General features: G+C 40.9%; 2 protein-coding genes across 7 annotated transcripts; one reads left to right on the top strand and one right to left on the bottom strand.

Moving 5' to 3' along the window:
* Positions 1–1291: 1291 nt before the first annotated feature.
* On the bottom strand, positions 1292–201432 carry LOC124601711 (telomeric repeat-binding factor 2-interacting protein 1-like). 6 transcript variants are annotated; one of them, XR_006978582.1, is made up of 18 exons: positions 201213–201432; positions 173442–173599; positions 163897–163983; positions 163707–163802; positions 148895–149006; positions 141373–141485; positions 129525–129608; positions 112810–112905; positions 91106–91201; positions 90851–90946; positions 81858–81953; positions 73513–73608; positions 43326–43397; positions 35783–35827; positions 16003–16114; positions 13935–14044; positions 13649–13844; positions 1292–1707 (listed from the first exon to the last, which is right to left on the bottom strand). XR_006978582.1 is itself a non-coding variant. In XM_047136269.1 (17 exons), the coding sequence occupies exons 3-17, from the start codon at positions 163941–163943 to the stop codon at positions 1650–1652; spliced, it is 1329 nt and encodes a 442-aa protein (XP_046992225.1). In that variant the 5' UTR covers positions 163944–163978; positions 173442–173599; positions 201213–201432; the 3' UTR covers positions 1292–1649. The 6 variants fall into 6 exon arrangements, 5 of the variants coding, with proteins under 5 accessions (XP_046992225.1, XP_046992222.1, XP_046992224.1 ...); XM_047136269.1 differs by lacking the exon at positions 13649–13844 and having other exon boundaries at positions 163897–163978; XM_047136266.1 differs by lacking the exon at positions 13649–13844 and having other exon boundaries at positions 148895–149003.
* A 3974-nt stretch (positions 201433–205406) lies between these two features.
* On the top strand, positions 205407–251684 carry LOC124623062 (zinc finger protein-like 1). Its single transcript, XM_047148858.1, has 6 exons — positions 205407–205654; positions 220832–220943; positions 226019–226212; positions 236799–237060; positions 239953–240070; positions 250617–251684. Exons 1-6 carry the CDS (start codon positions 205553–205555, stop codon positions 250843–250845), a joined length of 1017 nt encoding a protein of 338 aa, XP_047004814.1. The 5' UTR covers positions 205407–205552; the 3' UTR covers positions 250846–251684.
* The last annotated feature ends 36674 nt before the right edge of the window (positions 251685–288358 follow it).

Genomic DNA, 288358 nt, shown 5'->3' on the forward strand with positions numbered 1-288358 from the left:
TCATGAAACACTGCATCCAACTGACTGGTTTAATCCACAACTTTCTGGATGTCATATGAGAAAAGTGGGGGTCGAGTTTCACATGACTGGTTTCAGAACAAATATTGACTGGCACAAAGTGCTCATTTTGTTCAAAATATCTCATTATGTTTGAGTTCAGAGTATATTTTAAGATCCTACAAAAATGGATTTCAAGGATAATGCACAGTAGTTTTGTGGATCTCTTCTGCTACGCTTCCTGTTGACTCGTGTGACCTGTGCTTTCTTCCAACTGCTGGACACAGTTTTTTGTCTGTGGGGTCTACAGTAGAGTATTCTTAAAGGAATGCTAATTCAGCTACAAATTCAGGGATTCTATTGAGCCCTGGAGCTTTATTCACATTTAGCAATACAGCTATCTCTCAACACTGCTGACGGTAATACCCATGACACTCATTTTTGCAGTGCAGCAAAAATTACATTGGGTAATACTCCAGTATTATCCTTCGTAAATGAACATTTGAACATGGAGTTCTGCATTTATGCTTTTGCTTCGCTATCATCAGTTCCAGTTCCTGTCTTACTCCTGAGTGCCTGGACACTACTTTTGGTACCACTAACAGCCCTTACACATGACCGGTTTTGTGAGATATCCTTCGATAGTATTCTGCTACAGTGGTTGCTGAAGGCTTCATGCATTGCTCTCTTGATAGCCAAACATATTTCATTCATTCAGCATCTTCGTATCTATAGCCCTATGCTTTGTACTCCACCTACTATGCAGTAGTCTCTGTTTCCTTAGAAGACTCTTCACAGTTATAGTATACCATGGATTGTTCCTCCCATCATGAATTGTTCTAGTGAGTACATACCTGCCACATGCATGGTCAACTTGTGATGATGCCATCTGCTTGACATGACAAATGGCTGCACTATTTTATTTTGTAGGGAACGTTGACAGTTATTCCCAACTATTGCTCAGATTTTGTCTTCGCGTGTTTCTTTTTCCCCCGAGTATGTAAAATCTCTGTTCACCATGGTGTAAACAAGCAATCAAAAATGGTTTGCCTTGAAACCACATAATCTGAAGGAAATGGAATAAGATGTCTCCTCACACAAAAAAAATCATCTGAACGCTATATTCCAGAAACTTTCTTTTATTAAAAATATAGTTTACTAATATCAAAGTGAAATATTAAAATTTATTTGAATTGCTATCTTTAAAAAGAAATATCTGAAAATGAAGTAGGAAACAGTCCAATAATTACACTTCATTCATTATTGTAAACAAATAACAGTGTACTACGTTGAAAGGAAATTTACAAAGGCATAAATACAAAAGAACCAATTTTAAATAACAAATTTTTAAAAAATTAAATAATAAATAAATGCAGCTTAAATAAATTTAAAGAAGCATAAATGCACTCAAAACAATGTTAAAAATGCAAGGAGACAAAAATCAGCAAATTTTCCTAATGTACCACATATATCTGAAAACTTTATAATAACACACAAGTGGAATTTTACAATTATTAACAATGCACTTTCACATGAGCTGGATATAACAGTTTTTATCCTGACCTCTGCATGATTTTGGTTCCTCTGGCTAATTCTGCCTATTCTCTTACATGGGAAATGAAAGTCGTTATGCTGTACGCAGTAAGTGTAGATCACGCAAACAGACTGTGTTTGCCCACTTTTTTTGCTACTGGTTGTGATCCTTTTGACCTGCAGATACGTTCAAAAAGAAAGTTTAATTAGTAGTTATAGTTGTTTATGGAGGAGAATCAGGTGAAGAATAAGAAATCAACTAAGTCAAATCAAAGGAAAAACCATGATGGGATGTAACTGTATATAATATACATCATTCCTTACCAATTACAAGAAGTGACGCACAGAGTAGTAACAGGTACACAGAAAAGATTAGAATACAACATAACTTTAGCAGAAGCCATTTATGGACTTAATTTTCCCAAGCAATAATTTTAAGCCACTGGGCCAAAATAGTTTGTGACTGGTTTGAAGAACACTCAGAACAACTTGAGCAAATAATTTGGCCACCCAGATTGCCTGACAGGAATCCCATCAAACATTTATGGGACATAATTGGGAGATCAGCTCATTCACAAACCGGCAATACTTTTGAAACTATATGGTCAGCTATAGGTGCAGCATGGTTCAATATTTATGCAGTGGAATTCCAATGACTTGTTGAGACAATACCACGAGTTGCTGCACTACTCTGGGCAACAGGAAGACTGACACAATATTAGGAGGTATCTCATACTTTTGTCATCTCAGTATATACAGGGTGTCCATAATTAAAGATTCTGTTTGAAAACATCGTAGAAAGAGAACTGCTAGAATGACGTCAAATTTGAACAGTATATTATTGACATAAGGGGAAACATCATGGATCAAAAAAAATTAATGAAAATTTTACCAACAGATGGTGCTGTAAGCTTTTTAGTGTAAATAGGGTTGGCTACAAATGACATATGAATCACAATATGATGACTATGGTTTGAGTTGCAAATTACACCATCCGAAATGACAAGGTTGTACCACATCAGATGGGAGAAATTGGTATTTAACTGACCTGAGGTCAAAAACAGCATAAAAAGCAAAATGACATCGATTTTTAACTGTCCCAGAGCCAAAAACTGCATAAAAAGCAAATTGATTTTTAATAACCCTGAAGCCAACCACCTCTTAAAATGCAAAATGATACTAGTTTCTAATTGTCATGATACTGGCACAAGTATGCTGTCCACTATTTTCTGCCACAAGTTGAAATCGAGAAACAGCACATTCCACAACATATCGAAGTGTCTCGGGAGTCACATTTTAGATCATTCTAGCGTCTTTCTACAAAGTTTTCCAAGTGGAAATTGAATTATGGACACCTTGTATATACTGAGGTGACAAAAATCATAGGATAGCACCAAATATTGTGTCAGACCTCCTTTTGCCCAGCGCAGTGCAGCAACTCAACGTGCATTGACTCCCTGCAGAATATAGAACTATGCTGCCTCAACAGCCGACTATACCTGTGTTTTGCAATGTGTGCCTTCGGTTCAGCTATGTTTGCAATTGGAGCACTGAACACATAACTCCGCAGCCAGAAGTCACACGAATTAACATCGAACGATCCGGGTGGCCTGGTTGTACGTAAATGATGGAAAATAATTCTAGCCTTTCCAAAAAGCCTCAGCAGCAGCCACTTTACTGGATGTGCAGTGTGCAGAGGAGTGCCATCTTGCATAAATATGATTCTACCCACACAACCACACTGTTGAAGGATTGGAATGATGTTGATGCAGAAGACTCTCACAATGTTTACCAGTGATCGCACAGGACTCGTCTCCTCAATAAAATATGGCCCTACAATAAATGATGCCATCAGCTAGCACCACACAGTCACCTTTGCAGAATGAATTGGTATCAGTTGAAGTGCATATAGATTTTCCATTGCCCATATTCTGCAATTCTGTATATTCACATGTCCTTGGAGATAAAAATGGGCTTCATTTGTCCACAGAATGTTCCATGGCTGTTCATTGTCCACTTGCAATCGAGCAATATATTCAATAGTGGACGTTTGACTTGCTGAAGGGTCAGCAGGAAGCAACTCCTGAACATACGTGATTTTGTATAGAGAGCAATGCAGGGCATTTGATAGGATTTTACGCAACGTGCTTGCAGGCATGTTCAGCGTTTGGGTGATTTCCCATGCACTGCAAGTTTGCAAATTACCACTTGACCCCTTCTGCAATGCTGTGGCTACATCTTCGATAGATGTCAGATCAACTGCTTTCCTCTCTCTGCCACATAGCACTTCAAAAGAACCTGTCTCTTCAAATTTAATCATTTTCTCCAGATCTTTAGCAGACATTGGACATATGACTTTTTTTCATACGCTTGTGTGTCTGGACCTTCTGCAGGGTTACTGGAGCACAGTCACTGTTCTTAGAGCTTTATCAGCAACACATGATCCTTTCTGGAGACAGTCATGTTGGGCATCTCGGAAGCAAACTGAGGAACACCTGTGTGACAGATGCTTATAGCGCTATCTATTGTCAGATTTTTGTTTTTTGTTCCATGAAGTTTCCCCCTGGGTCAGTAATATGCTGTTTTGACATCAGTCTGAATAGTGGTTCTCTTTCTACAGCATTTTCAAACTGCAACTTCAATTATGTGCACCCTGTAGAATACATCATGTCATTGTAAGTGGGACAAAACTGACAGATGTAAAAATCATTTCAAGAGTACCCCAATGGACAGTTATAAGTCCATTACTGTTAACAAAATATATAAATAATCTAGAATATAATAATGAAGCTTTGTGAAGCCATTTGTGGACAAGGCTGTTATCCTACAGAAAAAATATAATCCTAGAACATTGTAATGAAAGGCCTGGAAACACACAGGTGATAAATAGCTGGAATAGGACTGGCAGTTGATCCTGAATGTAAATATATTGAAGCTATGACCCACAGATAAGTGCAGAGATCCATTACCGTTTTAATGTGCTACTGTCAGTAACTCCATGAAAACTCAAAATTATTGAATACCTGAGAGTAACTGCCGGGAGCAAACTAAAGTAAAATGAAAAGAATAAAACTAGTTGTACAAAAGCAGATGCCAAGCTGAAAGTCATTAAAAGAATTTTATGGAAATTTAATTCATCCATGAGAGAAGTATCTTCCAAAATACTCATTGAGTACTGCTTGTCAAATTGAGACTCTTACCAGGTAGGATCTGCAGAAGAGAGAGAGAAGATCTGGTGAAGAATGGCATGTTTTGTAACAGATTCATTTAGTAAATGTGAGAGTGTTTTGGAAATGCTCCTCAAACTCATGTGCCTCATGTACAAGCCGATTCTTATAACCTTACTTGAAAAATTAGGGGAAGTGTATTATATACAGAGACAAGGCACTCTAATATAACCCTAGAAAATTTCATTTAAAAATCAGTTTACTCCAGTCCATATAAAAGTTAAAAAGTTTAGTAAGACATTAAACTGTATTACGAACAGAAACGACTCCATAGTCAAGGCATCCACAGCTGTGGTAGTACCTTTTATAGCAAGAACTCCACAAACAGCTGTATCTTGAACCAATTTTTATTAAGATATTACTACAAGAAATCAACAAAGGTAGTGATTGGGACCCTACACATCAAAATAGTACCAATCATATGCACCTACTTGTAATAAAAGATGTGCTTAGAAATACTAAAACATGATAACTAACACCTGACACACCTGATGATGTGGCTATAAGCCACGGAACTGTTTATGCTTTCATAAAAATTGGTTGAAGGTATGGCTGTTTGCAAAGTTCTTGCTATAAAATATATTATGAATGTCTCAAATGTACCAACCAGAACGACATATAAGCACTTATAACCATGAATTTTCAAGGAGTTCAACTCGTGTAGCACAGGCTTCAAAATGATTATCACTGCAAAAGTTAACAATATCATTGTTTTTATGCTTGTATTCTTTTCTAATATAAGTGGCAACTGCACCTTTCTCCGTATCTGTCCTACAGTAATTTGATGCTAAGACCTGCAATAATTGGATGCTAAGCTATACCCACCCCCATTCAGCATTTCTGTTTCAGTGCTCAAATGATACTCAGTACATACTGTACTCATATGGTTTGTAAACTGCAGTTCAACCAAAGAAATAACAAATTCATTAATTTCACTTTTAACCTGTAATGTTCCAAAAAAATACATTTACTTTAACCTACCTTTCATTTTTACAATTAATTGTTGGTGTTGTGGTCTTCAGTCTGGAGATGGGTTTTGTGTAACTCTACATGCTGGTCTATCCTGTGCAAACCTCTTCATCTCCTGCATAACTTCTAAAACCTACATCCACTTGAACCTGCTCACTGTGTTCATGCATTGGTATCCCTCCACAATTTTTACCATCCACACTTCTTTCCATTACCAATTTGACAATTCCTCAATATCTCAGGATGCCAAATGAAACAACAAGTTTACTGTTATTGGTCACTGTTTATTTACATCAACAATGTGTTTTGAAGGTTTAAACCTCCATTATAAAGCAGATTTACATGGTTAGTATGACGTGTGTTGTGTTACGATTTTGACACGACACATGCATATGTCATACTAACACATGTAACTCCAACTAATGTTGGAAGTTTAAACCTTTTAAATACATGGTGGATGTAAATAAACAGTGACTGGTAACAGTAAACTTGATTCATTCGATATCAATAACAGTCAGGGTAAAGCTTAACCTGAAATGTTCGCATCACAGGATGTGTCATAAACTGATCTGCTCTTTTAATCAAGTTGTGCCATAAATTCCCTTTTCCCTCAATCCGATTCGGCACCTCCTCATTTGTTATTCGATCTTCCCATCATTCTTTTATAGCACCACATCTCAAAGGCTTCTTTTCTCTTCTCATATGAATTGATTATTGCCCACATTTCAGTTCCACACAACGCTACACTCCAGGCAGATCAGATACCTTCAGAAAATACTTTCTAGCACTTAAATTGATATTAGATGTTAACAAATTACACTTTTTCTGAAATGCTTTTCCTGCTATTGCCAATGTGCACATTATATTCTTTCTACTGCAGCATCATCATTGTTTTACTGCCCAAGTAACAAAACTTGTCTACTACTTTTAGTTTCTTATTATTTCTTAAAATAATTCCCTCAGTATCACATGATTTAATTCAATTACACTCCATTACTCTTGTTTCAGTTTTGTTGATATTCATCACCTAAAATTTTTCAAGACACTATCCATTCTGTTCAACTGTTCTTCCAAATTCTTACCACCTCTGTCATTGGCACACCTTAAATTTTTATTTCTCCATGAACTTCAATTCCGTTTCCAAATTTCTTTTTAGTTTCCTATATTGCTTGTTCAGTGTACAAATTGAATAACATCAGAGATAGGCTACAATTGTGTCTCACTCCTTTCTCAAATACAGCTTCCCTTTCATGTCCATCAACTCTTGTAACTGCAGGATGATTTCTGTATAACGTGTAAGTAACTTTTTGTTCCCTGTATTTTATATCTGCTGCCTTCAAAATTTCAGAATGCAGTCCAGCTGTCAAAAGCTTTCTCTGTATCTACGAATTCTATTAATACATGTTTCTCTTCCTTCAGTCAGTCTTCTACGATAAGATGTAGGGTAGCTATTGCCTCACGCGTTCCTACATTTCTCCGGAACCCAGACTGATCTTTACCTATGTTGACAGTTTGTCCATTCTCCTTTACTGTAATAATATTTTGTAGTCATGATTTATTAGACTGACAGTTTGGTAGCATTCACACCTGCCAGCACAAGCCTTCCTCAGAATTGAGATTATTACATTCTTCTTGAAGTACAAGCTGTTTCTCATCCCTCAAATCTTGCTCACCAGGTGGAACAGCTTTGTCATGCTGGCTTTCCCGTGGACATCAGTAATTCTACGGGGATGCCATCTACTCCAGGGGCCTTGTTTTCACTTAGATATTTCAGTGCCATGTTGAATTATTCTTGGAGTGTCATATCTCCCAACTGGTCTTCACCTGTATCCGCTGCTCTTTCTATAATATAGTCCTCCAAGTTTGTTTCCCTTGTACTTGACCTCTATATATTCTGGTCACCTTTCAGCTTTCCTTTCTTTACTCAGTACTAGCTTGCCATCTGAACACTTGATATACATACAGTGTCTTCTTTTTTCTCCAAATGTATCTCTAATTTTCCTATACATGGCATCTATCCTTTCCCTAGTAGTGCTTGCATTTTTGCTCTAGTCATTTTTGCTTAGTCATTTTGTACTTTCTGTCAATCTCAGTTTTTTGATGTCTGTATTCCCTTTCCCCTGTTTCATCTGCTGCATTTTTATATTTTTACTTTTGTCAATTATATTCAATGCCTCCTGTATTATCCAGAGATTTCTACTATGCCTTGTCTTTTAATCTATTTGATCCTCTGTTGTCCCCTCTAATTCATCTTCTATTGTATTCTATTCCCTCATTCAACATGGCCTGATGCTTCCTCTGAAACTCTCCACAACATGTGGTTCCTTTAATTAGTCAGGGTCCCATCTGTTTGATTTCCTACATTTTTCTAATATCTTCAGTTTCAGTCTACGGTAATTTCCAAGAGTGATTGCCTGTCAAACATGTGGATTCCTATCAATATATATCAAACATGTGATTCGATGTCAACCACACGACTCTGGTGGTGTGAGTTATGGATAATGTTTACAGTGTTCACTAGAGCAACGACATAAGATGAATGTTTACTAAGTTACAATTAATTACAAATGAAAGTAATAACTTTACTTTCTTTAATTGTCAGCCATGTCTTCTTCATGCACTATTCCTCATGTTGTATGAGCTGCCAGCAGCAATCTTTTTTGCCCATACCTCGGGTACACTCTTGCTACGTCAGTTGGAAATGTTGGAAGAATATAAGGATGATCAATTTTTCCATGCAATGTCAAGTTGTGAAAATATAGGTATTAAAAGAGGAACAACTTTCCACACTACATAACCAAGGAATTAGATTTTGCCACATGAGGCTAACGGCATTTGAAACTGCAACACTGTCACTGTTGTTATTCACAACTGAAAACAATAAACTATGTTTCTCTGGCAATGCGCTAAACATTCACCATAATTCATGCCAACAGAGTTGTGGGGTTGGCATTGAGCCACATACTCGATATTTATCATTATGGGCCAGTGCATTAGATAGGCAATCATTCCTGGAAATTACCAAATCTACAGTTCACAGCCAATAAATTACAGCCAGAATCCACACCTGCCCATAAAAATGTCTTACAGCTTAAAATCTGGTTTTGAAATTTCTGTCTTACCATTATATAATTAGTCTGAAACATTCCAGTGTTCTCAGGTTTCTTCCACATATAAAGCCTACTTGCGTGATTCTTAAACCAAGTGTTAGCAATGATTAAATTATGCTCTGTGTAATTTCTACCTGGTGGTTTCTTCTTTTATCCCTTGCCCCTAGCCCTGTTGTTCTACTATTTTTCCTTCTCCTCCTTTTCCTGCTTTTGCGTTATTGCAACTATGATATACACACATAGCTTAGTTGCATTCCTATTTTCTTACTCATTATTAGACCTACTTCTGAATTACCCTTATTTAATTTTGTGTTGACAGCTCTGTACTGACCTGGCTAGAAGTCCTCTTCTTCCTGCCACCACACTTCACTAATTCCACTACATCTAACTGCAACCTATTCATTTCCCTTTTTAAATTCTCTAACATACCTAACTGGTTAAGGGCTCTAGCATTCCACACTCCAACCCATGGAGTACAGGTTTGACTTTCCTGATGACCACATCCTCCTGAATAGTCCCCACCCAGAGATTCAAATGGGGCTATTTTACCTCTGAAATATTTTACCCCAAGAGGATACCATCATCATTAAGCCATATGGTAGAACTATATTTTTCACTTATTCACAGTAACAGTACAGAAAAGTAGAATGGCGAATGTTACAAAGGCAGATCAGTCAATCATCCAGGCTGTTGCTCCTCTAACTTCTGAAAAGACTGCTAACTCTCTTCAGGAGCCAAAGGTTAGTCTGGTCTGTCCACAGATACTCCTCCAATGTGGTTGCACCTGTGGCATGTTATCTGTATTGTTGAGGAACGCAAGCTGCCCTACTGTGGCAAGGTCTGTGATTCATGGAGGCTTCACAATTTACAGGATCAAAATTAATTTATCCTAAAGAATTGTCTCCATTCATAACCGTAACTGCACAGCTGTTTCTACAACATGTTTATTTTATACCCGAGTCAAAATACTGGTGAATTTCCTGCCTGTGTTCATCCACATATAACTTAAAAGGGAACCCACCATAGGTTGCTTTCTGATACAGTCAAAACTTGGCATGGAGACAGAAGGGTAAAAATAAAGAGACACCTACTTCAGTTTAGGTGCCAACGCTCAATAGTTTTTGAGAAAATGACTGTCAAAGAGTCCACTTGGATATTGTGAAACCAGGTAAGTTGGTAGTGCAGTGGCTAAGAGCACCATGGTGTATATGCAGACAAGAAAAAAACTCTGGATTTTCCTGTTAAAAACACAATTTCTCCTGTACAAAAATACACTATACCCTGGGTGAAAGCATTTTTTTCATGTTAAATGACAATATACTTTCCCTCGGAGCTGTAAAACTCATGAATCCTTTGAATAGTTATGGTTTTGCAGGGAAGTTGGCATGACAATGTGCAAGTAAGGTGTTTCCACATATAAATTGAGTGGTGGCAGGGGGCTGCATGTGTAAGAAATTCGTGACTGTGGAAACCTGGGCTAAAAGTGTGTTTTACTTTACCCTGCTACTGCAGAATAATACTGCAGCACTAAAACATACAACAAAAGACACTGCACACACAAGTGCCTGTTGAGAGTGAAATGTATCGAAGGCTTTAGGGTGAAGACTATGCAGTACTACATTTCCCTGCAAATTAGAAAACAAACCCAGCAAAAAACAATGTGCTTTGGAAAGACCTTTGAAGTGCAGCAACATGCACATTGCATATTTTTGTATTAAAAAAGTATAAATACATATTCCACAAAACATAGCATGGTAGCTTCTGAAGCACTGAAATCAAGATTGCGCTGCACGATGCACTTTTCTCAACCAGTCATAGCTCATATCACATGATCTCACCAGTCAATGAAAGCAAATATTCAGAGCATAGGAGATGTGATGCAGTCAGGCAATAATAACATCACTGTTAAGTAGCATGAACACACAAATAGGTATAAAGTTAATGGTTTAAATTAATATACATACAGTACAGTTACAAGAAAAGCTAAGATTTCACATACAACATTGGTCATCAAAAATGTTTTGCTGTTCCCCCCTCCCCAGGGTGTGTTTAGGTAGGATGCTATGCGCACAGCTTACATTGCAGCAGCTGAACATTTCTGACAAGCACGATTATAAATTTCACTGCTATGCACAGAACACATCATGGGTTACATGGTTGTATACATGTTCCATCAAGCACTTCAACTCTTCCATAGAACAGCCAGTTACAGGTGATACTGCTCAAGAACTCACCTCACTCTTTTTTCGAAGGATGACTATACTTTTTGCCATTTGTAATCTACGAAAGAACTACAATAATATGAAAGACTAACTTTGAAGCTTGGTCATTTTTAGCATGTGTTACCTTTTAAGATAGATCAAACACAAATGTGCCAGTAAAATTTTAAATAATAGCTTAAATCGTTGGTCTTCTGGGCCAAAACTTTTTCTAAGTGGCTGGTTCTCAAAGTGTTAATTTTTGAATGAGAGTCAAAGTCTCTATGATTTAACAAATTAAGTGCACGTTCTCAAACATAACAAAATTCATCTAGCGTAAAAGGAAATTTGCTTTGAAAGTAATGCTTCTCAAACCACCATTTGCGATATTTTCCTGCAACCTGTTAAAAATGTAAACGGCTGTGATGTCACACTCACTGAAAGCAGTTTGTTGCTATGTAGTACTGCATAGTCTTCACCCTAAAGCCTTTGATACATTTCACTCTCAACAGGCACTTGTGTGTGCAGTGTCTTTTGTTGTATGTTTTAGTGCTGCAGTATTATTCTGCAGTAGCAGGGTAAAGTAAAACACACTTTTAGCCCAGGTTTCCACAGTCACGAATTTCTTACACATGCAGCCCCCTGCCACCACTCAATTTATATGTGGAAACACCTTACTTGCACATTGTCATGCCAACTTATGCATAAGTTACAAAAGATGAAAAGCAGTCTACTTTCTTGCAGCATGTCGCTTTTCCCACCTCCACCTACAAGCTTCAACAACTGCTGATAAGTGGATCTGCTCTCATTCTGCTCTGGTTCATTCTACAGCACAGATCTAGAATCATTTGTTTATGTACCTGGAAAAGTAGTGTCATGTGAAAATAATGGATTCTTCAACCAAGTTAATAAATAGGTTTCTTAAGTGATAAAATGTTCTTAAACAGTGTGATAAGAATATCATTCTAGCAATCAGCAACTCCTTATAATCAATGATTTATAACAGAGTAATACATCATCACTTTTGGTGATGAAATGGATTAAAAAGTACTGAAATAGAGTGTGACCTTGCTGAGGTTACTATTACTGCAGAACTGTCAATGCTGTGAAGATATTTTTTATTTCAGTATAATGAGCTATGAGCACTATTCTTCAATACTGTGAAAGAAATCTCTTCTACAGGAATCTCTTTGCTGTCCATATTCTGAGAGGTGGTAGTGTGGACCAAAAAATATGTTCAGTATACATCGGCACTAAAGTGCTTACTTTAAGAGCTACAAGCATTTTTGTTCATCTTCGCTCCTGTGAAATACATATCTTCTGCAGAACATGTGTTCCTAAGCTTTTCAAGATATGCATTTTAGGATCCATGTATACTACCTCCATCCAAAATATGAAAAGCAAAGAGCTTGCAGTAGAAGAGATTTGTTACACAGTATCGAAGATGAAGAAATGCTCAGCTCTTAAGGTGTGTTAGATCCCTTGTTTACTAGACCTTTTTGCTTATAATGAGCGTTCCTGTCATATCCTTGAACACTGACCATCCCTCTGTTTAATAAACAGTAAGTGAAAAAAATTTCTAGTGTATCAATTTTTGCTCTTATTTTTACTTTTATACTTCCAGGGAACCAGAACATTTCTACAAACATTTAAATTATAACAATTTGGAACACCACACACAGCACGCCAAGGCACATACACCAAAGTCACCTTTTTTTGCGAGGAATAGGGCAATAATTTCACAGTAAACCATGAATGTCGAAGCATTTTCTCGAATGCTGGAGCCTGCAATTAACTTCGGATCAAGGTGTGTATCTTAACCGAATTGCTTCTACTTGTGATTTCCCTTTGCTGTGCAATAAGAGAAGGGCACTTCTGTAATTGGCAAATGTAATTTTTCAGGTGTCAGTAAAAGTACACATTGTAGGTTTTACATACATTATGGTGGAATTTCTGTGAATCCCTACATGGAGCGACTGTTTCGCCCACACCATGAGCCAGTTTCTTTTGTGAGCTTTCCAAATTTTATGGTTGTTGTGTGCACATTCTGATGTCGTTCCATTAATTGGCTTATACCTTGATGGGTTCAAGGACCAAATTTGTCACTAACTTCTTGACGACAAACAAAAGCTGTTGGTAGCAGTTCTCTGAAAGGTTTTAATCAGTTTTAATTGTCATGATAAAAACTATGTTTAATAAGATTTGACATCTTTATTTCTTCATCATTACTTCTACTGTCTTCACAATGTCATGTTAAGTAATGATGACAGTACTTTTGTGACGGATTTGTTATACAGGGAGAGTGTATCCTTTACATTTATCCTTTTCCCCCTGACACACAAACGTGACAAAAAATGCAATAGCTAATTTTAATCCTTATTCTGAGGCTGGTAAATAGATTCTCATCTTCTGTGTTAAAATCGTTAAAAACAAACAGTTCAGAAAAAAAAAGTACTGGTTCTCAGAGATGGAGCAACATTTGATTAGCATTAAAATTTAATAAATGGAAACATAAAGGAGAAGCTGATTTTTAATGCCATCTGAAAAGACCAATTTAAAAATTAAGCACACTAAAACTTATAAATTATCAACAAAACTTGGCAAGAGACCTCACCTACACACACACACTTACAAACTGCAAGGGTATCTGTTCAGAACATGTGGCAAATGAAATAATTTAAATAGTGCACAATTTTTTGTAGTCCTCAACTTCTTTCTCCAATCACAAACATTTCAAATTTGTTTTACGCTTATACATTTCAGAGTTTTCTTCACAGCGCAGTTTCCTGGTTGCTGCACTTCACTTGTACCTTGTGAAAGAAATAATATAAAAATAAAAGGGAAGTATGTGAAGGACTGTTTGTGCAGTGTCAGTAAGGAAATATATAGCATTTACTTACTTAATACGTCTCACTATTTCTTCTGGCAAATTGTATTTATTAATATTTGGCACAATCTTCTTCAGGTACCGTTCCCTCAGCGAATGCCATGTATGACGATTTCCCATTGGCTAAAATAATTTGAAAAAAGTTGTTAGTAGATTTGATCCAACAACAGAATTTATGTTTATAAATACTTTGTGTATAAAGTATTCCATAAACTATCAGACATTAGTAAATACAGAAAAAAAGTAAGCAACAAATATGAATTTTCTGACTTCTAAGGTTGCCCTTACAATAGTTTGCCAAGGAGTGGGAGCCCTAGATGTGACATGTTTCTAACATTTTGGAAGACGAATGGCAACTTGTAAGCAGCCATAAAAATGTTCCAGCTCTGATCCTGTGTGATACTGACTTTTAAATAATTTTCTTGGGGGAAAAAAAACCTGTCTAAACTATACATTTTCCTTTCTCTGTGAGCTTGGAGGGTGAGGGGGGGAAATGGCCACAATTGTTTGAGAAGAGCTCAGACAAATAGTGTATCCGCCAGCCTCAGCAATCAAACAAAATTCTAGTGTTGAAGCAATCAGAGTGTAGTTACTGGATGCTGTGCTTTATTTTTTATGTTCTATTTCAATTATATGCAGCAATATTGGCTAATGACCAGTTCTGTAAAAGTACTGAAATCTGAATTGTAAACTGAAATAAGTGTGATTGAAACAATGTACAGTACAAATGTGTTATTTTTGGAAGCTATACAATGAGCATTAAGGCAAAACCTGTCACAGTCAGTCCCATGTCCTGTTTTAGGCTCAAAACCTGTGTCAGTTTTTGCCAGTTTGATACAATAAATAAATTTTTAAGGTATTTTGACTATTTCGGCTACATCATTTATTTCATTAACTCGACACAGACAGCCTGACATACGTTAAGTGGACACAGATATTATTTCAGGTGGAGGGAACACAATGAAGCTGAGTTGCAAACCTCAATTGAGATCATTAGTTATCAACAAGTAGTTCAATTGTAGCCACTAAAGCTGGTTATGCTGTAACACGACTCACTTAAAAAAGTCATATAAACAATACTTTCTGCAGCTCAAGTCCACAATACATTTATGTTATAGCACAGCATATATAAACATAAAGAAAAAAATCGATATCAACATTGCTGAGCATCAAGCTGAAAAATTGAAACCTTGCCTTTATGCACTTGGCTTCTCACCATTAAGAGGTGAATATTTGTAGGCATAGTCATGACACGACGCACATCTGAAAAGTTAAAAATTTTCTGTGTGTCTAAGTGTGACACATTAAATACTTTAATCTGTAAATAAATCATCCAGTATGCACCCTTTTACACAAGCCAAATACAAGAGATTCATAAAAGCAATTGAACTGTTGAAACAATACACAGCTTATGATCACCAATAAAGGTATTTCACTAATGTAAAAGCTATCAGTGTTACTAGCATTGATAAAACTGAGTACATCATATGTGATGGTAGTGCATAATAAGAATCCAGGCATCAAAAGAGGTTTTGAACTAGTTGCAAATTGTAAGTGACTAGACTGAGACAGTTAAAACAAACAAATGTGTTCCATTTATGTGAAAAGAGAAAGATAGAGAAAATTGCTAAATGTAACTGAAAGCAATGCTGGAGGGACTAAGTCAGAGACTCAGCACCTATTTCCATAACCAAGAAAGCAATTTACAATGTGGTTCTGTTCCACCCAGACAACATATCAGTAAATGTCAAGACATGTGCCAGATATTTCTCCGTCTAATTTGTCATCTTTGTACTGAAGTCTGGGCTTCATAGCATAACTTTCAAAAAAGTCACACTGAACTTTAAAAAAAAATGTCATTGCAAAGAGCCACAAATCATGAAACCAGCATTTCAACTAATAATTACCACTATGTCAGACACATAATGTGCCAATAGTAATCATACAGTTCCCAAAATGAAAATCAGTGATTTGCTCAACAAATATGACCTTTATACGACATAACTGAATACAGTCAGACAGGGAATGAAACTTACAACATAATGCAAATTTATAAGAAAAAGTTATATGAACATCAGTACCTCTGTTGCTGCCATATTCTTCCATACAACATTGCCTCCAGTATTACTAAACCTGTTATGCTTCTGGAGGTATGTGACTATGGCATATTCTTCTTCCATTGTAAATTCTTCCCTGAGAAAAGATACATCTAATAATGTATGACAGGATTTTCACAACATGAACTACGAAATGCATATATCCGTAAGAAAATATCATGATACTTCCTAGCATATGTTGAACCAAAGGAAACACTCATGTTACTTGCATATCTTCAAGCAATTTCAAGATTCTCATGTTATTTGATATTGTCGATTTCGTTGGTTTACCACACGTACATGTAATTTTGTATACACCACATGTCGACAGAGGAGGGCATTTATGCCTCGCAGATTGGAGTACTTGACTTATTTTCTTTGTTGGTCTAAAGACCGGCCTGATGTCATGTTTCTGTAATACCTTAGCAATGTGATCCATTACTTTATTAATAAAAAGGAGAGAATCTGTATTTTTAGGTTGTTGTGGTTCATCCTTGTCCTCCTTCCATTTTCAGAAAGTAACACATACAGACAGATATTTGCATAAAAACTCCAATCACCATCCACAATAAAAGAGAGGTGTCATTAAATGCGTATTGATAGAGCTGAATGGATATACACATCAAAACACCTGGACACTGAAATAAAACACCTGAAGCAGGCCTTTGAGAAAAAGGTCTACTCGGGGAAAGAGGTAATGAGAATTTTGTGATCAAGGAACAGAAAACAGAAGGACAAGGATGAACCACAACAACGGAAAAATACAATTTCTCTCCCTTTTATTAAAAAAGTAACGGATCACATCAATAAGATTTTACAGAAACTTGACATCGGGCCGGTCTTTAGACCAACAAAGAAAGCAAGTCAAGTACTCCGATCTGTGAAGAATAATGCCCTCCACAATCGACATATGGTGTATACAAAATCCTGTGTATGTGTGGTAAAGTTTATATTGGAACTGCAAAGAGAAGCATAAATACATGGCTAAAAGAGCACAAAAGTCTTTGTCAACTAGAAAAAAAGAGAGAAAATAGCTGCAGCAGAGCATGCTCTTCAGTCAGGACACCACAAATGGAAGTTTTCTGAAACAATAATTTTATCTACAACGTCTAATTATTATCCATGACTACGTAGAAAAGCCACTGAAATTTATAAGCACCAGGATCATTTCAATATGAAAGAGGAGGCAATGAAACTTAGCGACATATTAACAGCAGCTCTCCAGAATCGCTAGACAATTTTATCTTTGACAAGGATTATCTCTGCTCATCACATGTTACTTTGACTACACCCCCTTTCCTATAGTATATACATCGCTCTCAGATGTCTGACCAGTCAGTCGGCGAGATTCAGAAGAGGATCACCTCTGAGGATGTCCAGTGCAGTCCTGGATGAAATGTCAGGAACAAAAGTGTTTCTTGGACCAAGAACTCACGTCCCAAAAGGTTTACCAGCAGCTACGCTGCCAGTTGTGTCTGCCAATGAAAACATTATGTCACTCCAATGACATGAGAAGTGCATTGCATCATATCATCGGTGCTGCACACATCAGCAGTTGTAGGCAGCTGTTACATGAGCAGGTACTGAGTCAGTACTAAAGCATCAACTGGATCTCACAGTACGGAGGTTGGCTGTCTTCATTGGAGCCAAGGCCTTGAGTGGCTGGTAGAGGAAGAAAATTGAAGCTCCTCTGGGCATTGGGGAAATGTGTAAAGTGGACACACAATCAGACATGCCAGTGACAGTGGAGGAAGAGCTTCACCCACATTAGGCCAAGTCTTTACAGTATGTGATCAATGATCGGGAAACTTGTAAGATTGCACCCAGTTTCAAACTGAAAGAACTCAACAATATGATATCAAGATGGGAGATAGCACAATTAAAGCTTGTAGGCCACATTAAAATCCTAACTGTACTTCTCAAGTCATATTCTGAAGAGTCAAAATGATTTTTCAGTGTATATATAACAAGAAATAAAATAGAAAGCTGGGCCACTTGTGAAACCACAAGAAAAACTTCACATGAGAGACATAAGAACCACAAGAGATATGTTCACTGTGAACTTGGTTAGTAATGAAGACAGAAATAAAATAGATAGTACTCCCATGAAAAAGGAAAATATGGTGTGTGAACTACTCAAAAAAAGTGTCCTCAAATTATTATGTATAATGTATCATCCAAGATGACACAGGAGTACATTTTTTCATGTATCAATGGGCAAATCCTAGAGTATATCACCAAGGAGGATAGAAACATCCAGCTGAGACTCAGAACACGTGAGCAAAATAAAGCAACAGCACACCACATCATAAAGATATCTCTTGAATTAAGGAAATGCTACTTAAATCGACAATGGAAAATCCAGGATGGAATGTAACAATATTATGAAAAGGATAGTTGCTACTCACCATACAGCAGAGATGCTGAGTCACAGATGGACACAACAAAATGCTACTCTAGTAACAGACTTTATGTGGGCTACAGATCAGTGAGCATGAAGGATTATTTGCCCTAACAGTGTGTATGAGGTTCTGCAACTTTTGGCATGTAGCCAAGTGCTGCACTACAGCACTTTAGTGAGGCCCTCTTGGGCTCATGGTGGAGACAATATGCATGAATGGAAAGATGATCCCAATAGGAATTTTGATCCTGTATGCATACCCTAAAAATATAGGGGAAAAGCCATTTGCTTCTATATGTACACACTAAAAATATAGGGGGAAAAGCCATTGTGCTCTCGGATAGAAAGGGAAACATACAAACTTCAACTGCAAAGAGGGACTCTACACATGGTCCTAATATATCTTTGCAGTATAAATGTAAAAACCTCTCATATAAAGAGAAAACATTAATCTCTTACAAAATAAGCATGTGATTAGATAAGGCTTACAATCTAGTAATTGGTAAAACAGTAAAATCAAATGTGGCAGTTCAGACCGTACAGCACCTTATACTTCTACTGACTGGATGAAAGTGATGCTGTCCATTTAAAACATTCCTGCAATCAATCGTAAAAATGAAAAAGGGATGGCAGATGATGAGATGCATTTCTCACAAGTCTACATCAAAACATGGAAAATATCTGCAAATATCACAATGTATTGATTTCTAGTTCTCACACATGTGCTTGGTATCTATCTAAGAAAGCAGACAGGTGGTATCAACCCTAATCAAATATGCAGAAGTTAAGTGAGGACTCTTCAGCTCTCCAGACTTGAAGGGGTCATCACAATAAAGACACTTCAATATCGAGTTGAAATGGATATTCCAGGGGACATGAAATCACTTTTCCCATTAGAGAGGCTGAAGTTGATAATTCTCCTTACCAGGACTGAAGAATAAGTGGACCTAAATATTCAAGTACTTCATACAAGAAGTGAGCATTTCAACATTGAAGTCACTTACAGTAAATTTGTAATTTTCCATAGTAGTATTGCATTTAACTCAAGCAAATCATGGCTACAGTGTTACATTCACATGTATCGAGTTACATACATTAAATCAGCTCAATGGGATACACACAGCACAGGTCACTGCTATGCTCAGCCTAGTGCTTATGAACAAAATCAAAAAGCTGTTTGAGGGAATGAGATTCGACATAATCTGCTTAAAAGAGCCATACTCTGGGCAAGGCAACATCCAATTAATGTAATGAACTGTACAAGTTAACACTGCAGGAGGGTGTCCAATGACAGTAATTCTCTTCCATAACAAAGTACTGAGGCCTGTAAAACTAACTGTACAACAGTAGAATTAATTTTCCCTTTTGACACATGGTATATTGTAAATATGTACTTTCGGTACAGCTATAAGATTAGTGTTCATATAAGGAAACTAAGATAATCAGTGAAACTCTACATGACAAATTTGTCACCATAATGATGGATACCAAAGACAAATCAAGTTTCCAGAACAAAAGAATTCGTGGCCTTGAGTTATAAAAAAACATACTTATGAAAATTCATAGCCACATAACCTATTAATTTAAAACAGGCAGTGACATCATCAAATACTGATTCAGCATGACAAGCAGCTGTGCCTGTAGATCTGTACAAAGTTGGTGACTAACTTAAGGGGTAACCACCCACACTTTCATAACCATATTGTATGAATTAAAAGTCGTAACCATATTGTATGAATTAAAAACCAGCAATTTCGTAGTTGTGTGTGATGCTCTCTAGCTTTAAAACTGGTTTGTTGAACAGACAAGTTGCACCATGTAAAGATTAAGGTACAGGCCTTGCATGCAAAAGGTTGTGGGTTCGAATCTCATTAGGTGCTTTGAAACTTTGTATTTTTATATCTTTATTGAAATGACTTTAGTCATTTTTTAATTCAATTAATTGGGTTAAACGTATTTCTACATTTCTGTTGATTTGTCATGTTATTTTCATCATCATATTAATTTTTTCATTTGCTCTTTTTTTGTTTTTATCAGTCTTTTCCCACTTGGAATCTTTGTTCATGTTATTTTAATCATTTTTACATATTAATGTTGATTTAATTTCTTCCATTTTACATGCCATAGTTTTGTCTGTGTGATTGCATTAATTATTTCTATTCCTGATTTTGCTTGAATTTCATTTAAATCTTCATCTGCATTATGTTGTCCACAGTGCAATAAGAATTTATATTTTAAATGGTTGTATGATGATTATCATTCCAAAAATGTACATATTGTCATGAAAAATACAGTTTTGTTACCATTGTTCATTTAATACAAATAGTTTATTTTCTCTAGTTTTTGAACAGGTTCAGTGTCAGTGTCAAACATTTAAATTTTATGACAGATAAATGAAAAGAATGTAATTCACATGTACAGAGATTCCAAGAGGAAAAAGAATGATGGGAAGGAAAAAGTGAAAGCAACTGAAAAATTTAACGTGTTGATTTTAATGTGACAAAGAAGCATAAATAAGAAAAATTACATTTAATACAATCAACATATTAAAAATAATGACCAAAATCATTTCAATAAAGACTTTTAAAAAATTTTCAAGCCATGTGATGAGATTTGAATGCACCACCTTTTGTGTGTGAGGCCTGAACTTTGACTGTTGCACTGCACAACTTGTCTGCTCAACAGCCCTTTTTTAAAGCTGTAGAGCGTCACACAGAACACCTTTTGCATGTGAGGCCTGTACTTTATTAATTACACTGCACAACTAGTCTTTTGAACATTCCTTTGTTTTTAAAGCTGTGGAGCATTGTGCAAAAATTTCAAATTTTATAATTATTACTTCCAAAAGAGGGCCTACATGGATGAATGGTCACAGGATGTGATAGCTGGTATCTTAACCTACATCATAAAGATTATTTCAAAAAGTTGATCCCACAGATGGGGACTTTACCTTATTAGCACTCTCAACATTAGTAGATAATAATCAACCGACTACTGGTTGGCAGCAGCTAGTCGAAACTATTACTGAGTGTACTACTGTCAGATGAAAGACAAATGAGATGTTGAGGAAACATCTGACTGAAGGAAACGAGAACAGTTAAACAGTTAAAACTGTTGATGAACAAGGTTCTGGAGATTCTCAGCATATTAAAAAATAATAATGCACCAGATCCAAAAGACTGAGATATTTATGTACTTGGGTATAGCCACTACTTCCACTTGAAGCGACCTGTTCAATGAGGGTAGTGCCCAAGGAAAAACTGTAAACATTTGGAAATCAGCGAAGGTCATAATTCTGAGAAAGGAGGAGGGATGATAAAGATCATACCAAGGGGAACCTTATAGATCCACCCATCTGCTAAAAGTTATTGGCAAAATGTTTGAAAACATGCTAAATAAGAGGCTTTACATTCACAAGAGCAAAACTGGAATAAATGATGCATAGTATCAGAAACTACTGAGGAAGTTACTAACCGTGATCTAAGATCTCCTGCTCTTAGCCAGATAGACAGAAACATGGGAGCTCTGCTGAACACAATTCAGGAGTACTGCAGTATAAATAAACTTTCCATTGCCCATTGGAAGTCGAACTATATAATGTTAAAAGACAGACTAAACTACAGCAGAAATCCTCTATTCAGAATTAATGATGTGCTCAGAAGCAGTATGCCCACTCGAAACTACCTCAGGGTGTGATTGGATGAGAAATCAAACTATAATATTAAAAAAAATGCAGCATGGTCAAAAGGTTTGGCAGTTATGAGTGAATTTGTTAACTTTGCACACTGAAGATTTGAACTACCTACAAAAATTTTTCATCGCTATCAACTGGCAATACTAGTGGCCGTAGTGGGTACTGGTGCAAGCCTTTTGGGTACATGGGACACGGACAGAGACAATGTTTGCAGTGTGGGTGCGGCATGCAGTTCTAAAGCTTTGCTCGGGTGCATTTGCAGCAACATCAATTGACGCCTTGTAACTAGTGTTTTGGACCAGTCTCTGATTCTGCATATCAGAGAAAAAATCTGCAACCTATTGGACGAAGAAAAACATACCACACAAAGTAAATGAAATATTTAAGAATTGTGAAGAGAGCTGTATCTCCATCAGAGAGTGTATTTTGAATTTGTGGCAGGAATCTGGTATCTTTTCTGCCAATGGAAGGAAGACGGTTTGTTTCTTTTCAAATGTCAGGATATACTCTAAATGGGTCACATTTCATCATCTACTGCTCTTGTGCACATTTACTGCTCTTGTGCACCATTTTATGGTATGGTTCAGACTCAGATCAACTATATGTATTGCGTAGGAAAGATAATACGACTGTGATTGCCCATCAGAAGTGCACCTGAATGTGTCCTAATGGTGTGTCCTGTTTATGAGATGAAAGAAGGAAGACAGTAGCTTCAGGGTACTCCTGTCCACGAGGAAGTGCCCAATGAGCTGAAATTTGTCTTCTTGAATGACTCCTGCCACTGCCACTGCCACTACCCACTGCAGAAGGATGTGACGTACCATGGAGAAGGGGGAATGGCCTGTTACCAGGACAGGAATGAAGGGAAATATGTCTAGCAAACCATCACCTTTTATCACTTTCGGAACCGAATTTACTTTGGATCTAAGGACACATCTGAAACGGAGACTGGATCTTCAGTACTTCACCTAAAATGCAGCTGGTGAAACAGGAAGCACTCCTGTACACTGTCAACTTGTTTTAGTATACACAAAGTTCCTAGAGCTAGTGTGAGGAAAAAAAATGGATCTAGAGTAGCCTAAACACTGATATTACTTAAGGTTATTCAAAAACAGTCACTGTTGCCTTCTCCACATATTTTTGTAAAAATGACAAATTTTGTTCTCCTTTCTATAGTTCTTTTCATTCCCTCTCTAACTTTTTATTATTATAGTTCTCTTTTATTATTAGATTGTGATCCTTTTATAATATTAGGTAAGGGAAGTATAATGGACAATTTTAATGAATAAATTAGTAATAGTTATTTTACAGCTAGCTCTTAGAAGAACAATATGTGTAGGTGCATACACTGCCAGAAACTGTTGTCCGCCAGCTGGTAACGTTGTCACCAGTGTATACTAGGCACTTTAAAAAACACAAAAATAAATGTTTTGTGTAAAACATGTTATTTTTAAAAAGTTCATTTAGTTAACTACATGACTGACCATCAATAAATTTTACCAACTGCAATGTCTGATGATATTAAGCCTCCAAATAGTATCACAAGCCTTCTCAAGGAAGAATCAAAAGGGACACCTTTAGACATGTTTGCTTAAGAAAACCCGTAACATATGGGCAGATTACCAATGGTGGAATGATACCTCCTGGGACCACACTGGAAATAACTAGGACACAATATACGCAGCTCATAACCTGCAAAAGGTTTCCTCCCAGTATATGTCTAAAATATGATGACAAGAAGATAGAAGAGGTTGCAGAGAGAAGTTGGCAGTATTAAATTCTTGAGAGTACAACCTGATGATAAATTCAACTGGGAGAAGCATAGCACAGAAGTACTGAAGCACCAGAGCATACTACAGAACTAAGCATGCTCCTAAAGAAAATCTTCACTTATAATGCGGATGTTGTCAGATACGGGTGATAAAAAAATAAGGCACTAGCACACTTCATTCGATAATCAGTTTTTGGGTAACTCATCAAGCCAAGCTAAAGTTTTCACAATCCAAAAATGTAAGTGTGTAATACGAATCATTTATGGTATGAACTCGTGAATGTCCTGCAGAGTTGTTCCGTTTAAAGGGTGCCGAAAGGTTTTATTGGTAGTTAATTTCTTCATTTATTGGTAGTTAATTCCTTCATTTCCATTGTCAAGTTTCTCAGCAGAACCAAATGAATGTATGTGTGTGTGTGTGTGTGTGTGTGTGTGTGTGTGTGTGTGTGTAAATATATGTTAAGCATTATATAAAATGTGACTCCTGCACATCTTCAGTGGAGTAACGTGATGAACGTAAATAAGTGAAGCAAACTACTTCCTGTTTAATGATGCATGGGTACGAGAGATAAAGAATTATCTTATGTACCAGAATGTACACACATTTACATGTTTGTGAATAGTTTGTTACCACCTCTTAAATGAAAACGTGTTTTAGATTTTTTGACTCATTCCACATCCATGACAATCATTTCACTCACAATATGTGGAAGGAATATTGGCACATCTCTGTACACTTGTAAATGTGAATTACGTATGACATGTTTTATGTCCTTGAGGATCTCCTCACTATGGGTCTATGGAACAAAAAGTACAACTAATCTAAGGACCTGCCTAGATTGGGGAACCCAGATGAGACAGTGGTCAAACATTCACTTCAAGGCCTTTCCTATGCTTCAAGTGTGGGCAACATTACAACAATTACTTGGGTATGTACAGAACTTTTACATTTTTAATAATGAGATCCGGATGCCCCACTGTAAGTTAGGGAATTTCCTGTGCCCTAAATTCAGCTGAACAGGCCAAGGACTTCTTTAGTTGTACCTCTGAGACAGAGCAGCATGGGGTAATAAAAATTATTGTGAGTACAAAGATGTTGAATCATGAGCTACAGACATTGCTGAATGCAGTTTCCACACTGAGAAGTGGTACTTGTATCGTTCTTGATTATTGAACTTTACTTCTCACTATTCAGTTTAGCAATATGTAAGTGTTGGAGAATTGTTGGATCCTAGCTGACAGCAATGGTCATTTGCCCAAAATGTTCTGCCACTGTCTGCGTGATGTCTCTCTGGTTGGTCATAAGACTTTTATTCCACATTACACCAGTGCCTGACAAAATCTAACCCCACCCAGAAATACAGGGTGGCCCAAAAAGGATGGTCACATTTTAAATAACTATAACTCCATCAGTTTTACAAATTAATTTTATTCAATTACGTAACTAAATGCTCCCAGGCACCCAATTACAAGAACTAACCACAAAAAATCATGTACGGAAAATGACTTCCGGAAGATGGTGTCCTTCCTCGGTGATGCATTCCACAAGTCTTTCCTCGAAATTTTCCATCACTTTCACTACTGTTTCTTCTTGAATTGCCATAATTTCCGCACTGATTGCCTCCTTCAGATCAATTAAGTTTCGGGGCTTCTTTACGTAGACTTTTGACTTTAGGTATCCCCAAAGAAAAAAATCACAGGCTGAGAGGTCAGGTGATCTCGCGGGCCAGTGGACATCTCCAAAACGCGAGATGATGTGGTGGGGGAACATCCGCCTTAAAACACACATGGAGTCATTGGCTGTGTGGGCCGTGGCCCCGTCCTGTTGAAACCAAATTCAATCTCGATTTACATGTAACTCTCGCAGTTTCGGCACCAAAAAGCTACGTAGCATGTTAACATAACGTTTCGAGTTCACTGTGACTGTAGCGTTGTTCTCCTCAAAAAAATAAGGACCAACAATCCCCAATCTTGAAATTCCACACCAGACTGTTACCTTAGCACTATGAAGAGGCTTTTGGTGCAATTCTCTGGGATTATCTGCTGCCTAATACCTGCAGTTTTGTTTATTGACATAGCCGTCTAAATGGAAATGGGCTTCATCTGACATAAGAAGCACAACATCATTATTAGAGTACAAAATGTCAAGCATTGATTCACAAAATCGTCTTCGCTGCTCAAAATCACGATCATACAGCTTTTGCGTGATCATAATTTTGTATGGGTGAAACTGTAACTCACGGCTTAAAATACGCTGCAATGAACTACGGCTGAGGCCTAAAGTTTGAGCACGACGCCTAGTGGAACGACGCGGGCTTTGCAGCACTGACGCTCTAACATCATCAATGTTCTGTGGAGTAACTGCCGTACGTGTACGCCCTGTAGATTTACCACTTTTGACAGACCCTGTTGTCCGGAATGCTGTCACCCAACGTGATATGGATCTGCGATCTGGAATGGGTCCATCACGCGGTACACCAAAGCGTTGTCGAAACAATCGTTGCACAGTAATAAACGATTCATCATTTCTGAAAAACTGTTCCACAGCAAAAACACGATGCTCGACCGTCCACTGCGCCATCTCATGGCAAACTGGGTGTAATGGCCGACTTGCAGACGGCCGGCAGTGGTCCCCCCTCCTCACCTCTCAATGGTACTACGTAGTTCAAATCCGACCATCCTTTTTGGGCCACCCAGTACTACGAACAATTTCCCACACCACTGGGTTGATTATTGAGTTCAAGAACTCCTACCACAATCTTTTCTTGCCATTCTTAAAAATATGGTGAGATTTGTTACTGAGACTGAAGTTTTTTCTTGCTTATGAACTGGAAAATCATACTGAAACAATTCAACAACCCAGAATTCAACAACTCACAATTTTGGATTTTTTTTTGCTTTGTTAAAAAGCAGGAACTACTGTACCTATTTGTTCAGTATGTCACATTTATGTAAGACAATTCAAATTAAAGGTCAGTCAATTAAATAAAATGCATATGCTTAAAAGTGTAAAGTGTGTTATGGTACCCACAACCCCTTGAATGCTGGATGTGGTGACAGACCAATTTATAGTGCAGCCCAGGTTCTAGGTTGGGTTTTAAGACGGTGGGAAGGCAAAGCCAATGAATATGAATGAGAACTACAGGCTGTAGTGATAAATTGGTCTGTAGCATAGCCTGATCTCTATGTTCATGTCATATTTAATGCTATTTGCAATATTTCATACACTTTTCACGATCAGATCTAAAACAGCTAGATACGTTCGTAGTACTATGTTCAGCCACCAATACCAATTTTCCCCACACTTGAGCAGAACAAACTGCACTAAAAATGACATGTTTTGGAAAGATTTTTTAAATTGTGATGTATATCTAAAATGCATATTTACGTATTATATAAATATGAATATGAAACACACCAACTATGGTATTTTAGCTCTGCATAATACTTTACAGTCTTTGACAAAACATAAAGAGATCCTCAAGTGTTCAGCAATTATTGCTGGATTCTCTCTCTCTCTCTCTCTCTCTCTCTCTCTCTCTCTCTCTCTCTCTCCCCCTCCCCATTCCTCTCCCTACCCAACTATAAGGTGCTTTTTTTGCAAGTAAGGTGAGAGGTGCAAATTTTAAAATTTTCCTGGTGAACTGAGTGTTCTAAGAAATTTTGAGCTTTCAATGGACTCTAGCTGATTATGACTGGCTGCAAGCCTGAAATTTCTTCGAACATGGTGAGGGATGATTGCAACTGTACAGATAAACACAAGAGCTTAATTAAGGCCCTTTTAACAAAAAGTAGCAGATAAAAGACAATGTAAGTAACAACATAAATTTACATGTGTTTGTTTGTGTGTGTGTGTGTGTGTGTGTGTGTGTGTGTGTGAGAGAGAGAGAGTGTGGTGTGTGTGTGTGTGTGTGTGTGTGTGTGTGGGGGGGGGGGGGGGGGGGGAGGGTTTGGGTGCGTGGATGAGCATGAAGATTTGAAATAATTTCCATCTGAAATTTCAATCATCCAGAAATACAAGAGGGGATGTGGAATGAAGAGAAACCAGGAATAATTTTGTAACATTTTTGGACACTTTTTCAACTTCATATTACCCAAAAAAGAATAGCATGTTTTGTAAGAAACGAAGACAGGAAACAGTCCCACAGAAAGAGCATACAGTCTACACTGAGAATCCCACACAAGGTGTCAAAGTTTAGGGGCACAATTAAGAATATTTTATTTAGCTGACAAACCCGCCATTGTCCGAGTATTAAATTTCCCAAGTTTTTACTGGAAAAATAATTTTTGTGTGCTGGGCACAGCTGCTTCATGTATTTACAACACAATTTTGTAAATGTCTCTAAGGCAATGCCTCTTCATGCTCTACAGACGGCTACTGTTCTCAACTAAAGCTGTTTGTGCTTTGCAGTTGAAAGCTGTCAAATGCATTGCCAGGTGTCCGGGATTTCCTTAAGTTCACTCGACTGCAGGAATAGTAAAGAATAAATGTATTAAAATTTCATAATGAGTAATTTTTTTTTTCACACAGCTCAGTGTTTATAATGTCATATCTCTTGAACTATGTGTCACACTATGATGTCTTTGGGTACATACATTCTGCGGCATACGTGGATACTGTCTGCGAATAGATTTATTAGCAAAGAAGCAATAAATTTAAGTGTTGTGCATGAGTGACAGTTTTTCATGCGTCTCAGTATTTATGACGTCGTATCTCCCGGTCCACATGTAATACATTGATATATCTTTGTAGGTACATTCGGTGGCATATGTGGATACTGTTTGCAAAAAGTGTTGTGAATAGAGTTAATAGCAAAGAAGTAATAAATTTAAACATGGTGCACAATGTGGCAGTGTTTCATGCATATCAGTGTTTATGACATGCATGTCTTCTGAATTGTGATAGTTTTTTACCCCCACAGAACTGTATTGCTGCTTGATAGTAGCAGACATGTGTGGCAAGTTTTGTCGAAATCTCTCCGGTGGTTTAGGAAGAAACGTGGAGGGGAGGGGGGGGGGGGGGAGGGGGAGAACACACACACACACACACACACACACACATTTGTTTTTGTAATATGTATAACAAAAATATATGTATTTCATGACAGCTTTCAATACCTCATCTAAGAATAAAAAATATAGTAAAAAAATAGGATGTGAACTAAGGTGCATGAAGGCTGACTGATTTGAACACTGCCTTATGTCACTTGACTCCTTCACCTGCTAGCTGGGGCTCTCCTCACCATCTTTATCTGCAATGGATGGAAATCACAAATTCTTCAATTTCTTGGAAACTATCAGGGAGTAGGCCGATTTGTACGAATAAAATTTCCTTAGTTTTTAGTGATCAGTTGCATCTGATCCAAAAGGGGCCCTGCATTATGACCTTTAAGCTCTATGTTTTTCTGTAATGGAAGCCTGGTGACCTAAATCGTTCCACAGGAGTTATTTTTAAAAGATACACCAACTAGTGGGCCAAAACTCATTTAAGTCAGTAAGTCACACAACCTGGTCTCTCTGAATTAGCCTAAAAATGAGAGTCTCAGTGGTTAAGATGCTGCAACGAAGTTCTGGAGAAAAGGGGCCACATATCAATAAACATTTAGCACATTTCTTATGAGAAAATGTTCTCTTGCTCCAGTATTTAAGCTGACAGTGCATTAGTGTTAACAGGGTAAACTAATTTTGTATGGCATATTTGGCTGAAGTTCCTCAAAAGGGATGTTCAGCCACATCTTTGCTAGTTCTTTCAACTGTATGCCACTGCGGTGATTTGCATGGCCCTACCATGGAGAGGGCACCTACAGTTTAATGTGGAACCCCAACCACATGTCATTCCTGACATATCTTCACATCACTGCGGTTAAGTCTAGCTTAATGGCAGACTGAAGGATTCTGGTCTCTGGGATTCAATTCTGCAACCTTGTCGGCACAAGGCTTGCACTTAAGAGACAACCAAGCCAGTTGACAGAGTAAGGTGTTGAAACAGAGAGCAGCAAAAACCATTTGAAGCTGAGCCTGACACCTTTTGTTCACAGCTGTCACATCACTCGGGAACCTCAGGCTGCTGGTTAACAAGTCATTTGTGGATGGTAGCTAAGGCTGGTAATTTAACTATTGGGACTTGTTTGCAGTGTGTGTTTTGTACCTTTGTGTGGAATCTTATTTTGCACAAATATGTGAAGCTAGCAGCAGAAATGGATTGGAAAAAGATACGGCCATTATGATTTTGCAAAGTGAATGTAATATTTTGCATTGATGGAGAACATGTAAACTGTTGCTACAGAGGCCCTACCAGGTGCTCAGGTAAAAGTGAACTGACAACATCACTATCTTTCATGCTTGACCATCAACCATTTTCTTATTTTGATCCAGGTACTGACTCTCCATGCATTTGGGTTTCTACTTACCAGGTGTACTGGTATGAAATGAGCATTAAGATACAAATGTGTCGATAGGGAACATTTGTTGTGAACGAGACTTAATTTTTTTTGTTTGGCTGGTATGACATCTTTCAAAGATATTTAGTATACATCAAGTCATGGAACAAACAACATCATACTGTTAACAATGTTGAATTTTGTACCAGAAAGTGATGATTTGCAGAAAGCATTAATTTTTTGTTTTCACTTGAAAAAAAGTGCTGCAGATTCGCATCAAATGCTTGTCGAGGCATATGGTGACCATGCTCTATCAGAAGCAAAATGCAAAAGATGGTTTCAATGGTTCAGAAATAATGATTTTGATGTAAGAAATGAAGAATGTGGAAGACCACCTAACAAGTTCAAAGACACTGAACTGCAAGCAATATTGGACGAAGATGATACTTTGAGTCAGAAGCAAATGGCAGCAATGCTAAACGTTGCACAACAAACAATTTCTGACTGTTTGAAAGCTATGGGAAAGATCCAAAAGTGTAGAAAATGGGTGCCACATGAATTGAATGAAAGACAGATGGAATACCGAAAAACAATTTGTCAAATTTTGCTTTAAAGACATGAAAGAAAATCATTTTTGCATCGAATTGTTACTGGCGATGAAAACTGGATTTATTTTAAGAATCCTAAACGGGAAAACCATGGGTTAATCCAGGACAACCACCAACATCGACTGCAAAACGAGATTTATTCGGCAAGAAGACAATGCTCTGTGTTTGGTGGGATCAGAAAAGTGTGGTGTATCATGAGCTTCTAAAACCCAGTGAAACTGTGAGTACTAATCGCTACAGACAACAAATGATCAATTTGATCGAAAAATGACCAGAATGGGCCAGAAGACATGGCAAAGTAATTTTTTTACATGACAATGCACCTGCACACAAAGCAAAACAGGTTCAGGATACAATCAAAACACTTGGCTGGGAGCTGCTACCCCACCTACCATATTCACCAGACCTGTTTCCATCAATGGAACATGCATTGGCTGAGGAACAGTTCGATTCTTACGAAGAAGTCGTAGTTTGCTTCAAAAGACGAACATTTCTATTGGCGTGGTGTCCACAAATTGCCAGAAAAGTGGTCAAAATGTATAGAAAGCAATGGTCAGTACTTTGAATAAAATGTTTTTACTTTTCAATTCAAAATTAATGTTTCATTTTCACAAAAAAACGCTCATTTCATACCGGTACACCTGGTAAACCATTTGACACTATTAATGGGATAGTACCTTGAACCACATTTACACTGGTTTCTGTTCATTATTTTATTTTTAAGTCTGCAGTGTGATTCCAATCATATTCATTGTTTGTGTCCCCAGCTACACTAGCTATCAAACATTTCTTCATATTTATTTCCATTCTCTGCTATGCTGAACTTGCAGCAAATGTTTCACACTGTGTATTTACACCGAAAGCTAAGCTATGACAAGTGAAGATATGAATTAGTGATATGTTGTGATGCATTAATAATACTTGGTGATTTTAGCAGACAAAGAAAAAGATGTAGTCCTTGTTGGTGGACAAAAACATGCTATAGAAGACATGGCAGCAACGACATATTCTGTGAGTTGAATTTGGAATTTCACTAGGATGTCACTGTATGATTTTGATATTCTAAAGAATACGTTAGTGCCAACTGTTTCAAAGAAAGACACAAATTTCAGAAAAGCAATTCCTGTGAAGCATGGATTTGCTGTTATCTTTGGTTTTTGGCAACATGATATTCCTATGAAACTGTTGGATATTTATTCTACATTTCAAAGCCAATCATATCTCAAATAGTTCCTTTGGTTTGTAAAGGTTTGGTTGAATGATTGAAAGATTATATAAAGGTAATGCAGTTACATTAACAGCACTGAAAAATATATTTTATTAATCATAGATTTATATGTAGATTAAAATTACACCAAATCAGCATCATATTCGACAAACACAATCTCTTCCACTACAATGTCACTGGCAATCTGCAGCTGAAAATCCCCCTACCACATCTGCATTCACTGTTGAATCCTCTCCTGCACAAATTCATCTCTGCCACAAAGAGAGTGTCTTTGGCTGTAATTGGCCTTTCACAGGACTGCAAGCTTACGTAATGTGCACAACAAACTTCCCGATGGCTCTGATGGAATTGTGCTCTTGTTGTTATTACTGCAAAACATTCTACAACATTACAGTTGCCTCATTTTCAGCTATTTTTATGGAGGGGGCAAACTTGATGGTTCAGCTACATCTTAAGATTCTTCCATATCCTTATCTGGCATCTCTTGTGGAACTTGAAGTCAAATTTACTTTTTTCAGATAGTGTGAATCAAGATGAATAGCATGCAAAAGAAAATGTGTTCAGCCAGGTACTCCACTTATCCCACTGTGAAGGAGCAAATGAAGGGTAGAATATTGTACTGCAACAGGCTGTTGGTTGTGGGAGTGAATTTTACAATTAAAAAATGTAATTTATCATTGTGCTGCTTGTTAGTTTGACACCAATCACAACTTTTTATATGCTGATGTTTTCTGCAAAGGGAGGATTTCAGATGGTGGCGCATTTAAAAATACCTCTGTAAGTGAACTACTTCATACAAAAAAGTGAACCTTCCATGCATGAATATTTGCCTGGAAGGACAAAGCAGTTACCACTTGTATTCCTGGTAGATGATGCTTTTCAATTACAAGAAAAATCATACAGTCATGTCCAAAAATGCACAACTGAGAGTCAAAAAGAAGTATTTTAATTGACAATTGCCAAGGGCAAGGATGAAAGTAGAAAATATATTCGGTGGGACAGCCTCTTGGTTTTGTTGCTCCCCAAAATATCTTGTTGCAATCTGAGAAAGCATAATCTATTACTATGACAGCAAACAAGGAAGCTTCAATTCTCATTGTCTCTAAAAAGGTGAAGTGATCCCAGCAGCACGGAGATGAGATGCTGCTGCATCATCTATTACTGCACTTCCAAATATACAAATAGGACTTAAAACACAAACAAAGAAATTCATGTTGAATTTGTTAATTACATTGAAAGCCCAGAAGAAGTTATACTATAGCAAAATAATTAATCATAAGCCCATGTCCCCTTGTGTACCTCTTTCTTGATTGTATTTCTTGTTTCTTTGGTTCCTGAATATCCTCAAAGAATCATAAATAATCAAAAGTGGACCACTCTGGTTAATACAGAGACTCGGTACCACTGCCCAATTTCTTGATCTCTCCAACTTTTCTTTTTTTCTTTCTGTACTGAGCCACACACAGGTGCTAAGCACCACAGTGATATTCTGTAGTGAGTCCTGTTTCATCTTCATATTTTTATAATTCCAGGGGCACTCCTTTGTCATACAGAACGTGAAATGTTCAAATATGTGATTTCTTATCAGTTCCATTATTTTACAAAACACATCACAACATGCAACATTACACTAAGTAGGACAGAACATAAACAAACTCTAGAGCTGCACAGCAGCATGTAGTGGTAGCAGACTACGAACAATGTTACCTTCGATCTGTAATGAAACAGCTATGGAACACGTTTTCGTGTTTTAACATGTTGCAAACATCAATAATACAGTAGTAGCTGCACACAATATCATAAACATGGTAGAAAAACATGTTTCAAACACAGTGTAAAAAGGATTTGAAAAGGGTCATTGCCAATTTCTTTTCTCATACTTCTCCATATCAGCTTGTGCTCTATTTGTAAGGACCTCAATCTTCAACAGACATGAAACTCTAACTTACATTTCTTCCTTTTGTATGGTTTGATTGTTATTTGACAACCACTTGGCAATGAGCCACTTCACAGATAAATTTTTTGTTCATTTGGAAAATAACTGAATCTCCCATTATTAATGCAGTTATCCCACTCTCTACCTTAAGTGATTTGGGGAAATGTCAAAAAACCTAAAGTTGAAAAAGGAAGAAGATCAGATTTAACATCCAGTTGGTGATAGGATTGTACGAGATGGAACACAAGCTTAGACTGGAGAGGAATATCAAGCACATTCTTTTCACATGTAACCTCAACAGCATATGCCTTAACACATTTAGAGAAACCATAGAAAGCTAATGTGCACGTCCAGACATAGCACTGAACCCTAGCACTACCAAAAACAAATTTAGTGTGCCACACACTAGATCACCTCACTTGGTATCTAAATTGGAATTGGAATGTAATGTTTAAATGTGATTCCCCCACAAATACACACATGTACATCAATTAAACTAGCTTAGAAACCTAGAAAGAGATCATGTGGACTAAACTGTGGTGGGGCAATATGTACCTGTGCGGAAGAGACAAGGTAGATTCAAAACTAAAAGCCAGAAACTGGATTCTAATCTTGCCTTTCAAGAGCACAAATATTTTGATCTAGCGTAACATCTGACCTAACCAGAGAGTTCATGGCAAGCACTGTGTTACAGCTCCGAGAGGATGTTCTGTATGCTAAGCAATATCCTACTACAGACCCCCGCCCCCTCCCTCACTCACCCACATGTAGTGTCTTGTCCATTGAGTTCCAGCTGTTCAATGATTCAGTAACACTACGGATCATAAGACATGCTTCCACTCACATGAATGTTCACTCTCTTTCCATAATCTGCTCTTATATTGTGTGGCTCTGAGATATTTAATCGCTATTTGTGTGCATTTTAGACACATTCTCCAATTTTTTGAGATGTAATGACCAAAACATTTTTATTCAATAACAATTTTAACCTTTTTTCCTATTCTTATCTCCTTTCCTCTACATCTAAGGCACAAATAATCACTAATTCTGGATGGTAATGCCCCACAATAAAAAGCTGTCCTGATGGACGAAGCCTGCAACACTATTATTTTCTTAAAAGCATTAATTTCATCTTTCAGTTATCAAAATGTAACTGAGAAAGTGTAGTCCTTTTCAATAACAGAGTAACCTGTACACTGGTATAAAGAAACACACAAAAGGTTTTCAGAGTTAATTTTTCAAGGAGACTGAAATAAACTGATGACATAAACATTTTTACTACCACAAATAAAATTTAATTATTGTTCCTGATGTCTCCTTCCTCCCAACAAGCATTTGTCATACAGTAGTGACAATACAGATGTAAAAAACCTTACTATTAAGAGTCAACTCTTTTGTGTACAAGTAATAAAAAATAAGCACACTTTTCAACTAATTACCAAGGAGGATAGTAGTGAATAAATAAAGAATTTCATTCACAGAGGGTTTATTAGTATGTTCCCTTATTTCATGAAGCATAAAAATGGTGCTGGTAAATACTTAGATAATTGCCACTACTATACTCCCTTTGTTAAAATTATTGTTAGAAGTAAAGTTTTTTTTTCATATTGACCATTAGATGTGCTTAATTACATGATTATGAGCAACTGTTGTCAGAAAAATAGATTTTTAATAATTATGTACTGCCAAAGAATGGGAACAAATTACCTCCTCTTTCAGCTTACTCTGTTTAAGTACAGATACATACCTATGTCTTTTCCTCAACTTCTTAGACTTCTGACTGATGGCTTTGCTGAAGAAAAAATAAATAAATAAATAAATAAATACAACAAAACTCTATTCCAAAAGTCTGCTAAAAATTTAATAAGGCATCAATAACCTCAATTTAACATCTTCATACTAAAACAGAAAATAAGGAAGCTCATTAATATAATGGGTGATTCAAATGGAGTAGTGATGCATAAAACACAAATTTTGACAAGATAAAGTCACATAGCCTCTCGTATTCAATCCCCTCTCTCACCTCCATGTTGGTGAACAGTGGGAACCTGAGCAACCCGTGGAAGACTGGATACCCAAGCCCTGTGGGAAACAGGGTCAGAGCACATGAGCACAGGGCCGAAACCCCTGACTTGGAAAGAGTTATTGTTGTGAATAATTTAATACAGAAAGCCAGACTGCCCTCAAGAACACAAAATAACTGAGGAAAAAGGATACAAATAGGACTCTAAAATTCAGAACATGAAATATATGTACCCTGCTGGAACCAGGAAAATGAACAGTACAGCCAAAAAAAGGTTAAAATATGTTTTGGAATTAGCTGCCCTCCAAGGGATCAGATGGAAGGAAAAAGGAGAATAAGGAATCAAAAATTTATGTTATATTACTCTGGGAGAGGTGAGAGACAAGGAGATAGTGGTGTTAGGTTCACTGTAGGAAAAAAATAGGAGCAAATCTGTCGCTGTCTTTACGTCATATAATGACAGAATACACAGCCTAAGAACAAAAGGAATATTCTATAATATGACTTTTGAAAACATACATGCTCCAACAGAAGGATCAGATGAGACTGTGTTGGATGGCTTTTATGGACAGCTACTGTTGTAACGGTGACCGGAACAGTCACGGGGTTGAAGTGACGGAAAACGCGGCAGGACCCGCGGAGCGGCCCGCGAACAACAACATGACCAACGATAGACCTCACGACAACAACATGAACGAGACAACAGAGTCAAGAACCTAACAATACAACCACGTAACTCGTAAACAAAACACGAGAGTAAATACGTTGTCTAAGGCGAGGTGATATGTCCAGAGACATATGCAATGTTAGACTGGCTGGCTGAGCGAGAGGTAGGCGCTTAAGTACTGTATCGGGGATGCTGCTATTGGCCACTGCAACCACGTGTTCCACTGTGGCGCCCTCCCTCACGCTAAATGCGGGCCAGGAGCCACGCACAACCACAGCTTAAGGTGCGATGGTGCAGAGACCTCTACGGGTCTTCTACGTTCATGATGTCTGTCGGGGATTCAAATTCCGCAGTGCGTGGTACCAGAGCTACACAAAGTCTGTGAGAGGATACCTGCACCTGTACATGATTCAAGAATAGCCCTGGCATATTATAATGCAAAACTTGGAAAAGAAGGAGCTTCCGCTACCTGTTTCGGTAAGGAAAGCTTGCACAAGAAAACAAGTACTAATGAGCTGAGAGTTGCCCAGTTCACAGCTGTCAATGATCTTAAAGCAGTAAGCACATGTTTCACAAGGAAAAAATTTCACAGAAGGACTTGGTATATTTCTGGAGTGAATGATAGAAGTGAAACTGACCATATATTGATATCCAAGAGACGGGCAAGTGACAGTGAAAATGCATGCACATTTCGCGGAGTTAACTATGACCACTACCTTATAGATGCAAAAGTGAGGCAAAGGATTGCTATTCTGTATAAAGAGGAAATTATGAGAATGCTGAAATAGAACGTAGAAAAATTGGGAGATCAGCTTTCGAATATCAGAATAAATTGAAACAGAAATTACAGGTACTGGAGCACAGTAATGACATAGATAAGGAATGGCAATGTATTAAGAATAATAGCATAACTGTGTCAAAGGATGTAGTCGGGGAACCTAGAAGATCTAGAAGTGAGGGGTGGTAAGATGATGAATGTAGATAGGTGGTTCAAAAGAAGAAGTGTCTCCAAAGAGAAACAAGAATAATCCAGGCTACATACAATGAAGGGAGGATAGAAGTGCAAGGGTATGCAGAAGAAAGAAAAGGGAAACCTTAAAAAAGGGAGACACGAGATATTAAAGAGCTTTATAATAGGAATGACAGGGAAGGTGTATAAGAAGTTAAAAGAATGAACACACGGGTATAGACCTAAAATAATAGTCTGCAAGGATAAAGATGGAAACCTGCTAACAGGAAAGAGGAAAAAGATGGACAGACAGAAAGAATATTTTAAAGAAGTGCTGGAGGGCGACTGCAGTGATGGGGAGCAATGGATATACCATACAGTAGATCCAAAAATAGAAGAGTGTAGACTTGCATAAACACAGAAGGTGGTGAACTGTAAAAATCACATACCTCCAGGAAATGATGGAATAATTGCCGAGCTTTTAATGAGAGGAGGCATTACTTTACACAAATGAATATTTAAATTTCTCTCTTTAATCTGGAATCAAGAAAGAATTCCAGAATAATGGACTATAGTTGTAATCCAGCCGATACATAAGAAAAGCAACAAAGCACGGTGTTCTAACTACAGAGAAATAACTCTGTTGAATGTGGCACAAAAGGTTTTATCTGGAATCCTATACAATAAACTACACTCCTGGAAATGGAAAAAAGAACACATTGACACCGGTGTGTCAGACCCACCATACTTGCTCCGGACACTGCGAGAGGGCTGTACAAGCAATGATCACATGCACGGCACAGCGGACACACCAGGAACTGCGGTGTTGGCCGTCGAATGGCGCTAGCTGCGCAGCATTTGTGCACCGCCGCCGTCAGTGTCAGCCAGTTTGCCGTGGCATACGGAGCTCCATCGGAGTCTTTAACACTGGTAGCATGCCGCGACAGCGTGGACGTGAACCGTATGTGCAGTTGACGGACTTTGAGCGAGGGCGTATAGTGGGCATGCGGGAGGCCGGGTGGACGTACCGCCGAATTGCTCAACACGTGGGGCGTGAGGTCTCCACAGTACATCGATGTTGTCGCCAGTGGTCGGCGGAAGGTGCACGTGCCCGTCGACCTGGGACCGGACCGCAGCGACGCACGGATGCACGCCAAGACCGTAGGATCCTAAGCAGTGCCGTAGGGGACCGCACCGCCACTTCCCAGCAAATTAGGGACACTGTTGCTCCTGGGGTATCGGCGAGGACCATTCGCAACCGTCTCCATGAAGCTGGGCTACGGTCCCGCACACCGTTAGGCCGTCTTCCGTTCACGCCCCAACATCGTGCAGCCCGCCTCCAGTGGTGTCGCGACAGGCGTGAATGGAGGGACGAATGGAGACGTGTCGTCTTCAGCGATGAGAGTCGCTTCTGCCTTGGTGCCAATGATGGTCGTATGCGTGTTTGGCGCCGTGCAGGTGAGCGCCACAATCAGGACTGCATACGACCGAGGCACACAGGGCCAACACCCGGCATCATGGTGTGGGGAGCGATCTCCTACACTGGCCGTACACCACTGGTGATCATCGAGGGGACACTGAATAGTGCACGGTACATCCAAACCGTCATCGAACCCATCGTTCTACCATTCCTAGACCGGCAAGGGAACTTGCTGTTCCAACAGGACAATGCACGTCCGCATGTATCCCGTGCCACCCAACGTGCTCTAGAAGGTGTAAGTCAACTACCTTGGCCAGCAAGATCTCCGGATCTGTCCCCCATTGAGCATGTTTGGGACTGGATGAAGCGTCGTCTCACGCGGTCTGCACGTCCAGCACGAACGCTGGTCCAACTGAGGCGCCAGGTGGAAATGGCATGGCAAGCCGTTCCACAGGACTACATCCAGCATCTCTACGATCGTCTCCATGGGAGAATAGCAGCCTGCATTGCTGCAAAAGGTGGATATACACTGTACTAGTGCCGACATTGTGCATGCTCTGTTGCCTGTGTCTATGTGCCTGTGGTTCTGTCAGTGTGATCATGTGATGTATCTGACCCCAGGAATGTGTCAATAAAGTTTCCCCTTCCTGGGACAATGAATTCACGGTGTTCTTATTTCAATTTCCAGGAGAGTATTACCAACTGTGGAAGATGTATTGGATGATTATCACCGTGGCCTTATGCCTAACACATCAACTGTGGATCAGGTATACGTACTGAGACAAATACAGGAAAAGGCATATGAATATAATATACAGTTCAACAGTATCTATGTGAACTTCAAGCAGGCCTTTGATAATTTTTAATAGGGAAGAGATGTTAGAGGATATAAAACTGCTTTGGAAGGGACGGCGAATTAATCAATTGTTTTAGTATCAGTAATGGAGTTCAACAAGGTGCTGCTCTTTCCACAATACTTTTCAATTTGACCTTAGAAGCAATTGTAAGAAAACTGAAAATAGCTGGGCACACGGGTATAAACACCACACAATTGAATGCATATACTGCTGATTTTTCAGTTATGAGTAGATGAAGGATGTCACTGGGGAGAGAAGCCACTCAGCACAGGGGACTGGAAATTAATGACTAAAAGACTAAATATATGAAACTCCATACAATAGAGGGCACCAAAATCTGCATAGCTGGTCAGCAGGAGGTTTTAATTTTCAACATGTAAATGATCATAAAAATCTAGGGGCTAATACTGTCTCTCTTTCCAAGCATTAATCCCGACCTGGCAGGGTCTGCTGTTAAGGTTAACTGGATGTGGTGTGTTAATTTTAAGGGGTGGCTGGATGCCCCTTCTGTCGCCACCCCTTCCCCCCTGGGACGGAATCAGTGTACCCCAACTCTCTGCATCAAGTGTAAATCGTGACATAGTGCGAACATGTTTCAAATGGCTGTGAGACGTGTAACTGAGGCAGAATATGTGTGTGTGTGTGTGTGTGTGTGTGTGTGTGTGTGTGTGTGTGTGATGTTTCAAATGGCTGTGAGCCGTGTAACTGAGGCAGAATGTGTGTGTGTGTGTGTATGTGTGTGTGTGTGTGTGTGTGTGTGTGGGGAGGGGGGGGGGGGCACCAACCCAATATTCACCAAGCGGGATGTGGAAAACCGCCTAAAAACCACATCCAGGTTGGCCAGCACACAGGTCCTCATCAATAGTCTGCCGGGCGGATTCGATCCGGGACCGGCACGCCTACCCGAGTCCACGAAGCAGCGCATTAGTGCTCTCAGCTACCCTGGCGAGTCATCTAGGGGCTAATATTAATAAAGTAAATTCCATGTTCACTGAAATAAAAGCAAACTTTTTAAGTGCTAATAGGTGTTACCATACATTTATGAGGGCTATCCACAAAGTACATTACGTTTTCGTTTGTGTCTGTTAGGGGCGGGGCTAGCGCAGCCATCTTGGTGTAATGGCATTCCGCCGCTCAGTCGGCATCCTGGCGTGCTAATGGGAGGTTCGTGCTGTACTCCATTGAGTTACTGTGACAGTTTGAAATGTCAGCGTTAATTGAAAATGCCACGACGTGTGAAGTGCGTGCTGTAATAAGGTTTCTGACTGCAAAAAACTGTACACCGATAGAAATCTATCGGCAGCTTTGTGAAGTGTATGGAGACAACATAATCACTGAAGGTGGAGTGTGCCAATGGGTCATAAAATTTAAAAATGGCTGAACTAACGTTCACAACTAAGAGCAAAGTGGAAGACCCAGCATAGTGACTGCCGAACTTGTTGAAAAAGTCAATGCCGCGGTCCGTGAAAACCGTAATTTCACAATAACGGAAAACACTATGAATTTTCCACAAATTTCCCGAAGTTTGTTGCACGAAATCATTACCGAAAAGCTTGGTTACCACAAGTTTTGTGTAAGATGGATACCAAAAATCTTGACAGAGATCCACAAAAATCAGCAAATGGCTGCAGCGTTAACGTTTTTGGATGCTTACGAGAAAGATGGCAACTCATTACTCGATCGAATCGTTACTGGTGACGAAACATGGGTTAAGCATGTGAACTGCGAGACAAAATTGCAGTCAATGCAGTGGGGGCACACAAATTCCCCCCAAAAACCCAAGCAATGCATGCAGACAATGTCGGCAAGGAAGGTGATGGCGACTGTCTTTTGGGACAGAAAAGGTGTGATTTTTTGGATTTCCTGGAAAGAGGCACTACAATAAACTCTCAAAGGTATTGCCAAACTCTGCACAACCTCAGAAGAGCAATACAAAACAAGCAAAGGGGAAAGTTGGGCTCAAAGATCTTGCTGATTCACGACAACGCCCGGGCCCACACGGCAAATGCCACTCGTGAAGTCCTCGAATCTTTTAAGTGGGAATTGTTTCCTCGTCCGCCGTACAGTCCCGACCTGGCACCGAGCGACTTCCACTTATTCCCAGCAATGAAGAAGTGGTTGGCTATGCAGCGTTTTGATGACGACGCACAGCTTCAAGAAGAGGTAACCACGTAGTTGAAGGCGCAGGTGGCCGAATTTTACGACGAAGGAATTTCCAAGCTCGCCCATCACTACGATAAGTGCCTTAATTTAAATGGCAACTATATAGAAAAGTAGTATTTAAGTGTGGCTTTCATCTGTATATAACAAAAAAAAATTTTCAATACTTTATTTATTTTTAATTCCAAAACGTAATGTACTTTGTGGATAGCCCTCGTATAAAGCTGATGACATCTTGAATGGTAAATCAACAGCTCAACATGGCTATATGCAGGTGCGAAGCATTGACATTAACCAGCACTGATGAACAACAACTCAGAATATTTGAACAAAGAATACTATGTAAAATTTATGAAGAGATTCAAAACAATTACGGTACTTAGATAGCAAGAACCAATCATGGTTTGGATCATCTCATACAGGGAACTGATACTGTAAGGCTAATTAAAATTAAAAGAACAGCTTGGCTGGTGCACATCCTAAGTACAGAGGACACAAGAGCTACAAAGAAGGTGTTCCACTGGAAACCAACAGGAAGAAGGTTAAAAGGAAGATCACGTAAATTGTACTTTGGAGGAAAGAATATATAATTATTCCTGCACTCATGGTAAATAAATAAATAAATAAATTATAACATTTAACAGGCCATTGCACCTTTCCAGAAACAGAATATAAAAAAATAGCAAACAAATACACTCTGACCATATTCCACATAAATTAACTGCAGAGTGCATTTCGTCCTTGTACAAATGATTATGAGTTCTAGTTTCGTGAAACAAAAAACTATTGTTATTATTATTATTGATTGTATTGAAGAGAGGTGCAGCTTTTTCACTGAAAAGTCAAGATTTAACCATATTTCCAAGCTCATTTCCCTTCCCTTCCTTCTCTGCATTCTCCTCTATTCAAAGAACACATCGATGTTTTCATGTTTCCTGCAAGGCATGGTCTTTAGGGATGTGTGTGTGTGTGTGTGTGTGTGTGTACCCCTTTACCCCTTCCCATCCATCTCTCTCTCTCTCTCTCTCTCTCTCTCTCTTTCACACACACACACACACACACACACACACACACACACACACACACACACACACATACACGCTCTTCCTCTCTCTCCCTCCCCCCTCTCTCTATGAAATATTTACATTGACTTCTATTTCTTTCAAAGTAGTCTTGAAATTAAATTGAAGATGGCAACTACATTTTAGACTTACACATTCACGTTCTGTCGTTCTTGAGTCGTTGCCGCAAACCAGTCATCAGATGAAGAACTATCTTGAGATTTTCTGTAGTGGAAGAAAAATATTTCTTTGGAAAAATTCATTGTTTTATACAGTTGCATCTTATTTTTCTTCATAAATGTATAAAATATGAATCACCATTTCACAGCACACAACTGTCATAAAAGGGCATTAAAGACAAATCCAAAGATTTTTCCAACGAAATTTGACAGTAATGTCAGATCAGTTATTGTGTGTGATACAATATAACTGTCTTATTGCTGTCGGGGATAGATCACAATGGAGCTGATTTGGTATTAATCTCATTTGATGTTAGAAAATTTTTCAATTTACATAACTATAATTAACAAATGTCAAGTGCAACATTCCATGTTATTCACTAGCGTGTAAAATATACTCCAGATTTTAAACACCAACAGTCCTTTTCCAAGGAGATAAAAAAATTAGATTAGAATGTACCACTAGTATTAATCTTAGGAATGCTTTTAAGACTGGAACACAAACTACACATGGACAAGAATGGGGCAGAAAATCAGAATGGCATTTTTAAAGGAACCACACTTTTTATCAAGAAACAGTGGCATGATTTGAATATCAAAGAAGTCAGGCACGGACAGGTATGAGTATTACCAAACTATTAAGTTAATAAGTTGTGACAGCAAAAGAGTAACAGAAGGATCAAAAGATAGAATCCAACATGGGATAAGATCAGTTCAGATCCTGAAGAGATTTAGGAACACATTAGGCAGTATTATTTCAGAAACTTATTTCTGAAGATAGGTGAAGGAAAAACAAGCCCACATTGACAGCATTTGTAGATTTGGAAGTGTTCTTTAAATATACTGATTAGAATACACTCTTTAAAATTGTGAAATTGCCAGAGACAAAACACAGGAATAAAAGGTTATCAATAATTTGTATGAAAACAAGACTGCAGATATAAAGAGTTGAGGGATATGAAATGGAATCAATAGTTAAGAAGGAAGTGACACTATACTGTAGCCTTTCCCATTATTAATCAATCAGGTAGAAAAGGAAACTGAGGAAAAATTTGGAAATGGAGTTTAAGTTCACAGTGAAAAAATAAGAACTATAAGTTTTGTTGATGATACTGTAATTCTGTGCAAGACTGCAAAGACTTGGAAGATCAGGTGAACCTTTTTTTGATGATATTGTAATTCCATGCAAGACTGCAAAGATTTCGAAGATCAGTTGAACAGAATGGATAGTGTCCTAAAAAGAGGTAATAATATAAGCAAGAAAAAAGTAAAACAAGTGCAATGAAGTGTGATAAGATTGAGTCAGCTTGTTGAGAGAATCAGATTACTAGATGAGATGGGCAGGAAAACAACTGATGATGGCTGAAGCAAAGAAGATATAAAAGGCACACTGGCAATAGCAAGAAAAGCTTTTGTGAATAAGAGAAATATGTTAACACTTATATCAGTATACATAAATATATTACACAAATTTAAGTATTAATGAGTCTTTTGTGAAGTGTACCCTTATACAAGGATGATAAACAGTACATTTTTAGAACCATTGCAAAACGCCGCTTTCAGTGTCACTGGTATTTTGGCAGTACACTACAACAGTTGTATTATCATCTACTAACTGCAAGTACTATGACTAGTGAATCATCGCTCTCTCGGTCTCACAGATGAGAAAGTTGAAACTCCAGCGTTGTACAGAATAGTAACAATTCTGTGGTGATTATTGGAAATGATATTTGTTTGTGACACAGAGGAGACCTTAAATAGTGTGGGTCAAAAGCCTGATGAAGTATAGGTTCTGATAAGATAGAACAATAAAAATTTCAGTGTGGTTTGACCCGTTATCTTTGACAGGTGAAGCAAACTTGATCCGAAATGAGTCGATTCATTGTAATTACACCAACAGGGAATAATTTAAAACAATTTCATTCTCATTAGATTTCTAATTTGTGACGTGGTCCAATTCACATACGTACATTTGACTCAATAAAGCAGATGGAGTTATAAAAAGCAGCAACATAATTTTTCATTATGAGACTGACAAAGTTGGTAGATGCATAGTTTACCTGTGGAATTCCAAATCGTTTCCAAAATTTCGTTATTGCATTAAGCAAGCTGTTTTCTCTTATGGATCACAATGATGTCTCGATTAGAAACTGCCACTCAGGAGTATACATCTATAAGGCACACTGTAAATAAGCTTTCTGAGGACAGTTTGAGTCTATCTTCAAGTCACGGCCAGTGCCATTCGAGCTACCATTCTACGTTTACATTCAATACCCCCTGTTACATTTCTTTGGCATGGGTCCCACACACTTCGGCAATTTTTAGGATGGCTTGCCAATTGTTTTGTAAGCAATATCCTTTGTAGATTGATTGCATTTACCTGGTATACTAACAATGAAATGTAGTCTGCAGCCTGCTTTTCCTGCGACTGAGTTAATGTGATCATTCCATATCATATCCCTAAAAATCATTACAGCCAGATATTTGTATGAGTTGACTGATGATTCCAATTTTGTGCATGTTTATCTCAGCAGTTTATCATCATCATCATCATCATCATCATCATCATTGTATATAGTTCAGCAACAAAACTGTTTTATACATGTAACCAAAAATACATAGGCCTAACTGTTTACACCACATAAACATTCAACAGCACAGACTACAAACGAAAGTTGACATGCTCAATTCAGATGAATACCTCACTGGATACTTCATGTACAAGCTACCCTTGATACCAAAAGGGAAATGTCTGTTAGGACACTCATTTGCAAAGTGGTCCATTGTCTGAATATCACCACAGTGATACGACTATCTGTCCAAAAACCCAACTTGTGCAGGTTGTATTAGCACATACCTTCTCAAGTCCAGAATCAATTGAGCTTTACCTACACCTATGCAGGATGATGAAAGCCTAGAAGTTAAACAGTTGAGTTGTCAGTAAATTTATGGTTTTGGGTTTTTATGGCTTGTCACTAATGTTCCCATTCATTTTCCAAGTGGAATACAGTGAAGAGCATTTGGACTGATTTTTCATATGCCTGTCTTCTGGATTTGAGGTGTTTCAAGTGAATCGAAAATTAATCTTCATAACGAGGTATTGATTAATTTTTAGAAACTTGCTGACAAAGGTTGTAGTAAGCTGCCTTTTGATGAACGTGTGCTGGACAGATGTTCAATAGTATTGGTAGCCAGTACATTGGTGTAGATCTGACCGTGCTACTAATTAGAGGTCTGCATCTGATGTTTATGCTCGCTTGAATTGCTTAGAGCATGCAGTTGCGTGTAAGTCTCTCAGATGTCAATACAGTCACTTTGGACTGAGGGGGCAACAGCACTTGACTTTCATGACGCTCGTTGGAACATTGCACACTCGAATTGCTTGGCCATCTGCTATAGTTACCCGAGTGCCTCTAAGTCTCCTGCTGTAGGATCATGGCGCATGAACATGAGATGAAAGAGTGTGCGAAAGCTAAACCTAATTCAAAATAATATATGCTGGGTGCAAAAGACAGTGCCTGTAACAATGTTGGGGAGAGATTTTCGTTAGCACCTGACAAGGGTGTCGGCTACATAGGCCTATCTTGGATACCCACCATTAGAAATCTCAAAGCACATGTCTGCAGTTTTACAATAAAGTAACAATATTATGAAACAAAAAGATGCCATCCACCATGTAGAGGAGGTGCTGAGTTGCAGATAGGCACAACAAAAAGACTGTCACAAATAAAGCTTTTGGCCATTAAGGCCTTTGTCAGCAACAGATGACTGACACACACACACACACACACACACACACACACACACACACACTGCAGTGTGGTTTCAGTTGCCAGGAGCTTGTAAAATGTCAGTTCAGAATTGAGAGATCTAGACATTTCCAACATTTTGCTTCCTGTTACGATAATAGTACGAAATACTGAAAGACAAGCCAATGAAATACAAGCAAGTATGATGGGCAGCATTGTTCAGGCTGTAGGCGTGAGCGCATGTGGATGTACAGTTGATATATGGACTGACAGATATCAGAAAATGTGTTACCGTCTAATAGTGTGGACTTGGCTTATTGAGATTAGGCACTGCGAAATATGGCACTGGCGCCAAGTCACTTTTCGGAGAGAGAGAGAGAGAGAGAGAGAGAGAGAGAGAGAGAGAGAGAGAGGGAGAGAGAGAAAAAAATGGACAATTTACTAAGAACTACATTGCGGAAACATTATTCAAATTGTTAGGAGTAAATGCCCACCATTTTAATAAGATATCATTTGAAACAGACAAAGACTTTAATGTAATTAAGGCACTGTAAAACTTTCAGCATTATTAATGATTTGAATGTAGTCCTGAAACATATGTTACATGACAATTACTTAATAAACGGCTCGAAGTAGTTTATTCCACAACTTATGCTGCTAAAGATAGTTACCGTTTCACGAAGAAAACTGATGACCTGAATTCACTATAGACGAAGTTGAAGCAAGAAAAGTAGAGTAAGTGTAACAGCTTGTTTAGAATGCTACACAATGTACTAAGGAACGACGACAAAGTCATGGAACTGCTCCTGGAGAGAGGTGTGTCTGAAAAACTTACTGATTACAACAACCACACTGCAAAAGAACTCATGACATTTTTAGAACCATTCAGAGATGCAACAGGAATTCTAGAAGGCAAGAAGTTTCCAACAGTTCTGTTTGTTTTGTTACAGGTGCACAAACTGAAAAGTCATTGTAATATAGGACCTGAAGATACAAGGGTGCATACGTATAAATTATTCTAGACAAGTTGCATGTCCAGCAAATGAAAACTGTGCTTAATTACAAAACGCTGCTTTCAGTGTCACTGGCATTTTCGCAGTCCACTACAACAGTTGTATTATCATCTACTAACTGCAAGTACTATGACTAGCGAATCATCGCTCTCTCGGTCTCACAGATGAGAAAGTTGAAACTCAAGCGTTGTACAGAATAGTAACAATTCTGTGGTGATTATTGGAAATGATATTTGGTGGTGGTGGTTGTTGGATGCTTAAGGGGGACTAAACAGCGAAGGTCATCAGTCCCCCATTCCAAAATCAGGCGAGCCGAAAATCTACGAAGCAGATAAAAACCAAAGGGGGAGGAGACGTCCCCCCAGGCGCTAAAAGCACACAAATGCAGCAACAAACACTACAGACAAGAACAGGACACAGGAACACCAGACAGAAAGAAACAGAAGAAAGGAAGATGGCCGGAGACTGGTTGACTGACCACGAGATCAAAAATGGGAAAGAGTCAACCATCTCACGGCACACCAGAACGGCAACAGACACAAGGACAATAGACACAGAAAGGGAAAGGCGCAGGACCTCCCTAAATCGAACCATAAAACGGACTACCACGGATAAAATTTAAAACGGTATCAGCCATGGAGGCATCGTCGGATAAAACCAAAGCCAAAGTGCCCGGGAGATTAAAAGATTGCCGGAGTGTGCGCAGTCGAGGACACTCCAGCAAAATGTGGCCGACCGTCAGCCGGGACCCACACTGACACAAGGGGGGATCCTCCTGACGTAACAGATGGCCGTGCGTCAGGTAGGTATGGCCGATGCGCAGCCGACACAGGACTACCGAGTCCCTGCGAGAAGCTCGCAGGGAGGAACGCCACACATCGGTCGTCCCCTTGACAGCCCGTAGTTTATTCGGGGCTGTCACGCCACGCCACTCAGCAGCCCACATCCCAAGTACCTTACGGCGCAACACCAGCTGCTGGTCGCGAGCCGTAAGGCCGATCTCCAAAGCTGGGGCGTCTATCGCCCCTTTGGCCAGCCTGTCAACACGTTCGTTCCCTGGGATGCCAACGTGACCTGGCGTCCAAACAAAAACCACCGAACGACCAGAGTTGGTAATGGTGGAAACAGACTCCCGAATAGAGGACACCAGAGGAGAAGAGGGATAGCAGCGGTCGATGGCCTGGAGGCTGCTCAGGGAGTCACTGCAGATGACGACGGACGCATCTGAGCAGGAACGCATATGCTCAAGAGCTCGCAAGATGGCCACCAGCTCTGCAGTAAAAATACTGCAGCCAGCCGGCAAGGAGCGTTGCTCAACATGGGCAGCTTGAGCAAAAGCGTAGGCAGTGCGACCATCAACCAGGGAACCATCAGTGTAGACAGGCTCACAGCCCGGAAATGATTCGAGGAGCGCAAGAAAACGGCGACGGAGGGCCACAGGCGGAACCGAGTCCTTAGGTCCCTGTGCCAAATCCAGATGGACGGACGGCTGGGACAAACACCAGGGAGGCGTAGGTGTATGGACCCGGAAGGGAGGCAGAAGAGGGAATGACCCCAGTTCTGACAGCAGGGATTGGACACGGACAGCTACGGAAAGCCCAGACCGAGGTCGCCGTTCGGGCAGGTGGTGGACCAAGGCAGGGAAAAGCAGGCGACGATTGGGATGGCCTGGCGAGCAATGTACGTGGACAGCATAGTCGGCGAGCAGACGATGGCGGCGAATCCACAGCGGGGGAACCCCGGCCTCCACCAGCAGACTATCCACGGGGCTGGTGCGAAAAGCGCCAGTTGCAAGCCGAACCCCACAGTGATGTATGGGGTCTAACAACTTCAACACTGAGGGTGACGCAGACCCATAGGCCAGGCTCCCATAATCAAGCCGGGACTGCACAAGGGCTCTGTACAATTGCAGTAGCGTGCAGCGATCTGCACCCCAAGACGTGTGGCTAAGGCAGCGGAGGGCGTTGAGGTGCCGCCAGCATTTTTGCTTCAGCTGAGTAACATGAGGAACCCATGTGAGCCGGGCATCAAACACGAGTCCCAAGAAGCGGCAAGTGTCCACCACTTCAAGCAGGTGGCCATCGAGGTAAAGGTCAGGATGAGGGTGGACCGTCCGACGCTTGCAGAAGTGCAAAACCCGAGTCTTGGCAGCAGAGAACTGAAAACCATGAGCCAGAGCCCATGATGCTGCCTTGCGAACGGCGACTTGCAACCTGCGTTCGGCGACTCCCGTAGTCGTGGAGCTAAATGAGATGCAGAAGTCGTCGGCATACAAAGAAGGAGACACCGACGACCCCACTGCTGCAGCCAGACCATTAATGGCCACTAGAAATAACGAGACGCTCAACACCGAGCCCTGCGGGACCCCATTTTCCTGTATATAAGAGGAACTAGAGGTGGCACCGACTTGCACCCGGAAAGAGCGGCGCAATAAAAAGCTTTGAAGAAAAGCCGGGAGCCGACCACGAAGACCCCACCCATGCAACGTGGCGAGGATGTGATGCCTCCAGGTGGTGTCATACGCCTTCCGCAGATCGAAAAATACAGCAACAAGGTGTTGACGTCGGGCAAAAGCCGTACGGACAGCAGATTCCAGCCGCACCAAATTGTCCACTGCAGACCGGCCCCGACGGAAGCCACCCTGGGATGGAGCGAGGAGACCGCGCGACTCAAGGACCCAACACAAACGCCGCCCCACCATACGTTCGAGCAAATTTGCACAAAACGTTGGTGAGGGTAATGGGACGATAGCTGTCCACCGCCAGGGGGTCCGCACCGGGCTTCACGATGGGGACAATAAGACCCTCTCGCCATTGCGACGGGAACACGCCCTCGCTCCAAATGCGGTTAAAGATGGTGAGGACGTGTCTCTGGCAGTCCCTGGAGAGATGCTTCAGCATCTGCGCGTGGATGCAGTCCGGTCCTGGTGCTGTATCAGGGCAATCGGCGAGGGCAGCGAGGAGTTCCCTCTCGCTGAAAGGAGCATTGTATGTTTCACAATGACGCGTGTGGAATGAGAACGGCGTCCGCTCGGCTCGCTCCTTTAGAGAGCGAAAGGCGGGGGGATAGGATGCAGTCGCAGAGCTCTGAGCAAAGTGCGCGGCTAGCCGTTCAGCAATGGCGGCAGCGTCCGTGCAGACAGCGCCGTCCAAGGAGAGCCCAGGGACACCCACAGGGGTCTGGGAGCCATAAATCCGCCGGATCCGGGACCACACGTGCGAGGACGAGACACGGGAGCCCAGGGAGGAGACGTACCTCTCCCAGCACTCCTGCTTACGCCGTGCAATAAGACGACGGGCGAAGGCACGGAGCCTCTTAAAGGCGATGAGGGTCTCCAGAGACGGGTGCCGCCTATGACGCTGGAGAGCCCGCCTACGGTCGCGAATAGCCTCAGCAATCTCCGGCGACCACCAGGGCACAGCCTTCCGCCGAGGGAGGCCAGAGGAACGGGGGATGGTAGCCTCGGCCGCTGAAATGATGGACGTGGTTAAAACACAGACCACCTCGTCAATGTCACCCTGTGGGGGAGACGCAATGGTTACAGCGGAAGTAAAAGCTGGCCAGTCAGCCCTGTGGAAAGCCCAGCGGGGCAAGCGCCCAGAAGAATGACACTGTGGCAGTGACAAATAGATGGGAAAATGGTCACTACCACACAGGTCAGGAAGCACCCTCCAGTGGAGGGATGGGACAAGTCCAGGGCTGCAAATAGAGAGATCGATGGCCGAGAACGAGCCATGGGCCACACTGAAATGCGTGGGAGCACCGGCGTTTAAGAGGCTAAGGTCGAGCTGAGCCAACACATGCTCCACGGCCCGACCACGATCATCGGAGACAGTCCCACCCCATAGAGGGTTGTGGGCATTGAAATCGCCCAGCAGCAAAAAAGGTGGCGGCAGTTGTGCTATCAGAGCAGCCAGGACATGCTGCGCGACAGTACCATCAGGTGGAAGGTAAATACTGCAGACGGTGATAGCCTGTGGCGTCCACACCCGAACAGCGACAGCCTCTAAAGCTGTTTGTAGAGGTACAAACTCGCTGTGAAGAGAGTTCAGGACATATATGCAGACGCCACCAGACACCCTTTCGTAAGTTGCCCGGTTCTTAAAATAACCCCGATAGCCACGGAGGGCGGGGGTTCGCATTGCTGGAAACCAAGTTTCCTGCAGAGCAATGCAAAGGAAAGGATGACGGCTGATAAGTTGGCGGAGCTCAGCTAAATGGTGGAAGAAACCGCTGCAGTTCCACTGGAGGATGGTACTGGCCATTGCTGGGAAAGGCGTGACGGGATGGGGAAGGCAGATTACGCCACTGGGTCACCTGCTGCCTCCAAGTGAGCACTTGTGCCAGTGCTTTCCATGGCGTCGGAGGGACTGGCGAGATCGAGGTCCTCAGCGGACGCCAGGATCTCCACCTCGTCCTCAGACGCAGAGGTTGAAGGTTGCGGTGGGACAGGTGCCACCACAATGTCAGGATGCTTGGGAGCCTTTTTCTTCAACGGCTTCGCACGCTGTGCCTTGGGAGGGTCTGGCTGGGAGGGCCCCACTGGGTCAGTCTCAGGGACGGACGACGACCGTGAAGCCCTATGACCAGCGACCGGTTGTTGCTTCAAAACTTTGCGGGTATCCGCTTTGACACTGGGCAAAGCCTGGGAAGGGAGGGCCCCAAGGGACCCCTTCCTGGCTAGAGTAGCCGAAGAAGCCCTACGCTTCTCCGGCTGGGAAGGGGGGACGAATGTCCCCGATGGTTGGGGTGGTGTCGCTCCTGGAGTAGATGGAGCAACAGAGGGCGAAGTGCTCCCCACAACCAAGGGGGCCGGGTCATTTTGACATAGCTGAGAGGCAACAGTACGTGACGACACGGGAGAGGATCGGACCGCTGTTGCAGCAGCGGCATAGGTGGATGTCATGGGCACAGGATGTAGCCGCTCATATTTCCGCCTTGCCTCTGTGTAGGTCAGGCGGTCCAGGGTCTTATATTCCATTATCTTCCTTTCCTTCTGGAAGATCCGACAGTCCGGTGAGCAGGGGGAATGGTGTTCTCCACAGTTAACACAGACGGGAGGCGGAGCACATGGAGTATCAGGATGCGAAGGACGTCCGCAATCCCGACACGTGATGCTGGAAGTACAGCGAGATGACATGTGCCCGAACTTCCAGCATTTAAAACACCGCATCGGAGGAGGGATATATGGTTTCACATCACAACGGTAAACCATCACCTTAACCTTTTCGGGTAAGACATCACCCTCAAAGGCCAAGATGAAGGCACCGGTGGCTACCTGATTATCCCTCGGACCCCGATGGACGCGCCGGACGAAGTGAACACCTCGTCGTTCGAGGTTGGCGCGTAATTCATCGTCGGACTGCAGAAGAAGATCCCTATGGAATATAATACCCTGGACCATGTTGAGACTCTTATGCGGCGTGATGGTAACTGAAACATTCCCCAACTTGTCACAATTGAGCAACCTCCGTGACGGGGCAGAGGATGCCGTTTTGATGAGCACAGAGCCAGAGCGCATCTTGGACAAGCCCTCCACCTCCCCGAACTTGTCCTCTAAATGCTCCACAAAAAACTGGGGCTTGGTCGACACGAACGATTCTCCATCAACCCGCATACACACAAGGTACCGGGGTGAATATTCGCCACTGCCTTCTTTAGCAAGACGTTCCTCCCATGGAGTAGCTAGGGAGGGAAACGATCGCTGATCCAATTTCTTCCCGTTGAGGTTAGACCTCGATCGCTTAGAGACTGCTGGTGGAGGCCCACCAGCGATAGATGATGTACCACGCTTCATTGCGGGTCATCCGCCCTGATGCCACCTACTCCGACCAAGGGCCCTCCCCACGGGCGCCACCCAGCCACAGCAAAGGCCACCTGGCAGGATGGCCATTGCCGGGAGTCCCGATGCCCCAGGGAGATGGGCATCTACTCCTTGGCATACATGGGGAGTGAACGGCGCAGGCATCAGTAGAGCGATCCCTGTGTTGTCAGGGGGCTACAACCAAGAGGGTACATGGCGACCCCACCACAACGGACTGGCTACCGTGCTGGATCTTAGGTGCAAAAATGGCCAAGGTCGTCGTCACAGTTAAAAGAAACACTGCAGAGTGCAGCGTGGTAATCGCCCAAGAGATCGAAAACGAGCGGGACACCATTGCAATTGCACGAAGGATACAGTGCACCATGTAAGGTGCCCTTCCCCAATTGGCTCGCTCTTCGGAATAATTTAGATAGATGGAGGTCAAACCCGAGAGGGGACCATCACATAAGGCCGAAACGTTTGAGACTCCTTTTAGTCGCCTCTTACGACAGGCAGGAATACCGCGGGCCTATTCTAACCCCCGAACCCGCAGGGGGGAATGATATTTGTTTGTGACACAGAGGAGACCTTAAATAGTGTGGGTCAAAAGCCTGATGAAGTATGGGTTCTGATAAGATAGAACAATAAAAATTTCAGTGTGGTTTGACCCGTTATCTTTGACAGGTGAAGCGAACTTGATCCGAAATGAGTCGATTCATTGTAATTACACCAACAGGGAATAATTTAGAAACAATTTCATTCTCGTTAGATTTCTAATTTGTGACGTGGCCCAATTCACATACGTACATTTGACTCAATAAAGCAGATGGAGTTATAAAAAGCAGCAACATAATTTTTCATTATAAGACTGACAAAGTTGGTAGATGCATAGTTTTCCTGTGAAATTCCAAATCGTTTCCAAAATTTCGTTATTGCATTAAGCAAGCTGTTTTCTCTTATGGATCACAATGATGTCTCAATTAGAAACTGCCACTCAGGAGTAAACATCTATAAGGCACACAAACTGATCTGAGTGTAGTTCCATCAGTCTGCAGACACAGAGTGCTGATAATAATATGGTGGTAACAGCAGCACAGCGAGTGCGTCGGACTGGGCGGCTTCTACCCATCCTCTGTACAGTGCCTACCCACCCCCTGTACGGCGCCTCATTCGACAGCAGCTCACTTCCGAGCGTTTGTACTCGGGGAAGCCGTGCCAAATGCGGTGCGCTCGAGCGAGTTTGGGATTTCATACGGGCACTGATAACCGCGCAGTTGAGCGCCCCACAAACCAAACATCATCATCATCATCCATCTTCAGGCCTCCTAACCGATGTGTAGGAAGATTCCAACCTTGAATCCAGTCAAAATAAGGGCCAGCATTCAAAGACTCATATCTGTAGATTTCTGCTTGATACAGCGATCACTTCAAACATCCAGTCGCTGTATAATGCAGAAATCTACAGATACCAACCGAAGTTGGAAACTTCCTACATATCGGTCAGGAGGCCTGAAGTTGGTGTAATATATGCCAGAACTGGTAGCCCAATAAAATAACAGTTTGGAAATTAGATGGCTGAAAGGGGTTTCAATTGACATTCTACACAAACAGCCAAGGTTCCGCAATAATCTCTGAAAAGATGGACATACAGAGACTTGTGCATTTGCTCCACATGTACTACTTGCCAGTTTCCTTGCCAGGTTCACTCATGTTTGGGCCTTTTTTGCTGTTTTGGAAAGGCGAAATGATATGTTAGTGTTCTGTCTAGTGTGACACCAAGGTACAGTATGGGATCAAAAGTATCCGAACACCCCAAAAACATACATTTTTCATATTAGGTGCATTGCGCTGCAACCTACTGCCAGGTACTCCATATTAGTGACATTAGTAGTCATTAGACACCATGAGAGAGCAGAATGGGGCACTCCGCGGAACTCATGGACTTTGAATGTGATCAGGTGATTGGGAGTCACTTGTGTCATACATCTGTATGAGAGATTTCCACATTCCTAAACCTACCTTGGTCCACTGTTTCCGATGTGATAATGAAGTGGAAACATGAAGGGACACGTACAGCACAAAAGCGTACAGGCCAACCTCGTCTGTTGACTGACAGGGTCCACCGACAGTTGAGGAGGGTCGCAATGTGTAATAGGCAGACATCTATCCAGACCATTACACAGGAATTCCAAACTGAGATGGACCCACTGCACGTACTATGACAGTTAGGCGGGAGGTGAGCAAATCATCATCTCGCTTGGTGTAAGGAGTGTAAACATTGGATGACTGAACAGTGGAAAAACGTTTTGTGGAGTGTTGAATCCTTGTACACAATGTGGCAAACCGATGGCAGGATGAGGGTATGACGAATGCCCGGTGGATGTCATCTGCCAGCGTGTGTAGTGCCAAAATTAAAATCCGGAGGTGGTGCTGTTATTGTGTGGTTACGTTTTTCATGGAGGGGACTTGCACCCCTTGTTGTTTTGCGTGGCGCTATCACAGCACAGGTCTACATTGATGTTTTAAGCACCTTCTTGCTTCCCACTGTTGAAGAGCAATTCGGGGATGGCGACTGCAACTTTCAACGTGATCAAGCACCTGCTCATAATGCGTGGCCTGTGGTCACACGATAATAACATCCCTGTAATGGACTGGGCTGCACAGAGTCCTGACCTGAATCCCATAGAACACCTCTGGATGTTTTGGAATGCCGACTTCATGCCAGGCCTCACCGACCGACATCAATACCTCTCCTCAGTACAGCACTCCATGAAGAATGGGCTGCCATTCCCCAAGAAACTTTCCAGCGACTGACTGAATGTATGCCTGCGATAGTGGAAACTGTCATCAAGGCTAAGGGTGGGAGGGTGGGTCAACACCAATACTGCATTCCAGCATTACTGATGGAGGGCACCACAAACTTGTAAGCCATTTTCAGCCAGGTATCCGGATGCTTTTGCTCACATAGTGTATTTTGGCTTATCATCATAAATAGCTACACTAAGAGAATTGAACTTTGGGCTGACCTTTGCTGATGTTAGATAATTAGAGAGGTGGAAAAGATGTACTTTTTGAAGCATAAGATCTAAGTTGCCATATCTTAAACCTCCTAGTACTAGTGGGATCAATATGACCCCATAAGCACATTGGAAATAGATATCACCCTTGTTGTCAAAACTGTTATTTTGAAAATGTATGACTTTCTCCTTGTGAGTCAATTGTACCAATGATGTTTCAATAACTTTTATTTTTACAACACATTAAAATTTATTACTGGTTTCTGCACTGAGTAGCAATAGTCAGTCTGACCCCAATCTAAATTTCTTTCTCTTTCTTGAATACAATATTTATGAAAACAGAATGGTCACTGTTACATTGAACAATTGTTATGTATACTTTTATGTTTAGTTCATTGCAATACTGTCAATATATCTGACATAAATTATTTGGGGTCTATATGATCCCAACTGTATTTGCTGAGGCAAAAAAGCACTGTAGTAGGAGGGTTAAAATCTTCATACAGTTTAGTGGGGACTGTGTGTTAGATGTTCTTCAAATTCTGAAACATTTTCATTCTGATATGAAATTCCAAGATCATCTGCATACTTTCCATAAATAAGAGCGAAATATAGTCAGTTTTCAGCATGGAGAAATAACCCTTGCTTATCGCATGTGACTATCAGTCACACACTGTTTGATTATACACTGCCAGAGAAAGTGGGGAGGGGGACGGAGTAGTACACTTGCAAATACGATGTTGATTTTGATCTGATGATGGCATATGGCACCTGTGGTATAGTAGATGTACTGATAATGGTTTAAACATCATTCATCAAGAGACAGTTTAGTGGCATAGGTACCGGAACACCATCTGTGTCTATCCTCTTAGCAGGAATACTCACAGCCAGAAGGCTCAGTGTGGTGCAAGTGTGTGAAGCAAATATCTGACCTTGCCACAGAGATGCATTCGTGTTTCCTACATTCACCCGAGTGAGTTTGAAAGAGGTCAAATTGTGGCCTCCTGAGTTGTGGGGCAGTCCTCTCAGAGAACTCCCACATAAGGTGGACGTCCTGCATTAGCTGTGCAAAGATGCTGGTATCAGTAGTCACATGAACATTCTCACACCCGAGAAGAGGTTCTGGGCATCCACCCAGCACAGATGCCTGCCAAGATTGCTATATTTTAAGGCTAGCAGTGGCAGATCATACAGCTACCACAGCACAGATAAAAGGACTTGTGAGCCTTGAAGTGTCAACATGAACTGTTGCAAACTGGTTATTAGCAGTGGGACTATGGGCACACTCACCTCTAGTCTGTCTTCCACTCACACTATAGTATCGACATGCACGTCTTGACTGGTGCCATCAGAGGACCACTTGGAAGGTGGAATGGCACGCCGAGGCCTTCGGTAATGAAAGCAGATTCTTCCTACACACAAGTGAAGGTTGTCTGCATGTAATAAATGTAGCTGGTGAGGGTTGGGGTCATTTGGGGGAAGAGACCAAACAGCGAGGTCATCGGTCTCATCGGATTAGGGAAGGATGGGAAAGGAAGTCGGCCGCGCCCTTTCGAAGGAACCATCCCGGCATTTGCCTGGAGCGATTTAGGGAAATCACGGAAAACCTACATCAGGATGGCCGGAGGCAGGATTGAACCGTCGTCCTCCCGAAAGCGAGTCCAGTGTGCTAACCACTGCACCACCTCGCTCGGTGTAGCTGGTGAGTGCTGTCTCATAAGAGTGCATTTTTCCAAGGTGACCCCCACCCCCCTCTCCACATCAGGCATTGTGGTCTGGAGTGCAATTAGCTATAACTCTTGTTCACCTTTGGTGTTTCTGAAGGGGATGCTAACCAGTCCTCAGTACATGGAGAATGTCGTTAGATCTGTTATTTTGCCGTTCTTGCAACGGGAAGGTGATGTGTTGTTCTAACAGGATAATGCTCACCCACACACTGCCTGTGAAACTCAACGTGCTCTGCAAGATGTGCAGCAACTTCCCTGGTCAGCACGACCTCCGGACTTGTCTCCAATGGGGCACATGTGGGATATGTTGGGACGAGTAGTTACTCATATGACTTGTCAGCCAACAACTCTTACAGAACTACATGAACAGGTCGAGCAGACATGGCATGACATATCCTAGGACTGTATTCATCATCTGTACTGTCGACTGTCTGCCAGAATCAGTGCCTGCATTGCCGCCCGTGGAGGCTACACCACGTGTTTCAGCATGGGTCGATAGATGGTACCTCAGAACTGCTTGTACTATTGATCTGCAAACGTAATTATCTTATGCACTCCATATGCATTGCTGCAACACTAAATCTTGAGTGAATTGGAAGCCACTAAAAAGAGTGTACTCTTTTTTTCTACCAGTGTATTATCAACTTTTCTGGATGTACCTGTCACAAATCTTCATTGGTGAAAAGCAAGTTTACGATAATGTTATCACAAACTGTGTGTCCTGTGAAGTGTTCTTATGCAAAAACAAAGACAGCTGAAACAATACATATACATTCTTATAACTATCTTTGTGGTCTGGTATTGCTGTCCTGAACAATACATAAAATGCATTTAAGTGACATCCAATCAAAGATTCATTACCATCTTTCGCAGGTTCTCACAGTGTTTTGAGAAGATACATGGTGGCATACGAAAGACTGGCCCAGAGTATTAGACTGCTCATTGTCACCTGCAACTTGTAGTCTGTGGGGTAGTTCCATATCAACAAAGAGCAGTACACAGAATTTGGTGACACAGTGGTGTACTACAGGGTCAGTGGCAAACGCAAAAATGAATCGAGCCCCATCCATTTGTACACCTAATGCAATCACAGATATTCAAGCACTTATGATCCAGAGTCCAAAGAAGTTGACACATTGTCACGACAAGTGAACATTTCATGTAGGTCTTGTCAAAGTGTTATTACTTATCCAGTTGACTGCAAGTGGCATCTCAATGGTAGACCTAGGTGTCATATACAGGGTGGAAAGTGACCAGTGAGGACGCAGGGTGTTGTACCCATCCCCCTAACCAACAAGTTTGAGGTGCTTTCTCTCACTGAAATTGAAACTGAGCCACTGGGACTCACTTCACCTTTTTTGAGGAAAACCATTTTGCCTGCTGTCAAGAGGAAAAGTGTAAGGGTCTATTAATCGCCAGCAGTTCAAACGTATGGTGAATGATGGTACCTCTAAGAGAAATGTCAGGAAGGGACAGGAAAGGACACCAGGTGCACTCAGTGTGTTTGCCTGGAGGTCTCACACAACACGTTGAAGAGTCTATTCCAGCTGCCATTGAGGGAACAGGGTGCAACCAACTTTGGAACAAATGATGGCTGTCGTCTGGGCTCTGGTGTCAAACTTAAGTCATTCCAGCAACTGGCAGAGAAGGTTGGAAGACCAGCCTTGCACATGTAGTTTCAACAAAGCTCACAATTTGCAGAACTGTCCCTAGAGCTGATTGCAGCCCTTTGATTCTGAGTCGAGTGGAAGCACTAAACCAGAGACTTTGAACATTTTGGGACTAGTTAGGCTGTGACTTCCTGGACTTACACCGTAGGGTTGAGGACTGTAGGATCCCCGTAGGTGTGCCCTTGACATTAGAGGCTGCTATTCAGGTAGCTAACTGTGTATGAGGTGCACACAAGGGTTTTTTAGATTAGGCAACTCTCCACTCTCCATCCAATCCAAATAACAACAGCTGTAGGAAACCCGGAACTACCAGTGTAAGATCGAAACAAATGCCTCCCACACGTGAGGGTATTAAAATTCGAATGGTAAAGTGCAGAAGCATTCACAACAAAGTGCCAGATTCTGAAGTGCTCATGAAAAGCAATGAAGCTCACATAATAGTAGGTACAGAAAGCTGGTTGAAGCCTGAAATTGAGAACAGTGACATTTTTGGGGAAATTTTAAGTGTATATCAAAAGGATAACAAATGGGAAATGGAGGTGGTGTATTTGACATAGTAGACCATAAACTCAAATCTACCGAGATAGAAATTGAAGCTGCATATGATACTGTTTGGGCAAGACACAGTATCAGGGATGGATATAAAATGATAATTGGATCCTTCTATTTTCCACCAGACTCATCTCCTGATGTAACTGAAAGCTTTGGAGAAAACCTCAGTTCACTTGTACACGAGTTCCTCAGTCATACTGTAGTCATCAGTGGAGACTTTAATCATCTGACAATTAATTGGGAAAACTACTGTTTTATTAGTGGTGGGTGTGATAAGACATTCCCGTGAAACATTACTAAATGCCTTGCCTCAAAACTACCTAGAATAGATGGTTAGCATTCCTGAGTATAAATTTAAGTGTCAGGAAGTCGTTTCTGAAAGTATTTGTATGGAGTGTAGCCATGTATGGAAGTGAAACGTGGACAATAAATAGCTTAGGCAAGAAGAAAATAGAAGCTTTCGAAATGTGATGCTACAGAAGAATGCTGAAGATTAGTTGGGTAGATCACATAACTAATGAGGAGGTATTGAACAGAATTGGAGAGAAGAGAAATTTGTGGCACAACTTGACTAGGAGAAGGCATCAGTTGGTGGGGCATATTCTGAGGCATCAAGGGATCACCAATTTAGTATTGGAGGGCAGCGTGGAGGGTAAAAATCGTAGAGGGAGACCAAGAGATGAATACACTAAACAGATTCAGAGGATGCTGGTTTGCAGTAGGTACTGGGAGATGATGAAGCTTGCACAGGATAAAGTAGCATGGAGAGTTGCATCAAACCACTCTCAGGACTGAAGACCCCAACAACAACAACAACAACAACAGAGGCTTGTAATTCTTTTTAAGCCGTCCGGGGTGGCCGAGCGGTTCTAGATGCTACAATCTGGAACTGCGCGACCGCTACGGTCGCAGGTTCGAATCCTGCCTCAGGCATGGATGTGTGTGATGTCCTTAGGTTAGTTAGGTTTAAGTAGTTCTAAGTTCTAGGGGACTGATGACCTCAGAAGTTAAGTCCCATAGTGCTCAGAGCCAATTCTTTTTAATCAATTCCTTGCAGAATTTTTATGATTAATTATAAATTAAAACAGGAAATTGAAAAAAGAAAAAAAAAAAAAAAAAAAAAGGAAACAAAAGTAGCATAGACGGGTCTTGAACCAGGGTCGCCTGGACGGGAGTCTTGCTCGATGGCCACTTGGCTACTCGCTCACTTGCCAGAACAGTGAAACTCTTCTGCATATAAAGAGCAACCCAAACTTAACAGGCAATATTTAAAAAACGAGGCCGCATTGGCACTTACAATTTTAGGGTGTGATAGGTGCCTATCCACACTATAAGCAGGTGAAGTGGGAGCTCATAACTCTACATCTACATCTACATCTACATCTACATCCACAATCTGCAAGCCACCTCACAGTGTGTGGCGGAGGGTACCTTGAGTACCTCTATCGGTTCTCCCTTCTATTCCAGTCTTGTATTGTTCGTGGAAAGAAAGATTGTCGGTATACCACTGCGTGGGCTCTAATCTCTCTGATTTTATCCTCATGATCTCTTTGTGAGATATATGTAGGAGGGAGCAATATGCTGACTGACTCATCAGTGAAGGTATGTTCTCGAAACTTCAACAAAAGCCTGTATCGAGCTACTGAGTGTCTCTCTTGCAGAGTCTTCCACTGAAGTTTATCTATAATCTCTGTAACGCTTTCGCGATTACTAAATGATCCTGTAATGAAGCGCACTGCTCTCCGTTGGATCTTCTCTATCTCTTCTATCAACCATATCTGGCACAGATCCCACACCAGTGAGCTGTATTCAAGTAGTGAGCGAACAAGTGTACTGTAACCTACTTCCTTTGTTTTCAGACTGTATTTCCTTAGGATTCTACCAATGAATCTCAGTCTGGCATCTGCTTCACCGATGATTAATTTTATATGGTCATTCCATTTTAAATCATTCCTAATACCTGTTGTTGTTGTTGTTGTTGTGGTCTTCAGTCCTAAGACTGGTTTGATGCAGCTCTCCATGCTACTCTATTAGGTGCAAGCTTCTTCATCTCCCAGTACTTACTGCAACCTACGTCCTTCTGAATCTGCTTAGTGTATTCATCTCTTGGTCTCCCTCTACGATTTTTACCCTCCACGCTGCCCTCCAATGCTAAATTTGTGATCCCTTGATGCCTCAAAACATGTCCTACCAACCGATCCCTTCTTCTAGTCAAGTTGTGCCACAAACTTCTCTTCTCCCCAATCCTATTCAATACCTCCTCATTAGTTACGTGATCTACCCACGTTATCTTCAGCATTCTTCTGTAGCACCACATTTCGAAACCTTCTATTCTCTTCTTGTCCAAACTAGTTATCGTCCATGTTTCACTTCCATACATGGCTACACTCCATACAAATACTTTCAGAAACGACTTCCTGACACTTAAATCTATACTCGATGTTAACAAATTTCTCTTCTTCAGAAACAATTTCCTTGCCATTGCCAGTCTACATTTTATATCCTCTCTACTTCGACCATCATCAGTTATTTTACTCCCTAAATAGCAAAACTCCTTTACTACTTTAAGTGCCTCATTTCCTAATCTAATTCCCTCAGCATAACCCGATTTAATTTGACTACATTCCATTATCCTCGTTTTGCTTTTGTTGATGTTCATCTTATATCCTCCTTTCAAGACACTGTCCATTCCGTTCAACTGCTCTTCCAAGTCCTTTGCTGTCTCTGACAGAATTACAATGTCATCGGCGAACTTCAAAGTTTTTATTTCTTCTCCATGTATTTTAATTCCTACTCCGAATTTCTCTTTTGTTTCCTTTACTGCTTGCTCAATATACAGATTGAATAACATCGGGGAGAGGCTACAACCCTGCCTCACTCCCTTCCCAACCACTGCTTCCCTTTCATGCCCCTCGACTCTTATAACTGCCATCTGGTTTCTGTACAAATTGTAAATAGCCTTTCGCTCCCTGTATTTTACCCCTGCCACCTTCAGAATTTGAAAGAGAGTATTCCAGTTAACATTGTCAAAAGCTTTCTGTAAGTCTACAAATGCTAGAAACGTAGGTTTGCCTTTTCTTAATCTTTCTTCTAAGATAAGTCGTATGGTTAGTATTGCCTCACGTGTTCAAAAATTTCTACGGAATCCAAACTGATCTTCCCCGAGGTCCGCTTCTACCAGTTCTTCCATTTGTCTGTATAGAATTCGCGTTACTATTTTGCAGCTGTGACTTATTAAACTGATAGTTCGTTAATTTTCACATCTGTCAACACCTGCTTTCTTTGGGATTGGAATTATTATATTCTTCTTGAAGTCTGAGGGTATTTCTCCTGTCTCATACATCTTGCTCACCAGATGGTAGAGTTTTATCAGGGCTGGCTCTCCCAAGGCTATCAATAGTTCTAATGGAATGTTGTCTATTCCGGGGGCCTTGTTTCGACGCAGGTCTTTCAGTGCTCTGTCAAACTCTTCACGCAGTATCTTATCTCCCATTTCGTCTTCATCTACATCCTCTTCCATTTCCATAATATTGTCCTCAAGTACATCGCCCTTGTATAGACCCTCTATATACTCCTTCCACCTTTCTGCCTTCCCTTCTTTGCTTAGAACTGGGTTGCCATCTGAGCTCTTGATATTGATACAAGTGGTTCTCTTCTCTCCAAAGGTCTCTTTAATTTTCCTGTAGGCAGTATCTATCTTACTCCTAGTGAGACAGGCCTCTACATCCTTACATTTGTCCTCTAACCATCCCTGCTTAGCCATTTTGCACTTCCTGTCGATCTCATTTTTGAGACGTTTGTATTCCTTTCCTAATACCTATTCCCAGATAATTTATGGAAGTAACTGCTTCCAGTTGCTGACCTGCTATATTGGAGCTAAATGATAAAGGATCTTTCTTTCTATGTTTTCGCAGCACATTACACTTGTCTAAATTGAGATTCAATTGACATTCACTGCACCATGTGTCAGTTCGTTGCAGATCCTCCTGCATTTCAGTACAAACTCGATGCACCTCCCAGAAGGTCCCCTCATAAGTGCTAACGTGTACTATATCGCACATGGCATCTGGCCTGCCGAGGAGCACCACAGTCCGGGACCCTTGGATAAATCACAAATATCCACTGCATTATGGCACTCTCAAACAGACCTGGACTGCAGGCAGGTGAATGAGACTAGATCTGATGGGCAGGGCTTACAAATTAGTGAGAAATGATGGGCTTCAGACTGGCAGAGATTTTTCCAATGTTTTTTCAAATTTCCCTGATATTTCCCAGATTTCCCTGACATGTTTGAAATTCCCTGATATTCTCTGATTTCCAGAATTTGCGGCAACTCTGGCTCTACTGAGCACCCAACGTGGTGGTTTCCTTTCAGGTTCCACATTATCTGGCACATTAATCCAGACTGGGTAGCAATCGCTTCCGTGCAAGTCGTCGACCACTTCCTATTGAGCAGTGTGAGCATGTCCTGGAGAGAAAAATGAGAGATCGATGGCCAGTGCAAAAGTGTGTGCTCTGTCCCATATTGAGCAAATGTGCGCGAGGTGACACGAGAAGCCTCTCAATTTCCCTAGCCTGGGACAGATAGTTGCAGAGCCCCAAAGCACATTGTGTGCATTAAAATCACCACAGTGCAGCTGTGTAACAAGGTCATTTAGAGCCCCTTCATTGAGCGCATCATGTGACAGCACATAGAGTGAGCGTATTGTCAACAGATTATGCACATGCACTGATTTGGCAACTGCTTGTAAATTCGTTGTAAGTGAGAGAGGCAAGGAGTGGAAGTCGGTACCGACAAAAATACCTACTCCTCCTCCCAGGCCATCCTTTTTGTGGAGTACATAGCCTCAGAGTTCAGGGGCATATGACTCAGTGAAATTAGTCTCCTGGAGACACAGACACAATAGTCTACCCTGAGATAGTAGACGGAGTTCCTCCACATGCATCCTGAAACCCAGCAAGTTCCACTGAGGTATGGGAGTCATTCATCCTGTCTCTCCACAGGGGTGGGAAGGTCGCAGTGGGTGAAGGTTCAGTGGTGGGGCGAGACGAGTGCCCATCACACACCTCATACTCCATCAGCTCTGGGGAAGAGTCAGATGAAGCATCAGGTAGAATCACATCGACATGGTCCAATGATTTATCACTTGATTTTGTGTGTTGTTGCTGCTTTACAGTAGCTTTTCACTGTTCTGAGGGCTCTGCTTGAGCCGAAGTAGGAGTGGTAATGGCCATGCTGGGTTACTCAACAGCCTCAGCCATCAGAGGTGCCTGGGGTTCTCCCAAGTACCTTTGTCTGCTGATCTAGGGGATGCTACAGGCTCTGAAACACTTGCTACCTTGTAAGTGCACTGACATGTGCAGGTGTTTTCTGTTCACACTCAACACCTCTGTTTGTGTATAACCATTAGCTTTGGGAGCATGTTCCTGAAGCATCAGCACAACAGATGTAACAAATGAGGGAGGCTGCATGGACTTGTAGATCTTTTTGGCTTCACCATAGAGGATACGATAATTCCTGTACTTTTCTGTTTTTATTTTCTGTACTTCGCATTTCTCTAGAAAGATTCTGCAGTCTCTATTCCAAACAGGGTGGTTTCCAGAGCATTCGATACATTTGGCTGGAGATGAGCAACCAGCACCTTCATGAGCAGCCTTACTGCAGTTGCTGCACGTCGCTTTTCCTTTACACCCGAAAGTTGTATGCTGGTATTTAAAATAGCACATTGGATTTGGGAAATAAGGCCTCATGCTAAGGTGAAGGAAGCCAGCCTTAACGTGCTCAGGAACTTTCATGCTACTGAATGTCAGGATACAGGAGTTGGATTTGATAATATTTCCATCCACGCTATTCGTGATGGCAACTATACACTATGTGATCAAAAGTATCTGGACACCCCCAAAAACATAAGTTTTTCATATTAGGAGCATTGTTCTGCCACCTACTGCCAGGTACTCCATATCAGCGTGACCTCAGTAGTCATTAGACATCATGAGAGAGCAGAATGAGGCACTCTGCGACACTCACGGACTTCGACCATGGTCAGGTGACTGTGTGTCACTTGTGTCATACGTCTGTACGCGAGATTTCCACACCCCTAAAATCCCTAGATCCACTGTTTCCCATGTGATAGTGAAGAGGAAACATGAAGGGACAGGTACAGAACAAAAGCGTACAGGCTGATCTTGTCTATTGACTGACAGAGATCATCAGCAGTTGAAGAGGGTCGTCATGTGAGATGGATCCACTGCAAGTACTATGACAGTTAGAATGCCAGATGAGAAAACTTGGATTTCATGGTCGAGCAGCTGCTCATAACCCACACATCATGCCGGTAAATGCCAAACGATGCCTCGCTTGGTGTATGGAGCATACACATTGGACGATTGAAGAGTGGAAAAACGTTGTTTGGAATGATGAATCATGGTACACAATGTGTCGACCCAATGGCAGGGTATGGGTATGGCAAATGCCCTGTGAACGTCATCTGTCAGCGTGTTTAGTGCCAACAGCAAAATTTGGAAACGGTGGTGTTATGGTGTGGTCATGTTTTTCATGGAGGGAGCTTGCATCCCTTGTTGTTTTGCGTGGCACTATCACAGAGCAGTCCTACATTGATGTTTTAAGCACCTTCTTGCTTCCCACTGTTGAAGAGCAATTCGGGGATGGCGACTGCAACTTTCAACATGATCAAGCACCTGTTCATAGTGCACAGCCTGTGGTTACACAAGAATAACATCCTTGTAATGGACTGGCCTGCACAGATTCTTGACCTGAATCCTATAGAACATCTTTGGGATGTTTTAGAATGCCGACTTCATGCCAGGCTTCACCAACCAACATTGATACCTCTCATCAGTGCAGCACTCCATGAAGAATGGGCTGTCATTCCCCAAGAAACCTCTCAGCACCTTACTGAACATATGCCTGCGAGAGTGGAAACTGTCATCAAGGCTAAGTGTTGGCCAACACCATATTGAATTCCAGCATTACTGATGGAGGGTGCCACAAAATTGTATGTTATTTTCAGCCAGGTGTCCCGATACTTTTGATCATGTAGTGTACCTTCTGGAGACCACTTATGTTACAATCCTTCCTTGGGAATGTTGGCTAGATCCCTGCATGTCACAACATCCAGGGTGCTGTCCAGTTCAGTGTTTATTGCATATTCCCCAAGGCATTTAGCAGTTTGTAGGTTAGTGGCTTGCTGGGAATCTGAAGTTTCCATTAGCAGGGTCCCAGTATCAAACGCTTTACTGATTTTAAGGAGCCACAGATTCCCTCCAAACCCATTTGTATACAGAAGGGCAAAATCTTCTGAAAACTACCCTCCTTCCATTTCACCATGAGAAACACATTCTGAGGACCATCATGTATTCTGTTACTAGAGACTGTACCTTCCAAATAAACTCCTGAGTCAGGAGGATTGTCTACACAAGCCCTCTTGTTAGACTGGGTGTTAGTACCTTCCAGCACCTATCCTTTTCGCTGGGAGAAGAAAAGGAAAATTTTGGAGGATCCTTTTGGTGCCATGAGCAGCTATGGAAATAAGGGTCCACTCAGACAGGGTCCCATGTGCCTGAATAAGCCTTATACAACTGAGGTGTGGCAGGTTCCCCTGAGGTTGCCAGCTAGCAACTGTTACACCTCAACAGGCTTGCATCTCATCAGTGCACAGCACACCTTGAGATTCAAGGTTTTTTTAATAGAGGTTTTTATCATCCTCACGATCCGAGTGGTCAAGCCAAAAAAACCCTTCCCTGTGACATACAACGTTCCACTGCTGTGCTGCACAGTAGCCACTGAAGCATGCCCAGAGCTTACAGTGACAGAGAACTAACAGCCTTGACCAGTCCCCAGCTCAGAAACCCTGCGGTCACCAAGCCCATACCCAGCAAACGAATGCTGATCCCCTGAAGGACGTTTTCCTCAAATCCTGATGCCAAAGTAGAGGACTGACCAACTTCTTTTTAAACTGAGCACAATGCAGCCACAGTAAATAGGACAGTGAGAAGTCAGTTCTGAGGAGAAGGGTTGTAAGAACATCTGGGAAGCTGAATTGCTTCTGACCTTTCTGGGAGGCTGAATTGCTTCTGACCTTAAGTGGAGGATGAAATTATTCTACATTTGCATCTATACTGTGCAAGCCACATTATGGTGTGTGGTTAAGGATAATTTGTGTATCAATGTCACTCCTCCTTTGCCTGTTCAAGTAATGTATGGTTCATGGGAAGAACAATTGCTGGTAACCCTCTGTGTGGGCTCAAATATCTCTGGTTTTAACTTGATGGCCTTTTTGTGAGATATACATAGGAGAAAACCAAATAATGGCTCACTCTTCTAGAAAAGTATACTCTCGAAATTTTAACAGTAAACTATACCATGGTGCATAATGCCTTTTTTTCAAATGTCTGCCACTGGAGATGGCCGAGTCTCTCAGTGACACTTTTGTGCTTACTAAATGATCCTGTAATGAAATGTGCTGTTCTTCTTTGCACATTCTGGAAGGGCACTGCTATAGTCACTTACTAACATTCATTTGGTCCTCAGCAAGCTTCATGTAGGCTACTGAAACACACTCTATGACTCTTTTGAGAAGTTTTGCCATGAATATTATCAGGCAGACTTTAGATCTGTATACAACTGATTATTATACAACTTTTTATTATAGAACTCATTTTTTTATACAACAGTATCTGATTCATAAACAGCAAAATAAGTGCTCATGAAGAGGGGGCAAGGTAAGAGTACCTCAGGAGGGGATGGATGGGGGCGGGAGAAGGGAGGGTGCGTTCTGCAGCCACTATAATTTTTAATAAATAATTTTAGGTTCAAATGGTTCAAATGGCTCTGAGCACTATGTCTAAGCATTTCTGTTCACTGTCAATATGTGTAAAGCGCTGTTTTGTTAGCATCTCGCTCACCTGGTGGAACAATGACATGTTTTGATTTAAGGTCAAATATGGCACCATTTTTTGTCAAGTTTGCTGCTATTTTTTGCAGATTTTGGTATTTGTTTCTGACGGTTTATTTCTGAAGTACTATTATGATTCTAATTTTGTCTTATTTCATTGTTTTTCACTGTTAAGTTGAAACTGAAAATGTAATTATCAATAATTTTACGTTTATTGACATCACAATTTACGTTTATTTACATTGTTAAAAGAATATTTATATTAAACGCAGCAAACCCGGAGCACAGTCCCACTGCAGGTAGTCTGTCTACAGCTTGGTAAACAAAAATTGGATTTTCACTATTTCATACAATTACTGACCAAATTTAAAAATTTAAAATGCTTTCATAATCTACTCATTAAGAGCTACAATCTTATGTTTCAGGTTTGACACTATAACTCAAGAACATCAGTTAGAAACAGTGTAGGTGCAATGAGGCAGCACAGTACCCATACTATATTCATCCAGCATCTGAGAATGTAAGCACTTAGTGTCTCCCAACAAACTTGACACGTAACTTGAAACCATCATGAAACTTTTTCTCACACCCCTCACAAAAAGATGAAAAGAAAAAAGTTTATTGCTTATTGCGTTTACACTGTTCATGCGTTGAAACAGCAGCATCAGATATTATGTTTTAACTGATTACTTCTTTCCTACCAGTTCTATTCATAACACATTTTTAGACAGTATCCACTCATACCACTGAAGTACCCGCAAAAGCATGTCATTGCACGATGCATAGTTCAGAAGATACGATGTTTCAATGTTTCATACATGGGAGTTCACTTCTTTAAAGAATCAGTGGTGGGGGTTTATGGTTAAATCTAATGGATTTAAAAAAACGTACCAATAGTGTAAAATTAGATGCTCTGAGTTCAAATTTAAATATGCGTGAAAATTGCCTTCAACACAACACCAGAAATTTAACAAAGTCCACATATCCTAGTGACATGGACAGTTGTTTTTCCTTAAATTATGAAGGGGTTTGAATACCTTCAGAATATCTTACATGACTGAGACCTGCCATTCTACGTACAAGTAATAGACTTATTGCCATGTCAGCATTAATAAAGGTCATTATCATCCCAGGGATTAAACAAGAACCTACATCTATGAACGCAGACTTAAGAGATGTACCGTGTCAGGAGAGTTGTAAGCCTAATATGAAGGTACAACCCAGCGCATTTCAGTGTTTTCTGCACTTCTGCCTGAAGTATCTGTCCCTTCACATTTCTCAAAAGATTACTTCTTTAATTGGTAAAAATTTGTCTTCCCACATAATGAAGCAATTTTCACTTTTCGATCTTAATAGTGGCAATGTTTTATTTAGGGATGTCAAATTTCCCACTTTTTTTGCGTAACAAATCATACCAAAAATTAAAGTTTTGAGATGTGTTTAATGTAGCACATCAATTAAACTACATATTTCTGTAGGATGCACATATAGACACAAAAATCACCAAACATGGCAATTTAGCTTCACAAATACACAAATCAACATAGCACCTGCTTTGTTTGCTTCCATCAGCCAATCACAGTACAGGACAAATAACATCACACAAACATGTATCTGGTGGTAAAACAGTACACTGAGAATATTCACTCCAATATTTAGCCAAATTACTTTTTTTATTTCATAAATGAAGTTTGTGATGACAGCATTACTTCCTGAGTAGGCTGGGGGCTAGGTCATATGCCATCTTGATTTACGTGTTTTCAAAACAAAAGAACTGTATTTGGTGTTTCTCACATTTATACTTGCATATTACATAAATATCTATTTTAACTGATATATCACATTAAAGATATCCCAAAAATGTGGCATTTTTTGTACAGCAGGTTGTGCAAAATTGGTAGGAAAATTGAAGTCAGTGACTAAAACTGTTACTAGAATCTAGCTCCTTTGATGTTGTATCTAGAGGCATACTATTTTACGTATCAACTACAATTTTAAGATTACACACAATTCTCCGAAATGAGAGAGAGTCAAAATCCAATTTCAGCATTTAATAACTACTAGTTACCATTATTGGAAAACTGCTGGCCTCAGGTTTGCAATATTTTTACACAGGAATAGGAAATAATATCAAATTTCACATTAGGTCACTAAAAATTGCCATTTCACATTATTATTTTCTTGCAAAGTCTTCCTGTCCCTAAAAATAGGTTTAGCTATGTATGACCTTCAGGCAGTGATGCTTGTGCCAATGGTACAAAGATGAAAAGTCTTTTATAAATTAAGATTATAGTACTTCCGTGTCACAACAAATATGGTATCCCAATGATCCTGAACAAATATTATTGTCACTTTTATTAATTTTATTTTGTTAATTATTATATTCACTTTTTTTGTAGATATCCAAAACTAGATGATAACCATTGTTATTTTAGGCATGAAGTACCTGGCAGCACAGTTGCAATAAGAAATTGGTTCTTGTGCTTTGCTTTACTTTCCACAATTTTCAATCAAGTGTACTTTATTCAGATAACTGCAGAGGGCAACAAAAGAACGTGTAACTATAAGTCTTATACAACTAACAAAAACACAGTTGTCTTAGAAAAAACTGATAAGAAGAACTGCTTACTTTTAATAGTAATTTAAATTAGATTTTCCTTCCCGATTTTTCATTGCACTATATCTCAATGCAGTGATTAATATAACATCAAGATTATAAGCCACAAATATCTAGTAAGATGGCATCCTCAAAATGAGGGAGACATTATCCACAGCATTATAGAATACACAGCAAAGAAATCTGAGCGAGTCTATGTTCCCGACAAATGTGTTACATTAATCAGAAATGCAAAGAGGAGATCCCCAACATTTAAAAGAACAGAGCTTTGAGGAGTTCACGAATTTAAAACCACTGTATGATGAAGTAACTATAATATACCAAATAACACTGATGGGAATCCATTTAAGATCAGTGATGTGGAGCTCTTACATTTTGAGAAAGGTAGTGACTGTTTTTCTCAAAAGGGCAATTACAAACAGCTGGAATGGCAAACTGTTAATTTCAAACCCAAAAAAGTGTTCTGTGGATAATATTTGGGAAGAAATTTGTGTAAAACCTGTGTACACAATGTAGTTAACAATTCCACGCACCAAAGTAAATTATTTGAAGAGCTTGATAACTAGTAACATAATTCCCGGGTTCTACAGCAGTTATTTTTAACAATATTTGTTAGCTTTGTCTGGAAATTATTGGCTTGTGACTTTCATATATTTTTTTGTGTTTTGGAAAGTTAATGTATTTATATTTTTATTGAACAATGGAAAGACAGTTAGTACTCACCATACAGCGGAGATGCTGAGTCACAGAAAGTACAACAAAAAGACTGCCACACAATAAGCTTCCAGCCAACAAGATCTTTGTCAAAAATAGAAAATAGATGCACACATGCGCTCACGCAAACGCAACTCACACACACATGACCATAGTCTCTGGCAGCTTCAATTGCTAGAGACCGCAGTCACGTGTGTTGATTTTTATTTCATATTTTATTTCCTTACTGAATTTTTTTAATGACATGAATCTCTTTTGCAATAAATTAGCATAAACAAACAAATAACATTATTTATTCTCTCTGAGTTTTAGACCCTTCTTATAATTTAGTACCCAACACTTTACAGAAAGTAAATGGTAGTTGAGATTTAATCTGGCACTCACCTCCGATCTCTATTTGTTCTTTGTACAACTGGAGCTCTATGATGCTCCTCAGTACCTGAATTCATCTCATCACAACTGTTAATGACCAACTGTCGCCTAGAAACAACACACATTTTTATGTAGGTAATGAACTTTGTCTGTAGGAGAACGAGAGACAATATCAATCATTCATAAGAATCTGTTTTGATTTGCGTGTCAAATAAGCAATTACATAACTGAATCTTCTACATGATTCCATTCCATGCATCAGCATTTGATTGTTATAACCATAATTGCCCATTTGAAGGTCATCATATAGGAGACAACACTTTGCAATAGAAAATACAATTTTATACTCTTCTCCCAACATTACTGTCAATAAAGACATGCCTTTAGACTCTTTAACTACTACTACTACTACTACACAAATTGCTTATGGCTAACATGAAAGTAAAGGGTCAAAAGTGAACTCGGCACAGTCACGGGGATGTCACAGGGTTAAAATGATGGAAAGTGGAAATGATCAGAATTAAGCATATTTTCTCCCAGTTATTTTCTACAAAACTGATTTCCTTGCTAAGCTGTCTGTCATGAGGTCACATTCAACTGCAGAACTGAGGGCACTAGTCACCAGATGGAAGGGGTAATAAAAAATGAACAGACATGCAGAAAAAAAGACCCTTATCGGTTGAGATTTTAGATAATGTTTTCCATCCAACTCTCTCTTTCTCTGTCCCTTAGCTCTACAGCTGCATAGGAACTCATTCAAAAATGGATGCACAAAGCCTGTTCCCTCACTTTCAACATTTGACAAGTGGGTAAGTGAATTCAATTGTGTCTGATATTCTTGACCACATCGAGGATTTCCCGAGATTGCAACTACAGACGAAAATATTGAGACAGTATACATGGTAATGGAAAATCTGTGGTTCAAGAGGCATGAATTATCAGAAGAAATAATGGCACAAAATTTTTGAACAGAACAAGTGTTGTATTCGTTCAATGCTGACCACAAGCAGGTGTGAAAAAGAATCTTTCATCAGCAACGTTAGTAGCAGTTTAAAAAAAAATTGATTCTGCACAATGATTTGTCACTGTGGATGATACTTGAGTCCACCACTTCACTCTATAAACAAAACAGCAAGTGGATCAATGGATGGAACGCTTCGGGCCTTCTCCAAAAATGACAAGTCAGTTTCATTAGAAGGAAATGTGTTCTCGTATTATGACGTTCTTAGATAATACAAATCTCCTTCATCATAACCAACATGGATTCCGCAAACAGAGATCATGTGAAACTCAGCTCGCCCTATTTGCCCAAGAAATTCACAGTGCCGTAGACACTGGCGAGCAGATTGATGCCGTATTCCTGGACTTCAGGAAGGCATTTGATACGGTTCCGCACTTACGTTTAGTGAAAAAAATACGAGCCTACGGAATATCGGACCAGGTTTGTGACTGGATTCAGGATTTCCTAGAAGAAAGAACACAACATGTCATTCTTAACGGTTCAAAATCTGCAGATGTAGAGGTAATTTCGGGAGTACCGCAGGGAAGCGTGATAGGACCTTTATTGTTTACAATATACATAAATGACTTAGTTGACAACATCGGTAGCTCCGTGAGGCTATTTGCAGATGACACGGTTGTCTACAAGAAAGTAGCAACATCAGAAGACTCGTACGTACTCCAGGAGGACCTGCAGAGGATTAATGCATGGTGCGACAGCTGGCAGCTTTCCCTAAACGTAGATAAATGTAATATAATGCGCATACATAGGGGCAGAAATCCATTCCAGTACGATTATGCCATAGGTGGTAAATCATTGGAAGCGGTAACGACCGTAAAATACTTAGGAGTTACTATCCGGAGCGATCTGAAGTGGAATGATCACATAAAACAAATAGTGGGAAAAGCAGGCGCCAGGTTGAGATTCATAGGAAGAATTCTAAGAAAATGTGACTCATCGACGAAAGAAGTAGCTTACAAAACGCTTGTTCGTCCGATTCTTGAGTATTGCTCATCAGTATGGGACCCTTACCAGGTTGGATTAATAGAAGAGATAGACATGATCCAGCGAAAAGCAGCGCGATTCGTCATAGGGACATTTAGTCAGCGCGAGAGCGTTACGGAGATGCTGAACAAGCTCCAGTGGCGGACACTTCAAGAAAGGCGTTACGCAATACGGAGAGGTTTATTATCGAAATTACGAGAGAGCACATTCCGGGAAGAGATGGGCAACATATTACTACCGCCCACATATATCTCGCGTAATGATCACAACGAAAAGATCCGAGAAATTAGAGCAAATACGGAGACTTACAAGCAGTCGTTCTTTCCACGCACAATTCGTGAATGGAACAGGGAAGGGGGGATCAGATAGTGGTACAATAAGTACCCTCCGCCACACACCGTAAGGTGGCTCGCGGAGTATAGATGTAGATGTAATGTAACAGGTATTTTACCATTAATTATGTAGCAAAAGGTAAAAAAAAAAAAAAAAATCTGGTAAACTATAAAAGTGTTCTAGATGAAAGAATATGTGAGAAAGAAACTGGGTTACAAAAGGGCAGGCAGAAGCCAATACATTTTTCTCAGCACTATAAACATTCACATAGGTGCTTTGGAAATAGGGAACCAAAAGCTTTGAAGAACAAATTGCTCTGCAAAAAGTTGCACAAGTGAAATTATGAGTTGAGAACACAATGGGTTCTGTCTATAGTTATTTATATGTGGGCTATAGGAATGAGCTCAATAATTAGGCTATCTTCAGAAAATCTGTGTGACTAAATTAATGAGTATAGAACAATTCAATAAATGTTAAGGGAAACATTTCTGTTCTTACTAGACTTTGATGTCAAAGAAAAGCAACAGGTAGGAGATACAGATTTAATCAATCTATGTGGTCCAAGCCCTATCTCATCGAACAAAGAACGAGTTCTATAAACTATAATCCGTCCATTCGTACTTGGAAAGTAAAAAATGTTAAAGGTTCATATGGAAGAGAATGTAGACAGAAGACATACACTGAGCTGCTTGAGATCTGCTTTTCTGGACACCAAATTACTAACGTATATGAATAGGTATCTGTTCTTTTGGAGATGTCTGAAAGAACAGATACCATTCGTGATCTTGCAGCTCTCAAAGAATGAAATGTCTGAAAGAACAGATACCATTGGTGATCTTGCAGCTCTTGAAGAATGAAATTACAATGAAATCCCATTTAGTTGCTTACAGGTGTTGGTAAATATCAACGGGGACAGTTGAAAATGTGTGTCCCGACCGGTACTCGAACCCGGGATTTCCTGCTTACATGATACCATCTTCAAATAAATAAGGCTTACCGGCCAATGATCTTCTTCAGTGCGGAAGCACTCACACTGCCCGAACTCTTACGGGAATCGGTAGATTGACTGCCGCGAGTAAAGAGTACAGTGGGCAGGGGCACTACAAATGTAGTGTGTGGACAGTAAGTTGTCAGTGTGAGTCTCACGGGGAGCATGCCAGAGATAAGTCCCTGCAGTAGCATTATCCTCTGTGTCCTCGATGGCTCAGCCAGATAGAGTATATGCCATGTAAGCAGGAGATCCTGGGTTCGAGTCCCGGTCGGGGCTCACATTTTAAACTGTCCCCATTGATATCTATTAACACCTGTAAGAAGCTAAAGGTCAGGATTTCATTGTAATTTCATATTACAGACATGTTGAGAAACAAACTAACTGGACTAAAGATAGTGATGGATGGGAAAAAAGGGACGGCACTGATATGACAAGACACAACAGGATTTTATTTCCATTTCACGGTGGCAATCTCACATTGTCACATTAGAGGACAAGAGAATTTGGGGCATACGATAACAGGACCATGACAGGTATGTTGAATTAAACAAAACTATTCAGAAATTTCTTTGAAGGATACAAGATGTTACAATGGTAAATTGGTAAGAGACATGACTGAAAACATTCAGAGTATCTATCAAACATAAGCTAATATCATTAGTTAATATGACAGATGACACAGAAAATAACAGAAGAGGAAAAACTTACAACAATTTAAAAATCACAAATTCACTTTTCAAGGAAAAAGGATATACACAAGTATACCGGGGCCAGCAGAGGTCTTAGATCAATAATTGACTACATCTTAGTAAATGATAAGCTAGCAGGCCACGTAAGGGATACAAGAGTTTATAGAGGACAAGATATAGGATCAGATCATTTCTTACTAATTTCCAGAATAGATCTTTTTACAAAATGGAAGAAAATAACTAAACAAGTAACAAACCAACAAGACTAAAGCGTTTATAAGGTATACTTGCTTGAAGAGCACAGTATCAGACACCTGTACCAAAGGAGATTAAATGAAGAACTAGCAAACTTACAAACTAAAGACAATATAGAAGAAGAATGGCAAACTCTGAAGAATACTGTATGCAGAGTAGCAGGAGAATCTCTCAGTAAAAAGAAAAGAATATGGAAAAGAAAAGAATACGGAAAAGAAAAGGCCTAAAAATTTGGAATGAGGATATAATGAAAGCTGACAAAGAAAAACAGGATGCATATATAAAACACTTAAGCAGCCCCACTATTGAGAACAAACAATACTATAAGGAGAAAAGAAATAATGCTAAATGCATAGTAAGGACAGCACATCAGGAGCACTGGGATAGGTTTATTTCTAATATCGAACATGATATCCACGGAACACAACAAATGGCATATTAGGTTTTAAAAACCTTAAACACAACAGAAAGAGAAGATACAAATAAGTAGTATTGAAAAAGAACACTGAAGTACTGAAGAAGAACATTACAGCGAATTGTGGTATGATCATACAGCACAAGAAAATGAAATTGGCCAACTAGACGAGAAAGGATTAGATTAAATACAGTCTGATGAATTAACATCTGCACTAACATCACTTAAGAACAGAAAAGCAACAGGAAAAGACGGCATTAATGCTGAATTATTAAATTATGGGGGAATGATGCTACACTAATGACTGCCACATCTCTTCAACGAATGTTGGAAGAAGAAGAAGACGAATAGTATTCCCAAAGACTGGAAAACAGCTAGAGTAATATCAATTTTCAAAAAAGGAGCTAAAAGCCTATGCAGTAATTACAGAGGAATAAGTTTACTGGACTCAACATACAAGGTGTATGCTGAGATTTTAAATCCAAGACTTAAAAACATAGCAGAAGCAGTACTGCATGAGGAACAAATGGGTTTTAGGAAAGGACACTCCACAATAGGTGCAGTTTTTATCCTACAGCAAATAATAGAAAAACGGAGAGTGTATAATAAAGAAACACACATTACTTTTATTCACTTTAAAAAAGCTTTTGACAATGTCAACATATATGGAAATCAGAATTTCAGAAAGGCAACTACCTAGACAGGAACATTATTTTAAATAATTTACTATATGCTGATGATGCAGTGATCCTAGCAGATAAGGAAGATGACCTTCAGAAAGGAATCTACTTGCTAAAACAAATAAGTGCAAAATTTAACATGGAAATTTTAAAAGAAAAAACTGACACTGGCCTTCATGGAGAAAGAACCAATCAGAACCAAAATAGTGATAGACCAGAAGATTTTAGAGCAAGTAAACCATTTCAGTTACCTCGAATGTGAAATGACATATGGCTACAGCAGTATATTGAAATCAAGCTTAGTAAATTCACTCGGCTATGTGTAACAATCATCAGGAACATAAAAAACAAAACCAGGAAAAACACTCAAATTAAATTTTACAAAACTGTTGCAGTTCCCACACTGCTCTATGGAAGTGAGACAGGGGTGATTACCAAGAAGCAAGAAAGCCGGATTCAGGCACAAGAAATGAAATTCCTTAGAGGTGTTAAAGGTTGCACAGGAGACGACAGGCTAAGAAATCAAGATATTAGAGAAGAACTGCAAATCTTTAGCCTTAATGATTGAATTTGAGATTACAGAAGAAAACAGAACGAACATCTACAAAGAATGGAGAGTGAGAGACTTCTCTTAAAGACAAGAAATTATAAGTGCCATGGGAGAAGAGACAGAGGAAGACCACAACAGAGATGGGTACTGTAACAGGCAACGATCATTCTAAGAGTACTTTAAATGTCTGTATATATCATGAGATGAATGAAAAACATAGATAGTCATGAAGTAATGAGATTTCAAAAACATGCTAGATAAGGTTTTTGAATACAAGTGATTAAAGCTGGGGTAAAAGAAATACAGAATGGAAATGCTAAACGTCAAACTATTATTCAACATACAAGAAAGGCGTTTGACAAAATATAAAGGACCAAAGACCTATGAGGCTCTCAACCATAATTTTAACAATTTTTACTGAAATAATCACCAACCTTACAGAAGTAGCATAAGATCTTAATCAAACATAGGAAGAAGATAGCTTTAGAAGCCAATATAGCACAGTGTACTATTTATAAGTTGTAAGAAAGTTATGGTGACAGCAATGAGCATGATTTACTCCACTGACAAGGCTTCATATATGTTTGAAAACTTTTGATTCAACCTGAACATAATTGGTACTCAGATTTCTTTAGAAACACCACAAGCAAGCTATGTTAGCAACTGAAAAATACGCAAATCAATGCTACAGTTTCTATTACACTGCATCACAATAGTGAGACATGCAGAATTTAACAAAGGGGTCGGGCAAGGAGATTCCATATTACCAAGCTACACTGTCTAACAAATAATGTGAAGCACCCAGAAGTAGAGGAAACAAAGTGAAACTTTATGGGCTGAGAATGTGAGTGAAGTTTACAGTGTCTCACTTCACTAGCATGTTGTGAAGATACAATTGCAAGAAAATTCTGTAACAGTGGTTTATTAAATCAAACTATGGAAAATCCGGGATGGAATGTAACAATACCAGAGAAGGAAAGTTGCTACTCACCATATAGCGGAGAAGCTGAGTCGCGATAGGCACAATAAAAGGATTCACACAATTAAAGCTTTCAGCCATTAAGGCCTTTGTCAGCAATAGACACACACACACACACACACACACACACACACACACACACACACACACACACATCTGCAGTCTCAGAGAGCTGAGCCCACACTGTGTGCATCTCCGCTACATGGTGGGTAGCAACTTTCCTTCTCTGGTATTGTGACAGTGGTTTATTAAGTTTATTAAGTGAGGAACTGAAGAAAGTGAAGTCAGCAGCTTATGAAGAGGCACATTCTTGGTACAAAAAAAGTGTAATATCTTCACATATGTTGTTCTAAAACCCGTAGTATTTCTCATTTCACTAGCTATCGATTGCTCTTAAAAATTACATTCTTTCACCAAAAAAATCTGTAGTTATTGGAATAACACAGTAGATAATGAAATTTTACATAATAATGATATAATAAGATACTCTCCTCTTTGCATGCTCTCATTTGCCTAAGTCTCATTTCGATATCTGAAATCATTTATGTAATATGAGGAATGTAGTGCATATTTTACTCTGGTTTTATTGCTGGTGCAGCGTGATTGCAAATGAGTGTGCTCATCACATCAATTCTGTCGAGATTGGTGGCAGATATATAGCGCTACCCAAGCCCAAAGATAAATTCAGTATTTTAGCTACATTTCATATGCAACAACATATTATAAAATATGCACCAAACGCAATAAAGCGACCTCTATTTTTCACAGCACACTTTTCCTAATTTTGCGCTGTGTCTTACTTTCGCATGAATATCACAATAACTATGACCATTAATGAAATGACAGGCACATCATCACGAAGCTAACATATAAAGCTATAAGTAAAGCAGAAATGAATTTTTTCACCAAAGAGTTTTATTAAGGTCGTTTGAAAAAGATTGCAGGGTGCACACCACAATTCTGCCTTTACTGAGCAGCTGCAAGCTGGAAAACACTTATCGGCCTCCCCTTCCGAACAAATGAATGAACTTGCTCAGCACTTTGGACGAAAACTGGTCACTGTGCATCGGCCACCACATTCTGCGCGAGCTATAGTTGCAGCAAGCTTGTATACAAAGTGGGTGGTTTTATAGATGGTTCTGTCAGTGATGGGGTGGAATATGCCAGTGAGAGAACTGACACTTGTTTTAAACGCTGAGTATATGGGCTAAGTCTTTGTATCTAGGTCTTTGCCACAAATGTGACTTAGGTGGTAAAGAGTTGGAAGCAGGTTGGTAAGCTGAATTAGCAAATTCCAATTCTTAGTTATGTGCCTAACCGCTATTCAATGTCTTCAATCACAAGATTTCTTGGAAATTTAATACTAACTGATAAACAGAAGTACATGAGGGAAAATTATCAATGTTTTTTTAAAACTTGTTAGCACTAGGAGAGTTTTACAATGTCAAGTGTCAACTAACCTTTGTATGGTATGTTCTTTGTTTTTCTCTAGGTGCTGCAGGTCATCCTGTTTCCCGGGACATCTGCCACCTTCGTTCTCATGACATACCCGTGAGCTATATGGAATGACAGATTTGAATTAATATTTATACCAGAAATTTATCATACATTGTTGCTACCCTCAACACTTACAGATTGTAACATAGATAAGGAAACATATGATTTCAGTGGGAGGGTGCAGCATTGTATGGAGAAATACACTTGATAGGGAGGTTGCACATGACTGCTATTACCCATCTTAAATATATTTGAGCACTGAATGATACCTGTAACTAAAGTGGGTGACTTTCACACATGGTAACATTACAGCTGGAATGTCATATTGTTGTCTCTTGTATTACTTCTGTCATGTTACTCTTACTGTAATTACTAACGTTAGTCCATAAATTAATAAGGGATTATCCATGTCAACAGTTTCATTGATTAAAACATAATCCCCTTTGCATTTGCATATATGAATTCAATGAGAAGTCCAGTCATCTTTACTTATTATATGTCAATTGGAATTCATTTCATAGAATACCTCTTTACAAGCCAGATTTAAACATTGTAGTGATGTCTCTGGCAGAGGATGACACAATGGTTGGTCGGTATCAATGGGCCCACCACGGCCTGTGGATGGAGCTGTTCCATACATATGAAAACAATGAGAGATTTGGGATTAATTTGCTTTGAGGCATTCATGCACTTTTCAAAGTTCATGTTATTGTGATAATCAAAAAATTTCATCCCAAATTTATATACTAATAATTTGTTTAGTATGAACTTACAAACACCAGCATCAAACTCAATAATAGTGATGCAGACAAATCTTTGTTCTCAGATTTCTCTTCAAGAACGATCTGTGGTGTGCAATGAGTACAACTAAATCTCAACCACACATGTAATATGTTGGTTATTATTTCTGAATTGTTTGTATGTACTGCAATCTTTCTTTGCAGACGACTACTTTTCTGCTGATAATTTCCACTTAAATGCCTTTTTCTTCCATCCAAACCTGAAGTTACCTATAATTTTATACACATATCAACTGCTTCCCAAAAATTGTATCTTCTGCTTTAAAACTTGAAGCAATTTTCTCAATGTTGGGTTTATTTTGTGCATGTCAACATTTTCCATTTTCAGTTTCTTCCCGGAATGCTTCTTATTTGGTGTGCTAAAAGATCTAGATTCCTTGTTAATTCTATGATCTTCACTCAGAATTAATTTCGAGCCACTCACAAATAAACCACAGCATCAGCAAAACGTGAAGCAATGTTTTAAAATTTTTAGGCTGGTTTTTATCAGCACTATTCTTAACGAGTTGTAATACATTGCAAACAGTATCACATTCTATTGTGCAAAATTGTCTTACTATCTACTTCCTCAACCACTGAATGTTTTCTACAGTCAAAAAAGGAAGGGAATGCAGAGACTGTCACTACAGGTCTATGCCAATGTGTCACTTGAGCTGATCTTTTAATGACTAGCTCCGAAAAAAGGACATTGTGATACATCATGGCTACAGTGCTGTTTTTATGACCATACATTCAACATTGTCTGCTCAGTGCATCCTTCATGGACTCTGTTGGTGATCAGTACAGCTTGAATTTTTGCATATTTACATGTTTTATTCCTTGATAGTTAAACATATGTATGCAAGGAATAAATTTATTCAATGTTGTAAGGAATTTATTATGGAAGTTTTACAGTGTATGTACATGCATATATGATGGGTTGGTGCACATTTAACTAATTTGTGCATATTTATGCATATATTTTACTTTTTCAGCAATGATTTTTGAAATAGAAATGTTTCACCATGATACTAGAAGAAGAAGAAGAAGAAGAAGAAGAAGAAGGAGAAGAGAAAGACCTGAGCAAATTTCTCCTTTTGTGTAGAAGGACTGTTACATATCACATTTCTAATTCCATAAATGGTCACTGAAAAATGAGAACATAGCTTTCAACAATGTGCAGTTGATGATCCAGTATAAAAAAAATATGCTGCTCAACAGCTTAATGTAAACTATACAATGTTCTTATTAGTAACTTGAATACAAAGCATTAATGTTTATTGTGGAGTGTTGATACTTGTTATTTGAGTTAATATGTCTATGTTCCTCCAAGACCAACAGAATATTCCATAAATATTAAACAATGTTCAATAATCAAGTGGAAAATTTTTAGAGTAAGGTGCAGCCATCACATCAAGAAACTTGATACAGTTTGTATTACATTACAAACAAAGCTGTCACCTGGAACAATTACATTTCCAAGAAAATTAAAAAGTGGTGTTTCCAGTTATATTAAATTTGTAACTAATGTGCTGTTATTGATAACTTCCGGAGTATGAGCAGGAGAAGACAAAATACTACAATGCTGAGGAGACAGAATACCACAATGCCAAGCAGTAATGCTTATTTGCTTCAACAGTGGATAGATGGAAATATAGTATTGTGCCAAGTGTGTGAAAAAATACGTCAATCTTATTTTTGTACTTTCAGAATATTTTAAAAATCAATGTGATTTTTGAGTTAGTGAGGGTTGTTTTTATTTAACTAAATAAACTTGCATTATTTTTATACTATTGTTATAGGTGCTTTGGGACAAAAAATTCCAGATTACACAACATTTACAAACACATGTTCACAGAAATGCTGTCAATAACACCCAAGTGTCTCCAAGATCCAAACTACCTTACCTGTAGCATTTTCTGCACGTGGAAGTGGAAATTATGGCAATGAAAATTTTTCAAGAGGTATCTGCAAAACGTTAGTTTCTGACATTTCTTTCAAAAATTTAAATAATGTAGAATTTTGAATGATCCTTGAAAAATATTCCGAATGAAAAGATCCTGATGAATCGACATTAAGGAAAAACTACCTTGGCAAAGTTTATGAAGAGATGAGTTTAAAAATTTATTTAATGAAACTAGTTTGTGTGTCAACTAACCTCCCCCCCTCCCCCTTACCCCAATACATACAAAAATATTTTCAAATAGAAACATAAAATACTGTATGGCCCGCAATGCTACACGGTTTGATCTAGTTACTTTATGATAAAGAAACACATTTTTTACAATTTTTTTAAACTTGTCCTTGCTCCCCCTCCCCCTCCCCACAAAAGAAGAAGTGAGACTCCAAACTACACCATTGATCTTTACTAATTTTCAATAAAATAATTAGTTTTAGGTAATACTAGACATAAGAGATGATATCGGTGACTCAAACTTGTGGTTATCTGACTCATGTGGGAAATTTATTGCCAATGTCATATGTGAAAAATGAAAGAATCTGAACCAGGAACACCACATCTCATTGTCTCCAGGGTAATGGAAGAGACAAAACATTCAACAACTGCTAGGATTGTTTGTGATGCATTACATCTTTTGTGGCCTCCTAAAGAAAATAAAGAAACACTCTTGATGATAGTTACAGATGCAGCAGCTTATATGATTAAGGTTGATAAAGCTTTGCAGGTATTTTATCCTACAGCAGTTCATAGAACGTATTAAACACATGCTCTTCACCGGTTGGCTCAGAAAATTTGAGTGAATTTTCCATAAGTAAATGCCTTAATTTTCTATTTGAAAAACGTGTTTGTGAAGGTGCAATCAAGAGTAAATTATTTACTGATATGATGCAAGAACTCTTATCCTCAGGCTCACTCCTCACAGCTACTTATGAGAGAAACAAAGTACTTAGCTCCACGGTATTTCTTTCCAAATGGTAAGTAATATGTGTACCAAGTTTGGCTGAAATTAGATCCAGAGGTTTAGAAGGAATTTTTAATCCACAACTTTGCCTGCATATGCGCATGTCATATTTATTTAACACATTCACATATATTCGTACATATTTCACCTCCCTGTAGTTTCAGTTTCACACAGCTCAATGTTTATGAGGTCATATCTCCTTAATTGCATGTTGCACAAAGATATAATTTTGCATGTATATCAAGTTTTATATGTGGACACTGGACGCAAAAGTGTGTAAAGAAGTTATGAATTAAAGCACCATGTATCATGCAGCAGTTTTTCATGCATCTCAGTATTTATATGTCATACCTTCTGAACTATGTGCCATACAATGATATATTTTTGCAGATTTATTCAATGGTATATGTGAATACAATCTGAACATTTCTTTCAGGTTACAAAAAAGCAGACTTTTCTGGTTCTGCAACACAATCCTTTTTGCCTGGGCATAAATAAGAAAACACGTCATCTTCAAAAAACTGAGGACATTTTGTTTTACTTTATCACTGAGATTTTTCCCTTTTCGGTTTGCAGGTGTTGCCAAAATCCCATCTTCCATCTTTAGTTTCCTAGCTTTCTTCACCATTTTAGTTGAAACAGCAAATTCTTTAGTTGTTTTCTCAAGAGTCCAGCCACTTAGGGGTCAGGGTCAAAATTTGAACTTTACTGCAATTGCCTTAAGTCTGAAGCTTCATCTTAAGTTCTTCAATCAACATGTCCACACCTTTACAGTTTTGGCATTCTTCCATTTGTATATGAGCAATATCTACTTGGCTCACACCAGCATTTGTGGCAATTACCTTAGTAATGCTGCCTTGTGCTTTCGGAATTTTGTGCTTTATGTTTCCCATTGAATCCCTTTTGCTGATCTGTTTAAGTTTTAATGGTGACTCTCCAAGTGATGATAATGAAGTATTGGCAGGAAAGCAAGCATCAACAACATCCATGTCTTCAGAGGATGGTGATTCTTGCTTATCCTGGTGGGGTTATTCTTTTTGGGCCATTTCTTGTCTACATTTGGTACAAATTTTCTGACCAATTTTAAAAACTTCACTAGTCAGTAACTTCAACCTATCAGACATTGCAATGGCTACTGGTGTTAAAGCCTTCTTGGTTATGTGTTTTTCTTAACAAAATAGGATGTAGCAAGTCTTCTCCAGGAATTGAAATTTTGTCATCAACAAGGCATCATAGTATGAACAAATTTGAGCACATTCAGTAAAATCAAGCCCAGACCTACATCACAGAAGCTTTCTTAATTGATTGTAGTTGATTTTTGCCATAATATAATGGTGATGACTTATGACAATCAGCTCCATCTGATCCACAAAAGCAGCAGGGTGCAAGGATCTCTTGGTTCATTTCATAGCATAGTTTATTAATCTATAACAACCAACTTTGAAAGCTCATGAATACGCTGGTTTGAAGCTTAATGTCAGATGCTGTTACACATGCTGATGCCTATGAATCTTTCACTTAAAATTTCACAGTTTTTATAATTTACTTGTAACATATTCAGTCTTGTTTGTATATAAAATATGCAAATTACGTTATCAAAAGATATTGTTTTAGTGCTCGTCTTCAACTACAATGATGATCACTGATTATTCAAACACTCAGTATTCAACACTAAGATTGTACAATATCAACACCAAACTAACATCACACAGAAGACTGCCACTGTGAAAATTTTCAATAAAGAAAGCAACAACTGAAACTGGTGATTCAGCTATGTATCACTGTTACGATGACAGAGCTTTCAGAAACTATTGCTACTTTATAATGCCAACAGAAACAGTCTTGTAAGGTTAAAACATTCTAAATCAACATAGCATTCCTTTATGATCTTCGAGATTTTGTAGTCTTAAGAGCATTTTATGAAGTTTTATTATATTTATATTTTATACTGTAAAATAGTGTAAAAACACTTCTTGTTAGCATAGTTACATTTCCTAAACCACAGGCCCAAATCTTATACCATTAAAGGACACTACAATTACACATATTTTGATTTATAAGGATTAAAAGGATTAAAAAAAGACACAGTTGTGATATTGCCCCTCAACAATACCCTAAAATTCGCATACAGAAAATTTTGGCCCATTTTGCAGATGCGTATCTTTTCAACTAGGCATCCAATGTTAATTAAATTTGATCCATATATAGACATCATAGGTAGGAATAAACCTCTGAAGTTTTGGTGTGATTGATTCATACAAAAAGTAGCAATGGTCAGTCAAATCTTGGCTCTGAAATAGTAAGGCAAATTTTTTAGCCACTTTTGAGGCTTGTATCTATATTTAGGTGTGGCTAAATTCCTAATTTTTGCCATAGTGTGATTCAGCATAAATTGTTGCCTACATATATTAAAGCAAATGACCAAATTTTTGCTAGGCATTTTAAAAAAAGGCTAGCAAACTTGCCACATTTGCACCTTCATATATGATGCAAAGATGAGTAACCTCTCTTAAAGAGCCCCTAAAACTTCAACCACTGGAGACACTGGACTGAAATTCAGTGAATAACCATCAAAGAACTTATAGAAACGTCACACCAAATTTCGTGAGAGTTGGAGATGGTCGAGTGGAGAGACTTTTTAATATTGGTCCCTTTGACATGGAATGACCCACTACAGTCTCCACAACTAAACTACATGAACAACAGGGTGTGATGGAGATGGGCCCCTTGTCACTGAACCAGCTAATATGGACCCAGAGTGCAGCCAGTTGTAGAATCTGGACCTAAACAGCCCTTTGCACCCCCTCAGTGCTGCCAGACCCAGTCAGCATGCAGGGTTGCCACAAGTTTCCCCAATGCGAAATTCTCTGATATTTCCCTGATTTCCAGACAAGTTTTACCATTTTTCCCTTTCAAATTTTGAGATCTCAAGGGTAAGTTATGCCATAAGTTGACAATCTGTCTTTGCAGTTACAGTACAAGAAACAATAGGTGCAAATGAGGAAATATCTAATAAAAACTTGTAGCAGATGGGGTTTCCTGATGTGAGCAAAAACCTTAAATACTAACATCAACATCTTTTGTCACGAACTGCTTTAGCTGCAGAAAGCACGGCAAGTGGTATATGTGTTTCACTAAGACCACTGATGCTATTTTATTTTAATAAAATGAAACACATTTGGTGCTAAAAGACGCATTTCTTTGGAGTCTCAAGACATATTTAAAATATCACCACTGATTTCAGAAATAACCTCAGAAAAAAGTAGGCCTATTGAAGGAAATGTATAAGTTGGGGAAGAACTGTGTAAACCAACAGTATAGGCAACCACCAATATTACCCACTGTGATATATCTATTATTTTACAGGTATTGTGTGATATATGAGTACACAGCATACAAACCCCAGCAACTGACACAATTTTCTCCTTCTTATCACCCATACTTTCTAACATATAAACTACTTTTGAAGTGCCAAAAGCAGTAGAGCAAATAAAATGGATATAAAATGCCACATTGTACAACGTACTTGCAGTGGGGCAGTCACAATTCCTGTAATCCCTCGCTCATGGCCTCTGGCCTGCTGAGGAGCACCACAGCCCTGGGTCCATGGATAAACCACGAAAATCCACTGCATTACACCAACATAAACAGACCCAGGCATATGGGCAGATCAGTGAGACTAGATCCATTACAGATACCCAAAGAAACGGCCTGCAGTTTTGGCCCGTCACAGAAATCCAGTCGTGTGGACAGCATGTTGATGAAATGAGACCACCGTGATCAATCAGTGCAACAGATAACTTGTTAAAATACTCTGAGGATTAATAATAATGAGGATAGGTAGTAACTCCCCGTAAAGACAACTGCTGAGCTACAGGCTGGCACATAGAAATGACAATCACACTCCCACAACTAAATTTTCAGCCATAGCTTTTGTCAGAAAACAAGAGCACGCATACATTCACACAATCACTCAGATACAACTCATGACCACATGACCGCCATCTCTGGCCGCTGTGTCCACAGTCTCTAAGAAACAGATCCAAAGCAACCACCCCTTATGCCTCCCTGCCTTTCGTCGGCAGATACTACGCTAGCAGCAATAAGTGGTGGCAGCACTGGCTGCATGCTGAGAGGACTGGTAAGGAGGGGAGAAGCAGTAGAAATGGGGAGTAGGGAAAGGGTGAATGTACTCAGCTGCACCCAGCCAGCAACGATGCATGACATCTCTGTAAACAAACCATTTAATCTACTGAGACAAAAACGAGATTTTTCAAGTCTGTTTTTTTTTCCCAAATTTCCATGACCTGCTTGAAATTCCCTGATTTCCGGAACCTGTGGCAACCCTGGCATGGATCTGTGAGTCTCGTCATACAGAAATCTCTATGTGAGGGGGATAGCATAGGGACTGCCCCCCCCCCCCCCCCCCCGCCCTCCTTTGGGGGAAATTAATGCAAGTTGTCCTCTTTGGCAACAATCCAGATATTTTTCCAACTTCCCAAGACATTTCTGATCCTACAGGCCAGTTAAAGGATGCAGGAGAGAGACGGGCAGGTGGCTGGGAGGTTAGTGTCCTTGGTAGATATCAACCGGGTCACAGATGAGGAAACTGTTGATACTGCTGGAAGGAAGGCACCGATGAGTAATGCACAGCTCCACTACTGACACTGACTGTAATATATCACATGAGTTGATCCTCTCATGACTAGCAGGTAGTACAAGGACCATCCGGTACCTCACAGCTTCAGTCTGTGCCTTCAATATTGCCTACTCCCTTGAATTAGTACTAAGCTGATTATGAACTTAGCTGATGATCGGCTTATCTTGGATGGTTGTTAACACACACTGAATACTGATACAAAATTAATTCACTCAGAATCAATTTGACAGTGATCTAGCTCCGGACAAAGTTGCTGCTCACAGATTTCTACAGTGTCACTGTGTAGCAACTTATGGCAAGTATCAGATAATTAGCATAATAAAATTAATACAAATTATGTTCATAAAATATAATTTTCAATAGATTAAGTTACGGAGTCAAGAAATTGGGAACAGAGTGATATTAAATCATGTCAAAAATAATATTAAAAGTCAATAAGGAACATAATGAATACAAAGCATTTTAGCATATATGACACATACACAAACCTACCTTCACATGTAGAATATTATTTGTTAATTTAAGTGCAGTGATTAATACAGGGAAACCCCATGGGAGTAAAAGTACTGCTGTTGACAATAACAATTTTAACACACCTGGTAGATCTATTTACCCGACATATATCTTGAAGTCTCTGATCGTCTGTATTTCCTGGACAACCATCACTGTCACTTTCAGAAGATTCACGGAATCTAGAAAAAGGCAACAATTTGACACAGATAATTCAACACAAACAGAAAGAGACAGTAATGGTAAAAATATGAGAAACACTATTCACTAACAAAACTGAAATATTCAAGTAGCAAATATTTTTACCTTACTGGGCAACTAAAATAAAAGTCTTTCCATACCTGATGATTCTGAATGGTTTACGTTTCTCTGGGAGCCTCTGACCACAGCCCCTTTCAAGACTGCTGGCACCAGTACTTACAGAAGATCCACAGGGGCTAGCAGTAAAGAGAAATATGGTTTACAGTTTAAAAACACAATATCATTACACAAAACAGAAAGTAACATTCTAGTATGTATTGCAACTCAGCAGGAAAACAATGTCAGTTATCAATAATATTTACAATGATTATATGTGACAGAAGTCAAAAAGTTCCTGGAATTGGTAGGCAGAAGGTAGTTGGACAATCACCAATGGAAATTTCATCTTTTTGCGTTGGCACCTACAAAGAAGCAGCATATATGCTGTAGAAAGTGCTCTATATTTGCAATGGGTTAATTAACTGATGTCTTAGTCATTGATGGCAGAAAAAAACTGAAAACCAATTATTCACAAACACTACCTTTAATGATAGTATATGAATCAAATTTCATGCCTTACAATCGAAATCACTATCTGAGACTCTTTAAATATCGAAAAAGCCTAAGGAAATTAGAAAATAAAAAAAATCACAACTGTTCCAACATTTTGTGATTTGTCCAAATGCACTAGAGATGACATCCAAGTGTGATCACACACTGACTTTCACGACTGCTGCCATTGCTACCATGGAATCACGCAGATGACAAATGGACACTAATTTTGGTTTATTATGTCCCACTGCTCTACTCAACATATAGCAGAGATGCTGAGTCACAGAAAGGCACAACAAAACGTTTGTTGGAAAGCTAGCTTTTGGCCAACAAGGCTTTTGTCAGAAATAGACAACATGCACTGCACACGTGCGCACCCACCCACACACACACACACACACACACACACACACACACACACACACACACACACACACACACCACAGTCTCTGACAGTTGGAGCCAGACTGCGAGCAGCAGCAAATTATGGGAGAGGCAATCAGGTGGGGGAAAGGAGTAGGCTGGGATGGGGAGGGTGAGGGATAGCAGGATAGGGGTGGGGGACAGTGAAGTGCTGTTGGGAGTGTGCAGGGATGAGGTCGAGAGCGGAGCAGTTAGGTGCAGTTGGGAGGTTACACAGAGGGCGGGGGAGAGAGAGAGTGTAACGGTAACGGAGAGAAGTAAAGAGACTGGGTGGATTGGTGGAACAGAGGACTGTGTAGTGCTGGAAAGAGAACAGGGAAGGGGCTAGATGGGTAAGAACAATGACTAACAAAGGGTAGGGCCAAGACAGTTACGGAAATCTAGGATATATTGCAGGGAAAGTTCCCACCTGTGCAATTCAGAAAAGGTGGTGTTGGTGGGAAGGATTCCAGTGTCACAGGCTGCAAAGCAGTCACTGAAATGAAGGACATCGTGTTGGGCAGCGTGCTCAGCCACAGTTTGTCAGTGACCATCCATGCGAACAGACAATTTGCTGGCTGGCATGCACATGTAGAATACAGCACAGTGGTTGCAGCTTAGCTTGTAGATCATATGACTGGCTTCAATGGCAGTCATTCCTTTGATGGGATAGGTGATGTTTGTGACCGACTGTAGCAGGTGGTGGTGGGAGGATGTATGGGACAGGTCTTCCATCTAAATCTACTACAGGGATATGAGCAGTGAGGCAAGGGATTGGGAGCAGGGGTTGTTTAGAATGGACGAGGATACTGTGTAGGTTCAGTGAGCAGCAGAAAACTACTGTGGAAGAGGTAGGATGGGTAGTGGGAAGGACATTTCTCATTTTTTGGCCCGAGAAGAGGTAGTCGAAACCCTGGTGGAGAATGTTATTCAGATGCTCCAGTCCTGGGTGTACTGAGTCACAAGGGGAATGAGCCTCTGTGGCCGGACGGTGGAGCTTTGGGAACCGTTGGGTGACTGGAGAGATAAGGCAGAGAAGATCTGTTTTCGTATAAGATTGGGAGGCATTTTTTTGCCAAAAGCTAACTTTTCTACAGTTTTGTTGTTGCACCTTTCTGCGACTCAGCATCTCCACTATATGGTAAACAGCAACTTTCCTTTTCATTATATTGTTACATTCCATCCTGGATTTTCCACTATTTGATTTTGCCTTAAGGGTAGCAACTTTCATGCAAGTGAAAATAAAAACTGAAGTACTAAGTGGATATCATTTATTATGAGTTCATCGCAAATGGCCAGACTGCAACTAAAGAACTTCATATGAATGTCCTCTACCACTGAAGACTTGCTAGACATGCTATCAGAAGGAAAATTCAAGAAAAAAAAAATGGCCAGATTACCTAACTTTATTGTATGACAATAACCCTGAAGAGCAACCACTAATGCTTAAGCATTTCTAGCCAGGAATTGTAATTACTACACTCGAACATTGCTCCCACATGTAAAACATTCATACGTCGATCTGTAGCTGTTCTCATAGTTAAAAATAAAATTTCAGTATCAACAAAATGCTAACTCTGAAGACATGGTGGACAACACAACACAAAAACAGCTTTGTAACAAAGGATTCCAGGAAAGTTTCAGGAACTGTATTGGCACTAGTGCAGATATGTGAATACAGTAGGAAAGTGAAAAAATATAAACACATTAGGTATTTTGCTTTTAAACAATTACAGAAACTTCTTTACATAACCTTGTAAAGCATTTCACGACAATAAGTAAAAAGCTTACATCACAAACACTAAAATATGCAAGAGCAGGCATTGCCTGCAGGGTGAGCAACTGCTAAAGATAAATGTTTGAAAACAGCCACAAGATGCAATTTGTATTTTTTATTTACCAGTTTAATTCTTCAAATGAGCAAGAGCATCATCAGAATATACACTGCAAAAGAAACAAATTGAGATATTATGGAAAAATTTACATTGACGTTCCATAAAGTACTTATTCCATTTCTGTAGTAGCCACCAGAAAGATCGCAGGAGGCGCACATTGGCACGGCGCGTCACGGACGGTAGTTGCCGCAAGTAGAGTCCTGTCCACCAGAGGGCACGTGAGAATTCGGACGCGACCTCTGCCGGCATGACAACAACAACAACTCCGGCAGCACGGGCCGTGCCCAGTCAGTTAACATCGGGAATGCCTAGGACACAGTCCCGGTCTACGCTAAGTGCAGTGCGACGTAAACGTTAACAGTGTTACTACAATTTCCAATATGGTGACATGTTTAAAGCAGCCTGACAGCATTAGAGATTGCATTTAAAGTTGGCTGACAACTCTATACAGATTAAACTGGCTGCACTATAGTACTTAAACTTATTTTTAAGTACATTTACACTACAGTAGTAAACAATGACAGTGACAGTGCCGAAGATGGACTTGTAACATCCATAGTATAGTGTATCCAATGATATTTTACAACTACAGGAAACAAAATATACATTTTAATCGTCTCTTTTATGGGTAGGTGTACAGGCATCTCACATCTTTAAATACCTGTTTATCTTTCAAAAAATACGAGTACATCTATAAAAATTAGGATATCTTTCAAACTATGTTATAAAAACAAAGATGAGGTGACTTACCGAACAAAAGCACTGGCGGGTCGATAGACACACAAACATACACACAAAATTCAAGCTTTCGCAACAAACTGTTGCCTCATCAGGAAAGAGGGAAGGAGAGGGGAAGACGAAAGGAAGTGGGTTTTAAGGGAGAGGGTAAGGAGTCATTCCAATCCCGGGAGCGGAAAGACTTACCTTAGGGGGAAAAAGGACAGGTATACACTCGCACTCACGCACATATCCATCCACACATACAGACACAAGCAGACATATTTTAAATATCTGGATACTTCCCACTGACACCAACCTATCAGAGCTCCGGAGATGGGAACTTGCCCTTCAATATACCCTCTCTTCCCGTTACCCACCAGGCCTCAACCTCCGCTAATTTCAAGTTGCTGCCCCTCGTAGATCACTTGTCACTCAACAACATCTTTGCCTCTGTACTTCCGCCTTGACTGACATCTCTGCATATTTATGTTAGTATCACACAGCAGGTGTTACATTTTGGTTACTCATCTACAGCACTTCATCAAATAACTGGAAGGACCCATGTAAATTAAAATCATTTTATTCATTTAATAAATTTTGCGGGTTTTTCTTCTATTTTATAAAAATTTTCAATTCTTCCAAAACTTTTAACAGAGTTCCTTTATCTGCAGTGTGTATAATTTGCATACTATTTTCAATCTCACATAAGTTATGTTTAGTTGTTCTCATATGTTCATCTAATGTTGTGCAATTTGAACTTAGACTCAATGTTCCTTATAACATATTTTAAATGTTCTTACAGTTTGGCCAACATACACTATGTGATCAAAAGAATCCAGACACCCCCAAAAACATACATTTTTCATATTAGGTGCACCATGCTGCCACCTACTGCCAGTTACTCCATATCTGTGACCTCAGTCGTCATTAGACACCATGAAAGAGCAGAATGGGGTGCTCCGCGGAACTCACTGACTTTGAATGTGGTCAGGTGATTGGGTGTCACTTGTGTCATACGTATGTATGCAAGATTTCGACACTCCTTAACATCCCTAGGTCCACTGTTTCCGATGTGATAGTGAAGTGGAAACGTGAAGGGACATGTACAGCACAAAAAGTACAGGCCGACCTTGTTTGTTGACTGACTGGCACCGCTGACAACTGAAAAGGGTTGTAATGTGTAATAGGCAGACATCTATCCAGACTAACACACAGAAATTCCAAACTGCATCAGGGTCCACTGCAAGTACTATGACAGTTAGGTGGGAGGTGACAGAACTTTGATTTCATGGTTGAGTGGCTGCTCATAAGCCACACATCACACCAGTAAAAGCCACGTGGTGTAAGGAGCACAAACATTGGATGATAGAACAGTGGAAAAACGTTGTGTGGAGTGACGAACATGGTACACAATGTGGCAATCCGATGGTGGAGTGTGGGTATGGCGAATTCCTGGTGAATGTCATCTGCCAGCATGTATAGTGCCGACAGTGAAATTCGGAGGTGATGGTGTTATGATGTGGTAGTGTTTTTCATGGAGGGGGCTTGCACTCCTTGTTGTTTTGCATGGCATTATCACAGCACAGGCCTACATTTATGCTTTAAGCACCTTCTCGCTTCCCATTGTTGATGAGGAATTCGGAGATGGCAACTGCATCTTTCAACATGATCTAGCACCTGTTCATAATGAATGGCCTGTGGTGGAGTGGTTACATGACAATATCATCCCTGTAATGGAGTGGCCTGCACAGAGTCCAGACCTGAATCTTATAGAACACCTTTGGGATGGTTTGGAACACTGAGTTCGTGCCAGGACTCACCGACTGTCATCGATACCTCACCTCAGTGCAGAGCTCCATGAAGAATGGGCTACCATTCCCCAAGAAACCTTCCAGCACCTGACTAAACATATGCTTGCGAGAGTGGAAGCTGTCATCAAGGTTAAGGGTTGGCCAACACCATATTGAATTCCAGCATTACCAATGGAGGGCGCCACACAGTTGTAAGTCATTTTCAGCCAGGTGCCGGATACTTTTGACCACATAGTGTAAATGCTCTGACGAATTTGGCCATTCATTACATGTACTCCTGAATTACTGTATTTGTCCTTATGTATATTCTCTTTGTGTATTAGTGCATGTCTAAGGAAGCTGCTACTTTATAATGCTACTTTAACTCTCCATCTTGGGAAATATCTCGCTATACAGTCTGTTATTGGCCCTTTTTATGTGAGTTTAATATACCTTTTCTTTTCTACTGACTTGCCTGTGTTATTGTTTTTCTTTCATTTAATATTTTTCTGTGTAGAGTGGTACAATTTCATCATATCACGTTCTTGGTAATTGTTTCTTAAAGCTATCTTTTTGATTGTCTGTAATTCTGCAGCTCTGTCCTCATCTGTGAGTGACAATTGGAATATTCTGTGTAAAGTTGAACAGAAATAAGCTCTTTTGTGCTGGACTAGATTATCTGAGTTATTCCCAATAATTATTCTTGAATATGTAAGCTTCCTGTAAACTTTAAAAATATGTTTCCCATTTGATCTATTAATTGACAAAATGAGAAAATTGATGCGACTATCAGTTTCATGTTCAATGTGAACTTAATTTTTGGATGCATCTGGTTCAGCTTGTCTGTCATTATTTCATTTAAATCTTCCTTGGTTCCTTAGAAAAGAATTATAATGTTGTCAACATACCAGTGATATTGTCAAATTTATCTAAAAATCTAATTTCCAAGTTACTAAGAAAAATTTCTGATATGATGCTAGATAAACTATTACCAATTGGTAGGCCATCTCTCATGTGGTAAATTTTTCCATTACATCTACATCTACATCTCTACACCGTGGTTCATGGCAAACGGTACATCCATGTACTAGACATACCATTCAGGTATGTGTGTTCAGTAATTATTCTAATCTTGTACTCACAATCCCTATGCTAACGATATGTAGGTGGATATAGTATATTCCTAGAGTAATCATTTAAAGCCCATTCCTGAAACTTTGTAATTGAATTTCTCAGGACAATTTAAGTCTATCTTCAAGAGTCTTCCAGTTCAGCTCCTTCAGTGTCTCTGTGACACTCTCCCACAGATCCTGCAACCATTCGCGCTGCCCTTCTCTGTATACGTTCAATATCTCCTTCTAGCAATATCTGGTATGGGTCCCACACACTTGAGCATTACTCTAGAAATAGTTACATGAGTGATTTGTAAGCAATCTCATATGCGGATTGATTGCACTTCCCCAGTATTCTACCAATGAAGCGAAGTTTACCATCCGCTTTACCAATGACTGAACCTATGTGATCATTCCATTTTATATCCCTACAAAGTGTTACACCAAAGTATTTGTATGAGTTGGTTGATTGTACTGATATTATAGTCACAGGATACTACATTTCTTTGGCTTGTGTAGTGCAAAATGTAACATTTCTGAATATTTAAAGCAAGCTCCCAATCTCTGCACCACTTTGAAATCTTATAATATCTGAATGAATATTTATGCAGCTTCTTTCAGGTAGTACTTCTGAAAACAGTCAATAATATACAACATGGACAGTAATGGTCCCAACACACTTCCCTTTGGCACACCCAAAGTTACTTCTACATCTGACGATGACTCTCCATCCAACATAACATGCCGTGTTTTCCCTAACAAAAAGTGCTCAGTCCAGTCACAAATTTCACTGGACAATAAATGGGGGTTTGGAATTGAGTCAAATAGTTTTAAGAAATCAAGAAATACAGCATCTATCTGATTGCCTGGACCTAAAACTTTCAGTATGTCATGTGAGAAAAGAGCGAGTTGGATCTAACATGACCGATGTTTCCGAAATCCATGCTGGCTGGCGGCACTGAGGAGGTCATTCTGTTCAAGATACCCAATTATGTTCTAAGATTCAACAACAAATCAATGTCAAGGATATTGGACAGTAGTTTTCTGGATCACTTCTACTACCTTCTTGTAGATGGGCATGGCTTGTGCTTTTTTCCAAGAACTGGGCACATTTTTTTGTTTGAGATAGCTATGATAGATTATAGTTAGAAGAGGGGCTAACTCAGACACAAATTCAACACAGAAACTGACAGGGATTCCATTGGGGCCTGAAGCTTTGTTCAGTCTTAATGGTTTCAGCTGCTTCTCAACACTGCTAACACGAATACTTATTTCATTCACCTTTTCAGTGGTGTGAGGATTAAACTGGGGCAATTCTCCTGCGTTTTCCTGTGTAAAACCACTTTTTGAAAATGGAGTTACACATTTCACCATTTGCTTTGTAACCCTCAATTTCAGTTCGTGTCTCATTCACTTGGTGCCACTAACAGCTTTTACATGTTGTTGTTGTTGTTGTTGTGGTGTTGGTGGTGGTGGTCTTCAGTCCAGAGAATGGTTTGATGTAGCTATCCATGCTACTCTATCCTGTGCAAGCTTCTTCATCTCCCAGTACTTACTGCAACCTACATCCTTCTGAATCTGCTTAGTGTATTCATCTCTTGGTCTCCCTCTACGATTTTTACCCTCCACGCTGCCCTCCAATGCTAAATTTGTGATCCCTTGATGCCTCAGAACATGTTCTACCAACCGGTCCCTTCTTCTTGTCAAGTTGTGCCACAAACTCCTCTTCTCCCCAATCCTATTCAATACCTCCTCATTAGTTATGTGATCTACCCATCTAATCTTCAGCATTTTTCTGTAGCACCACATTTCGAAAGCTTCTATTCTCTTCTTGTCTAAACTATTTATCGTCTATGTTTCACTTCCATACAAGGCTACACTCCATACAAATACTTTCAGAAACGACTTCCTGACATTTAAATCTATACTTGATGTCAACAAATTTCTCTTCTTCAGAAATGCTTTCCTTGCCATTGCCAGTCTACATTTTATATCCTCTCTACTTCGACCATCGTCAGTTATTTCGCTCCCCAAATAGCAAAACTTATCTACTACTTTACACGTCTCATTTCCTAATCTAATTCCCTCAGCATCACCCGACTTAATTTGACTACATTCCATTATCCTCGTTTTGCTTTTGTTGATGTTCATCTTATATCCTCCTTTCAAGATACTGTTCATTCTGTTCAACTGCTCTTCCAGGTTCTTTTCCGTCTCTGACAGAATTACATTGTCACCGGCAAACCTCATAGTATGTATTTTTTCTCCACGGATTTTAATACCTACTCCAAATTTTTCTTTTGTTTCCTTTACTGCTTGCTCAATATACAGATTGAATAACATCGGGGAGAGGCTACAACCCTGTCTCACTCCCTTCCCAACCACTGCTTCCCTTTCATGCCCCTTGACTCTTATAACTGCCATCTGGTTTCTGTACAAATTGTAAATAGCCTTTCGCTCCCTGTATTTTATCCCTGCCACCTTCAGAATTTGAAAGAGAGTATTCCAGTTAACATTGTCAAAAGCTTTCTCTAAGTCTACAAATGCTAGAAACGTAGGTTTGCCTTTTCTTAATCTTTCTTCTAAGATAAGTCGTAAGGTTAGTATTGCCTCACGTGTTCAAAAATTTCTACGGAATCCAAACTGATCTTCCCCGAGGTCAGCTTCTACCAGTTTTTCCATTTGTCTGTAAAGAATTCGTGTTAGTATTTTGCGGCCATGACTTATTAAACTGATAGTTTGGTAATTTTCACATCTGTCAACACCTGCTTTCTTTGGGATTCGAATTATTATATTCTTCTTGAAGTCTGTATCGCTTTACATATGACCAGAATTTCTTTGGGTTCTGTGGAAGATTACTTGACAGTCTTCTACTATGGTAGTTATTGAAGGCATCACACATTGTCTGTCTATCTATAGCACTACACTTTGTTTTACAGCTATTATGCAGTAATTTCTGTTTCTTTAGAAGTTATTTTTACAATGACAGTATATCATGGAGGTTCCCTCCTGTTATGAACTGTTCTACTGAGTAAATATCTATCCAGTGGCTGCTAAACCATTCTTTTAAACTTGAATCAGAGTTCCTCTACATGCTCCTGTCTTGTGTCTTGTGCTGAAAGTTTCAAGTTCCTCATTACAATAAAACAGTACTGACTTTTTATCTAGTTTACTGAACACATATATCTTTCTGCCCCCCCCCCCCCCCCTCACACACACACAACTGCATCATGGAAACTGATAACAGTTTCAATGTGGACATCCTCGAAGAGGTCAAGTCTATTTGTTGCTATTAGATTCAATATATTTCCATCACGAGTGGAGTTTCTAACTAACTGTTCTAGTTAGTTTGCAGATAAGGGCTTTAGTAAAGTTTCACAGGATGTCTTATCTCACCCACCACTAATTAAACTGTAATTTTCCCAATCAATTGTTGCATGATTAAAATCTCAACCAATGATTACGGTATGATCGGGGAACTTGCGTACAAGTGCACCGAGGTTTTCTCTAAAGTTTCCAATTACATCAGGAGATGAGTCGGTTGTGGGATAGAAGGATTCCATTATTTCACACCCACACCTAATACTGAATCTTGCCCCAAAAAAATCTCACATGCAGCTTCAATTTCTCCCTCAGTGGAATTGAGTTTATTGTCTACTGCGACAAATACATTGCCTCCATTTGCCTATCCTTTCGATATACACTCAAATTTTCTCGAAAAATATCACTGCTGTCAATTCCAGGTTTCAACCAGTTTTCTGTACCTGGTATTATGTGTGCTTCATTGCTTTACAAAGTGCTTCAAACTCTGGCAATTTGTTGTAAATGCTTTTGCAGCTGACCATCAGGATTTTAATACTCTCATCTGTGGCAGGCAATTCTTTTGATCTTACACTGATACTTCTGGGTTTCCTACAGTTATCATCATCAGGATCGGATGGAAAGTTGCCTAACCTAAAAAAAAAAAAAAAAAAAAAAAACCTTGCGTGCACCCCACACACACCTGAGTAGCAAACTCTGATGTTTAGTGCACACCTGGCCTAATTAGGAGGACCATATAGTTCCCTACCACATGTTGCAAGTCCAGGAAGTCACAGCCTAGCTTGTCACAGAACATTCAAAGTCTCTGGTTCAGTCCTACCACTTGACTGAGAACAAAAGGCCCATGATCAGTTCTGGGAACAATGCTGCAATTTGTGAGCTTCATTCAAACCCAAGGCTGGTCTTCTCGACCTCCTCTGCCAGTTGCTGGAATGACCCAAGAATGACCTTGGAGCCCAGACGATAGGCATCATACGTTCCAACGTGAGCCACAATCTGCTGCTGGTTGCATCCTGTTCCCTCAATGGCTGCTGGAATAGCCTCTTCAACATGTTAAACAAGTCTGTGTGATTGCAGGTTCCTCAGCCTATTTCAGTTATGGAATCATCTTCGGTTATCAGATGAGTGGCATCATCGTCTTGTCGCAATGTATCAACGGATTTCATATCGATCATTTTTGCCTGACGATGATGGACATGTAATCCACTGAAGTGTTGCAACAAGACAAGATGTCACCCCGCTGATAATCCAAGAAGATTTCATATGTGCTCAATGAGGCACCCGGGCATACACACTGAGTGCTTCTGGCGTCCTTTCCTGTCCCTTGCTGCCATTTCCCTAAGGGGTATCACCATTTGCTGTACATTTGAACTGCCAACGATTAACAGACTCCTACCCTTTCGTGTTTGCCCCCTCCTGACACCGGACAAAACAAGTTTTCCCAAAAGTGAACTGACTCCCACTGGCTCGGTTTCACTTTCAGTGAAAGGCAACTCCTAAAACTTGTTTGTTATGGGGATCTGTACAACACAATATGTCCTCCCTGATCCCCATCCACCCTATACAGGATGTCTAGATCCACCACTGACATGCCATTGAGTCAAGTAGACAAGTAATGACAGATCCTGTATCTCCTGCACAGGAAACAGGATCCACAGGATAGAATAGTACTAAAGGTACCTCTGGTATAGGTATCACAGGTACATGACTTTCAGGAGCTCTTACAACATACCGATTCACAGCAGCTGCCAGTTGTTTCACAACAGTCAGGGTGATTTTGTGTTGCTTATGAATGTCAACCATCCCCTCCTCACTTCGAGAAAAGTGTTCACAGTGTAGCTGCATTTTGGCTGGAGCAATGCATTACAAGGCAATGGACAAATAACTTTGTTGGTCATTTTTTAATCAGTTGAGGCAAAATTTGCTTACTCCCTTTAAGAACTGAAGCAAATACACAAAATGAGATTTCTATTAAAGCAACACAAAAACCTGTGGTAAAAAACTACTAGTTTCCTAAAACATTTTGAGGTTAATTATAGTTGTTAGTAAACTCAAAAACAGAGTTAATTTATGATAAATATAGATAATATATAGAGCTACTTGTCTTTAAGGGAAAACTAGATGTAACACAATATTTTGATTAGAAAATCTACTGCAGTAACTAAATCACAAATGCCAATTTGTTACAAATTCCTTGCAGATTCCGCAAAAGGCAATGGTAGCAATTCCCAAAATTGCACATTTATTTTTGTTTATATACAATGAAGTTCAGGGATTATGTATGCTTTGACAGAACTGTGAACCATAAATGCTGTGTTTCTACAAAATAAATTATGTATCCAAAACCCTCATACCAGTACCTTATGAAAATATAGTCTTGTCAGCATCCGAAAATTTTCAAAATAAACTATTTGTCACGTAATTATACAATGAAATTAGGGAATGATTGTTTTGAATGAACTTAAAGTACCTGAAATCAAGGTTAAATTGCAAGAAGTCTAACAGCTCTACAGTCTCGTGTACAACCATAGGTTTATGATGTAGTAGATTACGGTTAAGTAGTTCTAAAGTTTTGTCAATTTATATGTTCATAAACATATTAGTAACATTCCAAGAGATGAAAATCGCATCTTCTGAAATATTCATACTTATATGTATTGTACTGAATGTTAACTGGGGACCTAGAAACGACGGAGAGGTTCCGTCCCCACCGCAGCCACAGTGGTTCACAACCCCACGACGACTACCGCAGTCCATTTTACCCCTCCGCCACCCCACACCGAACCCAGGGTTATTGTGTGGTTCGGCCCCCGGTGGACTCCCCCAGGGAACGTCTCACACCAGACGAGTGTAACTCCTATGTTTGCGTGGTAGAGTAATGGTGGTGTATGCGTACGTCGAGAACTTGTTTGCGCAGCAATCGCCGACATAGTGTAACTGAGCCGGAATAAGGGGAACCAGCCCGCATTCGCCGAGGCAGATGGAAAACCGCCTAAAAACCATCTGCAGACTGGCCGGGTTGCCAGACCTTGACACAAATGCGCCGGGAGGATTCATGCCGGGGACCAGGCGCTCCTTCCCGTGCAGAAAGCCGTGCGTTATACCACACGGCCAACCAGGCGGGCATATTCATAGTTACTATGTTGTTTGTAAATTGGATGCTATTTTTAATGCTGATAGGTTTGTCAGATTTGTACACTTTTTAAGTATTTTTAATTGTGTATTTAATTTAGTTCACTATTGGGAGCATATTCATTATTATTTATATCTCTAATTGACTTCTTGTCTTTATGTATTTTAATTTGAGCTCTTGCAGTAGGAAGCCTTGAAATAATCATCTTTAATCATGTTTTTCTAATCTGTCAAGTAAAAATTGAGAAGCATCAATTTTTCTTTTTACTTCAGTTTGGAATGTATTGAGTGGATCCATACTAATTCCATTCATGCAGTTCTATTTGAAATACTGTAATGTTTTGTCAGTGTAATCTTTTTCGTATAATGGCACTACCGTATTACCATTATCCGATTATCTTACTTTGTATCTTTTACAGTGTATATTCTAATGCACCCTTGTTCACTTGAAGAGTGAAACTGGTAAATAAAAAATAGAAAGTGTGACTTGTGGTTGTTTTCAAAAACTGTTTTAACAGTCTCTCCCCCGACAGGCAATGCCTGCTCTTGCTAAATTTGTGCCTAGCCAAGCCTGTTGAACTGTACACAAGTACCCAAGAACGAAATCAAAACTTACACAGATTAACATGAAAATTAAATTCAACTAAGAATGTTTACAATGTGGCGTCATCCCTAGATATGCAAGATTTAAAATGCAGAACACACACACATCACACAATGCATTGCAATATAGTGGAGGTGACTTGGATAAAAGCAGAAATTAGAGATGTGCACAGTTACCTCTCACAGATGAAGACAGAGCTACAGAATTACAGACAATCAAAAAGATAGCATTAAGGAACAATTACCAAGAATGTGATACAATGAAACTGTATCACACTATACAGAAATATATTAAACAATAGAAAAACAATAGTACAGGCGAACCAGTAGAAAAGAATAGATTACACTCACATACAAAGGGCCAGTAACAGACTGTACAGTGACATATTTGTCAAGTTAGAAAGTTAAAGTAGCATTTTAAACTAACAACTCCCTTAAGTGTGCACTAATACACAAAGAGAATATACATAAGGAAAAATACTGTAATTCAGGAGTACATATAATGAATTGGCAAATTTGTCAGAGCACATACATTGACCAAACTGGAAGAGTGTTTAAAATACATTATAAGGAACATACAATCTAAATTTGAATTGTGCAGCATTGGGAGAACATTTGAGAAAAACTATACATTAGGTGAGATTCAAGACAATATGAAAATTATCCACTCCACAGATAAACATCCTCTGTTGAATGTTTTTGGAGAATTGGAAATTTTCACTGAAAAGAAGAACAACCCGCAAAATTCATTAAATGAACAAAACTAGTTTAATTTACACGGGTTCTTTCAAGTTATTTAATGAAATGCTGTAGACAAGCAACAAAAATATTATTTTAACATAAATATTTTTAAAAATGGTAGTTTTGAATGTATTTTTGTAAAGACATTTTTAAGTATGTACTTTTTGTAATGTCTTTTGAAAGATATTTCAATTTTTACAGATGTACTCATATTTTTTGAAAGATAAGCTACTATATACAGATGTGAGGTGTCTATACATGCCCATAAAGGATGTGACTGAAATCAAAATTTCATTTCCTGTAGTTGTAAATTATCTTTAGATACAATATACCATGGACATACTGTTGTACAGTCAATTTCATCAGTGGTGTTGATGTCATCATTTACTACTGTCGTTTCAATGTACCTAAACATAAGTTTAAGTACTGTAGTACAGCCAGTTTAATCGTTCGAGCTGTCCTACTTTAAACACAATCTTTAATGCTGTCAGGCAACTTTAAACTCAAGTCACTGTACTGGAAATAGATATGTACTTTACATAACATCATTACCTGTTTTCCTTATTATCTCAATTTGTATCTTTTGCAGTATATGTTCTGATGATGCTCTTGTTCATTTGAAGAGTGAAACTGGTAAATAAAACACAAAGTGCATCTTGTGGCTCTTTTCGAAAACTTACTAAAATACACTATAGGCAATATATGCTAGTCTGTTGTTGTTGTTGTGGTCTTCAGTCCTGAGACTGGTTTGATGCAGCTCTCCATGCTACTCTATCCTGTGCAAGCTTTTTCATCTCCCAGTACCTACTGCAACCTACATCCTTCTGAATCTGCTTAGTGTATTGATCTCTTGGTCTCCCTCTACGATTTTTACCCTCCACGCTGCCCTCCAATACTAAATTGGTGATCCCTTGATGCCTCAGAACATGTCCTACCAACCGATCCCTTCTTCTGGTCAAGTTGTGCCACAAACTTCTCTTCTCCCCAATCCTATTCAATACTTCCTCATTAGTTATGTGATCTACCCATCTAATCTTCAGCATTCTTCTGTAGCACCACATTTCGAAAGCTTCTATTCTCTTCTTGTCCAAACTATTTATCGTCCATGTTTCACTTCCATACATGGCTACACTCCATACGAATACTTTCAGAAATGACTTCCTGACACTTAAATCAATACTAGTCTAGGTTATCAAATATGATTTCCAATTGATGGCTATGCAAATAACTCTCAAATTAATGCAAAGAACAGACTGATCAACCGAGAGCAGAAAAATGGGGAGAAGCTACTATTTTTCCACAAATGTATGGTGGATGGCACATTGCCATTCACTTGCTTCTGAGTGGTTTTCTATATTCATTTTTTATTTGTAGGTTCTTCTAGGAATTTCTATTATCATAATATTTTTGAGATACTATTATGTTTCCTCTATCTTTTTATGTTCAGCTCATACAATCACTCTTTTTGGGCAGGTCTCATAGTTGAGATGTACAAGAAAATAAAAACTGAGTTATCTGCTTCGTTTTAAGAACTATCACAGCACACAGTATCTGAGCAGCAAGTGTTTTATCATGAGTTCATATGGTACATATTGTTTGAGAATAGTAGAATACTTATTGAAGTAAATACAGTGTTCACTACAAGCCCACCAAAAGTCTTGTCCTGTTATAATGTATATTACCACAATAGTCATACATTCAGGTCAGCACAATGACATTGTCCACAATTACCATCTTGGAAAGTACCTTGACAGCTGAGTGATCAGCACGACAGAATGCCATGCAAAGGGGCCTGGTTCGATTTCGGGATGGGTTGGAGATTTTCTCTGCTCAGGGACCGAGTGTTGTGTTATCTTCATCAGCATATCATCCCCATTAACATGCAAGTCGTCAAAGTGGTGTCAACTCAAAAGAATTGCACCAGGCGACAGGTCTACCTGACGGGAGGCCCTAGCCACATGACATTTCATTTCATCTTAGAAAGTGTTAGAAGATCTTTCACAAGAGACAGAAAACAGAAGTCAGGGAAGTCACACTCAGCAGATCACAGGGCAGCAAGGAGCAAACGGATGTGTGCCATCATAACATCATAATGTGGCACCAAAGCCAATTGATGGACAAAAAATTGTGGCATTGGAGAGTTAATAGTTCCAGCATTCCCTGGCAATATTATGGCCTCGGAACCATTTCCACCAATGGATTATGCCTTTATCAAAAAGACAGGGTCATTTGTATGGGATTATGGCTATTGCCCCCCCCCCCCTTTCCATGAACCATGGACCTTACCGTTGGTGGGGAGGCTTGTGTGCCTGAGTGATACATATGTCTGGATCATTGACTGAACTGACCTTGTAACATCAGCCAAACCTGTATTGCTGTGCTGGTACACAGAATGGCTGAAAACAAGGAGAAACTACAATCGTAATTTTTCCCGACGGCATGCAGCTTTACTGTATGGTTAAATGATGATGGCGTCCACTTGGGGAAAATATTCCAGAGTTAAAACAGTCCCCTATTCAGATCTCTGGGCAGGGACTACTCAGGAGGACATCATTATCAGAAGAAACAAAACTGGTGTTCTACGGATCGGAGTATGGAACGTCAGATCCCCTAATCAGGCAGTGGGGGTTAGAAAATTTTAAAAGGGAAATGAACAGGTTAAAGTTAAATATAGTGGGAATTAGTGAAATTAAATACAAAATCAAATAGGGGTAACTCAGGAGTAGGTTTAATAATGAATAAAAAAATAAGAACTCTAATAAGCTACTATGAACAGTATAGTTAATGCATTATTGTAGCCAAGATAGACATGAAGACCACACCTACCAGAATGGTACAAGTTTATATGCCAACTAGCTCCACAGATGAAGAAGAGACTGAAGAAATGTATGATGAGAGAAAATAAATTATTCATATAATTAAGGGAGACGAAAATTTAGTAGTCATGGGGACTGGAATTCGATAGTAGGGAAGGGAAGGGAAGGGAAGGGAAGGGAAGGGAAGGGAAGGGAAGGGAAGGAAAAGTAGTGGGTGAATATGGACTGGGGTAAGGAATGAAACAGGAAGCCGCCTGGCAGAATTTTGTACTGTAGCATAACTTAATCACAGCTAACATTTGGTTTAAGAATCACGAAAGAAGTTGTATACATGGAAGAGACCTGGAGACACCAGAAAGTTTCAGACTGATTACATAATAGTAAGACAGAGATTTAGGATCCACGTTTTAAATTGTAAGACTTTTCTGGGGCAAATGTGGACTCCGACCACAATTTACTGGTTATGAACTGTAGATTAAAACTGAAGAAACTGCGAAAGGTAGGAATGTAAGGAGATGGAACCTGGATAAACTAAATGAACTAGAGGTTGCAGAGAGTTTCAATGGGAGAAAGGAATACAGTAGAAGAAGAATGGGTAGCTTTACGAGATGAAGTTGTGAACGCAGCAGAGTATCACATATGTAAAAAGACAAGGACTAGTAGAAACCCTTGGGTAACGCAAAAGATACTAAATTTAGTTGATGAAAGGAGAGAGTTTTAAAATGCAGTAAATGAAGCAGGCGAAATGGAATACAAATGTCTCAAAAATGAGATCAACAGGAAGTGCAAAATGGCTATGCAGGAACGGCTAGAGGACAAACGTAAGGATGTAAAAGCATATATCATTAGGGGTAAGACAGACACTGCCTACAGGAAAATTAGAGAGACCGTCAGAGAAAAGAGAACCACCTGTATGAATACTAAGAGCTCAAATCGAAAACCACTCATAAGCACAGAAAGGAAAGCAGAAAGGTGGAAGGAGTATATAGAGGGTCTACACAAGGGCGATGAACTTGAAGGCAATATTATGGAAATGGAATTGTATGTAAATGAAGATGAGACAGGAAATGTGATACTGCATGAGGAATTTGACAGAGCACTGAAAAACGTAAGTTGAAACAAGCAGACAACTCTCTGGTATAACTAATGATAGCCTTGGGAGAGCAAGTCATGACAAAACTGTTCCATCTGGTGAGCAAGACATATGAGACAGGTGAAATACCCTCAGTCTTCAATAAGAATATAGTAATTCCAGTTCCAAAGAAAGCAGATGCTAAAAGATGTGAAAATTACCGAACTACCAGTTTAATAAGTCACGGTTGAAAATACTAACACAAATTCTTTACAGACGATTGAAAAAAATGGTAGAAGCTGACCTCGGGGAATATCAGTTTGGATTTCATAGAAATGTAGGAACACGTGAGACAATATTGACCCTACGACTTATCTTAGAAGCTAGGTTAAGGAAAGGTAAACCTACATTTATAGCATTTATAGACTTGGAGAAAGCTGTTTTCAGTGTTGACTGGAATGCTATCTTTCAAATTCTAAAGGTGGCAGGGGTAAAATACAGGGAGCGAAAGGCTATTTACAATTTGAACAGAAACCAGATGGCAGTTATAAGAGTCGAGGGGCATGAAAGGGAAGCAGTGGTTGAGAAGGGAGTAAGACAGAGTTGTAGTCTATCCCCAATGTTATTCAATCTGTATACTGAGCAAGCAGTAAAGGAAACAAAAGAAAAATTTCGACTAGGAATTACAATCCAGGTAGAACACATAAAACCCTTGAATTTTGCTGATGGCCGGTAATTCTGTCAGAGACAACAAAAGACTTGGAACAGTAGTTGAACGGAATGGACAGTGCCTTGAAAGGAGGATATAAGATGAACATCAACAAAAGCAAAATGAGGATAATGGATTATAGTCAAATTAAATCAGGTGATGCTGAGGGAATTAGATAAGGAAACGAGACACTTAAAGTAGTAGATAAGTTTTGCTATTTGGACAGCAAAATAACTGATGATGGTTGAAGTAGAGAGAATATAAAAAGTAGGCTGGCAATGTTAAGGATAGGGTTTCTGAAGAAGAGAAATTTGTCAACATCAAGTATAGATTTAAGTGTCAGGAAGTTCTTTCTGAAAGTATTTGAATAGAGTGTAGCTGTTTATGGAAGTGAAACATGGATGATAAACAGTATAGACAAGAAGAGAAAAGAAGCTTTTGAAATATGGTGTTACAGAAGAATGCTGAAGATTAGATGGGTAGATCACGTAACTAATGAGGAAGTACTGATTAGAATTGGAGAGAAGAGGAATTTGTGGCACAATTTGACTAGAAGAAGTGATCAGTTGGTAGGACATGTTCTGAGGCATCAAGGGATCACCAATTTAGTACTGGAGGGAAGCGTGGAGGGTAAAAATCGTAGAGGGAGACCACACTAAGCAGATTGAGAATGATTTATGATGCATTAGTTACTGGGAGATGAAGAGGCTTGCACAGGATATAGCAGCAGGGAGAGCTGCATCAAATCAGTCTTTGAACTGAAGACCACAACAACAACAACAACAACAACAACAACAACATTGTTATTTAACTGTGCAGATCTGTACCCACAAGGTGTTTTCCTGAAGCATGCACTGAAAGGACAGGTATATCAGTAGACGCATCACACTGTTGAACAGATGAAGCAGAATTATCAATGGATAAAGTACTTTAGCCCAGTGTAAATGTTAGCTGATAAAACAGAACACCAGAAGAAAATGCCCTGTTTCAACAATGACTTTGATGTTTTGCTTATACAAAGGGGATTCAAAAAGTTCTGCACAGTCATCTCTAATTGTTTTATATTATGCAGGAGGAGAGCGAAATTTTTTGTTAACATACTTGGAACATTTAGCTATACATTGAGCCTACTCAATATAGCCTCCATCAGCTGTGATGCATCTGGTCAAACATTTTTCCACAATGTAAATGCACTTTCGTACAATTCTCGGCTTGCCTTTTACACCATCGCTTGACACAAGAAATAAGGTGTTTCTCACTATCAAATGTTTTACCGCACAGGTGGGCCTTCAGATGACTAAAGAGGTCAAAATCAGACGGAGCCAAGTCCGGACTGTAGGGGGTATGAAGAACAATTTTCCAACCCATTTTCCTGATTTTCTCCTGTGTCATAAGGGCTGTATGGGGTGTAGTCTGATGAGCTAACCCTGAAGCTGTGGTCTGTGGGTCTTGATTGCATGTTGCAGCTTGTCCAATGACAAACAGTAATGGTCTCAGTTAATTGTGGAGCCAGGTTCCAAAAAGTCAATGAAAATGACACCACACTGATCCTAGAAGGAGGAGGCCATCACCTTTTGGCCTGCTGTTTGTGAAAGTCTTGGTTTCTTCTTCCGTGAAAGTCTTGGTTTCCTCTTCCAAGGGGAACCCAGATGATGCAACTCCATGGATTGGGTTTTCCTCTCAGGTTCAGACAAAAACAACCAAGTTTCATCCAGTGTAATGACGGTGTCAAAACACTGTTTCCACACTTCAGTAAAGGTCTTCATGAGACCCTTCGCACAAATTCTTCCTCATCATTTTCATTTCTCTCGTCAATAATCTACGCACCCAACGTGCATAGATTTTTCTGTACCCTAGTGACTGTACCAGTGATACCACACTATCCAATGACAAACGAGTCATTTCAGCAAGCTGTCATGTTGTCGCACATCTGTCATTTCGGATGATTTGATCAATGGTCTCCTTATTCACATCACTCACTGCCATTGACGATCTACCACATCATGGATTGTCCAGTAGAGAGAAATCACCTTCTTAAAACCTCGGCAACCACTGCTCGATATCGCTGGACACTGCTGTGATTCACTGTGTCCTCCCTATGAACAGGGAGAAACTTCCTGTGAATCGATGTGGCAGGGTCATTGCCGGTCTCGAAGAGGAACTCCATCACCGACCATTGTCACAACCTAACATGTACTTCACGGTCCATTATGGCTCACCTGTACATAAAAGAAAGTATTTTTATATACCAACTTATAGCTAAATGTTCCAAGTATGTTAAAAAAAATTCATTCTCCTCCTGCAAAAAATGAAACAATTGGAGACAACTGTGCAAAACTTTTTGAACGCCCTTCGTATATGCATAACAGTCTATAGCATCAGTTTTCTATCCATCCCCCCCCTCTCTCTCTCTCTCTCTCTCTCTCTCTCTCTCTCACACACACACACACACACACACACACACACACACACACACACACACACACCAGCCCCCACCACATCCCTCTCTCACACCCTCCCGATAATTCTGTTTTTTTGTCTGAGTTACTCATCAATGTTTCTGATTTCCTTTAAAAAGCTATCTTCTAAATGATTTCAAAAATTACAAGGGACTAAAGAGCCAGCAATGATTTGGTTTATAGTTGGATGACATGTAACTATGTCATTCTCAAATCCTAAAACTTTCACTTTCACAGATTGTAACAATCCCTGAAATGATACACAAAAGAAACTATAAATGAGGTAAAATTTGTAGTTTAACGGAAAAGAAATGAGCAAGTAATACAAACGAAGGATTAGGAGGCTATCTAAGTACAAACTAGCATTTATTTTTCATTTGAAATTGTGTAATGAAATCGGTAATCAAATGGAAAATATTTTCAGTTTACTGATAAACTATATCATATGTTTTCAAAGAACTGAATATAAACAATATAGTACCTGAGCAATCTACTTGATCTAAGTTCCTCCACATGTTTCTGGCTGATAGCCCTTGAAGAACTTTCAGTACCACCACTTTCTGCTGGTTTATGCAGGCTAAAAGCAAATCAAAATTTTATACATTCTCAAATTATTAATAAAGATAAATTTTGTGTCATACGAGGGTAAGTCAACTATTATCTGCAAAGTAGTTATAAAATTTTATTGTAATCAAATAGGAAACTTACAAGAACATCATTTTTCGACATAGTCTTCTTGCATTTCACCGCACTTGGTCCATCGTTGTACAAGCTTCCTGATGCCCTCAGAAGGTTCTCAGTTGAGCTGCAAGCCAGAAACGCGCTGCTTCTTTCAGTGCTTCATCCAAGGCAAATCGATGGCCCCTTAATGCCTGTTTGAGTGGACCAAACAAGTGATATTCAGAAGGGAGAAGATCGGGACTATGTGGAGGATAATCCAGTACTTCAAATTTGAGTTTCTGGAGCATTTCAGCAGTGTGGGCAGCAGTATGCAGACGGGCATTGTTGTGCAACAACACAACACCTTTGACAGCAATCCTTGGCATTTGCTTTGAATTGCAGGCTTTAGCCTGGCAGTAAGCATCTCACTGTAACGTACACTGTTTATTGTGGTGCCCCTTTCCCCATAATGTTCCAGTACTGGACCTTGTGCATCCCACAAAGCTGTAAGCATCAGTTTTCCTGCAGACAGTTGGGTCTTGAACTTTTTCTTGCACGGCGAATTTGGATGTTTCCATTCCATAATCTGTGGTTTACTCTCTGGCTCGTAATGATGGATCCATGTTTCGTCACCAGTAATGATCCTGTCTAAGAAGTTGCTCCCTTTGTTACCATAGGGATCCAAATTTTTTTGCAGACGTCCAAGCACAATTGTTTATGCAACTGTGAGAGTTGTTTTGGGACTCATCTTGCACAAACTTTATGAAACCCAAGTCTGTTGTGGATGATTTCATAGGCAGAACTGTGACTAATTTGCAGATGATGTGCCACTTCGTCAATAATTAATCGTCTGTCTAAGAGAATCATTTCACGTGAACACTCAATTTGTGGCGGTAAACGGTCATCCGGCTCCATCATGCATAACTCTTGTGCGACCATTTCAGAATTGTTCAATCCATTCGTAGACACTCTGTTGTGGCAAAGACTGTTCCCGTACTGTACTAAAAGTCTTCCATGAATTTTGGCCCCTGATACACCTTCCGACCACAAAAAACGGATCACTGAACGTTGCTTTTCTTTGGTGCAAATAGACAGTGGAGCAGCCATGATTAACAGCATGGCAGTGATAATGAAACTAACTTAGCAGCTTGAGAATTGCAAAGGTATAACAAAAAATAAACAAAGCATGTGTCATCAATGTAAAACTACAGTACTACCAAAATAAAATATAACTAAATTGTGGATAATAATTGGCTTACCCTCGTATAAAGAGGTTCATGCAATCCAAACACAGAAAAAATTAAATAGCGTAAAAGACTAATTGTACATTTGTAATCATTTTTGAGAATTAAAAAAAAAAAAAAGTTTGTTGAAATCTATACAACAAACCAGGAAATATGGCAAGATATCCAACCAGTGGTTGCACTCCAGCCCTTGACACACACACACACACACACACACACACACACACACACACACACACACGCACGCACAAGGTCACACAGATCATACTGCATGTGAGCTAGCAAGCATTTTCAACACTTCCTAACAGAATTATTTATTTATTGTTGTGCACTTATGCTCGAATTCTCTGTAAAGAATGCCAAATCAATCAGGAAACACAAAATACCTGTATATATTCAATGATAATGGCTACACTGATGCCTCTCACTGTAGCTGTCTGAAAGTGCTCACTTTATGTACACATTTATATCATAACACTAGCTGATCTGGAAGTAGTGCATAATCAGAGTAACCAAGAGAACTTGGTTATGGCCAAGCTCATTAAATAAGATAAATACACTGTGCAACACAATTAAAGGATCACTTTTTCAAAACGTCATAACATTGTGATGCATCTGTTTGAAATTTGGTTCAAAGGTGTTTACAATCTTCCTCTACAATGGTGCAAAAACATGGCACCTTGTGATGTCACCCTCAGGCTCAACAATGCTATGTGTTGATACATGCCAAGAAGAAAAAGCCCCAAGCTCATAAGTTCATGTGAGATGTAAAGTGGGTTAATGATGTCACACTGGCAATAAATTTCATCAAAATTTTGTCCAACTCCACTACGGATGTTTCACACGATGGGAAGGTCGTTGCACCCCCTCTTACCGACACTGTACCCCATCTTTTGACGCCTCTGCAATAGAGGTCAGAATGGCAATGCTCAGTGTTGAACTTGCACAGTTTTCTTAGGGGTGGCTGAGCAAATCATTCCAGATACTACACTGCTCAGAATTGACACGAAAAGACCTAAGGATGTGGCATAAAGGGCATCAATCAAACCATCCCTTCCCTTGAGGCCACGATTCCCACATATTCTGCAGTTGAAAATAACAGTGCACAGTGCAGTGAGCAACAAGATGACATTCTTGACAACCTCTGACACTGCTTCTCTAAGAACTTCTCTGTGGACTGCAGCACGATCACAGTTTTTGCTTGGTGTACAGGGTGGAACCACTACGCACCATTTAAAACCGTTTGATGAAAGTTGAACGTGATGTGAAGCAGTATAAGGTGCTTATGCTTTTTCACCCCTCATGTTTGCACCCACCTGCTGCGTGATTACGGCCGTGGGTGTGACATACACATGTGCATAAATTAAACAGCGAACAGTCCCTCTATGAGCCCCCAATCAGCAATAACCTTGGTGCCACCTGTGCTCTTTTCTTGAACACGTTAAAAATGTACCTGTACAGACAAACACCTAAGTGCTGGCAATGTAGGGAACCCTTTTTTTGACGCACTGCACTTTAAATGCGGCCATCAAACACTAGTGCAGAGATGTTCTGTAACTCAACTGTTTTATTCTGATGGACAAGGAAATCATTTTTGGGGCAAAGAAAGGTACACATTCTGATTTCAATGATTTCTTTATTGATTACAATCAATATTCAGTAAGATGTGCCACCAACACTAGCAGTATTAACCGCCTCCCATTAACAATGACAGTTGTGGATCACAGAATTGCTGTTGTCCTGGGGGATGTTGATCCAGATGTTTAGGAAGGCACTGGAAAGTTCATCAACTGTTTCTGGCTGGGGATGCAAGCACCTTAGTCTTCGCTCCATGTAATATGACACATTTTCAATTGGCTTTAAGTCTGGGCTGTTGGCATACCAGATTATCACAATGATGCCTGCTGACCAGACCTTCAATGGCCTGGGCATTGTGATATAAAGCATTGTCCTGCATCAGTGTGCATAACAATCCAAAAGCTGCAGCACTACCCCATACCAGTAGCACTGTGTGTTCAATGCAGGAGGAGGCACTATGATGAGGGGTATCTTCCTGTGTCTAATGCCTCCCCAATTCATGACACTTCCGCTACGAAATGCAGTCTGCAGGGAAACGACATCTGCATGATTCCTCACTTCCTCATCATGACGACAAACGTAGGGAAGTGTAACTCACCCGTGAAAAACACCAGAGTCATATGTTCCATCCATACCCCACTGAATGTGATGGCTGGCAAACTCCAACCTGATAACGTAATGTGCACATGTCTAGGTGGGATCCTTCATTGACATGGGTGGATGAATGTGCTGTTCCTATAGGCATCGCCAAACTGTTTGTGCCGACACCATTCGACCAGTAGTAGCACGGCAATTGTCTGGAGTCGGTGCATCTCTCTTTGGTCCCAGATCTCCTGCCAAGCAATAGAACAATCCTCTCGTGCTGTAGTGCAACGGTAGGTGCTCTGACGTGTCTCGGTACAGGTACATTTTTACTGTGCTCAACAAAGGAGTGTGGGTGGCACCAAGGGTATTGCCAAACTGGGGGCTTGTAGAGGCATAGTTTGCTATTTTATGCATGTATCAATGTCATCCTTCCATGATCACACAACAGAAGGGAGCAAAACTAGAGGACTGAAAAATCATAAACACCCTTTGGTGCTTCAGATCATGTTCAATCTTCGTGAACGGTTTTTAACAGTACCTAGTGGTTCTGCCCTGTGCACCAGAGGAGAAACTGTGGTTGTGCTGCATTCCAAAGTGGAGAAACTGTATGTGTGCTGCACTCCAAAGGGGTGCAGTCACGTTTAATGCAGCTACAGCTCCACAGTATCCTTAGAGAGGGGTTGAATCAACTGGGGCGGTGTCAGCAGTGTCAAGAATGTTATCCTGTTGCTTATTGCACTATAAACTGTCATTTTCGACTGCGAAATGTATGGGAACCGAGGCTCTAAGGGAACAGGTGGTTTAACTGATGCCTTCTATGCCACATCCTGAAGACTTTTCATGTTGATTTTGAATGACGGTCTCTCTGAAATGATTTCCTCAGCCACCCAAAAGAAAACTGTGTAATTTCAATGTTGGGTGTAGCGGTTCCGAGCTCCATTGCAGAGATGTTAAAAGAAGGGCTGAAATGAGGGTAAGAGGTGGTGTGATGGCCTCCCCATTGTGTGACATGCCCATGATGGTGTTGAGCAGAACTGTGGCAAAATTTGGTGTGAATGTGATGTAATTAACCCACCTTATACCTCATATGAACTACTTAGCTCTGGTTTTTGTTTGGCACGTTGACACTTGCTGTCTGAAATGTTGCTGAGCCAGAGGGTGATATCACAGGGTACCATGCTTTTGCACCAACACAGAGAAAAGTTGTAGCCATCTTTGACCCAAATTTCAAACTTACGTGTCTCAATGGGAGACAATTATGGAGTTTTGAAAAGGTGGCCATTTAATTGTGTTGCACAGTGTATTTAGAAGATGACAAGTCCGTTACATTCTGCCTTAACATTAATAGTTTCACAGCTTTGAAATCTATGAACAAAAGCAGAAAGATAAAATTGGGAAATTTCTGAGAGCATACCCCAAATTACGTAAGGTAAGGTGTACAAGTTAAAGGATACAGAAAACCAAAACACATTATTTACCTGAAAGATGGAAGATTAGTCAATCTGGTACAGAAATAGCTACACCTTCATCTACATCCATACTCTGCAAAACCACTGTGAGGTGGATTAGGCTTTTTCTTGTTACATTCATGTGTGGAGCACAGGAAGAATGACTGCTTAATTGACTCTGTGAGCACTGTAATTAGTCTAATCTTGTCTTTGCGGTCCCTATGGAAGCAATGCTTAAGGGATTGAAGTATATTCCTTGATTTATCACTTAAATGTGGTTGTTGAAGCTTTCTAAGTAAGTAGGCTTTCATGGAATAGTTTGCATCTATCTTTAAGCATTTGCCCATGCTGCTCTTCCTATACATTCGATATCCTGTGTTGGTCCTATCTGGTATGTGTGACATTCACTTGCACAATATTCTATGATGAGGCACATGAGTGTTTTATAAGCAATTTCCTTTGTAGACTAATTGCAAGTCCCCAGTATTCTACCGATAAACCAAAGTCTACTACCTGCTTTACTTAAGGTTGGTTGATTTGGGGGAGTGGACCAAACAGTGAGGTCATCAGCCCCATCAAATTAGAGAAGAATGGGGAAGGATGTCGGCCATGCCCTTTCACAGGAACCATCACCATATTTACGTGAAGAAATTTAGGGAAATCACTGAAAACCTAACTCAGGATCGCTGGACATGGGTTTGAACTATCGTCCTCCCAAATGAGAGCCCAGTGTGCTAACAACTGCACCACCTCACTCGGTGCTTTACTTATGACTGAGACTATGTGATCCTTCCATTTCATATCTCTTCAAATTTTATACCCATTTGTATGAGCTGAGGGATTCCAACTGTGACCCATCAATATTATAGTTGTATAATACAGTGGAAACTCGTTTAACAAGCACCTCCCACAAGAGGCAATTCGCAAAAAAAAAAAAAAAAAAGAGACTCGCTTAACAAGCAATGTTTCGCATAACGAATAATAACGATTTAGTGTGATGTCACCAGCCATTCATGTGCAATGCAGGAAATGTTCAACAATATGAATATGTTTCACTGTTGACAATGGCATATTTAGTACGTACTACAGTTGGGGTTAAGTGCTATTTCTGCTACTGTCTTAGTGCAGCTAGTGATCACATATTTTTCTAAACTTGAGTTCACACAGTGTTTTTTGTGTGAAAATTTTATTAACCTCTGCAGAAACTTCCCCGAAGATAAAGCCGCAAAAGACGACCATAAGAGAAAGAAAATGACCTTAGAAATGAAATGTGAAATCACTGAAAAACATGAACGTGGTATGAGCTTGCTTACTTAGTACGCACAACAATCAGTCTACATGAACTATTTGCACTATCCTCAAGAACAAGGACAAGGACGAGCTTTAGGAGGCAGATGCTTCAAAGGGAGTGACAAGATTATCAGAACAACAGTTTCTTATTCTGGACAATGTCAAAAGGTTGCTCCATACGTGGATAAATAAAAAGCAATTGCAAGGCAATACTATTAACGAGATCATCATTTGTGAGAAGGCGAGAATGATTTTCGCCAACCTTGTTAAGAAGACACCAGAATTGTCAGTGGCCAAAGAAGTGTTTAAGGGAAGCTGTGGGTGGTTTGAGAAGTTTAAGAGAAGAATCAGTATCCACAGCATTGTGAGGCACAGCGAAGCAGCCAGCTCCGACATGAAGGGAGCAGAGAACTTCAACAGCAACTTCAAGATACTCGTACATTCTGAGGGTTATCGCCCGCAACAGGTTTTTAATTGTGACAAGATGGATCCATTCTGGAAAAACATGGCGAAGCGTACCTTTGTAACAGCAGAGGACAATGCACTGCCCATTGACAAGCCAATGAAAGACCATCTCACACTGCTATTCTGCGCCAATGCATGAGGCGATTTGAAAATAAAACTGCTGTTTGTTTACCATTCAGAAAGCCCATGTTCCAGAAGTGTAAATTCCACAAGAGCACGGTTGATCTTTTTTGTGATTGGATCAAGAAAGGGGAAGGAGGCGCCAGCCACTCCGCAACACACTAAAACCTCCAGCCTAAAAGTTTAGGCCAGAGGCCAGACACATTGCAAAACTTTAAAACCCTAAGTACATTCGTCTCATCATCAGCTAAAATAGAGGGCAGATACCAATTTTTGCCACCGCCCTTGCATCACGGTATAAAATGCACTCTGTTAAAACGTGGCAGACAGAGATGTGCTCACCACAGGCATCACAAAACGGGTATCCTCCTGCTGTAATAGAAAGCTATGTGAGAGGGGACAGTGCCCAATCCTAAGATGAGCGAGTGTGACTTCATCCCACCTGAGCAACCACAAGGAGGAGCACCGTGGACGGTTTGTGAACTTCAGCAACCGCAGCTTATTGGCTGTCACCGCCAGCCATTCCTCCTCCCACAACTGCATGCTCTTCCTGTGTAGGACAGAAATGACAGACTGCAAGGGAATAGGACACTGTGTCACATCCCGTCCTATGTGGGCCTCCTTGGCAGCCCGATTGGCCTGTTCATTGCCCCATATCCCTATATGACCAGGCACCCAGCAGAATGATACCTGCTTATGCTGCTGGTGGAGCAAGTACAGTTGGTCAAATATGAGCCAGACCAACTCCTAAGCTGGGTACAGGTTCTGCAACAACTGTAGGGCACTAAGGTAATCGGAGCAGATGGGAAAATGTTTGCCCGGAAGACGACGCATCTGCTCCAGTGCCTTCAGGATCACGTGGAGCTCTGCTGCAAAAATGGTATGCTCAGCAGGAAGGCGAATCCTGGTGACACAGTCTGGGAACACGACACAGCAGCCAAGGAAATTCCCACGTTTGGGGCCATCAGCATAAATGACCGTGAAACCGTGATGGATATCTAAAGTGTTAAAAAATAGAGATTTGTATGTAAAATCTGGTGTACTATCCTTAAAATCAGTCAAATCTAAAATAATCCTGGGTCTCTGGAGGAGCCAGGGTGGAAATCTGGTCCAACCTCAACGTAAAACATTAAGACCAGCCGCGTCCATCTCTAAAAGGCAATCCTGTGTACGAATCCCATAGGGCCTCATTGCACGTTGCCAGGTATGAAAAAGCCGTGCCAGCGGAAGCCGAGCTTCGGTATGGTATGCAGTGTGTATGGTGTGGACAGTGTTTTATATATCTGGCACACCGTAAGAAGCCATTGCCTGATGTGAAGTGGCGGTTTATCAGCCTCTGCATAGAGGCTGGGTATGCGGCTTGTTCCGAATGCCCCAGTGGACAACAGAATGCCTTCATGATGCACCATGTCCAACATTTTCAAATAAGAAGGTCTTGCAGACCCATACACCGTGCACCCATAATCGAGCTGAGATTGCACAAATGCCCTATAAAAGTGGAGCAGACAAGTCCTGTCCACTCCCCATGTAGAGTGACAAAGACATTTTAAAATACTGAGAGCCTTAAGCGACCGTTTCTTCAGGTACCCAGAAAATGAATGCTGAGCCCCTGGGCTAGACCAAGGGCAAGGTAGATTATGTTGTCTCTTTTGAAAGAAAGTAGGGTTGAAAAAAGGCTGCATACTGTTACTTGCTGCATGTGCTTTCTACTGTACATTTGCTTACTTTGTTTTGGACCTTGGCTGTTTGTTACAGCAGATCACAATTCTACTATTATATTGAATGATTACATACATAAACATGGTTTTCTTTTATTGTAAAGAATATGAATGTCCTGCCACACAACATGTAGCATGTGCACAATTCATTTATTATATTTAAGTGCTTTTATATAGATTATTACAGATAATATTTATATATTGTAGGTTGAACTAGATCTTAGTCAGACATGTGTAGAGAAATACTGTGCAATTACTGGAATCATATGTGATGTAATGAAACTTATCTTGGTATGTATTCCCCTGGCTCAGATAATTTAGATACTGTACTCTGCTACATAACAAAGTGGAAACAATTTGTAAATATAATTGGGGAGGCTTTAATTCAAGCTTTGATGTAACATGTAACAAACCTGGTTTAAGGAAGTGACTGAATATGCTAAGGCAACACAACTTCCATCATGTACATTCAGAACTGACAATAATAAACGTGTACTTAGATAATGCTTTTGTCAACTGTGCTCGTGGCACATCCTCCACTAGTGTAAAGGAATTTGATTTCTCAGACCGCTCCATGCTAACAGTACAGTTAACACATTTTATAAAAGGGGATGGGAACAAGGCCATACAAAAGTTACCAAAACCTAACATCTTAATACTAACAAAAAACAATATCAGAAAACTAACACACCAGTTGAGCATAACTAATTAGGACAAATTATTTCAAAGATGTGATTCCAATGCCCAAACAGTTTACTAAACATTCCACAACTACTTAATAGGTATGTTAAAAGCTCTTTTGTTCCAAAGAAATCTGATAAAACAAGAAAGGGTAAACTGTGGTACACCAAAGGATTGGAGAGTTTAAAAAACTAATGCTGTTAAAGTGCCTTGGCAAAGTAAATAATTCTAATGAAATTAAGGACCTCGAAATAACTACTAAGAAAATGTACAAGAAAGAGTTACAATTGGCTACACAAAGATACAACACTAATCCCATAAAAAATAATAAAAACCAGTGTAAAATAGCCTGGTCAGTATTTAATATTGTTAAAGGCGAAATCAGAAATTTTGATAAGGCAGTCCCAATGCCAGCAGATACATTCAACAAATATTTTGTAAGCTGTGCTACTGAAATCAAAAAAGTTGATCAGGACACCCAATGTAACATAAATAGATTATGTTAAGAACACAAATCTAAATCATAATTAGGCCAGACCTTCATTAAATCACTTCACAGAGATATGCCAAGATGAAGTTCTTAAAATCGTCAAACAAATGAAAAATTCTTGTAGAACAGATATTTTTAATATGTCAAACAATCTACTGACAGAAGCAATACATTACATTGCAGCATCATAAACATATTCGATACACTTGTGTCTCATAGAAGGTGTTTTTCTCAATCCTCTCAACTAATCAAGGTGACTCTGGTCTTTAAGAAGGGTAGTAAATCTGATCCAGTAAACTACAGGCCAATTTCATTAAGTCCAGTACTAGCCAAAGTCTTTCAAGGCATAATGTGTCAGCACATGTATGAGCACCTAGAACTAAGTACATCACAGTTTGGCTATAGAAAACAAGTCAACTACACATGCCACAGAGGTCTTAGTGAGAGACATTTTAGCAGCATTCGAGGACTAAGCTCACATAAAGGTAACATTATGTGATCTGAGCATGGCCCTTGACTGTGATGACCACTCTGTTTTGCTGTCTAAACATGAATACTATGGAATATGTGATAAAAGTTTAAAACTCTCCATATCATATCTTAATAAAAGGAAGCCAGCGGTGATTTCAGGAAGTCATCTGTCACATACACTTGAGGTTCAACACAGAGTGCCACAGGGATCTAAATTAGAACCACTTCTATTGCTTTTATACATAAACGACTCACCAGGAAACATAGGCGTAAAGACGTATATGTATGCAGATGATACAACTTCTCTGTCTGTAAACCATGTATTTGATAACTTTGTTAGCAGTATGAATATGGTAAAAGAAAATGCAATATCATGGTTTAATGTGTATAGTCTACTATTAAATGAGAAAAAGACTCAGAACATGTTGTTCAGTCTACCAAAGACTGTAAAAATAAAAATACAAAATGCAAAATTTTTAGATAACCTACTTGATAATAAATTAACATGGAACTCTCATGTTGAACACACAGTGGTTAGACTGTCAAGAATTATATATCTGCTGAAGAGAGTGATATGCTCTGCGACATATGAATATGTAAGGACAATGTACTTTGCTTTTTTCAGTCTGTTTTAAGGTGCGGGTGAATACTCTGGAGAAAAAGAGAGAGCGAGAGAGAGAGAGAGAGAGAGAGAGAGAGAGAGAGAGAGAGAGAAAGTGAAATTCTGGCAATCCAAAAGAAAGCAATTAGAGTAAAGGCAAAGGCAGCTAATAGGACACATTGTAAACCATTGTTCATTAAATATAAAATATTAACCGTTATTAATCTATATATTCTTGATATTGTTGACTATATACTTGCTGAACTTTCAAATTTAGGTGTAACGAATCAAAGGCATGGCTACAATACAAGAATCTGTATTTCTTTGCTCTTACCACAAAATAGATTAGCAAAAACTAGCACCAGACATAAGTATATGGCAATTAAAATATATAACAAATTGTCTAAACATGCCTCAAGGATACCAGTCAAAGTATTTAAGGAAAAGTTACACAACTTCTTGTTAACTAACTAACCCTTTCTATTCATTAGAAGAATTTTTAGATATGCTCAATATCAACTTAAATATGTAAAAATGTATTTTACAAAATTAATAGATTAAGTGAATTGATGAAGTCTATTACATATAATAATGCTAAATGACTAATAAAAAATCTGAATCTGGATCTGAACTTACTGGGTAATGAATGAATGAGGTTAAAGAACATGAGGTGCCCTGAAATTTGTAAATTATGAAAGTGCTTTAAGTACTTTGTCAGAACTTTTGAAGAAGTTGGTTGAGCCAGTTTCATTATTGCTACTGAGTAGATTCTCTCCAAGCTTCTTTCTGTGGATACTGATTTTCAGTTCTTCATATAAAGATGTCATTGGACCATTGTTCAATGTGTGTAATATTTAAAGATTGCTTTCTACACTGTCACATGGGAAGATGTTGCAGATGTGTGTGGTGTGTTCTATCTTAAGACTTTGATGTATTCTTTGAACATGGCATGGAATTTATGGCCTGTTTGACATATGTATTGAGCTGGATACTTATTGTGCATGACTTTATGTATGCCAGAGGATGAAATTTATCTTAGCTGCTTTTCAGTATTATGAGATAGTCTGCAGGAAATTTTATTGTTTGCTCGGCGTGCAATTCTTATTTTATGTCATTTGAAAAATAGGCAATTTGTTAGGAGACATTAATGAGGAAGGTGATGCACTTTGTTAGTGTATTTTCCTAGTTCTTGAGGGTTACTTTGTTTATTTTCTTTTTTTACTTTTTTTTTGCTAAATTGTCTATTAGTGTGGGTTCATACCCATTCACTGTAGCTATTTATTTTATTGATCTCATTTCATTTTGGAGTGGGATTTTTAGAGCTCTATGAATAATGAGAGGTATTCTGCTAATCTGTACATGTTCAGGAGAAAGGATGAAACATTTATATTTATGTCTGTGGTGGCTGGTTTCCTATAAATGTGGAGGACATATTTGTCACCTTGCTTGCAGATGGAGAGATTAAGGAAGTTAATGCTATTATTTATTTCCATTCACAGGCAAATTTAAAATTTTTGTGCACAAATATAATGTACAGTGGACAGCAGATGCAGTATGTGGTCTCTTTTTTGACTCTACTTCCCTTCAAAGGACACAACATTACCTACCTTACACTTGGTCTCCTGGTGTGGAGAAAGGCATCTTTGTTCTTCACTAATAAGCTATATAACTAAACAATTATCCACACAAAGAAGAGGGTGTGAACCATATATACTTGTAGTGGCAATATAAATGAATAACACAACAACCTTATTTATAGCACAAAGCCTGTGATATATTCCATATTTGTTGATTTGTCAACCCTCACTCATTTACATCATATGAGGCATGGATAACATCTCAATGCAATGAGGTAAAGATTGTTTTCATGTCTCACTTCACAAAGCATTTAATGTAATCAGAGAAGTATCTATCACATTCTAATGATTTTCAGTGTTTTTACTATGCCTTTGTTAGTATAATGGTTTCCAAGAAAAAGAATAGTGAATAACTGTGGAAACATCGGAACAATTTTTAGTTCAACAAAACACTGTATCTTGGATTAAAAATGATCACAGTTCAGTGCATTCCACTACCATATTAAATGCTTTTAAATTAATAGAAAAACCTGTTAATACCTATACAGAAAAATGAGAGCGAAAATGTAGTATCCACAGAAATACAATGCTCATCTGAACACCATTTAAAAATAACTAAATCTGAACATATAATACACTTGGATGAATATGAGCTGTTGTTGTTGTGGTCTTCAGTCCTGAGACTGGTTTGATGCAGCTCTCCATGCTACTCTATCCTGTGCAAGTTTCTTCATCTCCCAGTACTTACTGCAACCTACATCCTTCTGAATCTGCTTAGTGTATTGATCTCTTGGTCTCCCTCTACGATTTTTACCCTCCACGCTGCCCTCCAATGCTAAACCCACGTTATCTTCAGCATTCTTCTGTAGCACCACATTTCGAAAGCTTCTATTCTCTTCTTGTCCAAACTGGTTATCGTCCATGTTTCACTTCCATACATGGCTACACTCCATACAAATACTTTCAGAAACGACTTCCTGACACTTAAATCTATACTCGATGTTAACAAATTTCTCTTCTTCAGAAACGATTTCCTTGCCATTCCCAGTCTACATTTTATATCCTCTCTACTTCGACCATCATCAGTTATTTTACTCCCTAAATAGCAAAACTCCTTTACTACTTTAAGTGTCTCATTTCCTAATCTAATCCCCTCAGCATCACCCGATTTAATTTGGCTACATTCCATTATCCTCGTTTTGCTCTTGTTGATGTTCATCTTATATCCTCCTTTCAAGACACTGTCCATTCCGTTCAACTGCTCTTCCAAGTCCTTTGTTGTCTCTGACAGAATTACAATGTCATCGGCAAACCTCAAAGTTTTTACTACTTCTCCATGAATTTTAAAACCTACTCCGAATTTTTCTTTTGTTTCCTTTACTGCTTGCTCAATATACAGATTGAATAACATCGGGGAGAGGCTACAACCCTGTCTCACTCCCTTCCCAACCACTGCTTCCCTTTCATGCCCCTCGACTCTTATAACTGCCATCTGGTTTCTGTACAAATTGTAAATAGCCTTTCACTCCCTGTGTTTTACCCCTGCCACCTTCAGAATTTGAAAGAGAGTATTCCAGTTAACGTTGTCAAAAGCTTTCTCTAAGTCTACAAATGCTAGAAACGTAGGTTTGCCTTTTCTTAATCTTTCTTCTAAGATAAGTCGTAAGGTGAGTATTGCCTCACGTGTTCCAACATTTACTGAATCCAAACAGATCCTCCCCGAGGTCCGCTTCTACCAGTTTTTCCATTCGTCTGTAAAGAATTCGCGTTAGTATTTTGCAGCTGTGACTTATTAAACTGATAGTTCTATAATTTTCACATCTGTCAACACCTGCTTTCTTTGGGATTGGAATTATTATATTCTTCTTGAAGTCTGTGGGTATTTCGCCTGTCTCATACATCTTGCTCACCAGATGGTAGAGTTTTGTCATGACTGGCTCTCCCAAGGCCATCAGTAGTTCTAATGGAATGTTGTCTACTCCCGGGGCCTTGTTTCGACTCAGGTCTTTCAGTGCTCTGTCAAATTCTTCACGCAGTATCTTATCTCCCATTTCATCTTCATCTACATCCTCTTCCATTTCCATAATATTGTCCTCAAGTACATCGCCCTTGTATAAACCCTCTATATACTCCTTCCACCTTTCTGCCTTCCTTTCTTTGCTTAGAACTGGGTTGCCATCTGAGCTCTTGATATTCATATGAGCTAACAGAATCAATTATCTGGACAGGTGAAGAGTTTTTACACACTGTTACTAAAGATGACAACAGAAGATTAGGCTGAACTATTTTAGTCTGCAGATTTTTTTGAAAAATTAGATAAATGAGAGAAGAGTTATATAGTTCATAATAAGAAAGGAAGGACAAGGTAGGCACATGGAAATGGACAGGAACTTTACCTTCTGACCCTGCATGAGATGAACTGAACAAGAGCAGCAAAATGCACAAGAGAACAAGAGTAGTTGTCATGGGTGAGAGCATTATACTGTGTAAATAAACGTTCGCACAGATTACAGCATAAACAACACAACAAAGAAGAGAATATTGTACCAGTGGCACTACTTAAATCCAATTCACAGTGAGGAAACCACGCACGGGGAAGTACTGTATATGTGTATGTAGTCTGTGCTCATTGCCTTATTGCACTCTGTGTTAATAAAAATAATCATGCAGTTTGTGTTAAATTCTTATAAATTTGTAAATCTGTGGCAGATATGAGCTAAAATATCTTTCTTTGTTATCACCATATTATCACAAATGTAAATAATAATAAATTATTACAATTTCTTTTATGCAATACATCTCTTCCAATTTACTTGTTTACAATTTACACCAAAAGCATTATAAGAGTACTGTTAATGACCAATGTCACAAGTAAAATTTAACATTCAGTGGGAATATAATTACCAGTACATCTAAAAAGTGCCCTAAGCACAATGAGACATAATTATAATCTGGAATTCGACAGAAATTTATTTTTGATCCACTGATGACATGCTTTTCTCCTGTAAAGATAGTTATAATAACCAAAACTGGTGGAGAATAAACATACTGTAGTTTTGTATGATTGTAAGCACCATGACTGCAGGCACATCCAGCATTCGGGCAATTCACTGTGCACTGCATGTCTGTAGACCACCACTCAACCCCTCCTCGAATGCTGTGGCCACATCTGTGACAGACGTTGGATCAACTGCTTTCCTTGCTTCATCACATTGCATTTCAAAAGAAAATGCCTTTTTAAATTTTGTAATAATTTTCTCCAGAACCTTAGCAGACATTGGATCAACGGCTTTTTTTAATATCCTTGAGTGCACGTAACTTCTGGAGGGTTACTGGCACACAGTCAACATTCTTGTAAAAGAATCAGCAGTGCGTGATCCTTCATGGATACAGTCATGTTGGGCAACTCGGACACAAACTGTGGAATAGCTGTGTGCTAAGCACCTGTTGGTGCACTTCCAGAACCATCTATTGGTCAAATTTTTTGTCCCCCCCCCAAAATAACGTTTCCTCCTGCATCAATAATACTCTGCTCAAATCTGACTTCATTCTGAGCAGTGTTTCTCTTTCTACAGCATTTTGAAACTGGAACTTCAGTTACGGACACCCTGTAATTATTCAACAGACCAAGAACTTGGAGGCACTTATATTTCTGTAAAGTTGTGATGTTTATTACAGTTTCTACTGAATTACTTCTGAACTAGAGTTAGTGAAAGAAAATCCTAAGCTATCTTTGCTTTTATGTCAATCTTTATGTACTTTACATCTGTTCCACACCTTACAATACAAAGAAAAAAATAAAGAAACTGTTATGTAAACTGTGATTCATTCTGCTTTTAATTTTAAGGATTATGGCTCTTCAAATAAGGTGGATGTGTTGCATCCTTGGTGTGTGTGTGTGTGTGTGTGTGTGTGTGTGTGTGTGTGTGTGTGTGTGTGTTGGGGGGGGGGGGGGGGGGGCATGGGGATTTGCATGCCCACATGCACTAAAAAGACAGAAGGTGGTGGTGGAGGACCGGGAGGTGTAGAGGAGGTGATATGAAGGGAGGACGGGAGGAGGAGGGAGGGACAGGCAGATGAAAAATGAAGGAAAAGGGGGGAGGGGGGGGGGGGGAGAAAAGAGGATGGAGAGGGTGGGTGTATGGAGGGGAAGAAGGGGGAGGGAGGGGAAGAGATGATGAGAGGGGAGAGGGAAAGGGGGTATGAAGGGGAGAAATAATAAATGAATCATCAGAAATTACTGTAATAACATTTAAAGGGAAACATACCTGATTGTTCTTGGAACTGATGAACCAGATTGTAGTTTACTTTCTGAATTTGTTACATCATGACTGTCTGCAGGCACCTTCCCGCTGAAAACAGCAGTTTATTGAACATAGAGTACCTCAATTAAGCATGCAGAATATCAGATCATTTCTCTCAATTAATAATTAATCTTAAAAAGAGCATGGAACACCCAGACTAAACATGGAACAATATAAATAAGAAATAAAACATCTGCCCATCAATGTGTACCTTCAACACATGAACAGCCATTGAAATCAAGCCCATACTCAGATCAAATAAAAACAAAAAGGGAGTGATACCTGGCTGCTTACAGAACAACTACCTTAGCAACACGCAATGAGAGAATCAGCTGGGACATGTCTCATTTTATTGTTTGCTGCTGTTAGTTCAGGTGCTGGTTATCATGAAAAGTTGTGAGCAACATCTGTAGTTGATAATGTAACTGTTGTGATATGTCTTTATTGTGAACTTCTATGTATGCTGTGGTTATTCTATTACACAAATTTTTTATGCTAGTTGTGAAAGTGCACAGAAAACAGATAAGACTCTTATAATACAGCAAAGCAAACTCAGAACTGTACATTAATGGGGAACAAGTAAACATTTCAGAATGAAATTACACAGCTGATGTTGCCAAAGCCATACTGCACACAAAAGCTGCGATGAACTGATAACATGATCCTCTTATTTCCAATTGTGTTTGATTGTTAATACCTCAGAGTAATATTCAACCACATATCCACTGTACAAGTTAATAATTGGTTACACACAACTCACAGTGTCCCTCTCTGTTCTGTTATTCAAATGTTCCTAATAAAAGAAGTGTCCCTCTCAGTCCTATTATTCGAATTTTCCTAATAAAAGAAGTCTCACATACCACATTTTCAATATCATGAGAAACTGAACTAGAGATAACAGCTGTGATGGAGAGAGCACAATCATGTCACCACAGCAAATGTCTCTTGTCGCTGGGCTCTTGTCAGAACTGCCATCGGCACTGCAAGCAAGCACATGATGGGAAAGACACACAATATCAGCCCATTAGATCACAACCTAACTGTGGATGCTGAACACAATCACATGCCGTCTCTCAGGTCATGCATCATCAAGCGTTCCACAAGTCAGAGCCAACAACAATGGGCAGGAACTTCTGACGAAAGTGACTGCCACTCACAACTGCAGATTGTAACTGCTGCCAGACAGGCCAAAAAGTAGAAAATCACTCATCAGTTCAATGTTAACCAACAACTGATTAGTCGTCTTACCATTCAGTATAACTTCCTCAGCCTAGTATACATGAGCCATAGCTCCACACGTGTAGTTCTGGTCACCCCACATCTTGTAGCATTGAAATTAGCATAGGCACAGAAACATTGCCATCAGCTGTTTGAAATATGAAAAAAGATCACCTGGACTGACGAGTCACTATGCACACCAGGAGACATCAAAATATTAAAAACCATATGAGGCAACATTTCCTGCTTGCCAGCAATGCACTGTTCAGGCAGGTTGCAGAGGTATTCTGAAGTTGAAGACAGTTACACAGGGTGAAATAGGGTCCATAGTGTGGTGTGCTATCATTTCTCACATGTAAACGAAACACTACCTCGTACTCCACTCACACAGATCCAATAATTCAGCTATGTACTCTGCCTGTCTCTACCTTTCACCACCTCCAATCAATTTTTATGAGCTGTGGGTGACAGCTAAGTGGTCACGCTTGAAAATGCACCCCCCCACCCGACGCACACACAGATGTTTGTGGTGTCTAAGCGAATTCATGGCATTCTATACATTTATAAGTAGGTAGGTATGGTTCAGTAACTGCTCATAAGTTTGTCTGGGTGCACTATTGTGTGTGTGTGTGTGTGTATGTGTGTGTGTGTGTGTGTGTGTTGGGGAAGGGGTGTTTTCTGCTCATATTACTATTGTGACATTCAACCATTCATAATTCTGCACAAACAGCAGCTAGAAACAGTGTAAGGACACCTTTGTCCTCATTACAGATGGCCCTGTCTCATCAGCAGTGTGTCCCTTTTGCCTTTATACTGCCTACTGGCAGTACTATACATTTGTCCTCATGAAGAAAAGTACTAGGTAATTCTGTTCTATAACAATTTATGTCTTCTCAACTAAATTTTCTTTTGATAAAATTTGTAATTATGTGCCTGATGAAATTTCTCATGTTCCAGAAATGAAAATCAGGTTTACATCATCTGCTATGATGAGCACATGACAAAATAATCCAAAGGTGACTTCAAGGTGGATGGGTGGTTTCATACAACACAACAGGACCTTTTAACAGCCAATACATATAGTTCAATAAGTTTCAAGACTATCTTGAAATAGTATGCAAAATTATGTAAACAATTGTCATATCAGTGCACTGCTTCCGAAATGTTATCATGCACTGACTCATAAGATGATAATCAATTCCTCAGCAATTAGTTTACTTTCTCCCTGTTACCCATGACAACAATAAACAACAAATAAGGCTATCCTCAAACTGAAAGATGGTATAGATCTTGTTAATAGTGGTCTGTTCTTTCTTTCCTCTGATCTTTCAAATGACTAACCCAGACAGTTATAGGGAAAATTAAATGAAATAATAATACACACCTGACAAAAACAGTGAAATACCCAGAAGGGGAGGAATAAACGAAATGAAACTTCATGGCTGAGAGGGTATGTTATGTTATTTCAGTGATCACAATGTTTAGTCAAACTTACAAAGAACTTGCGCAATATTAAGAAAAACAATGGAAAAGATTAAACAATGGAAAATCCATGTTGGAATATCAACAATATAAGGAAAAAGATAGTTTGCTACTACCTGTACAGATAACATATTAAGCTGCAAACAGGCACAACAAAAAGACACTTATACATTAGCTTTCAACTGAAGTTTTCATCAGGAAAGGAAACACACACACACACACCCATTCACACAAGCAAGCACACCTCACGCACACATGACCACAATCTCCGGAGATGGCAGTCATATGAGTGTGAGGGCTGCTTGTTTGTGAGAATGAATAGTGTGTGTGTGTGTGTGTGTGTGTGTGTGTGTGTGTGTGTGTTTGTTTGTTTTCTGATGAATGTGTGTCTTCTCGTTGTGCATGTCTGCAACTGAAAATGTCATCTTTATGCTAAGTAGCAATCTATCTTATCTTGATGAAAAGATTAGATTGCTACTCACTGTAAAAATGACACATTGAGTTGCTTACATTCATGAGGAAAAGACTGTTACATATAAGCTTGCAGCCAAAGCTACCTTCAGCATTGAAAAATACACACACATTCTCATAAGCAAGCACATTTGACATACAGGATACACATGACCACTGTTTCTGGCCACGTAGGCCAGACTGCAACAGAAGCACATTGAACAGAAGCAACAATCCAGAGTGGAGCAGGGAAGGAAGACAGATAGCATTGAATGTTTGAGGGAAGAGGAATCAGCACTGCCTGGCAGAGCATGCATGAACTAGAGGTCTGCCAGGTGCAACATTCCAGGCTGTGGAGGAGGGCGGAGGAGGAAAATGGAGAGCAGAAAGAAGAGGAGCAGAGAAGGGAAAAAGACCAGTGGGTGTGCTGGCAGAGAGCAACACACAATGAGGAGGAGGGGAGGAGAATTGTGGGGAGGTGCAGGACCGAGGGGTGGAAACTGTTGGGTGGAAGGTGTGGAGAATGCAGATTAGCACAGATTAAGACCTGGCTGATTTCAGGAGCAGAGAATGTGTTGAAAGAATAAATCCCAACTGCACAGTTCAGAAAAGCTGTAGGTGGAGGGGAAGATCCAGATGGCTCGGGTTGTGAAGCAGCCATTGAAATCAAGCATGTTAAGTTCAGTTGCATGCTGTGGGACATGGTGGTCCACTTCGCTCTTGGCCACAGTTTGGCAGTGAACATTCATCATTGTGGACAGCTGGTTTGTGATCATATCGACATAAAAAGCTCAGCAGAGCTAGTATGTGATGTGGTTGCTTTCACAGGTGGCTTGCCCTCTTGTGGGGTAGGATAACATACGCTTGCAACAGCCTGTTAATGCCACTTCCCCGTATGTTAACAGCTCTCATGCCCATGCATGGTCTTGTCACTATTGAACACTACCTCTCTCAACATCCTTCAGACTCCAAGCCCATTACCTCATTCCTCATACACCGTACTAATTATATCTCAACACACAACTTCTCCTTTGAAGAGAAGGTATAAAAACTCACTGACAATCGTCATCTGGGGTAAAGCAGAAGTACGAGGGTGGTTTGAAAAGTTCTCAAAACAGAATAGAAAAAAAGTACTTACATCACTGAAACTGTTTTATTTTTCAATGTAGTCTCCTTGTAGATTAATACACTAGGTCCAACGATGTTCCAGTGCCTTGATCCCATCTTGAAAATGAGTTTCCTCCAGGCTTGCAAAATAGTTGTCAACTTCGGCTATCAAATCTTCGTTTGAAGTGATTCTTCATCCACCAGGAAAAATTTTCAGTTTTGAGAACAGATGGAAGCCTGATGGAGCCATATCAGGTGAATAAGATAGCTGTGGCAACAATTCATACCTTTGTTTGGGTACTTTTGCCTTGGCGACGGCACGTGTGCGGACCCACGTTGTCTTGATGGAAGATGACTTTCTTCCTTGCTATACCTGGCCTTTTTTTGCGTATCTTTCATTGCCATTTCTCCAGGAGGTTAGCATAGTATTCTCCAGTAACTGTTTGTCCAGTGGGGAGATAAGGAGATAATCTACAAACAGAATCCCCTTTGCATCCCAGAACACTGATGTCATGATCTTTCCCACCAAAGGAACTGTCTTTGCTTTCTTTGGTAGCGGAGAATCAGCATGTTTCCACTGCTTTGACTGTTGTTTTGTCTCTGGGGAATAGTAGTGCACCCAAGTTTCATCTGTCATCACAAACTGGCGCAAAAAATGGGCCAAACTTTGTTCCGATATGTCCATTCTCATGCGTTTTTGATCCAGCATCTAGAGTCGCGACACCCATCTTGCAGATAATTTTTTAATTTCTAATTCTTCAGTTAAAATATGATATACCCTTTCAAATGACATCTGGCAAGCGTAAGTAATTTCATGCACATTCAATCTGCAATCCTCCATGACGATTTTGTGCACTTTTGCATTGGTTTCTGGAGTAGTGACATATCTTGGCTGACCACTGCCTGGATCATCACCTAAGTTCTCCAGACCAAATTCAAATTCATTAGTCCACTTGGCAATAGTTGAATACGAAGAACCCGAGTCCCCAAGTGTATTCTGGAAATTGGCATGAATGTCCTTTGCTTTCATACCTTTCTTTATGAAGCATTTAATCACTGCTCGAATCTCGATTTTTCCATCTTCGCAAATCAGTATGTGGGAAGAACAACAGAGCTACATCACAGCCACAGCTCTCTTCCAAAAGCACTGACATGGCACATGTTTACAGGAAACCGTCCAATGAATATCACTTGAACAATTTGTTGCGCTAGCACTGACCTCTCATGGCGATTCTGAAAACTTTTCAAACCACCTTCGTATGATTCAACAGCAACACAATGTGACACAGTTCATCCAAATGTAGCCATTCAAGTTGAGGTGTTAATGGCAGCCTGGGATGGTAACCCACTAGTACAGCTACTGCTAGTCTCCTACCAAAGGTGTGGGATGACACCAAGTGTTGCTGGGCTCCATTACTTGTTCTCTGATGGCAGGTGCACATATGAAGAAGGTGCAAATGTGCTTGGAGTGCAATACGATGATCCTCCTTTGTGATGATCAGGCGCACCTTGACAACAAATATGCTTGCCCTTACATTCTCATATAGTCTGACTTGAGGCCACTACCACATCCAAATGCCCCACAAATCTGGATACTGCACAATTCAACCAGCCAGTCAAATGGAGAGTCACAGTGATGTCCCTTTAAAACTCTGTTATGTGCTGATAATGCTGTATTGTGGGAGTACTCAACATCTTCATGTCTTCCACAGTGATCCTCAACATCTGGTACTATTCACGCTCCTTATATACCCCACCAGTCCTGGTATCAACACTAAACAGAAACAACACTAATGCACTCTGGTCGCCATTCTACCCATCACAAAGCATTGCAGCTCTAATCAGTTACACATCCATCAATGATATGTACATATATTAAGTTCATTGACATTCAATCATATTTTCTGGGTGCTTAACTTTTTTTGTCAGATAGTGTATATATGCCGTATTTGTTCAACATATTAAATATCCTCCCATACTAACTAATGTATGAGATCTCATATTCAGAACAAGATCATAACAACGCACTTAAGTGAGTATTTCATTAAAGTTTCTCTGTACATGTATTTACTCTTCATGTTTCATGTGTAAAGTGATCCATGTTCTGGTTAGTACCTCACACTTTGTTCTGCACTCTATGGATCTTCCATCTTCCACACTGCTCACTTATAAGCTCAACGTGCTTCATCTGTATCTTCAGTCTCATTCTATCATTAAATCTCTGTTTACACCAACGCAAAATCACCTCCTTAAGATAAGGAAAACATCACACAGTTGAATGAGTCAACATTAGCACTCACCTTATAGTTCTTGCTTTCAATGATAGATGGGCACTTAAAAAAGCTGTAAGTTTTCTTTTTTTCCAGGCCACACAGACACATTTTCCTGCAAAATATATGGTCAATCAGACCAAATTTTCTTATGCACAAACAACACATAGAAATAATTTCTCAAGCCAATGCTGTGTTTTTTGTACTCCACAAAATACAGGAAGTTTTTAAATACGAGCTATCAAGTTCGCATTCCTGTTTGTATGCCAATCAACTGATCAATACCTCCACTGTAATGCAATTGGTCATTTTTATTCATTACATCGTTTGTATTACAACAAGGATTTTCCAGTATCCTGTGAACGAAAAGTCGCAGTTTAATGGTTCGGAGTGCGAGTACTACATGGAAGTTTTTCCCTGTAGTACAGATTAGTAAATAAGTCTTCCTAACTGTTTTAGTATTTACCTGTCTCTCCTGATTGAGGTATATCTCCTGATTAATTGTCCAACTGATTCATTTAACATGCCTTCTTCTACTTCCATCTCTTTTCAAACATATTGTCACGTAGAAGAAGGTGTAAGTAGCTGAATTACAAACACCAACTTCACTTAATGAAGGTTTATTCAGCACTTGCACATACAAGAGCACGGAGCGAATTGTCTCCGGCGAGAACACACACAGTATATATACAGCTACAGAACATTCCAGTACAATGATTCTTGACATTTGTGGATACTTCTAGAATGTACTCGAACCGAATATAGAAATTAAAATTCTACAGTCCAGGTGAGTTTTGAACACACGACCCTCTGTGCAACAGTTTAGTATCATAACCACTACACCTCTGGTAGAACCAAATGCACAACCTTCCTTGGCTACATGAATGAGTATATTTGTGACAGCTTTAGGTTTTATATTAAAACAGTAGCTCTGTTATTAGTGAATACACAGCAATTCAGTGAGCCAGTAATATGAATAAGCCAATGATTGGAAATTCTATAATACGCAAGAGACTGAAAGTCAAATGACGATATGCATACTCTTTTGGATAACTGATTTGGTCCATACAAATACAATTAATGGATTCAGACATTTGCAAATGTCCACATGTTGCTTCAAAAATGTGACACCTATATGTCACCCAAATCAGCCTCCCAGTTACTTGACAGGATAACGACATATTTGGAAATCAAAGTGATAGTATGTGTTACTTGAACACTTGTATAAAGGAATATGACACTCATCCCTGTTACCACACACATTGTGATCAACAAGTTTACTACTATTTAGCAAATAGCAGAAGCAATGAGTCATCAATAGGCACAGACAAAAGAGAAAGAAAAGTCTGCAATTCCTTCAATCACACACACACACACACACACACACACACACACACACACACACACACACAAAATATGTGCCAGATGGACACACAATGAGAGGCTTGCAGTTTCACAGGAGGGCTGGAGTGGGGTTGTGTTGTGTTGGGTGGGTAGAGGGAGAGAGAGTTGGAAGGCAGGGAAAGGGGGTCAGGTGGCTAGCTGATGGCTTGGAAGGAGGCAGCCATGTTGCTGGCTAGGAATGGGGAAGGGAAAGGTGGTAGGTGCACAGGTGGGCCACGCAAAACATAGGAACTGGAGCCGGTGAGGTGCAGCACAAAATGAAGATGATGTAGAAGCATGGATTCAGATGGGGTAACAGGACAGAAGAAGAGGAAACTTTTGGGTAGAGGGTGTGAGGACAGTGCATTAGATGCAAAAGAGACCAGGAGGATTTTGGGAGAAAAGGATATGCAGCAAGGATAACTTCCAACTACTTAGTTCAGAAAAACTTGGCTGGGAGGAAGGATCCCACATGGAAAGGGTTATGGTGCAGCCATTGTACTCTACCATGTTGTAGTCAACAGTCTGTTGTGTCACTCTGTTCTTGGCCACAGTTTGGCAATGGTCATTCATTCTAACGGACTGCTGGTGGGTGACCATGCCCACAAAAAATATTCTGGAGTGACTACAGCAAAGCAGGTATATGACATGGTTGCTTTCATTGGTGGCCCAGCCTCTGATGCAATAGGATAAACCTGTGACAGGACTTGGGAAGGATGTGCTAGGTGGATGGATAAGGCAGGTATTGTACCTGGATCTTCTGTAGGGCTATGACCACAGTGGTATGGAGTTGGGAATGGGATTGCATAGGGATGGACCACGACACTGTGTAGCTTGGAAGTTGTGGAAAGGATCTTGGCTATGATGTTCTTGATTTCCAGACAGGATGATAGAAAATGAAAGCTCTGGCAAAGGCTGTGGTTTAGATGGTCCAATCTGGAGCTATATCAGGTGACTGCTTCTTTGCGGCTGACTCTTGGCGGAAGTGCGAGAATTAAGAGTATTCCACAAACAGATTTTCTGCGTAATATCCTCATACCCCCAATCCTCCCAACACCCTGAAGAATCAGCTGTAAAGGAGCACCCCCTTGTCATCCATTATCATCCTGGACTGTAACAAGCGAACCATATCCTTTGCCAGGTTTTCTATCATCATGCCGGGAAGTTAGGTACATCCGACCCAAGATTCTTCTCACCCATCCTAAAGCAGTATTCCATTGCTGACCCAACTACACAACATCCTGGTCAATCCCTATGCAATGTCTACTCCCAACTCCATGCCATATCACTGTGGAAGAACCAGGTGCAATACCTGCCTGATTTGCCTACCCAGCACATCCTACTACAGCCCTGTTATACATTTATCCTATTTCATCAGAGGCTGGGCCACCTGCAAAAGCAGCCATGTCGTATCAGCTCTCCAGCAACCACTCCACAGCATTTTATGCAGGCATGATAACCAACAAGTTGTCCACCAGAATGACAGCCACCAAACTGAGGCCAAGAACAGAGTTTATCACCCAGTGGCATAACATGCTGCAGACCACAACATGTTCCAAGTTCAATAGCTGCTTCATGACCCATGTCATCTGGATCCTTCCTTCCAGCACAAGATTTTCTAAACACATCCTTCACTCCTGCAATCCTCCTGGTCTTAATCTTCACTAACCCACTGTCCCCACATCTTCAACCCAACAGTTTCCCCTTCCTTTGTCCTATCACCCCTCCATATCATCTTCATCGTGTGCTACATCTCACCAACTCAAGTAACCTTGTTTTGCATTTCTGGACCATGCATCTGCGACCCCTCCCTCCCACATTTCTACCTGCACACCTGCTGCCTCCCTCCAACCCATTTGCTACCTGTTTCCAACCTCTCCTCCTCCCCCCCCCCCCCCCCCCACCTCTTTCTCCCTCTATTCACTCCACACAACACAACCCACACACCTGTCCACTTACAAAATTGTAAACTTTGCCTTTTGTGTCAAGCTGGCACAGTGGACATGCACAGGTGTGTGCGTGTAAACGCGTGTGCTCATGCCTATGTGCGTGTGTAGTCTAGCTTGCGAAGGATTTCTTCCAAAAGCTAACTAAGATTTCTTTCTTTTTGTGTGTGTGCCTGTTGAAGATGCAAAACTTTTACTATTTGGTGAGTGCTTTCCTTTAATCCTACATTAATTACATTTCGAAGAACTTTCCTCAGTATTATTTATCACTGTTGATTAAACGGGTTGCTGTAGTACCTGTAAGACAATTCATATTCAAATCTCATCTAAAGACATGGAAATGTCTCAGTTTCTGTAAGCAAATTTCCAATTGAATAAGTAATAAAGTTTAAGCAAATTGGTAGGAGTCTACAGTGTTACTATGTTTTGTGGAGCAAGTTGTGATGGCAACCCAAGGGGTTCAGGCAACAACTGATTCAATTACCGAACACGTAGCTTGAATTGTAAGAATAAGTTAAAAAATAATCATGCCAACTCCTGACATGAATATATCCACATAATGCACAATGTATTTGAAAAAAAAAAACAGGGGCTGTACTTCCCAAAGTTCACAAGATATTTGCCAAAACAGACAAAAGAATGTTGGCATTAAACAGGGACCCATAGCCACCATTTGGATTGTTCAGTAACTGTAGATCTCTTCCGTGAACATAATTTTTTCTCATGATTCTTAAACAATGTGTTAGCAATGATTAAACTGCATTCTGCGTAAAAATTTTCCATACAACATGCTCTTTCATTTCTTTCCTTTAGTCCAGGTTCCCCTAGTATTTTTTTTTTCTTCTCTTCCTTTTCCTACTATTGAATTCTACTACCCCATCACAATTGAATTTTTGTCTCACTTAACAAACTAAAGAATTTCTTTTGTCTCATCATACATTCTTTGAATCTCATCATCATCTGAGGAGCTAGTAGGCAAATACAGGATATAAACAATAGCCATTTAAAATGTACCACAATGGTGTAGTGAAAGTTGTGATGAGCAATTTGATATAAGACACTTGTGGCCAATCAAGCCAGGGAACAATCTCATATAGCCTACAAAAGCAACCTAAGCTGCAGTGCTTGCCAACAACTTTGTTAAACAATCTCTGTATCGAAAGATTATTTAATATGAAATACATAGACTGTATTTCTCAAGTGCAGCCATAAATATATGCATCACATGTAACTTTAAGGAGTTTGCTTTGTTTAGTGATGAGAAATTGCAGCTTTTGTACAGTATAACTCTGCAATTTAAATTTATAAGTCAGTTAACTTTTCTGTCTTAGGTGTGATGAAATGGCTCACTTAGTAACAGCACGAAATGCTGCATAGTTATCAAGGATAAGACAGACATGATACCACCACTTTTACAAATGGCCCCATCATTGACCATTATCGATACAACCTTGGCACTGGTAAAACATAAATGAGCAAGAAAAGAGCAACTTGTGAGAGCACTCTTGTGCTGCACCAACTGACTTGTAAAGTTTTGTCCGGCATTTCATATTGGTACGATCATTATCAGGCTGCCACACAAGATGAATGGTCACCGACAAACTGTCTCAACAGCCAACATAATATTGCTGAGTCTTTTTAGGAAAACTGCAACAATTAAGTTTTGTCCTCTATTTTATATTGGTATGATCATTATCAGCCTGCCATACAAGATGAATAGCCACAAACTGTCTCAACAGCCAACATACTGTTTATAATTTTCACAGATTTCCAGCCAAGTCCTATGATTTACTTGTGAAGTTTCATATGTGGTCCACACAAACACAATACTTGGAAGAAAATCCTCAAATGTGTAAAACAACCACCACTACACGTAAATATTTCTGCAGATCTTTAAATCAGCAACAGAATAACAAAAACATTGTAAAACATTGTAACACAAAATAAAATACCTACTGTTTCTGGAACTCAAGTCTGTCCGTTACAGACAAAAATGTATACTTTGTAATATTGGGCAACATGTGTTTCAGAAAATGCTTCTTCAGTGACTGCCATGTTCGACCCTGCAGCTGAAAAATAAATGGAAAAATAAAGAGAATAGCTTATATTTCAATTATGTAGAGTGATTTAAGGGTTGCTTCTTGACTAAGCTTTCAAATATTTACTGTTTGCAAAGTAACCAGCTAATCTATACTATTGAGGTTTCTAATCCAGCCCCTACACTCATTAAATTACACAAATCCCCTAAAGGGATCTCTAACGTATGTAAATGGGTCAAAGATGTAGATAATGATAATGGTGTCATTGTTGTTCTTACGGTTTTTATTGCTCAACACTGTAGTCTTTCATGTTCACACTTATAAACAATCACACGAGAGTTGTTAAAAAGGATAAAATATCCCAAATGTCTACAAGAATTAATACAAAAACATATCAGTCACTTCATAAAAAATTATGATGAAATAAGTGCAGTTCTACTTTATACAGCATATACTAAAACACTATAGCAGATTAAGGTGGTTGGCCAATCACTCCATTAAATATGGACAGGACAATCACTCTGCACCTAAAAAAGTCTACACTTGTATTATGACAATTTACAAAATTTTACACTACTCGCGACACACACATCATTTTCATCTAAAATACAGTGCAAGTTCACATTTACACTGGCAGTTGCAATCTTGGAAGAATTCATAATGCATTCCATTAAAATGTCACATATTGAACCATGGGCAGCATTAATAGGTGGTTTGTCTCACCACAGAACCAGGAAACAAACACTACGATCAAGCAGTTGGTTTCACAGATCACAGCTGATTGTTAAGGATTTCCATCTACAATACTGTCCATCAGCACATGACATTCTGAGTCAACAGGAATAGTACACTTTCCTGAAATGTATTCATGAGAGAAGCTTCCTTGGTCTCAGTGTAAACTCGCTCACTTCCCTCAATTTAAACATTCCCTGATACACAGCAGAATGTCACAGCCTTTCCCTGGTTTGACAGCAAATAATAAATACCTTAGATCATTTTCTCTGCTTGGTACTGAAGGAATTGGAGCAGATGAGAAAACTCGTCCTTCTGTCACACCTCATCAGCTATAGTGCCTCCAGAATTGCATACAATTCTACGGCTGTGAAAATTTAAAAACTATGTGACAGGAGACGTTTGCAGGGAAAAAACTGAGCAGCCACAGGAGTATAAAACATCAGAACTGCTTTCTTTTACAAAAAATTTCAACCCTAAGATTATTTTGGATCTCATAAGAAGCCAAGTAAGAGATGTGCTCTAACATTGGCAACACGTATCAATATACATCAAACTCACACCTAGAAGGTAGCTCTTCACCCAAAACATAAGAGGCATCATTCACTAATCGCCATAAAATGCTGTTTGATGGCTGGGCGAGAACTGCATTCTTTGGAGGTGTCTACCATACAGAATACATTTCATACGCTTAGCGTATTAAAAGAGTCCCTTCCATGCTCCTAAGTAAAGACAACAAAAAATACTGAGGCCTACTGAAAGAGGTGCACAAGCTCATTTGTGAGGTATTTATTTCTAAAAGCTAACTACTCATCAAAATTTAATGTGTTACAAACTCTTCATCAATGGGGGAGGGGGGTCCTTGTTCATGGCAAAGTCTTTGTACAGAGTGAACTACAACGCAGTTTACAGTATTTCGTTAGACATCGTCTGACAACATGAGAAGAAAAGTGCCAAGAAGGGGGATGTTAACATAGTGTTTCGCTGGAACAACGTGTATACGCAAATCTTACAAATCCACAGGAAAAGGAAGGGGGGAAGTTTGAAAGTGAGATGGACTTGTTTAGCGGACAAGGGAGCCAGCACAGTCAAAGAGAAAAATAGTGTCAGTGGCACACTTGGCACTAAATGGGTGCCAAAACAGCTGGGGATGAAACATTAATAAAGCTGCCTGATACTCCTGGTGCTCACTGAACTTCATTGCACTAAAATACACTACACCTCACACAGTGACCCAGGTGCTAATACCAGGGGGATTAACTGGGTGCCCAGCATCAGACTTTGTAGAGCTGCAGTCAAGGGAAGCCGCTACAGGGAATGCAGCTCAGGAAGGTGGCGTGGAAGATGCGATAGCATTTTTCTCATTAACCAGACTGCGAAAAAACACAGAAACTGGGTGCGGGTGTGAAATCCTGCTGTCGGTGCAAACTCCGGTAAAGCGCACCAGCTGACAAAGCGAGCCACATGGCCCCCAGAAAATATGGCAGTCTGAGCACTATCTACGGCGGCAGTGAGTGTGCTGGGGAGAGGCAGTGATACCTTGACCGGCAGGCACTTTACTGATTTTCAGTCAGTGCAGACCATTGTCTGCTGCTATAGGTGGAGGCAAATGGAAGGCGTCACCTCAGTCTTATCAATCTATCTTAATCAAGTTACACAATAAATTTCTTTTGTTGAAAATATGTACACCCACATATCGAAAATATGTACACCCACATATCTAACTCTCTCCTGAAATAGCATTCAATATTTGAAGTCTTTGAATAGGCTTTTTTTTTTTTTAGTTCTGTAATTATGATCACACTTTGTCCTCTTTTCCAGAAAACAACCAATTTAGCCAATAACAAATAAAGAGTAGCAAACAACATCTTCCGAGAGATCTCAATAAGATATCCCGGGACAAACAACAGATGCCACCCCCACAGCACAGTTCTGCATTTTGAAAATGTTATCTCTGAAGCTGAGTTTAGCCAACGATTTTGCAATTCATTAATTAGTAAATAAATTTAGAATAAACTAGTTTATTTATTTTTTAAATCACTTATACCTGTCATCTTGCATGCTTGAAATGTAGCTGAACTAATACACATCATTACAATAACTATGTGGGTTTTACCTGCCTCCTGGGGTTTCTTCACTTTATATCATCTGCCAATCCTTAGATGCTAGTATTACGGTGGTGATAACATGAAACTACAGCACTGTGATATTGTATAATCACAATTGACGGTGTGTCATACACCTATCACCTTATTAAACTGTGAAATGCCTTTGTTGGGAAAGTGTGTTGTTCCTTCATAACACATGTGCTTGCTAACTGTAGCTGAAAACTGTGTTCTAAATTTTCCAACACTCTATGTTCTTGTTAATAAAGAGACCGGATGAATTTACACTTATGTACCACGATATTTTACACTAAATGGATTTAATTGCTCAAAAAGATCATAAGGTTCTAATAGAAGTTGGTGAATGGATGACCAGTACAAGAGGAAGAAGAATATTTTTCTCCGTAACACAAAGATGGAACTGATAAAAAAGGTCTTTTTTTAATCTTCATACCAGTTCCACAAAAACATTAAAACAAATGTCAAACTGATTTGTGGAACAGAATTAATTACAATACCTTTTAAAGTAATGGTGTATGCTTAGCCCATGTCAATAAACTGTATACCACAGGTCATAATATTCTTTGTTTTGGACAGTTATGAGGAATCTGCTCCTTCACTGAAGAAATGTGTGGCTGACTACAAACATGATCATACATGTTTTGGAAGTGATCCACATGAAGGACTTCCCAAAACATCTGCTGTTACAGACTAAAAGATTGAAAAAGTGCACAATATAGTCCTGGGTGACCACCAGTTAAAACTGTATGAAACAGTTTACGAAATATGAATGTTAGAAGAAAGAATAGGGTACATTTCGTGTGAAGATTTAACTATATGGAACTTGTGTGCAACATACATCTTGCATTTTTTGGATGCAGACAAAAATCAAGTACGAAAATAAATTTCTTAGCAATGTTTAGCTCATTAAAAAAAATACCAATGATTCTGTGCATTAATCTGTTACTGTAAATGAGATGTGAGTCAACCACGTCATGCCATATATGAAACAGCACACGCAGTATTGGGTAGAAACTGGTGGCATTGCAAAAAGAAGTGAAGTCAAATTCATCTGTTGAATACATTATGGTTAATATTCCTGAGGTGCAAACTGATTCATCTTACTGATTACGTTCCAGAGGGCCACATAATAACAAGTGGATAGATACAAGCCTTCTGAATAGACTGGTTTGTAGGGAAGTAATCTTTCATCAGAATAAAATGACCCTGCCCCACATGTATTTTGAGACTGGAAGGAACCATGTGATTTAAACCACACGTTGTTGGAACATTTATCCTATTTATCAAATTTGACAGAATCCAATGTCCACCAATTCTCAAATCTAAGGCAATTTGCAGCTATCAGTATTGGTACACTATGAGTGAAAACTTCAATTTGAATGTCCTCAGTGCCATGGAACTGATAGAATTTTCTTTCACATAGCTAGCACGCAAACTGTGGACCTGCGCTGTGCCTATGTGCCAACTATCGTTCATCTGCAACTGAATTGTGGCCTGTCCACAATTTCTGACCACAGAAATTTAACCTTGGCATGAGACTATACACCGAGATGATAAAAATCATAAGATACCTCCTTTTACTCAGCACAGTGCAGCAACTCAACAAGGCATGGACTCGACAAGTTGTTGGAAGTCCTCTGCAGAAATATTGAGTCATGTTGCCTCTATAGCCATCCATAACTGTGAAAGTACTGCCGGTACAGGATGTTGTGCATGAACTGACCTCTCGATTATGTCCCTTAAATGTTCGTGGGATTCATGTCAGGCTATCTGGTTGGCCAAATCATTCACTTGAACTGCCCACAATGTTCTTCAAATAAATCACAAATAATTGTGGCCTGGTGACTTGACATCATTGTTTGGGAACCTGAAGGTCATGAATGGCTGCAAATGTCTCCCAGTAACTGAACATAATCATTTCCAGTCAATGACTGGTTCAACTGCAACAGAGGAGCCAGTCCATTAAGTGTAAACACAGCCCACACCATTATGAAGCCACCACCAGCTTGCATAGTGCCTTGCTGACAACCTGGGTCCACTGCTTAGTGGGGTCTGCAGCACACTCAAACCCTACCCTACCATCAGCTCTTACAAAATGACTCATCTAACCAGGTCGCAGTTTTCAGCCGCCTAAAGTCCAACCGATATGGTCACGAGTGCAGGGGAGGCACTGCAGGTGTTGCACTGTTAGCAAAGGCACTCGCAAAGGTCATCTGATGCAATAGCCCATTTGATGCCAACTTTTACCATAGTGTCCTAATGGACACATTCGTAATACATCCCACAATGATATCTGCGGTTATTTCATGCAGTGTTGCTCATCTGTTAGTATTGACAGCTCTACACAAACACCACTGCTCTTGGTCGGCCATTGGCCAAAGCATTGTCCATGGTGAAAGGTAATGTCTGAAATTTTGTATTCTCGGCACACTCTTGGCACTGTAGATCTTGAAATATTGCATTCCCAAATTATTTCCAAAGTAAAATGTCCCTGCATCTAGCTCCAACTACGATTCGTCATTCAAAGTGTGTTAATTCCTAGCATGCAGCCCTAATCCTGTGGGAAATCTTTTCACATCAGTCATCAGAGTACAAATGACAGCCCTGCCAATGCACTGCACGTTTCTACTTTGTGTACACAACTTACTGTCATCTGTATATTTGCATACTGCCATCCCATGACTTTTGCCACCTCAGTGTAATAGTTCACACAATCAAAAGTCATACAAAATAGCAAATAGTAATAATTTCTGATTTAATGATTCTACTATGTCTTTTGTTGCAGGCAAGTGCAGTATGTTGGGTTTATGATCTTTTCCAAATCCAATCTGTTTATAGTTCAAAAGTTTGCCTATTCTATGTGTTTGTAAATTCTATGGTACATGGAAATCTTTTTTTAAATTGCAGATTACAATGAGAAGGAATAGATTTTTTTTATTGTTTTTGACAACAGGTTACTTACAGATATCTGGGAAACTAAGTTGAAGCCCCAAAAGCCATTCTTGCGAAACACAGGGGTGGTGAAGACCACTGATGAGTCCGGGAAAGTAGGCTGTGTTCGGCCATCACCAGCTGGACATAAAGTCATTGCCTCAAACGATCAGTAATAATCATTCGAGCTTCCGAGCCTTTCCCAGAATTACACTGGAATACAGCATATACAAGGCCGAATCTGCAATGTGCCGCTACCATTCACCAAGGGGACTTTCAGCTTCGAAACTGCTACCTGTCTGGTCTGCTGTACTCGGTCATTGTTAGCCACCAACCTTGCAACCACTCATGAGAAAACTCAAAAACTTCTACCTCTGCCTTAATGAGCTGAACCGATGTTTGGTGCACCATCCTCCCGCTGAAGTAAATGGAAGGCATGCTAACCGCTACTGCACCCAACTAGTACCTGTAAACAGTCATCGACATCTCTGGATTTCCTTGGTGGAAAGGCCGAACTGCTGGCCAACTCCATACTGTGCAGAGCTGCCGAGATATTACCCAAGCATACTCCTTCAATGTACACGAGACTGCTCGGGTAATAAACATTCGCTGACCTGGGCAGGAACATCTGCTGTACATGTTATGCCAGCTGCCAGTGAACCAGCGGCCCACTTGACACCATTTTTTGAGAATGAACACTGCTGGGGTGAAGGTCTCTGAAGACTGCTGAGACAGTGTCAACACGTTCCAAGGCCATGCACTGCATTGCCAAGGGCCTGGGCACTGACACATAGAAGAAGACATGATTTTAAACTTTAAAGCAATACATTATTATTCTGCTAATGTTACATCATCAGCGGCCAGTGTGCTGACCAGCCTTCTCCACCGCACACCACATTCTGTCATCTCAACAACAGTTAAAAAGTGACAAACAGCCCCCCACACTACTACTGTGTAAATGGACAATAAGAAAAATTTCACTTTTTGCTACCACAGTTTTGGTGGCCATCAGTGTAGCTATAAACCTATCACGGAGCATAAATGGCCAACTTACTATACTAATTAAATTTCTCTCTCCCTTAACATATGGAATAATTTCTTTTATATCATCATATTTTGTTTTCATCTCTTTGTCACCTGTGGGGCTAATAGGGATGTACTGTGGTGGGTCTTGCTTTTGTTTCTATCTTGGCTTTGATAATTCATTCACCAGGCTGTTCATAACAGTGCAGCCACATTCCTATTACCCTGTTCATTTTAGACCTATTGCTGCATTACCCAAATCTGATTATGTGTTGACACTTGACACCCATATACTCACCTCTCCCAAAATCCTGTTCTCCCTGGCACTGCATTTCACTTACTCCTAAAAATCTAACTTCAACCTACCCATTTCTCTTTTCAAGTCTCAAATCTAACTAAACAATTAAGGGACCTATATTCCATGCTCTGACCCACAGAACACTACGGTGCCAGAAGAAGTAAAAGGATTCCACAGCATTTTTTTATTATTCCTACTCTAACAATTATCATTTGTGTGCTATCTGATAACAACAACACAATATCTATAGTAAGCAACAACAAAAATTATATTCACTACAAATCATTAAGTATGTACTATCAATTTTAACACATTAATTCATTTCCAACCTTTTTTTGTGCAATTTTCTTCCAAAGAGTATTTCCCAAAATGAGACCAATCTCCTTGTTCTCTACAATGCAACGAAGAATTTCTCTCTCTTCATTTCCAGAGAATGTTCTGCTGAATAATAAAAAAAATAAACAACATAAACATCTTACTTCAGGCAAAGCTAATATTATAAGAAAAAATCTATAGGATTTGAATCTTCTAATGATGAAAATTAAAGCACTCTAGGTACATATTCTGCAAAATAATGTGCATATAAATTGTAATGATTAAAACTTCATTAAATAAATGTAAGAATGGTACAATTTCTAGAAATTTAATGAAGAAGTCACATGAAATGTTAAACAAATCTTCTAGAAACATTTTACACAATTCAGCTTAAATGGAAACAAGCACATTAACCAAGGTCTTAAATGAAGCTATACTGGACCTAGTAAACACACAACCTGCGTAGAACTAAAACTAGTCTGAGACAAAAAGTTTGAATCTTATTAGTCACCTTAATCAGTTAAAAAAGGTCTGCCAGTAATAGAAATAGTACCAGTTTACTAAATGAAACACTGAGTGTGAAATTTCTAATTTCTTGGTGTCCAGAGGGGAACAAGCTAAACATGAGCAACAGACAGAAAAAGTAATTAGAATTGTTGGTTTAGTGTGGTTTGCACTTAGAAATATCTGTCACTATGTGAACTTGGAGACAAGAGAACTAGCTCTTCTTCATTGTGTCATTTTTCCATGAAGTCAGAAAATACATTTATGTTATGTTGCACGGTACCACCAATGTTGATGTTTTCACTCACTAATTTCTCAACCAAATATGGATTAGTTTACCAGTTGTTGTTGCAGTATGTACTAAACCCTTTCCAAGCAAATAATGAGCAAGTTCCAGAACAATTTGAGAAGTTATTGTCTCTTCAGAATAATGACTGCCTTAGATTGTGTGCTTACCGGTATAAACACTGAAAAACAGTATAACTAGTTGAGGCTATTATCCTGACTGACAAGAGGTACCATCTATTGGAGAAAGCAATACCTAGTAGCATTCTAACACAAGCCAGCCTGCATCTCATCATTCCCATTAGCCACAGAATGCTGCAGATGTATATATTTGCCAAACCCATTGGGAACACGCATTCCAAGGACAGATATACACTGACAGGGAAAAAAAAAAATCGCAACACCAAGGAGGAGTTGTGCGACATAGACGAAAGTTTCTAGGCATGTTTCTACATCTGAAAGATGAGGTATACTCAAATTTCACAAATCACATGAGAGTTGTGCTAATAGTGCCACTATGAGGATGCGGATCAGATTTCCTTTAAATTCAGAATTTATCAGTCGTGTGTATTAGTTATCTTTGAGAGTGGACTTAATGAGTTGATGTTAGTCTAGAATGCCTTTATGGCAACAAAGACATCATTATCAACACATACCGAGTCTGAACGAGGTCACACAATAGGGCTACGAGGAGCTGAAAGTTCCTTCTGTGATACTGCACAAAGATGTGGCAAGAATGTAGCCACTTTACATGACTGTTGGTAGCAGTGGTCATGAGAATGTATGGTCACAAGAAGACCGGGCTTCAGATGGCCACTTGGCAGTACCGAGAGGGAAGACCTCCGTGTTCAGTGTATGGCTCTGGCGCATCATACTGCATCTGCAGCAGCAATACGAGCAGCAGTTGGGACCACAGAGACACAATGAACAGTTACATATTGGTTACATCGAGGACAGTTCCCAGCCGGATGCCCTATAGGGTGCATTCCACTGACCCCAAACCACAGGCATTTGCAACTTCAGTGCTGTCAAGCAAGAGCTCATTGGAGAGCAGGGTGGAGGTCTCTTGTGTTTTCTAATGAAAACTGGTTTTGCCTCGGTGTCAGTGATGGCCGTGTGTCGGTTAGGAGGAGGCCAGCTGAGGGCCTCCAACCAATGAAGTGGAATGATCATATAAAACTAATTGTTGGTAAGGCGGGTACCAGGTTGAGATTCATTGGGAGAGTGCTTAGAAAATGTAGTCCATCAACAAAGGAGGTGGCTTACAAAACACTCGTTCGACCTATACTTGAGTATTGCTCATCAGTGTGGGATCCGTACCAGGTCGGGTTGACGGAGGAGATAGAGAAGATCCAAAGAAGAGCGGCGCGTTTCGTCACTGGGTTATTTGGTAACCGTGATAGCGTTACGGAGATGTTTAATAAACTCAAGTGGCAGACTCTGCAAGAGAGGCGCTCTGCATCGCGGTGTAGCTTGCTCGCCAGGTTTCGAGAGGGTGCGTTTCTGGATGAGGTATCGAATATATTGCTTCCCCCTACTTATACTTCCCGAGGAGATCACGAGTGCAAAATTAGAGAGATTAGAGCGCGCACGGAGGCTTTCAGACAGTCGTTCTTCCTGCGAACCATACGCGACTGGAACAGGAAAGGGAGGTAATGACAGTGGCACGTAAAGTGCCCTCCGCCACACACCGTTGGGTGGCTTGCGGAGTATCAATGTAGATGTAGATGTAGAATCTGTCTGCATGCTACACACACTGTACTTTCATACTGAGTTATGGTGTGGGGTGCAATTTCGTATGACAGCAGGGGCACTCTCAGGATTATCCCACACGCCCTCACAGCAAATTTGTACATCAATCAGGTGTTGTGACCTGTTGTGTTGCCATTCATGAACAAAATTACAGGGGGTGTTTTCCAACAGGATAATGTTTGCTATAGTAACCCAACATGCTCTACAGAGTGTTGACATGTTGCCTTGGCCTGGTCAACCACCAGATCTGTCTCTATTTGAGCACACTTGGGACACCATCAGACAACAACTCTAGCGTCATCCACAAACAGCATGAACAGTCCCTGTATTGAGCCACCAAGGGCAACAGGTGTGGAACTCTCTCCCCCCCCCCCCCCCCACAAACTGACATCCAGCACCTGGACAACACTATACATGCACATTTGCATGTGTGCATGCATCTTTCTGGAAGTTACACAGGTTATTACTGTAACAGCATTTCACATTTGCAATGGCTTATCTTGAACTTACATTAACCTGTAATCTTGCAATGTTAATCTCTTACATATGTTACCTAGACAAATGTACAGCCAATACTTCATTACTCTGCGTTAAGTATGTTTTGGTGTTGCGATTTTTTTCACCCCTCAGTGTATCTCACTTAAAGGGCTAAAGCAGTCATGGAAAACATACAATACTTAATTCTTTATTTCAAACAGATATCTGTAAACCTGGAACAAACTATTCCAACAGGCATACTTGTGGTGCAGAATATGACAAAATTTTTAGCTAATTGGATTATTGTTAGGTATAAAAAAAGTTATAAAAGGAAAACTGAAAAGCAGTGATCTATCTCACATCCAGCCACACAGAGTTACAGTAATACTTGGCAAAATTGCAAGTAACGTTAGAACAATGGAACAATGCACTCTGAACATAGTGCAACACTGGTATGATAAACAGGATATAAGTGTCAAACCCAGCAAAACTGTTGTAGTACTGTTCACAAGAAGACGTATCCAGGGCACATAATGGAATCTTAAGCTCTTCAACAAAATTCTACCAGTAGACTGAAGTACCTTAGGGTAACCCTGGGTGTGGCACTAATCGGGATCTGTCACATAAATAATATATTTTCCAAGGCAAAATGTGCTCTCAAGTGCATTAGGAGGACTTGTGTAAAAAAACTAGGGTCTAAAACCAAAGAGCAAGCAGTTAAGGAATTCCAGAATCATTCAGTAATATAACAAATGCGGTAAACATGGGACCTGTTGGGGAAATTATGGTTGCTAATATAACAACTTCCAACTGATTCAATAAATATTTCTATATAACCTTTGGGGGGGGGGGGGGTATGAACCAGCAGGAGAGAGAACCATAGTGCCGTTCAAGTAATGTAGTCTGATTTCCTAACAGGTCAGATGACTCCAAAATGCAAATTCCTTACATAAGTTCACCACAGTATTCCAGGTGGAGATATTCACTATCAGAGTATGCCCGGAAGAGAATTTATGTAGGTGTTACAAAGACTGTAGCATCTACTTTCTATCAGACAGCCAAGTAGTTCCGAAATCTCTTTCAGCCTCTGCAACAATCTCTTAGATCATTGCAGTATGCCTTGAAGCCCTTGTGAGGCTGGGGGAAAGCAACAGGGTAAACCTACTTTGTGTTCACGATCACCGAAGAATTAGTGATAATGAAGAATCTCGTAGGCTGGCGAAGGTAGGTGCAACAACTCCATTCGTTGGAACAGAACCTCTCTTAACCATTACTAAGGTGATGGTACAATCTAAGCTACATAGCTGGATCAGGAGGCAACACATAGAATATTGGACTAAGATCCAAAAACAAGACTATGGCAAGCTAATGAGCTACCATCTTTTAGAAGTTCTGCAATCCTGGGCTTGAACAGGGTCAGGTCAAACTCATGGTAGGTCTAGTGACTGGCCTTGGAAACTTCAGGAAACATCCTCAAATGATGAGTTTAGAGAAAGGAGCAAGTGCAGACTATGTAGTATGGGGGATGACACCGCACTAATCTACCAATGAGAATCACTATAGGCCAAAAGAAACAATAAATTTAGATCATTAATTCCAGAAGAAACAGATGCTAACAGAGATGTAGTAAAGGGGCTCCTAATACTCTTAAAAGGTACTGTGGATTAATCAAATCAAATCAAATCAAATCAAATCAAACCAAATTAATATATGCTCCCAGGTACGCCTCACAATCCAATTTACGATTTCGGAATCTCTGTCTGACCTTGATGTAATCCATCTAGAGTCTTCCCTTGCCCCATGCATTTTCCAAGTATACCTACTCCTCCTCTTCTGATTTTTGAACACTGTATTCACTACTACTGGCTGGATTTTATTGCAGAACTTATAAGTCTTTCTCCTCTCTCATCTCGACTACCAAGCTCACATTCTCATGTAACTCTTTCTTCTATTCCTTTCTCTATTACCTGTCCTTCATGATTATTAGATTATCATCTCCTTTGCGATACAAATTACCTGTTCAGTATCCTCATACACTTCCTTCATCTCTTCATCTTGTATGTGCGACATCAGCAGGTTTGCATCTACATCCACATTTATATTACACAGTTACTTTGAAAATCACCTTCATACTAATTCTCTCTATTAGCCCACTCTCAAACAGCACACGGAAAAAAGAACATCTATATCTTCCTGTGCGAACTCTGATTTCCCTTATTTTATTATGAAGATCATTTCTCCCTACATAGGTCAGCTTCAACAAAATATTTTCACATTCAGAGGAGAAATCTGGTGACTGAAATTTCATGGGAAGATCCCACCACAACAAAAAAAACCTTTGTTTTAATTATTTTCATCCCAAATGCTGTATCATGTCTGTGACACTCTCTCCCCTATTTCTTGATGTATTCTGCTAATAAAATGCAGTCTTTTGTTTGCCTTCCCCACAGCATTTTCTAAGTGCTCTTTTCAATTTAAGTTGTTTGTAATTGTAATTCCTAAGTATTTAGTTGAAATCATGGCTTTTAGATTTGATTGATTTATCATGTACCCCAAGTTCGACAGATTCCTCTTAGCACTTTTCATTATTTAGGGTCAATTGGCAACTTTCACACCAAACAGATATCTCATCTAAATCACTTTTCAATTGGCTTTGATCTTCTGATGACTTTATTAGATGATAAGTGACAGCATCATCTGCAAACAACCTAGGATGGCTACTCAGGTTGTCTGCTAAATCATTTATAAAGCTAAGAAATAGCAGAAGGCCTATAACAATGTTTTGGGAAATGGCAGAAATCACTTCTCTTTTATTCAATGATTTTCCATCAACTATTACGAACTGTGGCCTCTCTGACAGGAAATCATGAATCCAGTTGCATAACTGAGACAGTATTCCATAAGCATACCATTTGAAAACAAGTCACTTGAGGTACAGTTGGTTGGTTGGTTAATTTGGGGGAGGGGAGCAAACAGTGAGGTCATCGTCCCCATCAGAGGTACAGTTGGTTGGTTGATTTGGGGTAGGGGACCAGACAGTGAGGTCACCGTTCCCATCGGATTAGGGAAGGATGGGGAAGGAAGTCAGCCATGCCCTTTCAAAGGAACCATCCCCGCATTTGTCTGAAGTGATTTAGGGAAATCATGAAAAATCTAAATCAGGATGGTTGGACAAGGGTTTGAACCATCGTCCTCCTGAATGTGAGTACAGTGCGATATCCACTGTGCCATCTCACTCTGTGTGAGGTAAGCTGTCAAAAGCCTTTTGGAAATCTATAAATATGGAATCAATGTGAAATCTCTTGTTAACAGCACTCAACACAGCACAATGTTTCCTAAATCCATGTTGTCTATGTGACAATATTCTGTCCTCTTTGAGATAATTCCTAATGCTGGAACACAATATATGTTACAAAATCCTGTTGCATATCGACCTTAATGATATGGGCCTGTAATTTAGTGCATTACTCTCCTATTGCCTTTTTTTAAATATTGGTATGACCCATGCAACTTTCCAGTCTTTGGGTACAGATCTTTTGTCGAGCGAGTGTTTGTATATGATGATTTTCGTGGGTTTGCAGCCGGTTTCCATCATCCTGACGACAACACGATATTTTGGCGGACCATCTGGCCTCCATCTTCAGGTGAGATTGAGTGCACAATCACGCCGGAACTGAAGAGACCTCAGATTCGGCGGCTCCTTTATACCGCGGGTACTGGCCGTTGCGCGTGCGGGGGCAACGGAAGAGCTGCCCTCTGTGAGACGAAGAATTGCAGCGGCGCCAGCAGTGAAAACTGTCAAAAGTGAGGAATCGCAAAATTGTATGTGATTGTTAAATATGAAACTACTGCATCAGCATACTCTGAAAGGAACCTAACTGATATACAATGTGGACCAGAAGACTAGCTTTTATTATGCGATTTAAGTTGCTTCACTTCCAGAAGGATATGGCAGCTGTTCATGATTCAAATTCCGGAATATTTACCTTGTGTTCTTTGTTGAAGGAATTTTGGAAGACTGTGTTTAGTAAATCTGCTTTAGCAGCACTGTCATTGGTTGTATTTGCATTGATATCTGCAGAAAAGGCATTGATTGTGTCTTGCCACTAGCATACTTTATATATAACAAGAATCTCTTTGGATTTTCTGCCAGTTTTCAGGATTAAATGTTGTTATAGAAGCTATTATAAGCATCTTGCATTGAAGTCTGTGCTAAATTTCGAGCTTTTGTTTCACTGTTTCTGGAGCAGTGTTCTGTTCTGTTTTTTGTACCATGGGGGATCAGCTTCATCATTTGTTAATTTATCTGGTATAAATCGCTCAACTGCTGTCGATGCTATTTCTGCGAACTCAAGCCACATCTGGTTTACATTTACATTGTTAATTTGGAAGGAGTGGAAATTGTCTCTCAGGACGGTGTCAAGTGAATTTTTATCTTCTTATTTGAACACATTACTTTTTCATTTATTTTTGGTGGATTTGGGAGTTGTGGTGATCAGTTTTGCTATGACAACCCTGTATTCACTAATCCCTGTGTCCATTTTTATGCTCATTATTATCTCAGGATTATTTTTTACTAAGAGGTCAAATGTGTTTTCACAACCGTTTATTATTCAAGTGGGATCATGAACTAATTGGTCAAAATAATTTTCAATGAATGTATTTAGCACAATTTCAGATGATGTTTCATGTGTACCTCTTGATTTAAGCAGAACTATCTACTTCAATTTTGCTACAATATAAGCTACTTCTAACAGCAACAAACATGCCACTGCCAACTGTATTTAGCCTACTATCCTTTCTGGACACCACTAGGGCTTTGCAAAAATTTTGGCTGAAATTATTTCCAGCTTTAGCCAGCTGTTAGTATCTATAACGATATGAGCATCAGTGCTTTCTATTACTACTTGGAGCTCTGATACTTTTCCAACATGGCTACGACAATTTACAACTGTTATAACGACGGTCCCTATACCTATCTTCTTCCTGCATTCGACCTGCGTACTTTGAGACTGAAGCACTTTTTGTGCTTCACCAATAGCCTCTAACTTAAGAAATGCCCAGTCCACGCCACACAGGCCCCGCTACTCATGTAGCCACCCCCTGTGTGTAATGGACTCCTGGCCTTTTTAGCAGAACCAAAAACCCAACCACCTTACGGCGCAAGTTGAGGAATTTGCAGCCTACACTGTCTTAGAACAGTCTGAGCCTCTGATTCAGAAGCTACTTGGCTCTGTAATAGAGGTCCGCAATTGGTCCTGTCAACTACGCTGCAAATGGTGAGCTCTGCTTTAATCTTGCAAGCAAGATTGGCAGCCTTTACCACTTCATATACCAGCTCAAATAAAGACAGACTCTTTTCCGATCCAAGGCAACATACATCATTGGTAATGATGTGAGGCACCCCTTCAGTTGGCTGCACACTGTGCTCTTTCATGGCATCTGGAAGGACCTGTTCCACATCTGGAATGGCTCCAACAGGTATGCAAATGGAGTGCACTCTGGCTTTATTCCCCTCCTTGACAGCCATGTTCCTAAGGGAACCCATAATATATCTAACATTGGAGCTCCAAACAGCAGTAACCCCACCCTCTGTGACTGCCTGAAGCTTGCAGGCTGAGAAGTTTCCTCTGAAACAGGACAAGTGACTGCATCTGGCTGAGGGACACACAGCACCTGGAACCTGTTTGTCAGACTAACTGGGGAGGCCTTATGTTCAGCCAACTGGTAAGTCTCTTGTAGCCTGCTACACCCTGAGGTAACCTCCCACTCGACCACGGGTGAGGAGTCAACCTCTTTGTGAACAGTAAGAGAGTTGACCAGTGGTGTGGACTGATCAGCGGACTCTTGGGTCATGCTGGATGTCCATTGTTCTCAAGGCTAGTTCACAACAGTGGTGCCCCTTGAGCTGCAGACAGGCGCAACGAAAAGCCTGTTACACATATAGCTTTCGACCTAAGCCTTCTTCAGCAAAGAAAACACACACACATTTGTACAAGCAAGCACATCTCACGCACACATGACTGCTACCACAGCAGCTTGGACTGTAATGCAACTTTCACTTGAATAGTAGTCTGGTGTGGGTCAGGTAACTAGGAAGGGAAGGGACAGCAGGGTACATGTGAGGGGAGGGAAGAGTGCTGTCGGGCAGAGTGTGCAGGGACTAGACACTGCCAGGCACAGCATCGGGAGATAGGGAGGAGAGGGGGGGGGGGGGGGGGGAAGGAACAGGAAAAGGAGAGGGGTGGAAAAGGAGAGGGGTGTGGAAAAGGAGAGGAGCAGAGAAGGGGAATAGATGGGCAAGTACATTGGCAGAGGGCAGCATACAAAGAGAGTAAGTGCATTTGAAAAGGGTAGAGGTGATAGGATGAGGGGGTGAAAACAGTTGGGTGGAGGGTGTGGGGACAGTAGGTTCTTGTAGGTTGATGCTGGGATAATTTCAGGAGCAAATGTGATGTAAAGGATAACTCCCATCTGCACAATTCACAAATGCTGTTAACAGAGAGGAGGATCCAGATGACCTGGGCAGTGAAGCAGCCATCACCCATCAGCTGCATGTTGTGCCACAGTGTGGTCTACTATGCTCTTGACCACAGTGTGGCAGTGATTGTTCATCCTGATGGACAGCTGGTTAGTAGTCATACCAATATAAAAGGCTGTGTAATGGTTGCAACAGAGCTGGTATACAACATGGCTGCTTTCACAGGTTGTCTGGATTCTGGTGGGGTAAGATAAGCCTGTGACAGGACTGGAGTAGGTTCCTATTCCAGTCCTGTCACTACCCCATCAAAGACACGGCCATTTGTGACAGCACCAATCCCTCCCCCTTTCCCACCCCACTCCCGATTAGTTTTCATGTGACAGTCACATTCTAGTTGGAGCTACCGGCGGTAGCTGTTATATGTGCAAAAGGTGAGAATGTGTGGGGTTTTCTTTGTTGAAGAAGGCTGTGGCCAAAGCTATAATGTGTAACAGTATTTTCGTTGTGTCTGTCTGCGACTCAACGAGTCATCTTTATGGTGAGTAGCAATTTATCCTTTTCCTAATATTGTTATTACCCTTTCATTGATTTTTCAATATTTTTAACATTACTACCTCCTCCCTGACAGTCACATTCCAGAGACCAAAATGGGGGACTAGTCCAGAATCTTTTTCCAATAGAGAGTTCATCATGATACTTTTTGAATTACAGGCTACATGTCCCATGGATATACTCATATGCTGTGTGTCTTTAAAGCAGTAGTTTCCGCTGACTTCTACATCCTCACACCCCTGATCACCTGACCACTGCCAATTATTCTACCTTTTAGGGGCAATGTCCGGTCCCATTGTTGACTCGTTATATCGGACGTGTTTGGCCATCACTGCTGATGATTTTTATTCAAAATTTAAGCATTAGCTAGATTTGAACCTGGGATCCATAACATTTTGATTACTATTCAAAGATGCTACTGCGAGACCACAGGTCCAGACTGAAACCTAATTGAAATCTCCTAGATGAACAAAAACCAAACAAAGCAAAAATTAGTGTAAAGAAATATCTATGATTGATTCAACAAATTCAAAAGTAAAGTTATATATATTGATCTGACAGAAAATACTGAGAAGTTCTGATCTTCTGTTGAATCTGGAAACAGAGAATAGTCATCTCTCTGGGTGCTCAGTGACCACACTGGTACTGAAAGGGAAGATGGCAGAAATAAGTCTGAAATATTAAATTTCTTTTTCAAAACTGTTTTACTGCAAAATATCATACTGTGGTTCCTCCTTTCAACCATCTCACAAGCAACCAATTTACAGACATCAAAATAAATGAGCATGGGATAGAAAATTAACTAAAAATGCTCAACAGAGAAATGATGACTGGACCGTATGGGATGGAACACGAAAAACCAGCCCCAAGTACAGACTGCACCACTGCTCCTCAATTACACACTAATTATTGCCCACCATGAGCACAACATAATCATAGCTAACACTTGGTTTAAGAATCATGAAAGAAGGTTGTATACATGGAAGAACCCTGGAGATACTAAAAGGTATCAGATAGATTATATAATGGTAAGACAGAGATTTAGGAACCAGGTTTTAAATTGTAAGACATTTCCAGGGGCAGATGTGGACTCTGACCACAATCTATTGGTTATGACCTGTAGATTAAAACTGAAGAAACTGCAAAAAGGTGGGAATTTAAGGAGATGGGACCTGGATAAACTGAAAGAACCAGAGGTTGTACAGAGTTTCAGGGAGAGCATAAGGGAACACCTGACAGGAATGGGGGAAAGAAATACAGTAGAAGAAGGATGGGTAGCTTTGAGGGATAAGGTAGCGAAGGCAGCAGAGGATCAAGTAGGTAAAAAGACGAGGGCTAGTAGAAATCCTTGGGTAACAGAAGAAATATTGAATTTAATTGATGAAAGGAGAAAATATAAAAATGCAGTAAATGAAGCAGGCAAAAAGGAATACAAACGTCTCAAAAATGAGATCGACAGGAAGTGCAAAATGGCTAAGCAGGACAAATGTAAGGATGTAGAGGCCTATCTCACTAGGGGTAAGATAGATACTGCCTACAGGAAAATTAGAGAGACCGTTGGAGATAAGAGAACGACTTGTATGAATATCAAGAGCTCAGATGGAAACCCAGTTCTAAGCAAAGAAGGGAAAGCAGAAAGGTGGAAGGAGTATATAGAGGGTTTATACAAGGGCGATGTACTTGAGGACAACATTATGGAAATGGAAGAGGATGTAGATGAAGATGAAATGGGAGATATGATACTGCGTGAAGAGTTTGACGGAGCACTGAAAGACCTGAGTCGAAACAAGGCCCCCGGAGTAGACAACATTCCACTGGAACTACTGACGGTCTTGGGAGAGCCAGTCCTGACAAAACTCTACCATCTGGTGAGTAAGATGTATGAAACAGGCGAAATACCCTCAGACTTCAAGAAGAATATAATAATTCCAATCCCAAAGAACGCAGGTGTTGACAGATGTGAAAATTACCGAACTATCAGTCTAATAAGTCACAGCTGCAAAATACTAACACGAATTCTTTACAGACGAATGGAAAAACTAGTAGAAGCCGACCTCGGGGAAGATCAGTTTGGATTCCGTAGAAACACTGGAACACGTGAGGCAATACTCACCTTACGACTAATCTTAGAAGAAAGATTAAGGAAAGGCAAACCTACGTTTCTAGCATTTGTAGACTTAAAGAAAGCTTTTGACAATGTTGACTGGAATACTCTCTTTCAAATTCTAAAGGTGGCCGGGGTAAAATACAGGGAGCGAAAGGCTATTTACAATTTGTACAGAAACCAGATGGCAGTTATAAGAGTCGAGGGACATGAAAGGGAAGCAGTGGTTGGGAAGGGAGTAAGACAGGGTTGTAGCCTCTCCCCGATGTTCAATCTGTATATTGAGCAAGCAGTAAAGGAATCAAAAGAAAAATTTGGAGTAGGTATTAAAATTCATGGAGAAGAAATAAAAACTTTGAGGTTCGCCGATGACATTGTAATTCTGTCAGAGACAGCAAAGGACTTGGGAGAGCAGTTGAACGGAATGGACAGTGTCTTGAAAGGAGGATAAAAGATGAACATCAACAAAAGCAAAACAAGAATAATGGAATGTAATCTAATTAAGTCGGGTGATGCTGAGGGAATTAGATTAGGAAATGAGACACTTAAAGTAGTAAAGGAGTTTTGCTATTTGGGGAGCAAAATAACTGATGATGGTCGAAGTAGAGAGGATATAAAATGTAGACTGGCAATGGCAAGGAAAGCGTTTCTGAAGAAGAGAAATTTGTTAACATCGAGTATAGATTTAAGTGTCAGGAAGTCATTTCTGAAAGTATTTGTATGGAGTGTAGCCATGTATGGAAGTGAAACATGGACGATAAATAGTTTGGAGAAGAGGAGAATAGAAGCTTTCAAAATGTGGTGCTACAGAAGAATGCTGAAGATTAGATGGGTAGATCACATAACTAATGAGGAAGTATTGAATAGGATTGGGGAGAAGAGAAGTTTGTGGCACAACTTGACCAGAAGAAGGGATCGGTTGGTAGGACATGTTCTGAGGCATCAAGGGATCACCAATTTAGTATTGGAGGGCAGTGTGGAGGGTAAAAATCGTAGAGGGAGACCAAGAGATGAATACACTAAGGAGATTCAGAAGGATGTAGGTTGCAGTAGGTACTGGGAGATGAAAAAGCTTGCACAGGATAGAGTAGCATGGAGAGCTGCATCAAACCAGTCTCAGGACTGAAGACCACAACAACAACAACATGAGCAGATACAACAACAAATAGATAAACAAATACATTACTACGAGAGTTATACTTTGGTTGCTAGAAAAGTTAACCTATATATTGTTTCCTGCTACATATATCTTGCAGAAAGACCGTGACGATATGTCCTGGGTAAAGAATGGAGTTATGCACTCTTGGCGGTAGGTTATTCAATAAGCTCCCATCTAACATGTGGCAAGAAAATGAGAATCCTCATCAACTCAAAAGAAAATTAAAAATGTAGCTCATTAGCCACTCTTTTTACAAATTATCTGAATATCCAGATTGATGGATTGAAAGGTTCTGATAGCTACGTGGAAAGTAGCGATGTACTATAAACAAAACTAAGTAATTCTAGATGTAACATATTTTCTTTGATAAATCTATATGTTCTTCAAAAAATCTTATAGAAACCAAATAAGCACTAAGCTACTAATGGAAAATAAACAGCAGCTGTACAGTAAAACTGAGATTTTTTTCTTTCAAAATATTAGCCTTATTACTAAAGTTACCTGATTCATTTTAGATGGTATAAACGTGAATAGCATCAAGCAGTACAGTGACAGTTTACTGTTAATGTAGCCTACATTTTAAGTCTTTATGAAGTCTTTGTCTTACGTCAGTATATAGGTTGACTCATTCCACATCCCTCAAGGTTCTCCTTCACAAAAAGAATGGAGAGATGTGAGTTCACATGGAGGCTTACCAATAACTGTTCTTCCTGTGCAACACTTGTGAGTGAGAGAGTGAGACATGAGGAAGGACAAATGAGAGTGGTACACACCATAAGGCAGCTTGAGAATTATATAAAAAAGTAATCAAATCATAAACAGCCAACCAGTTGCAATGGATAAAGAATTCTTTACCTAGGTTTCAACAAATTTAAATTTGTCTTCTTCAGAAGGTGGCAATTTTACATTAGTAAGGACTAATGTACCATCGCCGTTTTTATAAATGTCGGCGTAGATCCATTTCTCAAAATTAAAATATAGCCCTAGAAGTGGGGTTTGTCACGTAAATATAAATTAGTACGTGGATCTTGTAGAGCTCACAACCATTTTGACAAATGGATCTACGCCGACATTTATAAAAACGGCGATGGCACATTAGTCCTTACTAATGTAAAATTGCCACCTTCTGAAGAAGACAAATTTAAATTTGTTGAAACCTAGGTAAAGAATTCTTTATCCATTGCAACTGGTCGGGTGTTTATTATTTTGTCACGTGGAACCATTGCTGTTGTGCAGCTATGTTTAAAATAATAAAAAAAAGTGTATGTATAACCAATTAAACATAGCAGATTATGCACAGCACATGGCAATATTCACTGCTCTGTTTCGTAATTTCAATTGCAACTTACAAATGGTCCATAGTGGCATTTCCCCTTTTAAAACCAGTTTGTACCTTTGTCTGATTATAACTGAATGCTCTTTTCTTTGTGGTAGGTGATACTTTTAGTGAGTATCTCATACATTGGAGAAAGAAGGCTAATGGGGTATTACCAAAAAATGCAGAACACTTACCTTCTATGTGAACTCATGTTTCTTCTAGAATTCTGAGACTCCACAGTAGTATCAGAATCTGAGTGCTTATCAGTATTAGCTGAGTCATTTTCATCCCTGAAAAATTGGAGCACCTACAGTGATAGAGAAGTTTCATTCCACATTCAAAATGCCCTAGGAATATACACATGTTATTAGCAACAAGTATTACCTTTCTGCAGGTGTTGGCCAGTGAGACTGCCTCAGGAGCACCTTCATAGCATTGAAGTTATCAGGATAACTGGAAGGACCACCTAACCTTCAGGCAAAACGAGGAGATGAAAAGAGCACGATTTAAATACCTTGCTATTAAGTAAAATATTAAAGTCAGAATAATGATGATGATGATTGTTTGGGGGAAGAGACCAAACTGCGCGGTCATCGGTCTCATCGGATTAGGGGAGGACGGGTAGGGAAGTCGGCCGTGCCCTTTCAAAGGAACCATCCCGACATTTGCCTGGAGTGATTTAGGGTAATCACGGAAAACCTAAATCAGGATGGCCGGACGTGGGATTGAACCGCTGTCCTCCCGAATGCGAGTCCAGTGTGCTAACCATTGCGCCACCTCGCTCGGTCAGAATAATGAAAGAACAACTGAAAATATTTCTAAAAATAATTTTTTCCTCTTAACAATCAAAAGCAAATGTTTAATGACAGAAATTGATTAATTTTAAAGACAGCATCCAACTATATTTGTGGTCTTCCTGAATGCCAAGGGGCAGAAAAGGATCACTGCCACGAAAAGCTTTGAGAACACTGCAATGATAGTGACAAGGGCAGATTTTGTCTCTTTATACTTTGGTATCCAGCAACAATAAAATATGCAGGAAGAATTATTTTTCTTTCCCTTTACTAGGTGGTGCTCCACATTATACAATTGCAACACAAGATAATTTAAGGACTGAGGAATTAAATATTTACACACTACTAATTCTGCTGACTCAGCACTGATTTAACAAATGGAACATACAGAATATTTGTAAGAAAATGTACCTTCCAAACACACTCTTCTCACATTAATTCACAATAACTGAATCAGTACACAATTAAAAGGTGATGAGGTGTACTGTTCTTTTGAAACTATGCAGAATTTGAGTAGGCACATGGTATTATAAAAAAAGTAACAAAAACAACAATAAAGTTACTTTCTAATACATCATATTTGCTTACTTCAGCGTATAGGAAGTGGTTTTGATGTAAACACGACAGGAAAAGGAAGTATTTACATTTATATTATTGTTTATCTTTGCAAACAAAGACCTCCACAAACCTTTGAGTCTTGTACTAATATAGTGTTCTGTTATAGTTTTCTGCTACTATGTAGTGCCCAGATTACCTCGAAGTTGTCAAAAAGACCTTCTTCTAAAATAGACAACACACACATTTGTGCAAGCACAACTCACACACAAATGACCATCGTCTTTCTGCGCATGAAGGGAAAGCAATCTGTGTGGCAGGGATAAGGAGGAGAAGGCTGGGGTGCAGAGGGGTAGGGATAGCAGGGTAGGGGTGGGTGGTAATAAAGTGCTGCTTGTGGGAGCAAACAGAGATCAGAGATGTGGTGGGGACAGGGCAGGGCACTCAGGTGGAGTTCAGAAGTTAGGTGCCAGGTTCTGGGGGTGGATATGGAGAGAAGTGAAGAGGCTGTGGGTGCACTGGTGGAACAGAAGGCTGTGTAATGCTGGAGTGTGAAAATAGATGGAGATAGATGGGTGAAAGACAGTGACTAATGAAGATTCAGGGCAGGACAGGGGGCGTGAGGGGGGGGGGGGAGGGGGGTTATGATAAAGTAGGACATATAGCAGGGAGAATTTCCCACCTGTGCACTTCAGGAAAGCTGGTTTTGGTAGGAAACATGCAGCTGGCATAAGCTGAGAAGCAGTCACTGAATTGAAGAAAGCTTTGTTGGGCAGCATTTTCAGCCAAAGGGTGGTCCAGCTGTCTCTTGGAAAGTTTGTTGGTAGCCATTCATGCAGACAGACACCTTGTTGGTTGTCATACTCGTGGAGAATGCAGCACAGTGGTTGCAGCTTAGCTTGAAGATCACATGACTGCTTTCACAGGTAGCACTACCTCTGATGGTATCTGTGATGCTTGTGACTGGACTGAAGGAGGAGGTGGTGGTGGTGGTGGTGGTGGTGGTGGTGGGAGGACTTATGGGAAGGTCTTGCATCTAGGTCTATTACAGGAATATGAGCTGTGAGGCAAGAGGTGGGAGCAGGTGTGGAGTAGGTACGCATGGTAGGTGGTGGGATACCACTGTGGGAAGGTTAGTAATAGGATATTCCTCATTTCAGGGCATGATGAGAGGTAGTCGAAACCCTGGTGGAGAGTGTGATTCAGTTGCTCAGTCCTGGGTGGTACTGACTCACAAGGGAAATGCTTCTTTGTGGTTGGACAGTGGGACTTCAGCAGCCGGTGGGTGACTGGAGAGATAAGGCACGGAAGATCTGTTTCTCATCCAATGTTGGGAGAGTAATTTGGGTCTGTGAAGGCTACAGTGAGACTCTTGGTATATTTGGAGAGGGACTGCTTAGCACTACAGATGCAATAGCCACCAGTGGCTAAGCTGTATAAAAGGAACTTCTTTTTATGGAATGGGTGGCAGCTGTCAAATTGTTATTCTGATCTGAGCAGCCAGAGTTGATAGTTGTGTGGGCATGAGGTGTGCTTGCTTGTATGAATGAATGGTATGTGTGGCCGAAAGCTTATGTGTAAGTGCCTTTTAATTGTGCCTATCTGCAACTTCATGTGTCATTTTTACAGTAAGTAGCAATCTAGCTTTTCCTACACAGTTGGTACTCCAACCTAGAGTTTCCTTTGTTTGTTTTTATGAACTTTAACTCTGTTTGTGCAATTTGATGCAGCTGTGAAGCATAATTATTTGCTGTAGTTGACATTAATAGTCATGTGTGATGGAATTCTTGGATGTTTTTGTTATGCCGGAGCCAAGGTAGCCCCCGAGGGCCAGCAACCCATATTACACCACAGAGGACGGCGTTGTCTATGTCCAAGGCATACCAAAAGCACCAGGGTAAAACTGGCTATTTACTTACAAGATAATGGAAACAGACATTCCGAGCACTACTTCTTGCAGGGGGAGCTCGAGCCACGGCATGCAGGAAGTATCACTACGCCAAAACCTGATTGGCTGGAGACAGTTATTTAGGGGCTAGAACCAGCCCCAAAGTTGAGTTCACTCCGGATGCCAACCTTCTGTACTCCGACTGCTGAAGATTCCATCTTCGTCTCTGAATTGGACTCTTACTAGTGTGTGTGTGTGTGTGTGTGTGTGTGTGTGTGTGTGTGTGTGTTACCATGAACCTTTGTGGAAAATTAGAAGTGAACTTTTGTTTGCCTCAATTAGGAGACTTTTACTGGCTTCGTTATTGTTACCTTTTTGTTTTGTTATTCAGTCATCAACCTTGTGAACTTCCCTCAATAAAAGTTGTGTTTGTGAAAAATTGCGAATTGTCAGTCACAACACAAGTGGCGACGAGTTGGTGCCTGCGTGTATATTTGCAGAACTGCCTGGTTCCGCTGCCCCCAGTGTTTCCCGCTTTCAAACAAGGATGCTGAAGAATGGAAAACATACGAGAAGCGGCTCCAGCAGCATTTTCACATCCACCAGGTTGTCCAAGAGGCTGCTCGCCGTACCTACTTCTTGTCCTGGAACCAGTACAAAGTGTATGTTCTCTTGACGAAACTCGAATCTCAACGTCCGGATTCTTTGACTTTCTCCCAGATTTGTGAGGTTCTAGCTGCTTACTACCGACGATGGTTCCACAAGTTAGCTGCCCATGTCAAATTTTACCAGTGTCGCAAGAAGGCTGGCCAATCCTATCGACAGTGGGCAACAGAACTGCAAGGTCTCAGCCAGAAATGTCACTTCAACACACGAGTCTCCAAAGAATCCTACACGGACAAGATGGCCCGCGACCATCTCATCCAGACCGCTCTGATGCAGCTTTCCGGCACAACGCCCTCAGACCTGACGATCCTACTCTGAACCACATCATTGATCTAGGATCAAGTATGAAGTCTCTATGGGGGCTGACAAGTGTTTGGAACCCTGCGCGGAAGTGGCGGCCCTCTGCGACCACAAAGCCTCGGAGCCCGTAGCATCGCTGGCGGATGTCAAAAACGTTGCCGCTGTCTGTTCCGGTGACTGGCACCAACCATCCTGTTCTACACAGCATTGACAGGGCAGCCGCCCTGTCCAGGAATTCACGCCCTCGGACGGCACCGCGGGTCTGGCACAGACCATCGGTGCATGGAGGGCCCCCGCGCCCTCGCCAGCACCGCCAACCCAGTCTGACTGCCGACCTGCCTGGGATGCTTTAAGAGCCATGCATGAGAAGACTGCTCTGACAGGTGGGCATATTGTGCAGTGTGTACCCGTAACGGACATGTCAGTTCAGTCTGCCGATCTCGGCAGCCCCCTCCTCATCCAGCCAAGGACCGTCGGGGGCCTATACCCATGGATATCAACCAGGTACAGTCTCGGGATCATCCAAGCTGATGATCGACGTTCAGGTCAACGGTAGGCCGCTGCAGATGCAGGTGAATACTGGTGCAGTGTTCTCACTGATTAACTATTCCTCTTATGTGAAGATTGGGCACCCCCGTGATGCCCACACCTTGGCACCTCCTTACTTATAATAAACAAGTGATCACCCTCTTGGGTCAGTTAACGGCTTCCATCTTGTATAAATCGGTTTGCCGGGAAGTTACCTTCCTTGTGGTCAACAATGTGGCCATGGCAGATCTCTTCGGGTTCGATGCCTTCTGGGCCTTTGGCTTCGCCATCGACGACATTGTTCATTTGGTGTCTTCCCACGTTCTGTTTCCAGCAGTCAATACCTTATGCACGGAATTCCAGGACCTCTTCTCACTGGGCATCGGCTGTGCTCAAGATTTTCATGCGTCACTCCAGCTGAAACCACCCGCCTGCCCAAAGTACTTCCAGGGCCCGGCAGGTTCCCCATGCCCTTCAGCAGCCTCTTCAACAAGAAATGGACTGTCTCACCATGGAGGGAGTCGTCACTCCAGTCTATTACAGTTCGTGGGCCACACCCTTGGTCATCCTCAAGAGAAAAGATGGGCATCTTTGAGTTTGTGGCGACTTCAAGGCTACACTTAACCCTCAGCTACAGGTTGAAGACTATCCCCTCCTGTGCCTCGAGAGCCTGTGCTCCAAGCTCACAGGGAGACAATTTTTTTCAAAGATCGATCTTGCCGAGGTTTACCTCCAAATACCTTCTACTCAGTCGGCCGTCATCAACACACCATTTGGGCTGTTCCGGTTGAACCCCCTCATGTATGGCATCGTTAGTGCACTGGCCATCTTTCAGCATTACTTGGAACAGCTCTTGCAGGATGTGCCACGTTGTATAAACTACCTCAACGACATCGTCATCACCGGTCGTACTGCGGATGAACATCTCAGTCATCTGCGACAATTGCTCCTGCACCTGCAGACAGAGGGTCTAAAATGCTCCTTTTTCCAACTGGCTATCTCCTACCTGGGTCACATCATTTCCCGTGATGGCATATCACCTACCTCCTCCCACATCGCCGCTATAACGGCCCTTCCTCATCCGCGCAACGTCCACCAATGGCGTTCTTTCCTGGGTAAAATTGCTTACTACCGGAAGTTCATTCCCTCTGCCGCCCACAGTGCTGTGCCCCTCCATCACCTATACCGAAAGAACGTGCCTTTTCATTGGTCCCCAATTTGTGAATCGGCTTTCCAAACCTTAAAGCAAAGGTTGCACTCTGTGGTGTGTCTCATGCCACATAACCCCCATTCTTCCTGTCCTTTTGGCTAAGGACGCCTCAGACTATGGTGTTGGGGCTGTTCTTTCGCACCGTCTACCGGATGAATCGGAACACCCAGTGGCGTACATATCTAAATCCCTTACACATGCCCAATGCAAATATTCCCAAATTGAGAAGGAAGCCCTAGCCACTGTGTTTGCCTGTACCAAATTCCTCCCGTACCTTTACAGTACACCTTTTTGCTTCATCACTGACCATAAGCCCCTTGTGGCCTTATTTTCCCCTTCAGCCCAGTTACCCACGAAAACTTCCCACTGCCTGCAGCGATGGGCTCTATTCCTTTCACGTTTTAGGTACACCATCCATTTCCGGCCCACCTCCCACCATGCCAACGCCGATGCCTCGTCTTGGCTCCCCTCCAGCCAGGATTCAGCATTCTATTCGTTGGACCTCCTAATTTTTCAGGTCGATGACGAGATACAGGATGCGTTAGCTGCATTCCCAGTCACAGCTCATGGCTGGCCGACGCTTCAGCCCAGACTGACCTCCGAGTCTTCTTCTCCATCTGCCATCAAATGGTGGCCGTTAACGGGGTGCTCCTCCACGCAGAAAATGATGCCAATCCACGAGTCATCGTACCAACTTCCCTGCGGTCCCAGATTCTCCACGTCTTACACCAAGGTCATCACTGGAGTATTGCCCAGACGAAAATCCTTACACGTCACCATGTCTTCTGGGTAGGCATGACAGTGGACGTGGAGCGCATGGTCCGGGTTTGTCAGCAGTGTACGCAGGTTCTTCCCACACCGCGTCGATCCTTCCAATCCTGGCCGGCCGCTTCCCTCCCATCGGAACACATCCATGAGGATTTTTTGAGTACCTTCCTTGGCGTTTACTGGTTACTTGTCACGGATGCATACTCCCACTTCCCTTTCATTATCCGATGCTCCTCTATCACCACAGAGAATACCACCGTGACCCTGTGAAAAATATTTTCCATTGAAGGCCTTCCTGTCACCTTGGTATCAGACAACAGCCCGCAATGTCGCAGACAAGAGTTCACCAAATTCTGCCACGATAATGGCATCCACCACGTCTTCACCCCTCCTTTCCATCCGCAATCCAATGGAGAGGCAGAGCACTTTGTTCGCACTTTTAAAACTCAGATGAAGAAGTACACAGAGAACCGTTCTCCCGAAGAAGCCTTTACGTTATTTCTCAGTACCTACAGGGCTACACCGGTGGGTGAAAACGAGTCCAGCTGAACTGCTCCATGGTCACCAACCTCAGACCCTACTTCATCTCCTCCCGCTGCAGGTTGGACCTCATGCCCTGCCCAGCGCTTCCCGATATTCATCTGGCTCCAAGGTGTGGGCTCACGGTTTCACGCCCCGGCCCAGCTGGCTTAACGGGTCATTATCCGGCCCCGTGGTCGACAACTGTTTGACGTATGCCTGGACGACAGGGTGGTTTCGCGTCACCGCAACCAACTGCATCTTTGTTACCTCGAGCAGCCGCAGCCCCAAACACCGGCTCCTCTCTCTCTCCCATTGCCGGCCCCTTCCTTGGGGCCTACGTTGATGCCCTCTCCATCAGTTGGTGGATGATCTTCCCAGCGATAACCAGCAGACGCTGGCTGCTAGCCCCACACCGCCGCATACTTCGGACCCAGAGCATTTCCGGGACCTTCCCCTGAACCCATTTCCCGGCCCCTCTCTGGCGCCGCTTCGGTTGTACGACGCAGACATCCCCGTGCTGCTTGCCCAGCCCGACGTCAACTTGCAACTGCCACTGCTTCGGCGTTCCAGCCGCCTCACACATAAGGCGGTGTCCTACTCTCCGGTGGCCGAGTTCCACTGCCTCCTTCATGAGGACTTAGCTGCAGATCAGCCTACAGCACCGGGCTATATTGGTACTCTCTCTCCCACGGTAACTCGTGCCGCACCAGCTTTTCCAAGGGGGGAGGGGTGTTATGCCAGAGCCAAGGCAGCCTCTGAGGACCGGCAACACATATTACGCTACAGAGGACAGCGTTGTCTATGTCCAAGGTGTACCAAAAGCACCAGGGTAAACATCGGCTATTTACATATAAGATAATGGAAACAGACATTCCGAGAACTACTTCTTGCAGGGGGAGCTCGAGCCACAGCATGCTGGAAGTATCACTATGCCAAAACCTGATTGGCTGGAGACAGCTATTTAGGGGCTAGTACCAGCCACGAAGTTGAGTTCACTCTAGATGCCGACCTTGTGTACTTTGACCGTTGAAGATGCCATCTTCATCTCTGAATTGGACTCTTACTAGTGTGTGTGTGGGTGTGTGTGTGTGTGTGTGTGTGTGTTTGTGTTACCATGAACCTTTGTGGAAAATTAGAAGGGAACTTTTGTTTGCCTCAATTAGGAGACTTTTACTGGCATCGTTATTGTTACCTTTTCGTTTTGTTGTTCAGTCATCAGCCTTGTGAACTTACCTCAATAAAAGTTGTGAATTGTCAGTCATAATAGTTTTCACAGAGGTCTGAACTTTAGTTTATGTCACAACTAACAGTGGGAAACTGTACTTCCAAACTTTGAGAGTTTGTTGTTAAGTTTTGTAAATAAATGTGCGCTTAAATGAACTTTGCTTTCACATGTTTCTGTATTTGATTTTTTTTTAAAAAGAAAAAAAAAAAAGGAAAAGGAAACTGCAATTTATGTGAGACCACCTTTCACATATATGTGAATGTTATTCAATAAACATTTATTTGGTTTAAATTATAATCCTCTGTTTTCATTAACATCATTAATCCTATCGGATTTATCCAGCCATTTCGCATTTTATATATTATCGGCTAACAGTTTGAGATGGACAAGGGCAAGGTTGGCTTTGCTGAAGGAACTACTCTGGCAATTACATGATGTGGTTTAGAGGAAACACACAAAACCAAACCAGGACAGCTGGAGAGAGATTTAAGCATTTACTGTTGAATATTAGTCCAGTCTCTTATGTATCACAGCAATTTGCTTCATTTATACAGAAAACCATCGCATACATGGAACTATAACCAACAGAACACAGACAACAATATTAGTAAAAGGACTGATTGCTACTCACCATAAAGACGATATGCCGAGTTGCAGACACATACAACAAAAATACTGTTACATATTTAGCTTCCGGTCAAAGCTGTCCTCAGAAAAGAAAACACACACACACACACACACACACACACACACACACACACACACACACATTCACACAAGGAAGCACAGTAGAACACCAGCAGCACACATAACCGCCATGTCTGGCAGCTCGGACAAGAATGCAAGTGAAATGTTGAGTGGTAATCTGGAGTGGGGTAGGGAAGCGGGTAGGATAGAAGGATGCAGATGGAGAGAGAGAAGAGCACTGTCTGGCGGAGCAAGCAGGAACTAAATGGAGGCATGAGAAGACTGTCAAGCACAGTGATTAGGAGACTTTAGTTCAATGAATATAGGAAAAATTTTAGTCGTAATTTCTATAGATGAGAGCACATAAACACAGTTTGACATAAATACAATGCAAGTAGCAATCATTCTTCTTGAGCAATCTATGGTTTACCTATCTTCTTTTTGGTGTTTGTACCAGACAAGTACATTGCTTGTGCTTATTCTGAATTTTCTGCTTGGTTCCAATATCTAAGTCTACGATTAATTTCCACACTAGCCTAATTTTAACATCACACCTCACACATTATGGACTTAAGTTGCTGTAAAAAGGCTATATCATTTTACAAAATTGCATTACAGAATTTCTCTAATCTTGTACTAAAAATAAATTATATATGAAGTGCTTAGTGATATCCAAAACTGCTCACCATAAAGTGCGTATTATCAAATAACAAACAGAAATGACTTACTGTCATCAGACATGTAGCTAAAAGATACGCATGCTCCAAGATAAAGCTCCATTTCTACCTGTACTGATTTATATCCAAAATCCTATTGGCTATACAGCAGTCCTTGATGAATTCAGTGGAGAAAACTGCTTCATTTTGTAACAACAGCAAATTTTCAGGAGATGATAGGCAAATGCCATATGGTCCTCTTAAAGAAGCTACGCAGCCACCACCATGCTGGCAACAAAGAAAACACTACAATTAATAATAAAAGAAAAATTTATTCATGATTTGTTCATATGCATAAATACAAGATTTGTCTCTGCAGTTTCTTTTAATACAAATTGTTAAAAAAAAAAAAAAAAAAAAAAAAAAAAAAAAAAAAAAAAAAAAAAAAAAAAAACACCTACATGCACATTGGTGTCCACAAGGGAAGGAGGTGGAGGGGGGGAGGAGTAAGCAACCCCCTCCCCTTCCATGGAGTACAAGATCTTTTTCCTTCATTAGAAAACTCTCATACACTCCTAGAAGTGCTTTCCCGTGATTCCATTAAACGTTTCATTTAGTCAACTGTAGTACTACGTGGCTGACCACAGTAATTCAATATTATGTCTTTAGCAAACTCCTGTATAATGGCAATTTTAAAGTCTTGCTCCTTCCCTCACCTCAGATACATCTTGGAAGACACCCATGTACATGCAGTGAATGAAATAAACATAGAAATAGAAATATAACCTAACCAAGCACATCTACTGTAAGAATTAAATATAAAAATAAGATTACTATTGTTTCTACCTTTCCTCACAATGCCCATCATGATCCACTTGCAAGTAACCTGCTCACAAACCACTGCCTGATCTAGGCTAACACACAAAATACCTCGGCCAAGAGTAGCTGTGAAAACCTGACTATTCCATGTGTCCCTAGACTGCTTCATATTTATTATTAATTTGCTGAAGTGTTCATTCCATACTGTAAGATTAGATTCTCTAATAATTCATATAAGTTCTCTGACTAATAACTAATATATGTTTTCAAGTAGCAAAGTCACAACTACCATGACCATACTATAACTGAAACTACAAGTTTCCGACACACTGTTCTTGAAGTATACTTTAGTGATCAGCTATTACTGGACTCCTCAGATCCTTCATACGACACTCATGCTACTAGTTACCGTCTGTACAAAACCAATGACCTTTTGTTATGAAATCATGACAGAGTCAGTTTACTAACAGCCTAAATTTCACACTGTATTCAATAGTTTGCTATGCTCGCCAAAATACCACACAGTTCATTGGTTAGTACTTATTTGATATCTTCAAGTGGTTTCTGTATAATACACTTGCATTATTATAATACGTAGCAATAAAGGCAAGTTTAACTTCATCAACAGAAATTCTCAGAAATGTCATCCAAATTGGACATCAGTACACATGTACAATTCATACTGTCTGCAATCACATTGTTCCTCACCATAACACTTTTTTTTCAGAATATTAATAAATCTCAATACTTTAGCCTGCACACTACACATCTTCTAACTCTAGAATAGAAGAACATACTCTCCTCTAATTAGCACATCCCAGTTAAGACCAAAGACAGTTGTTTCTGTTTCTCATATAACTCCGTAAATCCCCTACCTTACAGATCACAGGACATACAAAATTTATGTCTACAGCCAAAATATATTCTCAAAAATGTTACCTGAAATTCAGCCTTTCAACTGTATTTATACTTGTCTTAAGGACAAGTGCAGAGGTGCAAGTACTGCCTGTTTTTATGTTATAGCTTCCACTCAGTCTATGTGATCCACTCCACTAATGTACAATCTTATGCACATGCTCTGACACTTTTAATCACTCATAAATTCAAGATTCAGTCTCCAAGTACACTACTCACTCACTTGACACACATTGTAATAGCATACACTACTCACTCACTTGACACACATTGTAATAGCATATGTCCTGTATACTGTTACCTGCACAGTAAATTTTAAGTTACAAGTAAATTTTTGCATTTCAGAAACTATTAAAAATATCAATTTGAAATCGAAATGGTAAAACAATATTGCTATATAACATCGTTGTATAAAGTTTCATCAAACTTGGTTAATTGTAGTAAAATCATAGGTTGGTATGTAATTTAGTATCTGACACATGCATAGTGTGGGTACAGACCACATGGGATCTCCTCATACAGCATCTATACCCACTGGCCATACATCTTTACTCTATCTCCAGATCACTTGTTTGACAATCTCAAACTAGAACCGAAAAATGTCAGGATCAATATTATTATCTCTATTTGACTAACAAAAGCAAGAGCATGGCATTAATGAATAAAACTTACAGTACTGATACTCTTCAGTGGAAATCAGCTAGAATAATTAACAACTTGAAAACAAATGATTTTACAGAGAGTTTACAAAAGATCACCTGACAAAGTTTATAATGAACCAAATGCTAACATACAATTTAATCTTCACTATGTGATCAAAAGTATCCAGACACTTCCAAAAACATATGTTTTTCATATTAGGTGTAGTGTCCTGCCACCGGATGCCAGGTACTCCATATCAGCGACCTCAGTAGTCATTAGCATAGTTAGAGAGCAGAATGGGGCACTCCACGGAATTAACGGACGTCGAATGGGATCAGGTGATTGGGTGTCACTTGTGTCATGTGTCTGTTAGCGAGATTTCCACACTCCTAAGCATCCCTATGTTCACTGTTTCCGATGTGATAGTGAAGTGGAAACATGAAGGGACACATACAGCACAAAGGCGTAAGGCCAACCTCATCTGTTGACTGCCAGAGACCACCAACATTTGAAGAGGGTCGTAATGTGTAGTAGGCAGAAATCTATTCAGACCATCACATAGGAATTCCAAACAGCATCAGGATCCACTGCAAGTATTATGAAAGTTAGGCGGGAGGAGAGAAAACTTGATTTTCATGATCAAGCAGCTAATCATAAGCCACACATCACACCAGTAAACACCAAACAATGCCTCGTTTGGTGTAAGGAGTGTAAACATTGTGTGGAGTGACGATACACAATGTGGCGATCCGATGGCAGGGTGTGGGTATGGCGAATACTTGGTGAATGTCACCTGACAGCATGTGTAGTGCCATCAGTAAAATTCAGAGGCGGTGGTGTTATGGTGTGGTCATGTTTTTCATGGAGGGGGCTTGCACCCTTTGTTGTTTTGCATGGCATTATCGCAGCACAGGCTTACATTGATGTTTTAAGCACCTTCTTGCTTCCCACTGTTGAAGAGCAAATCGGGGATGGTGATTGCATCTTTCAACACGATTGAGCACCTGTTCATAATCACGGCCTGTAGTGGGGTGGTTACATGACAATAACACCCCTGTAATGGACTGGTCTGCACAGAGTCCTGACCTGAATCCTATAGAACACCTTCAGGATGTTTTGGAAAGCCGACTTCATGCCAGGCCTCACCGTCCGACATCGATACCTCTCCTCAGTGCAGCACTCCATGACAAATGGGCTGCCACTCCCCAAGAAATCTTCCAGCACCTGATTGAATGTATGCTTGCGAGGGTGGGAGCTGTCGTGAAGGTTAAGGGTGGACCAACACCAGATTGAAATCCAGCATTACTTATGGTGGGTGCCACAAACTTATAATATTTTCAGCCAGGTGTCCGGATACTTTTGATCACATAGTGTATTTGATGATAAAGTGATATTATTATTTGAAAATAGCTTTCAGCCTAAGCTAATCAGAATGGGCATTAGACAGACATGTAAAAACCATGGATCGCTAAAGGGTCTAAAGTACCTTGTGAAAGAGAAAGGACAATGTATCAGTTGACAAGTAAAGATTCTGCAGTAGTTGCACATTACAAAAACTACTCCAAATTACTAGGAAAAGTTATTAAAAATCAAGGAATCTGCACAGTATGTCAGAGATCAGTAATTCTGACAACAAAATTAAGGTTACATGGAATGTAGTGAAACAAGAGACAGGACAACTAGCTACAGATCAAGTTAATATCACTACTAAATTGAATGTAAGGGCTATAAATGATGCGTCACAGGTAGAAAACATATTTAATACTCATTTCTTAAGTATAGTAGCAAATATAGGGACAAACAGTTCAAGAGAAAAATCACAGCAATATGTTGAAAAGGCAACTAATAAAATTCAATCATATCAATATATCACTAAGTTCTCTTTCTGAAATTAAGAAAATTATACATTCTCTCAAAAATACAAGCTCATCTGGATTTGATGGTATTAACAGTAGAGTACTAAAGATTTGTCACCATATGTTTTTGAGAATAGCTTACAGGAGATGATATAGGATGTAATTTATATTAACCAAATGTTAACATAAAATTTGATTTAAATGATATGGGATGCAATTTATAGTAACCAAATGTTAACATAAAATTTGATTTATTCCAAGATAAATTCATATCATTATTTGAGAACAGCTTTCCACATAAGCCAATCAGAAAGGACACTAAACAGCACTGTAAAAAACTTTGGATTACTAGAGGGATTAAAGTATCCTGTGAAAAGAAACGAGAAATGTATTTTTTGGCAAGAATTAGAAGGGATCCTGCAGTAGTTGCACACTACAAAAACTACTCGAAATTACTAAGAATGTTTGTTACAAAATCAAGAAACACGCACATCAGAAATCAGTACTTCCGACAACAGACTTAAGGCTATATGGAATGTAGTGAAATGAGAGACAGGAAAACCAGCCACAGAACAAGACAACATCATTATTGAACTGAAAGGAAGGGTTACAAACAATGAGTCACAGGCAGCAAATGCATTTAATAATCATTTCTTAAAGATAGTAGAAAGCATAGGGACAAACAGTTCAAGAGCAAAATCACAGCAGTATGTTGAAAACTAACTTTCACAAAATTCAAACCTATGAATGTATCACCAATTTCTCCGTCTGAAATTAAGGAAATTATACATTGTCTCAAAAATAAATGCTTATCTGGTTTTGATGGTGTTTGCAATAGAGTACTAAAAATTTGTTCCCATGTAATAAGCACAGAATTATTTGAAATATGTAATGCATCACTAATTCAAGGCATTTTTCCAGAAATACTGAAATATGCCATTGTTAAACCCCTCTTTAAAAAAGGTGATAAGAAAGGTGTCAATAACTACTGACCTGTTTCATTGCTGACATCATTTTCCAAAATTTTTGAGAAGGTGGCATATTCTCAAATAGAATGTCCCCTTAGCAACAACGGTATCCTTAACAAATGACAGTTTGGGTTTCAGAAGGACTGCTCTACTGAGAATGCCATTTACACATCCACTCTCAACATTTTAGAAGCATTAAATAATAAAATAGCACTATTCAGTATTTTCTGCAACTTCTCTAAGGCATATGACTGTGTGAATCACAGTATCCATCAAGATAAATTGATGTTTTATGGGATTGATGATACAGCCAAAATCTAACAAAGAGAATGTAGACAGTTGTACTTAGTAATTCAAGCAATCTAGTCTAGGGACATAATTCTAACTGGGGAGAAATCACGTATTGGGTTCTCCAAGGTTCAGTCTTTGGCCCACTACTGGTCCTCAAATATGTAAATGATCTCCCATCCAGTAAAAAATGAGCAGAATTGGTTCTTTTTGCAGATGACATTAGTATTTTAATCAATCCAAGCATACTGCAGAAACAGAAGAAACTGTAAACAAAGTTCTTAAAAGTATCAATGACTGATTTTCTGCAAATGGTCTCATCCTCCATTTTAAAAAGACACAACATATTCAGTTCTGCACATCTAGAGGTACTACAGCAATGATCAGTGTAACACATATCCATCCACACATATACAGACATATTTAAACTCTTTGTCTTTAAATATGTCTGCTTGTGTCTGTATATGTGTGGATGGATATGTGTGTGTGTGTGTGTGTGCGCGCGAGTGTATACCCGTCCTTTTTTCCCCCTAAGGTAAGTCTTTCCGCTCCCGGGATTGGAATGACTCCTTACCCTCTCCCTTAAAACCCACATCCTTTCGTCTTTCCCTCTCCTTCCCTCTTTCCTGATGAGGCAACAGTTTGTTACGAAAGCTTGAATTTTGTGTGTATGTTCGTGTTTGTTTGTGTGTCTGTCGACCTGCCAGCGCTTTCATTTGGTAAGTCGCATCATCAAACACAAAAATACACACAAAATTCAAGCTTTCGCAACAAACTGTTGCCTCATCAGGAAAGAGGGAAGGAGAGGGAAAGACGAAAGGATGTGGGTTTTAAGGGAGAGGGTAAGGAGTCATTCCCCTCCCGGGAGTGGAAAGACTTACCTTAGGGGGAAAAAAGGACGGGTATACACGCACACACACACACACACACACATATCCATCCACACATATACAGACACAAGCAGACATATTTAAAGACAAAGAGTTTGGGCAGAGATGTCAGTTGAGGCAGAAGTGCAGAGGCAAAGATGTTGTTGAATGACAGGTGAGGTATGAGTGGCGGAAACTTGAAATTAGCGGAGATTGAGGCCTGGTGGATAACGGGAAGAGAGGATATATTGAAGAGCAAGTTCCCATCTCCAGAGTTCGGAAAGGTTGGTGGTAATCTGCTATACAATTTTATCCCGCCTATATATACTCAATAACACGTAACCGACTTCCAAACCATAACCAAAAAAATTTTTTTACTGCTTTCAACACTACCGCTGCTATAAAATCCATCGTTTCTAGTTCACAAACAGTTCCTTTCACCTTTTAAACAACCATTTTGGCTATTTCTAATAACTTTCGCTTTATTTCCATTTCCGTTTTTCCCACATCACTGATAATTTTTAGCCGCTTCCCACAGGTTTTAACGTCATTATTTCTTCGTCAGACAATTGTTAGCCTCATTTTCATAATCTGCCACCACAAAACCACTCCTTTTAATACATTACACGCAGTTTTTTCGAAATTTTCTCGAATTTCTCCGTCCTTTAACGTGTTTTGGCGGCAACACAACCACCTAACCTTTGTGCACATCGTTGTCTACCAACCCAAGTCCAACATACCCCAGCTGTAACCAACACCTTTTCGCCTTTTTCACATCAGATCTCCAGTTACTTTCCAGTTCACCTTTATCTCTCCCTGTATATTTTTATTTTCATTTTCATTTCAGCCTCATATTACACTTTCCACCTTCTAATACCATGTACCCTCACAACACCCCCACAACGACCCCATTAAGTTTTATTTACATTCCCTCCGCAAACATGCCTTCGCCCTAGCCAGATTACGCTCCCATATTCTATTTTCTCAGGCTTGTCTAACATTTGGCATTACCCCCAAAGGCCTCACACTTAAAGTTCCCATCTCTGTCTGCAACCCTTCTTTCCATCAGTCCCTATACCAGTTCCAAACTGAACAATCCATTGCCCTCACCCACCTAATCCTTCACCTACACATCAACTTAGCCAATGAACACACCCGTCAACTCCTATCCTTAATAAAAGTCCTTAATCTTTCCTCTCCCACATCCACACCGGCTGTTCAGAGCATCCTCCTACAGGCCAACCGCAAATTAGAACAGCATGCCACCCTCCACCTCAAAAAACTATCCAATCTCCTGGTTTCCCACCTCCGGAAAGGCAACTCACTCACCCTTCACAACCTTTCCAGCAAACCTCAACCTCCTCTCATTGCACACAAACCCAGTCTCTCCCATCTACTCAATCTCCCACTTCCAGCTCCACTCCCACCAAAACCTCAAAATTCCAATCAACACAATCTGGAACCACAGCACCCTAATTCAGTAGTTAACCTTTCCTCCAAACCTATCTCCCAATCCGAAACCTCTGTCCTATCCAAAGGCCTCACCTTCAGCCCCACTCCCAGATTCAACCAAACAGCCCTCGTCAAAGATTTACTGTCCTACTCTCGTACTCTCTGCTGGAAATATCACTTTGCCACGAAGAAAAATGATCCTAATCCTACTCCTAATGATCCAACTCCCCAGGACACTATCCAAATTGAACCCTGCCTGGAACAGTTCCGTCCTCCGTCGAAGCGGGACCCACCTCCTCTTCCTCAAAATAACCCTCTCCAAACCTTCCAGAAATTTCTGACTTCCAGCCTTGCATCTCAATCCTTCTTAAAAAACCTTAATCCTACTCCCAACATCACCACTGCTGAAGCCCAGGCTATCCGTGATCTGAAGGCTGACCGATCCATCGTCATTCTTCCACCGGACAAGGGTTCCACGACCGTGGTACTTGATCGTCGGGAGTATGTGGCTGAGGGACTGCGTCAGCTTTCAGACAACACCACATACAAAGTTTGCCAAGGTAATCCCATTCCTGATGTCCAGGCGGAGCTTCAAGGAATCCTCAGAACCTTAGGCCCCCTGCAAAATCGTTCACCTGACTCCATCAACCTCCTGACCCCACCAACACCCCGCACCCCTACCTTCTACCTTCTTCCTAAAATTCACAAACCCAATCATCCAGGCCGCCCCATTGTAGCTGGTTACCAAGCCCCCACAGAACGTATCTCTGCCTACGTAGATCAACACCTTCAACTCATTACATGCAGTCTCCCATCCTTCATCAAAGATACCAACCACTTTCTCGAACACCTGGAATCCTTACCCAATCTGTTACCCCCAGAAACCATCCTTGTAACCATTGATGCCACTTCCTTATACACCAATATTCCGCACATCCAGGGCCTCGCTGCGATGAAGCATTTCCTTTCACGCCGATCACCTGCCACCCTACCTAAAACCTCTTTCCTCATTACCTTAGCCAGCTTCATCCTGACCAACAACTTCTTCACTTTTGAAGGCCAGACATACCAACAATTAAAGGGAACAGCCATGGGTACCAGGATGGCCCCCTCGTACGCCAACCTATTCATGGGTCGCCTAGAGGAAGCCTTCTTGGTTACCCAGGCCTGCCAACCCAAAGTTTGGTACAGATTTATTGATGACATCTTCATGATCTGGACTCACAGTGAAGAAGAACTCCAGAATTTCCTCTCCAACCTCAACTCCTTTGGTTCCATCATATTCACCTGGTCCTACTCCAAATCCCAGGCCACTTTCCTTGATGTTGACCTCCATCTGTCCAATAGCCAGCTTCACACGTCCGTCCACATCAAACCCACCAACAAGCAACAGTACCTCCATTATGACAGCTGCCACCCATTCCACATCAAACGGTCCCTTCCCTACAGCCTAGGTCTTCGTGGCAAACGAATCTGCTCCAGTCCGGAATCCCTGAACTATTACACTGACGCCCTGACAACAGCTTTCGCATCCCACAACTACCCTCCCGACCTGGTACAGAAGCAAATAACCAGAGCCACTTCCTCATCCCCTCAAACCCAGAACCTCCCATAGAAGAACCACAAAAGTGCCCCAATTGTGACAGGATACTTTCCGGGACTGGACCAGACTCTGAATGTGGCTCTCTAGCAGGGATACGACTTCCTCAAATCCTGCCCTGAAATGAGATCCATCCTTCATCCTTCATGAAATCCGCCCCACTCCACCAAGAGTGTCTTTCCACCGTCCACCTAACCTTTGTAACCTGTTAGTTCATCCCTATGAAATCCCCAAACCACCTTCCCTACCCTCTGGCTCCTATCCTTGTAACCGCCCCGGTGTAAAACCTGTCCCATGCACCCTCCCACCACCACCTACTCCAGTCCTGTAACCCGGAAGGTGTACACGATCAAAGGCAGAGCCACGTGTGAAAGCACCCACGTGGTTTACCAACTGATCTGCCTACACTGTGATGCATTCTATGTGGGAATGACCAGCAACAAACTGTCCATTTGCATGAATGGACGCGGGCAGACAGTGTTTGTTGGTAATGAGGATCACCCTGTGGCTAAACATGCCTTGGTGTACGGCCAGCACATCTTGGCACAGTGTTACACCGTCTGGGTTATCTGGATACTTCCCACCAACACCAACCTATCCGAACTCCGGAGATGGGAACTTGCTCTTCAATATATCCTCTCTTCCCGTTACCCGCCAGGCCTCAATCTCCGCTAATTTCAAGTTGCCGCCACTCATACCTCACCTGTCATTCAACAACATCTTTGCCTCCGCACTTCCGCCTCGAATGACACATCTCTGCCCAAACTCTTTGTCTTTAAATATGTCTGTATATGTGTGGATGTGTGTGTGTGTGTGTGTGTGTGTGTGCGTGTGCGAGTGTATACCCGTCCTTTTTTCCCCCTAAGGTAAGTCTTTCCTCTCCCGGGATTGGAATGACTCCTTACCCTCTCCCTTAAAACCCACATCCTTTCGTCTTTCCCTCTCCTTCCCTCTTTCCTGATGAGGCAACAGTTTGTTGCGAAAGCTTGAATTTTGTGTGTATGTTTGTGTTTGTTTGTGTGTCTATCGATCTGCCAGCACTTTCGTTTGGTAAGTCACATCATCTTTGATATATATATATATATATATATATATATATATATATATATATATATATATATATATATATATATATATTAAAACTGCAGATATTGCTACCAACCTTGCATCAACATTCACTTGTATATTTTCTTTTGTTTTATACATTAATGAAATATAATGATACATACTTAATACAAAATTTGCTTGTTGTTTTTTTATGTGATGTTTGATATTACACAGTTGGTGAGTACCACTGAGCTCATTTTATACCATAGGTTAATCAGAGAGGCATAGCACCTTTCATTCACTTTCACCACCTTCCCCACAACAGTTTTATGTATTGGGTAGGTGCATAAGTTTGTAGCACTCATCCATAAATTTAATAAACACAACAGATACACATAACAGAGATTTTAGTCATCAATAATATGTTCTACTTCACTATTTAGAATAGTCTGCCAATGCTGGCGTAACTTTTGGATTCTGAAGTTGTAGAAATCGCATGGGTTTCATGCGAAGAACTTGTCGAGGCATGTCCAGAGCACATTTTCATCCAAAAAGAAAGTTCCTTAATTGTTTGCTAGAGAGTGCAAAATTGTGTTTGCAAGACATCTCAGTTGTCAACAATATCAGCAGTGATGGTTACACCTCGGGGAAGCAATTCGTAGTAAACCACACTGTCACTGTTCCACCAGACACATAACATTATCTTTTATGGCTCGATGCAGATCCTTGTATTGAGAGTTGCTGCTTTGTTTGGGCTCAACTATTCCTTTTCTTCCTTATGTTAGTGTAAAGAAACCATTTCTCGTCACCAGTAATCATAGAGGAATAGGAATGGTCAGTGTTGCTCATGAGCCAATTGATGATGAGCAAGCAGAGATGCACATATGGCCATCCACTGATTTTTGTGATTTTGGTTAGAGCATGCCGTACCCAGACACCAGATATTTGAACCTTCACCGTTGCATGCAAATGTTGCACAATGGTGGAACGATCACAGTTCATCACATTTGCCAGTTCTTGAGTACTCATGTCGATCACTGTGAATTAATGTGTTTAAACAATCTTCATCAAACACTGAAGGTCTTCCTGAACATAAACAAGTCACTAATGTGATAAAAATCCTCTTTAAAATGAGAAAACTTTTTTCTTGCCATGCTACATCCAATGGCACCATCCTCATACATGGGCAAGTGTTTCTGGCTGCCTCTGCTGCTGTCGCCCATATACTGAACTCAAAACTGAAGAATATATTAAAAATGTTCCAAATTCTCAATTTGGCACACTATTTTCTAGCGTCCACAGCTCCACTCACTATATCCAAATGACAATATGTAAAATTTAATAGCAACAGTAAACTACAAATAAATAAATAAACCCATAGCAACCAGAATACCAAAATGCAATACAAAAATGCTACAAGCTTAAGCACCAACCCAATAATTGGTGGATGCTGTGGTGTTCAAGTTACCTACATACGTCAACTGAAGACAAGGATACCAATTTTTGATTGTACTGTGCAGAATTTTTTAAGTAAGCTTGATTAACCTTCTTCTTCTTCTTCTTCTTCTTCTTTTTTTTTAAATACTTGGTTGCTAGATTACAGTGCTGCGTTCCCACCCTAACTCCGGCTTCCAGCAGGTGTCTCATCAGTTACATACAGTTTTGTGTGCATGGGGGAGGGGAGGGGGGAGACATCATTTTTCTGAAACCAACATCTTGATCAACAGACTAGAGGCAGAATCCATTTGCAGGCAACTTCTGGAATACTGTTCAATTACTGCAATGGTGAAATCTTGTGCAGCACTTGGTTGCATCTAAAGACATGTAACAGGGAAGTATTATTTCGTTCAACAGGTAAAGTTGGTTCAGAAACACAAAAAATTTGCTAATATATTTTTGCAGATTAAGTCAGTGAATTTACAGACAAACTAAGAAGTAATACTATCACCAAACAGATGCAAATGACCTCCCATTTGAGAGTATTTATTTGTGTGTAAATAACATGAACAGAATGATAAGGGTCATTATATATCTATTTCATAAAAATATTGGGCGACACAGAATAACAGGAATGTTTGAAATGAGTAGTGGCAGCCATGGGCAGGTGTCAGCACTGTGGGTTCGTAACAGTTGGCGAGCAAACAGTCCGCCCTTTCAGTAATCGTGAATCAGGGAACAAACAACAGCGTGCATTAGGCATAAAAATGTTTTGCAAAAACAGTGATACGTAGCAGCACAGAGGGAGATTCGACATTTTTATAATTTAGGACGTCACGATGCCATTCCATCGAAACATGCAATAAAATGTTGGATTAATAGCTTTGAAGAAACTGGATCTGCCCTCAAGAAGAAACCAACAGGACGAGCAAGAAGTGTGCATTCTCCAGCGAACATTGATGTTGTACAGGAGTCTGTCTTACGGAGCCCACGGCGTTCTATCCGTAAGCAAGCAGCATTGGTTGGAAAGTCCTGGGAGAGTGTTTGCAGAGTTCTTCATCTAGATTCAAAATTTCACCTTTACAAACTACAGAAGGTGGAACAACTGAAGGACAACGATTATTGGTTATTATTAAGATTCTGTCAACAAAAATAAACAACGATGATGAATTTCTAAACAAGTTGTGGATGTCACATGAGGCACATTTTAATCTCACAGGTTATGGAAATAAACAGAACTACTGTTACTGGGCAAACAAAAATCCTAATGACATTCATGAGCGCTCTTTACATGCTGGTAAATTGACAGTATGGTGTGGTGTTTCATCACATGGGATTATTGGACCATATTTCTTCGCAAATGAACAGGGAAACACAGCAACTGTCAGTGCCAATTGTTACATGGAAATGTTACGAACTTTTGTTACACCTGCACTGAACAACTTTGCAAATGTTCAAGAAGCCTGGTTTCAACAGGCTGGACTGACATCATACACTGCACGGCAATCATTGGCATATGTGCAAGAACTGTTTGGCAACCACATGATCTCATGATTCGGTAACATTCTCTGGCCCCCTAGGTCACCAGGTTTATCCGTTTGTGATTTTTTCTTGTGGGGCTACCTCAAGAGCAAAGTCTACATGACTCTACCAAGAACCATGGATGAGTTCAAACAGAGAATTCAGGATGCAATTCACAGTATCCCAGCTGAGGTGTTGCAGTGGTCAATGAGGAATCTCAACAGCAAATTTCACGAATGTATTCGTACAGGAGAATGGCATCCAAACGATGTAATTTAAAGAAAAAATGATAAATGCCATCACTGTTTCGTAAATGACAAAGTTGTAAGGTTTCAATTACTATGGATCCAATTTCTTTCCTGCATCATTTCTAGTTTCACTGGATTGTTGAAATGTTCCCGTTTTTCTGTTGCCACCCTGTATAATAGTTGTCTGGCCCAAAACTCAATAAATGATGAAGATTTTGATATGACAGGATGTTAATATCTAATTCACTACAAGAATTTTCTTTATAATAAACTTTTCTAATACGTAATGCTTCTTATCTTGATATTGTATCAGTATATGTACTACATTAAGCAAATATCATAAAACTCTTCATTTTGTGTAAAATTGCCACAGTGGAAAGTGGACAGAAACGGTTGTCCATTCTTATAAAAACACAATAAAACATTCTACACATAACACTCCCAGAAAATTAAATGCGTGCTGCTAAACTGATATTTTGTCTTCTTCTCCTGTAGAGGCAGTGAGCTAAATGACTCGCAGGGCAACTAGTACAGGAATTCACTGGAGAACCGCAATTCTGTCACTTGTAAAAAGAAAAAAAAAAAAAAACTGTAAATAAAATGTTTGAAACTGTTTGTTACCTTTTCACCTGGCCAAACATAAAAATGATAAACATTGCATACCTACTGGAATTATCAGAAAAATTAAGTTGGCTATCCTACTACCGCTGTAACACTAATACAAGTAGTTCAACTGTTAAAATCAATGCTTGACTTCGGCTTTAAATAAGAAAAATCATAAATTTCAGCTCCACTTCGTCTAGTGAGTATCGACAGAAACTCTGCTTTTTGCCCTCCGTCACATGACTTACATGTTAGTTTCAAACCTGAACACTGCAGAGAGAGTAAAATGCATGGTCTGTATTTATCTATTGTCTCAGAGTTGTTTGTACCTAACATTTATAGGTGGCATCATGGATCAAAGCTAATGCCCAGTGCCAAAGAGTTAACTATTTCCCAGTAAAAGTGTCTAAGCTACTGCGAGGACCTCCTGCACAAACTCAACGCAGTGTCTCACAACAAAGCCTTTGAATTTATCAACTCTGCTAGAGTTTGTAATATAATGTAACAGATCAAGACTCACCGACTGAATAACACAATACACACAATTAAGACACATCAAAACACCCTTGTAGATTTAATTTTTTGTATCTAATCTTTCAGTTCCTTTGTTTCTTCATAATATAACATTAGTGTCATTCAATTATGCTCATTTTTCTGCAGTTTTCTTTTATTTATACTCTCTCGTCTACAAATGAAATACCTGACCAAATCAAATAGGGACACACAAAAAAACTGTTTTGTTAAAACAACATAATACACGAAATTTTCATAAAAACTTACTTTTTTTAAAATTACAGTTACTGGTAGAATGTTCATACTAACTAATATTTTAATTCTTGTGGGCAAATGTTGCTGTCCAAAGTAAATAAGAAAAACTGAAATAAGTTAAATGTAAAAAGTCTGATAATTTCATCCAAATGGGAAAATGTCGATGAAACATTGCCATTGTAATTTTTTTTAATTTAAAATACCACATAAATCATGCTGTGAATCCCTTAGTGAAATTACTCAGAATCAAAAACTGTAATTACATCATTAGTCTTGACAAAAAGTAAACATTTTGTCGACTGGTCAAGAATTTATAAAATCGAACGCAATGATGACCATGAGGGTAGGTCAGTCAACGAATCTCAGTTCAGTCGTAGTACAGAACGAGTCTAGTTTATCTACTACAATGAGTTTTTAGGAACAAATGAAGACTTTCTTTCTATAAAGAAAGAAATTGATTTGTCACTAGATTATTTACTAAGCAAAATTCTCAAAATCACATAATAGGAAATAAATACATAAATAAAAATCATGTCAGGAGTTAGAGCTTGCAGAATAGGACAGACTTGTCAGTACAATGGTTACGCAGGTATTAAAATAAAAGCAAATCGTTTTTTGACTAATCTTAAAAGAACTAATACTGTTGTATCTTGAACACTATGAAAAGACACAGTTACAAGAAATCCATAGGTTATTAGACAATGAAGCAACAGCACAGCAGTTATTAGGTCACAGCTAAAGTAACTGAATTGGTAACATGTACAGACTGTGAGCTGAAGCATTTGCACACAAATGGCCACTGGTTCTCAGCTGCAGGTTACTGAGACGCCACCACTCTCTGTGGCCTCTGGCAGGGGCATGGAGCAGCCAAACAGCACGCTACTCAAACTGCATAATGTGCGTGGCATTAGTGGCGGCAAAGGTGTAACAAACGGGTAACTACATCCTTCCGTCCTTGAGGGGGAAAGTGACCAGATCCTCTGCAACATGCCGATGAGTGACACATCAATTGTGTCGAAAGCAGTTGTCCTGGCTGTGCACAGTTCTGGGGCTACATGGTCCCTTGAGCAGGAGTGGCAGGAGGCAGTGGAAAGAAAGCAGCCTTGTTCCTTCCTCCCCTTTAAGGAAATGCTGTTGGATGGCCCCTGCAGCCTGGAGACAGGTCCTGGGTGATGTCTGAGTCAACACTAGGTGCCATAAGCTGGAAAGCCATAGTATCTTGTGGGAGGGTAGGTGGTATTGGCAGGAAATGACAATCGCCAGTGTCAGTGCAGGAGCCACCTGCATCAGTGTGGGAGGCACCCGCATCAATGTGGCAGGAACCTGCAATGGGACAGGAGTGTTTGGATCAATGTGTGAACTACCAGCTTCCGTGCAGGAGGCGCCCGCATAGAGTAAGAGGCACCTGTAGTCGGGAATGATGCACCCAAGTCAATGCAGGAGATGCCTGGAGGTGACCACGTTGGTGCAGGGCATCCCTGCTTCAGGGTAAAGGCACCCACGTCAGTGCAGGAGGTATCTGCATCTAGGTGGGAGGCGTCTGCAACAGTGCCGAATGTGTTCAAAGGATGAACTGCATCATCACAGTGTGGTTTGTACACCAGCAGGAAGGTTGGCAGGCACAGACTGGGTGGTATGTCACCACAATGTGCTGCAGTGCCAACGGATCCTATTGTAGGAGCAAAAATATGTAACACATCAGCCCAAAAACATTGTACAAGGGAGGCCTTCGACAGACAAATGTACGACAGCACCGTAATAATCACTTCTAATGCAGTAGATGGGCAACAAACCTCAAATGACCACCAACCAAAAGGGCCTAACAAAGGTTCAGCAAATGTGATAAGGGTTCTGTTCCAAGGTAGCACAGGTGTCAGCCAAAGGAGAAAAAACAGGGCATGGTGCTGAAAGTAGATTGCGGCAGGCCACGATCAAGAACTGTGATTTGCTGTGTAGTGCACCTTAGCAGAAGGCATTTGATGGGAACCAACTATAGGGGGCCCAGCTACGCAAATGTTTGAGAACAAAGGAACAAAACAGCTGCTCTGGTGATCACATGCAGCTCTCTCATATTGTACAAAGCAAGATGGGCCAGATGGAAGAGCTACACCATGTCCTTGTTCCTGTTGCCAATGGAGTTGTCCATTGTGGCAAGATTTCCTGGTTGGGACTGCGGTGGCTACCTCTTTGGCCAGCTGGATTACTGCTATGTGCTAATGAGTTCATTTACGGTGACAGACCCCCCTCCCCCCCCCCCTCCCCCCCCACGACTTTGACTGGAGAAAGTGGAAAACAGGAAGAATCACATTCCTGAGCATGGAGCTGGCAGACTGCAGTACAAGAAAAAAGTTGACTTGATTGGCAATAAAATATGTGTGCAATTGATGAATGACAGAAGCCAGTTCTGAAAAGGAGGGCAATGAACGAAGAGAGGGAGGGTGGGTCCTGAAAATGAGGCAAACAAACAAACAATGAACAGAGATAGGTCATTCCGGAAAAGGAGGCCAACTAACAGAACAACGTAGGGAGAGAAATTGTTCCTGAAGGGGACCAACGATCAGAACAACAAAGAAGGTCGCTGCTCCTAAAAAGGAGGCCATGACAAAAAGAAAGCATACCAGTGTCCGAGTCCATTACCTGAAATGCGATGAAGTGCTGGCCATTGGTCAGAAGCTTGCCAAATCCAAAATCTGCCACAGTGGAGGTGGAGTTCTTAGCTATTAGGTCTGGGGTGGCAGCATACAGAACGAGTACAAATCCAAAATCTGCCACAGTGGAGGTGGAGTTCTTAGCTATTAGGTCTGGGGTGGCAGCATACAGAACGAGTACAGACTAGTGATGGTTACAGACTAGTTGACGCATACAGGCTGCAACTGGAGATGATGTGAGTCAATATAAAGAGCAATTGCCTGCCAGGGGCTGCTGGCTCTTGGTTGCAGGTGATTGAGGTACTGGACCATGATCAACAGCCTCTGGTGGGGGTACGGAGCAGCCCAGTGATGCACTACTTGAAATCCGTGATGTGCACCATGCTAGTGGCAGCAAAAGTGTACTAATATATGGGTTACTACTAAAAATGTAAATACACTCCTGGAAATTGAAATAAGAACACCGTGAATTCATTATCCCTGGAAAGGGAAACTTTATTGACACATTCCTGGGGTCAGATACATCACATGATCACACTGACAGAACCACAGGCACATAGACACAGGCAACAGAGCATGCACAATGTCGGCACTAGTACAGTGTATATCCACCTTTCGCAGCAATGCAGGCTGCTATTCTCCCATGGAGACGATCGTAGAGATGCTGGATGTAGTCCTGTGGAACGGCTTGCCATGCCATTTCCACCTGGCGCCTCAGTTGGACCAGCGTTCGTGCTGGACGTGCAGACCGCGTGAGACGACGCTTCATCCAGTCCCAAACATGCTCAATGGGGGACAGATCCGGAGATCTTGCTGGCCATGGTAGTTGACTTACACCTTCTAGAGCATGTTGGGTGGCACGGGATACATGCGGACGTGCATTGTCCTGCTGGAACAGCAAGTTCCCTTGCCGGTCTAGGAATGGTAGAACGATGGGTTCGATGACGGTTTGGATGTACCGTGCACTATTCAGTGTCCCCTCGACGATCACCAGTGGTGTACGGCCAGTGTAGGAGATCGCTCCCCACACCATGATGCCGGGTGTTGGCCCTGTGTGCCTCGGTCGTATGCAGTCCTGATTGTGGCGCTCACCTGCACGGCGCCAAACACGCATACGACCATCATTGGCACCAAGGCAGAAGCGACTCTCATCGCTGAAGACGACACGTCTCCATTCGTCCCTCCATTCACGCCTGTCGCGACACCACTGGATGCGGGCTGCACGATGTTGGGGCGTGAGCGGAAGACGGCCTAACGGTGTGCGGGACCGTACCCCAGCTTCATGGAGACGGTTGCGAATGGTCCTCGCCGATACCCCAGGAGCAACAGTGTCCCTAATTTGCTGGGAAGTGGCGGTGCGGTCCCCTACGGCACTGCGTAGGATCCTACGGTCTTGGCGTGCATCCGTGCGTCGCTGCGGTCCAGTCCCAGGTCGACGGGCACGTGCACCTTCCGCCGACCACTGGCGACAACATCGATGTACTGTGGAGACCTCACGCCCCACGTGTTGAGCAATTCGGCAGTACGTCCACCCGGCCTCCCGCATGCCCACTATACGCCCTCGCTCAAAGTCCGTCAACTGCACATACGGTTCACATCCACGCTGTCGCGGCATGCTACCCGTGTTAAAGACTGCGATGGAGCTCCGTATGCCACGGCAAACTGGCTGACACTGACGGCGGCGGTGCACAAATGCTGCGCAGCTAGCGCCATTCGACGGCCAACACCGCGGTTCCTGGTGTGTCCGCTGTGCCGTGCGTGTGATCATTGCTTGTACAGCCCTCTCGCAGTGTCCGGAGCAAGTATGGTGGGTCTGACACACCGGTGTCAATGTGTTCTTTTTTCCATTTCCAGGAGTGTAACTGCTAATCTTAGGAATGAGAATATGTGCAAGGGTGCCAGAATTTGAATTCTGAACCCATGAACACAGTGTTGAATGAAGTATATGTAATGACAACTAGAGATCAAATTTTTCTGGGCTACGTATATTCTACGTGAATGAACAGAGTTGCCTCGGCATAGGTGTCTCGGTTATAGTAAACAAAAATAAATACAGTAAACATGCTTTCATATTTTGGTGTCACTGACTTTAGAGATTATCATTAAAGTGAGGACAGCATCACTTAGTTTTCAAACAAGAAAACCATTTCACTGATCTTCACTTCTAAAAAGGTAAAGGTGTCAATTTTTTCTGTGTTGGACAATGTATGAAATGTGTTTTGTTGAGTTAACTGACAATCTTTTCTATGTAAGCCACAAGCTGATGCTTGTCCACAGAGACTAGGACAAGTTTACATTTTGTGACATGTACAGATTTATGCTTCTTTAAATTCTGAGCTAATTGGCATCTTTTGTATCAGACAAATAGTGCATCTAGGACTGAAGACATTACAACACACAGAGAATGGGACGAAGTACAAAAAATTGGCAAGAGCCAATGATTGCTGAGTCATTAATATGTAATACAGGAAATTATACTTGTAACAATATTCTGAAAAGCAAAGTTGCCACTCACCATATAGCGGAGATGCTGAGTTGCAGATAGACTGCCACAAATACAGCTTTTGACAAGTAAGGCTTTGTCAAAATTAGATATCAAACACACACATACACACTCACACAAACATAACTCACACAAACATGACTGCAGTCTCAGGCAACTGAGGCCACACTGCAAGCAGCAGCACCAGTGCACGATGGGAGTGACGACTGGATGGAGGTAAGGAGGAGGCTGGAGTGGGGAGGGGGGATTGTGTGGTAGGGGTGGGGGACAGTGACGTGCTGTTAGGGAACACACAGGGACGAGGTGGAAATAGGGTAGGGCAGCCACGTGCAATCAGGAGGTTAGGGAGGGCAGCAGAAAGGTGGAGAAAAAGTGGGGGAGGATAGCAGAAAAGGAGAGAAGTAAAAAAGACTCAATGCGATGGAGGAATGAGGTCTGAGTAGTGCTGGAATGGGAACAGAGAAGGGGCTGGATGGCAGAGGACAATGACTAACGAAGGTTGAGGCCAGGAGGGTTATGGGAACATAGGATATATAGCACGGAAAGTTCCCACCTATGCAATTCAGAAAAGCTGGTGTTGGTGGTAAGGATCCATATGGCACAGGCTGTGAAGCAGTCACTGAAATGAAGGATGTCATGTTTGGCAGCACACTCAGCAACAGTGTGGTCCACTTGCGTCTATGTGAGTCTGTATGTGTGTGTTGTCTAATGTTGACAACGGCCTTACTGGCTGAATGCTACATTTGTGACAGTCTTTTTGTTGTGCCTATCTGCGACTCAGCATCTCCACTATATGATGAGTGACAACTTTCCTTTTCACAACATCGTTACTTTCCACCCTGGATTTTCCATTGTTTGAAATTATACTCATATCACTTTTCCATTAGGCACACCCAAAATTATTTCAAAGCCCATGGAAGATTCTCCTCCAAACTTATGAATTGCTATATTCCTGACAATAAGTTCTATGTCCATCTGCAAAGCTAAGTACTTCAATCATACATATTTCCTTTATAGACATTTTAGATAGCAATGGCCTTGCCAAGTGGTGACACCAGTTCCCATCAGATCATCAAAGTTAGGTGATCTGGGGCTTGATTAGTACCTGAATGGGTGACAGTAAGGTCTGCCGAGTGCTGTTTGAAAGCATGGTGTACTCAGCCCTTTTGAGGCCACCTGGGGAGCTGCTTGACTGAGAAGCAGCAGCACCAGTTAGAAAAACTGACAATGGCCAGAAGAGCAGTGTACTGACCACATTCAATGACACATATTGGCTGGGGCTGACACAGTGGTCCAGGTACTGTTGGGGCTTCTGAGGCCTGTTCAGAAGTAGTTTAATTTTTAATTTTAGATATTTTGGATACCACATTAAATATTACGAGAACAAGAAATCCAGTTCATTACTTCTGAAAGTGCCAAAGAGAAACTGGAGCTCTCTGAAACTAGACTGGGTGTCCTAAGAAATATAGTTTCATTCCAGACAGGTTATTATATTTCAACTTAGAATATGTCTGGGAATTTTTTATGCTACAGACAGATGTTTGCAATAACATGTGGCAGTTCTGAAGATCAATTCAGCTGACTTTTGTAGACAGATACAACACACATATTTGTCCAATAGCAGCAAAAAGTATTACATTCTGTATCAAACTATAGTTAAGAGTGGAACTAATTCATTTGGGTTTTTGGTTTAAAATATCATGAGGTATCTATGGGACCAATGTGTCCCATAAGTAAGAAAGCAAGGAAACAGTGGGTTTCTCCTAAAAATAGAAGCACCAGAGAGGATGTACGATAGACAGCAGAAAAATAAAATCAACAATAAGTTCTATAGATTAAAAATTAACACTGCTGAAATAACAGAAAATTTGTTTCTGTTTCCAATAGATAAGTATGAAACAGTAAAAATAATAAAACTTTCAAAAGCCAAGAGTACCAATAGTATTTCTAATGTAATTAAAAAATTATACACTGAAGCACCAGAGAAATTGGTATAGGCATGCGTCTTCAAACACAGAGATACATAAACAGGCAGAATACAGCGCTGCGGTTGGCAACACCTATATAAGACAACAAGTGCTGGCACAGTTGTTAAATCGGTTACAGCTGCTACAATGGCCGATTATCAAGATTTAGTGAGTTTCAGCATGGCGTTACAGTTTGCGCACAAATGTTGGGACACAGCATCTCCAACGTAGCAATGAAGTGGGGATTTTCATGTATCACCATTTCACAAGTGTACCGTGAATATCATGAATCTAGTAAAACATCAAATCTCCAACATCACTGTGGCCAGAAAAAGATCCTGCAAGAATGGGACCAATGATGACTGAAGAGAACTGTTCAGTGTGACAGAAGTGCAACCCTTCCACAAAGTGCTGCAGGTTTCAATGCTGGGCCACCAACAAGTGTCAGCCTGTGAACCACCTAATGAAACATATTCGATATCGGCTTTTGGAACCGAAGACCCACTCGTGTACCCTTGATTACTGCACGACACAAAGGTTTGCTCCTCACCTGGGCCCATCAACACTGACATTGGACTGTTGATGATTGGGAACATGTTGCCTGGTCAGACGAGTCTCATTTCAACTTGTATTGAGCGGATGGACGTGTACGGGTATGGAGACAACCTCATGAATACATGGACTCTGCATGTCAGCAGGGGACTGTTCAAGCTTGTGGAGGATCTGTAATGGTGTGGGACATGTGCAGTTGAAATGATATGGGACCCCTGATACTTCTAAATGACTCTGTGAGGTGACACATGCATAAGCATCCTGTATGATCACCTGCATCCATTAATGTCCATTGTGCATTCCGATTGACTTGGGCAGTTCCAGCAGGACAGTGCGACACCCCAAAAGTCCAGAATTGCTACAGAGTGCCTTCAGGAAGACTCTTCCGAGTCTGAACACTTCTGCTGACCACCAAACTCCCCAGACATGAACATTATTGAGCTTATCTGGGGTGCTTACGACATGCTGTTCAGAAGAGATCTCCACCCCTTATACTCTCATAGATTTGTGGACAGCCCTGCATGATTAATGGTGTCAGTTCCCTCCAGTACTAGTTCAGAGATTGGTCAAGTGTATGCCATGTCATGTTGTAGCACTTCTGCATGCTCACGGGGACCCTATGCGATACTAGGCAGGTGTACCAATTTCTTTGGCTCTTCAGTGTAAATGTTATACAGTAGGACCATTTACTTTATTAATAAAAGTAACTCTGGAAGAAGATATTTTTCCTGAATGCTTAAAAAGAGTAAAGTAAGTTAATTATAGAAGGAAGGTAACAAAACAGACACCTTAAATTACAGTTCCATACTGGCTCCAGCTGCCAGAGACTGTGGACGTGTGTGTGTGGGTTGCATTTTTGTGTGTGTGTGTGTGTGTGTGTGTGTGTGTAAGTTGTCTATTTTTGACAAAGACCTTGCTGGTGAAAAGCTAACTTTCCAACAGTCTTTTTGGTGTGCCTTTCTGTTGTCTATTTTTGACAAAGACCTTGCTGGTGAAAAGCTAACTTTCCAACAGTCTTTTTGGTGTGCCTTTCTGTGATTCAGAATCTTCACTATATGGTGAGTAGCAACTATCCTTTTTATTATATTGTTTAATTCCATAACTAGAACTTCTGTCTTGTCAAAAATATTGAAAATAATAATAAAAAACCGTTTACTTAAGCTAATAGGCATACAGAACAGCCTAAGTGAGGCAAAGTATGGTTTTAGGAAACATGTGTCATCTAAGACAGCAGTTGCTAACTTTGTATCAATCATTTCAAAGAGTTAGATAAAAAAGTGAAAGTTTGTGGTTTGTTTCTTGACTTTTCTAAAGCTCTTGATTGTGTACGTCATGAGACATGTGTGTAGTAACTTTACCATTATGGTGTAAGAGAAAAGTAAGCCAATCCTGTATAATTTTTTGTGAAACATAGATTACAATGTCCTGAAACTAAATATTGTACATCAGCAGAGAAGGGGGAAGAAGGTTGCTGCATCTGGCTTACGACGACAATGGACACGAGGTTGAATGGTCAGGACTTTTGAGTGGGCATCTAAGGCTGCCATTAAATGACAGAATGAAAATTATGTAAAATAAATATATTTTGGTGTACAGAATACAAAGTGCGTGCTTAGAGTGGTTTAGGCCAGTTTAGGATGATAAGTGGGCAACGGAAGGGGAAACAGTTTATGTTAAGTTATGCTGGCAGCCTGTCATGGAACGCAGAGCCAAGAAAAACTTCTGTTCTGCCTGAGGTCTGGATCACAAAAGAGCAAAGCAACTGTCTTCTGCACTGCAGAATCCTCCAGCATCCACACACGTGACATGTATCCCACACACGCTATTGCCTAAAACCGATGGCGTGAATTTGCTAGCAGTTTCAGAGGGCGCAAGGTGTCTCTAGTCAGCAGCTTTAACTAAAGAGAACTGCCTTGGTTCTGAAACGTAGACAGCTTGTGTCATGCAGACACAACCGAAGTTGCTCTGGGAGAAAACTTGCAAAGATTTGACCGAGGTATTTGAAATAATTTTTTTAAACCAGTTCTCTAAATAATTCTCGCCTGGCTGCAACCCTGTGCAATATAAAATCCAATACCTGTCTTAGACCTCTTGAAGTAGATAACATAGTTCAGTATCTGGACCATTTATTTTTGTCTGGTACATAAAAGACCTAAATGTTGTTGGAGGAGTTATGCTGACTATACTTGTCTTATTACTTGCTGTTACATCATTAATGAACTTCAAACACAACTCTCTCTGAGCATTGAAAAGGCAAATAAATATTTCTATAGCAACAATATGTTTATAAATGGAAGCAAAACAATGTAATTGCAGGTACATGCCACCAGAGTAGTTCACACTGATAGCTTTAGACTTTATGTTGGAAATTCAGACCAAAAGATACAGATTCCTGGATGTGGTACAAGACAGATACATGACTTGGAAAAATCACACATATAATATTTAAGAGACTTGCTGAGGATAGATTAGCATGCAGAGCTGCATCAGATCAGCCTTCAGACTGAAGACCACAACAACGATAAGATTTACTCAAACTTAGGCTGTAACACACTATTCATTATGAGGAAAATGCCTAGCACTATAAATGAAGACATTTTATTAAAAATGTACTAAGGCCTCATATACCCATATTTAGCTTACTGCATTCTGGTCTGCTGTTGTACTATAAATGTGCATATACCATGGTTATTACAGCTTCAAATGAAAGCCACAAGATGTAGCACGAAAATATTTTCTAGTAATTCTCGTAGAAACAAATTTAAAGTTCCCAAGATATTAACAATCCCAGCATTTCTGATACAGGGTGCTAAAAAAAAAAGTGTTCCATATCCTGAGAAACAGAAGAAAGTCCAGTGAACATGGTTCCTAAAATGCATACCTTAAGAGCTATGAGTACCTTTTCAGCTTCACTACTGTGAAATACATCTCTTCTACTGCAAGCTCTTTGCTATTACAAACAACCTGTAGAATGCAGTAAAGTAATGAGAACATATTCTGTTACTGTGAAATGGCATAGCTTCTAATGTAATCTGTTTGCTATTATAAATGACCTGCGCTTCTGAGTCATCGCTAGAGGAGATGCTCAATATGGTGTACATTCATAGTAAGCCACACTTCTGGAAGATGTCTTAAGTAATCATGCACCCTCCGGAAAACTCCATGCTGGTCACAGAGGTGGTGGCACCCATTGCTAACACATTCCTCTAGTGTCTGAAGTCAGTAACGGAGCTTGCATACATCAAAGATTTCATGTGTCCCCACAAACAAACACTCAAGGGATTATGGTTGGAGAAACAAGCTGACCAATGTACTGGACATCCCTAGGCAATCCATCGCCCACTGAATTTTTGTATGAGGTGTTCTGAGATATTTTAGAGAAAATGGGCTCATGTTCCACATGCATTAACTGCATCTCCAGCCACTGCTAAAAAGGTACCACCTCTGGTAGTACAGGTAACTTACTCGATAGGAAGTGAAGATATCTTGCACCAGTCAACCTGTTTGGCAATTTGTAGTGTGCTATTTGGCTATCAGCAATAATTCTTGCCCATATATTAATTGAAAATCGGTACTGATTCAAGTGAATTTCAGTATCAATGTATCAGCCAGTATCATTGACGGTCATCTTACTGCGTCGTACATTCTTCTGTAGCACTAACAGGTCCCTTATATCTGACATTCCTATTGAAGGTGCTCATGGAGTTATTGGAAGATTTGCCACAATCATTCCATCAGCAAATGATGTTCCAACATGAGGGCACATGTGCACATTTTGCACCTGGCATTCTTGAACATCTGAAGTAAATGTACAGTGAAAGGTGGATAGCTTGAGCTGGACCAACTCCCTGTCCATCATGATTGTCAGATTTGACTCTCAATTTTTTTCTTATGGGGCAGTATGAAGAGTTGTGTATAAGACTCCTGTATAGTTGGAATTTGATCTCCTTGCACGAGTTCTGGCAGGAATAGAAATTATTTGGCACACAACAGAGTTTGTGGACCTTGGTTATGTAAGCACGCACCACCGATACACCTTGCAACATGAACAGCGTGGTCACCAGGTGGATCAGCTGCTGTAAAGCACACAGGTCTCCACCATGAATATGGTAATTTGAAAGTGATCTTGTCATCAAACTTATTTTATTTCTGGACATAGTCACTTATCAAAACTTTAACCACTAAGCCTCTTCTACAATCACTAGAAGCCTGTGGTAGAAATTGTGAAACAGCCTGTATATGCAGATATTTTTCTTTGTACAACTATAATTTTCTTTACATAATTTATAAGCAATTACACATTCTATAATGTATTCCCTGGCTTGTATCACACTATTGTCGGAATGTTCAATGGTCATATAAACAAATAAAAAGAAGCAGGAACATTTGGAAGACTAATTTAACTTTCTTTTAACACTAATTTTTGTACCACTGACGGCCTCAAAATATGACTGAACAGTGTTCAAATTTTATGAGAAGCCTTGAGATAGGATTTGTTTATGGTAGTGCCTCCAACTTCCAGAACTGCTCTTCTGATCATCAAAATTGTTTTGACTGTAATTTTCAGACCTTTGGCACTTAATTTTGTAGCTACTGAGTAACAGGTGCTGTTTTTTAACAAACATACCACATTTTTTGTGTACTACAGTGAGAGGATGGGCAGCTCTCTACCACATGCACTTTTTTAAGGTTACAATACTACAAATTTCTGGGCAAAATAATGATAATGAAATGAGTAAAGGTAGCCATTTACCAAACTGTGGAGACAGCGAGTGGTGAACAAGCTCATAAATTAGATCCGTAACACAGATTGCAAACATTAGTTCATCTGAGCACAGAGACACACACGTTGTATACCTGAATTAGAAAGAAAGTTCATAAACTGGGATACCATGATCCATCACTTGTTTATGCGCTCATCTACCACACACTGCCTCCATAATTGCAATAGGGAGATACTGTAGTTAACTATCGCTTCATCCTTACACCATGCAGATATCTCTCAAAATGTCGCAGCCTAAGCTTGATTAATATCATAAACTTTTGATCTTTACATTTATGATAGCAGACATCACGTTAACCTCTATATTTAGTAAGAACGTGGTCTCTACATAATATACGTTGTATCACAGACGGTAAACTTACGTATATAACATAATTTGCTATACTACGACTACTAATCTGACATGTCATATCACCTGGATCATTTGGGCGATAATTTTGTTTTCATCATTTTCCTCCAAGACGAAAACCATGGGAAAGGTCCCAACAGTAAAGAGAGTAGTACTGCACGTAATTTCAAACATTTCGGTGTCACTATTACAAAATGTTGATACAGTGTCAGCTGTCATGCATTATCATCCTCTTATCCATACACTGCACCTCATTCTCCCGCGCTCAAAACATAACATAGACAACAACAATACAGAGAACTTCAGCAATGCGAAGACACATCACAACGTCGCATCGTAATCGTTCTTCCTTATATATCGAACTTATATATCGAAAACTTGTACAGGTAACCCTCACCACAGCTCGAACAGCTAACTAGCATACACCCCGTTTACATGGGGCTCCCAGAACCGGATTTCGTAAACCATTTTCCCAATTCTGGGTGGTCATGTAAGCACTCGAAATCGATTCTGTAAATCCGCTTATGGTTGCCGGTTTGCCAATTCCACAATCGGTTTTCGCTCCCATGTAAAAGCAAGCGGTTTTGAAACGTGCTTGGGCTGTCAAGTTTCGTCTTGTTTTTAAAAATTTTCGGCTAATATGGAAGGAGTGGCCTTCTGTACAGTGAAGGATAAGTAGAACTATTAGACTGAAGCTGTTCATACCTCTTCTAATTAAAGAGAAATAGCGATCGTGCTGATTAAATCATGAACTATAACAGCGTTTTCCAGGCGACATGTAAAAACGACAGCGAAAAACGGTTTTCGAAATTCTGTTTCCGTCTGTAGGAAGATGTGTCGCGCGATAACGTTGTTCTGCACAACTAGCCTGTGGACAAACAGTACTGGTGTAATTATCAGACACGTTAAATGCCATTTAACTTACTGGTCTCATGTAGCTTCTCCTACCATATACCCAGCAACTTCATCAACTAAAGCAACAGCAAAATATTCTCATTTAGTGAAATTTATTCGACAGCACAGGTTTCGACTCGTTTGCATGTATACGTGATTAGAGAGCGCTATATCAAAATAAAATGACTTTTTCTTCATCTGTGTAAGTGAATCAGTACTTAAGCGGCAGAAATGTTCTTAAATCTTATGAAATGAATCTAAATACAGGCTTCAGCTATTCCTTTTAATACCGATTACAGTTAAATGAACACAGCATTTGTGGAAACGCAAAGTATTTCAGCAGCATTATAGTGTGGAATATGAACTTACTGTACTTCAAATTACTGCAAAATTGTCTGTATATTAAAGGGATTTTGATTTCGTGACATATCATCGGGCACCCACCACATTACCCATACACTTCCACCGAAGTGAGTTTTCACTGCTCATTATGTCATACCCGGTACATAAATTTTGCACTTGTGCACTTTTGACACCCCTCTCAGTTTGGTGCCCCAACTGGCCACTTGTGTCGCATGAACCTTAAACCAGTTCTGCTTCTCTCGAAGGTTTCAGGCGCTGCCATCGCGTCCATGTAACGAGAACACCGTCACAGCCCCAGACGTCAACGGTTTCTACTCCTCGTGATGATAGCAGAGGCAGTGTCGAAACCTCAAGTACTTTATTCAAAGTGATGCGGCTTATAAACAGAGAAGATTATATTCTGAACTCAAGAATATTCAGTCAGGTCCTGTGAGCATTTACTGTATGCCATTCCATTCAGTTGATTCCTGCTACGTGCAAGATGGTGCTACAATGGATGTTTGGGGAGGGATTTGGGGGCATACTGGTGGATTACCAATTTGATGGGTCGAGCCACCATTGTAATGTTGACTGTATGAATGAATGATAGGTTGGAATATCATATTGTAGCACAGTACGACCTTCTAATGTCCTTGGTAGTGAAGAGATGTGTCTGACATTTGTCTGTGGATGACACTTACCCAGAAGAGAGCATACAGTGTATAGAAACTACATTATCCTGCTTGCGACTGGAGACATGGCACACTCTACTGGACTAAGAATGCAGGTACTGTCAATTCATAGTGTCCAGCGGGTACAATATTTCAGTATATAACCCGAGGATGGTGACACGTGTGAGTGCCGAAAGTTTGTGTCTACTGGACACTGTAAACTGACAATACACCTGTGAATTGTTTGATTATCTAGTAAACTGGGAGAAATGGGGAATTACATGGTCAGCATTGATTACCGATAAATGTCTTGTTTTATACCATGAAACATCATCAAACTTTGGGTTTTCTCGTCTGTTTATTTTTTAATTTTGTAATGGGAATGTGACTATTTGCATGGATATTTACAAGAATTTCTGTGTCGGTGCTAGCGATGTAAGCAAAAAAAAAAAAAAGGACCCAGTCAAAATTTTCCTTTTCTTTCCACATTCCTTCCACTTGAATCCAGAATCCCAAAATAATGTATAGTCTTCCTAATGTATCAGCAGATCATGGAAACTCGTTACTTCTCATTATTACTATGAAGAGCATTGGCACATTAGAAGCTCTGTACTTGACTCACAAGGAAGCGTCACAACAATTGTATTTTTGTAATTTCTTATTTATTTATGATACATGAAGTTCAAAACTCAAATTTCAGTTTCCCAAAGCAGTTCAATGCAACCCTGAAAATTCTTGAGAGTGTTGACACTGAAGTTTACTATCCATCTTTAATAGACGAGAATAAGATACGATTTCTGACAAACAGTGTGGTTCTCTGGCAGAGTGCTCAAATGCCATTTGAGAAGCCTAGTATATATTCCCCGTGGATTCAAATTTTTAAATAAACTTGCCTTTTCGATGAGCATTTCTTTGAATATGTTAAGAAAAAGTCGGTAGTATTGGAAACTGTTTTTTAATATAAAAATCGTCAAATATGTGCTAATTAAAACATCTAATTGTCATTTCTATGAAAAATGCACATCATCTTATTTCTAAATACTTAAGTAAAGCAAAAGAGGCATCAACTTGAAGACTATTTTGAACAGCCTAGTGCTTTACTACACATCCCCATGTTTGAGGTGGTATGCATTGCCCTTCTCTGAACTTTAAACTTACTTACCCAGCCAGTTATAGGCGGACCTACAGTTTTACATACCTTGCAAACCATAGTAAATCTCTACGATTTTCACACCAACAGACATTGCCAGAGGTGAAAGTAGTGATAAGTGACATAAAAATCCTAGGATTTTGTTATTTCAGGTGAAATTATACTATTTTTAGTCAGTGCTTCATTTTATTTCATTAGCTTTTGAACTACTTTTTATGATTTCCATAGGCTTCCATCGCTACGAACTGCCTTCTCTTTCTTGCGGTCTTAATAGATCGCAGAGGCACAAGAAATAGTCTCTGAATTAAGTGCTGTTCTTTGCCAAAGCAAACCAACAACGAAACAAAACCGGAAACAAAATAGATTTAAAAAACTAGTAAATACAACCCTTCAGTAAAATAAAAACCAAGAACATCAACGATGAATAAGGAAATCCAACACAGAAAAACTAAGTAAGGACTAAGGCAATATTTTTCAGACGGACAATAACGCGGGCCACTGGCAGCTGTGAGGCAGAAAGTAAGGTTGGTTGGGTTGTTTTTGGGTGAGGAGACCAGACAGCGAGGTCATCGGTCTCATCAGATTAGGGAAGGACAGGAAAGGAAGTCGGCCGTGCCCTTTCAAAGAAACCATCCCGGCATTTGCCTGGAGCGATTTAGGGAAATCACGGAAAACCTAAATTAGGATTGTCGAACGCGGGATTGAACCGTCGGCCTCCCGAACGCGAGTCCAGTGTGCTAACCACTGCGCCACCTCGCTCGGTAGAAAGTAAGGAAAGCAGCTTTCCCACTTCTCATCTCAGGCCTCACAGATATTCTTCTCCCGCTGTCTGCTGTACCTGTTTTCCTTCCACCACTGATGCTGTTCATTTACAGTACCTAGTGATCCCATTCTGTACCTTGAGAGAACCGGCTTGGGGTACAGGGACTACGGAAAGATAAAAATACTTTCTCTACACACAATCTATAAAGTGCAGTGTTGAATGTAGAAAGTTTTTGATCAAGATCAAGATCAAATTATCACTTTTCTTGCTTCACCTACGTCCTCTGCACTTTCGTTTTGTTTTGACACGTCCCATTTCACGATGTTCCACATCGTCGACTTACGTTTGTCGATACATTAGCACTAAACAGTAGTATCTGTCTTGCTTTGTTTTTGTTCCAGTGTTATACGTAGGTTTGTCTTTGCTGCTTAAAGTCTGGGAAGGGTTTGTCAGGTGTTTGTTGTATGGACGTGGCCCGGTAGTGAAGTTGTCGAGTGATGAATGTTTGTGTGATGTTGCTCCGTTTGTAACGTGTGTTTATGTGTATTATAGTGAGTTACATTGCATTTGAAGTGCCTTAATAGTTATGGGTCTCTGCAAATGTCCAAAACGAAGAGTAACGAATCAATTTTGTTTCGAACACCGAGTAAATGTCTGCGAAAATTGTATGGTCACAAATCACCCAAAAGTAAGTGCGAGCTGCTACAAAACACTGACTGGATTACCCTTGCCTTAAATACCAGCTCTTACACGTAGCAGTTGCTTCACAAAATAGCAGAGTATGACATTTCCTGAATTACGTTCAATATGGAATAAGGATTTGAAGGAATTTAAGTTCTACATTGAAAGAAATTAAGAGCCTTGAGGTTTGCCGATGGCTTTGTGATTCTGTCAGGAACAGCAAAAGATTTGGAGGAGCAGTTGAACGGAACCGATAGTGTTGTCAGATGACCATCAACGAAAGTAAATCAAGGGTAGGCCTAATGGTAGCCTTTGTAGTCTTTCAGTTGCATCAGGCGATTCCTAGGAAATTAATTGGGAAATGACATTGAAAATAATAGTGAATTTTGCTATTTGGGCATCAAAGTAACTGACGATAGCCGAAATAGAGAGGAAGTAAATTGCAGATTGGCTCTAGCAAGAGAAGCATTTCTAATAAACAAGAATTCATTAACATCGAATATAAATTTTAAACTAAGGAAGTATTTGCAGAATGTATTTGTCTAGAGTGTAACTTTGTTAGGAAGTAAAATATAGTTGAATAGCAGTTCAGACAAGTAGAAAACAAGCTTATTAAATGAGGTATTGTAGAAGAATACTGGAGATTGAGTGAGTAGACTGAATAATAATGAGAAATTACTGAACCAATTTTAGGAGAAAAGAAATTAGACTGATCCAGTTGATATGATACTTTATGAGGTATAAATGAACTGTCTATTGTTATCTGAGGGAAGTTTATATGGAGGGGGAGGAGGGTGTAAAAAATTGTAGAAGTAAACCAGGGGATGAATACTGTTACAGCTTACTCAGGACAGACTACCATGGAGAGTTACATCAAACCAGTCTTTGGACTGAAGGCCACCAGTACCACAACAAGAACAACAACATGGAATAAGAAATGTTCCACCCTCAATGTTCTAAATCATATCAGATAATTAGCTTGATTCTCTCTCTAACACCTTTCAATTTCCAATTGAAAGTTTGGAAATACGGAAGCGTCCGATCCCGCCCGTCTGCTTTGACCCATGACGTCACAAATATGGCGGAGACAAAAACAAACACACACACTTTCCACAAGAAGCCTAATGACACTAACGGGACAAGCTCGGGAAATGGGGTGTTTTGGGTGGGGGGCAAACTAAATATAAACAAATTTAGACGCCTTGCGTAGCTACAACGTATAAGTGAAGACAGCCATGCATGAATACCCACCCACCTCCCCAGGGGTCGTAACCCCTGCAACCCATAGAAGATAAAGATGCTTCAGTAGCTGATTAGTGTTTTTTGTCTTTAAAAAAAAAATCTCAAGGGATAGAACGAACAGATCAGAAAGATAAATATAATAAACTAAAACAGAAATTGGAGGAAACAGATAAATAAAATAAGTAATAAGTGTTTTTAAATTAAAAAAAAAAATCTCACGAGATAGAACGAACAGATCAGGCGACAGCCACACTCAAACCAAACTCTGCGCCATCATGACATCACACACGACAACACCCTTACGTCACGGGTCAAAGCCGACGCGTGGGATCGGACGCTTCTGTCGACCCGAAAGTTTCGTGGGTCAGATCACCATTGTGTTGTGGATCAGCAAAACATCTTAGAGTGCTTTTCGAAATAGTGCTTCTGGAAGTGAAGAACAATTTTCTTTCCTGATCTTGTAATTCACAGTTTGTGAAAGCTTCAACACTTTTGTCAGAATGAACCCTGAAGTCTCTAGCCTTCCTCCTGTCTTGCACAATCTTCACATACTTTGTAATACCTGCTAAAACTAGATATCAACAGATACTCTTGTTTTTCAGTAATTAATATGTCCAGAATATCTGCAGCACTGTAGGCAGTAATGCGTTCCTCACATTATTGTTATTAAGATTCTTCCTCTGTTTTTTGAGACATTTCAAATGTGTGTGTTATCCACTTTGAACTCTGTACTGCCGTAAATAAATACCATCATGTCTGTTAGTAAAATACGATACTTTATACTTCTCATTAAGAGTATATACCTAGATGACAGGACATACTTGTGACTGCAGTTGAGGACACTGTTTTCTATACGTCTTCTGAAGTATTAGCTGCTGTTGTGTGCTTGGACATTAACATTGGTCGTGGATCTACTAATCTTCCTCATTGTTGAGTGAGGCATACTTGATGTTATTTGTGGGTAAATTCATGGCTTTCTATCCATTGTAATGTTACACAGAGATTCCCAATGTAATTGAACAATGCGCCACATTAAATTCTCTCAACTTATTTTACCAAAACAGAAAGGCAATCACTTGGTTAAGTGGTCTGACTGTCATTCTCATATCACACATAGTGTGTTAATTTAGATATGAACGAATGTAAAAAGAGATGATGGGGGTGACCATCAGTGGTTGTGCATTGTTGCGGTTATTACAAGGAAGAGGACTGTGTGTTGACTTCTAGGCATATGTGATTGATTATGTAATAGTGTTATATGTGATTCACAGATTAGAAACACTTATGCTATTCTTCATTTTGTTCCCATCTCATTGAGTATACATTCAGTGGCTTAAATGCATGCTCCATCAAAGTGGCACATTGGTATAATTCTGGTTCTGAATACAGGAAGACTATGTTTCAAATTAACCCCACCAATTCCCCCTTCGTACACCCCTCCAAAACCCTAAAAACACATTCTGAATACCAACCCCCAGAAACAATGGCCCCCCACGTCCGTAAACCATCCAGAGACTTATCCCTCTCATATTTCCTCTTACCAAACTGCAACTTGGCAACCTCAGCCCTCACCTCAGGCCCACCCAGCTTACTCCTGTACTTAATATATTCAGAATAGACTTCCCTAAACATGAAAACCAACCTAAAACTGTCCTCTTGCTCACACAAGTCTCATGCGCACAAAAACTATGGGAGTATCTATAACAAAAATAATAAGTCATCAGAACTATCTCTCTCTGCCCAACCTAGATCTCTCGAACCAGGTACCACGCCTTATGGAGCGCCAGAGGTTATCCCTTCGGCACCGCCACATTTAGCAGTCCCTGGTCTGAGACACCAGAACTCTGGCTAACCACACATTCTACTTGCACATGCCACATTTCACAAGAAGCCCAAATAATTGCAGGAACTTAATGAGGGACAGCATATCATCCCCCATTTCAGCTCGCAGACGCACACTATTGTACTTAGAAGTTATATCCATACCTAACAAAAGCAACCACAAATTAAATTAAATGACTTACCACGTGACAAGCAGCAAATGACACTGCAATAACATAAACACAACAGAAACTTAATTCTTAACTCACTGAAACCAATTTATGTCCTTCTGTAACAGTCACGACCGATAAGTGTCCAGTTCAAGTAGCGATACCCAAATGAACCCAATACACACACCACCAGGGGACACCTCCGGCTGCAACAAGACGACATCTACAAACACAACACACTCATAAACTAAACTCCCCGCCACCATGAAGTCACACACCACAACACCCTTATGTCACAGGCCAAAGCCAACGGGTGAGATCGGACGCCTCCATTGACCCGTTATGGGCTGATAATTTGTGGGTGTGGAGCTGATGCCTAATAGCATCCCAGCTGTGCTCCATAGGCTTCAGATCGGGTGACTTTGGTGACCGACATGTCGTGAGATTACTGTTATGCTGCACAAACCACTGTAAAATGAATCTGGCTTTCTGACGAGGACAGTTATCTGCTGGAAGGTGCCATTTCCATCAGAGAAGACATCAAGCATGAAGGGATGCGGTTGATCCACAATTTTGATGTAGTTCACAGCTGTCACGGTGCCTCCAATTATTACCACATGACTCTTGGAAGCCCTGGTGAATGGCCCCTGCAGCGTAATACTGCTCCCACCGGTCTGCATCTGTGGCGTGGTACTTCCTGTCATACTCATACCCAAGCCTGGCAAGAACAAACACCCATTTCTCTCACCATCTGTGTTTGCAAGGTGGTGGAACATATGATTCATGCCCGGCTGCTATGGTTGCGTGAATTTCGCAATTTACTTACCACTGCACAGTGTGGACTTCGAGCACGCCGTTATGTGGTTGACTGTCTCATTACCTTGTCCACTCATGTCATGAATGGTTTTCTGCAGAAATACCAGACTGTGACCATGTTTTTCGATTTGGAGAAAGTCTATGACACCTGCTGGAGGACTCACATCTTCTGTACTCTCTACACCACTCATGCATGCCCCATTTAATTCAGGAATATTTCAAAAGACCGAGTTTTCAAGGTACATGTGGGCTTTTCCTTGTTGGGTACCTTTATCAAGGAAAACGGTGTGCCTCAGGATTCCATCCCGGATGTCGTTCCTTTGCTATTGCCATCAACCCCATAATGGCTTGTCTGCCTTCAGGCATCTCCGTCTACTGTTTTGTTCATAATTTTGTGATCTATTGCAGTTATCCATGGACTTGTCTCCTTGAGTGGCATCTTCAGCTATGTCTTGATCTCTGTACTCATGGAGCATCGGTAGTGGCTTTCGCTTTTCCACTGACAAATTTCTGGCAGCGCAATTGGTTTCTTCCACTGTCTTTACATCTTGTGCCTGTTGCTTTTCTGTTTGTTGAAACTTTGAAATTCCTGGGGCTCATGCTCAACAGGAAACTTTCTTGGTCCTCCCAAGTACCTTACCTGGCCACCCGCTGTACACAGTCCTTCAATGTCCTATATGATCTCAACAGTATTTCCTGGGGAGTGGATCAGACCACCCTCCTTTGTTTGTTTCAGTCCCTTGTCTGTTCGAAACTAGACTATTGGTGTTTCATTTAAGCAGCTGCACATCTGTCCCTCTTACGTCGTCTCAATACTGTCCACCATCGTGGCATCTGTTTGGCTACTGGCACCTTTTGCACTAGCCTGGTTGAGATTCTGTCTGTCAAAGCTGCCAAACTACCACTGTCATATCTCCTTGACTTTCTCCTCAGCAGATACTCATGCTGTTTGTCTGCCATGCCTGGCAACCCACCCTACTCCCTCTTCTTCGATGACTCCTTTGATCGCCAGTATGGGACCCGTCCCTCTTCTCTGTTACAGTTTGGAGTTCGCTTTCACCTCATGCTCTGGCAACTTAACTTCACAGTACCTGCTACTTTCCCAATGGGTGTGAACCCTTCACCACTTTGGCTTTGTGCAGCAGTCCATGTTCACCTTCACCTTAATTTGCTTCCCAAAGACATTACTCCAGCCTCACTCTATCACTTTAAGTTTCATGACCTTCGCACAGAACTTCGCGATTGTATCTTTGTGTACACTGATGGCTCTCGGACTGACCGTGGAGTTGGGCGTGCCTTCATCATTGGGGCCAACGAGTTTCGGTATCGGCTTCCGGAGCACAGCTTAATATTTACAGCATAGTTCTTTGCCCTGTATCAGGCCATCAAGTACATTTGGAGACATAGGCTTTTCAATTGCAGCATCTGCTCTGACTCTCTCAGTGCCCTTCAGAATGTCAGCGCACTGTTACCATCCTTCCTTTAGTGCAAAGGGTCCAGGGAAGCTGTCACTTTATCATTCTTGATGGTGCCACTGTGATGTTTATGTGGGCTCCTGGTCATGTCAGTCTGATGAAAAATGAGGCCGCTGATTCTGCTGCCAAGGCTGCAGTTCTCGTACCTCATCCTGCTAGTTCTTCCATTCCCTCTGATGATCCCTGTGTTGCTGTCTGTCAGCAGGTGGTGTCACTTTGGCACCATCACTGGTCCTCCCTTCATGGTAACAAGTTATGGGGAATTAAGCCTCTCCCACTGAATTGGACGACCTCCTCTCAGTTCTCTCACAGTTCGGAGATCGGTTTAGCTAGGTTGCATATTGGGCACTGTCTTTTTAGCCATCTCCATTTGTTAAGTGGTGCTCCCCTCCACTATGTGCTCATTGGCCTCAACCCTTGATGGTTCGCCATTTCCTGATGGCATGCCTCCTTTTTTTTTAATTCTCATTTATGTTTGCCACCTGAGTTATCGGGTGTTTTAGTGAACCACGCACAGGCTGTTGACTGTGTTTTACTTTTTATCGTCATAGCAATATTGCAATGGACATTTAATCTTTCGATCAGGACCTGCATTTCTCTATGACATATTTTATGGACCTTTCTCCAACTCCCTGTTTTTAGCTGCCTTTCTTCCATTGACTGGGCTTCACATGTAGACTTTTTTAGTGTTCTAAGGTTCTGACATGTGCTCGTATGACCTCAGTTGTTTTTGCACCCTAAAACAAAACAAAAGCACTGCCCTCACGCCATCCCCTGGCACACAGTCATCATGCTCGCTCTCCAAGTAGGAATACTGAAGATGGTAATGTATAATCTGGTAGCCAATAGGCAAAATAAATGAATTGTGACCATAGACTAAAACTTATGCTTTTTCAGTATTGTATTGGTAGCTGTTCCGCAAATAGTATGTTGGCACTGTGTGTTGTAGATAAGTCATATAGTCAGCATTGCCTCACTTGTTCATACATTACTGTGGAGCTGAAAATCTTTCCTGGGATCAGCTTCTACCAGTCTTTTCATTTTTCTATAAACAGTTCATGGCAGTCTTTCGCAACCTTGACTTATTAAACTGATGCTACTGTAATATTCACATCTCTTGGCAACTTCCTGCTTTGAAATTGAAATTATTACATTCTTCTGGAAGTCAGGATATTTTGCAAGTCTGGATATCTTGCTTACCTGGTGGAACTGTTTTGTCATAACTGGGACTCCAAAATTTCGAAAGAATGTTGTCTGCATCGGGTGCCTCATTTCAACTTGTGTTTTTCAATGCTCTCTCATGTTGTTCTCACAGTATCATGTCTCCCTTCTCGTCCTCATCTACTCCTCAGGTGGCTCATTACTCTGTTGAGAAGTGTGTGCATGGCAGGCATTTGTCCCCAAGCCATTGCAGTACTACTTCCTTTCCTGTGCTGCAATTTTAATCTCAGGATATATCTTTTTTCCAACTTATTGCCCAGGACAGATTCCCTGCTGACAATCTAGCTTGCTCATAGGATGTGAATTCTGGCAACTTCCACTTTGTTCCTTTCTTTTACACCACATATTTTGGTTCATTAATGTTTGGCCTCCAAATCTAGGTTTGACCTCCACCCTTCTTTTTTTAAAAAAAGGTGCCTGGGGTTCCTGAGTGCCCCGACCAATTATAATTTATCAGTTTTTATTGCACCGGTTGTTTTGAGTTACAATTGGTATGTTACTCACCTCCCCACCAGTCCAAGAGAACACCTCCTGCAGGACTCCATACTTTATTATCGTCATCAAAGTCATAGTGATCTATCGAATCACCGGTCACTTCTGTGTTGTTTGTTGATGGCTTTTGCATTTGGTAAAATGCAAGTCTTGCATTTCTGTCATACTATGGTCCATTCTGACCCAGAATTCAATTTGGGTATGCAGCACTTGGAAGTTGTTGCCTATTCTTGATTTTTGGATCTCTTCTTTGGTAAAAAGCTGACATGCCTCCTACCATATTCATAAACTAAAGGCAGTCTTAATCCAAAAGCTTAATGCTTCCTACTTCCTCGCCTACCCCTCTTGGGGTGCAGATCATGCTGCTGCCTTCCTTATTTACCAGTCGCTAATCTCATCCTCTACCCATGAACCATGGACCTTGCCGTTGGTGGGGAGGCTTGCGTGCCTCAGCGATACAGATAGCCGTACGGTAGGTGCAACCACAGCGGAGGGGTATCTGTTGAGAGGCCAGACAAATGTGTGGGACCTGAAGAGGGGCAGCAGCCTTTTCAGTAGTTGCAGGGGCAACAGTCTGGATGATTGACTGACCTGGCCTTGTAACACTAACTAAAACGGCCTTGCTGTGCTAGTACTGTGAACGGCTGAAAGCAAGGGGAAACTACAGCCGTAAGTTTTCCCGAGGGCATGCAGCTTTACTGTATGGTTAAATGATGATGGCGTCCTCTTGGGTAAAACATTCCAGAGGTAAAATAGTCCCCCATTCGGATCTCCTGGCGGGGACTACTCAAGAGGATGTCGTCATCACTAGAATGAAAACTGGCGTTCTATGGATCGGAGCGTGGAATGTCAGATCCCTTAATCGGGCAGGTAGGTTAGAAAATTTAAAAAGGGAAATGGATAGGTTAAAGTTAGATATAGTCGGAATTAATGAAGTTCGGTGGCAGGAGGAACAAGACTTCCGGTCAGGTGACTACAGGGTTATAAACACAAAATCAAATAGGGGTAATGCAGGAGTAGGTTTAATAATGAATAGGAAAATAGGAATGCAGGTAAGCTACTACAAACAGCATAGTGAACATATTATTGTGGCCAAGATAGATACGAAGCCCACAGTGGTGCAAGTTTATATGCCTACTAGCTCAGCAGATGATGAAGAAATTGAAGAAATGTATGATGAAATAAAAGAAATTATTCAGATAGTGAAGGGAGATGAAAATTTAATAGTCATGGGTGACTGGAATTCGTCAGTAAGAAAAGGGAGAGAAGGAAACGTAGTAGGTGAATATGGTTTGGGGGTAAGAAACGAAAGAGGAAGCCGCCTGGTGGAATTTTTCACAGAGCACAACCTAATCATAGCTAACACTTGGTTCAAGAATCATAAAAGAAGATTGTGTACATGGAAGAAATCTGGAGATACTGACAGGTTTCAGATAGATTACATAATGGTAAAACAGAGATTTAGGAACCAGGTTTTAAGTTGTAAGACTTTTCCAGGGGCAGACACGTACTCTGACCACAATCTAATGGTTATGAACTGTAGATTAAAACTGAAGAAACTGCAAAAAGTTGGGAATTTAAGGAGATGGGACCTGGATAAACTGACTAAACCAGACGTTGTACAGACTTTCAGGGAGAGCATAAGGGAACAATTGGCAAGAATGGGGGAAAGAAATACAGTAGAAGAAGAATGGGTAGCTTTGAGGGATGAAGTGGTGAAGGCAGCAGAGGATCAAGTAGGTAAAAAGATGAGGGGTAGTAGAAATCCTTGGGTAACAGAAGAAATATTTAATTTAATTGATGAAAGGAGAAAATATAAAAATGCAGTAAATGAAGCAGGCAAAAAGGAATACAAACGTCTCAAAAATGAGATCGACAGGAAGTGCAAAATGGCTAAGCAGGGATGGCTAGAGGACAAATGTAAGAATGTAGAGGCTTATCTCACTAGCGGTAAGACAGATACTGCCTACAGGAAAATTAGAGAGACCTTTGGAGAAAAGAGAACGACTTGTATGAATATCAAGAGCTCAGATGGAAACCCAGTTCTAAGCAAAGAAGGGAAAGCAGAAAGGTGGAAGGAGTATATAGAGGGTCTATACAAGGGCGATGTACTTGAGGACAATATTATGGAAATGGAAGAGGATGTAGATGAAGATGAAATGGGAGATATGATATTGCGTGAAGAGTTTGACAGAGCACTGAAAGACCTGAGTCGAAACAAGGCCCCCGGAGTAGACAACATTCCTTTAGAACTACTGACAAACTTGGGAGAGCCAGTCCTGACAAAACTCTACCATCTGGTGAGCAAGATGTATGAGACAAGCGAAATACCCTCAGACTTCAAGAAGAATATAATAATTCCAATCCCAAAGAAAGCAGGTGTTGACAGATGTGAAAATTACCGAACTATCAGTTTAATAAGTCACAGCTGCAAAATACTAACGAGAATTCCTTACAGGCGAATGGAAAAACATAGAAGCCGACCTCGGGGAAGATCAGTTTGGATTCTGTAGAAATATCGGAACACGTGAGGCAATACTGACCCTACGACTTATCTTAGAAGCCAGATTAAGGAAAGGCAAACCTATGTTCCTAGCAATTGTAGACTTAGAGAAAGCTTTTGACAATGTTGACTGGAATACTCTCTTCCAAATTCTAAAGGTGGCAGGGTTAAAATACAGGGAGCGAAAAGCTATTTACAATTTGTACAGAAACCAGATGGCAGTTATAAGAGTTGAGGGACGTGAAAGGGAAGCAGTGGTTGGGAAGGGAGTGAGACAGGATTGTAGCCTCTCCCCGATGTTATTCAATCTCTATATTGAGCAAGCAGTGAAGGAAACAAAAGAAAAATTCGGAGTAGGTATTAAAATCCATGGAGAAGAAATAAAAACTTTGAGGTTCGCCGATGACATTGTAATTCTGTCAGAGACAGCAAAGGACTTGGAAGAGCAGTTGAACGGAATGGATAGTGTCTTGAAAGTAGGATATAAGATGAGCATCAACAAAAGCAAAACGAGGATAATGGAATGTAGTCGAATTAAGTCGGGTGATGCTGAGGGAATTAGATTAGGAAATGAGACACTTAAAGTAGTAAAGGAGTTTGGCATTTGGGGAGCAAAATAACTGATGATGGTCAAAGTAGAGAGGATATAAAATGTATACTGGCAATGGCAAGGAAAGCATTTCTGAAGAAGAGAAATTTGTTAACATCTAGTATAGGTTTAAGTGTCAGGAAGTCGTTTCTGAAAGTATTTGTATGGAGTGTAGCCATGTATGGAAGTGAAACATGGACGATAAATAGTTTAGACAAGAAGAGAATAGAAGCTTTCGAAATGTGGTGCTACATAAGAATGCTGAAGATTAGATGGGTAGATCACATAACTAATGAGGAAGTATTGAATAGGATTGGGGAGAAGAGAAGTTTGTGGCGCAACTTGACCAAAAGAAGGGATCGTTTGGTAGGACATGTTCTGAGGCATAAAGGGACCACCAATTTAGTATTGGAGGGCAGCGTGGAGGGTAAAAATCGTAGAGGGAGACCAAGAGATGAATACACTAAACGGATTCTGAAGGATGTAGGTTGCAGTAGGTACTGGGAGATGAAGCTTGCACAGGATAGAATTGCATGGAGAGCTGCATCAAACCAGTCTCAGGACTGAAGACCACAACAACAACAATCTCATCCTGGCAGAACTATGGTGGTCTGGTTTATGGCTCAGGAGCAGCTTCAGCTTAGAAATTGTTAGACCAGTCCATCATCATGGATTAACCCTTTAATGCATAGTGTAGCTGATCAGATACAGACTACATTTCTTCGATGTATCCTATACTGAGCAACATTTTGTAACAAATTCGTTATGTAGTTAAGTGTATACACTCTACTGCAGCTGCAAAGCTGCTACTAGTTCTTCATAGCGATCGTAAATGGCATGATGAACTCAACCATTTCGACAATCGGCTCTGTGGGTGTGCTGCCGCGCGTGTGTTGGCGGAAAGAATAGACTCCTTTTTGTGTCTGTGCACTGATTTGTGGGTTTGAAAATTACTTTTTTATTTTGAAAACGTATGTAGATATGGTGCAGACAGTTAATTCGCGTGTGTTTACGATAGATTTGAAATTAGTCCTGTTTTTGTGTTTGCAGCAATTGTCAACAATAATGCTTTGTTAATTTAACCAAAAAATGTTTTAAATATTTTTTTCGTAATGTAGACACTGTAAACTAAACGTGGCAATTTTTACAGCTTGAAATAAAACATCATGCGTTTAAGGGTTAAGACTGAAGACTAGCCACTGATGCCTTCATGATTAGTCCCATGGACATTTAAACAGATTTGCCTTGACTGTATTTTAATTTGTAGTAACTCAGTGGGCATTACCGATATTACTCATGTTATCTTGTGGTACCTGCTGTTCATGACTTTCTGTCTGACCTTAGACCTACAGTATTCTCATTGTCTTTCTCTGAGTCCCAAGTCATGTGTATCTCTTGGAAAGAACTGGCAGACCAGTTGGCTAGAGAAATGCTTATTCACCCAACATTCATTTTGATGGTCCCAAGTGCCATTTTGTGGGTGCAAATAAGACCTCTTGTCAGCATGTTCCTCCTCCTTCCATTCCTCCTGGAATGAATCCACTGTCCTATGTTGCCTCCGCAATTGACCATACCAAATTAAAACACAACTTTATCTTATGTGACAACCACCTTGCCGAAGTGGTAACACCGGTCCTCGTCAGGTCATTGAAGTTAAGTGCTGTTGGACTTTGCTAGCACTTGGATGTGTCACTATCCGGGTGTGCCAGGTGCTGGTGGCAAGTGAGTTGCACTCAGCCATTGTGGGGCCAATTGAGGAGCTACTTGATTGAAAAGTAGTGGCATCGGCTCCTGACCACATGCCCTTCTGTATCCACATCCAGTGAGCCTAAGGGTTGAGGATGACATAATGGCTGATTGGTACTGTTGTGCCTCAAGTCCTGTTCAGATGGTGTTGTTTTGAATTAGGCATCCCCATGTTGTATTTGTGGAACCTTACTGATATTAGCTGTAGCCTTATGCTGCTTTCTCCCTCCACATTGTCATGCATTAAAAAAAAATTCTGTATGTATTTTATTTCTCTCAGTGTTTAAAGACTGTACAGATTAGAGAGCTAATTAGCTTATTTTCCTCGTTAAATTTTAAATGTACTGACCATGGCAATCTTTCTTGGGGTATCCTCCAGTGACAGGCTACAGTTTTTAGGTGCCTGGGTTTTATCTCACTTTCAACCATACAGCTATTGGCACACGAATTTTCAACCACAACATGGGTGCGAGACATGGAGCTCTCAGTTTTGCTTTTCTCTCTCCACAGTGTTTTACATGATGTTCCAGTGCAACAAGGGACTGATAACCGAAATGTTTAGTTCCTTTATATCATCATCATCATCATCATCATCATCAGACAATAGCTCACCATATGGTAGACTACTCTCTGTTTCTGGCTCTCCATGCCAAGCGTTGTTCTCTGGATTCTTTGCCTCTAAAGTTGGTAGGTGGCATCCAAACAGATGAACTGGTTCTTTATTTTCCCCGAGAAAGGGATTTTTGTCCTCAGTTACAAACATTTAAACTGTCTTCAGGGTTAGAACTGGGTTGTCTGCTACCACATCCTGAATGTGAGGACCTCTTGATCTGTCTCCTCTGCCATCCACCTTGCTCATCCCCCCTTTTCTTTTACATAGTTTCAATTTCTGTTAGCCCTTTTTTTATTGCATCCTATTTTACTTTTTTAGGAGTCACACACTGATGAAGGCAAGACTTTAAGGATTCTTTATCCTTGACCTTACCTGATGATGAAGAATAGTTGAACAGCTTTTCATTCTTCCTACAAGAGTGTAGACCCTCTGTTCTCATCTTTAACACTCCCCACCCCCCATCGTGCATGCTGAGCCTGGGGGGACTCTCACCTGCACCCACTCATCTACTTACCTAATTCTTTCTCTTACCATATTTTACTTTTGTCTGTCTGACTGATGTTCATTGCATTTCTAGCTTTCTTGCTTTTACTATTACAGATCTCCTGGCTAGAAGGCTTTATTGATTCCATTACTGTCTGAGCCCTTCATTCGCTTGACGAGGGTCAGATGTGAGTGAGGTTTCTCTTGCCACAGATCAAGCACTGTGGGAGCCCTCATCTGCTCTTTGACATGCACAACAGCTCGATCTGTATACTTTTACACTACCTCTCTTCAGATGTTTTCTCTGCTTTGACATCAATATTGCTGTCAATTCCTCAGTGTTTCATTCCAGATGGAGTATCTTGAATGAGGGGGGGACGACCTTGTCACACACACACACACACACACACACACACACACACACACACACACACACTACCAATCCGTTTTTGCATTTTAATGCATCAGTGCATATACATTCATTTTACTTATAAACATTTGTCGTTTGCATGTTGCGTGTGCCCACCAGCAGCTTTTATGTTCAACTTCCTCATGCCGTAAGCTCTAAAATGTAACTGACTGCTACACCAAGCACGTGTCTGATAAAGATAGTGCTAAAACAAAGATAATTGATATAATTTAATGTGTTTAACAGCACACTTGATTACAACAAACAGTGTTAACTTCCATACAATAACAGTAAATATTTCAGTGAAATATGTGAAGCAACAAGCAAAATAGTTGTTTTAATTTATAGGCCTATATTTTTGGATGAAATACAGAAAAATTACAAAAATTTGATTTGAAAAGCATATTAGGATTTGTCAGCACCTGTTCATGAAATGTGCAATATGTGGCCATTTGAAAATTGTGAATGAACTAGTTGATACCCAATGTCTTGAAAATAACATGCTGATACTCCTGACAGCATTATACCGTTGATCTTTGGAACCACATTTAGAACGGATTTGTAAGTAAGATATTTCATAATAATAATGTTGCATGTAACATAGTGAGGTGCTGTAACTGTGCTGATTCTTGTGTGTGAAGGGATTCACTTATCTATCTGCATTTTCAAGTGTTTCTTGGATGGACAAGAAAGGAGAGAACGAGAAGGGTGGCATGAGTGAGAGTGATGTAATGTTTGCTCAAGTCTGTGTAAATTTTATAGTGTAAAGTGTGACCGCATGTCACATATAACTCTTTCCACATAAACTAATAAAATTGCTAAGCAGTGATGAACAGATTGATGCACAATAATTTCTTGACATTGAATACACAAATTGAAATTTGATTAGTGATTGAGATCATGCAGGAGAAGTTTTATTGGCCCATATCAGAAGTATGAACAGTTGAAGTAAGTTGATGTGTCTGTCTGTGTCAGTCAAGTATGGGGTTCACATGAGTGCAGTTACAGTTGTTTTCGCACTCTGAATAGATTACACTCTGAGTAAAATTCACAAAAAGACTTGAATTGCTTGTGATGTATTGACTGCAGCATGTGATAACACCCCTTTTTGTCCAAATAGGAGCAGTAAATGAGAAAAACCACAGAAGTCAATTAACAAACTTGCTTCAAACTTCTTATGATTGATCTCTGAGCTGGAGTAGTGCTCCCTAAGTTGCTTCTTGACAGTCACTTCTTTTTCATCTAAATCTTGAGCAGAAAAGTTGAAATGAAACTCAGCACACTGTTTGTACCACTCGGCATATGGCTTAAACGTATTTTGGTTACCAAAAACGTTCTTGAGACAATAACACTTCAGTCGTTATGAATATGTATTATTGTATGTATGTAGGTGTCTGTACATAAAGAGAGATCTACAGGTTGTTTGTTTGAAGCAGTTTGTCATTCAAATATATTGAAACTGGTAATTTGTGCTCAAAAATAGCCAAAAGATGCCACTTTGTTGTATTTTATTCTTGTTTTTCTATCAAAATATTACTGCACAACACTTTTTGATGTTATTTTTATGCCAATTGGCTATTAAAACTGTTTCAATTCTGTTCCAGTGCATAGTCCAGTCGTATCTACAATGGCTACAGGATAGCGATTACAACCCAATATGTGAACTATGCACAAAGGAACTGGCAGATGAAGACTGCATTAGGCTGATATGCTATCGTAAGTTTTCATGCTAGTCTGGTGATTTGAACTACATGTGGAAATAGTGTTTTTAGCTGCACAAATTAATAGTAAAGGCAAAACCAACATATTTATAGAATACATGATTGATTGAAGATATTTTCACTAGTATTATATACTGATGACAAAAGAACAGCATTGGTCTTTGTTTATGTTATTAAAATTATAAAAATGAACTGCTGAACAGAATAATGCACTCCCAGTTTCATTTCTTGAAATCTCTAGTCTTGGATGACAGGATGGTAAGTGATTGACACTTCTCCTTTCTCCCCTTCAAATAAATAATTGCTAGGTCCATACAGAATGGTCACATACTCAGAAAATTACATATATCTTCAGTTTTGCTGATGAGTTCATCTGTTAACTCCTTGGCATCCTGCTAATGCTGTGGTTGAACTCTTCTAACTACCCATTCCCCCACCAATTTCCTCTTTCACTTGGGTTAGATTTGGAAGATTTGTTTGTGTCATCTCTCTGTAGACATATTTTTTTCCTCCATTTCATCATCCAGCCCTCACTTTTTGTAACATAGTATTGCCATACGTGATATTTCTCCCTGTGTGATACAAAAGAAGTCCACATAAGAGTACTGAAATCCAAAAGCATCTATTTTAGGCAACATACACTGGTTAAACATCTTGTGCTGGGATTACCTGTAGTATTTTTTAAGATGGCATTTACAAATTAATCTGTGTTTCTACATAGGAGTTTGTTGTTTCATATTTATAATTGTCATCTCTGACAATACACACTAACAACACATTAAATCTACTTGAGACTGAGTTAAACAATGAAGGAACATGATCGTCATATCGGTACACTTTTCGGTTTGCTGGAATGCTCAGCATATCACTACATTACAGATGAATGGACTCAGTTGCAGATGAATATGTCAGATATTTAATTGTTTGTTGTGCGCGCATGCATCATGAACACATTTATTGTTCTTCAGTGATGTTTCCTGTCGGTTGTGATTCACTGTAGCTTCTGAGAGGACTGTTTATTTAAAAGCTACTTAGTTTGCAGCAACTGGAGAATTTGTGCAATGTTCATAGGTAAAGGGCAAGTGAAACCTATGCATTCCCCTATAGTGTATATATTTGCCAGTTTGAGGTGGCAGGGAAACTGAAGTTGTCTTTTGTTGCCAAATAAAGCCATTCACAGTTTAATTCTGTTAATAATAGCTGTGCTTAAAATTTGCTGCTGAAGCAAATCCTTTCATCCAGCAGCTCATTGCTTGGCCCCCTTAGTCACTCATTTTCTCAGGCCCAATTTTGTTTCCTACCTCTGATTCCTTTCTTTATTACTCAGTTGCTGCAAGTGTTGGTATATTACATTTACAATTGACTGTTTACTGACAACTGTCTACATACCCCTCCTCTACACATTTCTACTCTTAAGAGTATATCCAGTTAGTGGCATGGGAGGGAAGCTGCTCCTCTCCCGTGAAAGGGGGGGGGGGATGGGAGGAAGAAATCTTCACTAATTAAATTCACATTCCACTCTACCACACACACCCTGGTGTGCCAGTACATTATTGGCATGAACAAAGTCAGACATATGTACAAATCTTGTCTCTGTAAAGTATGATGCAGGTAGGTGGTACTAGTTCTAAAGTTGTAGCATTAATATGTTTGTTGATAAATAAGCAATGTGTTCACACTGCCCCTTCCCCAGCTGTGATCCTGGTTAACTCTTGTTATACTTATGATCATTCTACTTATTGATTAAAGATTTGTTTCTGCTATCTGTTTTATGTTCATCAGTGTTATTTCCATAGCTTGAAATTGCATCTTTGTTGCTACCAAAAAGATATGGTTCAGCCATTCTGGGGTTGGTATTAAATAACACGTGTTTAGTATAAGACCTCCTGTACCTAATAGTTAAGAACAAAAATGACAAAATCAACATACTATGCTTAGAGTAATCTCAACTCAACACTCCACCACTATGCTAACCAGGTAACACTGTGATATCACCCTGAATGAAGATAGATACTGTACTTGTGATTACAGTGCTGCCAAGGTGACATTCTTTGAAGTCTATTTTGTACTTAAAATACACTGATGAGTTAAAACATTGTGATCATTTTCTTAATAGCATGTTGGTCCACCTTTGGTGCACAATGTTGTATGGGTTCAGCAAGTCCTCGGTAGGTTTTTGGAGGTATATGGCACCAAATGTTTATTCAGACCATGCAATTCCCATTAAATTATTGGCTTGTGGGCGTCAATTTGGTGTCCATTATGTGCTCAGTCATGTTGAGATCAAGTGATTTTGGTGGTAGAGATATCAACGTGGTTCACTACAATACTCCTGTTCTTGTGAGAAGAACACTTATTCTTCTGGAAGATGCCATCGCTGCCAGGGAAGACATAAAGCAGAGATGCAGGTGGTCTGCAATAAAGTTGATGTAGTCCACAGTCATTATGGTGTCTTTGATTATAACCAAAGTCCAGGTGAATCTCCCCCATAGCATAATACTGCTCTCACTGGCATGCATCTGTGATGTCATGCATGTTTTGCGCAGTAATTTGTGTGAATGATAGCATGTTTGGACAGAACCATCAACCTGGTGTTCTAATAAATGTGATTCATCTGCCCAAGTGAAACGTTTCCATTGATCCGCAGTTCAACATCAATGAAACTATGCCAACTGCAATCGTAATTGATAATGTCGTTCAGTCAACGTGGGATCACGTTGGAGTAATCTGCAGCAGAACTGCATATTTGACAATGTGTGCCTAATGGTATGCTCTGGAACACTTGTGCTTGCACTAGCGTTATGCGGTGGAGTGGACAGCCCTCCGACCTCCACATTCTATGATGATGCACGAATGTCCACCACCTTGCCACTGACAGTTTGTTTCACCATCCTTCACCCACATTCCGTGGATGCCCACAACAGTAATATATGTACAGCTGACCAGTTTCGCCATGTCAGAGAAAAAAATTCCCATCCAACAGGCCATAACAGTCTGCCTGTTGTCAAATTTGCTTATGTCAGTGGATTTTCCCATTTGTGACCCTTGTTGTGCTACAATACTTCCCCATTCATTTCTGCTACACTTACAAACTTTGCGTAAAAAGTCACACACTCACAATGCTACCAGATGGGCATTAGTCTCACTATGGACAGTAGTCACAATATTTTGGCTCATCAGTGTATGTACCAATTTATACACAACAAGCACCTGATATAAGATCCTAATACACGGAGCAAATATAGTTTTCAGACATCAGTGGTAATTTGCCTGCAACTTCATATGTTTCTTCTGTTGTTAACAGCCAATGATTCAATAGTTACGGCACCAGCATGTAGTGACACACTCCTTGAAGCTGTGAGGTTATCATACAATCTCTAATTGGTTACTTTCCATCATTATAACAAGCATGTCATAAGTATCTAGAACCTAAAATTTAGAAATTGCTGTGATATGAACAGTTCAGAAAAATATAATTTATGTTTGTTCAGGAGAACTAAAACTGTAGTGACAAATTACATACAGGTAGTTTTAAACTTTGAGCACTTTCAGCAGTGAACATGAGAGGAGGACTGGAACAGGGAGAGAAAGAGGAACATGATAAAACACTAGTAATGAATATAGGTGAAGAGAAAGTTGTGTGACACATTGAGAAATGAAAAAAGAAAGGAGCATGATTGGGAGAAGATTGGAGCATTTGCTTTACTATTTGACAGGAAGAAAGCTGACATTATGTTAAGTTTTAGGAAAATTTTATCGGGTTGACAGACTGGAGTGCTTCACCTTCTTCTTAAATGCAGTAGAGCATTAAATTGTGTGCAGAGTGCAGGGTAGCAACAGAGGAGGAGATGGTGAATGTTTTTGCTTTGTGGGTGGGCACAGGTATGTTACTAAATAATTGGGACCAGAGGAAGGCAACATCCACTTGCGATAGGACCATTTTTAGGAAAGCACTGTGCTGTTCAAATCAACCTTCGGGTTGATAGCTTTTATATATTACCATAGAAAATGTCGTATTTGATCTTGTGTAATTTCAAAGAAAATCTGCTTCTCTTACTTCACATGTTCTTAATAATGATCCTGGTTTAATCATAGCTTCTTTTTGGTACAGCATAATTGACAGCACTCCATCACATTTATCTTGTTAATGTCCATACCAATTTTGCTGTAGTGTATTGTATGGTCATCGCTATTCACTGTAAACTGCTCTTTAAATTTAAACCTTAAAACATAATTATCAAGCTGTTCTGGGAACACACGTGTGAGCGCGCGCGCGCGCACACACACACACACACACACACACACACACACACACACACACACACACACACTACTAACTAATATTTGAAGTCACTCGCCCTGTTACTTACAGGGAAACCTACAGTTTAACATGAACACTTAACTATGGTACAGCTTGGCATTTATCACTTCCATAGATTGTTGTCAGAGGAGGAGGAGGCAATAATCTACAGAAAAAATCATAGGACTGATAAGGGATTAAATCCGAAATCTTTGGATTTGTAGCCTGACAATTACTTATCCATGAAGCCGCAGTTCATAAAATTGAAAGTGAATGGTTGGGACCTGGTGCTCACTCCAGAAGAATGAGCATCATTTTTCTGTTTGCTGATAGGTTAAACCTTGCCTATCTTTCACTTTTATGAGAAAGTATTAGTGAACTGTGTCATCATTAAGGCAAATTGCTGTGGTGCTTGGTTTACATCAGAAATGTTGTAAAGAGAAGTTCATCTATTGCCTGTTAGGGTGTGTACATTGTGTATCTACAGAACAGTCTTGTGAATTGATTTGTCCCCACTTTTGTAAGTATTACATGATATTTTATGACACACAGATAAATAAATAAATACAGGACTTACTGCCTTGTGAGGTATGTGATTGACACACAAAATTGTAGATCCTTAGTTCAGTCAATAAATCATAATGCATGAACTGAAAAGGATAAAAGAGAATGTAGTTAAATTTTTATCTCTCACTAGTTTTACAGTAAGTATATTTGCAATTTATACTGCTTGCAGAAATGAAGTAATAGAGTACTAAATGGTGTTTCAGATGTCTATCACTGGGCATGTTTGGATCAGTATGCAAGGCAGTTGCCACCTACAACTGCACCAGCGGGGTACACATGCCCTTCATGTCGTGTTGGTCTGTTTCCAGCACCCAATTTAGTTTCACCAGTGGCAGATGTCTTACGTCAGCAGCTTGCTGGAGTAAATTGGGCTCGTGCTGGTCTTGGCTTACCACTTGTAAGTTATTTCTTCATATTAGTTTGCTGTGTGTAGTTTTAAATAGAAAAAAATGAACATACATGGAAATAGACTAAATGTCAAGAAGCAGTAAGTAGACATTTAAACAGTGGAAGGTCCAGGATGGAATAACAATAATTATAAAGGAATAGATGGCTACTCACCGATAGGTTGGCATCAACTCGCAGGCTAACACAGTGAAAAAGACTGCTAAACATTTAAGCTTTTGGAAACTAAGTCATGCTTCTGAAATAGAAAACACACATCCATTCACACAGGCACAACTCACACACACAGCCTATGTATCTGGGCACTGGGACCCAACTCCGACTGTGTCTGGCATGAGCAGCAGCAGTAATATGCTGGGATAGGTGGTGCGAGTGAGGAGGAGGCATAGCGCAGTGCAGGCAGGGTGAGTGACGGCACGGTTGGAGTGGGGAAGATGCTGTCTGTGGTGTCATGTAGGGATCTGGTGGGGACAGAATGGGCTGTTAGGTGCAGCATCAGGAGACTGTGTTGGGAGGGAGGTTACAGGAGAGAAATAGAAAAGAGGAAAAGACCAGTATTGATGGAATAGAATGTATGTGTAGTGCTGGAGGGGGAGAAGAAAAGGGGTTAGTTAGGTGAAAGAGAGAGAACTGCAATCCACAACCCAAAAACTGGTCCTTACCTTGTAATCCTACATCCCAAAAAAGGCTCTAGTAATTATATTTGCAGTTTATACTGGTTGCAAAAATGAAATAAGTCTACTAAATGATGTTTTAGATGATTTTCACTGGGCACATGCAGTAGTTAATGGCAGGGAATTCAGCCATATACAAACCCTCCCACAGTGATTTCATTCCTGAAATCCTGCAAAATCTCCAGTCCTTCCTCATATCCTTAGATCCATCCCAGAATCTCTCCCCTGAGCCTCACTAATCACCTCCACCATTCCCCAAATACGTACCTTCTGCATGCCTCCCAAAGTCCATAAACCCAACCACCCAGGACACCTCATTGTGGCTGGTTACTGTGCCCTCACAGAGAGCTGTGCCCTCACAGAGAGAATCTCTGTTCTCATGGACCAACAACTTCAGCCTACTACCTGTAACCTACTGTTCCATACATAAGACACCAACCTTTTCATACACTGACTCCACACAGTTTCTGTTCATTTTCACATGGGACCCCACTCTTCACTGTCAATACCACCTTCCATTATACTAATAACCCCATTGCTAAGGACCTTGCTGTTATTGAACACCGCCTTTCCCAGTGTCTGAATAGCTCCAAACCTACAACCTGTTTCCTGGTCACCATGACCAACTGTATCTCCACCCACAATTCTACATACATACTCCACGAGCCAGTTCATGGTGTGTGGTGAATGGTACCCTGTACCACTACTAGTTGTTTCCATTCCTGTTCCACTCACAAATACAGCCAGGGGAAAACGACTGTCTATATGCCTCTATATGAGCCCTAGTTTGCGTTACCTCCATGGTCCTTAAGCAATCTGGACATTGGCAGTAGTAGAATTGTTGCGCAATTAGCTTCAAATGCAGTTCTCTAAATTTCCTCAATAGCGTTTCTAGAAAAGAAAGTCTTCTTCCCTCCAGGGATTCCCGTTTGAATTCTTGAAGCATCTCTACAATACTTGCTTGTTGTTCGATCCTACTGGTAACAAATATAGCAGCCCGTCTCTGAATTGCTTCTATGTCTTCCTTTAATTCGACCTGGTGTGGGTCCCAAACACTAGAGCAGTACTCAAGAATGGGTTGCCTGGGGCTTTACATATGAACCACACCTTCCCATAATTCTGCCAATAAAACAGTCGACCATTCACCTTCCCTACCTCAAACCTCACATGCTTGTTCCATTTATATCGATGTGCAACATTACGCCCAGATATTTAAACGACCTGACTCTGTCAAGCAAGACACTACTAATGCTGTATCTGAACATTATGGATTTGTTTTTCCTCCTCATCCACATTAACTTACATTTATCTACATTTAGATCCAGCTGCAATTCATCACATCAACTTCAAATTTTGTGCAAGTCATCATGTATCATCCTGCAGTCACTTGTCTTTGATACCTTCCCATATACCACTGCATCACCAACAAACAACCGCAGGTTGCCACTCACCTTGTCCACCAGATCACTTTCCAGAAATCTAGCAATATGAAATCTGCCAGTTGCCCTTCATCCACAGCTCACAGTATGTCATGTGAGAAAACGGCAAGCTGAGTGTCACGAGAGTGATGCTTTCTAAAACTGTGCTGATTTTTTCAGACTCTAGGAAACTTATTATATTTGATCTCAGAATATGTTCTATAATTCTGCTCGAAAGTAATGTTAAGGAGATTGGTTTGTAGTTTTTCAAGTCTGTACTTTTACCCTTCTTGTATACAAGAGTCACAATCACTTCTTTCCAGTCAAAACAATTTTTTCCAGGCAACTGTCAACAGCATTGCTATACTTGGAGAAATGCGCGGAACACACTGTGCTGTCTTTCAGTATATTTATTCGCACATATAAATATATTGTAAGACAGCACAGTGTGTACTATGCATTTCTCTAAGTCTTTCCAGTCGCTTGGGACTCTGCCCTGGCCGAAAGATTCATGGTAAATGAAAGTTAAATAAGAGGCCAATGCTGTAGAGTAATCTTTATAAAACTGAACTGGGTTTCCATCTGGACCTGCTGACTTACTTGTTTTCAACTCTTTTAGTAGTTTATCTGTATTATTATGTCATCCATACTGAACTCTGTGTGATGGTCAAACGACGGTTTGTTTGTATTACTCTCCTGCATGAACAATTTCTGAAACACAAAATTTAAAACCACTGCTTTCATTTTGCTGTCTTTGACTGGCTCACCAGGCTGGCCAATGAATGACTGGATAGAAGCCTTAGAACCACTTAGTGATTTTACATGGGACCAGAATTTTCTCGGATTCTCAGCCAGATCTTGTGCTAAGTTAATACAGTAGTAGTTGTATGCTTCATGCATAGCTTTTTTCACAGGTGCACGAATCTCTACTAATCTTTGCCAGTCATCACGTGTGTTCTCTTTTGAACCAAGAGTACAACAGCCTTTGTTTCCTCAGCAGTTTCTGAATTTTTCTGTCCTTAAACAATTTAACAAGCACATACTTGTCCAGAGCACCACTTACAATCTGTTTAGTCTTCTCCTTTGAGGGCATCACCTACAAATAAAGCCATGGTACAGCAATAAGCAGCCTCATTGCACCATTCTATGCCAACCATGTTCATGGACCATCTAGAGAAATCTTTCTAACCAACTAGAATCTCAAATTGCTCACTTGATTCAGAGTTATTGGATGTCTTCATGGTCTGTACTGAGGGCGAGGACAACCTATCCACATAATTCCAGAACCTCAACACCTTCTCCACCCTTCGAGTCACCCAACAAATCACCTTCCTCAATGTTGGCCTCCACTTTAAGGTTAGCAACATCACTACATCCACCCACATCGAACCTACTAACCGCCAACAACACCTACACTTCAACAGCCGCCATCCAGTTTATTCCTAGTCACCTGTGGTTGTCACATCTGTAGTGGTGAGCAGGATCTCATTGAAGTCTTCACATACCAAAATTATTCTCACGACCTTGTCCACAAAAAGAGCTCCTATGCCTTCTCTCTCCAGTCTTCTACCATCTGCCACATACCCACTGTATGGCCACAAAGAAACAGTTCACTCATGACCCAGTACCACTCAGGGCTGGAGAAACTGCATCACATTCTTTGCCAGAGTTTCGACTACCTTCCGTCATGTCATGAAATGAGGACTATCCTCCACACCATCCTACCCAGCTCTCCTGCAACAGTTTTCCACCACGCACCAAACCAACACAATAGATTTCTCCATCCCTATTCCACGCCTGGTTCCAATCCCTAGCTTCGCCACTCAAATACATGCAGGAGACCTACATGTAAGGCCTTTTCTATATGTCAACTGACGACCGTGTACTCCACTCCTGTCATAGCTATCCGTCACCCCATCAAATGCAGGGCTACTTTTGAAAGCAGCCATGTGATCTACAAACTAAGCTGCAATCACTGTGCCACTTTCTAATGTGGGAATGACAAATAACATTCTGTCTGTCCTCATGAATGGCTACCGCCGAACTGTGGCCAACAGACAGCTGGACTACCCAGTTGCTGAACGTGCTGCCCAACGTGATGTGCTTCACTCCAGTGACTGCTTCATAGCTTGCGCCATCTGGTACCTTTACCAACAACAGCTTTTCTGAATTGCACAGGTGGGAACTCTCTTTGCAATATATTCTACACTCCCATAACACCCTAGCCTCGACCTTCACTAGTCCCTATCCCCCCTACCTATCCCATTCACTGCTTCCACTCCAGCACTACGCAACCCTTCTATCCCATCAACATACCTACTAGTCTTTCCTCTTCTCTGCTTCTCTCATGTCTCCTCACTCTTTCCCCCTCCCTTTCAACGCCCCCCCCCCCCCTTTCTCACCAAAGCACAGCGTCTCCGCACCTAGCAGCTCACCCTATCCCCGCCACATCCCCTGCATGGTCCCACTGGCAGCACAGCATCTTCTCCCATACCCAACCCTACTTCCCTCCTCCTACTTTCCCCCACAGCTGCTCTTTATACCCACTACCCACCCCAGCAGATTGCTGCTCGCGTGTCAGATGCAGTTGCATTCGGGCACCAGTGCTCGTAGACAGTGGCCGTGTGTGTGAGAACTGTGCTTGTGTGAATGAGTATGTGTTTTCTAGTTCAGTAAGCAAGTAGACATTTAGTAACATATGTATCTGACTGAATATATACATTTAATAGTCGCACAGAAGCTGCAATGTTATTTAGGTATTGGTTGACAAATAAGTAGAACAATATGCCACTTTTGAAGTTATGTTAACTAAGTCGGATACATTGTATTAAGTGTGGCTTGCAGTCATTCTCAGTTGACAGTTTGCCTCACAAAATAGATTGTAAAACAAGCACAATATCTTGAGGATGAAGTAATGAAAATAAATTCTCAGTGAAGACTTTTCTGGAATGCACATAACACTTTGCAGCGGAGGGTATGCCATTGCAAAACTTGTTGAAAAGGTAAAACAGTGTGTCTGTCAGACAGCATTTGAGACTCAGTTCAGCATTCTGTTTGAACCTGTCAGCAAGTCCCAGTTAAGATTTGTTAATCTTCTTACTTTTGCAGCTGGGCTGCACATGGATAGACCGTATTTCTGTTTTTGCTCATGGGATCATAAATATGATAGTTCATCATCAAAAGCCATCTAGGGACTGAATGGTGAGTACATTAGAGTTCTGTTGGATCTGATGTTGTTGTGGTCTTCAGTCCTGAGACTGGTTTGATGCAGCTCTCCATCCTACCCTATCCTGTGCAAGCTTCTTCATCTCCCAGTACCTACTGCAACCTACATCCTTCTGAATCTGCTTAGTGTATTCATCTCTTGGTCTCCCTCTACGATTTTTACCCTCCACGCTGCCCTCCAATGCTAAATTTGTGATCCCTTGATGCCTCAAAACATGTCCTACCAACCGATCCCTTCTTCTAGTCAAGTTGTGCCACAAACTTCTCTTCTCCCCAATCCTATTCAATACCTCCTCATTAGTTACGTGATCTACCCACCTTATCTTCAGCATTCTTCTGTAGCACCACATTTCAAAAGCTTCTATTCTCTTCTTGTCCATACTAGTTATCGTCCATGTTTCACTTCCATACATGGCTACACTCCATACAAATACTTTCAGAAACGACTTCCTGACACTTAAATCTGTACTCGATGTTAACAAATTTCTCTTCTTCAGAAACGATTTCCTTGCCATTGCCAGTCTACATTTTATATCCTCTCTACTACGACCATCATCAGTTATTTTACTCCCTAAATAGCAAAACTCCTTTACTACTTTAAGTGTCTCATTTCCTAATCTAATTCCCTCAGCATCACCCGATTTAATTTGACTACATTCCATTATCCTCGTTTTGCTTTTGTTGGTGTTCATCTTATATCCTCCTTTCAAGACACTGTCCATTCCGTTCAATTTTTCTTTTGTTTCCTTTACTGCTTGCTCAATATACAGATTGAATAACATCGGGGAGAGGCTATAACCCTGTCTCACTCCTTTCCCAACCACTGCTTCCCTTTCATGTCCCTCGACTCTTATAACTGCCATCTGGTTTCTGTACAAATTGTAAATAGCCTTTCGCTCCCTGTATTTTACCCCTGCCATCTTCAGAATTTGAAAGAGAGTATTCCAGTTAACGTTGTCAAAAGCTTTCTCTAAGTCTACAAATGCTAGAAACGTAGGTTTGCCTTTTCTTAATCTTTCTTCTAATATAAGTCGTAAGGTTAGTATTGCCTCACGTGTTCCAACATTTCTACAGAATCCAAACTGATCTTCCCCGAGGTCCGCTTCTACCAGTTTTTCCATTCGTCTGTAAAGAATTCGCGTTAGTATTTTGCAGCTGTGGCTTATTAAACTGATTGTTCGGTAATTTTCACATCTGTCCGGTAATTTTCACATCTGTCAACACCTGCTTTCTTTGGGATTGGAATTATTATATTCTTCTTGAAGTCTGAGGGTATTTCACCTGTCTCATACATCTTGCTCACCAGATGGTAGAGTTTTGTCAGGACTGGCTCTCCCAAGGCCGTCAGTAGTTCTAATGGAATGTTGTCTACTCCCGGGGCCTTGTTTCGATTAAGGTCTTTCAGTGCTCTGTCAAACTCTTCACGCAGTATCGTATCTCCCATTTCATCTTCATCTACATCCTCTTCCATTTCCATAATATTGTCCTCAAGTACATCGCCCTTGAATAAACCCTCTATATACTCCTTCCACCTTTCTGCCTTCCCTTCTTTGCTTAGAACTGGGTTGCCATCTGAGCTCTTGATATTCGTACAAGTGGTTCTCTTCTCTCCAAAGGTCTCTTTAATTTTCCTGTAGGCAGTATCTATCTTACCCCTAGTGAGACAAGCCTCTACATCCTTACATTTGCCCTCTAGCCATCCCTGCTTAGCCATTTTACACTTCCTGTCGATCTCATTTTTGAGACGTTTGTATTCCTTTTTGCCTGCTTCATTTACTGCATTTTTATATTTTCTCCTTTCATCAATTAAATTAAATATTTCTTCTGTTACCCAAGGATTTCTATTAGCCCTCGTCTTTTTACCTACTTGATCGTCTGCTGCTTTCACTACTTCATCCCTCAGAGCTACCCATTCTTCTTCTACTGTATTTCTTTCCCCCATTCCTGTCAATTGTTCCCTTATGCTCTCCCTGAAACTCTCTACTTGGATCTGATAGGAAACCCAAAATATTGAACACTACTTTTACACGGTATTTGCTGTACCTGGGTGCTTCAACACACAAATAGAGAGAAAGATATAATCCGCCTAAGTAACTTTCTTCCTCCTGTATGTACTGTGAGTGTAAGAATAAAACACCAGAGAAGGAAAAGAGAAGTCTGTTGTTGGGTCAGAAACATTATAATGAAAAAGCCCAGTTTGCAGTTACTAAAATTGTTGAATCTCTGTGACTACATTATCCAGCATAAGATATTTCACATGATGTCTTGCCCTGTATGCTGTTTCATACACCAGTAATTTCATCATTCACCATCTTGTGAAATGTAAAATATATGCATGCACTTTCCAATCCAACAGCCACTAGGTTTGAAGTGAAAGCTTTGTTGTGCTGGAGAAAAAAAGAAAACTAAAGAAGTTAATGTGATTAAATGAATACTTACGCTAAATCCCTGAACTTTCATAAGGTACTGTCTCATCAGGTTTACTGTACGACAGTCATGGGAAACAAAAAGCATCTCACCAAAGCCAGAGCTTCAATGCAGGCAAAAGCAGAAAGGCGATCTTGGAAGGGCATTTGCAATGAAGATTTCGTCCCCTCCACTCAGTACTGGATCCCATAAAAATCGCCTACTTTTATGAAAGAACAGTGTGAACAAGGAAAATATGGGAGCAATCCAACATGAAAAAGAAAGCGACTCTTACTGTAACAGAAATGTTTTTCTAAAATCTGTGTCTGTTTATGAAACCAGTAAATTGTCAGTATGCCCCTCACCTTTGTCTGATCCAGCTTGATCATATGAGGGTAGCGACAGACTGACTCTGCCATTGTTAATTTTTGCAGTTTCCTTTTGTTATTCCATTTTCATGTTTTGCATAATTTAGTATTTATAAAAAAAAATCCATATTTGTTTGGGTACAGTTGCTATATTCCAATATATCAGGTGGTTATAAATAGGAGCAGCTATTCACAGAGGACCAGTGTGGGCTGTAATTTGGTGCAAAATTTGGTAGATTCACAAAATCATTAAAGCAGAAACGATTTACGCTGAAAAAAAATTAGCTACAATTTTGGCCAACAGGTGCACATCTGGTGCTGGGTGCATGTCATCACCTTCTCCAGTGCTCGTATTGAACAAGGTGTGCAAGCTGTGCTTAATATTAAACTCAACATACTGCTTTTCACACTTGTTTGACCTTTTGTGCCCATGTCTCGTTCTTAATCCATTACATATGGAAACATATCTATATGTATTTCTTGCATTCACAGTGTCAGATTTGCATCTGGTTGCCAAAATTGGAACTGATTTATTGTCAGCAGAATTCGGTTCTGCATTAACACATTAGAATATTTACCAAGTTTTGCTGCCATATGATAATTACAGCCCCTGTTAGACATCTGAGAGTAGCTGCACTTCAGTTATTACCACCTGGTTCGACTAGGAGTAACAGTGTAGTTGGAATATAGAATATATATACATTATGCTATAGAAAAAAAATAAAAAAAAATAAAAATACACGCTGTTCAGAATGGCATCAAATTTGAATGGAATATTGTTGAAGAAGGGGTAATAATTTTGGGAAAAAAATCACACTAGATGGCATTTTAAGTGTCATAACATAAATGGATTTGGCTGCAGATGACAGATGACTCGCAATATGATTGCTATAATGAAAGTTGCATATTAAACCAACCATACTGCGCAATGTACATGATCACACAACTTTGGCATTTAGTGGTTGTGGCAATGTTAACTGGATAAACACACATGCATAGTGGCAAGGCCATAACATATTGGATAGGAAAAATCAGTTTTTAATTGTCTTGAGTCCGAAAACCACATAAAAATTGACAATGAAATTAGTTTTTAATCGTCGTGAGACTGGAACAAGACATGTTCAATTGCTGTCCACAGTTTTCTGTCACATGTTGAAATCTAGAAACAGCATGTTCCACAACAGATCAATGTGTGTCAGGGATCATGTTTAGAATGCGTTGCACAATGGGTACCTTCAATTGAGTTACATTTGTAATTGGAGCACTGAAGACAGCATCTTTCAGTTAACCCCACAGCCAGAAATCACACGAATTAAGATCAGGTGATTTGGATTGCTGGGCTGTAAGGAAATGAATGGCTGATAATTCTAACATTTCCAGAATGTGTCTACAGCAGCTTTTTCAATGGCTGTTGAATGCGCAGAGGAGCATAAAAATGCTCCTACCCACACATCCACACTATTAAAAGGTTAGAATGACATTGGTGCGCAAAAAACTTTCATAGCATTTACCAGTTACAATACAAGTAACAAGACCCGCTGGACACTTCCCCTCATAAGTATATGGTCCTTTTGGTAAATGGCAATGTCAACACCCATCACACAGTTTCCTTTGCAGAATGAACAGTACTGGTGGATATGTGAGCAGATTTTGCATTCCCCACATTCTGCATTTCTGTGTATCAACATGTCCTTGTAGATGGAAATGGGCTTCATTTGTCAATAGAATGTTCCATGGCCATTCATTTTCCACTTCCATGCAAACAAGAAAGTACTGGCAGGTCAGCATGAAGCAAAGAAATATATTTTATGTATAGTAAGTGATCCATGGCTATTTCAGCATACATATGTGCCTGAAAAGAACAAGAGTAAGGAAGATTAAGTTAATTTGATGATTTGGGCTGGTACCATACCACTTTTTGAGCCCAAGTTCATCAACAATACACTTGTAAATTCGTCCAATTTTACATTCTTTCTGGAAATTTTATTGCACTTATATTAAAATGTTACTTATTCCGTTTTGAGTTGTTTCAAAGTTTGAGAAAAAGTGCAGTCAGATATGGTTCTTCCCCATAAGAAGCATATTTCTTGATGATTTATAGGTAATCTTCATAGAGTGTGGTTTGTGAAGGTGAGTACTGCCTTAAATTTTGCAAAAATATGAGAGACCGTGTGAATGATTTGTAAGACATTAAGCTCTGTACAGGTGTAGCAAGTTAAATTGAAATGACATTGTTGCAAAGTATGAGCAAAATCATGAATCAGTAGCTGCTAATGAATTTTAGGCAGGAAAACCATTCATCTTGTGCACGATATTGAAGAAAGCCCTGTTTACCTAAGTACCAGGCATTAGGGTTTGATGTGATGTAGCAGGCAGAAAATTGATTAATATTTTTGTTGCTTTAAAACTGTTTTTAATGAACCACTGTAACCTTCTAAACTATCACAGTAAATTTTATAGTTATTTACTATGTTATTTTACTTGCAGCTTAGCGAGGACAAGGAACAAAAACCACCTAGTGATAAAGCAAAGCTAACTGCTGATGATGTACCAAATGTAGCAAGATCAGATGATGTACGGTCAGTTGCAAGTGCCAGCAACAACCAGAGACAGAGTACTCCAAAACGAACAATGGTACCAAATTCGGACTACCAGCAAACCGTTTCAGATGAAAATCCACATTCCATTGTTCATGTTGAAGAAACCACTTCAGCATTTAGTCGTGCAGAGAGCTTCCCTACTTCAGCAGGTTGGTATATGCAAAAAATATTGGATAAATATCGTTTTGCTCTTACCATTTAAAGTGGTTGAGGTAGGTGCATTATATCAAGGATCTGTACATTGTCATACCCTGCATATTCTTCTGTTAGTGATATTCAGAAGAGTACCATAGAATAACTGCAATCACCCACAATTTAGGTTTGATCAGCTGAAATGTTCTGTTTACGGAGATGGTGACTCATAAAATAACCTTTCATATTGAATATGCTCTTTGTGAAACAGAAAACCACCTTCCCCCCTACCCCCCTCTTTTACTGTGGGAGAGAGTATTTCTACAACACATAATAACTTTCCTCATGAATTTCATGATGAGAACATGTTATTACAACTCTTTTATTCCTTATTGATTTGCACAGTCTTCTGCCTGTTCTCTGAAAAGCACACAATTGTATGCTCACTGTGTGGAACAATATTTTCTTGTACATTACCATCTGAAGCACTTACCTTTTGTACACCAATGTGTGTCCACTTTTATTTAATTTTGAGTAACAGAAACGCAAGATTCACAAGCAGTGAAATTTCATCTTCATTGGAATCTGAAGTAGTTATGAGTAGTATGCACACACACACACTAATGGCTGTTGTGCATTGCGGGATCATAAACAATAACTTGATTTCATTGTATAGACAGAAATGAGTTAGTAAAGGTGGAAAGTTCAACTTTTTCTTTAAAAACATTCCTTCAGCACTGTGAGTCTTGTTTTTCCCAAAGTAAATACAATTGAGCAAATGACAAAGATAAAAGCAGAAAGGAAGGGGAAGTGTGGAGAGAGGAGAGAGTGCAGAGGGTAAAGGAGGGGAGAGATAAGGTTAAACATCACAGGATATGTCTGAGACAGGGCCAATAAATGATTCATGGTTTGAAAAAGGTTCTAGCCACACTTATTGTTATGTTACTGTGTTATGTTGAAATGATGTTCTGTTGAAGTGATGACTTCCACATGCACAGCTGGTGCCTGGTGGTAAGTAAAACAAATTTCCAAGTCTGTATGAGGCACCTACAGTACAATTTTTCATTGCCTATGTTATTTTCACCTGTGGTAAATGATATTGGAGGATCCACACTCTATACAGTATCACATTTTGAATAAAGATAATCCTCATTAGCCAAAGCACAATTTAATTTCTGTAATTAGGCTTGTCTTGTCAATTTTCACCATCGTATTATATTTGTTACTTAATGTGCTAGAATATCCAAAGAACTAAGCATGCATTCATTTCCTGCAATCTCCTCCTCCTTCCACCACCACCACCACCACCACCACCGCTCCACATGCCACTGCATCCACCCACCCACACACCCATCCACCTACCCACCCACCCATGTACACACACACACACACACACACACACACACACACACACACACACACACAAAGAGAGAGAGAGAGATTCATTATTCCATTTAGTAATGAAATGTTCTAATGGTACCAATATTTTGATTTGTTATTACACAGCTAGACAAGAGATAATGCGGCAGTGTCGTGTATCTATAGATGCAGTCTTAAAACAGTCAGTGATGTGAGGGAGGGAGTTAAGAGTTATGGCATAGTTCTTGTTTTGAGACACACATTTCCTGGCCAAATCGGGGAAATTTTGTACAATGGCTGCTTTTTGAAACCAGGTGTGAAAGAGAGGCTGTTAAGTTCAAACTCTGTACAGAACATAATTTCCTTGTGCAGAATCGATTTTACTGAGGAGCTTAACAGAGAAAACTTTTTTTGTTGTGAGATGAGCACGCCTAAAACACCAGTTAGGTTGGCAACATGGAAAAAGCCATTGCAAGAGCTTTTCTGAAGCCAATCGCAGGAGAAAAGCCATGGTTTTTGTGACCAAGTAAGAAGTCAATTCTAGGTGGGCAATGTTAGAGGAGTCATCTTGTGCTTCTGACATCTGGCCTGTGAACCTTTGAAGTCATTGTTGCCACAGCAAACTATGTTACAGTATGCAGGTAAACTCTCCACGTATAGCAAAACTCTGATACAATTGTTCCTCTTATTTCTCCTGTTCTCCACTGAATCTTGTACTTTTTTCTCATCAAATCTTATCATTAAGAAGGTCATTAAGAATATATGCAGTTTTTACCAGGAACTGGGTATTCATAAATTCTTTTGCATTCCCAGCCTAAATGATAGATTGTGCATTGCTACCCTCATCCATTCCTGCAGCTCTGGGATTGATCCACAGTCAAAGTATTGGTGTTCAACACTGCCAGTAGGATCAAATTGATGTCCTTTGGTCCAGAGCATTTCTGTGGACCCTATTCCAATTTTTGTGATTGGTTGCTCTTTTCAGGCAATCATTGAGTAACTCGCACCTGGTGACCATATTTTATAAAATTATTTCAACTATAAATGCACAGTTGAAGTAATGAACAAGCATGAGCAATTAATCAATCTTGGGCAGAGACTAACCAGGGTTTCTACCACAATATGAATATTTAAACAAACAATAAATTAATTGTACTTTTTTAATGGTGCTGTGTTTACAATGTTACATGTTGGAAATTGTATTGAGGTGCAGAAACTATGCTGTGGGAAAGCTTACTTATTATACGGACTTCAATGTATTTCCTAGTTATCAGCCATGGTAAACAATCAAATGCTTTTATTGAATCAGTTTAATGACATTTTCAATATGAAATACTAAGTTCAATATGAGAGTATTGTGTGATAAATGTGGGCAAGAGACTTATGCCCTATCTAGATTTATATTTAGACTGTTTGTTCACTTTTTTTACAATCCTTCAGGACTATGAAATTGAAGACATGTCTGGAAACTTATTTTTCTTTATTATCATCAGTTCCATGTAATTTTTCCCTCATCCATGATGAATCATTCCTTAAGGTATCTCTTGCAGGCCATGCACCTCGTCGAGTATTTGAAGCTCTAGATGAGGTAAAAGATACATCGTTTGACCATGATGAAAATAAATACAAGAGGCGATCTGCAATAGACTGGTTCTTCAGATGGTGGAGGTAAGTTTTGTATTAAATAACTGTGGCATTACCACCGATAATATGTCTCTTTGACAATATTTAAATTACTTCATTTTACACTTTTTTTTAATATTTAATTTCACAACAATATATCTACATTCATTACTGACTACGTGGACTTGGTGGCCTCACACTCCCTCTTCCTACCTCTCCCCCCAATGCCCCTCCCCCTCCATCTCTCCCCAGCAGTCCCTCCTCTCTCCCCAGCAGTCCCTCCTCTCTCCCCAGCAGTCCCTCCTCTCTCCCCAGCAGCCCCCCACCCTCTCCCCAACAGCCCCCCACCCTCTCCCCAACAGCCCCCCACCCTCTCCCCAACAGCCCCTCTCCCCTCTCTGGCAGCCCCTCCCCCTTCTCTGGCGGCCACACACCCACTCACCAGCAGCCTCTTCACCTGCCCTTCCCTGGCACCTTCGCCTACCTCTCTTCCTCTCCCTAATGGCCCATCACTTCTCCTGCTCCCCCCTCCTCTCTCTGGCAGCGCCTTCTCCTGCTCCCCCCCCTCCTCTCCCCCGCAGCGCCTTCTCCTGCCCCCCCTCCTCTCCCCCGCAGCGCCTTCTCCTGCCCCCCTCCCCTCCTCTCCCTGGCAGAGCCTTCTCCTGCCCCTCCTCCTCTCTCTGGCAGTGCCTTCTCCTGCCCCTTCCCCTCTCCTTGTCGGCCCTTCCATTTTGTGCCATCTGCTCTTTGCACTACTCTACTTCATATTTATTATGCCCTGGTCTCATTATGATTGGGCAATGTTTGCCAGGTTTAGGCTCAGTAACACCCTCAGCTATGAAGTTATTGGACCCAGTAAATCACTGTGGGGTAGGACTGGCCATTGCCGTTTTCCTGACACCTGCCATTGCCATGTCTTGCTCACTTGGTCAATCACCATCTGGCAATTTTGTAGTCATTCAACTTCTTAATTTTTTTAGGTGAAAAGTCTACTCACTAAGCGGTGTCATTTTGGTTGTGTTATTAAATTTTTTGGCATATGAGGGTCATCAGCCTTCCTGACACAAGTCCTCGGGTGGCGTTACCAGTTCATGTCCCATGCTGGGACCCCTGCCTAACCCCCTTAGAATGTACCCTCATGGCCCGCGGTATTCCTGCATGTCGTAAGAGGCGACTAAAAGGAGTCTCAAATGTTTTGGCCTTATGTGATGGTCCCCTCTCGGGTTTGACCTCCATCTATCTAAATTATTCCGAAGAGCGAGCCAATTGGGGAAGGGCACCTTACATGGTGCACTGTATCCTTCGTGCAATTCGACCTATCGCCGTCTTTCTCGTCGTTGCAATGGTGTCCCGCTCGTTTTCGATCTCTTGGGCGATTACCACGCTGCACTCTGCAGTGTTTCTTTTAACTGTGACGACGACCTTGGCCATTTTTGCACCTAAGATCCAGCACGGTAGCCAGTCCGTTGTGGTGGGGTCGCCATGTACCCTCTTGGTTGTAGCCCCCTGACAACACAGGGATCGCTCTACTGATGCCTGCGCCGTTCACTCCCCACGTATGCCAAGGAGTAGGTGCCCATCTCCCTGGGGCATCGGGACTCCCGGCAATGGCCATCCTGCCAGGTGGCCTTTGCTGTGGCTGGGTGGCGCCTGTGGGGAGGGCCCTTGGTCGGAGTAGGTGGCATCAGGGCGGATGACCCGCAATGAAGCGTGGTACATCATCTCTTGCTGGCGGCCAGCCGTCAGCAGTCTCTAAGCGTTCCAAGGCTCAATTCAAGGCTAATGTGTATGACCCCAAATCGTTCCCCTCCCTGGCCACACCATGGGAGGAACGAAGGGCTATGAATGAGAGCGAAAGATACTCGCCCCGGTATCTCGTCTGTACCAGAGCTGACGGGGAATCTTTTATGTCCGTGAAGCCTCAGTTCTTTGTAGAGCATTTAGAGGACAAGTTTGGGGAGGTGGAGGGCTTGTCTAAAATGCGCTCTGGGTCAGTACTGATACAAACGGCATCCTCCGCCCAGTCCCGCAGGTTACTTGCTTGTGACAAGTTGGGGGATGTTAACGTTTCTATTACGCCACATAAGAGTTTAAATATGGTCCAGGGTGTTATTTTCCATAGGGATCTCCTTTTGCAGTCTGATGACGAGCTGCGCGCCAACTTAGAACGTAGAGGTGTTCATTTCGTCCGGCGCGTTCATCGGGGTCCGAGGGACAATCAGGTTGCTACCGGTGCCTTCATCTTGGCCTTCGAGGGTGATACGTTACCGGAAAAGGTCAAGGTGATGGTCTACCGATGTGACGTCAAGCCCTATATCCCTCCCCCGATGCGGTGCTTCAAGTGCTGGAAGTTCGGCCATATGTCTTCCCGCTGCACTTCCAGCCTCACATGTCGAGATTGCGGACGCCCGTCTCATCCCGATACTCCATGTGCCCCGCCTCCCATCTGCGTCAACTGCGGGGAGCACCATTCACCTTGCTCGCCTGACTGCACAGTCTTTCAGAAAGAGCGCAAAATCATGGAATATAAGACCCTGGACCGGCTGACCTATACTGAGGCCAAACGGAAATATGACAGACTCCATCCTGTGAGAATGACATCTTCGTATGCAGCTGCTACAACAACTGTGCTAGCTCCATCAGTTGCGAGACTTCCAGCCAGCTCGATAAGCAGTACGACTCCTTCTGCCCCCTTGCCCGTGGGGGGCTCTCCCCAACCGGTTGCTCCTGCACCACCTCCCTCAGGAGCAACCTCCTCCCACCCGTCGGGGACGTCCGTCCCCGCTTCTCAGCCGGAGAAGCGCCTAACTTCTTCGGCTACTCTCGCCCGTAAGAGTTCCCTTGGGACGCTCCCTTCCCAGGGTTCCCCCAGCGGGAAGGATGACGGCCACCAGTGGCATAAGTCCTCACCAGCAGCCGGGCGTAGGGCTTCACGATCCTCCTCTGTCCCGGAGACTGAATCGGTGAAGCCTTCCCAGCCGGTGAAACCCAAGGTTCAGCGAGAGAAGTCCAAGAGAAAGACCTCTAAGGCTAAAGAACTTGCGGTGGCACCAACCCCACCGCACCTTTCGCGCTCTGCGTCTGAGGATGAAGTCGAGATTCTAGCATCCGCTGAGGACCTTGATCTCGCTGGTCCCTCAGACGCCATGGATGCCTCTCGTCCGGGTACTGAATCGGTGGCAGTGAGTGAACAAGTGGCGTAAATTGCCTTCCCAGTCCTTTCACGCCTTTCTCAGCCATGGACAATACCATCCTCCAGTGGAACTGCGGCGGTTTTTTCCACCATTTAGCTGAGCTCCGCCAACTTCTCAGCCTTCGCCCTTTCTTCTGCATTGCTCTCCAGGAAACTTGGTTTCCGGCGATGCGAACCCCCGCCCCCCGTGGCTATCGGGGTTATTACAAGAACCGAGCAGCTTATGAAAGGGTGTCTGGTGGCGTCTGCATTTATGTCCTTCACACTCTGCACAGCGAGTCTGTCCCTCTCCAGACGCCTTTAGAGGCTGTCGCTGTACGCGTGTGGACGCCACAGGCTGTTACCGTCTGCAGTCTTTACATTCCACCGGATGGTGATGTCTCGCAGCATGTCCTGGCTGCACTGGTCGCCCAATTGCCGCCACCTTTCTTGCTATTGGGCGACTTCAACGCTCATAACCCTCTGTGGGGTGGGTCAGTGGCCACAGGTCGAGGCGCCATCATTGAGCATTTATTGTCGCAGCTCGATCTCTCGCTGTTAAATGATGGTGCCTTCACACACTTCAGTGTGGCGCATGGCACCTACTCCGCCATTGACCTTTCAATCTGTAGCCATAGCCTCTTACCGTCTGTCCAATGGAGTGTGCATGACGACCTGTGTGGTAGTGACCATTTTCCGATCTTTTTGTCACTACCACAGCGCCACTCTTCTGGGCGCCCTAGCAGATGGGCTATGAATAAGGCTGACTGGGACTTGTTCTCCTCCACTGCCGCTTTTGAGCCTCTCTCTACCGATGACATTGATGCGGTGGTTCAATCGGTCACCACCGGCATCGTTACTGCCGCCGAATCTGCCATTCCCCATTCCTGTGGGTCCCCTCGGCGGAAGGCTGTGCCTTGGTGGTCGCCTGAGATCGCTGAAGCGATTAAAGATCGCCGGCGGGCACTCCAGCGTCACAAGCGACACCCCTCCCTCGACCACCTTATCGCCTTCAAACGGCTGCGTGCGCGGGCCCGCCTCCTTATCCGCCAAGGCAAGAAGGAGTGCTGGGAGCGGTATGTGTCCACCATTGGCCTCCATGTCACTCCCTCGCAGGTCTGGGCCAAGATTCGACGCGTCTACGGCTATCGGCCACCTGCCAGCGTCCCTGCGCTCTCACTGAATGGAGCAGTTTGTACTGACTCCGACGTCATTGCCAATCGCTTAGCAGAGCATTTTGCTATGAGTTCCGCTTCTGCGAATTACCCCCAGGCCTTCCGCTCCATTAAAGAGCGGATGGAACGTCGGCGCCTTTCGTTTCGCACCAACTACCCAGAATCTTACAATGCTCCATTTAGTGAGTGGGAATTTCGCAGTGCCCTCGCTGCTTGCCCTGATACCGCTCCTGGGCCAGATGGCATCCACTGTCAGATGCTGAAACACCTTTCAGTGGACTGCCAGCGGCGCCTTCTCGATCTTTACAACCGTCTTTGGGTCGAGGGGGAGTTTCCGTCGCAATGGCGGGAAGGCATTGTCATCCCCGTTTTGAAACCTGGACAGAACCCTCTGGAGGTGGACAGCTACCGTCCCATTAGCCTCACCAACGTTCTTTGCAAGTTGCTTGAACGGATGGTGAGCCGGCGCTTGCATTGGGTACTGGAGTCTCGGGGCCTTCTGGCTCCGTCTCAGGGTGGGTTCCGTAAAGGCCGCTCCGCCACCGACAATCTGGTGAGCCTGGAGTCGGCCATCCGTACTGCCTTTTCCCGCCGTCAGCACCTGGTCGCTGTCTTTTTCGACATGCGGAAGGCGTACGATACGACGTGGCGTCATCACATTCTTTCTACGCTCCATGGATGGGGTCTTCGGGGTCCTCTGCCGATTTTTATCCGCAATTTTCTGTCGTGTCGTACCTTCCGCGTGCAAGTCGCGGCCTCGTATAGTTCCTCCCACGTCCAGGAGAACGGTGTGCCACAGGGCTCTGTTTTAAGTGTCTGTCTGTTTTTAATAGCCATTAACGGGCTTGCTGCGGCCGTGGGAAATTCTGTCTCCGCTTCCCTGTATGCTGACGACTTCTGCCTTTATTACAGCTCTACTGGCATTGCAGCTGTTGAACGTCAGCTACAGGGCGCTATCCGTAAGGCGCAGTCTTGGGCTGTAGCGCATGGGTTTCAGTTTTCGGCAGCCAAGACCTGCGTTATGCATTTCTGCCGGTGCCGAACAGTCCATCCTGAGCCGCGGCTATATCTTGCCGACGAACTCCTTGCTGTGGTGGAGACCCACAGGTTTTTGGGGGTGGTTTTCGATGCCCGGTTGACTTGGCTGCCTCATATCCGGCAGCTGAAACAGACGTGTTGGCGGCATCTAAACGCTCTGCGATGCTTGAGCAACACCCACTGGGGCGCCGACCGCTCTACACTGTTGCGGCTCTACCAGGCGTTAATCCAGTCCCGTCTGGATTATGGGAGCCTGGCTTATGGCTCAGCATCCCCATCTGCATTACGGGTGCTGGACCCGATTCTCCACAGCGGGATACGCCTTGCCACTGGTGCTTTCCGCACCAGCCCTGTGGACAGCGTACTAGTGGAGGCAGGTGTACCTCCGCTGCGGTTCCGACGCCAACGTTTGCTGGCCGCTTATGCTGCCCATGTTCTAAGCTCGCCCGGGCATCCAAACTATCGTCTCCTGTTCCCGCGGTCGGTCGTCCGTATGCCAGAACGTCGGCCCCGGTCTGGTTGTACAATAGCGGTCCGCGTCAAGGAGCTTCTCTCTGGGCTCCAGGGTTTCACTGTTCCACCTCCTTTCCGGGCTACTTTGCATACACCCCCATGGTGTGTTCGTCGCCCTAGCCTTCGGCTCGACTTGGCACAGGGCCCTAAGGACTCAGTCCCTCCAGAGGCCTTCCGCCGCCGCTTTTATTCTATCCTGGCCACGTATCAGGGCTCTGGTATTGTCTACACTGACGGTTCGATGGTTGCTGGTCGTGTCGGGTATGCGCTCACTCTAGGGGACCGTTCCGAACAACGTTCCTTGCCGGATGGCTGCAGCGCTTACACTGCTGAACTGGTCGCAATCTTTCGTGCCCTAGAGTATATCCGCTCCTGCTCAGGTGAGTCCTTCGTTATCTGTAGCGATTCCCTGAGCGGTTTACGAGCTCTCGACCAGTGTTTCCCTCGTTCTCGTTTGGTGATGGCAATCCACGAGTCTCTGCATACTCTCGCCTGTTGCGGCCGCTCTGTGGTCTTTGTGTGGACCCCCGGTCATGTCGGTATCCCGGGTAACGAACATGTTGACCGCCTGGCGAAAGAGGCCACCAGCAAGCCATCTCTGGACCTTGGCCTCCCTGAGACTGATTTGCGGGCAGTCTTCCGCCGCAAAATCTTGGCGCTATGGGACGAGGAATGGCGCCAACTGACACTGTCCAATAAACTCCGTGCTGTCAAGGAGACGACGGCTGTGTGGCGGTCATCCCTGCGAGCCACTCGCAGGGACTCGGTAGTTCTTTGCCGGCTCCGCATTGGCCACTCCCGGCTGACACACAGTTATTTACTGCGCAGGGAGGACCCTCCTGTATGTCGCTGCGGGGCGGCTTTTACAGTGGCCCACATTCTGTTGGCCTGCCCCCTTTTAGCTGTGGTCAGGCAGACATTTGCGCTGCCTGATACGCTCCCTGCCCTTTTAACAGACGACTCCGCTATGGCTGACTTAGTTTTACGTTTTATTCGGGCAGGGGGATTTTATCATTTAATCTGAGTGTTTCTGTTTTATTTTTTTGTTTTGTGTTGATTCTGGCCTTTGGCCTATGATTTTACACTGATTTTTTAATGTGTTTCTAAGTGGTTGGCTTTTCCTTTTTTATTTCTATGGTCGGCCAACCACCGTCACACTCTGTGTGGTTTTAGTTCGTTTTGTCTTGTCCTTGTCTGTTTCTCTTGTTCTGTATCGTCTGTGATCTCTTCTGTTCCTTGTTTTTATTCTCTGTGGGTGTTCTTTGTCTTTGGAACAAGGGACCGATGACCATAGCAGTCTGGTCCCTTTAACCCCCCCAACCAACTGTACCCTCATGTTCCCTCACCCCTCTGGGTTAGTACCCTGACCATGGATTAGGACCAATATTTCCAGGACATAAAGTTTTCATCCCTATGACCTGTTTTCAGTGTTTGTTCCTCTCACTTTTAAGAAGGATCAGGATACTACTATTATTTACACAAATACCTCTAAAACCGTGGTTTAGGTGGTGTAATGTAAAAATATAAAAACAGTGATATGTAAAAATATACGGTAGTCTGCCAATGTAATCATATTCTTAATGACTCAATAGTAGCAGTTGAAAACACTTTTCTGCAAATGACTCACAAGAATGTTCTTAATAGTGCAATATCTTTTTTAAGTTAGCCCAACACAGATTAGTAATTAATAAACTAGCTCAGTTCTCAGGGTAGTTATGTAATCGTCGATAATTAATTGTCCTTTCCTTCTTTACCCGACACCACAGGTATTATTCCAGGCTCATGAGTAGTCGTGTGCTTATTGCACCCGAGAATATTTCACAAGTCTGTTCGATGTAAACTACTGCAATACGTAACTTAATATCGTGGTTTCATCTCGATTCCCCAATATAACAAGAGTAGCATCTACAAATGATATCCTATAATGGAACTGGAATCCTGTGATAAGACCTTTTCTGCCTGGGATGTTATCTCGTTATATAAAGAAAAGCTGTAAGTAAAAATTGTTAAATTATTATCAGTGTCCGCTGAGCTCATAGGATCCGAAAGAAAGTTAATTGTCCTAAACGACGGCATGTCTCATAGATGAGCGAAAAGAAAAATGTTAAAGATTTTCTAAGATGGCGCCTAACAATGAAAATTCTTTGTTAAGGCCCATATCTACTTAGGACAATCCAGGTATCAGTTTACAAATTGATTGACCGCATTCACAAATTCTTTTGACAAAATAATCATTATATTTTTCTGGTTTTAAGTACAACGTATATTATTAACTGGTACACCAAGATGAGCTTTACACAAGAACGTCCTCTTAGGTCCGAATCCAAGCAGATAAGATAAGCGAATGACAAAGGAACGATAGTTCATGCATAGAAGTGCAAGAGTCCATGGAATAACATGTCCATTGCAGTTCTCTCTCTTCTTCCTTGGCATAACTTGTTGGTTCTTTATAAAATTTATCATAATATTTAGTTCACATTTTTTTAAACCCAAGACCACCCAGGAGAAACTGTACAGTGGGATATGGTTTTACATCTCCCGTTGGACAGTAACATGTAGTGTTTTTATGAGTGTTTAAATTGTTTCATTTTACACTTCTTTTTTCTGTATATATAATTTCACAATAATATGTCTACATTCAGCACTCACTACATGGCATGGTACAAGTGTAGAGCAATTTTAGACACTAGAAAGAATTTTTCACTCTGCAGCAGTGTGCTCCCCTCCGGTGGTCCAACCCCCATCTCTCACAGCCTCACTCCTCCTCTCCGGTGGCCCCAGCCCCTTCTCTGGTGATCCCTGCCCCCATCACCTCTCTCTGATGGCTCCTCCTTTACCCCTACCCCTGGCAGACTGGGCAGGGGGGGGGGGGGTGGTATCTTCTGACACAGATGAACCCTTGTCTGTCCTTTGACTTACAAACTGGCTGACACATATGCTTATACGTCTCTCTCAAATTTTTTCTCCGCCCTGGCATCAGTACTGCTTTCAGTGTATTGATTTTACCATTGCTACATAATTTGATCAAATGTTTGGTACACTTCACTAACTCCAGATCTAGATGGACTCTCTCTTGATGAAAAGACAGGTGACCTTCCTGTTCAGTCTCATAATCTGCACCCACCCAATCTACTCATTTGTCTACCCCTACCTTCTTTCTCCGACTACTCCTTCACCTGCGCCCCCCCCCCCCCTTCCTTCCAATGACTCTCTTGACTTCTCCTTCGCCTACCCACCCACCCCCACTCCAACCTCTCTCTGTCCACGTCTTTGCATACCCTCCTCCCATCCAACCCCTCTCTCTCTCTCTCTCTCTCTCTCTCTCTCTCTCTCTCTCTCTCTCTGACTACTCCTTTGCCTACTGCCCCCTACGAGCTCTCTCACTGACTACACCTTTGCCTGCGCACGCGCGCGCGCGCGCGCGCGCGCGCGCACACACACACACACACACACACACACACACACACACACACACCTCTCTCTAACTATTCCTTTGCTTCCTCCAGCCCCCCTTCATCTCTCTCTCTCTCTCTCTCTCTCTCTCTCTCTCTCTGACCACACCCTCACACACACCCCTCCCTCCATCTCCCTCCATCCCTTCCCGCCTGTCCTGTTTCCTTCTTTTCTCTCTCCATGTCACCACCCCTTCCTGTCCTCTTCTCTTCCGTCTCAATCTCTCTCATTGCAAATTGTCCCCTCACTTTGCTTCTCTTCTCTCCTCTCTCGCTCTTCACTTTTCTTTCCAGTACCTGTATCATGTTAGTGTTTTCTCCTCATGGCATATAACAGTTCATGTTATAACAGTTGCTGAGTATTTTGTTTACTGTAGATATTGTAGATTCACTATTTGTACCCTTATATTGTAATAGACTGACATGCTGGAGACTGGGTGCAAGTAACTTAGCACCTGCCCCCCCCCCCCCCCCCCGCCCCAATTTTTTTAGCAAGATTTTTAATAGCCTGTACATTATGTTTCTACACATAAATCATTTCTGTACACTGTTGTTCACTATGTGTGATTTCGTTCGTACCTTGTCTCTCTGTGTAAATACCTTCAGCCCATTCATTTGCATATCTGTAAATTCTGACAACTGTTACTCCCATTGTACCAACCACGGCTTATGTAGCTCATACATATGCAGAGAAATCGCTTCAATTCTCGTGCCAGCTGGTGACTGGCATTATGAAATGCTTCACCATTGTGAGAAGTTGTTGTTTACCCTGATTTGTAGTGGCATGTGTCTTCTCATCAAGCTTTTCTGATCTAATGTAGCCTTCTGAGATTAAGAAAGCTATTCACTGCTGTAAGTACTGCTAGCTTGGGAGTGATCATTTTGCTGTTTGTTCAGACATACTTTCCTGTTGTACAATTCCTTTGAGTACCAGCAAAACTTTTAAAGGATAAACTTCTGCTGCGTCATCATAAAAGAGAACATATTATTCTCAGGAAATAAGACATTTATGATTTGTCTCTTAGCATGTAAGTAAGCACTACGCCATTTAAACATTTGAATTTTTGATGACTATCTTATTTTCTATATTTTTGTTACTACAGCTAGTTACCAGTTCAGTTAGTATTTTGTAGAATAAACTGTCAAATTATTTGTGATTCACTAAGTATGTATACTAATGTGACTTTCCTTCAAATTTCTTACTGTCAGTTTGCATCATTTTCGTTTATCATCTATTTCAGAACAGTGTCTGGTCCTGCACTACGAAACAAGAAGCCAGGCCCTCTGTATCGGCGCTACTTGATGGCTGTTATACTTTTCTTAATAGGCTTGTTTACTCTTATAATGATATTTTCTTGGCTTGGGCGCATAGCAACAGAAAATGATCCAAGTTTTGATGTGCATTTAAACCCTAATGTGCGAAATAAAGACACTGTTCCCATCCACGATCGCAATGAAGATGCTAAGTAGGAGAAGAATGAACGAATAGAAAATTTTATATATCTGGATGACAAGTAACAAGTAGTTTTTTGACTGCTTGATGAAGTTGGAATCATTATTTGATATTTTACATGTACTGCGTAAATAGTCCTCATAAGAAATGGATTTTTAAAATTTGGTCAATAATATCAGTGATATGATATGATACATGATATTCAAATGCAGTTGTTACTACATGAAAATAAGACTGCTTCATTTTATATTGTTGTAGTACACTGCTTGAATGTACGTAACACTTGTTTTGAGAGAAAGTTATATTAAATATTATTTGTTGTTGTGAACTTCTAAATACTTGAGCCACCACCATGAAACATATTTTCTTATGATTTATATATGGGACCCAACTTTCAGAATCATTAACAGGTGCTGTGGATATGTCTACGTGATGATTTCTGTGTAATTTGTTTTCATATAACTGTTTTCTCATGTTATGTTAGTGAGTGCATACAGTGTGGTTCAACAGGAAATGTTTCCAAAAATGTACGTGGAATTTTTATTATTATCAGATGAGGGGCGGGGAAGGTTCTCAAACATCAACTACACTTCTCTACACACACAGTTTCACATAATTTTTCCAAACATCATCGTTAATTCTTAACATTGTTGTTTTACAACTTAAAGTTGTTTTACATCTCAATCAATTGCTTCAGATTATCCTGTGTTTAACAGTTGTTAACTTGAATTGTCTTGGAAGGCCTCTTTTAAAAATGTTAACTTTTATGAATTGAAGTTCTTGTTGCAGAAATTGTGATAGTATTTGATAATATAGTTCTGTTTTTAAGAAAATAAAGGCAAACATTGTAAGTTGGTATATGTGAATGAATGAGATTTTAGATGTGTAGCTGTGCTAGGAGAGTAAGTGAATAAAAAGTGTGACTGATTATTGTTCTCTCTTAAAGTGCTTGCACAGTAGTGCAAAACCACATTTTTTGTCAATACAGTTCACATATGGCCGGGAATGAAATGAGCCCATGTTTACACATTCCTGATACCTATATCGTTGAGTGAAGAGCTGGTGCTATTCAGTGAGGTCTGTTCACAATGAGCACTGTCTGGTAGAGCCGTGCGTGACCGAGTAAGCAAGCACAAAATGAGACGGGGTGAGCACAGCCTAGCTGGATAGGTTGCTCACATCAGCTGTTGTGGCTGAGGATAGAAGCCATGACCGAATGTCTAACTCCAAAGATGATAAACATGTCTTTTATGTGTGTACAATTACAGCCAGCATTTGTGGTGTTGGTGTCTGTAATGATGCAGTGTGATGAAGCCTGTGTAGTAAGACTGAAACCGATGCAATGACATTAAAGAAATGGGGAGATCTAAAAAGCAAACTATGGAAGAAATTTCTGTTGATTGTGGACAAAACAGCCAGTCCACTGGATACGCATCATGCATAACTTGCTCTACATTACTGTGTTTCCATTAGGGAACAACTCATTTAAAGATACATAGTTACATGAAATCCCACACTGACAATCTTGGTGTCGATACGTGCAGAAGTTGAATGCGTGACAGATGGTATGGACCTGGGTACTCACTAAGGGTCTCCGTGCTCTGGTGCGCGCCTGCACCGTGAGCCTCATTGTACGAGTGCGCCACTCTCTGTACCACTTGAAGTCCGCAGCCAATTGCGTTTTCTGCAGTCAGGTATTTAGGGAGCTGCAAAGTGATACAGTGCTACCCCAGTAGTTTGATACTTGCCGTAGTTCACGTGCGAATCTCAGCTGTACTGCAATCCCGTTGAGTGTGTTGAGATACCTACTGTCGTTGTTTGGAATGTTCCTGTGTTGTTGTTGTTGTTGTTGTTGTTGTCTTGCCGTATTTATCACCTCAGTTCTTGCTTGCTTGCCTCATGTTGTGTCCTGGTTGGTCGTAGTGTCTGTTGTCCCCTACTTGTTCGTCTGTCTTGTCTGTTCGTGGTTATAGATACCTCCAGTGGCTCCCCTGCCTGGTGGCTTTGCATCTCTGTTCTCTGCCATGCACTGCTCACCGGTTGCTCAAGGCTATAACAGACATAGCTCCGTCAAGGACATAGGCAGTAATAAAAACTAGTACAGCAACATAATGTGTGCAAAAAATATGAGACTTCTTAATGCTGTTTCTGGTGGAGGTTTCAAAGAACTTTGCCAAGAAGGTCTAGGCACATGTTATGGAGAAGTCAGTGTTTCATATGTCTTGCTGTCCCTCTACTATCAACAGACATGTCAAAGAACAGGTTGATGCTGTTTGAAACAACATAACACCTTCTGTTGTTATGGCTGCTGCAACAGCTGATTGTGGGCTGATTCACATAGTGAGATTCATTATTTGACACTTACAGCAATTTACATAAACACAGGTTTGTCTCTTGTGCATAATGTTTTATTTACAGCTAAATTCCTGGACATTAAAAGATGGAAGCAAATATTAAAAATGAAATAGAAATGAGCATGACTGGTGAACACTTCGTCAGACATGCATGATTATGTTTTTGCGTCCGACCCATGTACCAGTATAATAAAACCTTTGGAAAGCCGAGAAAGCCTTGTTTGTGCTGCTCATATTAACACAGCAATTACACACATTTGACGGATATAGGTTTTTGTGTAATGATGCCCCGAATGTCACAGCAACAATAAATACTCCAAATTGTATGGTGCATGTAGAAAAGTGATCTCTGCTTATCTTTGAAGTCATCTTTGAAACAATAGGTCAGTACACACTAGAACAGTGCTAGAGTCCTTACACTTTAAGTATAATGAATTGTTGTTTTAGTGACAGATGAGAATTCTGCTTACAGGTTACAGAGATATGGTAATGAGCTTCCGGGAAGAATCTGCATATTCTGAACCTATTTAAAGAGGCCATAGATGAATTAGAAGAAAAAAGATTTTACAATTATTAATTCTTCTTTGTTTTGATGACAAATCTGCAGTGTCAATGAAAATGGTTGTGAAGAGTGTTAAATTACTGCAGTTACAAGTACTGTTTCTGTATGATATGAGGAAAAGATAGAATTTTAATTAACTAGCCTAACTGATCTGTACTGATAGATATGTATTTGTTAATGGGAGATGCAAAGGGTTAAAAGGGATTAAAAACTGAGCTTTTATTTTTCTATGTGAGAAGGTTGTAATTACTTCCAAACATAAAGTTGCTACTTTCCTTTGACCATTTTTCTGTGATCTCAATATGCTTACGTAAATGAAAAACAGGAAAATCTTAGTAGTGTGTGATAAACTAGTTTCTCAGGTGCTACAGGCAATTGTTAACGCAATCATTTTTGTGAAGATGGTGCCGTGTCTTATAGCCCGACGAAGTATTATAATTCATACAATATATTATCAACATAAAATACTATTTTTTTGGGTACACTATAATGAAGTTCTCTATCATTACTCTCCCTCTGTTATTTGTTAACATAGAGCCTTGAAATATAAAGTCACCGCCACCCAGAAAGAGAGATTGTTTCAAGGACTGAAGAATAACATAATCTACACTGCAGGTGAAGTTGGTATCTATATTTTAATGCATGTTGAAGATGATGGCATGTTAAAGTGATTTTGCAGGCATGGAAAGGATTTACCAGTGATGGCTGCAGTTACATGAAGTATTTTATGTATTCCTGCAGCAAGTGAACCTAGTGATCAGGGCTTTAGATTTTGAAAAAGCTAGCACGTTGTTAACAAATTGGCACAACCATTTAAATACAGACTGTGTCAGTGATCTACTGCTCATCAACAGTAACTGTAAATTTTCTTGAAATGAGAAGTTACAGCTGTGAATATATAATATTCTTGGTATGTTTTCTTTGTACAAATAGTCATCTCCTAGATTCCAGGGATTAAATTTGTTTAAAGTGTATGTAGTTCCTATTACTGACAAGTAGAATAAATCTTCTGTTTGGAATGAGTCTCTTTTTCTGTGCTTGTAATGAATATCGAATTATTTTCAATGTATTGTATGATGTTAACTGTGTCACATAAGTGTTCTTAGAAATGTTGCTTTTGTGTTGAGAGATGGGCACTGGCTTTGGGTTTGTGCAGTGTGGGGAGGTGAGGTGATATGTCAGCAAAGACAGGTCATGCTTGATTATTCACACATCCAGAGTCCAGACAACAGACATGATGCAAGTATGTGACTGAGCAGAGTCACATGGGACCAGACTGATGGCTGTCTGCCCTTGAGCATCAGGCTTATCTGGTCAAATGTGGAGCGTGCAGCTCTCTAGTGTGTGGCTTTGGAATTTTGCTTTTATTAACCAAAATCCACCACTGGAAATTCCTATAGCATGTGTAAGATGGAATTGCTTTCACCCAGACAATCAATTGGGTGGTTACAGTGGAGGGGCAAGGGGGGGGGGGGCTTTTGCTGCTTGAAAATAAGATGACTGACATGCTCTGAAAATGGCAGCCTCTCTCTCTCTCTCTCTCTCTCTCTCTCTCTCTCTCTCTCTCTCTCTCTCTCTGTTTACTGGCTCCATGTCAGGGCGGCTTCCGCCAGGGTCGCTCTACCACTGATAACTTTGTGTCACTTCAGTCTGCCATCCAAACAGCCTTTTCCAGATTCCAACACCTGGCTGCCATCTTTTTTGATTTACAATAAGCGTATGACACGACCTGGCGACATCATATCCTTGCCACATTATACGAGTTGGGTCTCCAAGGCCCGCTCCTGATTTTCATCCACAATTACCTGTCGCTTCATACTTTCCGTGTCATAGTTGGTGCCTCCCATAGTTCCCCCATATCCAGGAGAATGGAGTCCTGCAGGGCTCCGTATTGAGTGCGTCTCTATTTTTAATGGCCATTAATGGTCTAGCAGCAGCTGCAGGGTCATCCACCTCACCTTCTCTGTATCCAGATGACTTCTGCATGTCTTACTGGTCTAACAGCACTGGTGTTGCTGAGCAGCACCTGCAGGGAACAATCCAAAAGGCGCGGTCATGGGCTGTAGTCTACGGTTTCCAGTTTTTGGCTGCAAAGTCGTGTGTTACGCACTTCTGTCGGCGTTGTACCATTCATGGTTTTCGATGCCCGATTGACTTGGCTTCCTCACCTCCGTCAGCTTAAGCAGAAGTGCTGGCACCACCTCATCTCCTAGGCAGACAGTTCGTCTGTGCCCATTCATGTGCTCAGCCAGTTTAGGTGTTGTCATACCAATTTAAAAGGCTGTTCAGTGCAGGCATGTCAGCTGATAAAATGAGATGTGTTGTTTCACATGTGGCCCTGCCTTGAATTGTGTATGTTTTACAAGGAGATGTCCAATACCCAATAGCAGAGCATGCTCTCCAGCATAATTCTAGGGACCTAGGAACCTGCTACACCGTACGTGCCATTTGGCTTCTCCCACCCAACACCAGTCCCTCGGAACTGTGGAGATGGGAACTTGCACTCCAACACATCCTTTCATCCCGCCATCCCCCTGGACTGAACCTACGTTAACCAACCTCACTCCCATTTGCTCTTCAGTCTTCTCCTCTTTCCCTTTCCTCTTCTAGCCATTCACGCATCTTTTCATCCTACACAGTTGTGTTTATCTTTATGCTATATACCTCTTTACTACTGTATGCATCCACTTTGGTTTGAAGCTGGCACAGTACTTACAGTACAATATCTTTGGCTTTCCTCTCACACCCATGCCTCCATCTTTGCTACCCTCCCTGTTTATCTTTCCCCTGTTGCTCCATAACCTGGGTTGTGAGTAACTGAATCCACTTTCCCTTCTTCCCCTTTTTTCCCCCTTCTCCTCCCTGATGAAGGAGCAAAGTTCCGAAAGCTAGGATACGTAAATTTTCTGTTCTGTTTTGTGTATCTATCATCTGTACTGAGCTGAGGTAAGTACTGGCCAGCCCCTCTTTCTCTTTGTTAGTATTTGTTTCACATCTTTATGTGAGATTTTCCATTAATTAATTAGAACTATTTCATTAGATTTAGAAGTTGTCAGTGGTAGTCTTGAAGAAAGCTGGTGAAGATAAGTTTCAAAATGTCCTCCAGCTGTGGTGCCACTTGAAGAAAGTATTCTGAAAATACCACTTCAACCTCAGTCTTGTCTAAATTAGTATGTAAGCAAAATAATTAATCCTTAATATTTAATGGGTCATCGTAACGCTATCTAAATAAATATGTGTGATAAAGGTAGTTCAGGTCTTCAAAGTAACATATTTCTTACAGTGTAAGAGATCTGCTAAATCAATTTTCACTGAAAGTGTTTTAGATATTGAGGATTAAAGTGGCTCTAACTTCAAATGAAATTAAAAGGAGACACAAAAAATTTGAAACTGATTCAGCTACAGGTGTATTTATGTAGATGTCATGCAACACATGTGATTGTCAATAATTAATTTGTTTGTTACAAAGCAGATAGTTGTAGTGGAATGTATAAAGCAAGAACGCTGCTTTAATGCTATCATAAACAGAAATTCGACACTGTTGGAAGTGTCATCCAAAGGCCTACAGACAAGGTAGGCAAGTCTGTGGTGGAAACTGAGGAAAGAAGCAGCAACTAGCAAATATTGCATTGTTTTAAATGAGAAGTTAGTAAATGTGTGTGAGGGTGAATATTCTGATTTGGCTGTGTACCATACTGCAGGAAAAAAAGTCATGCTATAGTACAAATTGATTTGCTAAGACAATGTGCAAATTTTAATTCATCAGATATCAAACTTCATTCAGAGTATTTTAAAACAATTTACAGAAATGAATAGAGCTGCATTTTGGGGTAGGGGGAACAGCAGTGAAAATTAGCTACAGATCTTTAGTGTGCAGCGTGCAGTGGTAGCATACATTGCAAAAATGGAAAGATATGTAATTGCTTGTATCTGAACTTGCATTAAGACTATGCAGAAAGTAACAATATCATAAGACCTGATGGCTAATAAAATTGTCAGAGGAGGATGCTTCTTGTCTCCAGTCTTGTTCATGTTGTAATGTGTAATGGAAAGAAATAGTCACTGTAGACTTCCAGCATAAAGGAATAAATTTATTAATCTTTACCAATGACCACATGTGAAGATAAATTAAGAAAAAAGCTAATTATATAATGCAAGATTTTAACCAGTAACATAAAAAAGAATTATAAAATAAATGCTTGGTTGCACACTGTCAATCTTGAAAACATTAGGTTTAAGTCAGTTTGCCCATGACACCACATATGAACAGACACTAACTTGTGATTCAATTAGCCAGTTTATCACATATATTTTGTACTAACTGAATACTAGTGGCAAAACTGCCATGATCTCAAAGACCACGGCAGTCCATGTTTTCGCTACTTAAGAGATCAAAAGCCAAAGGAAGTAGCCAAATTCAAGCCACAGAACTGAACCTGTGAAAAGAGTTGAAGATTATTACACAAAGAAAAACAGAACTTAAAGATCAGGTGTCAATGACAGGAAAAAAATCTAAGAATATGAGCCTGAATGGTGTAATGTCCCATTTGAATGGGCAGTAAGCATCTACTAAAGCCAACAACAGGCAAATAATGTTTGGAGAGACCAAGTGATGGTTAGAATGTCTCTTGAAATACATAGTGGTGACTTCATAAAGCGCATATGTTTTCCTGTAATCTTCAGTTTAAGTAGCCTGGTTGTTGTCTGTTTTTTATCCCCTTTCTTTTTTTAAACAGTCTGTAAATTGTGGGCAGCATTTTACTTAAGTAATGCGAGGTATGTTGAGATTTCAGATGTTAAGGGTACTGTTATACTGCAGTGAGAAGAGTCAGTATGCTGCTCCTAAGACATCAGGGCTGCAGACAAAGTGGTGTGTTGTATGTGGTGCGCAGTAAGTGCAGAAAACTAGCCTTGTGCGTGCAATGTTCAGTTAAGCATTCCAGAAGCTATTGCCAGAACGACAGCATATGCCAGCATCTGTGGCAGTGGGAGAGACTCCGTGCCATTGCAGGCATGTGTGTTGCAGAAGCAGGCTGTGGTTTCGATGTCGTCATGCGGCATTATTGCACAGCCCTCTCCGAGACGTGCACCCATGTCATCTGTGGCACTGAAGCAACCACGCGACGTGTGCGTGTAGCTGCTCCCAATCACCACGACCTTGGTGCAGAAGGCAGAGAAATGTTTCGGGCATATGGTGAGCATGTCGTGCCGCTCACGCTGCGTCGTCTGGCCCCAGAACTGGGTGTCACACAGTGGCTCTTCATCGCGGCTGTCTGACACGCACTGGTAACAATACAGCGCTCCGGCCGCTGTCAGCAGGGATGCAACCACCGCCCACTGCAGCATACCACTACCTGCACAGCTGAGTGTATGCTGTGTAGGAAACCTATGAGAGATAATGTGTGTGGGCATTACACAGTGTTTACTAAAGGCCATTTTACAGAAATGAATCTATGATCAAAATAATCAACTCATGATAGGTGCATGTCGCATTCCAGGGTATAAATTAGCAGCCAATCACATTGTGAGTATGTCGGTCATGGCAATGGTGATAACTGATTGTATAGTTTCAAAATCCTGAGTATGCTGCAAACTGCACAAGAGCAGAAACAGGGACTTTATCAATTGAAGACAGAAAGTCCGTAAATGAGATTGTTGTGTGTGAAGGTCCATGTTGATCACCTAGGTTGTACAATTCATGATTAATGGTTTCAGCTATTGCCATTTTCAGATCCGTTATGAATAGAAAACCCACCCGAGTAGTTGTGAATTTTAACGCGACCGCTTCTGGGACAGGGAGGTATGCTGGTACCGGGTCAAGGACTTAGTGTGCTGGCCAGCCTGGATGTGGTTTTTAGACGGTTTCCCACATCCTGTTAGGTGAATACCAAGTGAGTTCCTATATTCCACCTCAGATACACACTGTAACCGTTTAGAATACCAGCACTTAAATTGTATGTAGTGTATACGATGGTGATTTGATAAGTGTGGTAAAGAAGCGAAAAAATGTTTGTTTCATAAATAACTCAACTTGCTTCTTGACAGTCTCCTTTGATGGCTATGCATTTGGTACAGCGATCCTACAGCCTTTTCATGCCATCAGAAAAATAGGTTCTGTCAAACTCTGCAAAATACTCATTGACTGCAACTATCTCTTTCTCATGTGATGAAAATTTCTTACCAATGAGCCAAAGTTTCAAGTCAAGAAACAGGAAGAAGTCACTTAAAACTAAGTCTGTAAATAGGGTGGATGAGGAACCAGTTCAAAGAACAATTCACGCGTTTTCCCATTGTTATCGCTGATGTGTCGGATGATGCATTATCCTCATGAAAAAGCACTTTTTTACTTGCCAAACTTGGTCCAGTAGTGGTTCTGTCTTTTCCCAAGTAATCTATGAGGATTAGTCCTTGGGAATCCAAAAAAGCAGTGGCCATCACTTTATCAGCTCGTCTTTGCCTTCTTTGGAGCACTTTCACTGCCTTTGCCCATTGTTTTGACTGTGATGTGTAATGATGAATCCAGGTTTCATCACAAATCGGTGCTAAAAGTCTTGCAGAGTGCAATTGAACATCGCCAGACATTGTTTTGAAATGTTGTGTCGAATGTGAGTTTGGTCGACTGAGCACCCATCTCGCACACACCCTCTTCACAAACAATTCTCCGTTCACAATATTATGCAGTCACTCAGTTGAAATGTCTGAAGTCTCAGCAATCTCATATTTCTGTTTGGTGATCTTGCATTACCATAGCTTGTCAATAATTTCCTTTGTGGTGACATAAATTGGATGGCTGGAGCAGACTTCATCTTCAGTGCTTGCCCGACCACGTCTAAATTCATTAATCTGAAAGTAAATGGTCTTCAATGATGGATTCAGAGTCTGTATGAACTTCATCCAGTTCTGATTTGTGCGGCAGTCCATCCTTTCAAATGAACACATTTAATAATAGTACGAAACTCAGTTTTCTCTATTATCAGTGTCAATCGACGCAGTGACAAATTTAGATGCTGTTAAAGAATGAACTGTATTCTGTACAGTGTTGAAATTCTTTATACGATCCTTGGAATAATCTAGTTCACCAACCATGAAGGTGGACAAAAATATTCCATTCTTTCATGGTCATTTACCACACTTACCAAACCACCCTTGCAGATATTGATGTTGATACTTATATCAGAATATTTTATGGTATATGTAGTGTACATGGCTGTTGGTTCTGTTATTTTTTATTTTATTTTTTCTTGTGTATTCATAGGCCTTTTGTAGCTTCAGCTATTTGCAGTGTGTTTCTGACACTACCACTGTTGTATTTGTAACAGATCAGAAGATGGCAACAGCAGAAACTGGTGATTGTGAATTGTGTAACCTATGCAATCGAGACTAACTTTTACAAATAAACAGTTTTTGATGTCGTCTGCTGTAATACTGGAATTTAGCCAGTTCTTGCCATGCTCACTCATTTTGTAGCAATGGATTTTGTGGGTTTTTCCTCTTCTTAATGTTTATTAAATGGTTTGCTTTGTTTTCGTGACACGTTGTAAAGGTTGCATGATGCTTTGAAATTTCTCCTAGTAGTATTTTTCGACAAGTGAGGCCAGACATCCGAAACTTAATGATTATTTAGGATTTACAACACACGTACAAAGGAAAAGAAACCTTTACTGCACATAAATAACAACATAGGTATATAGGGGTGTTACAATATGGTAGGGTCAAACTTACAGGAAACATTCCTCACACACAAATAAAGAAAAGATGTTGTGTGGACATGTGTCTGGAAACACTTAATTTCCATGTTAGAGCTCATTTTAGTTTCGTCAGTATGTACTGTACTTCCTCGATTCACCGCCAGTTGGCCCAATCGAAGGAAGGTAATGTTGACTTCGGTGCTTGTGTTGACATGTGACTCATTGCTCTACAGTACTAGCATCAAGCACATCAGTACATAGCATCAACAGGTTAGTGTTCATCACGAACGTGGTTTTGCAGTCAGTGCAATGTTTACAAATGCGGAGTTGGCAGATGCCCATCTGATGTATGGATTAGCACGGGGCAATAGCCGTGGCGCAGTACGTTTGTATCGAGACAGATTTCCAGAACGAAGGTGTCCCGACAGGAAGACGTTCGAAGCAATTGATCGGCGTCTTAGGGAGCACGGAACATTCCAGCCTATGACTCGCGACTGGGGAAGACCTAGAACGACGAGGACACCTGCAATGGACGAGGCAATTCTTCGTGCAGTTGACGATAACCCTAATGTCAGCGTCAGAGAAGTTGCTGCTGTAAAAGGTACCGTTGACCACGTCACTGTATGGAGAGTGCTACGGGAGAAGCAGTTGTTTCCGTACCATGTACAGCGTGAGCAGGCACTATCAGCAGCTGATTGGCCTCCACGGGTACACTTCTGCAAATGGTTCATCCAACAATGTGTCAATCCTTATTTCAGTGCAAATGTTCTCTTTACGGATGAGGCTTCATTCCAACGTGATGAAATTGTAAATTTTCACAACCAACATGTGTGAGCTGACGAGAATCCGCACGCAATTGTGCAATCACGTCATCAACACAGACTTTCTGTGAACGTTTGGGCAGGCTTTGTTGGTGATGTCTTGATTGGGCCTCATGTTCTTCCACCTACGCTCAATGGAGCACGTTATCATGATTTCATACGGGATACTCTACCCGTGCTGCTAGAACATGTGCCTTTACAAGTACGACACAACATGTGGTTCATGCACGATGGAGCTCCTGCACATTTCAGTCGAATTGTTCGCACGCTTCTCAACAACAGATTCGGTGACCGATGGATTGGTAGAGGCGGACCAATTCCATGGCCTCCACGCTCCCCTGACCTCAACCCTCTTGACTTTCATTTATGGGGGCATTTGAAAGCTCTTGTCTACGCAACCCCGGTACCAAATGTAGAGACTCTTCGTGCTCGTATAGTGGACGGCTGTGATACAATATGCCATTCTCCAGGGCTGCATCAGGGATTCAATGCGACAGAGGGTGGATGCATGTATCCTCGCTAACAGAGGACATTTTGAACATTTCCTGTAACAAAGTGTTTGAAGTCACGTTGCTACGTTCTGTTGCTATGTGTTTCCGTTCCATGATTAATGTGATTTGAAGAGAAGTAATAAAATGAGCTCTAACATGGAAAGTAAGCGTTTCCGGACACATGTCCACATAACGTATTTTCTTTCTTTGTGTATGAGGAATGTTTCCTGAAAGTATGGCCGTACCTTTTTGTAACACCCTCTACATGTGCAGACTCGCCGCGCTGTACAGCGCAGCTATATGCACCCACGGGTGCGCACAGTTAACGTTGGGTAGCCAGCTGGTAGAGGGGCAGCAATGTCATTAAGAGTACAACTTCACGCGTGCTCCGTTTGCACTGCAGTCTTTCTCACGTGATTTTACAGAAACTGTTCACTGAAAAAAATATTTTTGTTTTTTTATTACGTATAGCTTTATATGTCAGCTTCATGGTGAAATGCCTATCTCGCTAATGGTCACACTTATTGCGATATTTGCACTTACGTAAGATGCTGAAAGGAATACTAAAAGTGTGCAATGAAAAATATGGGTCGCTATTGTTTTGCTTTTAGTGCATATTCTAAATTTTGCTAAGGTATTCAGTTTTTATTTAGGCATCGGAGGAGGTCTCCCTATGCGTTCTGGAGAAAATGGATTTTGTGTAGAACGTTTACTTCAATCGCACGTGTGTGAGAATGAAATATTCATAGCGTACCTCCTACCTCCAGAACCTTTTGAGACATCGAATTACCAGCTGATAGCACGCAAAGAGGAGAGTAATTTGCCCTATGATAATCATACGTAACTTTCTTATACAGGGTGTTACAAAAAGGTACGGCCAAACTTTCAGGAAACATTCCTCACACACAAATAAAGAAAAGATGTTATATGGACATGTGTCCAGAAACACTTAATTTCCATGTTAGAGGTCATTTTAGTTTCGTCCACCTACGCTCAATGGAGCACGTTATCATGATTTCATACGGGATACTCTACCTGTGCTGCCTTTACAAGTACGACACATGTGGTTCATGCACGATGGAGCTCCTGCACATTTCAGTCGAAGTGTTCGTACGCTTCTCAACAACAGATTCGGTGACCGATGGATTGGTAGAGCCGGACCAATTCCATGGCCTCCGCGCTCTCCTGACCTCAACCCTCTTGACTTTAATTTATGGGGGCATTTGAAAGCTCTTGTCTAGGCAACCCCGGTACCAAATGTAGAGACGATTCGTGCTCGTATTGTGGACGGCTGTGATACAATACGCCATTCTCCAGGGCTGCATCAGCGCATAAGGGATTCCATGCGACGGAGGGTGGATGCATGTATCCTCGCTAACAGAGGACATTTTGAACATTTCCTGTAACAAAGTGTTTGAAGTCACGCTGGTACATTCTGTTGCTGTGTGTTTCGATTCCATGATTAATGTGATTTGAAGAAAAGTAATAAAATGAGCTCTAACATGGAAAGTAATCATTTCCGGACACATGTCCACATAACATATTTTCTTTCTTTGTGTGTGAGGAATGTTTCCTGAAAGTTTGGCCGTACCATTTTGTAACACCCTGTATACGTCGACATAGCCGAAGCGAAAGTTTTAATATAATTTTACTTTCAAACGAGTATTGATAGCTGGTGAAAAGAGAATTTGCTAGTATTAAAATAAACGTGAAATTTCTTCTCTTATATCACTCAAAAACTGCGAGTATGAGGTTTTCTGGTAAGATATTGGTTTCTCTGGTCGGCAAATGCTTGTTAAATTAGACACGCTGTTTGAATATTCTGTTACAATAGCTATTGCAAGGTGAGTTTGTGTAAATTATGCTGCGTTTTGACTAAACAACGAAAATTAAACCTGTCAACGAGAAAAATGTAGCTTTTACTCGTAACTGAAGTGTAGAAAAAAAAGTCCTATGGTAAGCTTCAGACCCAGCTGCTTATTTGTGAAGATACACCATGAATTCTGCGGGAATTATAATTGATGATTTATTTTCATCTTACTTTTTTTTAGAATTAACGAGGTTTGAGTAACACGTATGGTATATTTATTTAGTTTCCACATTAAAGTGGCTCCTTTTGTCAAAACAAAACAAAAATTGAAAAAAAAACTTAATGATTATTCGCATAAATGGAAAGATAGTTTGTCAATGCGTACAGTGATAATGCAAATATTTTTTTTTCCAAATTGTTTCCGTAAAATCAGAAGAACAAGCTCGTGTGGTAGTTCGTATTCACACACCTGCCATTCACGCAATGGTCCTATCATGTATTTCTGGCACTGTAATGGTTTTTTTGCTGCAACATCAGTCATCTCCGTGTTCAGTTTCTGTTTTGTTTTGGCAGAAGCAGCAAAATCTCATGTGGCCTCTAGATAAATGTACCATATGCATTACTCAAAGCCTGTCACTGAATAGACGTCCCTGAAGGGGAAAAAAATGTTTAACAAGTCAGATGAAAATAAATAGTCAATTTTGATGCAATTCCAGGGAATACTGTAACCCAGTATCTCTCTGCCACTGAACAGCTGGGACACAAACTTACCAAAGGATTTTTATTTCTGTATTTCAGTTACCTTTGATACATGAAAAGGTACAGCAGATAGTGTACAATATTTCCGTTCCCAGGCCAGCCTGTACAGACTGAGAGAGTGAATCTTCTTACTACAAATGTACATCCCTTACTTCATCAGTTGCTATTGGCTTTGACGGATAGCTGGCAAGGTTCTGCAAGTCGCCAGTGTGTTCAGAGCTACGAAAGAGTATCGTTGGGTCAGTACTACTACGCAGATTTGATGCCTGTTTATCTGCGAATAACGAGGTTGCAAAAACATTATAGTTATTATTTATGAACCGCTTGAAACAACTCATTAATTTCAAAATAGATTATAAAATATTTAGTCCATCTTTAACACATCAAAAGGTAATTAAGGTCAAAAAGTTCATCACTCTGAATGGGGATAGGAACAAAGACATGGTACACCATTTGCTGTGAATTATTTTCCATATTTCCCAGAAGAAGAATAGGGAGAACATTATTTGACAAGTTTGCATTCCAGTCGTTCCCTAATAAAAGTACAATGGGTTACAGCATTCCATCCAAATTGCAACAAAATTAGCGATTTATTTTTGGTTGAATTGTCAATCTTTTCTCATTTGAAGAAGCATCGTCAGTTATCAGTAAAAGTTACATTCTCTTATTGGCAGGCTTAATTTTGCGTCTGTTGCTAAAACACTGTATGATTTGCACACTCACATTTCAATAGCTGTTGCAACAGTGTATCGTAGTAAGCAAGCCACCGGCGACCAGAGAGGTCAACACCTTACAGAAAACACCATTGTGACGGTTTGCTGTAACATATGAGAAGAAATGTCAAGTTTACTTTCATACTAGCAAATTTTCTTTTGACTAGCTGTCGATAAATTTTTAAAAAATCACGGTACTAGAGTGAAAAAAATTAAAACTATAGCTTCGGCTATATCGACATAGATAAGACAGTTTTGTATGTTAGTCATATGGCAAAATACTCTCCTCTTTGCGTGCTATCATTTGCCAAAATCTCGTTTCCAGATTTCAAACAGTATAGTAGGTATGAGGCATTGTCATGCGAGTGCGATCGGAAGTGAATCCGCTACATAAAACCCATTTCTCTCGAGATTGGAGGCAGATAGAGACCACTTCCGATGTATAAACAAAAATTCAGTATCTTATCTAAATTTTGCGGCAATATATATTGTAATATGCACCGCAATCAAAATCTTAGCGACTCCTATTTTTCATTTCAAACTTGTTGAATTTTGCGCAGGGTCTTTCAATGAGAATATCTTAATAATTATGACTATTAGGGAGATGACGGGCATTTCGCCATGTGCTGTAAGCAATGTAAAAATAAATTGTTTTATTGAATAGATTCTGTAAAATCGTTTCAGATAGATTGCAAGGAGAACAACTCGATTATGCGCGCTCGTCGTGGCCAATGTGTGCTGCCTCATTAGATAACAAGGGGATATTTTCTGCACTGCGTCAAGTCACCTCGCACAGGGATGGCCTGCTTTCTTTCTGTGCGCACCCTTGTACTACCAGTATTCTCAGAGGTGTGGTGAATTTACTGTGCTTTCCACTATGAATTTTCCCACTGTCATTAATTTTCCTGTTGTAATTTATTTACTGCTTGTTTCACTAATTATTCATTATTGCAACCTTTGTTTTGAGCAATTAGCCCGTTTTGTGGCAGTGTTGACAAACTGAACTTTGACGGAATGATGCAGACATAAACATATGATTAAGCACAACATATCCATGTCAGTAACGCTAGAAAATGCGCTAACAGCCCAAAACCTAGGGTGCAATTTTAGGCTGGTGAGACAAGTGCCAAATAAGTGTTTTTTTTCATATAATAATGTTACACGAAGTACTCACAGTGAAATCAATAGAAATAAGCTATTGTCATTGCTAGTTCCTTAATTCTGTAACTGTGCCGGCCGGAGTGGCCGTGCGGTTCTGGGCGCTACAGTATGGAGCCGAGCGACCGCTACAGTCGCAGGTTCGAATCCTGCCTCGGGCATGGATGTGTGTGATGTCCTTATGTTAGTTAGATTTAATTAGTTCTAAGTTCTAGGCGACTGATGACCTCAGAAGTTAAGTCGCATAGTGCTCAGAGCCATTTGAACCATTTGTAACTGTATTTCGACGTTTTGTAAGAAGGATGGCCCCTCATAACCTCCCTGTCACAGGTGTGGTACCAAATTGCATAGCAGACAGCTCACAACACAAGCAATTATAGCACTGACTTGTAAACAAGAATGACCATTCATGACAGACGGAACTCAGTACCGGAACAATATGCCACGGGCACTGCAGTAAACTCATCCGCCACAAGCAGTCGATTGACTTAAGAATGTTGCAAATGTAAAAGGGGCTTAACCCCGTATAACATCAGGCGTCACGAACAGAATATCAGTGCGACTATAATAAGTGTAAGATTAATTGGTTTTGAGCGCCAGTGTTGGTAAGTGCAGATTCTACATGAAACTACCAATGCTTCTGACATGTGCTGCCACGGCCTGAGTATGGCACTTCTAGAGCGACTTGATTTTTGTTTTCTTCCTTCCACGAAGAAATTTATTCAGGTATTAAGAAGTTAAGCAATTGAATTAGCTGGTATAACAGGAATTTTGGGTCCGTTCCTCAGGATACTCGTCCCGACATAGGTGGCGCGGTGGATAGGACACCGAACTCGGGACGCGTTCGGCAGCACTGGTACTCAAATTCCGTTTCGGACGTGTCCAGACTCATGTTTTCCTGTTTCTCATTGCTCATTTAAGGCAAATGCCAGGATGGTTCCTTTGATAACTTCAGATCCAATATCTCTTCCCACTTTGCAGCAATCCGAGAAAGTACGCTAATGACTTTGTCATCATTTGGACGTTAAATTTTAATCTTCTTTCATTGAGGCATTAGCAAAGCCTCTCAAGAGCCTACATAGGATCTAAAGTGGGGTGGGGGACTCACATTAGTCGCATAGAAGGAGAAGGGTGAAGGAAATGAAGCACAATTTCATAGAAAATAACTCGAAATTGTTGCAAAACAGCCTTTATTAATCACCGAACATACTAATGCTGCTACATGTACCTGCTGCCTACAATGTACAGAATGTTCAAGAATCCACAACGCTCAACAATAAGAAGTGAGAGGAATCATGTGCAGCTACTGCTCTATCAAAGGAGCAGTCTCCAATGAAATCAGTACAGGAAAAGAACAGTGGACCTTCAAGTACTACTTAAAATATATTACCAAATTTAAACAGATTTGTGGAATAATTAAGTCTCATGTACAAGATAAATAAAAAATGGCACAAGTGTTGAGAAAGCCTCTCGAAGCACAACGCCGGCGATGCTCCGCAAGATGTCAGTGACGTGGGGACAGATTTCTGTTTAACGCGCGATGGTGCACATACAAATCCACTGAATACATACTCCAATATACAGTATACTGTTTTACGTGGGGAAGGTGGGAATATAGGGGCTTCTCCGACACACTGTGCGTGAGTATGTGAATAGTTTGTATGACATTTATACGTATTTTGTGTCGAGCAGGTATCTTTCACATACATAGGAATCGTTTCTATATTCATATATATTTTTCCCCCTTCTGGTATTGGCTGATAACTCGGCGACAAAATGGCGAACTGAAGTTGCAACGCTACGGAAAGCTTTTAGATCCAGAGGCATCTGAATTTACTGTTGCAAGAACAGTAGTGAACGACGAAACAGTGCACGACAAAAGATTCCGTGTACACTTGTTACCAACTATGTACATGTTCTGGCTTCAAACTGATACAGATTGATACGCCTGTCTGTGTGGCACAGAAGGGGAAGGAGGAAGGAAGCGAAAAGCAATTTCTTAAAAAATAAAATTCGAAACTCTTTCTCAGCAGTCTTACTGAATGTGAGGGATTTCGTATTTCTTTATTCGTCGTGTGTTCGTTTCTAATCATATTCTTTGGAATCGGAAATGGTGGCTCTATCTCCACCCATTAGACTCACTAAATGTGGAGTCTCATTCACAAATCTCAGATTCCTGTATAAATCGTTGGAAGTTCAATATAAGATGAAACATTGGAGTAGCTAGTTGCAACTTTGGTTTAGCAGCAACAGCTTCCTGTGGGACTACTACCACCAGTTTCTAACATTTTAAATACGTAAACTATTTTGAGGATGTGGTAATGTGCATCAACCGTTTTTTTTTTGGGGGGGGGGGGGGGGAAGTGAACAGCAATGATATTCTGTAGGTCTATGCTGTGGCAGCCATAGTTTATTGACTACTCTAATTCCGTAGAAGCCTATGTAGTGCGCCGAACGACTGTTTCTCTTGGGGGTTTGATAGCTTAAATTATAATTTTGTGGTCGTTTGTAGGTTTTCCTAGAATTTATTTCGACTTAATAACGAAATCTAGCGTATTTCTAGATTATATGTGGTATTTGGTGTATGACGTAGTAGGCGTAATGGGGACGACGTCCATATATTGTGCATATTGCTCCGCCGTTGGATCTGCCATTTCTGATAGATTCGTTCGCAGCCTGTATTCCTTCCGCCATTTATGTAACTCCTACAATAAACTAATACAAGTTTCACGTTAAGATATATTGTGCTCTTGAGTAGCAGATTTCCCTCCTAAGAGTGTGTTAGTACTACATATAATTTCCTAAACTGGTATGGACGTGGTCTGTACTCAAGCACTGGACTTACTTTTGTCTGTAATGAAAATCGAAGGCCAAGAGATCTCGTTATTCGCTTTTGTCGAACACTCCTGTCGGTGTTATCAGGCGATTATTCTTGAAAAGCATTTCCCTCACTAACAAATGTGACTTATGTACTCTGAGCATCATGGAATAAATAGACGTCCTCTGTGATAATTACGCCTCACATATACAAAATATTCGATAATAATGTCAGTCACTCTAGTTTCCGTTTGATTTACGAATTATTAGTTTATTTTATTTACCTGCGCAAGTGGTCTCAAGAGGAACGGAAAATGATTCTAGAAGCCTTTAAGTCCTCCGTAAACCATCAAAAATTTTGCCAAACTTAACTATGCTTGCCAAATATTTGACGGTGTACGGTGCTGTTTGACGTGCTTGTCAAGTATAGAGCGTGTCTGACGTATCGCGAGAAATTTTGTTTGACGGGAAATTTGACAAGGTGGCGGACGTTGTCTGCGTCGTTGATTCGCCACAAACGTTTAGCGAAAAAATGTTTTATTACAATCTATCTCATTGTACCATGACTTTCCACAACTATGGAAATAGCGATCAAAGATAAAAACAAAATAGCACTGGCAGTTACCAAAATTGTAATCTAGCCATATATACACAGGAAGAGGTTATAAACAAAATCACTATGCTAATGCTTTAAATATAATTACTACTAGTTTTTTAACAATTAACGGCTGAAATGACAGGCAGGCTACGTTGATGGAATCGACCAACGGCTAACTGAGAAAGATAATTATCGTTTGAACAAGCCTAGGTAAAAGTGAGAGCAAATAGAGTAGGAAACTAAAGAATTTGTTAAGCCATTTATTTATCCATTTATAACAGAAATTTCATGCACAAACACGTTTGAAAATGATATGAAAAAAAATCCACCACTCATTCAATGTTAATATTTTAACTCATATTTCGGTCGTTTAAATTACTGTTTGTTCAGATATTCATCATTTTTTCTCAGGACGAATTGGCGACGTCAAAGTCAAGTAGTGTCGAATCAGACTTATTTGATTTCGAGGGTGCTTCCCAAACAACAGACAAACAAACATTACTATTTCAGACAGAATCGAGGATTTATTCAAGAGAAAGAGCTTCACAGATTGAGCAAGTCAACATGTAGGTCCACCTCTGGTCCATATGCAAGGATTAGATTAGCTTAGATTAGATTTACTTTCATTCCAATTGATCTACAATGAGGGGGTCCTCCAGGATGTAGAACATGTCAGAAAAACAATAATACATGATAAATATTTACAACTCAAATAAATAAGCTAATGTACCATTCCACATGTCCCAAGTGGAATGATCGTCATTTTTTTAAATGAACACTATATGAAAGAATCATTTTACAAACACTAATGCACCGAATTTAAAATGAAAAAAGTTTTATTTATGTATGAGGTAATAAACACATTAGTGCACTAAAATGGTGCAGAAGTTGTATTGTACATATACATACATCAGCTGGTTCTACTGAGAAATTCATCAATGGAGTAGGAGGAGTTGGCCACCAATAAATCCCTTAGGTTTCTCTTAAACTAAATTTCATTGGTTGTTACGCTTTTTATTGCTGCTGGCAAGTTATTGAAAATGTGTGTTCCTGAAGAATGCACACCTTTTTTTTACAAGAGTAAGTGACTTTAAATCCTTGCTGGAGAAGGAGTTATTCGGCTTGACATAGATTGATAGAATTGTTGGATGTCCTCCTGTGGGATATTGTGCCAAATTCTCTCCAGCTGGCGTGTTAGGACGTCAAAATCCCAAGCTGATTGGAGGATCCTACACACAATGCTCCCAAAGTTCTCGACTGGGGAGAGATCCGGCGACCTTCTGGCCAAAGTAGACAAGAAGCAGAAACTCTCGCCGTGTGCGTGCGGGCATTATTTCGCCCAGGATGGCTTGTAATGAAGGGAACAAAAGGGGCGCAGAATATCGTCCTCGTACAGCTGTGCCGTAAGGGTGCAGCGGATGCCAACCAAAGGCGTCCTGCTACGAAAAGAAGTGGCAACCCAGACCATCACTCCTGGTTGTCGGGCGACAGTCAGACTGTTATCCCACCACTGTCCGGGGCGTTTCCAGAAACTTCGACGTGGAATCTCATTGACTGCACTAGAATTGTCTTCGGTGATGGGTCCTGCTTTGAACTGAGCCCGGTGACAAGTGAAGATGTGTCTGGAAAAGCTCCCGCCAGTGGTGGAACACTAATCTGACTGTAGTCCGCCATACGGCCTGACAAATAGGCGTCATGCTCGAGGCTGCCATTTCATGTAATAGCAGGACCCCTTTGGTTGACATCCGCGGCAGCACAGCTGTACGAGGACGATATTTTAAACCCTTCACGGCAAGCCATCCTGGGCTTACATTTCAGCAAGATAACGCCCGCCCACACACGGTGAGAGTTTCTGCTGCTTATATTCTTGCTTCCCAAATTCTACTTTGGCCAGAAAAGTCGCCAGATTTCTCCCCTATTGAGAACGTTTGGAGCATTGTGGGCAGGGCCCTCCAAGCAGCTAGGAATTTTGATGATCTATTGCGCCTATTACACAAAAGTTGGCAAGATATCCCTCAAGAGGACATCCAACAATTCTGTCACTTAAGAGCTTCTTGCATATCGGCCAGACTTGCTTAATTTGAGACGCTCTTTCTCTTGAATAAAACAGCCATTTTTTCTGAAATCGGAATCGTCTGATCATTTATTTGTCTGTACTTGCACACAACATCTACCGATTTCCGTCTCATACGTATAGTTCCTTCGTGGTGCATCGTTTTCTTTCTTTTTTTTTTGTCTTTGAATGTTCTTCCAAGAAAGCTTCCCATCTACCCTCATTCCTAATAATTTAAAATGATCGACTTCACTCACTGTTAGACCACCTTGGGAAAATAAAAGTTGGCTTTTTCAAAAGTTCCATGTCAGAAACTGTATGAACTGCATTTTGTTGCAGTTAAGCGTTAATCTCTTCTCTAGAAGCTACATGCTGCTGTTACGAATTACGCTGTTAGCTACATCATTTGTGTTATAGTCCACGTCTTTCACAATAGCACTTGTGTCATTTGTGAAGAGAACTTTTTTTGAATCATCTGTTATATTTACTGACAGATCATGCATATGAGTGTTGATCAGAAACTTTTTATTTCATGCTACCAACACAGTCAAGTGATAGTACATACAATAGGTTGTTTTTCGACATAGACTGCATTTCAGTTTAGGAACTTGTCACTCCGCAGTTTGAGTTTGAATGTATCTTCCTGGTAAAAATCTTGTCCTTGCATGTTGAGCCACGTCATCGCGAAGTGTTTTACATCCTCATCTAAAGCAAATCGTTGGCCTCGTAGGTACTTCTTCAAGTGATGAAAATGTGAAAGTCGTGTGGCGCGAGATCCTGGCGGTATGGTGAAGTCCGAATGAAACTACTTCAACAACGTGGTGTTCTTCTTGGCTGAATGACGTCTCGCGCTGTCGTAAAGGAGGGTCACGTCCAGGCCGTGCCATCCTGATTGATTTGTGCATTCATGTCAAGGTCTCGCAATATTAATGAGAAGTCACTATCTTCCTTCTTTTCAAAAACTCCACGAGTATGACACTTGCACTGTCCCAAAATATTGTGGCCATCGCCTTTCCTCGAGATGGCGTCACCTTAAACATATTTGTGAATGGAGAAGAGGGGTGTTTCCATTCCGCTTACGACTGCTTACTGCTGGGTATGTAGTGGTGGATCGCTGTTTCGTCACCTTTGACAATCAGTAAAGAAATCAGTTTCCTTTCATGAAAAACCGCTGCAGAAGTAGCAGACTTGCCCCCATGCGCTTCTCCTTATACTCATTGGTCAGGTTTCATGAAACCCACTGGGAGCAAACTTGTGGTACTGCAGAAGGTAGTATGTGACGAACGCTTCCGAACGACTTTCCCAATCCTCGTCATATGCCGTAACGTGATGATCCTGTTTTCTTGCATTAGCTCGTCCACGCGAGCTGTGTTCTGTTCTGTTGATGCTGTGCTGGGTCGACCACTACAATCCTCATCGATGGCGGTGACCTTTTCCGTACCGGCCACAAACTTTTGACACCCACCTGCGACATGTTGACGAGACTGAGTTCGCATTTATCGCGAATCTCTCGCCCTGTGTCGGAGTCCCAAGCCACTGGAAAAAAGAGCAGGTGACTCCTTTACATAAGGAGGGTAGAAAAAAGGACCCGCAAAATTGCAGACCAATATCTTTAACATCTGTATGCTCCAGGATCCTTGAACATATTCTCACTTCGAATGTAATAAATTTCCTTGAGAAAGAAAAGCTTCTGTCCACAAATCAGCACGGTTTTAGAAAACACTGCTCGTGACCTTTTCCCATGTAAGATCCTGCGAACTATGGACGAAGGGCAACAGGAGGATTCCAGATTTCCATGAAGCATCTGACACGGTGCCATATTGCCACCTGTTAACGGAGGTACAAGCTTACAGAATAGGTCCCAAAGTACAGGATGGAGCAGTGGAAACGCATGTTTTTTGAACCGCTAGTACGTGGCGACGAGAGGGGGTATTGACCTTGAATGAACGTTGGCAGACTGCCCATACAATGCAGTTTCAGTCGCTATGGAGAGTTGGAACGTAAGAGCATCGTGTGTTCGTTGTCAAGCAGTACTTTAGAAACAACAATTCCGTAGTCACAGTGCAACGTCCTAAGTCCCATAGTGCTCAGAGCCAGTGCAACGTCTTTTCCGTCAAAATTTTAGAGTTAGACGTCGAGGTGCAGTGCCTGATCGAAATACTGTACTCTGATGGGTTGCAGCGTTTGTAAGTACTGGATCTGTGATGAAAAAGAAACCACCTGGTCTTTTCATTCAGTTCATCAGTTCATACTCCAGAAAATGTTGACCGAGTAAGAACGGCAGTTCTTGCTAGTCCGAAACGATCGACTTGATAACAGGCTGTAGCGCTGGGTATGTCACGTCGTTCGCTTCACAGCATCTTACATAATGATCTTAAGTTTCACCCGTGCAAGATAATGATCGTCCAGCAGCATAGTGAAGGGGATTTTGTGCAGCGCAGAGAGTTTTGTTACGTAATGGACGAAATTATTATGGAAGATTCAGATGCTACAGTCTTCACGAGTAATGAAACACATTTTCATGTAGGCTTCAATGTTCAAAATTGTCGGTATTGGGCGCCGGAGAGCCCACACGAATTACACCACAGACCTCTCCACAGTTTAAAAGTAACAGTGTGGTGCTGGATTTCAAAGATGGGGATTGTTGGACCCTATTTTTTTGAAGAGGAAAGAACTAAAGTTACTGTGACATCAGTGCGCTACGTTAAAATGTTAAACAACTTTCTTTGTCCAGAACTTGAAAGGGGTCAAGTGAACATGAGAGAAATATGGTTTCAGCAGGCCGGTGCCACAGCTCACACGGCGAGAGCATCCACGGAAGTGGTTCGACAAATGTTCCCAGTAAATGGTATTTCGAGGTATGGTGATGTTTACTGGCCCCCTCACTCACCCACTTTGTCGATATTCGACTTCTTTTTGTGGGGATATTTAAAATCAAAAGTCTACATGAACAAGCCTCGCACAATCGATGACCTAAAGAATTCCATTCGTCAGGAAATTGAAGCCGTGCCGAATGAAATGTTGCAGGGAGCCATGTGTAACTTTCGGGAGAGGATCCAAATTTGTATCCAGCAAGAAAGGCGTCATCTCCAAGACATTATTTTTCGAAACTAATTAAAGTATGTATATTTCAAAACTGCATTAAAAATCGATCACTTAATGCTTGTTTTTATTATTTTCATCAAACCATGACCCAGTCATTCAATAGTGAAAAACATGCGTTTCCTCTGCTCCAACCTGCATGTGAGTGCCTCGAAGACTTCTTAAGTAACAGAACCGAGGGTATCTTTAGGAGTGTCCTGAGAAGTGTGGCAGGACTGCTGTTATTTACTAATGTACATAAATGATCTGACAGACAGGTTAATCAGCAGTCTGTGGCTCTTTGCTGATGATGCTATGGTGTGTGGGAAGATGTCGTCGTTCAGTGACTGTAGAAGGATACAAGCTGACTTAGAAAAAATTTCTAGTTGGTGTGATGAATGGCAGCTAGCTCTATGTGTAGAAACATGTAAGTTGATGCAGATGAGTAGGAAAAACAAGCCCTTAATGTTCCAATGCAGTATTAGTAGCGCGCGTCGATTAAATATCTAGGTGTAATGTTTCTAAGTAGTATGGAATAGAATTAGTATGTAAGGACTGTAGTAGTGAAGGCGAAAGGTCGACTTTGGTTTATTGGGAGAATTTTAGGAAAGTGTGGGTTATCTGTAAAGGAGACTGCATATAGGATCCTAGTGCGACCCGTTGTTGAGTACTGTTCGAGTGTTTGGGATCTGCACCAGCTTGGATTAAAGGAAGACATCGAAGCAAATCAGAGACGGGTTACTAGATTTGTTACTGGTAGATCTGAACAACATGCAAGTATTATGGAGATGCTCTGAGCTACTCAAGAGGGGCTCACTGGAGGGAAGGTGACGTTATTTTCGAGATGCGTTATTGAAAAAATTTAAAGAACCGGCGTTTGAGGCTGACTGCAAAACGATTCTACTGAAGCCAACGTACATTTCGTATAAGGGCCACAAATATAAGATCAGAGAGATTAGGGTTCATATGGAGGAATATACAGGGTGATTCAAAAAGAATACCACAACTTTAAAAATGTGTATTTAATGAAAGAAACATAATATAACCTTCTGTTATACATCATGACAAAGAGTATTTAAAAAGGTTTTTTTTCACTCAAAAACAAGTTCAGAGATGTTCAATAAGGCCCCCTCCAGACACTCGAGCAATATCAACCCGATACTCCAACTCGTTCCACACTCTTTGTAGCATATCAGGCGTAACAGTTTGGATAGCTGCTGTTATTTCTCGTTTCAAATCATCAATGGTGGCTGGGAGAGGTGGCCGAAACACCATATCCTTAACATACCCCCATAAGAAAAAATCGCAGGGGGTAAGATCAGGGCTTCTTGGAGGCCAGTGATGAAGTGCTCTGTCACGGGCTGCCTGGCGGCCGATCCATCGCCTCGGGTAGTTGACGTTCCTTTTCGTAGGACTCTCCATACAGTTGATTGTGGAATTTGCAGCTCTCTGCTAGCTCTGCGAGTCGATTTTCCTGGGCTGCGAACAAATGCTTGCTGGATGCGTGCTACATTTTCATCACTCGTTCTCGGCCGTCCAGAACTTTTCCCTTTGCACAAACACCCATTCTCTGTAAACTGTGTATACCAACGTTTAATACACCATCTATCAGGAGGTTTAACACCATACTTCGTTCGAAATGCACGCTGAACAACTGTCGTCGATTCACTTCTGCCGTACTCAATAACACAAAAAGCTTTCTGTTGAGCGGTCGCCATCTTAGCATCAACTGACGCTGACGCCTAGTCAACAGCGCCTCAAGCGAACAAATGTACAACTAAATGAAACTTTATAGCTCCCTTAATTCGCAGACAGATAGTGGTTAGCTCTGCCTTTTGTCATTGCAGAGTTTTAAATTCCTAAAGTTGTGGTATTCTTTTTGAATCACCCTGTAGGTAACCTTTTTTAACTTGCTTAATTTGCGAGTGGAACAGCAAAGGAAATGACTAGTAGTGTTCAAGGGTATCCTCTGCCATGCACCATATGATGCTTGCGAGAGTATGTATGTAGATGTAGGTGTACAGTCTCTCCAAAAACTCAACCAGCTGTCGATGAATTTCAGTGGTGGTTATGTGTTTCGCGCACAGAAATCGAACAACTGAGCGGATTTCATCGCGAGAGCGGTTTTTCAAACTAGTCACCATTTGTGTTTACATGCAACTAGCGCTGTAGGTGGCAGGTGGCTGAAAGTCTGCACAGTTGCTAACCGCGTGTATCAGAATTGCCGCCCGCTACATATCTCTCTATAACAGACGAAACTCCAGGAATAACGGCCTTGTAACCGTAGTTTCTGGTCATCTCTCGTATAACCTTTTAAGACGTGTGCCTACAATTGTGTACATTAACTTTTACTGTGTCTTTGCTGCAACAGAAATGTTTTTTCCCAGTTGAAACGTGAGGTACACTTTTGTGACTGTTCAACCCAATTATGCGCAAGTGCTGCCAACTGTTTGGCATCACCATAAAAATATCAGCAAGTCAGTGCAGCAGTGCACAGCAGTTCGTGGTACTAGAATACACGGATGTAGTTGCTTCACTATATCCACTACATAACTGAACATTGTTATCGTTATTTTGCATGATAATTATTGGATGATCTTTTTACTATTTATTACGATAGAGAATATTTCGTAATTTGTTATTTCAGTCTATAAAATGAAGCCAAGTGTACGAGGCATGTTTGGAAAATGGGTTCTTATTTTTGTGTCAGTCTTGCACCCAAAATCGTTAAAAAATCACCTAAGAGCATTACCACATAAAGAAAAAATTTGTGCACTCCAGAAAAAATTCAAGTCTGAAAGAGGTATATATTTTAAAGCTGATGGTTGAGGAATCTATAAAGCATTTAGCTGAAATATTTTCGTGTTGTTTGGACAGTGGAACATTGCGAAGATACTGGAATAAAACCTAAATAATTCAAATACATAAGAAAGGTAGTACTAAAGCTATAAAGAACTATCAACCTCGTCAGCTTTCTATCATTACTGTCTTACTGTACAAGGTTTTCATCAGAATTTTGACTACTAGCTTGAGCACTACACTTGACGTGATTCAATCCACTGAGTGAACTGGGTTTTGCACTGGATTTTTTACGATTGGCCATATCCTCACACTATGCAAAGCAAATTACAGAACAAGTGAGTAACATATACCTCATTGCCTCGCCTTGATAGATTTTGAGAAAGGGATTCGATCCGATCAGTAACTCAGCTATGTTTGAGACGCTACCAGAACAAGCAGCAGAACACGGCTATATTAAAATTCATGTAACATATACAAAACCTCCAGAGCGTATGTGAGTGTTGTTGAAGAAACAAATGAATTTGCCATTGGAAGGGATGTAAAATAAATTGACCCTATATCTCCAAAATTTTTAAGCATCCTTAGAAAAAGTAGTGTTTAAATTGAAATGAAAAACAAAGAGATTAAACAACCTGAGATTTTCTAATGATATTATTCTACACACATCAAAAAACGTTTTGCACCACCTCGGTTCCCAGAATTCCTGAAGATAGATGTTGACTGTGGATACTATATCATACATGGTCCCTTTGACTGTTCAGAGATGTCACTAAACTCGCCCAAGGATGTAAACAGCCATGCATGAGCGGCGCCTATTAGACGGAGGGGGTCCGACAGCCGATCAGTTCCAGTCATTCGACCGGGAAGAAGGTACACGGCTCGTGTTGTCTGTAATTCAACCATGCCTAGACAGTCAGGCTCTCGACAAGGGAAGTGCCAAGGCGTCTTGGAGTGAACCAAAGCGATGTTGTTCGGACATGGGGAATATACAGAGAGCAACAACACCACATGTTGAGCAATGCTTTTTGTGCAACCGCAGGACGTCGTGTTGCGGCTCAAACTGTGCACAGTAGGCTACATGATGGGCAGCTTCACCCCCGATGTCCATGGCGAGGTCCCTCTTTGCAACCATGACACCATGCAGCGCAGTACAGATGGGCCCAACAACATACCGAATGGACCGCTCAGGATTGGCGTCACGTTCTCTTCACCAATGCGTGTCGCATATACCTTCAACCAGACGCTCGTCGAAGGCGTGTTTGGAGGCAACCCGGTCAGGTTGAACGCCTTAAAACACTCTGTCCAGCGAGTGAAGCAAGGTGGAGGTTCCCTGCTTTTTTTGGGTGGCATTATGTTGGGCTGGCGCACGCCATTGGTGGTCATGGAAGGCGCCGTAACGGCTGTACGATACGTGAAAGCCATCCTGTGACCGATAGTGCAACCATATCGGCAGCATATTGGCGAGGCATTCGTTTTCCTGGACGACAATTAGCGCCACAATCGTGCACATCTTGTGAATGACTTCCTTCAGAATAACGACATCGCTCGACTAGAATGGCCAGCGTTTTCTCCAGACATGAACCCTATCGAACATGCCTGGGATAGATTGAAAAGGGCTGTTTGTGGATAGTATGCCATGACGAATACAGGCATGCATCAATACAAGATTACGTGCTACTGGGTATTAGAGGTACCGGTGTGTACTGCACTCTGGACCACCACCTCTGAATGTCTCGCTGTATGGTTGTACAACACGCAATGTGTGGTTTTCATGAGCAACAAAAAGGGCAGAAATTATGTTGATGTTGATCTCTATTCTAATTTTCTGTACAAGTTCTAGAATTCTTGGAACCACGGCGATATAAAACTTTCTTTGATGTGTCTATTTGCGGATAGTATAGAAGAACTTCAAGTACTAGTTAGTGAAATTACGTTGGTTTACTCTGACGCTGGTCTAAAAATGTACTATGACAAAACCAACATGACCCATGACATATGACAAACATTGACACTGGAGGAAAGTGTGTGTGTTGCAAATACAAAGGTGCAATGTGTCACAGAATATGTTTATCCGAGGCTACTTGTAAATATGAAAGGGGAGATAAAACCGGTAATATTTCGAATCACTACATTGGGCTAGCAAGCTTACAGAAGATGCTCTTCAAGCTACAAGCTTAAGATGTCGGCTAAGCTGAAGAAAACGTTTTATGACCAATGTATACAATCTGTAATATCTTACAGTGGTGAGACATGGACATTCAATGAGAATGTTGTTTGAAAACTTGTAGTAGCTCAGAGAGGAATGGATAGTTCAGTGTTGGGTTACACAAAGCCAGAAAACATTACACATCAGACATATAAGAAAGATAAGTGACACAATAGAAAGAATAAATATCTTGAAATGCTGGTGGGCTGTTCATGTCACCTGAAGAAAGGATGGCGGTTGGAAAGAACAAATACCAGACTGGAGCCAAATTTACCAAAAACTGCCGAGGGATAGACCACTGGACAGACGTTACAGAGATTTATGAGAGACAGGTGGATTCAGTTAGCACCGGGAAGCACAAGATCGAAAGAAATGGAAGAAACTGCTGGGATCCTATGTTGCACACAGACTCAAAGAGGCCATACCACAAAATGATTTAATTGGCAGATAATATGTATTATTATACACCTACAGACAGAGTTAGAGGACCACAAGAAGCGTCTACTTGACGTGAGATTTTCTCAGGCACCACACTTATTGCATCTTGTAACTATGAATTTTCTTCTTTTCCCGACCAAGTTTTATTTGTCTTGCACTTCTTGACCTCTTGGCTCGCTTTTCACTTTGTCTGTCATGTATATCTGAGTCTGTTTTGCGAGCATTCTTCAAGTCTATTCTGATTTCACGTTCTCAGTACTTTCTGTGTACCCCAAGATCTGTTTAATTTGTCAGGTGTCCGGCATTCTCTCCACAAGCCTGTCAAATTTTAGTGACATTTCTTCATGTCATAGACAGGGTGTCCCACTCGAAAGAGGCCCCACAAACAAACATTTGAGTAAATTACAGTTAAAGGTTTTGCATAAATATCAGTAAATGAAATGAACATGTCATACTTTACGAATTTTCAGCATGCTGGAGTAGCTTGGGTCAGCAATTTCTGTTAATCAGTAGAACGGAAAACGAGTCCAAATTTCAAATTTTTAGTTTCTATTCATTTGATGTCTAGTTTCGGGCCGAGACCCGTTTTCAGATCATCATAACATAGTCGAAAATGGCATTTCCGAAGATGTCAAAAATGTGAACTAAAGATCTACAATGCATAAATGTAAATATTCACTGCACATTGTTGACATCTTCGGAAATGCCGTTGTCGACTTTGTTTTGATGATTTGAAAATGAGTCTCGGCCCGAAACTAGTCATCGAAAGAATAAAAAGAAAAAATTTGCAACTCTGACTGGTTCTTCGTTCTGCGGATGTCACACTTTGTTCATGGTGAAATAAAGGTGAACCACAAAAGGTGCAAGAAATGACCGCCCTCGACATGTAAACACAATGAACACGACGCTACAGATTCTCGAATGTTGCTGCCAGAACCTCTGATGACACTGCCTGGATTTCACGGATGATGTTCTCTCATAAATCTTCCAATTTGTTTGTTTCGTTCCTGTAGGCTTTGCCTTTGAGTCAGATAGTGTTGACAGGTGACCTTGGGGGCCACAGCCCTTTCGAAATCGCTCTGCTGGGGAAAAATGATTCCACTTCAGCCATGGTCACTCGAGATATGTGGCATGACGCCGTTCTATTGGTACCAGCCGAGGATAAGTCCTTCATTGTCCAACTGGTTCACAAATCCCCGAAACATTTTGATGTAAACTGCACATGTCACAGTAGACTCGAAAAAAAAAAGAAAAAAATCTCTGATGATGCGACGCTGTCATATTGCACACAGCACGCCAATCTCTTGTGTATGCAGGGGTTGCTCAACCACTGCATGTGGATTTTCATTACACCACAAACGGGTATTCTGTGAGTTACATAGCCAGAGAGGTGGAAGCACGTCTCATCACCGAACCATGAGTATTGCAATATTCCTGACCTCTAAGCAATAAATTGCTGAAACCAATGACAAAATGAATTGAGTTTGTCTTTGTCGTTGACAATGTCATAAAGTGACACTGAACATAAAGAAAATTAATGCCATGAATTTCAGTTTGAAGAGGGAAAATGACAATGTTAAATTAAATGAAGATGGCACCTCTATAGACTGTGTAACAAATGTAAAATTTCTAGGAATGAATATTGATTCTCAGTTGAAGTGGTGTGAACACACAAAGGTGCTTGCAAACAGCATGTTAAGCCCTTAGAATCCTATGATCAGTGTGTAACATGCAGTGTCTTTTAGTTACATACTATTCAAATGTACACGCAATTCTTAGCTGTAGCATTCTTTTTTGGGGAACAAATGCACAAAATATGAACACAATTTTCAAACTCCAGGAAAGAGCCATAAGAATAATAACCAAAAATAGTAGTCGAGCTCATTGTAAAGATCTGTTCAAAACACTGGGGATTTTAACTGCTCTGTGTGAATACATTTACCAGTCAGTTGCACACATCAAAAATAACATTGGTAATTACAGCTCTGTCCATGACCATGGAACAAGAGCTAGACTCAACTCAAATTTACCGAGAAAGAATAAACATAAAACTCAAAACAGCATTTTCGACCAAGGAATAAAACTGTACAATAAATTACCAAAAGGGATTAAAGAAATTACAAAAATACACTTATTTAAAAAGGCAGCTAAAAAGTACCTGTTATGCAATACATTTTATACGTTGAAGGATTACTTAGATAAAACAGAGTAGGGGTTTGGTAAAAAAATTTTATACAAATAAATAATAATAATGACCATAAAACGTCCAATATTCCACATAACACCTTAACACTGTTCTTTTCCTTCCTTTCTCCTTTTCTAGAAAAACTTACCCCCAAGCTAAGCACAGCACAATACTAACACCTCTTTCTCTTTCAGAGCTCAACATCTCACTCGTTATAGAGAGATGCTGACTTAGTTTCTCATCAAATGGGAAGTTGCAGTACAGAAAATGGCTCAGAGATCAGCACTGTGTGTGTGTGTGTGTGTGTGTGTGTGTGTGTGTGTGTGTGTGTGTAGTGAGTGAAGTGTTATGAAACAATGTGTGTATAGTGTGTGCAGTGACTGATAGTGAGATATGAGTGAACAGTGTGGCATTACGTTATTTAATAAGTTATTTGTAAAAAAAACATTGTGTACCACGAGTGAAACTAATGATTGTTTCTAACTAGAAGACTGTAAATGTATGTGTACACGAATTAGCTTATTTTAAATTGGTCTAAACTTGTAAATACTCTGTATCCTTTTTCTGTCTTTTTGGATCCTAGGATTTTTCTGATGCTTCCTCTCTCCAGGTTCTTGATACCTTCCATTACACTTTTTGGATCCATGACCAACGTTTCTGAAGTGAATAAGATCGCTGACTTGATGACAGTGTTGTAATGTCTCGCTTTTGTATTATGTGATAGCCTTCATTTATTGTAGGTGTTTCCAGTGTTCCTGAATGCTCTTGTCATCTCTTGATTCCTCTGTTCATGAGCTTCTTCCTCTATCCGATTTGCATGTATCAGCTTTCCAAGATTCTTGCATTTGTGAAATCTCCTGATTTCAATATATTTTGTTGTGATCTTATTTGATGCAGTTTTTTGGTTTGACATATATTCTGTTTCTCCGAAGAGATTTGTAGTCTGATCTTTTGAGCCTTCTTCTCAGGACCTCTACTTGTTTCACTGTAGTTTCTGCATTATCTGTGAGCATTGCCAGATCACCAGTGAATTACAGACTACCAATATCGAATCCTTTGGTTTTCGTTCATAACCTGGTTAGCTTGTAAAATACCTTTATTTTCAGTTGCTTTTCCCATTCCCTGATAACTCTGTCTAATTGTGTTTTGAACAATAGTGGTGAAATAATGTCGCCCTGTCTCACTCCAGATCTGATTTCTGAGGACTCTGATAACTCTCCCTTGAATTTAATTATGTATTTTTTGTTTGTTGGTGTCTGTATGATAATGTTCTCTGTCTACTCGCCGAGGTTCCTCTCTTCCAGCACTTGAATTGATGGTTATCTGTCTATAGAGTTACATGCCTTGTTGAAACCTGGAAAGGCGCAAACAATTCCTCTGTTCTCAACACTGGGTATCTAAGAACTGTCTTTAAATTGAGTTTCTATTCAGCACATGATCTTCCCAGTCTGAAGCCTGCTTGATGTTTATCTGTCTTGTTTTCCAGTTGGAAGAGTGCCCTATTTATAGTCCGATCCACGAACGATGGCGATTCAGGCAACTGGAGACACAGACGGGGTTCGCGTTGTTGCTGGTTCCAAGCGACGGTTGCAGTAAGCTTATACACGTGCTCTGCTCTTGAAGTAAGCGCTTGTACGCAAATTACGTCTCTCGCTTGCTTGTGCATAATTTGTCGCTTACCACCGCCATCACTGAGGAGGTGGTGCAATGGTTAGCACACTGGACTCGCATTCGGAAGGACAGCAGTTCAAACCCATGTCTGGCGATCCTGATTATGTGCCCTGTGATGTCCCTGAATCGCTTCAGGCAAAATACTGGGATGGTTCCTTTGAAAGGGCACAGCCGACTTCCTTCCCAATCCTTGCCTAACCCGATGGGACTGATGACTTCGCTGTTTGGTCCCCTCCCCCAAATCAACCAACTACCACCATCAGTCATGACAATTCACAACAAATGGAATAAAAGCTCACTGAATAACTCGGTATGATCATGTTTAATACTCATATTGGCTAGAACATTATCACCAGGCCACTGAGAACACTAATGAACACTCATTGGTTGTCGGAGAACACATGATGTAGATGTGCAGAACAAGCCTATACTCGACCGCAATAGGGAGACAAAGCCGCCATGGCCCCACGTTACATTGTTGCCAGATTAATTCAAGATAGCGGAGCCAAGACGGCGCCGATAGATGTGACAATGCCACAATGATGTCATGGCGGGAAGTTCAAATTTAGGAGGGAAAATAGGTCAATTGGGCTACCTCCACAAATCTAACCCCCTCCCCTACCCCTCTCCCCCTGTCACCCCTTTCCCCCCACCCCCATCCCCATCCCCAAGAAAATTGCGGCAAGTTCAAATTTTGTGGGAAAAAGGTCACTTGGGCTACCTTCACAAAAAACTAAGAAAAAAGTGGGGAAAAAAGGTCACTTGGGCTACCTCCACTAACCTAAGTCATCTGACCACCTTCTCTTCCTTGGAACTGGTGGGGAAAGGACAGCCTGTGCTGGGCTGCTGGATAGGATGGATCTAAGTTTTTATTTTGCATGCAGTGTTTATTTAAACAGTTTGAGTTGTCATAGGCAGTAGCTCCATCGAGTGTGTTCACCATGAGGTCCAGAGTCCAACTGACCTAGTACACAGTGCTGCCACCAGAGGGTGCTGTCATCACATGGCAGTCTGGGGGGGGGGGGGGGGGGAATGGAGGGGAAAAGGATTCAGTCTGTGTCCAGCTGCTGGGGAAATGAACTTTTTTTGGAACAGTGTTTTGGAACAGTTTATTTAGGGGTGGATTTCACATAGTATATTTATTACACTGATGGGAAACCTTCGCCCTGACGTGCTTATAGCCTACAGACGTGCAAACTACTCGTAAATCACCACAATAGAGCAGTACACATAGCACTGATGTTCAGACATGAAAACAACTCGTAAATTGTCAAAATAATGCTCTGCAAACACGCTTGCCAATTGTAAATTGTCGAAATAATGCACTGCACAGCCTACACACCTGCAAACTAATCATAAATGACCGAAAGAATGCGACCGATGTGGCAGGAGCAGCCGCACTGAAGGAATGTGCGACGAACCCGACTGTTACAGGTGTGGATATGGAAGCATGCCAAACCCCACGGGAGTCAATGCCGCAGCCATAGAGGGATCCTCCCCCACCCAGCCCCACAAGCCGAAGCAGCAGAAGAAGAGGGTGAAGAGGTGAAGTGGCGCCTGCCCGCATCAACCTGATGAAGATGGCTTCATTGCTCCCAACCGGAAGTGCACTGCCAGAGCTTTTGAGCTCCAGCAAGTACAACTGACTGCTTTGTCTGCCGGAGGCAGACAAAGAGGATGGGACGCCACTGCCTCAGCTGAAGAAACCGCCCTGCCACCAGCGATCAACATCAAACCGTCAGGAGGCTACGCACACTTCCACTAGAAGATACACTGTGTCCCCAAACTCATTGTAGGGGAGACTCCGACCGATACAAGGTCCAACGGGAGTGTATCTTTCACTACCACTAGCTCATGAAGCTCGTGGAAGAAGAAAAGTGGCATTGCTTCACACTATGCCAATCCACAGAAGCAGTTGAAGGTGATTTTCCACCACCTTCCAATGAAGATGGATGATGCAGCAGCTCGCTGCTCAGGCTTTTTCAGTCCACTCTGCAGGACTGATGAAGTCACCTAGGACACACAGGGACATTCCTCTGTTCCTGGTTTCCTGGCCGACAACAGCGAAACCCTAAAATTTTCGAAGTGGAAAAGCTCACGAACTTTTCGGTGAAGGTTGAGCCCCTTTGTGCGAATGGAAGGAGAGCTCAGTGCTACTTCTGTCAAGGCATGGGCCATGTTGCTCATTACTGCCACATGCCAGCCCGCTGCGCGAAGTGCACCGGACTGCACCAGACCAGGGAGTGCGGCAAGAAGAAGGCAGACCTGCCGACATGCTACTACTGTGGCGAGCCGCAATCTACAGGGGCTGCAATGCCTTCTGTCGCAAGGCAGCCGCCAGACGTGTGAAGCTGGGATGCAGCTTTTCAGACACTGACAGGGGGAAAGCGTCATCCACAAACAACAGGTTTGCGCCACCACAGGTTGCAGGAGGGGGATGCCGATGTCAGACAGAGCAAAGCGTCACCACACATCGTGTAAAGCACACTTAGCACCCCAGCGACAAACGCCGCAGCCACCTTAACAGGCGCCAGCGAACTCAGTATGCTCCTGCGAGCACTGAGCCAGCTTATGAGCCAAATTGCAGCACTCGCAGAAGCAGCAACGGTGGCCCTCTAGGCCAACGCCATCAAACTCCAGGGATATCATGAATAATGCCCATATCCATGGTTTGACTATCTGCATGTTCAATGCGAATGGACTGCGTTCCGAGCAGGGACGAGGATGTTGACATCTGTATGGTGCAGGAAACATTCCTCAAACATGGGGTGAACGTGCAAGCAGCGAACTTCTGCTGCTACCAAGACGACAGAGCCACCCACAAGGGTGGCACTGTCATCTACGTCAAGAGGTTGTTGCAATATCATGAAGTCTAACCGCCAGAGCTCGCCATACTGGAAACCACGAGTTAGCCATCAACACCACTGTTGGGAAATTCTCTTCATGTCAGTAAGTCGGCAGCCTGAGAGACCGATACACGAGGCAGATTTCAACTCTCTGCTGTCACTTGAGGGGAGACTTTTTACTGCGGGAGATTTCATAGCGAAAAACCCTGAATGGAACTCTCACCTTACCAACGCCAGTGGGCGTCGGCTCTCCCACGCTGTTCATCGAAACGGCCTGCCTTTGACCCTTTGACCCCACGCACTTCCCCGCCCGAGGCTGTCCGGATGTGAACGACTTCGCACTGCTGAAGGGCGTCAGACAAGTTACATACACCGAGACACGGAATATACTATCATCCGACCATGTTTCAGCCATTTATGAGATAGCCGTGGTCGGCACCTCCCTTGCAGATCAGCGCCCAAGTTACAGAAACTTGG

Source organism: Schistocerca americana, chromosome 1, assembly GCF_021461395.2.
Source record: "Schistocerca americana isolate TAMUIC-IGC-003095 chromosome 1, iqSchAmer2.1, whole genome shotgun sequence".
NCBI lineage: Eukaryota > Metazoa > Arthropoda > Insecta > Orthoptera > Acrididae > Schistocerca > Schistocerca americana.

Coding starts and splice junctions, on each gene's coding strand:
- LOC124601711 (XM_047136265.1), bottom strand. CDS start 201,365: ATGACAGCTGACACTGTATCAACATTTTGTAATAGTGACACCGAAATG. Junction 129,609..141,372: donor AGACTTGAGTTCCAGAAACA/GTAGGTATTTTA, acceptor TGCTGTTTTCAG/CGGGAAGGTGCCTGCAGACA. Junction 73,609..81,857: donor AAAGAACATACCATACAAAG/GTTAGTTGACAC, acceptor TGTTGTTTCTAG/GCGACAGTTGGTCATTAACA.
- LOC124623062 (XM_047148858.1), top strand. CDS start 205,553: ATGGGTCTCTGCAAATGTCCAAAACGAAGAGTAACGAATCAATTTTGT. Junction 226,213..236,798: donor CTGGTCTTGGCTTACCACTT/GTAAGTTATTTC, acceptor TTTTACTTGCAG/CTTAGCGAGGACAAGGAACA. Junction 240,071..250,616: donor TGGTTCTTCAGATGGTGGAG/GTAAGTTTTGTA, acceptor CATCTATTTCAG/AACAGTGTCTGGTCCTGCAC.